This window comes from Leptidea sinapis, chromosome 24, assembly GCF_905404315.1.
Source record: "Leptidea sinapis chromosome 24, ilLepSina1.1, whole genome shotgun sequence".
In the NCBI taxonomy this organism is placed as follows: domain Eukaryota; kingdom Metazoa; phylum Arthropoda; class Insecta; order Lepidoptera; family Pieridae; genus Leptidea; species Leptidea sinapis.
Genome location: NC_066288.1, coordinates 7,822,590 through 8,049,482, shown reverse-complemented (window position 1 = coordinate 8,049,482; position 226,893 = coordinate 7,822,590). Strand labels below are relative to the sequence as shown.

General features: G+C 37.4%; 8 protein-coding genes, 1 long non-coding RNA gene and 1 other non-coding gene across 23 annotated transcripts; 4 read left to right on the top strand and 6 right to left on the bottom strand.

Moving 5' to 3' along the window:
* Positions 1 to 26,740: 26,740 nt before the first annotated feature.
* Positions 26,741 to 33,875, bottom strand: LOC126971824 (uncharacterized). Its single transcript, XR_007730997.1, has 2 exons — positions 33,806 to 33,875; positions 26,741 to 29,158 (listed from the first exon to the last, which is right to left on the bottom strand). It is a non-coding gene; the product is annotated as an uncharacterized LOC126971824 (long non-coding RNA).
* A 7,374-nt stretch (positions 33,876 to 41,249) lies between these two features.
* LOC126971797 (beta-1-syntrophin) lies at positions 41,250 to 46,143 on the bottom strand. The gene is made up of 4 exons (XM_050818218.1): positions 45,342 to 46,143; positions 43,488 to 43,682; positions 42,385 to 42,602; positions 41,250 to 41,377 (listed from the first exon to the last, which is right to left on the bottom strand). The coding sequence occupies exons 1-4, from the start codon at positions 45,835 to 45,837 to the stop codon at positions 41,279 to 41,281; spliced, it is 1,008 nt and encodes a 335-aa protein (XP_050674175.1). The 5' UTR covers positions 45,838 to 46,143; the 3' UTR covers positions 41,250 to 41,278.
* A 1,600-nt stretch (positions 46,144 to 47,743) lies between these two features.
* On the top strand, positions 47,744 to 188,053 carry LOC126971782 (zinc finger protein 28-like). Of its 8 annotated transcripts, none has more exons than XM_050818187.1 (11): positions 47,744 to 47,825; positions 47,969 to 48,105; positions 48,385 to 48,516; positions 49,452 to 49,593; positions 50,172 to 50,273; positions 51,406 to 51,647; positions 53,371 to 53,489; positions 57,756 to 57,867; positions 62,638 to 62,799; positions 64,571 to 64,766; positions 65,787 to 65,968. In XM_050818187.1, the coding sequence occupies exons 2-11, from the start codon at positions 47,995 to 47,997 to the stop codon at positions 65,948 to 65,950; spliced, it is 1,482 nt and encodes a 493-aa protein (XP_050674144.1). In that variant the 5' UTR covers positions 47,744 to 47,825; positions 47,969 to 47,994; the 3' UTR covers positions 65,951 to 65,968. The 8 variants fall into 8 exon arrangements, 5 of the variants coding, with proteins under 5 accessions (XP_050674144.1, XP_050674148.1, XP_050674145.1 ...); XM_050818188.1 differs by having other exon boundaries at positions 47,808 to 47,825; positions 47,978 to 48,105; XR_007730990.1 differs by lacking the exon at positions 47,744 to 47,825 and adding an exon at positions 49,671 to 49,755 and having other exon boundaries at positions 47,873 to 48,105.
* Positions 65,970 to 73,026, bottom strand: LOC126971764 (tyrosine-protein kinase transmembrane receptor Ror). Its single transcript, XM_050818159.1, has 4 exons — positions 70,601 to 73,026; positions 70,036 to 70,178; positions 69,274 to 69,423; positions 65,970 to 68,432 (listed from the first exon to the last, which is right to left on the bottom strand). The coding sequence occupies exons 1-4, from the start codon at positions 72,872 to 72,874 to the stop codon at positions 68,081 to 68,083; spliced, it is 2,919 nt and encodes a 972-aa protein (XP_050674116.1). The 5' UTR covers positions 72,875 to 73,026; the 3' UTR covers positions 65,970 to 68,080.
* On the top strand, positions 94,889 to 96,280 carry LOC126971819 (RNA polymerase II transcriptional coactivator). Its single transcript, XM_050818252.1, has 2 exons — positions 94,889 to 95,084; positions 95,961 to 96,280. Exons 1-2 carry the CDS (start codon positions 95,022 to 95,024, stop codon positions 96,216 to 96,218), a joined length of 321 nt encoding a protein of 106 aa, XP_050674209.1. The 5' UTR covers positions 94,889 to 95,021; the 3' UTR covers positions 96,219 to 96,280.
* Positions 107,135 to 139,034, bottom strand: LOC126971793 (ethanolaminephosphotransferase 1). The gene is made up of 9 exons (XM_050818213.1): positions 138,742 to 139,034; positions 138,594 to 138,662; positions 137,672 to 137,864; positions 116,443 to 116,569; positions 115,376 to 115,505; positions 111,842 to 111,999; positions 111,580 to 111,760; positions 110,989 to 111,174; positions 107,135 to 108,351 (listed from the first exon to the last, which is right to left on the bottom strand). Exons 1-9 carry the CDS (start codon positions 138,793 to 138,795, stop codon positions 108,289 to 108,291), a joined length of 1,161 nt encoding a protein of 386 aa, XP_050674170.1. The 5' UTR covers positions 138,796 to 139,034; the 3' UTR covers positions 107,135 to 108,288.
* LOC126971766 (alpha-aminoadipic semialdehyde synthase, mitochondrial) lies at positions 142,840 to 175,506 on the top strand. 2 transcript variants are annotated; one of them, XM_050818161.1, is made up of 20 exons: positions 142,840 to 142,989; positions 147,932 to 148,078; positions 148,501 to 148,677; positions 149,316 to 149,468; positions 150,996 to 151,142; positions 152,682 to 152,760; positions 152,906 to 153,033; positions 154,418 to 154,569; positions 155,765 to 155,887; positions 156,761 to 156,932; positions 162,608 to 162,678; positions 163,513 to 163,637; positions 164,630 to 164,864; positions 167,324 to 167,460; positions 168,997 to 169,109; positions 169,875 to 170,043; positions 171,117 to 171,211; positions 171,971 to 172,172; positions 173,377 to 173,553; positions 174,663 to 175,506. In XM_050818161.1, the coding sequence occupies exons 1-20, from the start codon at positions 142,918 to 142,920 to the stop codon at positions 174,779 to 174,781; spliced, it is 2,793 nt and encodes a 930-aa protein (XP_050674118.1). In that variant the 5' UTR covers positions 142,840 to 142,917; the 3' UTR covers positions 174,782 to 175,506. The 2 variants fall into 2 exon arrangements, with proteins under 2 accessions (XP_050674118.1, XP_050674119.1); XM_050818162.1 differs by lacking the exons at positions 142,840 to 142,989; positions 147,932 to 148,078; positions 148,501 to 148,677; ... (1 more) ...; positions 150,996 to 151,142; positions 152,682 to 152,760 and having other exon boundaries at positions 152,991 to 153,033; positions 154,422 to 154,569.
* LOC126971769 (kelch-like protein 10) lies at positions 179,997 to 213,738 on the top strand. The gene is made up of 13 exons (XM_050818167.1): positions 179,997 to 180,283; positions 182,598 to 182,764; positions 185,139 to 185,390; positions 186,033 to 186,297; positions 190,082 to 190,246; positions 191,155 to 191,241; positions 201,761 to 201,907; positions 203,748 to 203,940; positions 204,579 to 204,724; positions 208,997 to 209,214; positions 210,775 to 210,955; positions 212,615 to 212,763; positions 213,451 to 213,738. The coding sequence occupies exons 1-12, from the start codon at positions 180,260 to 180,262 to the stop codon at positions 212,756 to 212,758; spliced, it is 1,989 nt and encodes a 662-aa protein (XP_050674124.1). The 5' UTR covers positions 179,997 to 180,259; the 3' UTR covers positions 212,759 to 212,763; positions 213,451 to 213,738.
* Trnas-uga (transfer RNA serine (anticodon UGA)) lies at positions 181,991 to 182,063 on the bottom strand. The gene has a single exon. It is a non-coding gene; the product is annotated as a tRNA-Ser (tRNA).
* Positions 213,739 to 213,950: 212 nt separating the features above from the next.
* Positions 213,951 to 216,922, bottom strand: LOC126971807 (mitochondrial basic amino acids transporter-like). Of its 6 annotated transcripts, none has more exons than XM_050818238.1 (4): positions 216,773 to 216,922; positions 216,218 to 216,354; positions 215,413 to 215,480; positions 213,951 to 214,906 (listed from the first exon to the last, which is right to left on the bottom strand). In XM_050818238.1, the coding sequence occupies exons 3-4, from the start codon at positions 215,444 to 215,446 to the stop codon at positions 214,065 to 214,067; spliced, it is 876 nt and encodes a 291-aa protein (XP_050674195.1). In that variant the 5' UTR covers positions 215,447 to 215,480; positions 216,218 to 216,354; positions 216,773 to 216,922; the 3' UTR covers positions 213,951 to 214,064. The 6 variants fall into 6 exon arrangements, with proteins under 6 accessions (XP_050674195.1, XP_050674192.1, XP_050674191.1 ...); XM_050818235.1 differs by having other exon boundaries at positions 216,768 to 216,916; XM_050818234.1 differs by lacking the exon at positions 216,218 to 216,354.
* Positions 216,923 to 226,893: the final 9,971 nt, after the last annotated feature.

Genomic DNA, 226,893 nt, shown 5'->3' with positions numbered 1-226,893 from the left:
CTCAAGTTATAGAGAGTGCTACCAAAACAAACTCGATTACTTTAGGATGAAACCACTGGCAGTTCGTAGATCTCTTCAAGTTATGAAACTTCTCTATAAAGTTTTCAATGGAAAAATAGATGACAATGAACTGTTGAGTAGATTCAATATAAATGTACCTCGGAGACCTCCTTGCAACGCATGTTCTTTCTTTAAAACTAATAACGCTTAAACGAAACTTGGACAGGACGCTCCTACAGCCAATACACACGCGTATACATCGAATGTGTAAAATACATAGCAACACTGGACATTGGTTGTGATAGGATCCCACTTTTTCTGAAAAACTGTAGCGACGCTCTGGCCAATTAATTAGTGTTTAACTTTCTATTATATTCAACATTTGTTATTGTTCAGAAAACCATATTCTTCTAACTAATACTTATTATACAACCTATTTTTAAGATACTTAAGTAGTTTTTAGTCACCTTAAATGCAAATTAGAGTCACCGTTGTTTTTATTGAATGATGTGTTCTCCTATAATTGGTAGTACATACAAATGTTTTGATATAAAGCATATGTTAGATGTAAGTTAATATGTACAACTGTTGGAGATCCATACAAAAAAATAAATAATGTATTCATATTACTGCTTCACGGCAGAAATCGGCACCGTTGTGGTACCCATTATCTAGCCGGCAACCTGTGCAAAGGAGCCTCCCACTGGTTTCTCCACTACCACTTTTTATGAACACTGTTCTATCAAAATATGGTAAGACAATTGAATATACAAGTATAAATTGGAACAACTGAGCCAACCGACTGATTGACGTACTTGGTATGTCCAGAGCGCTCGGAATCCGAGAAGCGCGGTTCGATTCCCGCATCATCCATAAATTTTGGTACAAATTGAATTTGTACAATTAATCCCAGAAGTGAGGGGTATCACTTAAAAATAACAAACTATTAAGACACTAGAATTTTGAAGTAGAGAGAAGAGAAGCATTTAATCGTATATTATAGGATTTAACTATTAGATTGTGTTTTTTTATGAAATAGGAGGACAAACGAGCGTATGGGTCACCTGGTGTTAAGTGATCACCGCCGCCCACATTCTCTTGCAAAACCAGAGGAATAACAAGAGCGTTGCCGGCCTTTAAGGAAGATGTACGCGCTTTTTTTGAAGGTACCCATGTCGTATCGTCACGGAAACACCGCGCAAGGAAACTCATTCCACAGCTTTGTAGTACGAGGAAGAAAGGGATAATATCCTAACTTGTGCCATCGTGCGAAGGTGGACTTCGGCGGCAGGAATCAGGTTAAATAGCTCTTCGGAACACTCCCCGTGATAAATGTGGTAGAAGACACACAATGAAGCGACGTCTCCACGCAACGCCAAATGATCCAGCCGTTCACAGAGCACTGGGTCCCCGACAATTCGAGCTGCTCTGCGATGCACGCGGTCAAGTGGATCGAGCTGATACTGGGGTGAACCAGACCAGATATGACAGCAATACTCCATGTGAGGCCGGACCTGCCCTTTGTAGAGCGCTATAAAGTGGGCCGGCTTGAAGTATTGCCGTGCTCTATTAATGACCACCAGCTTCTTCGAGGCCAATTTGGCTTTGCCCTCCAGATGGCCACGGAATTGGCAATCACTCGAGATTTCGAGACCCAGTATTCCGATACTTGGCGAGGCTTTAAGGAAAGTGTTGTCGAAGAGCGGTGATACGGCAAATGGGGTTTTTTTTGTTGTAAACGCGTATACTTGTGTCTTCTGAGGGTTAAATTGGACAAGGTACAATTTACCCCATTTTGCGACCTTCTCGATAGAAGACACAAGTTTCTCCCGGGACTGGTCTACGATTTCCCGAGAGAGACCTGCATGGCCCGTGTATACGGCATCACCAGTGCTGTCGTCTGCATAGCGATGTATGTTGGAGGTATCCAACATATCATTAATATGCAGAAACAGCGTGGAAGATAGCATACAGTCTTGAAGCACTCCAGCGTTCACGGGCATGGGATTCGAGCAATAACCGTCGACAACGACCTGTATGTTGCGCCCAGTGAAGAAGCTGGAAGACTCGGGAAGCCCAAATGATGGAAGTTTTGAGAGGAGCGCCTTGTGCCATACACGATCAAAAGCCTTCGCTATATCCAGGGTAACTGCCAGGCCTTCCACTTTGCTTTCAATAGCCGCCGCCCATCTATGTGTTAGGTATACCAGAAGATCACCAGTTGACCGACCATGTCGAAAGCCGAACTGCCGGTCGTTGATCAACTGGTGACCCTCAAGGTATACAAGAGCTGGCGATTAATTATGCTCTCCATGATCTTCGGGAGCAGGGAGGTAATAGCAATAGGCCTGCAGTTTACCGGATCCGAACTGTCTCCTTTTTTTGGATCAGATGGACAAGGGCTGACTTCCATGTGTCAGGGACTACGCCTTTTGAATAAGAGTGCCGGAATAAACGCGTTAGCACCGGCGTCAACTCAGAGGCACACGTTCTAAAAACGATTGCAGAAATGCCATCCGGCCCGCTCGACTTCCTGACGTCCTACGAAAATAGAGAACAGAACTCACCGAACAGTTTTCTGTCTGAACTGTACTTCAGGCATGGGGCTCGCGGGATGGTCGGCGGTGTTTTCCGTTGTCGTCAAGAGTCGAGTTGGAGGCAAAAAGAGTGTACAGGAGATCGGCTTTCTCTTTTGCCGTATGGGCCAGGCTGTCATTTCTCATGTGCAACGGCGGCATGGACTGTTCTACCTAATTAATCCAATATTATAACATGAATTCAAGTATATTGGATATTTGATCCAACAACCATACTCGAATTCATGCCAGCGGAAATTTCTTAGATTAATCATCTTGTATGGATGTAAGAAGGATTCAAAGGTTGACTTACGTAAAGTTAAAGTTCCGGTATTTTTCTCAAGTCGACTTCTATTTTGAGTGAAAAGCCAATGGCAGTTAGTAAATTTTTCACACAATCTTTGAATACCTTCGGAGGTGTGCGTTAGGGACAAATAACGTACATATGAAAAAGCAAATCCGAAAATACATTAGTACGTGGCGGGCGGGGATCGAACCGGCGCCTCTTGGATGTCAGACAAATGCAGCTGCTAGAAGAAGCTTTAACGGATCACCAACGCGGTCAAATGCAGAGAAATCTTAGGTCAGTATTCCTACAGGCGCCTTAATACGTAATCCGTTACCATATTTTTAACCGACTTCAGAAAAGGAGGAGGTTCTCAATTCGTCGGTATGTTTTTTATAGTCGGTGTTAGCCAAGGTAGGTTTGTAACTACATACACAGATAAAGTTGAGATGTGCTTGAGTCGCACGCGCGACGTGAGCACGCGATAGGCAAGAACGGGGCTTCGACAGGAGGACACCGATTGTAAAAATAACAATACTCGTAAACAGAATTAGATTAATTAATTCGATTGTCTGAGAATACGCAATCATTTTAATACTTTTTGATACGTATCAATTGTTTTGAAATAGTGTTTTTTAAATTGGCTGTTGTTTTTTTTTTGTAGATATTCTCTTTTATACACATTAATGAAGACAGGTACAAGACATACTTGATCATTTCGTAATGAGACACTCTCCGGAACGTTATCGCAAATTCTCATCGAACAGCCGATGCCTAGGTAGTTATCACCAACACAGCACACAGAAAAACAGCAAAGCAGCACAGAGAAAAGCGAGATATGTTGCCGGTCTTTGAGATGGGTACATGCTCTAAGTTTATCCCTAAACCCTAAGTTTGGAAATACAGCAGCCGGTAGATGGCTGTGCGGAAAAAAGTAACACCCGTGGGAGACTCCTTTGCACAGGATGCCGGCTAGATTATGGGTACCACAACGGCGCCTATTTCTGCCGTGAAGCAATGTGTAAACATTACTGTGTTTCTTTCTGAAGGGCGCCGTAGCTAGTTAAATTACAAGGCAAATGAGACTTAACATCTTATGTCTCAAGGTGACGAGCGCAATTGTAGTGCCGCTCAGATTTTTTGGGATTTTCAAGAAAAAAAAAAAGATGTTCAAAAAAGACATCAGCGTGATATGATATTATGAGTGCACGTGATACTTCGCATGTTGATGTAAGGTTTGTGCTGAAATTCGTCCTCTGGTATAACACGAACAACTTCTCTGAATATTGCCCATGATAATTTTAATCAGTACTATAGTTTACTATAAATTTTTTTTTTAATTCAGAGACCTACCGAGTTTCTTGCTCCCGTTTTTCTCAGGTGTAAAGTACGTTAAGAGTTAAGACGATCGGAAATTACTTGATCATCGTTGTTTTACCATAATCCAGTTTAAGTTAATTATAAATAATAGTTATTTATGCAACTGTTGTGCAATAAGGGGTATAAAAACACGAATGTGATAATAGTATCACATGAATGTTTTAATACCTATTTATCAAAAGTTACATACAAGACTTTATCTACACCCATAATATGAATTGTCTAAAAGATTTTGAAACAGTTAGCTTACTGCTAACATTAAAACAGCCAGTCCTAGTAGTAACCTAGTATCATCCATTACTGATTATATACATATAAACTAAGTATTAAAGAAAGAATTATCTATTTTAGTAGTAATTTACATTGTAGCATTAAAAATATCTGGCGGTGTGCTGTCAAAACTTGAATCGCTCATTTTTTGTTAACAAACAATAAAAATATCGAAGAAAAATGGCGGGGATTCGAATAACCTACTTTTTTATGGTGCGCGACGTTCTGGTAGTCTGGAACGCGCGTAAACGAAAATGTTCTTTTTTTGAAATTCATACAGATACCACACATCTAACAATAAGAATGTGGCTGTCTGTTGCAACTCTTAGCGCATGAAGGGATCGAAAAAAAACAAAGGAGTGTTATTATGAAATTCAGTACAACATTACAACACTCGTTTGGATGATGTAATGGTTATTAGGACATTGGGTGTTTTAATGTTGGCAATAAACTAACTGTTTCAGAATCTTTAATAGAGGATTTAAAGCATGGGAGTAGATAAAGGTTATTACAAAGCACAGTTCATTTGCTATGACACCACGCACCACGACAAAGATCAAAGATAGCAAGATCTTATTTTAGGTACACAAATATTTAATAATAAAACATAATTTATATAAAATACGCCCAATGTATAATTTTTTATGATAAAAATTTTTTTCTAAGCTCATACAAATTTAAGATTTCAAATTCATTCAATGAATTATTCAAATAATTCTCAATGCTGTGAAATAATACCGTAACGGGTTTTAAGGATTACGCCCCGTCTAAAAAACACTCAATGTTGTTGAAATTAATTGATTGGTAAATTGAATCAATTTCAGTAAAGCCTCGAACTAATTAGAGAGAATGGGTGATTTGTGTGGAACTGGCTTCAAACACAATTATATCAGTTGCAATTACAAACAGCTCTCAGAGGTTATGAGATATTAATTTCGGTTATTAGTGTTGTGCTGGTTATTTTGTGTTTCTTGTAGTTAATATAAAATGGTAACTATTATAATGGTTGTATCTATAAATATGATTTAAATAAAACACTTTTAAAGGATTAAAACGATTTAAAACGTTTTCAGAGGGACTGAAAGTTCTTGAAACGTCGGGTTAGCTAAAATAAAAATATAACTTTCACGTAAAAATCTAATGTTAAAACACAATTACAATTACACGTGTTTTAATCCTTTAAAAGTGTTTGATTTAAATCAGTAACACTAGCGTTAATCAAAGAAAATACTATATTTATTTATTTAATACATCACAAAATCCACAGAACTTAAATTAGGTTATAATAATACTATTGTAGAACTTACTTTGAATAATGGATTTACAATACATATTTATAATGAGACGTCGTATTTGTGCGTGTGTGGTTTGGTGTGTGTGTGTGTGTGTATGTGGTAGGTGAATTATTTTTAATTTATACCTTCCTTTAGATTATTATTAACGCTCATTATAAAGCAGTCTTTACTGTTATTAAAAAGTTCAGTACTGTTCAATTGTTTATTATAGTTGCATAGAGTCGATGATATAAATATTATACTCGAAATATTTATTTTACAATGTAATTATATTATGTTATACAAATCTATAATAAAATACACAAATAATACCTTAAAAGGGGAGAGATTCAAAAGAGAAACTCAGGTCCTACGAAGATCTACAAGTAAAAACAAGCGGACAGGGGAAAATGAGACAGAAAGTTGCATGAAAACTGTCTCATTATCATACAAATGCTTTAAGTTTTCTCTAGTGTTAATTCCACCAATATTTGTTTTTAATACAATTCGACACGTGCTTCGCCTCTACACGAGGCATCCTCAGGACGTGCTGTCTCGCCAAAATCTGCGGCGGAATCAACACTAAAGAAAACTTAAATCATTTGTATAATTATGGATTTCCGCAAAGTAACACCTAATTCAATATATTGTCTCATTATCAATTAAAATATGATAACTGACTTTATTTCCTTCGATAATTAAAATTCTAATGGGAAAACTGCACAGGTAGTTAATATTAAACGCGGTAAGAAACAAAACAAAATGCTTGCAAAACAACTCTTACATACACAGTATATGATGGTTAGTCACATTACAAATCCATTATGATAACAGGAGTGGATAGTTTAATTTTAATTCCAAACATAAATATTAATTTATTATGAAATTTTGTTCACCTAACAATCGTTTTAGCAAATAATACTTTTATAATAACTATTTAAATGCTCCAATTTTGAACTCATTTTATTTAACAAAACAAATCTTGTAACTATATTTACAATATCTATGGTAACATTAAATTAAAACTGTAATTCCGGAGAATACACTTCTCCAAGAAAACAGGCAGCATTCCCACGTTGACCGAAATAGCTGACAGCGGTTGGGTTTCCAGTAGCCCTATTGAAGCGAGAAGATAGTACTTTATACTGTTATGCTTAAATAAATTGACTTAATAACTTTTATTACTTAAAAACTATAAGATCAAAAAAAATATAGATAAACTTTAATGTGAAGTTGAGCCATATTGAGAAAGAATAAATTAGGTTAATATATGACATCAAAATATATGAAAAACATTTTGCAGACAGACGACATCCATTGATTTGCATTTTCAATTAGACGTAACCAATTGCAGATACGGAAAAGCTTGACTCCGCACTTTTCAAAATGTTAACGAAGGATTCTTTTAATTAATGTTCCGTGTAAAGTAAAGGCCGATCCCGCTCGTGACCCAATTAAAAATGGCGACTCTATGTTACGCCAATAGAGACACATTCACAATATTTCCAGGAATCACATATTGCGTTAGCAAGATTTCATTTTATGTATCACGAAGAGTATCCTTATGAAAACATCATAATATCTATCTCATATCAGATATATTCCTACGCAGCCAATCTGTTGCAGTGATACACTCGAGAGCATAAAAATCGCACAATAGTTTCTATTAGATCACCAAAAAATACTAAATTTACACAAGTCAATTAAATTTGTACAAAAAATTATGAACTCGACCCCGCGACCTCTCGCGATCTTTTACTGAGCCAACCGTTCGCGTGACATATCGTTCCTTAATCTTTAACTAGCCCGGCCGTGGTAGCAGATTCGAGTCCCACATTGTTCATAAATTTTGGTTACAAATTAAAATTTAATCGTTCATAAATTTGTATTACAAATTTAATTTTAATCATTCATAAATTTTTATTACAAATTTAATTTCATTGATCCCAGAAGTAAGACGTGATATCACTTTAAAATTTAGAAATTGTTTACACAAGTAAGTTATTACTTTATATTCACATTTAATATTTATTTGTGACAACGACAGATCCCAGCTGCAACAGTAGGTCAATATTTGGAAAAGGTGAAAGTGCCGTTGTCACGTTGCTTGCTCGTAGCCCAAGCTTCAATGTCATTGAGCACCTATTGGATACTACCATTATGGTAACTTATGAACCGAATAAGTGGCACAAATGGGCTTCAATTCCGCAAGATTTTATGAAAATATTTGGAAGATCATATGCAAGTCCTAGTAAGGGCCAGGGGCCATTATTTGCAAATTTTATAGTTTTTGCTGCTTTTTCCTGTGTTTGCCTGCTCAAAATCTAAATACTCAACTATCTCGTACGTACTAGTTTTAAGGGACGCAATCGATCTTTTAATTCTGTGGCTATAATCAAGCAGCTAAAAGGCAATAATGATGTGTTTAAAATATTTATACAGTTGGTATATATTTATTATTCAAACAAAACAGATCTTATAACTATATTTACAATACTTAGACTACATAAAATTAAAACTCTCATTACGTGGAAGCGTACCAAGAATACTGGCGTACATATATTTCCACGTTGGATAGCTAGGCTGATCCGTTGACCGAAATAGCTGCCAGCGCTTGGGTTTCTAGTAGCCTTATTGAAGCGCGAAAATGGTATTATGAACATTCTTCGCGCCTCTGGGCCCCACGAGCCAAGTGTCTCGACAAATAAAAAATAGTAATAAAAATGTGCTTAAAAAGCTAACAGTATGTAGTTCATACATTCAAATTAAGGTCGTATTTACAATTCAAAAGTATTTAAAAAATATTTTCGTTCTAAGTGAAAATACAGGGGGTGGGCGAATTTTATGCACTCGAGTGTAAATCTTCTTATTTATCATAGAGCAGTTGGTTCGATCCTAGCTGAGCGCATTGTGTAAGTACATATGTACTGTGTTATTCAAGAAAATTTTAAACCAAAGGAGATTGTCCTGGTTCTATCTACAGTCTTTGTCTTATCCTTACACTTAATAAACATTCATGAAAATTTACAATATGAAATAAATAACTCAAAAAAACTTGAACCTGGCGGATGCATAGAATGTGCGAGCCAAAAACTCTGAAAAAGGGTGGAAATTAAAACAAAAAAAAAGAGTGTGTGTAGTTATGTACAAAGAAGCTATACTTCTTTGGCGTAACAAAGCCAAAATCCTTCAAATTATTTATTCCTCCTGCTATTCTACGTTTGTAGAAAGAGCAATATTGTAAAAATCTTGCAAAGATACCTTTGACAATTAATATGTATGTAACGAATACGGCTGTATGGGCTTGAACCCTTTGCCTGTCCTAATAATGGATGAAGAAACCAAAAAAAAATAACGAATGTCGCAAACGTCAGAAAATATTAGGAACCAACTTCACCAGTAAGAGGGTGTTACAGTGATGCGCGCGCATCTTAAAAATTAACTCTCATCATTTTATATTCTTTATGAACAATAATAGTAATGACACTGACACTGACACTTATATAACCATCTGCGTGCAACTATATTTCAGACGAAACCCACAAGCGCCGAGATAGCCACAGGCTTTACGTGATCATATCAGTTACCGAACAATGACGGGGGCTTTGTCGTACAAATCTCCGCAGTCTTAGCTGAACCAAATTAAGCCTTAAGCCTCGAGTAAACCTCACATTTATGACAGTCAAAATGCATGTAAAAACATATGAGGATATCTGTAATTAAAGTATTTATTTCAAAGAGTTTTCTATTAATTTCTAGGCTTGTTTAATTACAGATGCCCTTTAAATATTTGTCACAGTCTGCCAACGGTTGTGGAATGTAATTGTGTATTGTTTGACTTTATCAACACTACAAAGTTAAATCATTAATCATTTTGAATTCAAAAGCTGTTTATCCATACACTTGATTATAAATATTTATTTATCACTCACCGATATTGTCAACGCAATTGTGAAATATTTGTTTTGGATTGTTTAATCAGTTTAAATCGAAATTTCTTTATTGCATGTCACATTTATGCAAAAGATGATACAGTTTAATACTTTATTATTTTATATTGAAGTGAAAATGTTTTTAGCATCGTTGTGATGTAAATCAATGAAACGAAAAAGCGAGACAGTAAAAAGAGACAGACACATAAATTCATTAGATTTAACGTGGCAGAAAATGAGATAGAAAGCATTATACAGTGATTTGGTACCAGGCGATCATAGTCAATCTCTTGATTGTCTTATGTATGACGTGAGTATACCTTAATGTATTCTGACGTCATGCGCATGACGTATTACTACATAAACACCAGGAGAACATAAATATGGTAGCGGTGATAGTAATGTCTTTCATAGTAGTTGAAATCATGTGTCATCCTAGCAACATGTACCAGGACTTCATAGACAGTTTAGAGGTTCATGCACAATGGTTACACCGCACCGTTTTTTGTCTAGTGCCTTTAAATCACTCAATACCTCAGTAGTCTGTATTAGAATCACTCGCTACGCTCGTGACTCAATTCCAGACTACTTCGCCAATTCGTAATTTAAAGTTAGAACTCGCAGCAAAAAATAACGTTGCTCACTTGTTGAAGAAATAACTATAGTATTGCAATTAATATTAGAAAAAAAAATAAATAGACGTATTTGTGGTATTTTTTTATATTCATTTTTTAATTATAGGTTTGTTTACCTTTTCGTTTTCAATACTACAGTGTGTATTGTTACTTTATAAATTTATGTTTTGAATCCCATTATTATTTACATCTATCCTCCTTTCTCATTTCACATATAGAGCTCCTTATGTTAATAAATCTAAAGGTCTGTTTGCTGAACTAACAATATCTATGTACATATAAAGGTACTTACATACAATCTAGACTTCGAAAGTATCACGCAAGTCTTCTAGAGTAGTTATTATTCCACAGATAACGTATCTCTATTTGAAACATTTTCCAGGCTTCTTTGCAACAAACCTCTTACACCGCTATTTTCCCCTTCGTTATTTTTCTGCCATATTAACCATTTTTAGTACAGAGTCTTTTAAAACACACAAATAGCAAATATGTAAAATAATGATATCATTACTAAATTTAATACTCAATAATTTAACCACATAATTACAGCACTGAGCCTGTTATGGCCATTACCTATTCAAACTGAGTTAATTAAAATATTTACATAATATTTATTATCTTGGCTACAGTTTAAATTTCCTGTTTTATAGCATAAGTGCATTTAAATTTATATGGCCTAGATATAAAATAAAAACAATCAACATATATAAAAATGAATTGCTGTTCGTTAGTTAGTTAACGGCTGGACCGATTTGGCTAATATTGGTCTTGAATTATTTGTGGAAGTCCAGGGAAGGTTTAAAAGGTTAATAAATATGAAAGTGTTCGGAATTAAATAAAAACAACAATTTTGTTTTTCCTTTGATGTGTCCCCCGTCGTTCAGAAATCAAATTGAAAGTATAGTTTAAAATGAATAACTAATAAGAATTTTTATATCTTTCTAACTTGCTCAGGAGGTTAAAAATAAACTTAATTTTAGTTAGCTATAGTTGGTAGACAGTTGTTAACTAACCATCAGATAATTTTTATGTAGACTGATAAATCTTGAGTTTTGTCAAAAAATAAAATATCTGAACCTAACCGCACCACAAAACAAAACAAAAAAATATAGTTTATCAGAAAGCTTTAAATTGAATAACAGACTGTATCATAACTGTGTGTGTCTGTCAATATTAAATTTTAACCTTATAAATAGTCAGTATTTCAGGAAAACTATGTTTTGTAAGTAAACAACATCATGTCTAATTAATCGAAGAAAATAATAAAATTTAAATAAAACCGAGCATTTCTTTTTATTGATTGTAATAAAAAAGGATACCTTTTGTCTGTATTAAGTTTATTTCATACAAAAGTTTAGGTCTTTTATTTATCGTTTGAGGCAGTATGAAGTCTGCCGGGTCAGCTAGTCTTTAATTAAAAAAATATTTTACTTCTAAACGTCAAAGACATGACACTTACGAAGCGTTATCATTCTAAGCTAAGAATGTCAAAATTGCATTTTGCCATTTACCACCATTTCTCAACGAAGAGCCTTTAATAAGAAGAAGTGGCAAGAAACTCATTGTAACTTTTTTAAATGAATTCAGTCAATTTCATATATTTCTCTTCATAATAGGATCTTCAATTAGTTAATGAACGTCAAAAATTATCGCCCGTTCGAAAATGTTATTCATATTAAACAAAAACTTTTTTTTAAATTTCGTAACACATTTCTTTTGTACCGGGACTGTATGAGACGGTGATTAAAAACATCGCCCAACAAAAGGCGTACTAATTATATTATCATCTATTATTTTGACGTTTATAAGTTTTTTCTCTACATTAATCTACTACTTTGGATCTACATTAATAAATAACATTAGAATTTTTCGAATTGCTAGTTTAATAGTATAAGCTTAAATAATTTATACGTCTGGATAGAGCCTCTTGCTGTTAGACAACCGATAAAACGGGCCAGGTTTAATACTTTAGTGTGCGTGACAAGCTACGTCTTATACTCGCGATCTGTATGTCACTTTGTGTTAGTGTGCGGGCATTGCTCAAACTAAGACTTAACTGTCAACGTCAATTTTTGACGTTTTCAAGGCAGCAGTTTAACTAGACGCATAACTGGTCGAAGAGTATAAGTATACATATAGTTGACAATTTTTTTATGACATATAAACCGGAGATGAAATTGAAGAAGACAAGGAACGAATGAATGAATTATATTCTTGATAATGTAATGTATGTTCATAGGCACATAAGTGAATTTGCCAGAAACTGTCATAACCATAATGTTAACACCAGGAACAGACATAAGCTAATGATGCCTACTACTCGGCTAAGTCGTGTTAGTAAGTCTTTTGTGGGGCGATGTATATGCTTTTACAACAAGATCCCAGAAAATGTTCAAAACAAAAGTTTTACGTTATTCAAAAGAATTGTTAAAAAACGTTTGTGTGGTAAAGGTTACTATAACATAAATGACTTTCGTAATGATACCACACATTGGGAATGGAGCGACCGCCCTGAGGCTATTAAATAATAAGTTTAATTGTACAATGTTGCTTTGTTAATGTTTCTTTAATTGTAAAACATATTTTTGATGAAAAAAAAAAGCCCGCTGAGTTTGTTGCGCACATTCTTCTCAGGCCTGAGGCATTCATTTTGGAATGGGTGGTAGTTTTTTGACTTACAATAAGTGATTTCACATCCTATTTTGAATAAAAATATTTGAATTTGAATTTGAATGAAAGAAGGTAATGTTGACAATGTCAAGAATGTTTGAGTTAAGCTAAAATCGTAACTGCAGCTTATTTTAATTATTGTCAATGTTGCTGGTTCACAGCGCTGTATTTACAGCTCGGTTGGTCATATAACTATAAAAAATCTTAACGGATAATTATTGAAGCAAAGTAATATAAGTAAGAGCGTATTATTTGAATCCTCTCTCACAAATAATTCTCTGACATAATTCCATTTATATTCCGTTACTCATTACGTGCTCATAAAACATTTAATTCAGGCATATTAGATACAATAAATCTTCCTTTACGTCATGGATACGAAGCTAGCTCTAAAGTTGAACGAAGCGAAGCGGAAAATTGCAGAACGCCGTCCAACAATAACATGCAGGTAGCCATACTTTATTATACTTTACACTAATATTAATTGCAACACCACACTGTATTTCTGTCGCAGGGACATAATAATAACAGAGATTTGGTCAATTTGGCCTAAGTGATTTTATCAAATCACGCAGAATGTTTAAAGAACAACACGATTTTATCATTAAGGCCGGCAACGCTCTTGTGATTCCTCTGGTGTTGCAAGAGAATGTGGGCGGCGGTGATCACTTAACACCAGGTGACCCGTACACTCGTTTGTCCTCCTATTCCATAAAAAAAAAAACAAATCTAGTGATTTGATCAAATGCCAGGGTTGGTTTCGTGAAATGCGTACTACATGGGCGTACTACGTAATACTACTTGGGCGTAGTATTAGTTGCCGCACTTTGCGACTAGGCCCTGCGATGTCTAGTTGGAGCGCAGTGGATACCAATCCTTAATCTAAGCCAGGAGGGTTATTCAACAAAAAAAGTGCAACTGCCCAACTGCCATGTGACGTATGTTATATTATATATTGGTACTTTACTAAGTGCTTTAGGTGATAGTTATTTTGCAGGAACGCGGAGGTAAATGAATAGCTATTCCACTTATAAACATGCACTGCAACTGCACATTAATGCAAAAAAATCGTATTAAAAATGCTAAATTATTTTGAGATTTGGATAATAATGAAAGCAGTTTTTGTGATGTTATTTGCTGCAGTACATTGTATGCAACGTTTGCATTGCAATTTTGGGGACTTTCAAATAGATAATATAAAAAATTTTTGACTTCATATGACAGTTCTTTGCTGATAGACATTGGACAAATTTTAGGGTATGTTCCGATATGCACTGTGAGCACTGCACAGTGCTATCACTGTAAAAAAATTCGTTCCGTTATGGACTGCCAGCATACTGCCGCAGTACCCTAAACTAACTAGTAGGGAAATATATAACGTCATAAATCGCCGCCATATTCTACTGTGAGCACTGGCGTTTTCGAGGTAAGGTACTCGCAGTACTTTGATCACGTGATCAGTCAAAACCACTCGAGTGCCTAACGCTTTATAAACAATACCTACAGTTTAATCTCAAATATTTTTAATTTGACAGTACTCCAACAACAGTTTTTTTTTAATGAACTAGAAAACTTTAATACACTCATTTGAATGCTGCGTCAAAAAATGCGGCTGACAGTATACGGGATTGCGTTCCGTTTTAAATAGTAAACAGTATAACTAACTATAAAGGAACGGCTTCACAGTATACTAAATTGACGTCACACTGTACAGTGGTCGCAGTGCATATCGGAACATACCCTTAATCAGTTACAATTTTATGCATTTTTTACACTAAAAAATCATCAACTTTATCACAATGAAATAACTATATATAATTTAGATATTTTAAATACGTCTTCTAATTAGATAAAGATGTTTTAATTATGTAGAGTTTGAAACAAGTAAAAGCTAATATTATAATTAAAAACGAAGAATTAGCTGTCGTGGACACCACTGTATTTCTAGGTATAACCCTCGATAATAAGCTTCAGTGGGGCCCTCATATTGATACATTGTCGAATAAGCTCAGTTCTGCAGCATATGCAGTCAAAAGATCCGTCTCTATACAGATGTAGCCACAGCTAGACTAGTCTATTTCAGCTACTTTCACAGCATTATGTCTTATGGTATACTGCTGTGGGGAAGCGCTGCAGATATTAACATCATCTTTGTGCTGCAGAATAGGGCTGTACGTGCAATTTACAATATGGGTCCCAAAGAATCACTCCGTGAAAAATTTAAAGAGATAAGTATAATGACCGTCACTTGTCAATATATTTATGAAAATCTGATGTATGTGCACAGGAATATTAACTTGTTTAAGAAAAATAGCGATAGTCATAAGTTTAATACTAGGAATAAAGATAAGCTTGCTGTTACCACTACCAGGCTCCATAAAGTTGATAAATCATTTAAAGGGCAAAGCGTATGCTTTTAAAACAAACTCCCAAGTGATTTGCTTAATCTGACAATAAACAAATTTAAAAATTCAATTAAAGGGAAACTATAAAAAAGCTTAATATAAAATAACGGATTACTTAGATGATAAAAATGCTTGGGAATGAACATGCTCTAACTCTGTCTTAATAAAACAAAATATGTATTATAATTTTCTAGACTATAAGTATATGTATTATTTTTACAAACTACATTATGTAGCTCTTATTATTATAAGAAACCTTAAATTGACGATTCAAAATGATCAAATATGATTTCAATGAATAAAGATATTTTGACTTTGACTTTGAACGAACAGAAATTAATTTATATACGAGTATAATATATAGATTTGTCACACACACTTTCCCAAGCTTTTTTATTTAAGGAAATTTAATATTGAATATCGGGACTTAGTTATGATGTTAATATTCTTATTGTTTTGTACTAATCTTAATAGAGTACTATAATATATAATATAAGTGAGCTAATCTAGTCGTGACAGTCATTTACTTTTAAGCCGACTTGTCAGCTAATAGACTTGCTATTTCGCCACCATGTTAAAATTATAATTGTTAATTTACGAATCGTGGATACAATGTTTGGAACAAATTAGACAAAAGCACACAAACCTTCTAGTAATATCTAATGTTGCTATATTCCTACTCCCTTATTCATAATAGTCTGCTAACATAAAGCATTGCTAATTCTCACTCTGTCTTCTATTGACCTAAGTCAGAATGAGAAAAAACACTCCTTAGCGGCAGTTTAAAGTTAGCGGACCATTATGAATAAGGGGGTTAGTCTATAACTCCCACATAAGTACAAGAAAGAAAAAACTGCAATTCAGTTACAAGAGAAGGCTTCTAAATGTCTAGACGAGCTGCTAAATGTTAATCATGAAACGGTGAAAATAGAGGGTAAAATTCATTAATTTTCTGAAGCATTTACAGGGCATACAACTGAACCGTATTAAGTGGTACTTGCGGCTACTGGCAGGCCAATGCCGGCCTCTCAACCTAGTAGCGAAGCTTTTAATTGATACTATTTTAAATACTAATGGCACCGTACTAATATGCAACCAATCTTCTAAGTAGTAAATGCTTCTTGATAGCTTTTTAAAGAGTCAAACCATTTAGACATTATTTCCTGTTCCTTAAGTTTGTCACTATTGTAATTATCAATAATGTATTTGTTGAATTAATGAATTGGTTGTAACACCGATTAGATTTAAATTGCAGTGGGGCCCCCATATTGAAGGATTGGCGAATAGGCTTAGTTCTTCAGCATATGCGGTTAAGAAAATCAGACGGTTAACTGACATAGATACGGCGAGATTAGTATACTTTAGTTATTTTCATAGTATTATGTCCTATGGCATATTGTTATGGGGCAGTGCGGCCGATATTAATACTATCTTTGTGCTGCAGAAGAGGGCTATTCGCGCGATTTATAACCTAGGTCCTAAAGAATCATTAAGAGAAAAATTTAAAGAAATAAACATTTTGACTGTTGCTTCTCAATACATTTTTGATAATGTTTTGTATGTTCATAAGCACATTGAGGAATTTTCTAGAAACTGTGACATTCATAATGTTAACACGAGGAACAAACATAAACTTGTTATGCCTACTACTCGGTTGGGTCGAGTTAGTAAGTCTTTTGTTGGGCGATGTATATGCTTCTACAATTTGATCCCAGAAAATGTACAAAACAAATATGTTACGAAATTTAAAAGAATTGTTAAAAAACGTTTGTGTGGGAAAGGTTATTATAGCATAAACGATTTTCTTAATGACACCACGGACTGGGATTAAAGCGAACAGCCTCAGGCTCTTTAATTATTAATGTTTATTGTACGATATTACATTGTAATCCATATTTTATATAAAAAAAAAGCCCGCTGAGTTTCTTGCGCCCATTCTTCTCAGGTCTGAGGCAGTCTCTTTTGAATGGGTGGTAGATTTTGACGTTCAATAAGTGATTATAAATCCTATTTTGAATAAAAATATTTGAATTTGAATTAATCCTTGAATAAAACGCAATATTCGACGTTGATGAGTGAGACGTTACAAACATCCACTTTCACTTGTCGATCTCATCGCTCTATCTGGTGTGGTGGTGTACAGGGCCGAATCTGTCGTCAATTATACGGGCCCCGAAGTACGTTAATTAAATTGTTTATAAAAAAAATTGCAAAAAGCGACAAATAGATAATTATGATGAATAAATATTTCTTTTAATTTTAAGCAAACATTTTTTTTCTTTTGTGAGATATCTTTAGCATTCATAAGGCCCCCAAGTAAATTTTTATACGGGGCCCCGCAAAGGCACGCTACGCCGCTGGTTGTATGACCTATTTTGACTAATAAAATCAATCTATACTCACTAGATACTACGTCTATCCTGAATACATCACCCAACCAAGCTTAGTATTAATACTAGTATAGTAGATTGTTAACCGAGGGTCGAAAGAATCAATTTCCGAGGTATTTAGACCATAGTCCGAGTACGAATTGATTTTTTTACCCGTGTTAAACACTACTTTTCATTTCGAATATGAGGAAAATAAAACTATTTGTTTATCTAAACTATTCATAGATAAAATGTAATAATATTAGTAGTACCTATTTAAAATTAATTGTCAAGTTAGGACAATTTATGTCGACCTTTTGAATTTTAAATATGGAACTCACCGCGTAATTGTTGCGGCTTATTCCGCTCAAAGAATTTGCGCTAAGTTCACACTGGCTGTTTGGAAAGTCACATGGCTGCAGCATTTTTTTTTATTCGTTTTTCTTTTACATAAAACTCTTCACAGCTAACAGCAGTTCTATTTTTAAAGTTCATTCCGGCCCTTAGGTGGGAAGTAGGTAATTTGTATGAGTTATTTCCTCTCTGTGGAGGGAAGCAGCATTTTCTACCCAATAATCAGATCAAAACAAAAATACTTTCCGAGTATGAGAAATGAAAAGATCTTATCTTAATTAAAGAACGAGTCCAAACTGGGTACATTTATTTCAATTCAATTCAATTCAATTTTCTTTATTTGCGAATTTGGGTGATATACAGGTGTTGAATATAAACAAAAATACATGAGCAGCCAAACTCTGCTTAATTACAGCATGCAACTTTTAAAAAGACATATTACTATGCTATTATATAATGTTCTTCATATTATCATCTAAATGTCGAAAATCTAAATGTCAAAAAACTAAATAGATGTCAAAAACAATATTTATAATAGTTAAAAATTGTCCGTAAGGTAATCACTGATTGTATAATATGTCTTATCTATTAGGAACATTTTTAACTTTTTTTTAAAATTCGGGATCTCCTCCGTTTCTATAATAACCCTGGGTAAGTGATTATATAAACGAGGCCCAGCGCAGAAGAGGCTTTTTGTAAAATGGGCACAATTACTGGGTGGCTGTTGGAGCTCAATGGCATGACTTTTGCTCTTGCGGTTATGAAATAAATTTAAATTACTTTTTTCAAATACAATAATTTCATAAATATACAGACATGGCATTGTGAGAATTTTATATTCTTTAAAATACGGCTTGCAGCTATCTGTCATTTTTAATTTAATTTAGGTCTATCTGTCTTTTAGTTCCAATATTTTTCATTGATATACATCATTAGGTGTCAATTAATGTATTAGTTCAATTACGAAGCTTTTAAGAAGACTCATATCTTACCACTCATCAAATAGTAAGATCTCATCTTAACAAATTGAATAAATACATCTAGCTTAACCTGTTTCTTGGTTGGAACTAAGTAATGGATTACAATTGAAAAGACTTTCAGAAGCCGTTATCACGCCCCTAAACTTAAGGCGACACTAAATGCCAGCGACCTTGAACGATATGAGTTCCCAGCTGCCGGCCCGCCATCTATGTAACAAAGCCAATATTTTCAAAATTCTTGGGTGGAAAACAGTTTATATGCTTACAATCCTCGTTATTGACTACTAATCTGAATAAATGAACCTACACAAAAAAGTACACGCTATTAGAATAACTTTTCTGAGAGAAGTACCAAAAAAATGCGTCACGCTATACCAAAAAACTTGTTTAACTTCAAAGAAAAGTGGTAGTTCTAAAAGGCTCGCCAGTGCTAACTATAACCAACAGCAAGCATTAGCAACCTACAAATAAGACTTAAGGATATGTGTAACAGGATTAAGTAGTGTTCATAGCTCCAAATGCTATACTTTCGTCACAAAACTTGTCTAAAAACACCATGTTTGCGTGTTTTCTGCTTACTCTTCGCCTTAAACTCGAAATATCTAGCTCAATTCATCTATTAGTCCAATGGAACCAATTGGTTATTGTAGCCAATTATTGAAGATGACTCATATCTAACCACTCTTATTCGAGTGGTAATCTCATCCTAACTGAAAAATAGAATAAGTAGGTACATCTGGCTCTTCCTGTTTTTTTGGTTCCACTACTATTGGTAAAGTATTTCTGTAGATGTCATCTGGCGCGGTTGTAAGATATTTATAACAAACACAAAACGAAGCCTAAAATCATAATTTTAAGCACAATCAATCGTCATTTAGTTCAATAAACAATTTTTAAAGAAGACTTTCAGGTCACCATACCAAGTCCAGTGATAAGTACGAAATGAGCCCGGTAGGTACATCTAAGACTCTAAAATCCGTACTTGTCTTGGTCAAATACAATTAATGAATGTAGACTTTTACGTCATTATATCAGGTTGCGTGTAAAGATCTGTTCATCTATACTAATATTATAAAGCTGCAGTGTTCGTTTGTTTGAACGCGCTAATCTCTGGTACTACTGGTCCGATTTGAATGATTCTTTCAGTGTTGGGTAGTCCATTTATCGAGGAAGGCTATAGGCTATGTTTTTTTTTTTCAAAATTAGGGATCCGTAATAAAATTGCTATTTTGTAACACAAGGTCTAAAATCGAAAACCTATTTTTGCGTGCGCTGCAAAAACGATTGACAATAGAACAAAATGATGTACAGGCTATAATATAGGCAATATTTTATTACTTATAAAACTATCGCGTGAATTATACTTTATATGGCAAAACAACGTTTGCCGGGTCAGCTAGTAACCACTAAAATTAGTACCAATCAATGTAGTGAATGCCTTAGATAGACAATAGAAATATATATATTACTAGCTGACCCAGCAAACGTTGTGTTGCCACACAAAGAAAAAAATTTAATAATTAAATATTTTTGGGGTATAAAAATAGATGACGACCGATTCTCAGACCTACCCAATAAATCGTACAAAATTTATCGTACTACAATAATCATGATATTCGATTGCCATCTTGCAACTCTTTTTTTTTAATGAAAAGAAGGGACGGGACTAACAGGACGTTCAGCTAATTGATACGCCCTATCCATTACAATAGAGTGCCGCTCAATAATAATATGTATTAAAATCGCATTATAAAAATAGGTGTTGATCGTTGACGGGTGAAAATTTGAAGTTGTATAATAAAATAAAAATTTTCAAACAAATTGGTTCAGTCGTTTCGGAGGAATTCGGTAACAAACACGGGGACACGAGAATTTTATATGTATCTAACACGCGTTCACTGGGTCTATGTTGGTTTGTGTTTTGGAATAATATCAACGAAGATTGTAGCAACCTTCTTACTTTGTAAACGCGTCCTTTAGAATGTTCTCTAACTGTCCAGTGCTTACGTCAATTATCTGTAGGTACTCATTAATTACACATGTAATTGATATAACAATGCTAACGGAAACTTAACATGTCGTACTCTCATGATGATAGAAATCGAAATAACCTTGCCGCTATCGAATCGAATTACCGCCTAGAACAATCGATGATGAGAAAATATTCGGATTCATATTTATATAACAAATAAAAACAAAGTTTTTCGGAATCGTAACACTACCCCTTCATAAGCATGGACGTTACGAATATCGTTAAGGTTATTGTACAAATACAGATCTTCTATTTCCATCGCTTCTCGAGTATGCATCTTCATCCGTCCTTACTTTTAAGTGACCTCAAAAGCTTCCTCTGTAAAATGACGATGATTTTGTATTGCGACCATATCTCATATTCATTCTGCATTCGTTCACTCATTCATTTCTTCTCATCAATAAATAACTACATGTCTCATAGTCGTTTATGGAAATTGGAATCCCTCAAAGTTGTCTACCAAAGGAACTGTGGACATTTTCATCATTTCATGGAGGTCCTACTGGCAAAATTGTATCTTATCTTGTATATATTTGTATGTAAATGTCTTTTATAAACTCTCTCTTATACAGGCGGGAGGACGGATCCACAGCAAATTTATCCTTTATTTTTTATAATACTAGTAGTAGTAGGTACCAAGAGCTAATAAATTTTAATAATCTGTATAAGTTAAATGATAGATTTGCACATGTGTGTGCATCACGGATAAACAACTGAATAGATTTCAATTGTGTTCTAAGTTTCGTTCTTTAGATACTTGGCTCTTAAGTATTTTTTTTTTTTATGGAAAAGGAGGACAAACGAGCGTACAGGTCACCCGGTGTTAAGTGATCACCGCCGCCCACATTCTCTTGTAACACCAGAGCAATGACAGGAGCGTTGCCGGCCATTAAGGAAGGTGTACGCGCTTTTTTTTGAAGGTACCCATGTCGTATCGTTCCGAAAACTTGCACAAGGAAGCTCATTCCTTTGTAGTACGTGGAAGAAAGCTTCTTGAAAACCGCACTGTGGAAAAACTCTTCTTTTTCTTCATTTAATATGAAGTTAAAAATATTTTCAATTTGATATATACATATATACTCTTACGGTGCCTACACCGTGCCAGCCATGTGGGGAAACCTACACTGACTTGCGAAGAAACTTAAAGGTGGTAAGGGAAGTTGACCACACATACTGCGAATAAAAGGACATTGAGTAACGTCGACAGTCTGAAAAGTTATTAATAAATAAAAAAAAACATTGTTCTTGCGTTTCCTCCTAAAGTTGCAAGAAAGCACCTGGACATATATTCTGCAAGCATATGTCCCCCCATTCTATAAAATTCAAGCAGTCCATTGAAACACAATACCGAATTAATAATGTTATACAGAATTGTAAGGAAATAAAACAAAATATTTTGCATTCGTTGCTTTATTAAATAAGTAATGTTTGACAGGAATCAAATACAGATAAATTATGATATTTTGATCACAATATTTGATCATATAATCAATAAAAAAAAATAACTTAATATCATTTTAGGAGGCGGAATTGATAACAAAATAATACTATTTCATTTGGTGTTTTATCCTCAAGTAATCCTTATATTGTCACAGAGGTTTAACAAATAAAATACCGAAAAAATCAATCAATCCAAAAGCAATCAACGGAATTATTACAGTTATTCATAAAACAATTTTCGTTGCGGCTTTACATTACTGTATCAATAAACAACTAATTAAATCTATAAATAACATATGCAATCAACAATACTTAAAAACGAAATACATTAATTACAATTGTGATGAAAACAATAATTCAAAAATAACAAACTGATAATAATTATTATCTGCGACATGTTACAGATTCTTTCAAGGTACTTCGCAGTGATGTTTTTTAATTACAAATAATTATTGGCTCTCAGTTTTTGGCTGATATTCAAAGGCATTTCGAATGCCAACTCCGGCTTAACCGCAACTACTATAACAACGTAATTTACGTTAGGCGTATCCGTATGCATTGTACATAATATAGATGGTAATAATATTAAAATAATATATAATATATGCGATACAATGGCGACATTATAATATGAACACAAGGGTACAGCTACATACCTCTAATCATAAAAAAAATCTTAAATTAAGTAAATAATTGAAATATTGAAATTTTCAAACAATGAAAATATACATTTATGAAACAAAATTTTAATCGGCATTACGTGGGCGCTATTCACCTACGAGTTCTGACAGCTACGGCGCGGCGTAGAAGAAGTAGGCCTACGGCCCTCGCGGCTACTAGATTTGTAACAGGATGTTCACATGTTATTATGGAAAAAAAAATATGAAAATACGGCACGAGACGAGCAGGACGTTCAGCTGATGGTAATTGATACGCCCTGCGCATTACAATGCAGTGCTGCTTAGGATTCTTGAGAAACCCAAAAATTATGAGCGGCACTACAATTGCGCTCGTCACCGTGAGACACAAGATGTTAAGTCTATTTGCCCAGTTATTTCACTAGCTACGGCACCCTTCTGACCGAAACACAATAATGTTTACACGTTACTGGTTCACGGCAGAAAAAGGCGCCGTTGTGGTACCCATAATCTAGCCGGCATCCTGTGCATAGGAGCCTCTTACTTTGAATTTTTTTTATGATTACGGTTAAGTAGCTCTACCCATGGTTCATTTAATATTGCTATTGTTGTGCCACGCTGTATAAAAGTAAGCCAACCATTCCCTTGTAACACGTGTACAAACACTACCAATATATTATAAAAAGTCAAAATTATCAGTAAACGCATGTAAAAGGGTAGAAATATTAAGATACACGAAAAGTCTTATATGTATAGGTTGTACCTGAACATTGATATGAAACGGACAATAGATATATAGTATATATTAGACAAGTTGGTAATGATAAAGCTATACTTTAGATTTGTTATAAATGGTATATGGTATAGTATATGTCATCATTCTATGGTAAGTCCATATTTATAAATGGAGATATAATATTACTGATGTCATTAAAGTTGAAAAACTAAACATTTCTATGTTAAATAACCAACGATTTCAACATTATTAGTTATAATGTTCTGTCAGCCGTTTTTTTCACTAATTAATATAAACACACTACAATTTATATGCCATAAAACAATATTATAGTTTAGCTTTAGCTCAAATTGTATTATAAGTGTCTGTTTTTTTTTCTTCAGTCTGGACTATTAAATACTTAAGTACTGCATGATACAAATTTTGTAACTACCAAATTACCCGACAGGGAGAAGTCATTTTAAAACTTAGACTAACTTTACACTGCGTTTATTAATAAGATGGTTAAAGTCTAAAAAGGGCGTCTAAACACATAATGGATTATGCGTTTATGATGTCTGTTTAATGAACAGTTCAGGAGAATTAACTGTACTGCACTGTGAGCCTAATAGCCTAAGTATTACTGTGGATATAAGGCTTTTTTGCTTAAAGCAATATGGCGCTGTCAGTATGATGGGAGATCTCGAAGCGAAACATTATTGTATTTCGACCTGAAGGGCACCTGATAGCTATTGAAAGAGTGGTGACGAGCGCAATTGTAGTGTCGCTCAGAATTTTTGGGTTTTTCAAGAATCCTGAGCGGCACTGTATTGTTATGGGCAAAGCGTATCAATTTCCATCAGCTGAATGTCCTGCTCTTCTCGCCCCTTATTGTCATAAAAAAAATAAAAAGGGTTCGAATCGCAAGCGTATAAGGTATCTCAATTGTACTGTGCACCGTACGGACTTTTATGATTATTGCCGTTTAAATTTATTTTGGACATTTTTTTTACGGATCTGTCGCATCTACTCAAGCTCAGAGGGGACGAAACACCGTAAGCGCAATTAAAGTACAGACAAGAAAGGTAATTTTATTTCTCATTCTAATTTCGGTCGAAATCACCACATATGCAGCAGGTTTAGCTAAATTTAAAATCAAAGTTTGTCTTAATCACACTATAGAGTAAAAAATACACTAGAATATTATGGTAACTCGATAAAGAGGTTAAGGTACTATAAAACTATCCCAACCGTCAAAAATGTAAGTGTACTATTGAGAAATTTTGAGACATCGAAAAAATGTTTTTCGAACAGATCTTTGTAATTGTAACTTAATTATATCTAGATAAAAAAGTGAAATGTCATCATTCTAATAAAAAAAACCACTGCTATGTTGATATTGCAAATTGCGGGTACTTATAAAATGTAGTAAGGCGTATAATAAGGTAATAGAAATGTTATACCCAAGTCAATAACGTTCTATATACATCAAAAGACATATCATTCGTAGTAGGATGTAAGCACACTTTTTCCTTAGTCGTGTATCAACTGTCACTGTCTGAATCAAATCTGAACCGAATAAATGTTTTACATTGCTGCTTATTGACCAAGAATATTTTAAACGATTTGGGCTAAAAGCGTCAATGTATAGATAATATTACGGCAACGAAAGGTTATTATGGTGTAATTCGTGGCATGTTCCATATTTCGGCTTTGTTTTTATACAACGTGATTTGTCTATATATTGTATAGGACGTCACTAACATCCTCCCGTCCTTGCGGGACAATTGTCACTAATATATATATATATATATATATTAGTGTATATATATATATATATATATATATATATATATACACGTTTCATTGCTGCACAGCAATGGTGTTGTTTCAAATTCTTCACTTATTGAACGTAAAAAACTACCACCCATTCAAAATAGGCTGCCTCAGATCTGAGAAGAACGGGCGCAAAAGACTCAGCGGGCTGGTTTTATTCATAAAAAATGGCGGCAAGACGAATAAATTTACAATTTCATAGTAAAAAGCTGGTTTTCGCTATATATTTTTATATAAAAACCAGCAACTTAATTAAAAAAAACAGGTTCTATGCAGTGTCCACACTTAGGTATTATACTAAAATACACCATATTCACGCTCGCTTGTCAGGTTAATACTAAATCACTACTTAGTCGCTGGTGATCTGTACGTCATATGTAAGCCGACATGTTTAATGTGGGTATAACACTTCTAGTACCTTCTTATTTAGATTTCTATGGGTAACACTTCCCATTACCCATCACGGCAAGTTTTTATCGATAACTGCTTAGTTATACTTAGGAGTAACTTACATCAAACATTAAAAACATTCACATTACATATAACTATTGCCTTCGTTCACTCCTAACCTCACATTAAACTAATTTTCAAAAATATGCGATCGACAGAAATTTATAAAAAAAATGAGATTACATTTGAGATTACTAGATTCAACTAAGTTCTCAATAAGTGATATGTATTTCATGAAAATAGTCAAATAATTTAGAACCTTAAGAAATGTTGAAATATATTATGTTCCAACAAAATTTCAGTAAGGTAATCTATATCAACATAATTATTCGTCTCATGAATGAAAATTGATAACATATATTATGTATTAAAATGCGTGTACAGGCGATATCAAACAAAATAGTAAAAACTCTTTAACCGCCAATATTCGTAGCGTGAAAGTTGGCGGTTAAGGAGTTGTTCCTCGGAATATCGAAAACTAGTAAGAATTTGTGGATGGGAGATTCGTCAAATATTCCGAATGAGCGTTCCAATTAGCGAAAAATCGCGTGTAATATACAACCGAGATATAATAAAAATACTTGGAAATAATACATAATTAGCGTCTAGCTCGCCCCATCCGTACAAGACACACGAAAGTGCGAACGAGAGCGACAAATCGGTTATACTGCTCTCGCATTTTGTGACTGCAAGTTTCAACAACCTTGAAAACTACAAAAGATTGCCATCTACAAATAACACAAACAGATACATACAATCACCCTCTACAGAATCGTACATAAGATTACACAATATTATTACATAATTAAAGCGACATCTACACTACACTCTAGGAATGTAAAAACACTACAGCTACTTACGATTCTATATAACAAATAAATTATAAAAAATATATTATAATCAACACGTCAACACCTTAATATATTGAACAATAATTAAAGAGATTCGTTCTTTGGATAAAAAATATAATACACCCGTGCAAAACAATAATTATTACTAATAATATAATCTACTGCTTACTTGGTAAAATAATTATTATATTTGTAAAAAAAATAAAAAAGAATTATATGAATACACGTTCCTTCGAACAAATAAGTCATTATCATAATTTCGTGTAACTACGAAAGTTAGTTTCTTGATTATTGTGTCAACATCAACATTCATATCGGCAATTATAGATAAGTTTCTTAATAATAGTAAACCATAAATCCCATCGTTGAATTTGTTCAAATAACTAACTAACTATAACTCAAAACTCAAACGGGATGTACTTCTCAAATTTCCCGATAGCCCTTCGACAACTTATCTGACAGACATAACAAAATTCGACTAGAATTATTATTATTAAGAGTGAGGATTACTTCACATATTTCGTATTATATTTTATTTATTCTTATACAATTTAAATTTAATCTGATGAAGAGACAATACAATTAAAAAGAAACAGTAAGTTGAAACAAAAAAGGCAAATGTAAACTAGACAGTAAGTAAACAAATAAACTGCTTCATATACCCCCTTATTCATAATGGTCCGCTAACTTTAAACAGCCGCTTAGGAGTGTTTTTTCTCATTCTGACTTAGGTCAATAGAAGAAGACAGAGTGAGAATTAGCAATGCTTTAAGTTAGCAGACTATTATGAATCAGAGGGTTAATGTTTTCACATATTTTAAACCAGCATTTCAGAAGAGGCGTTATATTATATTTATTCTGGAAGATCAAATTAGAAAAAGTCGTAACACTACAGAAATATATAGAGATCAATAAACACACTATATTATATTTTATAGAAATATTATGAATTGACGATACACACGAAGCTACAAGTTACGAAAGAGATATGATTACTTCTAAAAGTTTCTAGCAGCTTAACCTATGGAATATTACTCTACCACGCTTAGGACCTCAACATATATTGTCATGTATCAAATTGGAATATTATACCGTGGCCAAAATACATAATACAATCCAATCCGCGGTTCTTTATATATTTCACCAGATATAAAAACTTATGTAATAAGACCAAGGCTTGTTTTAATTTAACGCTTAAAATCGGTTTGCATCTATTATTTCGTCGTTCGTTGAGTTCTTTTTTAACACTTATTAACCGGTTAACTCCGCAAAAGACGAACGTTCCTACCAATTGATAGTCGAACGCTCATACTCTGTCAAATAACTCTAAAGGATAAAACCGATTAATTAACAAAAAACTTAATATTGAACGTAAATAACTAAAACCGTAAAATGATGGTTAAAATTCGATTAAAACCAAATAAATACTTCTCTATGCACTTAAACGTTAACTAGTTGGAATTTTTTGTCGGTTTCCAAGACTTGTATACTGACAAGTTGTTTACATTTTTGTTGTTGTTATTGATACTGTTTAAGTATTCATTATAACAGAGTATACCGGCGATATATTGGTAAAATAATGAACATTACATTTGGTCCTTCGAGCCTGGTGTTCACGGCCACTCTTCAGTGCATACGATTTTTGGTCGTTTAGCTTCACTATTGCATCACGTTTATTGATAGAAGCTTTGACCTAACCTCGACGTAATCATTTACGGTCTTACCACATTATGAATAATATAATTGTAAAAGTGGAATGTTGTTTTTTTTTAAATTCAGTGAGTAGACTCAAAAAAGCTATTATTTGTATATAGGTACTCTACAGATCTGTCAAAGATGTGAAAAAATTGTAATAACTGATACGTATTACATAACCGCGTCGATCAGAGAATGCTTACCCCATTCTACTTCAGTATATAAAATCGAACGCTTCGGGTGAAGCGTCAGAGTCCTCGTGTTATAGCGGCTGAGTGGATGTCTCGTTCGGTAGTGAATGTACACGAGCAGACAGAAGGTTGTGCAGTATGAACACGGCTGGTTTAGGACTACCCTCCATATCTAATTCCTGCAGAGTAAAAATTATTATTAGATAAATTTAAAAAACCATGCTGTATTATAACACATTGCTATATTTTTACATATTAATATTGAATATTGCTGTAGATTTCGTTACCCTATTAGTATGTACGAGAAACAACCTAATATGTAATTATTTATTTCGGCCAGCAAGAAAATTTGCAGATGAAATATTCATTTAAATATAGGATGTTAACCTAGCGGCCCCCCACAAGATGGACTGGCGATCTGGTCAAGCGATCCGTCGATCATGGCGATCTGAGGAGGCGCCGATTCCAAAAATTACAATAATCGTATCTAGAATTACATTAATTAATTAGATTGTATAAAAATACGCAATTATTTTTATACTTTTTAGTGCACATTATATCTATTATTTTGGAATAGTGTTTTTGAAGTCGGTTGTTTTTTGTTAAAAAAAATTATTTTACGATTTTTAGTGAATTTGAAGTACACTAACTAACAATTTGTCTAAACATGTGTAGATATACTAAATTTTTCAATGCAGCAATGAACGTCATATATATATTTGGAGTCGGTGTCATCCAAGATACGTTTGTTACTACATACATAGGTGAGATGTGCTTGAGTCGTGAGGAGGCGCCGATTCCAAAAATTACAATAATCGTATCTAGAATTACATTAATTAATTAGATTGTATAAAAAATACGCAATTATTTTTATACTTTTTAGTGCACATTATATCTATTGTTTTGGAATAGTGTTTTTGAAGTTGGTTGTTTTTTTGTTAAAATTTTTTTAAATTTTATTATGAAAGGAAAACCTACAGCTAATGACACATTATAAAACAAACATTAACTGTTTTCACAAATAGAAACAGAGATAATAAGAAAAATTCATTAAATCGCAGCACACACAGTAAGATACAATTAACAATGAATTAAACACATTAAGAATACAATGTTATTGTACACCATATGTACACCATATTCTTATATGAAATATTAAATAACATTGTCGACTCACCATCTCTTATTAATAAAATATGCTTTAGAATTCCAAACAAATCATCTCGTTCCCGCAATTTATTTTCCATAGATATAATGAACTATGCAAAGAATACTTATTGTAGAAGAACTATTAACTTGTACAACGGCACTCTTTTAGAAGTAAATTTAAGATACACATAAGAAAAATATTGTACTCTTTTTACATAATTGACAAAACTGTGAAAACTACGTATAACTTGTGTCTATACTTTAAAATTTTATTATGTTTAACCTGTATGCTGTATTAAAGACTGTCTGCTTTATTCATAATAAAACGCATTTTGTTTTAAGCTTATCGAACGTTCCACATAATTCCTTATTCATATTCGTTAGGTGAATCTCCCATAATTAATACGTCTCTATAGTACGCAATGTTGCCATTTCGTACAAAAAAAAACATGATTTTAACTAATTTAACGAGGAACAGTCAATGAAAACAGACATTTTTTCAATGTTAATGGTTTGTCTGTTGTCAAAAGTCGATGTCAAAATAATATCAAACTTCAAAAATCATAATTTTGAAGTCTGAAGTTATCAATCCATGCCGGATAACCAAAAACAAAGTTGAGCTTTTAACAGCTTTGAAGCTATTTAACACATTATTTAACGTCATATTCGAGACAGCTGTTCGATTTCATCCATGTTTTTTGCTATCGACTGCTTAAATTTTTTTTATTTATTAAGTTCGCCAATAGATTATACACTATTACTAGCTTATAAAAATAGCAAAATAAGTATTAATTATGGTGTAATTCCAATTACAGGAAAACCAGCGTGCATTTTTGAGTTGCACAAGTGCGGGGTTGCAAGTTTACAATAAAAAAAATAATGTATTGTACTAATATGTAGAAGTGAACAAGTGAAAAAATTTAAAAATTAAATTTTGGATATAAATCAAAACAAAGCATAAGTTACGTGGTTTCTGGACTGATAAATTGATGCAATATTTTTTTGTAATCCTGAGGGGAGGAGGAGTGGATGTCAACACGAGTAGTTTTGAAAATATTATTGTGCTCCCGGCAGGTCCTTTCTAAAACACTATTAGCACCGAGTTCACTTCTATATAAATGTGCAATAAATGGTTTCAAATTTGTGAAACGTGCACTTTCGCGTGGCACTGAAAATTGAATTTTGGCTAGGATATTGGGACAGTCTATTTTGTGATTTAAAATTTTGAATAGAAACATTTGATCATTAACCCAGCGACGATTTTCCAGTGACGTTATATTAAAGAAATTTAATCTATCGTTATAAGAGGTTAATTCGAACTGTTTCTTTTTCATGTACTGACAACAAAAACAGAAAGCGTTTCTGGATTCTTTCGATGCTTTTGATAGGATCCTTATAGAATGGATTTCAAACGGTGAAGGCGTATTCTAATAAGCTACGAATTAGAGCAACATAAACCATTTTAAGAGATTTTGATTTAAACGTTTTGCAATTACGCCAAACAAAGCCTAATAATTTGTAACATTTATTGATTGTTACATCTATGTGTGTATTGAAGGATAATGTTTTGTTTAAAATAATACCAAGCTCTCTGATGTCATCCACTTCACCTAACGAAAGATTATTTAAAGAATATGAAGTATTATGTGGTATTCGTTTCTTTGTGAATTTTATATGCTGACATTTTCTAACATTAAGGGGCAATTTATTTTTGATGGACCATTGAGAAGTACTGTTTAAGTCATTTTGAAGGAAAATCGAGTCTAACGGAGTTTGGATAGCTTTAAAAATCCTTAAGTCGTCGGCAAATAACGCAAAATTCGAAGATTTTATATGGTCACACTAGTCGTTAACAACTAAATACTAAAAATAATATAAGACCTAGATGGGATCCCTGAGGGACTCCAGATGGAGCCATGAATGGATCTGATTGATACCCGCTAACCACAACTTGTAGTTGTCTGTACGACAAAAACAACGATAGCCAGGACAGCAAAGTTCCTTGAGTGCCAGCGTTATATAGTTTACTTATTCAAATTGAGTGATTGACTCGATCGAAAGCTTTACTAACATCCATATCTATAGCGTCCACTTGGTGTTCCTTGTCTAAAAATAGGTTTAAAGAAGGTTTCTGAGCATTTGAGCTCTAATATGCGATTATTAATACCATTTTTTAACAAGCGTCTATAAACGATGTTTCAAACCCCTGATAAGTTTTTATGAATAAGAGCGTGCATGTTCCCTGAAAATAAATAAAAAAAGACGTGTTAAAGCTATTGCATAGCATTTTTTATCAACTTATGCAATTATAATTATTTATTTATTCTTCTTTGATATAATTATTCACGTTTTTTCTTTGATACTAATTCAAGTTCAATTTTTTCATTTTTTGAGCGTGGTGACCGATAAGAAAACATTTTTTTCTCTTTTATTGAATAAATGAGAAGTTACTTAATATCGTTTAAAATATTTTTACATACATGTTGGTTATTCAGGAATTTTTATCATTGAAACTATAGGTTTATGGTAACTGAAATAAGAAACATAAGTTTGAGACTTGATATCCTCTAAATATCTAGAAAATACCGCGTCAATGGTGGTCCCATATTTTGTTGTGGATTCATGTAGCAGTTAGTTATTATTAATTACATTAATAAACAATTTACCTACATAGGTTTTTCGTATTTATGAATCAGTTACTGGGTGATCTGGTCACTAGACTTGGCTACAGATCCTAGGTCTATGTGTTGAATTTAAATAGACATCTATCAGTGAATTTTACTTCACACTTAAACAGGCTCAAAATAGTCCCATTTAGCAGCAAAACGTCGTCGTTACACCATAATTATAAATAAAAGCTTTTTCTACAGTTATTTGCATATTTTGAAGTTTTTGTACACTGTGATCACTAATTACTAACACAAATCAAATAGAAATAAGAATTAAATTTAATAACCAAAATCTACCTAACAACCAAAAATCAAAAATATTTCCGAACCAATAATGTTCGCTCGACTTGTCACGGCACCGCTATGCAAAAATTTTGAAAATTAAGACTAATTGAGATTTGAGGAATACTGAACACAGAAAAAAACATTCGATTGAATTTCAGAATGTATCTACTAGAGCAAGAGCCCGTGGACCCCAGACCAAGGTCATTTTATAAAAGTTGAAAGTTTTTCAGCGCCTGCTCCCAAAACAGGTAAGAACGATGGTCCATTATGGAGTTTGGGTTGCAGTGGCATTGTCAGGTAAACGGTATTAAAGGTGTGTAAAATACCGATCTAAATACATCAATGAATAAAGTGCGATTTTTCGGTAATACCTTCAGAATATTGTTAAAAATCACGTTATTCATTGTCAGACACTTACCATCGTGGCAACCCCTTGCCAGACACCCTTGGTCACAAAATTATAATTTTACTCCATCTAAGTTGAATTTAAAAATAAATAGTGTTAGCTTATGCGACATCTAGTGTCACTTTCATAAACTATTTCGTATGTCCAAATCGAACGTTGAATAATACAACATAACAGTTTCCGACAGATGGCGCTGATCACGGAACACTGGGTGTGTTAGGTTTTATTTTCGTTACGGAATTTCTGGATTCGGAATCCACGCACAAGGTCCGCGATAGAAGCTATGCAATAGCTTAATAAATAATGAAATCAAGTACCAAGGTGTCGTCGCCGGCGAAGTGCAGCCACAGCGCGGCGCGGTCGTCGTCGGCGGAGGCCCGCAGCGCGTGCAGCGGCCGTCGGAACAGGGCGCGGGCGCCGCCGCGGCCCAGGGACCCCGCCGCCTCCCACACGACCACGCCGCCCGCGCCCAGCGACACGCGCCCGCCCGCGCCGCGGTAGCGGCACCCTGCCCGCGACACAACATGGCGCCGCGTTAGGTTTAAATAACTTTGTTCTCATTAAGACCTATTGTCACTTACATGAGAAATTAATATTTTACAAAGTAAAGTAAAACATTGATTATGGTGGGTACAGAATGCAATTCAATGTTAGGCAAGCAGATAAGACATAAAACAACCTACATATGTTATTGAAACATTTCATAATTATTGAGTATATGCCTTTGAAGGCTCGCTTTAAAAGAAGTCAATGTTTTGGCATTTCTTATTTCTGTGGGCAGGTTGTTATATATCTGAACTCCCTCAAAGGTTATTGTCTGTTTTCCATAATTACTTCTCACCATTGGCAGCTCAATATGACTAGCCCTTCGTGTAACAGTTCTGGTTAAATTCCTTTTTTTAAAGAAGGATGTGATAGTGTGAATTTTTTTTATTTAAAACCTTGTAAATGAGTACGCATGGAGTGTGTGTGTATAATTGTCTGATTGTCATAATTTTTGTTTCTGTATAGATTTTTTCAGTTGAAGTTAAGTAGTAGATAATGAAACAGTAGCTTTACTAGTTTATTTTGTGTTGTCTGTAGTTTAACTAATGTCGACTTTGCAGTACAGCCCCATATTTCTATGAGATACAATAGGTGTGGTTTAACTAGTGAGTTGTAAATTGTAAATCGGACACGGCGTGGAATAGATCTGACAATGTTTCGCAACATACCAATTAGAGATGATAATTTTGTTCTTACTTTATCGAAATGTGGAATCCATGCCATGTCACTGTCCAAAATGAGGCCTAGATATTTCTCTTCTCTTTTTTCTTCGATTTGTTGCGAGTTACGAGCACTTAGGGACTCCGCGCACTTATTCAGCTCCATTCGCCTTTCGCTCAATGATTTTGGTCACGCTTATACAGCTCTGCTTATATCAGCCGCGTACGGAACTTTAAATCACGTCTGCACTCTTTAATCTTTGCGTACATAATGATTACGTCAAATCAATGCAGGAACAATACAGGTCGCAACTTGTCGACAAGGAGTCGCGAACCATTCCTGTAAAGAGCTGTTCCGCCGCATTCGACGGCGAACAGCGCTGTACGCGACGGAACAGCGCCGAACGCGCTCTATAGCATTCGCATAATAAAAACACATTTATCATCATCTTATGCTGGTTTGCCGCGAAAGCGGAATGGACGCGGAAAGCTGAATCGACGCGTACACGTCTCCATACAAAATTGTTATTTTCTATGGACAAAAGCTGAAAAGAGCTGAATAAGTGCGCGTAGTCCCTTACGCCGAGGGTTTGAAGTGAATTCTTCTGTAGCCGGGTTGAGAAGGAAAAATCTTATGGGTTCGCCTCTTCAACACGCTCGTGAGCGATAAGTAAATAATTAAAAAATATATATATCTTAATATATATAAATTACGTGACACGTTGTTTGTCCGCGATGGACTCTTAAACTAATGAACGGATTTTAATGGGGATTACTTCATGGAGTGCAATTTAGACTTTAGTCCAACTTGAGAAAGGATAGTTTTTATTTCGGTTTGGGACCCATAATTATTTTTATCTTCAATATTTATTTTGTATGGACATATTTTCTATGAGAGAATTTAGTGGCGCACGGTATGATAGTTCCACTGTAAAACAGTTTCATTATAACAACAGGGAGCATATTTTACGAAATAATTATTGATGTTTTGAAATATTATTGGTAATTCCTATAAAACAGTATTTTTTTTATTAATTACAGAACAACGTCTGTCGAGTCAGGTAGTAAATATGTATAGTTAGACACTTTTTGGATGGTTGAAATCTCGTGAGTTCGCGTCACCAAAATTGATTGGATTTAGTGAAAAGTTCAATGTATATACTGTGCATTGATGAAATAGTTTTGTTTGGTTATTATATTTTTGACATAGAAACGAGGAGGTACCTATTGTTTACATCTTGGTCTATTAAAAAAGAAGAAAGCACTTATGCTCCTGTATTTATGTTTTAGTCTTGAAAAACTCAAATGTTGAGACTTCTGATCCATAACCAAATTTAATAACTATTTTTGTAATTTACCAATCGAACCTTAATCCATAAGTTCCCCACCTGATGCTTCTAGGGCTGTAGACGCAGTGCCTAACTCTTTCTTTGTTATGCCATTCAATGAACTAGAAATTGCAGAATTAGTAAAGTCACTAAATAATGTCAATGCCTGTGGGCTAGATGAAATTTGTACAAAGATCTTAAAGAAGTCCGGAATTGCGATTATAAGTGTTTTGACTTATCTGGTCAATTTGTCGTTTAAACAGGTACTAAGTTGTTGTAAGTGTAAGTGTTGAAAAAGTCACGCACAATGCCACTTTTTAAAAAGGGAGATAAACTTGCCTTGCCAATTTTAATCTATTGAAGTCTGTAACTGAGAATCATGATTGCAAAAAAATAGGCAACTGTTCGATATCTTGATATGTCCAAAGCTTTCGATTCGTAAGTCACGATATTTTATTAGGAAAAATGGAAAGGTATGGCATTAGATACCCTGGTTTAAATCATATTTAATTGGACGCAGGGAATGTACGCAAATGAACGTGGTAAACGTAAAGCAAGAAGTAATAATAACTCATCAGTCATGCTATTCCAACTATAAAAGTGGAGTTCCTCAGGGAACTGTTTTGGGCCCTTTGTTGTTTATTATTTATATTAATGACCTCGAAAAACTTACTCAACACCGTCGTTTTATGTTTGCTGATGATATATCGATTCTCATGTCCTCTAATACTGATTGATCATTTAAATGAATATGACGGGACATAAACTGTACTTTGAAAAATATTATTAATTGGCTTGATAATAATGAATTAGTTGTGAATTTATTGAAAACTAAGTATATGCAATTTACACCAAGCATTTGTTGCTCAAAAAAATGTATTCGTTGTATATGTGGAGTTAGTCCGATCTATTCATGTAAAGACTTATTTAAAAAGTTAAATATTTACATTGCCCAATATGTATATATTTGATGCGTTTAAATTTGTAAAACAAAATAATCATTTATTTTAAAGGGCCATTGGATTGAATCCTCGTTCCACCAGATTACCGGATAAACTGGTTTATGGCCACTGTCCCAGAACAACATTATACCTTACTAGTAATTACGCAATGAGTATAAAATTATTTAATCATCTACCTCTAGAAATAAAAAACTTACCACAGAAACGATTTACTGGACTCCTGTTTAAATGGTTAATCGCCAAAAAAAAATATATAGTCAAAGATTTTTTAAATTTTGAGTAAACTTTTTGCATGCTAATTTTAATTATAGACCAGGGTCGATAATTTTTGAAACCAAAAAAAATTACAGTAGGAAGAAACCCATTGGTAAAGGACGAGAATATAACAAAAATTAAGGGAAAAATAAATTACGGGCGATCTGAGGTCGGGAAGTGGAAAAGGGGGGTGTTTTAGGGTAAAAAACGGTTTATCTCGATTTCCGGCAAAACTACAAGTCCTATGGCAAAAAGTTAAATGGCAAAGTTGTAGGTAATAAAGAGATCTCTTTTGTAATTACACTTTTTTCACATAACCTCAAAATTAAGGTGAAAAATTCAAAAAACCAAGTATTTGGTTTTTTATTAATATCTTTTTCAAAAAAAAAATTTTTTTCTACGAAATTTGGTGAAAACTTACCTTATTATGTCCCAAATACACTGTAATTTATTTGATTTAAAATATTTATTTTTCGCTTTATTTTAACTTAATATCAAAAAAGCACCCTAATTTTCAATCGAAAATTCTGACGTCAAGATATCAGCTTTTTTCAAACATTTGGGGGCTTTTTGTTCGTTGAAATATCTACTTTCTGATGGTGTAAATGTCTAAATGGTGTAAATGTATTATGTCCCAAATACACTGTAATTTATTTGATTTAAAATATTTATTTTTTCGCCTTATTTTAACTTAATATCAAAAAAGCACCCTAATTTTCAATCGAAAATTCTGACGTCAAAATATCAGCTTTTATCAAAAAAATTGATGATTCAGTGTTAAATTAACCTTTTTTTTCAATTTTATTGATTTTCTAATTTAAAAAAAATTAAAAAAAAAAAAAAAATTAAAAGGGGGGGTGCCCCTTTTCAACTTCCCGACCTCAGATCGCTCGTTCTTTATTTTTCCCTTCATTTTTGTTATATTCTCGTCCTTTTCCAATGGGTTTCATCCTACTATTATTTTGTTTCACTTTTTATCATTTTCAAAGGCTTCGGCACTGGTCTATTAGCCGAAGACACTACAATAAATTTAAGATCTATAATGTATACTGTATTCGACGCAATAAATAAATTTCATTTCATTAAAATTTTACATCTAAATTTTAAGTTATTATATTTAGTAATATAAAAATAAAATAATAATATGTTTAAATAAATGTTATTCTTACATAAAAGTTGTACATGTCACACGAGAGCAATATATTTTTGACTTTGAATCCCTCATTAGGCTCAGGAATCAATAAAATTTCAACCTTGCACACGCATGTAAAACGAACTCTGTTATTTTGTTGAAGAAATAACTTAGAAAAAGAAATGCTTGAATTGTTCAATACAAAACTTCACTGTTAAGGTGGCACACATGGCAAATAATTGCCATGTGTGGACAGTTTATTTGACAAAGTGTTGGCTTTATTTGCCTATTTGACAAATAAGGCCAAATACGCATTACCGTGCGCTTGTCGGTTTTTCGAGGCACATGAAAGGTGTTAAATAGGCAAATAAGCAAATAAACCGTCCACACAATGGCCATATTTAGAAGCGCACGCGCCGTGAATTTGTACGGACGTGCTTTTGTCTCTGTGTTGTGAGTGAAAGAACTGGAACAACAATTGAATATGAATTAGGACAATGAAACACTGCTAATATTCCTGGAATTGTACCATCCATAGTGTCTGTAAACACCTTGCATTCTGCTTCCAAATGTTTGTGTGTTTGTTATTTGACTGCCACGTGTGGATGGTTGTATTTGCCTATATTTGCATGTTTGCCTGAACGTCATATATTTTGCCAAATACAACAAACACCCAATAGCGAACACAAATAGCCACGTGAAGTGCTACCATAATACTCACGGAAGGTGAACTCGGGCTGCGCGCGCACGGCGTGGTGCGCTCCGTCGACGAGTGCGCCCGCGACCGCGGCCAGGTCGTGCGGCGTGTCGGCCCGCAGCGAGCGGACTAGAAGCCCGGCCGCGGTCCCCGCACGCACGCCCAAGGCGCCCGCACCTGCGCCGCCACGCCTCCACCACGCCAGGCGCGTGGCCGCCAGGCTGAAGCACTCGCTGGGCGCGCACCACGCCTCGCCCGACCACGGCGCCGCCTCGTACAGCCTGTCCCACACACTACAGCTAGCGCGCCAGTTGAAGCATTCGAGGCACAGTATACAACATAATCAGCTAAAGCAGTATGGAAACTAGGTATAAACAAACGCAAACAGACCAATGGGAGGCTCCATGGACAGGAAACCGGCTAGATTATGGGTACCACACCGGCGCCTATTTCTGTCGTGAAGCAGCATGTGTAAACATTACTGTGTTTCGGTCTGAAGGGCGCAAAGTAGACTTAACATCTTATGTCTCAAGGTGACGAGCGCAATCGTAGTGACACTCAGAATTTTTGGGTTTTTCAAGAATCCTGATCGGCATTGCATGGTAATGGATAGGGCGTATCAATTACCATCTGAGCTGAATGTCTTGCTCTTCTCGTCCCTTATACTCATTAACAAACGCAGATCTCAACAAGGCCGATATGCGGGCATCGCAGTGGTATTATCTGCGCGAGCACTGCTCGTTCCGTGCTGAGAGACAGGCATGACATCTGCTTATGTATGCGTGCGTTATATCTAACGTTTGTACGTAATTTCCATACTATTTCAGTTGATATATATACTGTGGCCGAGGCTCGGGATAAAAAGCGACAGCATGTCCCACCCTGTACGCAGCCCTCGTCTCGCGCGCATACAGTTTAGTTCTGTGCCGTAGTCTTCGCGTACCGTGTTATAGCGTTTATACTAAATTTGCGATTCCGTATTAAATTTTTGATTTTACAAATGACTGATCTGAGTCCATCAGGTTCCGTTAAAAAACAAACGAGTTTTTATTCTTATAACCAAGCACGAGAAATAGTGAAAATTGTTTATGTTTTAGACATATTGTGTGTTGCAAAATGAGATTTAATTATTAAGTTAAAATGGTAATCTTGGAGCATTGTTTAAATTTATCGACATACTTATGATGACACATCAGAAGTTATAATTAGATCACAGCACTATCGCTATTTATTGAACTCTGCTTCAACTCGTGAAATTTTCAAGAAGTTCCATTGTCTAGCTTCCGGCTTCATCAATAGATCACTATGATGGTACTTGGTATCATTATAACCATTAATTTCGTTCGCACGACTAGTAAGTTCCGTTAGCCATTTAACTTTTGTAATCATTGAAACAATTTTTTAAGTGAAACTTCTTTAGGCGCCGGAGGGTAATTTTTTTAAAATGAAACGGAAACGGAAAATTTGAGACGTTTTTGTTCAAGAAGAGGAGGAGGTTTTCGTTCAAGGGAGATAGCGATTGGCATCGACTGCGAAAGAGTATTTCTTACTCTCGGGCCTCCCTACTACGCTTGTATCGTGCAGTTTTTTTTTTATTCCAAGTTGGCCGCCGTGCAAAATTATGATTTCAACAATATGGATATCGTATCCGAGGTTCTCGAGGGTGCAGAGAATGGATTTAGGAACATTCTTTAAGTCCAAAAGGCCGTTTCAACAATATGGATATCGAATCCGAGGTTCTCGAGGGTGCAGAGAACGAGTTTGTGATCATTTTTGAAATCCAAGATGGTCGTCGTGCAAGTTTATTTTTTAACAATATGGATATCCAATCGGAGGTTCTAGATGGTGCAGAGAACGAATTTGAGATCATTATTGAAATCTAAGTTGGCCGCCGCGCAAATTTATTATTTCAACAATATGGATATCGAATCCGAGCTTCTCGAGGGTGTAGAGAACTAATTTGAGATCATTTTTGAAATCCAAGATGGCCGCCGCGCAAAATTATGATTTCAACATTATGGATATCGTATCCGAGGTTCTCACGGGTGCAACGAACGAATTTAAATATATGAATATAATTCATAATATATATAAATAAATAGAATATAATTCATTATTTCAGCATTTTTATACAATATTTAACATATTATAAAGCGTATGTTTGAGACTTGAACTTTATGTTCGGCCGGTATGGGATAGGAATCTTAAAGCTTACCTTAATTCTCGATCAGTGATAGCAACAAATGTAGGCTGCCAGCCTTCGGCCTCGTCAGACTCATCGGAACCCGCCGACGCACCCACCTGTTGTTGCTATATACAAAATTTATTTTATTAAAATAAATGAACTTGCCATATTTAAAAATGGAGCCACTTTGATTCATGAAATATCTAACCCTTGGGTTTTACTTAGATTGCGAAAAACCAAAAATAAAGTATTTTTTGCTCTTTAAAAGGCTGTTTTTTATTCGGAGCATCATTATATTTGTTTTGCATGGACTTAAAAATTTGAGAGACCACTGATCTGGGTGTGTGACATAAATTTTAACTTGATATTTCTATAGGTTCTTGAGTAAATTGATTGACAGAAAGAGTATCGGTAGAGCATTCTGCTAAATGTACCATATAAGCAACAGCACATAGTTGCTTTTTGCATGGGACGCAACGGCATTGCTCGGTGAATAAAAGTTTAGTGAACAATACAAATATTTCAATGCCTGAAAAGTTTTTAAGCACTGTCAAGGTGTATGGCGGACTCCTTAAGCCCCACGCACACATAGCTACGCAAATTTTTGATAGCCGTTGATTTTCGAATCTAACTAATAATTATATTAAACAGGTATTAGACATTTTTTTCGTCGATTCGTTCGTTGCCTAGACTAGCTGCATGTCGAGATCGTCGCTATTAACAATTCTGTGATTTTCAAGTTGGCGATGCAAATATGAATAATATTAAGTTTTTTTGCGAGGTGGTTAAATATTCTTCTCATAGAACATTCTAAAAAATACTATTACAGTACAGAAAATATTTTTGTATCAGTACACATATTATCGTGACGGAAAAACAACTCTAGTCTTGATCTTAAAATTAATATTCGTGATGTGAGCACACGTTATTTTTTTTATGCAAACGAGCGTACGGGTCACCTGTTGTTAAGTGATCACCGCCGCCCACAATCTCTTGCAACACCAGAGGAATCATAGGAGCGTTGCCGGCCTTTAAGGGAGGTGTATGCGCTTTTTTTGTTATTATCGAAGTTTTGTGTAGCCTCATGTGTGAAGGGCCTTATACAGTAAGCAGTGGGTCACGTGGTACGTACATGTTCTTGAGGCGGCCGCCTGGCCAGCCAGCCGGCGTACTTCACTTCTCCGACGAGCGAGCGCAGGTGCGGCCTGGCCCGTGCCAGCGCGGCTCGGCAGGCGCGGCGCACGGCCGCGTGTACCGCCCGATGCCAGCTGGCCGCCGTACTGCTGCACGGAGCTCGCAGAGCCAGCGCGTGCACGCCGTCGGGAGAGTATATCTCTATCGTGCGCTCCTCTGGAAAAGACAAAAACTCAATTCATTACAAGGTCACCGACCTTCATATCTACAGGAACAGGTGGTAGATTTAAGATCGGCTTTTAACCTCCAAAAACAACGTGTAGTAAAGCTATATATATAAAAATGAATTGCTGTTCGCTAGTCTCGCTAAAAACGGCTGGACCGATTTGGCTAATTTTGGCCTTGAATTATTTGTGGAAGTCCAGGGAAGGTTTAAAAGGTGAAAAAATATACAAATGTTCGGAATTAAATAAAAACAACAATTTTGTTTTTTCTTTGATGTGTCCCCCGTCGTCTGATATTTGTTTTGTATGAACATATTTTCTATGAGAGAATTTATTGACGCACGGTTTGACAGTTCTGCTGTGGAACAATTTCATTACAACAACAGGGAGCATATTTTACGAAATAATTCTTGATGTTATGATATATTATTGACAAATTAATAAAAAAAAACAGTATTTTTTTTTATTATATACAGAACATGTCTGTCAGGTCAACTAATATCATAAAAATCTTTAAGAGACAATTCAGAGAAACACAAAATAAACAAACAAAACGAAAATATCATATATGCACAAGATTGTCTCGTTTTAAATATACAAGAAATAAATTATATTGAGAGGACTGTTTGTAATACCTAAAATTTTAGTAAAATGTAAGTAAATTTTACAAAAATTAAAACTCATAAAAAGGTACTTTAAACATATAAAACTCCACATTAAATACCTCAAATCATTATCTATTGATGGCTATTAATATTTCTTAATTTTCATTTACCTTATTTTAGATGATATGTTTAGGGTTCGTATTTAAGATATGTTTCTACAACAGAATCAAACAAAAGATCTTTCACTGAGCAAACCTGCAGCACCCACTTACCAGGGTCATTGTGCCGGAGGTTCTTAGCAACGCAAGCCATCAGGAGAGGAACATAGCGCGTATCTGCGCGTCTTCTCTGCGGTGATGGCGGCGACGGAGGTGCTTCTACCATGTAACCCCGTTGCAGCTCCCAACCCACCTCACTGATTATGGAAGCTTTACGAAAGTATGGTGTCACTTCTCGCAGATATTTTACTGGAAAATGCAGTTCATTTGTTATTTATGCTGTTGGACAAATAACTTATTTTAGCACATTGTATAATACACATGACTAAGGTTTACCTATCTTAGTGGTAAAAGGCTAAAAGCTGTCAATTGTAAATGAAAAAAACAGTGAAATTAAATGTAAAAAAAAGGTAAATATAACAATTGGTAAAGTTAGGTTATGTAAGAACTGTTACCACAACACCCAGATAGGGGTGTATCCCCTCTTTCTTTCTTCCCCATTTAGAAGTTAGATGGGGGAGGGGGGGGGCACCTTCCCAACTCAAAAAAATGTAAAAGTAAAAATGATGTGAGTAGTGTCAGGGGTGGACATATACATATATGAGATATAAGGGGGATGATACATATTTATATTAAAGTTTTTATATTTGAATAATCATTAAAAATTTTAGTTTTAGTAATACTTCTCATTCTTTAAATCTTTAATGGTTTCAAAACAAACACCCCAACCTCTATTCAACAATTACTTCACAAAGGTCAATTGGTTAACTCTATTAATGTATCTAATTAACTTTAATGAACGTCAATTATAGGCAGTTGAATGTTTGAGTGCCAAACTGAATCAACACTTAAATAAATATCTCCGAGTAAAATGTGTGAGAGATAATATTTTACTTATCTACGCATTTTACATACTTTTTATAAGCTTCACCTGTATTTATATTTGTTTGTAACCAACTCATTGGGGTGTGATTTTGACCCACTTTAAATGGCCAGATTTTTTTCAAACTTTGTAGATATATCGAGGACCCATGTCAATACATTAATTTGATAAAATTTATATAATTTTCATCTATAGGCAGGAATTGAAGTTAATTTTAAATTTGAACCATTATCTTTCACCGATTTATCTAATGTTAGCAAATTTTTGAATACGAAAAGAGAATTTTAATTCACCAATGCAAATAAGAGTTTATAAACACTAACAAAACACTCTTTTAAAAATAAAACAAACTAAAAAGTAGGAAATACTTTATAGAAATTAAAAAAAAGGCTTTTTTATCAGTTTTCTATAAAATGTGTGTTTTTTAGTTTTTTTACCTACTATTTGTTTATTCGCTTTTTGTATGCTAACAGGACAACTGTGAGCAGAGAAACTACACCACACATTTTTTACAGAAGAGGAGTACAAATGAGCATACAAGATGCTTGATGGTTTAAGATCACCACAGTGTATACTCTCTTGTAATACCAGAAGAATCATTTTCATCAAGATTTTAACTGCATATTTAATCTTTCTCTCGTGTATGCTACATGCACTTGCCGCAAGAAATATTTCACTCACACTCTCTTTGCAATACTGTAAAAATCAAACAGATCTTTAGGACACTTTCCCGATGAGAGCAATACTTGTAATATCATGTGCCCAGACCTACAACTTACAGAGCACAAGAATATTTCAGCAAAGAAGAAAAGTATTTAATCCATTCCAAAGGGAAATCATATCCTCCCAGACACAAAATTTTTAGTTTTTAGCTCTTTTTATTGTACACAAACATATAAGTATGTACTTAGTATACTGATAATAACAACTGCTAAAAAGTAATCCCAATTAGGTACTTAAAATTTGAAGCAAATAAACAAAGTATATAAACTATATGGAACATACAATAGAATGATAAATTATACCTTCTAACTGGACCATTTTTCCTGCTCTCTTAAGTGCTTTGACAGCCTCTTCATGAGTTGCATCCTTCAGATCCTCACCATTTACAGAGAGTATAGCATCACCAACATACAACTGCTCAGTCAAATCTGCAGCCATACCCTTGAAGATCTTTGAGATAAGGATGGGCATATTGTTCTCAATACCCCCTTTAATAGATATTCCAAGCCCATTGTTGTCAGATTTCACGACCTGAACAACGCGTTTCTGATTTGCAATTGCTTCTGGTACTTCAGTAAAGTCGCTGTTCGGTGTTTCAACATTGTTATTGTTTAATGTTCCATTCAATGTCGTTGTGGCATCGTATCCATCATCTAAACAAACGCTCAAGTAATCATCTTTCAATGAACAGTGGACTCTGTACCAAACCCCACGAACAAGTGTTTCCAGCAAACCTGAACGTACGCAAGTTGCACTCGGGCTCTCACTGCCACCACTAGAACCACCGTTTTCAACCATTATGAATTGGTTCTTAAATATACTACAATCCTACGTTTCAATGAAAAAATATCTCAAAAAGCAACACGGGTTTAACACACCGATAAAACTTGTAACTCATAATCTGTTGTACGAGTTTGTTACACTTATATTCGAAGAACGAAAGCCATTATTATAGCTGGTGTCGCTCTTAGTTACAATTATTACATTCAATACAAGGAAAGTATGTATTTACTGTAATGATTAATGAATACTAGAAAACCGTACCCGTACAAACCCGAGAAGAAGAAAATCTAAACTCTAAAGGGATGGAGTTTCACTTTCAAGTCTCAAATCTCAACTTCAAGTTTTTAATGGGGCAATGGGCAAATGTCAATTGTCAAGTTCTACGATAAATGTCAAATGAGTGTTGACCACAGAATACCGTTGCATGGAGTACTTACAGCTTAGAACCCCTAAATTCTAAAGTAATATAAATTTATCTTTGTTTACAATACACTGTCTGAGCAACGTAGATAGAGTATAAAGGTATAGTCTAAGCTGAGCAATTATTTATTGCTACGCGACATAAGATAAGACTTATAAGTAGGTCTACGGTGGAAGAAATGAGTTGTCAGACTTCTGTTAATTGTTAGTTATGTTTTTGGTGGCATTATATATTTATATTGTATTAGTTCCTGTTCCAGCACTTCCTTCATATTTTATTTTTAAATACTTTCATCAACATCAGAAGGCACAAGTGAGTCTTCAATGATGTGTATCACCAAACGACATTTAAAATGACTTGGCTAACGAGATAACCGACACATGAGATGTTGACTCAACGATCATAGTCCGGATAGTCTTTACGGCGAACGGTCTCAAAGGATGGCAAATAGCCTTGGTCAATATATGAAGCGGTTCTCGCTAGGTGGTTGGCTCAAAAACACACAGTGATTGATAGCTTTATCTGCAGCTCTGCCACGGCTGCTGGAGGCACTCTTAGTTTAACTTTTTATAATATTTTGACATTGACGTACAATAAACAACATTCACGCTATTAATTGTCTGAAACAAAACACAGTCTACGCGTACATTAGGCAAATCTTTCGTTCAGTTGTTTTGACAGCCCTTGGAATACAACGGCACTCTATAAACATTACTGTCACCCAGTAAGGTCCTAATTTAAAGGACCATATTATAATAAAAGATAAGTAATATTATGAATGAATGAAATTTCTTTATTTATGTAGGTACAATTTGTGCGCTTATGAATGTTCAAGTTTGATGCTATATTGGTTCAAAAGACTACTAAGAGATTACAAAAGTTATTTCAATAATATTATATGAAAACTACGGTCAGAACTCTAATAATGATCAGGAAATATATTGTCTTATTTTTTATTTCTATTTACATGTATTTATTTTCTTTCTTAAATCTAAGTTTTGCGTATTAAAACTATGTAGTATTTTATTTTTCTAATACATAATATTATTTTTATAATAAAAACAAAATGCATCGACGTACTTTAAAAACTACATACACAAGGACATCAAAATAGTCCAAGCGGCGTTGTGTATATATTAACTTATACCAATAACATTAAAACATTCATTTAATAAATATATAAATATCAGCACATGCTTTTCGTAATTGGAATTTCTTCATTTACAATCCCAATCAATTATCTGTTGAGTATGTGACTTTGTGTCGTAAGATGTAATTCCGTTGGGGGTAATTTTAATCATAATATACAGACAAGACAATACCTAATACTACTGCTGTTAAAACTATTGCTATCCAAAAGGGGCACGCGGAGGTTACTTCTTTTGTGTCATTATTCTAAGATATGAATTATTGAATAAATATTTCAAGTTTGAAACTTTGAAGCAAACTGCAAAGAGTATAATAATATATTTGAAGTTTTTAATTGCCTTATTAACTAAACTTATGAACCTTATTAACTAGAATTTAATTTTGATTTTTAATACAGAGTAACGACTTTAAGTAATATGTTATTAAATTAAAGGTTGTGATTTGTACATATTAAAAAGAAATGTTTTGTTGAAAATAATAATTAAATATCTTTTATTTATTGTCGATTGAAAATATATTCAGCTTATAATTCTTCTCAGTTACTGTTTAAAATTAAAAAAAATCCTTATTTTGTAGATTTTTTAGTTGTGAAAATAGTGAAAATGAATGAAGGACTCAATCATAAATGTAGAGCTTGTTTGGCCTTAGATGAAGAAATGATTTCATTCGACGAAAAGGTCATTCTAATTTTTAATGACCTCACTAATCTTGAGGTAATCTCGCTCAAACGATTGCTTATTTACTATGTTATAAATCTTATATTTAAATTAGCAATTTTTGTTAAATATGTGTACATTATTTTGCATATAATATTATCACTGAATCCGCTCTAACCATCTTTAAGAAATTTTAAATTTAATTTTGTTAGGAAAAACCAGTCAAGATTGGTCTATATCCTTCTCTTTACCTAAGAACCTACTTATCTGTTTTGAGTTAATCTTATTTGCAAACCAAATCAGCTAGGTGTTTTTTATAGTATTATCATTTTACAGGTTAAATCTAATGATGGATTACCACAACATGTTTGTAAGTCATGCTGGGATATAATTGAATTATTTGTTCAATTTAGAGAGAGATGTATGTCTGTTAATTGGTCTCTGCGGAATAATTTAAAAAATTTGGAGGTACAATATTTGACTATTTTATGCTAGATAAAAGAGTATAATATACAGTATGCTGTTATTAAAATAAACACACGGGTAGAACTACTTAACAGTAAACATAAAAAAGATATTCAAAAATAAAATACATAATTCACAAAAATAAATCAATTTTCAACCTGTAAGAAATGTAGTAAAAAAATGAAGTGTAGGAGTGGAGCGCTAGCATAGACACTGACACCTACTTCATGCTGTCTTATGCGACCATGTACGGGTGAAATTTTCAATTATTTTCTCGCAATTTTAGAATTATTGGATTACAATTAATGTTAGATAGCTCTACCCAGTGTTCATTTAGTGTCCATTGTATTGTATTCAAAAATGGAAATGAGTATTTCTACTGTAAATATCACCTAAGTGTGGACAATCACAATATCCTTAGGCTTTAGTGATTCAGCATCAGGTGACTCGCAGACAAATTTGTCTTCCTGTTTCAAAATAAATAGAATTGTTGTCTATGATATATAAATGGGTATAATAAACTGAAAAATTTTTTTCATAATTTTTGGTATAATATGTATTTTAGTTACTTATTTTAACCCAAATTTGAACTACTACTTGTACTAATGGAACTATAGGAATTCTCATCTCTCTTTAATCATATATTATTCAGTGCTTTAAGTGGTATCCTTCAATGGGCCAATGTATTTGTCTCCAAGATACATGGACAACAGTAAGTTTTTCAACAAGTTTTCATCACTCAACATCTCATAATGTACAAAATTTTCTACTATCTTGCCTTGCACACTAAAAACGAACTAGAAATGAAGGAACAGCCACCATTATGCATAGCATTTTAGCCTTAATTTTAATGTATTGTAAGTATTCTAAATTTATTAAAAGTTAAGATATAAGAGAGGAGCACAACATTCTATATCTTTTAAAGAATATTTTTTTAGCCTCTGGCGTCAACAGTAAAAACTGAAATTGAATGTATAATAGAACCTAAAGATGAATTAGATGACACAACTTATGAGGATTTTGTCGATAGCCCATTAGAAGTTGTAAATGAAAATTTTCTGGATCAAGTTATTGAAGCAGGTATGATAAACTAAATCCCTAATAAAATGTTTAATGAACACATAATTTATCACATTAAAGAATTGAGCTGTTCACAGAGGATTGGATCACCAAATGGTACACCTTAGTTGAGAGAAATACTCCATAATGGGGCCTGATTTGCACCTTATAGAGCGCTAAAATGTGAGCAAGCATGAAGTGTTATTATAAAGCCTTTTGAAGTTTTTTTTTTTATGATAATAAGGGATGAGACGAGCAGGACGTTCAGCTGATGGTAATTGATACGCCTGCCCATTACAATGCAGTGCCGCTCAGGATTCTTGAAAAACTCAAAAATTCTGAGCGGCACCACAATTGCGCTCGTCACCTTGAGACTAAGATGTTAAGTCTCATTTGCCCAGTAATTTCACTAGCTACGGCGCCATTCAAACCGAAACACAGTAATGCTCACACATTACTGCTTCATGGCAGAAATAGGAAGTCACTTCCAGATGAGCAATGAAATATCTACCATTAAGTTAACCTTATAATTACAAGAATATTATGTAGAGCATATCATATATACAATTTAATTGTGACTATTTTATGGACTTTTACAGGAATACAACATGAGAAAGTAATCAAAAATGCTAAGAAAAAAAAACGAAAAGTGACGAAGTTGAATCCAAAAATCAAATCACTTCCTAAACAATTGACATGTGGTATGTTAATAACAATTCAATAATTCTTAATTTTGAGTTATTTTCCCCACTTCTGGGAATGCATCCAATGACTAAAGAGTTAAACAATCCAAGATTTCTGCACGATGAGGCATAGGATGGTTAACCATTGGGGTAAGGTTCCAGGTGTGGTTATTCTATGTGGAGACATTGTTTCGTTGACATGTTGTTCATAGAGTTCCTACATAATATATATTTATTTTTGTGTAGGTACTAATATAAAATTCAAATGTGTGTCTGTCTGTCTATTAGTCTTTCATGGCTTAACTACCTACATCCATTCTATTCTAACAAACCTTTTTTTTTTGGGTTTTCTTTGTTTTTCTTTGTTTTTTGCGGGAAAACCAAAAGCGAGTTGGTCAATTTCACACACACGGAAATCAACAAATGAATGTGAACAACACAATGAATAAACGCCATATTATATCCAAGTCGTAATTATTTGTCTACATTTTGCAGTGCCGAATTATCTAAGTTGCAAAAGTTACAGCAATGGCTTCGCAGCTCGCGAATGAGTGTCTAAATATTTACTCAAATCTGTTTGGGTGTAATTTTTTGAGTAAAACTTATTAAAATGTTGTTATATTGAATTTACTTGATGTCATAAAAACGTGAAACGTACATTTTTTCCTAAAACAAACCCCTTCAGACACTCGGTAACCGACTGTTACCGATCAAGAGCTCTTTGAAAGAATTTGATACGTACGCCCCGCCCTTTCAAAATCGGGAAGTGCCCTTTGGCACTAGATCTTTCATACTCACCAAAATTGGAACTGTCGTTCGGAACACTACGCCGGGACCAAGTTCTGACTCTCATTTTATTTAAAAGATAGTTTATTTTGCATGGTCTTATAGCTTCTTTCAATAGTTTTCTTATATATTCTCTCGTATCATTCGAATTATAAGCATACATATTATTATATACACGTAAAGTAAATGCGCTAAAATAAACGCTGCGCGCGCGCCAAAATGGCACCGATCTAAAGCATATCGCGGCGCGGGGGTACTTACCGATCTTGGAAGGTTAATCCGGCACTGACATTAGGTACCTACATGTATAAATCTCAACTTCGTAAAGTGACTTAAGATTGAAAAAAAAAATGTTTTATTTAAGGTCTGTGTCCAGAATATTTTTGTCAGAAAAAGGAAAAAGAATTCACGGAGCATTTAGAATTGCATAAAAAGGATAATAAGTGTAAAATATGTTCGGCAGTGTTTGGTGATTGGTACAAACTGTTTGCACACCGTTTAGTTCACTTGCCGAGTAACGAAAGGAAGTGTTACATTTGTCAGAGAAAGTTCCGAGCGGAGTATTGTTTAGAATTTCATTACAAAAAGGACCATTCTAATGAAAAGGTAAATATTTCCTTTTTTTATAACGCCACCTAATTCAAGCTATGATGGTCTGGGTCTGCCGCCGCAAACGCTCAGCACTAACGTCCATCTTTTTACATACCTGTGAAAAAAGGATTTCGTTTGAATGTGTTAGAGCAATTAGAAATAATAAAATACAAAAATAACATGTTTACATTGTTGAATGAACAAATTTGGTCCCTTCACTATTGTTACGTATCTCTTTCGGGGCTAATACGTCACATCAGCCGACCAATCACAGCGCGTCATTTCTTGGAACGTGGGTATAAAAAAGCGGGTGCCGGCTCATTTAATTCAAGTCTCGTGCCAGAGTTTGGCGAGTCAACATCTCCTGGGGATGCCTCGTGTAGAGGCGAAACACCTGTCGAATTGTTTAAATATTGGTGGAATTAACACTAAAGAAAACTCAAATATTTGGATATTGAATGCAGTTGAGCAACTGAGTTTTTGTGGTGCATGCAATGACATTCTTAATACATATAAGGATATATCATCCACAGTCTGATGGCAACGGCAAAAGAGTGCTTGAAGAAAATGTACCTAAGCACACTTTTCTCCTTAGTCGTGTGTCTGTCACTGTCCGCATCGGGTTTTAAATTAAACGTAGGTAAATAACCTAAACAGAATAAACGTTTTACATTGCTGCTTATTGACCAAGAATGTTTTAAACAACTTGAGTAAATGCGGCAATGTATAGATACCTATAGCAGTTGTGTTAGTATGGTGTTGTGTTAATTTGTGGCGTGTTCCATATTTCGTGATTGGTTTTATACGAAGTGATTTGTCTATGTGTGTTGAACGTCATTGGGAACTTCAACTGTCAATAATTGTTCTAAATCTTATCCATACTTAGCGTAAATGTCAAAATAAATTTATTCCAAGCTCTCTCACAAGGCAAAAGCTTCTTGGAAATATCCAATATGTAAATTGTTTCCAAAAAGCGATAGGCCACCTACAAAGAATACATAGCTTTGTAGTTTCGACCATAAAGTCGGATTTTTAATGCAGCATTTATGGGAGAGTCTGAAAATAGCGCTTCAGCCAAGCTTGATACTATGTTGACCACCCAGAAAAACAATGGAATTAAAATTTTAGATTTGGGACTCATTTTGTCAGTAGAATTTATGTCTTCTAAGTGCAATAGATGTGTTAATTTTTCAATAGTTAACTGTTTTGTTCCATCAAGGTGATGCCCCGGCTTACAGCATTATAATTGCACATCCTCCATATTCACCCAACCTATCCATCGACGATTAAAGAAGTTATTAAACTTAGAATAGATTTAATTTAATTAAAATTAATTTAATTAGGTTACTAGATACCACACACTACCTAAGATGCATCTTGACACTCAATGGCATCTTTCAAATTTTGTTACACACGCTTCGTGTTATTTTACATTGAAATTAATTAAATACAAAATACTTACTTACTGTTTATATGTCATCCCAGTGTCTTTCTTATTTCTTGTAGTATTATTTTTACAAAGTATTACAACGCAACCGGCATTTTAGTTTCAATTATTAGCTAAGTTTAACAGAACATCGACCATCAACGTGCCACGTCGACTGGCTCGAGTACGCCCACTTGGGCGTAGTATTAGTTGCCGCACTTTGCGACTACGCTTGCGGTATCTAGTTGGATCGCAGTGAAGACCAATCCTTAATCTAAGTTATAAAAGTATTAAGTTCGATTTTTATTTCAGAATGTGTCCATACAGTGTACAGCTTGTTTGAAAACATTCACCAATGTGGTAAGACTAAGGAAGCACACGAATGAGCTGCACAGTGGGAAGTTGTTTGTCTGTGACTATTGCCGTCGAGTGTAAGTAAAAATTACAGTTAGCAATAGTTAGTTAATCTCTACATGTAAATAAGTCTAATAACGTAGAATTTATACACTTTAAGACCTCATCTGAGGCGACCATCACTTGGGGGAGAGAGGCGCAAGCGACTCTCCATTGGGAGTATCCGCTGGGATAGCTTAGCATAGAAAGTGCTAAGGCGCATTTTAATATTTTAGAGTCTAAATTTATGTCAATCGATCCTGAATCGATTGACATAAATTTAGACTCTAAAGGTCTAAGGTAAGTCTAGAGGATCGAGGAATCGATTGACATAAATTTAGACTCTAAAGGTCTAAGGTAAGTCTAGAGGCGCAAGCGACTCTCCATTGGGAGTATCCGCTGGGATAGCTTAGCATAGAAAGTGCTAAGGCGCATTTTAATATTTTAGAGTCTAAATTTATGTCAATCGATCCTGAATCTGTATTTCAATATGGAAATCTTAATTTCAAAATCCATAAAAGTAGTATTGAATACACCTGTCTGTCACATTAATATAAAAACCAATCCAAAAATATGTGCTCCCATGGATGGATTGAAAATTTTAAAATTACACTTCCATTTTTTTTAATGGTATAGGAGGACAAACGATCGTACGGGTCACGGGTGTTGTGATCACTTAGATCACCGCCGCCCACATTCTCTTGCAACACCAGAGGAATCACAAGAACGTTGCCGGGCTTTAAGGAAGGTGAACGCGCTTTTTTTGAAGGTACCCATGTCGTGTCGTCCCGGAAACACCGCACAAGGAAGCTCATTCCACAGTGTTGTAGTACGCAGAAGAAAGCTTCTTGAAAACCGCCACACATTCAAATGGTGGGGATGATATCCTAACTTGTGGCGTGTCGTGCGAAGGTGGAATTCGGCGGCAGGAATCAAGTTAAACAGCTCTTCGGAACACTCCCCGTGATAAATGCGGTAGAAGACACACAATGGAGCAACGTCTCTACATAAGTCTGTTATTGAAAAGGTTTTTTGGCAGCCGTCGTCATCATCATCGAGTCAAGTAAACCAAGAAATATCCGCATATCAACGTCTCCCTGTTCAGTTCGCTCTTGTTTCTCTATTAATATAGCAGCGCATTTGTTTACATGCCGTTAGGACCGTAACATTACTAATGTTCGTTGGTTGAATAAAACTGATTATTCGAGGTATACTTAAAAGAAACCAGCTTCACGTAAAGTAGTAGTTGTTTCACCTGACTCTTGCCTCCGAATTCCACCTTCGCACGACACGCCACAAGTTATCATATCATCCCCACCATCTGGATGTGTGGCGGTCCTTCACAGTGCGGTTTTCAAGGAGGTTTCTTCCACGTACTACTACTCTGGGAAGATACGACATGGGCACCTTCAAAAAAGCGCGTACACCTCCCTCCTCACTCACGCGCCTGTGATTCCTCTGGTGTTGCAAGAGAATGTGGGTGGCGGTGATCACTTAACACCAGGTAGGAACGCTCGTTTGTCCCCCTTTTCCATGAAATATATTTTTTTTTATATGAGAGGGGGCAAACGGGCAAGAGGATGGGGAGAGGTGAGGCAACCGCCCATGGACATCCGCAACAACAGGTGTGTCAAGAAATGCGTTGCCGGCCTTTTAGGTGGGGGTATGCTTTTTTCTTGAAGGTCCCTAAGTCGTATCGGTTTGGGAAGACCGCTGCCGGTAGTTGATTCCACAAAGTGGCTGTGCGAGGCAAGAAATTTCGAACAAAACGCGCGGTTGTGGAATGCCAGACGTCTACGTGATGCGGATGGTACTTTGCACGTAATGTCCGATGGTGGAATTCGGCCGCTGGAATCAACCCGAACAGCTCCTCTGAGCACTCCGTGATAAATGCGGTAGAAGATGCAGAGAGAACCCACATATCTACGCAATGCTAGAGAATCAAGCCGATCGGAGATGACTTGATCGTCGATGATTCGAGCCGCTCTTCGTTGTATGCGGTCAAATGGAAGAAGCTGGTACTGGGGAGCACCCGCCCAGAGGTGAGAACAGTACTCCATGTGAGGCCGAATTTGCGCCTTATAAAGTTGCAGGCGGTGGCTTTTAGTGAAGTACTGTCTCGCCTTACTGAGTACACCAAGCTTTTTAGAGGCCAGTTTGGCCTTCTCTTCCAAGTGACCACGGAACTGAACGTCGCTCGATATATCGACGCCAAGTATGCCAATGCAGGCTGTGGCAGTTAGAGGAGTGATTTCGAATCGAGGGGATACGACAAAGGGAGACTTTTTAGTGGTGAACTTGTGTCTTCTTGGGGTTGAATTGGACTAAATTATGTCGGCCCCATTCCGAGACTTTGCAAAGCATAGTCTCGATTCCAGACACAAGTTTGTTCCGGTTCTCGTCGACGCTATCCCGGGACATGTTGGCACGGCCGGTGTAGGAAGCATACCCTGTGCTGTCGTCTGCATAGCAATGAATATTGCTGATTTGTAGCATATCATTGATATGCAGAAGAAACAGCGTAGGGGATAGCACGCAGCCTTGCGGGACACCAGCGTTTATGGGTTTTAAGTCAGAGCATGCACCGTTGATAACAACCTTGATGCTCCGATCAGCCAAAAAGCTAGTGACCCATTTGCACAACTTCTCGGGAAGCCCATAGTATTGCAGTTTCGCTATAAGCGCTTTATGCCACACCCGATCGAAGGCCTTCGCTATGTCCAAACTCACCGCCAACGCCCTTCGACTCAACCGCTTGCGCCCATTTATGGGTGAGGTATGCAAGAAGATCACCAGCTGAGCGACCCAGACGGAAACCGTACTGGCAGTCGCTGATCAGCTGGTGCCCCTCTAGGTATCCCAAGAGCTGGCGGTTGATGATCGGCTCCATTAATTTGGAGAAAATGGAGGTAATGGCAATGGGGCGGTAGTAGGACGGATCTGAGCGTACACCTTTCTTAGGGATCGGGTGCACTAAAGCCGCCTTCCATAATTTCGGGACTACGCCTGATGAGTAGGAGAGCCGGAAAAGACGGGTAAGGACTGGCGCCAGTTCCGGAGCACATATTTTGTATACAATACCGGCTCCGGCATCAACTGTAAGTGGTGAAAAATTTAATTAATGTACATATGAAATGTAGGCACAATAATGAGCAAATCTAATGCGCAGATCACCAGTCGGGTAAAAATTGATATTGCGCGAACGCGCGATGATTAAACCGGGCTTCAACCCTCGCGGCTTCCGCTAGTGAGATTATATTTTTCACATGTGCAAATTAACGACACCTATCAAGATCTGTGCCAAAAGGGCTCCTTCATAGGTCTTGGTATTCAATTTTACAATAAAATACCAGATTGTATACCAGGTAGGACTCACTGAGTACAAATTCAAAAAAAATTTAAAGCTTCTTTGACAAAGACGGCTTACTATTGTATAGTAAGTAGTAGGTTCTTGTCTTGTTCTGTGAAAGGGCACCTAAAATTGTATAATATTATATTAAATAGGTAAGATTGTAACATGATTCAGAAGATGAGCTGGGAGTTTATCGGTTCCTCTCCCCATGTCCCAGTCCCCTTACGAACTGAAGTAGCGTCATGAGGTTTACCAAGTGTTGTTGCAATATGTTATGTTATTGTCACTCCCTATGCTAAATTAATGTTTCTATTTCTAATCCTATAATTGGAAGTTATCATTACACCATCAAGCAACACCCCACATCCAATAGAACCGAATTAGTTGAGAATTGTATTAAAACACAAATAAAATTTGAGAAACCAAATTTTATGAACGACGCCGGACTCGAACCCGCGACCTCTGGTGTTCCGTGCCAGTGCTCTAACCAACTGAGCTAATCGTTCGAGTGACGTATCGTCATAAAATCTTGTATGCTTTGTTCAACGCTCAGGTTGTGGCTTCATCTATAGGATCTACTTTACAGTAATTGATAACCTGCTCAACCCCAATATTTGCATATTAGGAAATTGACTTGAGACGTCGCTCTTGTAAATCTAAACAATTTATTATGTTTTTAAAGTGATAACCCTCACTTCTAGGATTAATACACAAACAAAATTTTATGAACGATGCGGGACTAGAACCCGCGACCTCTGGCGTTCCGTGCCAGTGCTCTTACCAACTGAGCTAACCGTGCGAGTGACGTATCGTCATAAAATCTTGTATGCTTTGTTCAACGCTCAGGTTGTGGCTTCATTCTACAGGATCTACTTTACATGTGTATTAATCCTAGAAGTGAGCACTTTAAAGACATAATTAATTGTATTAAATTTGATTGTGGGGGTTACAGTTTTCAGTACAAGGATCTATTGAGGATACATATTTTGGGGAAACACTTGAATAATAAACAATATAAATGCAGCCTATGTGATTTTACCGCAAATTTCAAGAACAATCTTACCGTAAGTGTCATCTATACTATATAAATTTTTTTTTTATGGAATAGGAGGACAAACGAGCGTACGGGTCACCTGGTGTTAAGTGATCACCGCCGCCCACACTCTCCTGCAACACCAGAGGAATCACAAGAGCGTTGCCGGCCTTTAAGGAAGGTGTACGCGCTTTTCTTGAAGGTACCCATGTCGTATCGTCCCGGAAACACCGCACAAGGAAGCTCATTCCACAGCTTCGTGGTACGAGGAAGAAAGCTCCTTGAAAACCGCACTGTGGAGGACCGCCACACATCCAGATGGTGGGGATGATATCGTAACTTGTGGCGTGTCGTGCGAAGGTGAAATTCGGCGGCAGGAATCAGGTTGAACAGCTCTTCGGAACACTCCCCGTGATAAATGCGGTAGAAGACACACAATGAAGCGACGTCTCTACGCAACGCCAAGTGATCCAGCTGTTCACAGAGTACTGGGTCCCCGACAATTCGAGCTGCTCTGCGTTGCACGCGGTCAAATGGATCGAGCTGATACTGGGGTGCGACATACAGACCAGAGATGACAGCAATACTCCATGTGAGGCCGGACCTGCGCTTTGTAGAGCGCTAGAATGTGGGCCGGCTTGAAGTATTGCCGTGCTCTATTTATGACGCCCAGTTTCTTTGAAGCCAGTTTGGCTTTGCCCTCCAGATGGCCACGGAATTGGCAATTGCTCGAGATTTCGAGACCCAGTATTCCGATACTAGGCGAGGCTTTAAGGGAAGTGTTCTCGAAGAGCGGTGATACGGCAAATGGGGTTATTTTTGTGGTAAACGCGCAAACTTGAGTCTTCTGGGGGTTAAATTGGACAAGGTTCAACTTACCCCATTCCGCGACCTTCTCGAGAGAGGACTCGATAGAAGACACAAGTTTCACCCGGCACTGGTCGACGTTTTCCCGAGAGAGACCTGCATGGCCCGTGTATACGGCATCACCAGTGCTGTCGTCTGCATAGCAATGCATGTTGGCGGTGTCTAACATATCATTGATATGCAGAAGAAACAGCGTGGGAGATAGCACACAGCCTTGGGGCACTCCAGCGTTCACAGGCTTGGGATTCGAGCAATAACCGTCGATAACGACCTGTATGCTGCGCCCAGTGAGGAAGATGGAGGTCCACTTGTATAAGCTCTCGGGAAGCCCAAATGATGGAAGTTTTGCGAGGAGCGCCTTGTGCCATATACGATCAAAGGCCTTCGCTATATCCAGACCAACTGCCAGGCCTTCCCTCTTGCTTTCAATAGCCGCCGCCCATCTGTGTGTTAGGTATACCAGAAGATCGCCAGTCGACCGACCATGGCGAAAGCCGTACTGCCGGTCGTTGATCAACTGGTGACCCTCAAGGTATACCAAGAGCTGGCGGTTAATTATGCTCTCCATAATTTTGGAGAGTAGGGAGGTAATAGCAATAGGCCTGTAGTTTGCCGGATCCGAACTGTCTCCTTTTTTTGGGATCGGATGGACAAGGGCTGACTTCCATGAATCAGGGACTACGCCTTTTGAATACGAGTGCCGGAATAAACGCGTTAGCACCGGCGTCAACTCAGGGGCACACGTTCTAAGCACGATTGGAGAAATGCCATCCGGCCCGCTCGACTTCCTGACGTCCAACGAAAACAGAGCTCGCCTAACAGTTTTCTGTCGGAACTGTACTTCAGGCATGGAGCTCTGACACCGCGGGATGGTCGGCGGTGTTTTTCCGTTGTCGTCAAGAGTCGAGTTGGAGGAAAAAAGAGTGCACAGGAGATCGGCTTTCTCTTTTGCCGTATGGGCCAGGGTGTCATTCCTCATGTGCAACGGCGGCTTGGACGGCTGGTTGAAGTTACCAAGAGCAGCTTTCGACAACGACCAGAACTTGCGTGTTCTGGTCGGGTAACTGGAAAGCTGCTCGCCAATTTTGACGACGTGCTTCGATTTCGCACGGGCGATTTGCCGCTTAAAAAATCTGGAGGCACGGTTATATTTCCTCTTCAGAACTTTGCAGTTCGGATCCTTTGAGCCCAGCGCCGCAACCCAAGTTCGATACGCCTGTTTTTTGCAGTCAGATGCTGCTTTAACTGACGCATCGAACCAGGGTTGTGATCTGCCACCGATCGGTACTACAGAGCTTGGTATAAAAATATCCATGCCCTGCAGTATCACATCGGCTACTGCAACGGCGCAGGCACTAGGATCATCTGAAAGGAAACAAACCCTGCCCCAAGGGTAGAATGCAAAAAAGGAACGCATCCTATCCCAATCTGCTGACTTTTAGTGCCCAACGCGGCGGGTCGCTGGTGGTCTGCGACGTTGGCGTCGGATAGGCACTACACTCCTGACCAGGCAATGGTCGGACGTTCCGAGAGGGGCGTCGACAGAGACCTGGTAACCATCGGGATGTGTAGTCAGCAGAAGATCTAATAAGGACGGCATGTGGCTATCCACATCCGGGAGCCGCGTCGGCGACTCAACCAATTGGGACAGACCATACGCCAATGCAAAATTATGCACAGATCGCCCTGCGTAGTCTGTGGTACGTGATCCAAGCCATTCGGCATTGTGCCCGTTGAAATCACCCAAGACTACGATTTCAGCGGAGGGGATCTGAGCAAGCACGTCATCAAATGCCGCTTGAACGCAGCCCATGAGGTGATCCGTTTCTGCGTTACCACTATGGGACCTGTAGACACACGCATAGATGCGGACGCGGTCCTCTAAATCTACGCGGAGCCAGAGAGTAGACAGGCCCCTACCCTCAAAATTGCCGAGACGGCGACAGCAGATATCCTCCCTAACGTACACACATACCCCGGCATGAGGCATGAAATTATGCTCAATTTTGTACCCGGGGTACGTTAAATATGACGTATCGCTAGGTCGAGATATCTGCGTCTCCGTAAGGAAACACAAGGCCAGCTGCGCCGTCTCAAGGTGGTGGTGGACGGCGTTTAAGTTGGAGTGAATTCCCCGGATGTTACAAAAGTCCACATTAAGCGTGGATCGGGGTGCCGTGGTGTTGCTGCCCTGTTTGTCCTGTGACATACGCATACATATATAAATAATATTATAAAGAGGAAAAATTTGATTGTTTGTTCGTTTACTTTGCAAAGAGCCTATTCAATCAGTCTCCAAAACTACTGAACCGATTTGAAAAATTATTTCACTGTTGGGAATCTACACTATTCCCGGGTGAAATATGCTATATTATTCTTTAAAAAAAAATAGGATTTGTTGAATAGAATGCGAAAGTTTACAGAGTTACGCAAATGTGTACAATGGAGAGAGCTCAAATAATGCGAAATTCAAAATATGATCTGCTACAGCTCATAATCAAGGAAAGATAAAAGGCATACGAAGACCTGGCCTCAGAGTCAATTTTTTTTATGGCAATAAGGGGCGAGAAGAGCAGGACGTTCAGCTGATGGTAATTTATACGCCCTGCCCATTACTATGCAGACGAACACCCTAAGAACCTTCGCTAGTGGTTCATTATGAGTACAAAATCACTGTTTAAGCAGCGGTGATTTAAATCCAGTTAGCCTTAATGATTGCCAACCTCCTTAAGGAGATGGCACTAGAAGAAGAAGATCGTTCTATTTTTTTTAGGGAATAGGAGGACAAACGAGCGTACGGCTCACCTGTTGTTAAGTGATCACCGCCGCCCACAATCTCTTGCAACACCAGAGGAATCACAGGAGCGTTGCCGGCCTTTAAGGAAGGTGTACGCGCTTTTTTTGAAGGTACCCATGTCGTATCGTCCCGGAAACACCGCACAAGGAAGTTCATTCCACAGCTTTGTAGTACGTGGAAGAAAGCTCCTTGAATACCGCACTGTGGAGGACCGCCACACATCCAGATGGTGAGAATGATAACCTAACTTGGGGCGTGTCGTGCGAAGGTGGAATTCGGCGGCAGGAATCAGGTTAAACAGCTCTTCGGAACACTCCCCGTGATAAATACGGTAGAAGACACACAATGAGCGACGTCTCTACGCAACGCCAAGTGATCCAGCCGTTCACAGAGCACTGGGTCCCCGACAATTCGAGCTGCTCTGCGTTGCACGCTGTCAAATGGATCGAGCTGATACTGGGGTGCGCCAGACCAGAGATGACAGCAATACTCCATGTGTGGCCGGACCTGCGCTTTGTAGAGCGCTAGTATGTATGCGCGGGCCGGCTTGAAGTATTGCCGTGCTCTATTAATGACGCCCAGTTTCTTTGAAGCCAATTTGGCTTATCTAGAGGGCAAACCTCTAGATGACCACGAAATTGGCAATCGCTCGAGATTTCGAGACCCAGTATTCCGATACTAGGCGAGGCTTTAAGGGAAGTGTTGTCGAAGAGCGGTGATACGATTAATGGGTTTTTTTATTGGTAAACGCGCAAACTTGAGTCTTCTGGGAGTTAAATTGGACAAGGTTCAATTTACCCCCAAATTTATTTATTCGTGGGTGACTTATTGTTAATTAAGCCTTCTAAAACAGCTTAGCCAGCGAATCTTTTGAATTCTATTTGCGATGACTCAAGAGTAAACATTACACACAATTAATGGAATAGTTATATATAATACAAAAATGTATGTTTTAACTGGCGATACATAATATGTTAGCACAGTAAAAATTCCAGTTTCATTGCTTATTTAGCCATAATTATTTTCAATAAATAGTTTTATGTGTCCAATAGAATATTCAACAAAACACAAACCCTGTATAACAAAACTCTGCAATATAAATCTCTTCTAATTAAATAACTATGTGTCCGTATGTAGGCACACATCATAAGAAGACATAACACCGAACAGGTCCGATGCAAGTTCTGTTCGAGAGTGTGTCGTGACCAGAAACATTACGACAAGCACAAGTGCCCCATGGTGAAGCCCACACGGATGTGTCCCGTGTGCGGCAAGCTGATACAGGGAAATCGGAAAAATGTGAGTTTGACCCGTGAAATATTTAAATTTATCTTAGATAATTTGTACGTCTAGATAGACTTTGACAGCTGTCAAAACGCCGAAAGTCCACTTTGAGCAATTCAAGCACACTAGCGCAAAGTGACATACAATTCGCGAGTGTAAGAGACCCCGCAAACTGCAGACTTTTGATCGGCCGATAGTTTGGTTGGTTTCTTAATCAGTATGAAGATGTATGAGAGTTATTATAACGATTCGGTATTGGCCGACAAAAAAGTTTGATGGGCTACACGATTGCCTTCAAACTGAACCGTCAGCAAACTATCAGCCGACTGTTAAATCAGTACAGCGCTCTTCTAGGCGCGCACACCACCGATTGTTTAGTCGGCCAGACTCATCAATAGCCGATTTAAAACTAATAGCGAATCGTCCCTAAAACTGTGGGCTGATAGTTGTCTAGTGTGCGCACTCATCACAGACCCAACTGTTTAGTCGGGCCAGTGTGCGCACTTAACAACCGAACTCAACCAAACTATCGGCCGATCAAAAGTTTGCGGGGTCTCTATGACCTAGCTTTTCACGCACACTAAAGAAATAATAATAATAAAATTTTATTTCAGGCATTTGCCCATATAAATCACGATACAAAATTAAAATCAACATCACAATTTAAATTACGTTAAAACCAAAATTAAAATCAAAAGCAGGCCTGTCTCACTCCCCATGTAGGTATAGTTAGGTAAATTCGTGCGGCGGCCTCTACAGAGTAGGCCACCCAGTAAGGACTCGAGAGCGAGCAGTGATGCATGCGGGAGTTTTGTTCACCTACATCACCGGTCCGACCGATCTTTTAAAAATGGAGAAACATACAAAAGCAAAGCATATTAAGGGTTTTGCGATCCAAATTTAAATTATGTAAGCTTCCTAGAGACTCTGAAATAATCCAATTTATAGTAATTTTATTATAATGAAATTACCATTCATGATAGCTGGGTAGCTATTAGTCGTGGTCTTCCACCTACATTACTATCTGCAACTAATGTAGGTTTGACAACGAAAGAATAAACAAGCGCAAATAATAAAATAATAGCGCTATGCGATCTGAATTACACCTTATTGTATGGCCGCAAGAGTCCCTATTTCTATAATTCATTTTGCATAGTGAGACTTGTGTACTTGTACTATTATATATTCCTTATCAAAACTAAAATTGGTTACAAATAATAAATTAGTATGTACTGTGACTAAACCTTACACTACGGCCTACAAAAGGAATGCCTTGATGTGGCTTCTCTTTAGCCAATGTGTACACCATTCTAGTACCCCCAGAGAGGGCTATCTAGCTTGTTGGCCCATGTGCTGAGGTGGGTGTTGGTACTGCTCACTAACTTGCACATTGCTGAGGCACTGCAGTATCGAGGCTTTCCCAGCACCGCTCTCAGCATATGGTTATACTGTACACGTAGAGCTTCATAGGCCCGCAGTGTACCTACAGTCAGTCCACAAACTACACGTGTAGGTTACAAGGCAACAAAGTTAAATTTACTTGCATCATACCTCGTATAAACCTTGCCTGTTTTCATCGATTGTCGATCGAAATTTATTATGACTGTGCGACAAATTCTTGTTTAACGCCTTAAAACTTACTCTGTAAATCTAGCTTATCGTAATATACAATAATATTTTTCCAATACATTAAAAAAATAACTCCACTTCAACTTTATAATTGTATATTTCAACGCCATCTATATATCGTCTCATGAACTAAGTATTAGATATGTTCTCGGTGTAGCTCGTGACACACATGCGGAGTCACTCGGACACACTGGAGTTCAAGTGTTCCCGCTGTCCCGCCGCGTACAAGACGCCGGGCGCGCTGCGGGTGCACACGGACAAACATGACAATAACCCACGACATCGCTGCGAGTTCTGCCAGCGACGGTTCTATCACGCATCCGTGCTGCTGAAGCATAGGAGGGTGCATACAGGTCATTATTATTTAAATGACACTCTCTTATCTTCTCTATCTTGACATCTTCTCGTCCCAAATACACCAGTGTCTGAAGGTTTTCAACAAGTGTGTGTTGACTGTTGCCAGTGATGACTTACGGTGGGCAGACGTGGTCGCTAACTATGGGCCTGATGTGAAAGCTTACAATATTATAGCGAGGGCAATAGAGTGGGCTATGTTCGGAGTTTCCCTGAGAGATCGAATCAGAAATGAAGAGATCCGTAGAAGAACCAATGTCACCGGCATAGACCAATGATTGTGAAACTAAAGTGGCAGTGGGCAGGGCACGTAGTTCTACGGACAATTGGCCGTTGGGGCACTAAAGTACTCTAATGGCAACTGGAAGACGCAGTGTTGGTAGGGGTAGTATGACATTCCTCCCAAGGCTTTAATTTTTCGTTCCATAGCTTTATATATAGCCTTAAACAAATAATGAATGACAAATTGAATTAAGTTTTGACCAACACGGTTCTGCAAAATAAAACTAATAAGTAAATGTCAGTTCTATGCTAAACATATTATACGAAATTTATGCCTGTATTATTAGTAAACGAGAGATTGCAGCAATATAAACAACTTATAAAAACAGAATCATGGAAAACTATGCAAATGCAATAAAACACAAATATCCTATTTTATTTACTGCTGGCAATACTCCGTTCCGTTGCAACACTAAAGAATCTCAGCACTTTTACGTATACACTCTGTTTTAATCAACTATAATTTTGTAAATCAATCGCTCCAGAACGACATGATAAGACAAATTTTCACTAATTTCGGGGTCTACACCTTTGTCACTGTAAAACTTTTAGATTTAATGGATACTATGTACTTGTTGCAGGTTATGAATAAATGATTATTAACAGTATATCGAGGAGAAAACCAACTAGGAAATCAATTCCAGTTTGTTTGTATGTGGTAGAAAGTTCCAATAATTCATCAAGAGACAATGAAAAAGATTTTATGGCGTTTTTAATGAGATTTTTTTTTTTTTCAGGAATAAAACCGTACGTTTGCAAGATTTGTTCAAAGGCATTTACCGGCCAACACAACCTGAAAGTACATATGAGGGTGCATGGCGAGGATTTAATTAATAAGAAAAGAATAATCGCGGACCCTAGAGAACTCATCGTGAACAACGGAATTCGGTTTTATAAATAAATAAATAAAAATGTTCAAGTTGTTTTAATAATTTATTAATAGAAACACTGTTTACATCTAGGTAAAAAAGTAAATGTATCACATACAAAAAAGTCTTTGGCAAGTACCGAAACTGTACTTATATTTGAAACATTTGTTTATATAAATGGTGGTAAATAAATAGCAATAAATATCTACAGTATAACTTAACTAAAACCTTAATAACTAAGGGCAGGCAGGTTAAACAGAATACATTGTATACTTATATAATTCTAATACACTATTAATTAGCTATGGGCGATGTTGCTAGTAAAAAAAAAATAGATAATTACACACTAATAAAATCAGTGCTTTATAATATATTAGGTGTTCATTTTACAAAATATGCATGCACATTGGTCAATAAAATGACATTGATAACTGTGTCACCCTGATTGTAAGTACATTAATTTATTTAGAGGATCGAAGTTTAGACCATCAGCTGAGACTAAAATGATTCAAACCGAATAATCGTAAGAAGAGTCAGACACAGCAAATGTAAAATATTAACTAAGGCTGGCAAATCAAGACTCCCATTCCAAAACATAAAAATTTGTTCGGCAAGAATTGATTTCATTGGCGTTCTATGCAATGTAATATTAATACTCCACCTGGCCTTAATGTGTGGATTTTCTGTATGAATAAAAAACTCATGTCTTTTAACAATAGATTTTTAAAGCTTCAAAATTTCAATTACTTATTTATATGAATATCCCATTAATAATTTTGCACAGTATAGTGGTAACTCGTAACGAAACTTAAGCATGAACATTAGCATATGGACTTGCATCCTGTGCCAAAGAAATAGAAAAACACATGCATGATGTGTATAGGTACTTACTAAACAACGAGTACCTACAAAAGAGTGGACTGATAATAAGATTGGGCCAGTTCGACATGATTTTAATTAAATTAATTGAAATCTAAATTTATTCACTTCAATATCGACCACCAAAACTAAACAGATAAACGAATCATCGAGTATTATTGATTAATTCGTTTACATAATTCCGAACAATCAGTCCCTGGCATTTATATAACAAACAATCAGTTGACAAAATAAATAATTCAATAACGTAAAGCTCTAATAACTAAATAATAAATAGAGGCGGCAGTGGACAATAACCTAGATAACTAACTAACGATAATTATTTACTTAAAGATAATTCAATTGTTCTTAATAACAAAACTGTAATGAGTCCTCGCCTGCTCGGTGCGGGGTATGACGACAGGGGGGAAGCGGGGGGAAAGGCCTCTTTTTTAGATGCAAACAGGCAAGTGTCTTCCTGTATAGAAAGTAAAAACAAGCCGCTCATGCATACCGAATTACCAAAGGTCAAAAGATGCGGTGCCTTTGCTTAAAAGACTGAAAGTCGTATGGGTATAGAAATATAGAGCAGTGGGCAAGATGATTCCGCAAATTTCTTGCGAAACGCGCAGTTGTAGATTTTCAGAAAAAAAATCATGATTCGAATCGTCGAATCTCCTCCCCCGCGCAACACAAGCGGGACTTATTTAAAACATTTACCTATAGCAAAGACGAAGTATGACATGCTTGGGGATAGTATCATCAATATTGCAATCACAATATGTTACAGCTAAATACAAGTTTGCTGCACATTACTAAATCTGTTAGTACCAGCCAATCACCGAATTAATGGCTGGAACTGTTTTGACAAGACTTTCACTGTCAGAAAGCTGATAATAAATACTCAGCCTAATTTTATTATAGCAAATTCCACAAAAAAATTGTAAAATCTCTATGGAAGTGTGATCAAAACTCTCTTCCATAGATTGAAAAAAAATCTACAAAGGCAATGCTGTTGGCAGTCGCTCGTTATCAAAATATAACTATTGCTTATTGATAATATGTAAAAAAACTTTTAAGATACTCAAAATGAGACAGAAGTATAAACTTCTGTATATGACCTATGAGGCATTAGCCTTGGACCATTTTTTACTTTTATGGTCGGATTTATTTAGGAAAAATAAATCATTCAACAGAACTTAATCAATATGGATGTGCCATAACCAGGTTAAGAGCTTACCACATGGAAGGGATTCCATTATTGCATTTTAATAGAAGTGCACATAATCATACTAATGGATACACTATATCTCATTACCAAAATCAGCATTCGGTATCCTAACCAGAGTGTCTCGTACACCAACCTTGTCCGTATCGACGAGGGATCCAGAATTATGTTTCTTGGTCTTTGGAGCAAGCCGCGGTAGATCACTGCACGTAGAGAAGTTATCGTCATTTACCCTAGAAGTGGAGGCCACGTTGAACTTCTTAAGGCTGCCTGTTGCGAGAGAACCGTTGGATGAAGAGCAATGTGGTGGCAGGAGCGGTGCTCGCTCTTGAAGGTCTCGGCACGAAGGTGGCTTGTAGCTGCAGGAACTGCTGCTATCCAGAGGGACTGAGTCCGGACATCCACCCATCTGGATCCATTCATGAATCCTGTGAAATATGTTATGGTCGCGCTTAGTAGGTCATATAAGTTGCATATCATATTGTTAAATAAAAAAAAAAATTTTTTTGGTCAAACTAAATAATCTTATAAAATTCTCTACAGATCTACCACTCTACAGAATTGTCAGGGACCCATTGCTCTGTGAACGGCTTGTCGTAGCGTATAGACGTCGCATCATTGTGCGTCTTCTACCGCATTTATCACGGGGCGTGTTCCAAATAGCTTTTTCACCTGATTCCTGCCGCCGAATTCCACCTTGGCTCGAAAACGCCACAAGTTAGGATATCATCCCCACCATCTGTTCCACAGTGCGGTTTTCAAGGAGCTTCCACATACTACACTGTGTACTGTACGACTGTGATTCCTCTGGTGTAACAAGAGAATGTGGCGGCAATGATCATTAAACATACAGAGCAATGGAGGCACACAGTGCAGTTTCTGGTCAGCCTATATGTATAAAATATTTGTATTAATAAGTTAATTTGAATATCTTATGTATATCAAGAGCATTTTTTACTAAATGGTTTTGTTTAAATATTTCATTTATGTGAATTATAAAATTAAATCTGGCGGAGGTCTCATAAACATTTCGATACTACTGTGAAGATTATCATTGTTATACTGTGGCATATCTAAGATATTGAACTATTCAGAGAGTAGTTCTCTGACAATCCAAGCAGCCTAGCTCATGGTTCAATGCCTTTGATCTAGAAGAGATCATAGATGAGGGCAGCATTCCACATGTTGCCGCTGGGCTTTAGAGGTAAAGCAATATCTGGATATATTATTAACCCCTTTCTTTATTCTAGGAACTGTTTGTATACCGACCTTTGCACTATTTCGTCAAAGTTAGGTCGTCGCTGCGGTGTGTGTCTCCAGCACTCCCGCATGAGAGCGTACATCGGCTGAGGACACAAGCTTGGGGCAGACAGCAGCTCGCCCCCACGCACCATGGATATCACTTCCTGGTTACTGAACCTGCAATTTTTATATGGGATAAATAATTTGAAGGTTTTCTGTATAGTATTAAATTTTTGTGATGAGGTTGTTGAAAAGGAATGGTGAATAGTGAAAAACTGTTGAAAAGCTTTGTATCTATTTCCTTATTGATGTCGAAGTGAATGCAACTGCTGAAAGACATCGGATCAGAGAATTTGGAGTCGTGTTGGCATATTTTATTCAGGATGATGTATTATGCCATTTCAATAATCAAAAACAACTTTAGAAAGATATCAGCAGTACCAAATTATTTACAGATGTGTTGGCAGACTGTTTTCATATATTTGGTTGAGTACAAAGTTAGTTAAGGAGTTAAAAAGTAACTGTTACAGTAGTAGACTCATAGAAAATACATGGATAAAACTAACGTAATTGTAAAAAATAAATTCAAAAAAATAAAAAAAATACTTCAGTCAGAATAATATAAATATAATGGGAAAAAAATGCTTTTGCTATGAAAACATGATTGAGATGTGGCAATCTCTCACAGTACTTTAATGTTATTTCCTTTAGCACAACAGACATTTGCAATTTAGCAAGAGACGGGAGCAGGTTTTTTGATCATATCAGCTATCATAACTTGATACTTACCCATAATATGGTTGTAAGCCATAGCTATATATTTCCCAGAGAACTACACCATATGACCAGATATCACTTTCTGTAGTGAACTTTCCATACAGAATTGACTCTGGCGGCATCCATCTCACAGGAAGCAAACTCTTTGATTGCACCTGAAATAAAAACAAAAGAGGTAAGCCGGTGAGCTATCTAACCCATTAAGGTCTATGATTATATAGAAAAATATTTCTAAAATTTAAAGTAAATAATTTAAATTTTTAAGTAGGTGTCAATATTATATTTTATAAGTGATTTTTTTTTGTAAATTCTAGTTATAGAATAAAATTTACAGGGGACAAACATACGCATGAAGTTTTCAATTAATATGCTGTTTGTTTCTTACTCTACTAAATATTTTACCTTTTTATAAGTGCTTATTCCTAAAACAAGTGTGTATGAGTTAAGCTGTTTCAACTATTTTGTAATGTAATAAAATGATTTAATTTTTTTTTCTGCTTTTACAATATATATAAATTTATAATATATATAAACACTAATTGAATATGTGTACTGATAAGCAAACATTTAAACTTACTCTGTAATAATCTGAGCTGTAGATATCTCGAGACAAACCAAAATCTGATATTTTTACAACAAAATCATCAGATACTAGACAATTTCTAGCTGCCAAGTCCCTGTGTACATAGTGATGTGAGGCAAGGTACTGCATACCTGCTGCAATGTTGTGAGCAATATTAAGTAACCGCATTTGAGGGAGCCCTTTGCCAGACGGAGGAGCCCTGCCCATTAAGAACTCATGAAGATCTCCCCGCGCCATAAACTCAAACAACATACATAAAGGTTCCTCTCTCAAAGCCACACCAACTATGCATACAATGTTATCATGAGTCAGTTCGGAAATCAGATCAATCTCTCTCCTAAAATCTGCTTTAGTTTTTGCAGATGCATTCTCTTTTAGTGCCTTTACAGCAACATATTGTGTTTCACCATTCCTTTTTAGTGCACCTTTGTATACTTTACCAAAAGCACCTTCACCAAGCTCCTCCAGAAACTTAATTTCTGATAATGAATACTGTGGTATTCTTAACACTCCATTGCCTCTTACATTTCGAGTTAAGTGAGGTTGGTTCACATTATTTTGATTTGTGAGCAAGTCGTTCATTTCTACTGGAGAGCTAAGTCTTGAATCACCGTAAATATTTTTATCAGCATTTGGCAAGTTTATGTCTCTAATAGTAGATGCATTTGCCTTGTTTTTACCTCTTAAGAGGCATAGAATAAATCCTGTTATAACTAGGATGAGGGCTATGAAAGTAGCTAGGATGTAAATCCATATTTTATGAGCACATTTCGGTATATCACATAGTTGTTCAACTTTCCCATTATTATCAACAACACACCAGGGCTGGGATTTTATACTACCAGGATTTCTGCAGTAATTAAGTTGGCCAGCTAGTTCGGGATAATCAGATATCAGGACATGCAATTGATTTGACCAGGCCAAGCATTGCATGCCATTACTAGCCACATTCATTCTGCCTAGATATCCAGTTCCATTTTCCCAATAGCATTCATCATCCATTACTCTTAAAGTCTCAATGCCAATTTTTAAGCATTCACCATCTTTTTCAGGCAAATCTTGGCATTCTTCTAAATTTAATTGCTGACCAATATGAGGATGTCTCTTTGCTATTGCATACTCTCTCTGGCATAGCTCGTTCTCCAATATTTCACAGTCCTGTTTGCAAACTCGCCTCAACACTGTTGAATTATATCTGAAGTTAAACAATTCTAGTGATATGTTTACATTATGACGTAATTGTGGCTGTAATCCATATGGAGATTTGTTAAAGACAACTTTTAATGGCGCATTGTCTTTTCCTGAATCTAAGAGTACTTTAAATAACTTCTTTGCTTTGGTGAAAAAGTATTTATTTGTAAAGGAAGCATTTCTACATATTGGGAATGTGGAATAACATAGACTGGGTTTTGCAAACTGTTCACAATTAGGGCTTATCTCATTTGAATACCTCGTAACTTGAAATGCTTTAAAAAGTTTATCTTCTAAGGCAGCTTGGGTTGTATTATATGGTATGTACACAAACTGTCCCTTAAGATGTGAAGAGCACACATTACCCACATATTCTTGGCATATAGGTTCTAAATTCTGTATGAGGATTGCATTTTCAATAGGTTCTTCAACTTTAATTCCTTCAGACACCAAGTTTGGAGTTGTTTTAATGTCTAAAATGAATTCAGCCCCTTCATCTGTGTGTGGATTTGATGAAGACTGGGTTTGAAATTCATTGTCTTCAGAATTATGTCGACTTTGCTCAACAAAGAGTTTAGTGGAAAGTCTCTTTTCAAAATTTTGTTTTATAACACAAACATAGGTTCCTTCATCAGAAACATCCAAGTTTTTTATTCTGAGGGTAGTTCCTATAGTAGCATTAGTTGTATCAATTTTAGTCATCATTTTGACTCGCGAACTCTCAGACATTGTCTTGTTATCCTTTAACCAATATACTTTCACATTTGTCATCAGTGTCTCTATATGATCTGGTGGCAACTCTTTTAGTGATGTTTCTATTCCTTCTTTATCCCTCGTTAGCATCACAACTTTCGTAAAGTTCATGATAGCCTCGCACTTTAATCTGACATCGACTCCGGGCGCTTTTTTAATTATTGGTGGAAGTATTTTAGTAAAATAAATATTAAGTTTTATTTTCCATTGTTTTTGTTCAGATGCCGCATTCGATTTTATCATAGATATTGAGTTAGCTTTACTTGTAGAAAGCTGGTTTTCATTGATTATGAGTATTAAACTAACAACACATAGGAATCTCATGATTAAACATGAGTATTATGTTAAAAGCATAGTATTAAGTCGAAAACACAATACACAATGTTAGTGAAATTGAATATGATTATATGTTAAAATGAAAACATTGTTATTCATTCAAAGGAACAATACAATACTTTTTATTAGGTACCTACTCTAAAGTTTATATTAATTGGTATTTACTACATTTAGGTATAGGTAGGTACTCCAACAATAATTAACTATTTCCAACCAAAGATTAAACCATTTCTCTACTTTCTACCCTAATCTGACTACAGATGTCAAATTTTTATGACCTGGTAACCAAGACGTATAAGTTAAAAGTTTAGAGTGTTCAGATTAGTGACTATACTAATTATCACAAAGTGCACTAAAAACTTGTTTCAAATTATGTTTCAAGTTCCGAGCCTTCGGGGCCAAAAACACACTTGGCTACTTAGAATATTAGTGTTAATATTTTAAGCTTGGTTTCTATGATGATAAGGCAGACGGCGCATCCACAATTCCTAAAGGATGCCTTCATCACCAACAGAATTGCCAGCCAAGGATCTTAGGTGGCGGAGAAATGCACTAGGCTTTCGGTCTCCAAGGTGTTCCTCACTCAGCAGTTGTCGTGTACGCTGTACCTTTGGGTCTTAAGGAACTCATATTCTCCGTCCACTGGTTTTGGTAATATCCTCCACCTCTTCAGCAACTGGAGCATCTAGTAATGACAATATGTGTCAACATTTGGTGGCATCCTTCGTTACGCCAGCAAAATTTCGTATTTTTTTAATAAACTAAGTGAAATAATTAAGTAGATTAGGAATTTTGTAGTTGATTTGATTTTAAAATGTTATTCAAGCAGAGCGACCCTATAGGATGACAATAAGATTTAAATGTAATTCAACTCAGACTTTAGGTTAGAAAATATTGTAATCTGTTTGGATTGCCTAAATAAATAAATAAAAATAAATGAAAAGTAAAATTTGAAATTGTGCCTTTGTCTGCGCAAACCAAGTGACAGGCTTTTCTACAAAAATAAATTGTACTATAATGGCCACACCGGCTATGCTATGATTTGTGATTGGTGTTTGTGATTGAACCAGGACAAGCAGTTGTTCAAGCTCCATTAGCTTCTATTTTTAAAATGCTTTGTTCCTGTAGCATAGTTAAAAATAAAGTGTATCATTAGGTGTGATATGTATTTAATAAATTATTAATATAAGTGGCCAACAACCATAGAACACAGACAGAAATATGTTAATAATATATTATAACTCAATTTTCACATAAGTTCAGTTACGGTATAAAGTAAAATTAAACATTTGTATGGATTAATGGTCGTCATAGAAGCTAAATATAGTATTATAACGCTCAGGTTACCTAGTATCTACTATCTACCCATGCAGCTAAAGTAGTATCTCCTACGTACCATATTGAGTATTTTATTCTGTACTATATTTTATATAGTCTGTGTGGTAAGAATAAAATATTTATTCTTTGTACAAGTAGCAAAGAATATAATACATTATATTCTTTGCTACAGTTTGTACTACAGTACAAACTGTAGCAACTAGAACGTAGTGTTTAAATTATCTTTGCTTGTAAAGCTTGCAAAGTTGCAACAAATAAGCAGCGTTGCCAATCTATGGGGAATTGAATTCTCAGTCCGATTGGGTAATTTGTGGGGAGAACGTTTATATGGGGAAAATGCGGGGAATTTAGACATATACACTAGAGTTCAACATAGAAGTAAGAAACGTAATCATAATAATAATAATTTATAAATTATTTTATAATTGATTCAAGTTTGAATCAAGCTATCCGTCATCGTAAACAGTACTGCCAACACAAACAAATAAGCAGCTCTGCTAGGGTTCTTTCTAACTTCTTTCTTTAAAATTCAATAGATCTGAAATAAAATTGTTTTTTTTTATAATTATAAGACTTCATTCAGTAACTAAAGACAAAAGCTCCGTATCACTTAAGGCACAAATACAAATATCAATTTTCAAATCAAAATTTATATTAAAAAAAAATTACAATTAAATTAAAATAATACAACTAAACGTTTCTATTGAAAACTCTTTTAATTACCTATATTGTAAAACATCTGGAGTATAATGTTTGAACTTGTAGCTATACCTACAACCAATAATATCAATTAATACAAACGTCTAATACCTAACTTGTAACGTAGCATTATAGATCGTAGAAATCGTGCATAATAACTGTAATAAGCGTATGCCGAAAGATTCGTTCTGACAAGAACATTTTATTTTATATAACGTAATATTAGCTCTGACAAGAACATTTTATTTTGTATAACGTAATATTAGCTCTGATAAGAACCATTTCATAATGCTGTACATCAACTCATAGAATCATACAGATCAACAGTTTAGTCATCTCAGTGAAGTTTCAAGCATCGTACTTTCTCTCGACGACCGCAGATATACTCACGTGATCAGTCATATGCTCCGCGTTACACAACCGCACAGGAAGGCCGAGCGTCCTCGAATGAAGCGTCGGGACTCGGGGTTTCTTTTTTTTTTGAGAGGAGGAAATACTGTTACGTATTTACGCCCGGAACGGGGCGTAATATGTCGGACTCGAGTGTCCGCGTAAGCGGACACCCCATACCGACTAAAACCTCCTCTGTGCTGTTAGCAGCTCTGGCTTTCACAGCGAATTAGGACGTGGGCCGTGGAGGCCGCAAAGACTACGCAACAACAGTCGCGGGGCGTCTCCTAAGGAGACTCGAACCTCAGACCGGCTGTGTGCTTGTGGGAAGGAGAGAGAATGAAAATGAAGATGAAAGATGAAAAGGTGATAAGAACACACTCGCCGGCGAGTGTGGTGATGTTTTGTGTAATGTATGTAAGTGTGTATGCATGTGTTTATGATTGTATGTATGTGTGTTTGTATGTATGTACGTAGTGTTAATGTTTGTGTGCATGTATGTTTGTGTTTGTGTCTGTTTGTGGAGTGTGTTTGTGATTGTGTAAGTGTTGTATGTCAGTCCGTCAGTCAGTCCGTGTGTGAGTGAGTGTAGTGAAGCGATTACAGGACGAGGACTAACGTCTCGTCGGGTATCAAAACAATGTGTGGTGTATCTAGAGTGCGGGCCGCTGGCCATCGTCAGAGTGACGAGTGCCAGTGGTTTGCGGTGGTTGACCGCGCCTACGCCTGCGAAGGCGGTGTGTGCGTGTCTGTGTCGGTGTTTGTGTGGGTGTCGCGTTCGCGATGGTGATGTCGTCATCCGGGTCTACCGTTACGTGTCTGGGACGTCTTATTGGGTTGAGACTATGATGTACGGGGGGTGTACCCGCATGCCTTCCTAACCAAGATGTTGGGATGGTTAGGCGCCTTGTCAAAGAAGCGTCGCGAGATCTCTTTAAAGTGTTGAGCTATCGTCGGAAGCTCTAGGTCGCGGTGAAGGTCAACGTTTCGGATGAACCACGGGGCGCCGGTTGCCATGCGCGTGAATTTATTTTGAACTACTTGCAAACGACGTAAGTAGCTCGGTCGGGTGTGCGCGAAAACGACGCTTGCGTATGACAGTATGGGCCGTACGATGGTTTTGTACAGCGTCACTTTGTGTTTGAGCGGAAGTTTGCTTCGCCCACACACAAGTGGATAAAGGCGACTGAGGACAAATCGGGCTCTATTGCATACCGTATCAATATGTTTCTTGAAGTTCATATTGCTGTTGAACGTGACTGTAATTGTAGTCCTTTAGTATTTGTAATCCTTCACCCACGGTATGGGTGTGTCATACAGTTTAATAACGTCGGTCGGTTGTTTTTTAGCGCGGATGCTATTCGCGTTACCGAAGAGTACCACTGCACTCTTGGCGGGGTTCACTTCAATCCGCCATTTTCTGAACCAGTTGCCTAGTTCATCGACGGCGGCTTGAAGCACTTTAATGTTCTTGCTCAAGGTTGAGCGGTTGGAGCCAAAGTAGAGTGCCGTGTCGTCAGCGTACTGAGCGAGCTGGACACTCGGAAACTTGGGAATGTCGCTCGTGAAGAGCGAGAAAAGAGTGGGAGAGAGGACCGAACCCTGTGGCACGCCAGACCCGATGGGTCTGGGTGAGGATAGGGTGCCCTCTACTCGATATCGGAAGGAGCGATCAGTAAGGTAGGCTCGAATGATGCGCACGAGCCTGTCTGGCACTCCCAGTTGATACAGCTTGAATACTAAGCCGTTGTGCCATACCTTGTCGAAGGCCTTCGCGACATCGAAAAACACGGCTGCCGTGGTAGCGTGAAATTGACGCCGTATGAGAATGTACTCGGTGAGTCGGTGAGCCTGCTGGGGACACGAGTGAGCGGTTCTGAATCCGAACTGTATGTCGGGTATCAGGTTAAGCTCCGCGATGTAATGATTAAGACGCGCGAGAATTAATCTTTCGTAAAGTTTCCCGATCGAGTTAATTAAGCTAATAGGCCTATAGCTACTCGGATTAGCTTTAGGTTTATTGGGTTTTGGGATACCGATAACAATGGAATCCTTCCATTGTTCGGGGAACGCGCTATTAGACAATAGAATATTAAAAATGGTAACCAATAAAGTAATAAGAGTCGAGGGTAGGATTTTAAGAACCCTATTATTTATAGTGTCGGGCCCCGGGGCCTTCTTGGAGTGAAGCTCCTTAATGATTAGCTTCACCTCTTCGTAAGAAGTGGGTTTTATTACATCGCCTGAAGGGCTCAGAGCGGAGCGACGTTCAACTTCATCAACGTGTGTCGGGTCGGCTGCTGCATTTGGAGAGCACTGACTCTCGAGACTATCGGCGAGGCATTCAGCCTTCTCATCGTCATCGAGCGCCGGCTGCAGTCCCGGTCTGTCCAAAGGAGGCATGACAGTGGGCGGCTCCTGTTTGAACGCGCGAGGCAGCTTCCAGAAAGCCACATGAAATGGCTTAAGGTTGCCGAGCAAGCGGTCCCAACGTTCGCCGCGGAGTTCCGCGATACGTTCCCTTACCACCCGCTGTAGGTAGCGGAGGTGGTGCCTATTCTCGACCGACGGATACCTGTCGTAAAATCTAGTGGCTCTGTGCTTCTGTGTGAGTAAGTTCCTGACCTCTGGAGGCAGGTTTAGGCGATGCGGTTGCATCGTCGGAACCTGCCTGGAGCAGGCCTTGATCCTATTCTGTATATGTGACGTCACATGAGAGATAGCACTGTGAGCCTTGTCGACCGAGTCGATGACGTCCGGTATACGGTCAAGGTCGTCGGACTTGATAGACTCGAGATCCTTTTCCAGCCGTTGCCAGTCGATCACTGTTTTCGTCGGTGGTTGAAAGTTAACCGGTGGGCCTAGATTTAGGACGACGGGCCGGTGGTCTGACTCTAATTCGTGAAAAACCTCGATTGAATTTGCATTGAGCGTTACGTTTTTAAGTAACGCAACGTCTAGAATGTCGGGTCGGTGCGCGACGTTTTCCGGATAACGTGTTGGTTCGTCGGATGCTATTACTGAAAAGTTCAGCGTGTCTGTGAGAGAATCTAATAAAATTCCGTTTCTATTTGTGGCTCTACTGTTCCAGCTGGAGTTTTGGCGTTAAGATCGCCGCCCACTATGACTGTGGCCCCGTGGCCGAGTAATGCTTCTATATCTGTGTCTAATATTTGTTTGTTCGGCGGAAGATAAGCTGAAATAACAGTGATCGGCTGGTGATTCGCCATACTGACCCGGATGGCAGAGGCCTCGATGTTAGTGAGGACCGGAGGATCTATAGGTATACAGTGCAGAGACCTTTTAAAATAAATGAGGGTGCCGCCCATACGGGTGGTGCGATCATTCCTGACTAAGTTATAATTAGCGATACGCGGATCGCGTATACGTAGTTTTAGAAATGTCTCTTGCACTAAGAATAGGTCTAATTGATGTTCGTGAGAGAACTCCTTCACCAAGTCTAGTTGAGGCTTAAGGCCTTGGGCGTTAAAATACACTATACGGAGCGTATGTGGTTTAACCCGTCCGCTTACGTAATTAGGCATCGCGAATGTTTTTATACTTTCGCCCTATATCGGTGAGGGCACGGAATATTTTGCCGTTGTCTGCCATAACTTGCAGGAGCGACGGCGGGTCGTCCCGGACAGCCCTGAGCCTGCTGGCCAGGGCTGTGATTTCATCTATGTCGAACAGCTCTGACAGTTCGAACATGAAGGCAAAGGTGCTGCCGCCTTGGTTACCTGTTGCCACGGACGCGGGCGCCGGTGGCCTCGGTCGCGGGACCGACGCCGCCGGGCGGGACGCTAGCGGTGGCCGGAGGGGCGCGGGGGCCGCGAGAGTGGCCTCTGTGGCAGCGTTGGCAGCCGGAGGAGACCTCGCCCAGGCGCTTACCTTCGGAGGCGGCGCAGGTTTGAAGGTCGGAGTGAACTCCACCTTCTCTGCTCTGCCTTGCGGCTGGCGGCGCCCTGGGTGACGCTTGTGTTTGGGTGCCTTGGGACACCCGCGATAGCTCGCGGGGTGCCCCTTCTCCCCGCACAAGACGCAGGCCGGGGGCTCCGCGCATTGCGCTGGTCGAGGGCACTCCGGCGTGCCGTGTTTTCCGAGAAACTTCACACACCTCGGGGTGTGTTCGCAGTTGCGTGCCGAGTGCCCGTATAACTGGCATCTGTGACACTGACCAGGCCCCCCGCGGTTGCGAGGAGCTTCAGCCCAGATGCCCTGAAGGGAGCAAACCGATTTAATATTAAAAATTTCCTTTCCCTCTTGCGTGAGGTCGAGGACGACGAGAACCATGTTAAATGGTTGTTTGTTGGTGGTTCCGCGCATACGGTGCACCTCTTGTGCAGGGTAACCCTGCTCTTTGAGGTCCGACAGAATGTCGGCCTCGTCTAACTCTCTGGGGACGTTCCTAATAACGATCCTCAGACGCTTCTCCTCAGGCAGGGCGTACGTGTGGAAACCCACACTCAGCTCTCTAAGAAGAGATGTCAAGGCGCGGTGGTCCGCTACCTCTTTGGTCTCTAATTTGATGAGAGATTGGTACGCCCTCGCCTGGAAGGAGAGCGTCTTCGGGATCCTATTTTTGATAACCAACCAGCGGCCTCGGTCTCCTATAAAAATAGGAGGCGGGCGCTTGGTCGGAAGCGGTACGTGGGCTTTAGCGGGCGCGGGCGCGGACGCGGCTTTCTTGGTGGGTGTCCCATCAAGAGAAGGCGATTCGCGACCGCGCTTCTTCTTGCGACTGACGGTGATGAAGCCGTCAACATCCGACGCGACACTCTCCGCTCTCGACGGTAGAGCGGTTTCCGGCTGGGCCGGTGAAGCACTGGAAGCCTGAGGGGCTTCCGTGCGGTCAGGACTGACCGCGGGGACCTTAGGGGTCGCCTGGGCGTCAAAGTACGCCTGAAGGACAGGCGGACGGGCTGATCAGGTGATCACTTTCCTTGGTTTTACCGAAGCTACGGAGCTTGCGTCGGAGTCATTACCTAATTCCATTTCGGTTTCCCCGTCGGAACCCGAAACGTCAGATGATGAGTTATATTTTTTGGATTTCGCTCTAAAAGCCGGATACACTGTATCATCTATAGTTTCCTTAATTAGCGGAGCGATCTTCTTCGTGAATAACCTATCTAGTAGGGCGCTTAGAAGGCCCTCGTCGGCAACCATTGGTGAAGCCATGGTTGTCATATTTAATAACTAGGTTGAGCGGGCAACAACCCCCGCTGCCCGAGTCAGGCAGAGGGGGAATATAATAATTAAGTGGACAACTATAGTTAAGTTGTACACTTGCACATTAATAAATAATATTAATAATAATAAAGTATGCAAAATTAAAAGAAATTAATAATAATAATTAAGCCTAAAACTTAGCAATGCTGGATGTAGACTGGCTGGGCCGGAACCCCGATGCACGCTGTGCAGGCCCCCGCGGAGAAGACACACACGGCACGAACTGCAACTCACAAACACACACGATTAGCGTGCAGAATCGCGAAACACAGCAATGGTGCTAACTAACACGATCGTAAAACCGGCTAATTAACACAGATAATAACTAAGCTACGTTCCGCGAAGGAACGAAACGGGTGCGAGACTCAAAGAGTCCCGAACAATAGCGCGCGATAACAATAGCTAGCCCAGGTGGCCTGAGCAGATAGTGCGATAACGCAGGTAATAAAAATATTCGAAGGAGGACAGATAACGCGACACGTGTGCTCGCGTTGCCTGCCTGAATCGAACTTTTGGGACTCGGGGGTCGATCGCTATTCATGCAATTTTAATCAATGAGCAACAGCCGTAGGTGCGGAATGCTCATTGACATCGTATGATCGAGCTTCGACGCGAGTTTACACAAACTGCGATAGCATTAGTTTTAGGGGTGATAGAACACAATATTATTCTCAAATCTTTCATTCAATAGAATGAAACGTTTTACTATTGGTTAAAATGTAAGCTCTAGTATTGGTGTGTATTTTCTGAACTTGTAAATATTTTTTAAGTAACGATTGTAATTGGGTAACTAGTTTTAAGGATTTTGTATATATATCGTGTAACTTTTTCATAAATCATATCTTCCACATATTCCTCACAGTCAAGCAGTTGTTTTATTTAATCGCCAAACGCTCAGTCTCTAAAGTGGTGACCCCGAACAAGAACACCGACGGAAGGAACCCGAACAAGAACACCGACGGAAGGAAACCCGAACAAGAACACTGATGGAAGGAACCCGAACAAGAATACCGACAGTAGGAACCCGAACAAGAACACCGACGGAAGGAAGCCTGAACAAGAACGCCGACGGAAGGAAGCCAGGAAGCCCGAACAAGAACGCCGACGGAAGGAAGCCAGAACAGAATACACCGAACCTCTGCCCGGCTACACATCGAAGAACAGCTCCACCAGCTCGCCGAAACGACGAATTCCTGTTCGACGAATCTCTGCTCGAGGAATATCAACCCGACGAAGAAATGGAAGACACAAACCAGGCTCAGCCACTCCCAGCGCCCACCGCGACAGAAATCTCCACCATTTCACTGTCGATGCGCATACCATCATTTTGGCGGGAAAATCCGCGATTGTGGTATCACAGCTTTGAAGCCGCCACCGATGATCTCAAGAGGAGTCAAGCCCAGCTGACACAGATGGTGCTCGTCCAATTAGAAAAGGCTGACATCGAACAAATCTCCGACATCCTATTTAACATACCGAGAGACAAACAATATTCAGCAATCAAGGAACGTCTCATATCGGTGTATGAAGAATCCGACAGCCGCAAGTTCCAGAAGCTACTCGCCGAGATGGAGCTTGGAGACCAGAAGCCTTCACAGCTACTGCGACGCATGCGTAACCTTGCAAGGGACAAGGTTATCGACTCCACCCTCCGCATGATGTGGAGTAAGCTGCTGCCAGCCCACGTCCGCTCCGTGCTCGCCGTCAGCGAGTCATTCAGCGCGAAGTCCACGCTGGAGGAACTAGCGTTGCTTGCTGACACGATGATGGAACAAAACCAAGAGGTAGCAGCCGTCTCCAGCCAGCCACCAGCCGTCTCCAGCCAGCCACCAGCATCAGGTCCAGAATCATCGACGTCAAATCAGGTAGATCACACACAATTCCTTATTAACGAGATACGAAAACTATTACTAGAAGTCGCCGAACTCAAGTCAAGGCCATCTCAACACTATCATCGCCACCGATTTCGCTCGTCATCTCGCAATAGAACTTCGTCACAACACCGTTCCCGCACACTCAATAGCTCACCAACACTTTACTGTTATTACCATCGCCGATTTGGTAGTGAAGCACGACGTTGTACTACGCCCTGCAACTTCAAGAAAGAGCCATCGGGAAACTAGAACGGACGCTAGCTGCGGTGGAACCCGGCGTCCTTCACACTTCATACCGCCTTTTTGTCACAGATAAGAAAACAAATATGTCATTCTTAGTAGATACCGGTGCTAATATATCCGTCCTACCAAGAAAAATAGGCTTGAAAGCAACGCCTCTACCATTTAAATTGTACGCTGCAAACAACACAACAATTTCAACTTATGGTGAGAAAACATTAGAACTCGATCTCAACCTCCGTCGACCATACAAGTGGAAGTTTATTGTAGCTGACGTCACGAAACCAATATTAGGTGCCGATTTTCTCAACCACCATCAAGTTATCGTAGACTTAAAAAATCGAAGATTAATTGATGCCGTCACAAATTTAAAAATCAACGCGCCAATAATGTCAACGACCTCACCCACAATACGAAGTATCGATATACAGGCCCCGTACCACGCGATACTCGCCGAATTCCCCGGTACCACGAGATTAACATCAATGCAATTATCGCCAAAAATTAACGTGGGACATTATATTGATACACAAGGACCTCCATTACATTGCCGTGCTCGTCCCATTCCACCTCATCGTTATGAAATAGTGAAGAAGGAATTCGAAAACATGATGCAACAAGGACTCTGCAGACCGAGTAAAAGTCCATGGTCTTCACCACTCCATATAGTACCTAAGAAGAATGGAGATATACGGGTATGTGGTGATTATAGACGATTGAACAGCATAACCAAACCCGATCGTTATCCAGTGCCGAGAGTCAAGGACTTCACCCATCATCTGTCTGGAAAAACAATATTCTCCACAATCGACCTCAACCGCGCTTACCAAGAATTGAAGACCAGGGAACAGGACATAGAAAAGACAGCTATCATCACACCAATGGGTTTATTCGAATTTCCTCGCATGTGTCCTGGTCTGAAGAATGCGGGACAAACATTTCAGCGATTTATTCACGAAGTGCTCCGTGGATTAGACTACGTTTTCCCATTCATCGACGATTTGCTAATAGCCTCAGCAAACGAGACAGAGCATCGCGATCACCTAAGAACAGTTCTTAGAAGATTGGAAGAAAACGGTATCAATATCAACCCCGCTAAGTGTAACTTAGGCAAAACGGGAGTCAAATTTCTTGGATACATCGTATCGAAAAACGGTATACAGCCACCAGAAGAGAAGATTAAAGCCATTACCGAATATTCAAAACCGAAAACTATAGAAGGTTTAAGACGATTTTTAGGCATGTTAAATTTCTATCGTGACCACATATCGAATCAATACAAGCTCCGCTAAACGCTTACCTACACCATGTCAAGAAACGTGATAAAACAATAATTGAATGGACCGACGAAGCATCACAATCATTCGAAGAGTGCAAGAATAGTATATCCAAAGCTACCTTACTCGCTCACCCATCAAATGATGCCCCTATCGCAATATTCTGCGATGCCTCTGACAATGCAGTAGGTGCAGTCCTACAACAATACATCGAAAATAATTGGCAACCACTCGGTTACTTCTCAAAGAAATTCTCAGAGGCGGAGAAGAAATACTCAGCGTATGACAGAGAACTCTCAGCCGCCTATAAGTCAGTGAAGCATTTCCGTAAGATGTTTGAAGGACGTGAATTAATTATATTCACAGACCACAAACCCCTCACATTCGCTATGAATAAAACACATACTGCAAACGAAACGCCACGCCGAACGCGCCAATTATTATTCATCAGTGAATTCACAACCGATATTCGACACATCAGTGGAAAAAACAATATTATTGCCGACGCATTAAGTCGCATAGAAACAATAACCTCATCACCTACGATCGACTACAGCGAGATAGCAAATGCACAAGAGAGAGACAGCAGCATAACACAACTCATTCAACAACCAAACTTAACCTTCAAGAAAATAAATGTACCTAACACGAACCTAGAATTATATTGCGAAACATCAACAAGTCATATACGTCCTTACATACCAACAGAATTCCGCAAACAAATTTTTAATAGTGTACATAATATTACTCACCCAGGAATACGAACATCACGTAAATTAATATCTCAAAAATTCTTTTGGCCATCAATGAATATCGACATCGGGAAGTGGAGCAAAACTTGTATAAATTGTCAGAAAAGTAAAATACAACGCCACACAGTCAGCAAAATTCAATGTTTTGACGCAAGCGATCGTTTTCAGCATATACACATAGATATTGTTGGACTTCTACCTACCTCTGCTCAAGGATATAATTATCTGATAACAATGATCGACAGACACACTGGTTGGCCTGATGCAATCCCTAGCGACAATATTACAGCCGAGACAATTGCAGATATCATATACAATCACTGGATCTCAAGATTTGGATGCCCAGCGACACTAACAAGCGATCAAGGTCGACAATTCGAAAGCTCTCTGTTTACCAACCTCATGAAAACTATGGGAGTTAAACGGATACGAAGTACTAGCTATAACCCAAAGAGTAACGGAAAGGTAGAACGCTTTCATCGTTGCTTGAAGACAGCCCTTCGTTCAAGGTTAACGAACACCTGTGCATGGGTCAATGAACTACCAACCGTATTATTAGGCCTGCGCGCAGTTTTACGATCGGACACAGGCGTTAGCGCCGCCGAACTAACATACGGCTATAACCTTCGTCTACCAAGTGATTTCTTCGACATAAACACACAAACATCATCTACCTCATTGGATCATACCTACGTTGATAAATTACGTACCCATATCGCAGCTAATAAACCACACTCACCTACTTCACATCGTAATAACAAACACATATTCGTTCATCAAGACTTACATACATGCAGTCATGTGTTTATTAGAATAGATTCAGTAAAACCACTATTACAAACACCATATGAAGGACCGTACCGTGTTATCAAACGAAGCGGTAAAGTTTATACCATTCAGTTACCAGGTCGACAAACAAACATATCGAGCGACCGTTTAAAACCTGCATATTTATTAAATGAAACTGAAGAAAACAATACATTATATTCATTACCTTTACAAGTTACCCAAAACCTTACCGATACCATACCTAACAAACATACCACCAATACCCAAACTACCACGTTACCGGACCCTACGAACAACTTGACGACCCAGCCTATCAAAATGTCAAGGACAGGCCGACTCATCAAGTTGCCGCTGCGTTTCACTTGAAGGGGACTCCTGTAGCTGTACCTACAACCAATAATATCAATTAATACAAATGTCTAATACCTAACTTGTAACGTAGCATTATAGATCGTAGAAATAGTAATCGTACATAATAACTGTAATAAGCGTATGCCGAAAGATTCGTTCTGACAAGAACATTTTATTTTATATAACGTAATATTAGCTCTAACAGGAACATTTTATTTTGTATAACGTAATATTAGATCTGATAAGAACCATTTCATAATGCTGTACATCAACTCATAGAATCATACAGATCACCAGTTTAGTCATCTCAGTGAAGTTTCAAGCATCGTTCTTTCTCTCGACGATCGCAGATATACTCACGTGATCAGTCATATGCTCCGCGTTACACAACCGCACAGCAAGGCCGAGCGTCCTCGAATGAAGCGTCGGGACTCGGGGGTCGATCGCTATTCATGCAATTTTAATCAATGAGCAACAGCCGTAGGTGTGGAATGCTCATTGACATCGTATGATCGAGATTCGACGCGAGTTTACACAAACTGCGATAGCATTAGTTTTAGAGCGTGATAGAACACATAATATTATTCTCAAATCTTATTGAATGAAACGTTTTACTATTGCTTAAAATGTAAGCTCCAGTATTGGTGTGTATTTTCTGAACTTGTAAATATTTTTTAAGTAACGATTGTAATTGGGTAACTAGTTTTAAGGATTTTGTATATATATCGTGTAACTTTTTAATAAATCATCATTATTCATTATTCTTGTCTCGGCCCCCGCGCCGAGCAGACTACTACACGCGCCTGTGCTCACGCCCCGCTTCGCCGCCACGCTACGCCCAGTGCTACGTTACGCAGCTCCGCTACGTGTGGTACGAGGTATACTACGCCAAGTTCGACTGGTTACGTCGAATTCGTTCCGGCCCGCAGCTTGTTTACAGCAATTTTTATTGTAGTAAGTGAGTTACGTGTCATCGCGGTTGAGCTGAAGGATACCTAACGGTGACAACTAACTCGGCTAACGTTGACCCGGTGCGTTTCTCAGGCCTCCTGACCTGAGAGAAACCGGACGACCCGATCCCATTGCACTTGGGCTTTCCCAAGGGTGACGGTTCGCGGCTATAACCATTAGGGATAGCCGCGCCTCTTCCAACCCTCGTTTCTCCCTGCCCTCGGCGGGGAGGCTTCATCAGTATGGCTCCACCAGCGGACCTTCTCAACACCATTATAGCCCAGTTTGTGGCTTCGCTTAATGCCGCAAATATCCACGTCGACCACTCAGTATTCGAGAGCCTCATCTCCTCCGCGGCCAACACTCAAAGTCGGCCCCTTACTGACTCCCCCGCGTCCCCCGATGAGCCCTCCGCTCACAAATCTGCTTCCGAGGACATGGAGTTCTCCGACTCCGCCTCCTGCGGCCGCAAGCGGCCAGTCCATTCCTCCTCGGAGGAATCAGATAACGGAACACTCACTGGTTCCGTACTCGACACCTCTCTCCGTCCCTATCGTCCCTCAGACGATTCATTCCAACTGGTTCAGTCCAGAAAGAAGCGTCAGGCTAAGCGCATCGCGTCTGATAAGGTTTTAACCTCCTCTTCCTACCCAGTACCACTAATGTCCCTCGACATTAGTTTAACCCCGGACTCGGTCCCCTCCTCTTGCCAACCGGCGACACGCTCGCCCGTCCACCCTAGCAACAAGCCTCCACCGCCAATCTTTCTCCATGATAAGGCAAAGTGGACATATGTAGCCCAACTTTGCACCGATCACAAGGTGCGATACACCCGTGCCTCAAACACAGGTGAGGCAATACGCATAGTCGTACCGACCACGGACGACTTTCGCAACCTCACCCTCCTCCTCTCGCGTAACTACGTGCCTTACCACACCTATGCGCTCCCGGAAGAGCGCAAGGTCAAGGCTGTCCTCCGAGGCCTCCCGTACGAGCTCTCTAATGAGCTCATACAGGAGGACCTTGTCAAGAAAGGCTTTCCGGTCGAGGCTGTACATAAAATGTACAGCCGTACCGGGAAGAAATACCCGTTAGCGTTAGTCATTCAAACTAACGTCCCTGAAGCCAGGGAACTTTTCAAAGGAGAGTTCACCGTATGTGGGCTCTCCAACATACGTGTGGAAGCCCCACACAAGCGGGGGTTCCCCGGTCAATGTCACCGCTGCCAGATGTATGGTCACGCAGCGGAAAACTGCTCTGCTCCTCCTAGGTGCGTAAAGTGCCTCGAACCCCACAGCACCAAAGAGTGCAAACGCACTCGCGACGAGGTAACACCTCCCGCATGCGTGCTCTGCGGGCAGGAGGGCCATACCGCGAATTATCGCGGATGCCCTTGTACCCCTCGTTCCGCCCCGAAGGCTGTTAATAAGCAGACTTCCAGGCCGCCAAAACAAAGGCCACCTCTGGCCTCTAACACCCAATCCCATTTTCCTCATATGAGGAATAAAACTGTCGGGCCCCAACTCTCCACCACATGGAGACAATCAGCCCCTCCCTCTCAGGCATTCAATGTCTACTCCCGCCCCGCCCCGGCCACCTTCAGTGGCCCCAGGCGGGCAGTACCTCCCCAGGCTCAATCACAGGTGCAAAGCACCCTGAAAGACCTGGAAGAGATCTACGCCTCACTAGGCGAAGTCGACATCAACGAAATATCCGTCCTGGCACGGAAACTCAGGACGGCTAAGTCCTCCAAGGAGCGCCTCTTTGCGCTGGCGGAGCACCACCATTTGGTGGCCTCCTTGTAATACCTAAAGCGCTTAACGCTTACCACATAGTGCGGTACGAGTGAAGCCTAGGGGCGTATCACTCGATCTAACCAAATCACTATTTTTAAATTCTCCTCTTTCAATCTTTCGTCTGACCTGGATTGACAGGTACCAGATACATGTAGCCTCACCTCCCGTTTGTGATCATCCTTCTGATGTCGCCAAGTCTCTATTAGACAGCACCTTCTGTGCATTCCCAGCGAACACTCCCTAGGGAGTGCCGCTTGCGCCTCTCTTCCCCGAGAGATGAAGCCTACGATGAAGGCTTAGAGGGCACACTGCCTAAAGCCAACCTCAGGTGGTGTTTAGTGGGTAGGCACTTAGGTTCTTACGTGAGTCCCACATAACCAACGCAGCCTAAGGCTGCGTTGGTTATGATGCATGAGCATTCACCACCTCCCTCCCTTCGTAATCCCGGAGGGTAGCCCTTTCCCTTTGTCTGGGCGCAAAAAAAAAAAAAAAATAATAAATCATATCGATCGGCTGTCGGTTTTTCCGCTACCTGCGCTTGAACGGACGAGACGTGTTTGCGCGCTGGTTTTCGGGGAACTTAGTATCACAATTCCTTGTATTATTAATTATACGCGCCCCTTTGGCGCGCTTTTTAACGGTTCGAAGCAGTTGAAAGTTAATTAGTGTGTTGTACTTCTGTGTCGCAGGACATGAAGAGGGGCTGCCCTAGCCCCGGTGAGCAACCCTCGGCGAAGGTGATCGCCGAGATAGATGTGGACAGCCCGGCCTCGCCGCCGGTGCAGGAGTCCGGCCAGCGGCGGCACGGCGGCCTGCCGGACTGGATCGCCGTGACGCGGCGGCGTGCGGCCAAGCCGCGCCCGGACAACGGACGCCCCAAGCCGTTGGCGCCGGCCAACGTGTTTAAGCCGCTCCCGGTACAGGAGACACCGGGAGCCAAGGTAACGGCCAAGCCCTAACAGGCGAGGCCGACTCCAATTATTATCTCCAAGGAGAATTTTGATTTTGGAAGGTGCCGAGCGGCGCTTCTCGCCGCGGGCATTAAAAATTTTAATTTTAATATTCAGCCTCATATGGCACAGCTGTCCTGCAAGACTAAGGCCGATAAAGAATCGGCCCTTGCAGCGCTCAAAGGTGTGGAACGTTTGCAGTTCCACACATACACTGACAAGGACGACAGAGCCCACATCTCTGTCGACCAAGGCCTGTACTATAGCTCCGCAGAGGAGCTAGGTAGTGCACTTCTGGAACTGGGGTTCAAACCCACCAAAGTTGTCACCTTCAAGGGCGACGCACTGCTGCCAAGGTACCAAGTGACGCTCCCGAAGAGCACTGATATCAGTGCCTTCAGGAAAATCAAATATATCTGTCACCAATCGGTGCGAATTTATAAATATAAAGCAAACAATAAATACGGCACCATGTGTTCCAGGTGCCAGACTTTCGGACATGCAGAACGGAACTGTAATCGGGCCGCCCGCTGCGTCAAGTGCACGGGAGCCCACCTCACAGTGGAGTGCGATCGGAAGGAGGAGGCTCCAGTCCGGTGCTGCAACTGCGGTGGAGAGCACGCGGCCTCGTACCGCCAGTGCCCCCAACGCCGCATCTACCTTGCGGCCGTCAAGGAGCGCCAGGAGCGCTTCCAGACCCGCCAAAGCGCACCACTCCAGCCCCGCCTGTTCAAATCGAACATGGCGAACGGCCGCGGGTGGAACTCAGTAATGACAGGGAACGCCCCGTCACCGTCAGGCCTTCAGCCACCCACAACGCGGTCCACTGCCGGACCGCCGCCCCTCACGGGCACCCAGTCCGAAAGACAAATCTTCCCAGGCCTTAGGCCCACTGGCCCTATGCCAGGTGGCTTTAAAAGAGTCGAGACAGACTCAGCCCCCTTTAAAACAACCGAAGAGCCAGACTCTGAGGAAATGTCAACCCACGAAATTATAAAACTAATTAAAATCAGCATGAGCTACGAGGAGCAAATCATCACAGTGTTTGAGTTCCTGAGCATCCATGGATGAAGAGACGGCGACCCCTCCCCCGACTGGCACTACTCGTCCTCTACGAGTATCGTCGCTTAACATAAACGGTATTGTGAGTAGGAAAAGAGAACTCATACATTTCCTAGGTACACACAACATCGACATTACACTCATACAAGAAACACACCTCGTTCCCACACGACGTTATTCAATTCCCGGTTACACCTGTTACAGACGTGACGGACAGACAGACAACCGCGCCCGAGGTGGCGTCGCAATTTTTGTCAAGCCAAATATATCGCATCATTCACTTCCACCGGTGGAGCATGATATATGCGATATAGATTAGAGTCTCACCGCGGACAGACACCCATCACAATAGTTAACTTTTATTACCCTAAGCAAGACAGTAGAATCACGACAGCCATCGCAAAAGCTCTCTCTCTCGGCAACACCGTCATCTGTTCCGGAGATTTTAACGCCCGCCATAGATACTGGGATTGCAATCGAGCAAATTCCAATGGATCGCGTCTTTTTAATCACTTTGCAGGTCACGAATATAATATTTTAATTCCGGACAAAGCGACCCACCTCCTCTCCAACCCTAGGCACTCTGCCGCTAAATTACAACTCACCCTTGCCAAAAATATCACAAACGTTACAGACCCACTGACTTATGACGTTATACGGACCATTGTCCCATTATTTTCGAAATTAATAGCCTCATCCCGCGCATTTCGCGACCTATCTTTAAATACGGTAATGCTAAATGGGACACTTATAAAAAACATATTAAAGAAGCCCTCCCCTCCCCCGGCTCCTTAAAATTACACCGACCCGAATTAGTGGACAACGCCATACAAGCACTGATTGACGCTATAATCAAAGCCCGTAACGCGAAAATCCCGACGTTCACACCGAAACAAACAAACAAACTTCCACACGACATAACAAGACTTATCAAACTAAAAAACCAATACCGACATCACGCACAGAGACTTCATACGCGTCGGTTTAACACGATTATTAATTCACTTCAAAACCAAATATCTTTTAAAATAAATCTCTCACTTCCAACGAATGGAACAAAAAGCTCGAATCGCTTGACACCCGCGACAATTCCCTCTGGCAGTTCGCGAGACGCCTTAAAAACGTACACACCCCTCTAACCTGCTTCAGCACCCCCTCGGGCCCCGCCCGGTTGGACACTGAAAAGGCCGAGGCCCTAGGTACAGACTTTGAGCGACAGCATAGACTCACCGTGGATCTGAACGACCCCGACACCGAACGCGAGGTGTCGCGGTCTCTAGACCACCTTTACAAAATAAACAGACCGACCGCACCTACGCCAGTTGTACCTCGCGAAGTTAAATTAATTTTAAAAACCTGTAAACCGCGAAAAGCCCCCGGGCACGACGACATACAGAACATACTTCTAAAACACCTCCCTTCAAAAGCAATAGACACCTTAGTTAATATATTTAATGCGTGCCTCCGTCTTACCTATTTTCCCTCGTCCTGGAAAATAGCAGTTATCACCGCGATACACAAACCGGGAAAAGACCCCACCTCCCCCGCGAACTACAGACCAATTAGTTTACTTTGCACACAAAGTAAAATATTAGAAATTTTAATTAATAATAGAATAAACTCACTTATAGAATCAAACCTACCTGAGGAACAATTCGGTTTCCGAAGGTCACACGCGACTACTCACCAACTGGCGCGTGTAGTCGAACATATAACACACCAATTTAACTTGAGACACCAGACTGGTATGGTTCTATTCGACCTTGAGAAAGCCTTCAATACCGTCTGGCATGATGCCTTAGTTCACAAATTATTCGAAGCACAAGTCCCCTTTGAATATTGTAGAATAATAAAATCATTCCTTACGAATAGATTTCTTAGAGTTAGAGTCAAAAATAGTTTATCCCCCCCACATCCAGTAGTAGCAGGTGTTCCACAGGGCTCCATCACCTCACCGAGGGCATTTTTACTTTATATGAGAGACATCCCAAAACCTCCGAACACGGTCCTCGCCCTGTACGCTGATGACACAGCTTATCTGTGCAGCAGTAAGAACATCAAATCTATAGTCCCACCTTAATACAGCCCTACATTGTGTAAGCAACTACTTCTCTAAGTGGAAGCTTAAAATCAATGACACAAAGACCGAGGCGGTTCTTTTCTCATACAAAACTTCCCGTAAACTCAATATCTCTTTAAAACCACATATTAATAACCACCCGGTCGAATGGCAGTCACAGGCTAAATACCTAGGACTTATCCTCGACCGGAAACTTTCCTTCACGCCTCATATTAATTACGCCCGCTCTAAGGCACTTACTGCCTTGAGCCTGTTGAGACACATTTTCTATAGGAATTCCACTCTCTCAACTAGTAACAAGCGTCTACTATACCAGTCCTACATACGCCCGGTCATGACATACGCAAGTCCGGTATGGATTAACACAAATCAAAACAAAACTAACGTAAACTACAAACTGTGCAAAATAGATCCCTTAAAACCATCTACTGGACCCACCCGCGTACAAATCTTAAACGGTTTCATGTAAAGAAAAACATCCCAACACTAGAACAACACATACAAGAGATATCTCATAGCTTCTACAGAGGGCTACGCCGACTGAAGGACGGAATAAACCCCGCCCTCCGGTCGACTTGTAGTCGTAAGTCACTCACAGAGTACTGCCTCAGCATAAAACGTTATAAACATGCATTACCACATCACAACTGGTTAGAGCTCACAGAACACTAGCGTATACACACACACACACTCACGCACAAAGAGTTCTAGCTAGGTCTGAATAAATGTAAAACCAATATATTGTAAATTGGTTTAATTATAAGAATTAAATAACGGCGAAAACTGGCCTCCTATTCCCTCTCCCTCCTTCACTTTCCCAAGATCCCCCCCCCCCTCTTATATTTATATATTATATATGTATGTATACATAATTGTGTATTTATTTACCTTAGTTTTAAAGTTAGTTTTAAGTTCTAGTCATTAGTCTTAAGTTAGGTTAAGTGATAGGTTACGATTAATATTACGTTATATCAATAGCAAATAGCTAGGTTTTCCCAGTTTCCTGGATTCCCCCCCCCACAAACCTCATGTATTAGTTTTTTAAGCATAATAAAGTTTTATCCCTCAATACGTAGATAGGGTTGTAGAAATAAGTTTTCTGTTACCTACATATATAAGGCTTAATTGTAAATTGCTTTAATAAGTAGATTTAAGTAATTTTGTATAAATACTTTAAGATCAATTATAGAAATTTGGAATTTGGAATTTGATTTTTTTTTTTTAATAAATCATATCTTCCATATATTTTCCACATATTCCTCACAGTCAAGCAGTTGTTTTATTTATGGGGGAATAATAGTTTCGCTGGAAGGTTTGCTATCTAGGGTTAAAATCATTAAATACTTAAGTTAAAGTAATAAATAATTTGATTTATATTAATAGTACTTTTATTTCTTTATTGAGAACTTGTGGGGGAAATGTGGAGAATATCGATTTTATTTTCCCTAAAATTGGGGAATTTTTATTTAGGTTTTTGGGTAATTCAGTCTGTACATGTTGGCAACGCTGCACACACATTGCTGTCAGCGTTAGCAACTTGAAGTGGACTGACTATCGTATCGTATTTTTAGGATAATGTCTATTATAGATAAATAAATCATATAAATTGTAATATTGATATGCATGCAAGTACTTCTCTCTTCACTCAATTTGAATAATTCCGTTTGTCAGAGCGAATACAGACATATAATCATAAAAATATAACGAAATAACTGCCAACTTTTCTACTCAAAATATACCATACATATGAAGTGTGAACATAATCGAAATATCGAACTTATATTCTCTTGTTCGCATTGGTAGATGCTATACTAACCAATAAGAAAGCATGTACAGCAGGCGCTGGATAAAGTTACAGTATCGGCAGTGGTGAAACTTAGTAGAGCGGATCGTAAGGACCAATAGGAATAGAGAACTTGTATTTCCCGGTATTTTCCCAAGATTTTATTAGACAAAATAAAATCATGCTACTGCGATTTAGACTATCAACGCATGAGTGAAATAATATAAATTCTCAAATTTTGCATCATGATAGAAATTATCGTACAATCTGCGTACGATAATAATATGCTATCGTACATCGTACGTAGGCACAAAATTATCGTATGTGTACGATAATTATCGTACGGTTCCGAACGCTGATTGCTGTCTTGGTTTGCCACTAAATAAATAAAAAAAAAAATGCTGACTTGGCCTATGGACTTGAATCCCGTGCCACTAAATCAATTTTAAAAAAAGGTGGCGGACTTGTGAAAAAACAGAGAGCTTCAACTTGAACTTGTGTCCTGTTCTGCCTATAGTATTATACCTAACAGGACCTTACTGAGGATTTGAAATTAATCTTTCTTTAAACGAATATGCCAAAGAATAAGAAAAAAGCAGAAAGTTCAAGTAGCGACAGCGATGATGGTCCCGTGGATGTAAGTCATTTTGTTTGAATAAATTTTAACACGTCTACTAATTTTTTTAACTAAAGTTGAGTTTATCTACCCCTCATTACATACAAATGCTACCTACATATTAACTAAGTATATAATAATACAGAAGCGTACCTATTTTTGTATGATTACGGAAAATAATTTAAATTTTTAAATTGAGGTTACCGGACTATCACTTGATATAATTATTGAGTAGTACATATTATACTCAATATTTATACGATAGGATGTGCAGGGAGAATCCTTAGTTGAGTAATAATTAAATATGTGAAGGTTGAGTTAGTAATTTTGTAACACTTTGTATTTATTTAATTTAATTAAATAAATCGCGAAGGAGACAATCGTTAAGTGATTAATATCCCAATACTTCATATAATATCATTTATTTGTTGTCTGGGTGTTTTTAAATGTTGTACTAGTATTAGGCACATAGCAGTAATGTTTATTATACTTTTACTACCTAGTTGTCAAGTCTAGTAAGTAGACCTAGGCATAGATAGTACATTAGTGCTTAAATTTAATATTTCCCCACTTCCTCAGTGTGTTGTTTTTTTATTTGAAAGAGGAAGACTATCAAGCACACCATGATTTCCATTGATCATAATTCATAACCATCCACACTCTTATAACACCAGGTTTGTTAAAATATTTCAATTGATCAGCTTCCATCAAATGATCTCATTCAATCATGACTGAAAATATATTTCTTGAATACTTTAAACATAGTTACAGTTCAAGATTAAAAAAATATAATGTTATAACAATAAAAACATGACTATTACATATTATATCAAAGATTTTAAAGTAAATGCAATATTTTGGGAATATTTCCATATTTATATAAATTATTTCTTTTAGAGAAACCCACCACCAGAAAAAAAGGCAAAAATGGGGTCCAGAACAGAGGACAAAGAACCAACATGGGTTTTACAGGGAAAAAAGTTGGTTAAAGTTAGAGAATTTAAGGGTAAAGTATATGTTGATATAAGAGAATTCTATGAAAAGGATGGAAATTTAATGCCTGGAAAAAAGGGAATTAGTTTGACTCCGGAAATGTGGAGGAAGCTATTGTCTATAGGTGATGAAATAAATGATACAATAAGTTCCATGTGTTAAAAAACCTTGTTAGATTTTTTTACTATAAGTAAGTAAGTATTAATACAGACTGTTTGAATAAATTTGTTGTTTTATTGAATCAAATTACATAAAACTGAGAATAATTTGGTTATAATAATTCAAATAGATTTTATATTGGTAAGTCAAATCAAAATCACTGCCTTACATGAGTAAGTCAAAAGAATAAATGTAAATTTATTACAATTGAGTTTTTTAAGAATTATTGAGTACAGTATATGTCAATCTACACACACGCTGTAAATACAAAAAGGTACATATCAAGCGTTTCACTCGTGATTATAATAAAATATATTAAATGAAATGAATTTACAAAACATGTGGCATAGATTTTAGTAACAGGATCATCCAGCCAGGAGCCATAAGTAGATCCGTTCAGGATCATGACACATGGACCAACTGTTGGGAGGTGATGACTGGTCCATGTTTTATACCATATTATAGAAAAGGGAATATCCCGTCATGTTGCCACAAGCAGTCAGATTTATGGGAGCATGAAGCCTGTCACAAGAACTAAACCAAATAAAAAGAATTTTCATCTACATAGTATATACAGGATGTCCCAGAAAGAATGGATAATAATACTAATATATACTCGGAAAAAAATAATTCCAAGTGATACCCAAAATATCATTTTTTTTTAGAAAAACATACTTTTTTTACTTCACATTCATGTGCACAACATCCACAAAGTAATGAAATTTGTGGCGTTTTTGGTGTCATCTTATTCCTGATAGACTATACTACTAGAAATACATTAAATAATAAAGTATCTATTATACATTTTCTCAAAAACAAAATAAGAACTTGAGTTTTTGACATGAAATTTGATACCAAAATAATTTTGGCATAATTTGAGTGTTTCATGTAAAAAAAAGTATCAAATTGTAAGTGGCCAGCTATTTAAAAAAAATGTGCAGTTACTACAGTTTATGAAATGGTATAATAAATCATTTTTTTTAATACCGCTACAAAGTTATTGGTATTGAGATGCATTTAATTTTTTTTTGACATGAAACACTCAAACTATACCAAAATTATTTTGGTATCAAATTTCATGTCAAAAACTCAAGTTCTTTTTGTTTTTGAAAAAAGTATCATAAATGCTTATATTATTTAATGTATTTCTAGTAGTATAGTCTATCAGGAATAAGATGACACTAAAAACGCTACAAATTTCATTATTATTATTATTATTATTATTATTTGAAGAGGGTGGCTATTTCCTGGTCCTAAAAGGTTCCTAGTAACACCGCGTCCAGAATTGGACTATTGTGTTCGCCACTCATACTAAAGCTCATCGTCAAGCCCTACCGCCTTTACGAACCGCAGTAGTTCCTTGACGCGAGTGTTGCAAACACTATCTGGTGGTACGAAGTAGTTGCCAAAGATTGTGTTACGCTTATGCATTAGTGGGCCGCAGTCGCAGAGTAGATGAATAGGTGTTTCATCATCCTCAAGGCAGAACCTGCAAGCCTTGTCGCTTCTGATGCCGACCACACTGAGGTGCTTGTTTAGGCGACAGTGCCCGGTTAGCATCCTAGTGAGTATGCATAGATTTTTCCTGTTCAATGATAGGGCTTCATTCGCGTAGCTACTGTTGAATGCCCTTATCAGTGCTTTAGAGTGGTTTAAACCTGAAGAGTTGTTCCAGCGTTTAAGTGCTTCTTGTTTACATTGGTTACTCAGGGTGTGTCGGATGGCGCTCTTTGGCAGTCCACAAATGGGTTCCGGACCATATCGGACTGCTTTAGCCCCAGCTCTTGCGAGCTCATCGGCCATTTCATTGCCTATGATTCCGGCGTGCCCTGGGACCCATCTGAGAATCACTCTGTTTTTCATGCCTAATGAATTCAGGCATTCGACGCAATTATTGACTAACTTAGACGACGTCAAGTCAGCGTCTAAAGCCAACAATGCTGCCTGACTATCAGAGTGAATGTATATGTTATGATTGAAGTAGCCTTTTTGGATATTGGTTTCCGCACATTCCAGGATGGCGTACACCTCTGCTTGAAATATGGAGGTAAAGCTTCCCAGGTTTGTGCTGGATTTAAACCTGGGGCGTTCTCCATAGACCCCACAGCCGACTTCATTTTCCATTTTGGACCCATCGGTGAACCACATGAGGCTCCCGTCCTTCCACGTGACTTTGTTGTTCATCCAGTCGTCCCTGGAAGGTAGTTCCACGATATAGTGTTTAACAGAGATTAATTGTGGAATCATCTGATCAGGTAACATGCCTAATATGTGGTCTCGCAGAACTGAGTCCTCTAAGGTCCTAAGCGTTTGCGACATCCAGTTACATGAACCCCCCTGGGCGATTGCCCTCAGCATGCTTGCCTTCGCCTCTTGCTGTATGAACAGTGGAAGAGGCGGTAGGTTTAGCATTGCTTCAATGGCCGCACCAGGAGAAGACGTCATGGCTCCGGTTACCAACATACAGGCAAGTCACTGCAGGCTATTTAGTCTGTCTGCAGTTGTTTTCTGGTTGGCTTTGTTCCACCACACAATGGAGGCGTATGTGATTGTTGGTCTCACAATTGCTTTGAATAGCCATAGGAGGATCTTGGGGCGCATTCCCCAATGTCTCCCTACCAGACGTCGACATACACCCAAGGTGGTTTTAGCCTTTTTCACGGCTTTGTCGATGTGAGAATTCCATGTGAGTTTCTGGTCGAATGTGACTCCCAGATACTTAACCTCAGCTGAGAATTCCAAAGTAGAGCCGTTCAAGGTGGGAGACTTCAGTTTGTTAAGTGTCCGTTTCCTCGTGAATGGCACAATAACAGTCTTTCCTGCGTTGACTGACAGCTTGTTGGCTGTACACCACTGTGAGATGGTGTTTAGCACCTTTTGCAGTATAGAGCTTAGTAAGCTTTGGCAGAAACCTTTGACGATAATAACTAGGTCGTCTGCGTACCCTAGTGCATCAATTCTGAGTTCTGCCAGCTTACTAAGTAGTTCGTCTACTGCTAGTGTCCATAGAAGTGGCGAAAGAACGCCACCTTGTGGGCAACCTCGCGTAGTGTATAGCTCCAGTGATGTCCCATGGAGGGAGAGCATTGACCTTACCCATTTGACAGTGGTGGAGTCTACATTTTTGTTAATTAGTCCCTTCACTAGCGTGTCTGTCGGGGTATTGTCAAAGGCGCCCTCAATGTCTAGAAACGCACAAAGTGCAATCTGTTTGTCTTGTAACGCCTTCTCGACTCTATCCACAAGTTGTAGAAGGGCCGTTTCTGTAGACCTGCCTCTACAGTAGGCGTGTTGAGAACTATGAATGGGCTTTAGGCTTAGAGCATGCTCTCTTATGTGTCTGTCCAAGACTTTCTCAATAACCTTTAGGAGAAAGGAGGTTAGGCTAATGGGTCTGAAGGAGCTTGGCAGGGAGTAGTCCTTTCTGCCTGCCTTAGGTATAAATAGTACTTTAGCCCTAGTCCATTGCTCTGGAAGATAGCCCCAGGCAAAGCTTACCCGGTATATCTTGACTAGTAGCGGTACTAGGATATCCAGGCCTTTTTGAAGAAGCGCTGGAAAAATGTTGTCTAGACCGCTTGACTTGTAGGGTTTCAGAGTCTTGATGGCGCACCTTATATCCCGGGGTCTGATTATCTTTGCCGCTCTACGCCAGTCCTCGTCAAGAGGCCGTTGTGTAGGCGTTGCTACAGTTGGTTGATAGGTAGCCCCCGGAAAGTGGTGGGCCATCAGTACTCTTACGTTTTCTACGTCGTCGGCTGTAAAAGATCCATCTGGTCTCTTAAGCAGGCCGATTTGGCTAGGTTTGTCCTTGGCGAGCAGTTTGTGTACTCGGGATCCTTGGGGAATTTTAGATAAATCCTCGCAGAACCTCTTCCAAGATGCTCGTTTGGCCTTCCTAACTTCTCTGTTGTAATCTGTTAGGGCTTCTTTGTAGGGTTCCCATTCTTGGGTTTTTTTAGCCCTGTTAAACAGCCTTCTGGATTTCTGCCTTAGTTTGTTCAAGTTTGAATTCCACCAAGGCACTTTCCTGTTTGAGTGTTGTAAGGAGAGAGGGCAGCTAGCCTCGTAGGCGTCAGTGATGCCATCCGTGGTTACTTTCACTGCCAACTCTAGCTCATCCAGGGTTCTGATGCGCTTAGGGATATTCTCCAAATTACTCCTGAGTTTCTCTTTATAGACAGTCCAGTTTGTTTTCTTTGGATCCCTAAACGTATATAGTTGTTTTTCGAGGCAAGTCAAGATGTCGTATGCTATGTGTCGGTGATCCGATAGCGAAATTTCATCACTGACTCGCCAGTTTGATATTCGCCTGGCAATGTTGTCGGTAGCGAAAGTAATATCTAGAACTTCCTGCCTGTTTGAGGTAACGAAGGTTGGCTTATTACCTCTGTTTAGTACCTGTAGGCCGTTAGTGTCTAAGAAATTAAGAAGTTGCTCACCTCTGTGGTTGACGTCGCTGCTTCCTCAAGTTGTGTGGTGCGCATTGACGTCGGCCCCGACAATCAGTTCGGCGTTGTTGCGTCGTGCATACTCGACCACTCTCGCCAATTCTGTTGTCGGGTCTCTTTCTTCGTATGGAAGGTACGCCGAGCAAACGATCACTTTGGTGCCTTCCCAACCTTCGAAACAGAAATACGCCGCAACAAGGTCGTCGGTGCAGACCTCTGTAACAGGTAAGAAATTAGTGTTCTTGTTGAAGACTATGCAAGCTCTGGGTTTTGATCCGCTGGTATTGTAGATTAACTTACCAGCGGTGTTCAGTCCCAGTATTTTGCCGGTATTGACCCACGGCTCTTGTAGTAGGGCAAAGAGGATTTCACCACTCACAAGGCATTTCTCCATTACTGCAGTAGCAGCTTTGGCGTGGTGGAGGTTTGCCTGGAGTATCCTCGCCCTATTTCTGCGGAGCGTCATTGGATCCCACCGGAGGTGGAAGGCTTAGGTCGGTCTGTCTTCTGGTATGGGTGTTTCCGCCCGCGGCCAGAATTAGCCCGACTCTGATCCTTCCCTCCCCTGAGGGGACCTGAGACGTTCCTCGACATCGGCCCTTTGCCCCGGAACGTAGTTGTGGGGGCAGCCGGCCGTAGCGGGGTCTTTGAGATCCCGGATGTTCCCGGTCGCACAGGCCCGCTGGTCTGGGTGGGTTGGTGTCCACTCGCTGCTGCGGAACCCTCAGAGACGCCCTTGATCTTAAAATTGATCTTTCTAAAACCAAGGGCAGCTCTGCACTCGGACTCTTTCAGAGTCTCCGCGGAGGGATCGTCCAAGGAAAAAGTGACCACTTGGCCTCCCTTGTCCTCCCTCACGTGGAGCACCTTCCAGTGTTCGGTGTTCAGTCCCGCATTTTGCGCTCGGATCAGCTTCAGTGCCTCTTCGACTGTGTCAGCCTCAGTATTCGGCAGAAAAGTCGTGGCTATGGAGGGTTTGGGCAGTTGTTCCTCCGACATGCATGAGAGCTCTGCCTCCGGCCACGGCTTCAGATCGTTGACTTTGTCCACAAGCCACTCTCGGCTGAAATCATTTTCGCAAGTCACCAGAATCCAGCCAGGCTTGTGGGCAAAGCCCAGAAATGTCGGCCCGGTACCTTGTTCAGCCCCGGTGATCAAAGCAAGAAGTGCGCGGCGCACTTTCCGCATTTCGTCCTCGCTCATAGTATGGGTATGTCGAATGCCCACACGTGAGGACCCGGTTACCTCCTTGAAGCTAGGTCTTCCCGAGGTTGACTGAGTGTCATCTAGCCTGGGTACCTTCTTCGGCTGGGTTTTCGGAGAAATCTCCTCTGACCTGCCACGTTTTTCAGCTTTCGCTTCAGGTGGTGGAGGGTTGTGACCTGCTTTCTGTAGGTCATTCCAAGGCATTTTGGCTAACGCCTTGGCTTCCTCTACAGGCATATCCGTTTGGAGAAGCTTTCTGAATCTTTTCCGGGCTGCACCGGACAGCTTCTTTGGCTTCGTCTTTATATTTCTCAGTTTCGAGTCTGTTTCCGTAGGCGTTGTGGTTTCCTTGACGGTTGCCAGCTCGCCTGGGATTAATCTCTCGGCCTGAGGTAAGTTTTCGGTTCCCTTGGGGGCGTCTAGCCGCTCACCCTCGGGTTCCGAGATAGATAGGTTTGCACCTATGGTAGACAAAATAGAACTTAAAATGTTATTTTCCTCCACTTTGTTCCCACGAGAAGCTAGGGAAATAAAGGTCACGAACCAGCAGAGCCCCGCTTACTGGCCGAAGGGCATAAAATAACACTCCGAGGTGCCCAGGTATCGGAGGTACACCGTTAAAGTCTGAGCTCTCCCCCAGACACGCAGCCCTCGTCACGGTACGTCTCACAACTTGGCTTGGATTCCCTCCTCCTTTATCCGGGCTTGGGACCGGCACCATACCAACCCTTTGATATAGGGAAGGATATGAAGGCGGAGTTTACAAATTTCATTACTTTGTGAACATTAATGTGAAGTAAAGTAAAAAAACCTATGTTTTTCTAAAAAAAAATCATATTTTGGGTATCACTTGGATTTTTTTAGATATTTTTTTCTGAGCGCTGGAGAGCTGTCCTGTGCGTGGTTCAAGGATTATCCATTCTTTCTGGGACACCTGTATACCTCTACTTACATGGACATTGCACACTAATCTGAGCAGTATGGTTGCCAGTCATAAATACAGGTGCTAGGTCACAGGTACAGGGTTGTACGAGGGCGGCACTGAAAATTTCGGGAATCAAGGAAGTGACACAACATTACTATTTAAAAATGTATTTATTGCTTTTCGAAGTATTCTCCGCGATATTTGACACATTTTTCAATACGATGGAACCAATCATTGAAGCAACCATTCCATTCGGAAGTTGGGGTCTCCAAAATGGCCGTTTTGTAGGCGTCCACTGTTTCTTCAGGTGATGAAAATCTCTGACCACGCAATTTATTCTTTATTTTAGGGAAAGTATAGAAATCATTAGGTCGGGGCTGTACGGCGGATGGTCTAATAATTCTGTTTTCTTGCTCTAAAAACTCTTTTGTTCTGTGCGCGGTGTGAGAACTGAATTTCGCGGTATGTCACATGTCGATCTTCCTCAATCAGCTTACGCACAGCATCAACGTTTTCTTTGGTGACTGCAGTTTTTGGACGACCTTGACGGGGATCATCACTGAGCTTGACACGTCCACGTCGAAATTCAGCAAACAAGCGATAAATTATGGTTTTGGATGGGGCTTCATCACCAAATGCTGAAATCATCCGGTCAACACACTGTTTTTGTGTTAAACCACTTCGAAAGTCATAATAAATCATCGCTCTAGAATTTTCTCGAGTCAATTCCATTTTCTCAACGACTAAACAAGTTTGACAAGACCGAGAATCTTTTTTTAAATAAATAAATGGTATTCGATTTTTAAAACCATGGAGTTTTAAATTAAAAAGGTTTAAATATAACAGGAACAGTGGAAATATTCCATTCCCGATTCTTTTAGTGCAGCCTATGTATCACATACACCACTTTAGATTGTTTTGTATTTTGTAATACCTATGTTATGACACATCATCTATTATGGGCTGGTAATCTCAAAATCAGTTGGTTTCTTTATTCTTACAAAATTAAGAAAAACATAGGGGCCTACACAATAAAATACGAAATTTTTGCAATAGATTTATTAAAACGTAAAAGAAGTAATGAGTAATGACAGTTAAAATTTTTTCCCCTTCACATTAAAAAAGTAACTTAAAAATAAACAGGTACACAAGATTGAGCACATAACAAAAATTAGAATATTTATAAATTAGAATATAAACATAAAGCTGACCAACAAGAAAAAAATCGAACAAACTCCTATCCAAAACCATTATAATAATTATTACTACAAAGTAAAAATATAACCAGTCACATATACCATAACAATATCAGTTATTTCTAATGAAAAATTAATTTAATTGGCATTAGGAAAAAGAATCTAGGTTAATTTGAACTGATACCAATAATTATCATCATTTGTGATGTTCACTATTATGTGGGTAAAGGATGGCATCAATATTATAGTAAACGGACATTAATTGTGCCTGTACAGTCAGCACACTGTTATAGTTTTATGTTTACAATTATTTATAATATTTAAAAACCTCTTTAGGCGCGATGGATATGTAATTGATTTTTACCTATTGAATGAGTCAAACGCTGAGATCTATAGAGCATAGACTTTGCTCAGACTCTCCTTACGTAAAACTTATCATCGCCTTTGATTTCGTTTTAGTAATTTGACAGCTGAAATTATGCCGAGCTTAAGCTAAGACAGCCCAATGCAAAAGTCGAGTTTCCGTTTTATCACACTCAGCTGAGTTTTACGTAAGTAAGGTCTGAGCAGTCTCTGTACGTTTTATAGATGTCAACTGTCATATGACGTATGATATGCCGCCGATAATTGATTTTTCGATTTTTTGACGTCCCAAAAGTACATTAGGCTCTTTAATGCTATGAGCACCCTTTGGCAATCAATGAAAGGCTGTATATACTTAATTTAGTTTACAAATAACTATGATATTTTATATGTTTAAGTATTCACTTCATCAACAGTCCTTATGACTGCTGTTTTTTACATTTATTACATTAGCTATGCCTATAACCTTCCTGCTTGTACTTAAGCAATAATTTGGAATTTCATTGCGATCGGATTAAATACGAACAAACACATTTTTAAATATATCAAGCAACACGAACTTATATTATCGTTATCTTAGCTTATGAACAATCCAACAGTGTTGTGTCATTCAATCTTAGATGAAGGGTTGTTCTCCGCTGCGCTCCAACTAGATACCGCAGGCTTAGTCGCAAAGTGCGGTAACTAATACTACGCACAAGTGGGCGTACTCGAGCCAGTCTCGAACAATGTGTGTCGTTGACGTGCCACATGTTCTGTTTAACTTTGCTAATAATTGGAATAAAAATGCCGGATTGCGTAGTAAAACTTTGTAAAAATAATACTATAAGAAAGGCACTGGGTTCAGATATTTTGTCACAAAATTTGAAAGATGCCATTGCCGATGCAGCCTAATAAGTAAGTAGTGCGGTTTCTATTTGGAGCGCAGCGGAGACCAATCCTTAATCTAAGTGTTCGATGTTCTATTGAGCAGTTATGTATGATTGTAAAGTGAAATCCTGGCCGAAGATAAAAAGAAATCTCAGTTGGCGGCGACGTTCAGCAGTACAATTATTAAAAAAGTTAGTTATCGCCACCAATTCCGATCGCATTTTATTGTTATTAATTTAGTACCTACTGATTTTTCGCCCGCAATACCTACACTGCAGCATGTGTGAGACGTGAGTATAGATTGCATGTGTGCGTGAGAATGAATAATAACCGACAAAATTCTAGATTCATTTCTCTATCGACTCGGCTTTATAATGGAATATTTTTGGATTATCATATCTTAATAAGTATACCGCACACTGACCTCTCTACTATATACCACTGGACTGGTGGCAGTCAAAGTGCTTTTGTGCCTGTTTGATATTCGCCATTTTGGTGCTGTTGGCCATGTACCGAGAGTCTGCGGTATAAAACTAGTGATGACAACCTCAGCAAACATCGATAGATGGTAGGAAATAAATAACAAAAAAAAATACTTTATTACGTTGATTCTTGAAGTATAAATAACACGGAAAACGAACGAAATTATTTCAAAATGCAAAAAATACTCCAGAGTATTGTACCTTCGTTCCTTCGCAGCCATTTGTATCATACGTCAAAATTAGTTCTCTGGGCACTCGCGAGCGGCGCTTCAAATAGGCACAAAAAATTGCTGTCAAATATATGGAACAGCCTATCCAGTGGTACTTTACAGGTCAGTGATACCGCATTTTCTAGACTAGTTCTCTACCTGCCATCTTGGCACCAATAAAGTACCCATAACTCATAAAGTATTAATAAGATTTTGTTTGAAGTAATGGAAAATATTGACAGCCAGATCAGACGCTTATGTTTATATTACCTAAGTTTAACTAAAATTTGGCTAAATGCATATACAAATATGCCACTAAATACTATAATTTTGACTATTATAAAAATGTTCAGGGACCAGGAATATACATATAGTAGGCATCGACCTCATCACAGTAAAATCAGAATATCTAATTTATTTCATTCTAACCAACTGAAGTGGGCAGGCGGGGTGAAGGTCCCCTTATGCTTATAGCCTAAACACATGATCGAATTTATTCCATAGACGAAGTTTAGTCGCATTATATATCGTACAAAATTATAATTATTACCGTCTGGACTGTACCAAGTGTGACGCCGGACTAATTGGTGTGAGGAGCTTACCGGACTGTCTGATTGTCCGGTTACAAGTCCGACCATGTGTTTAGACTATTGGATAACAACACGAACATATCATTATTGGTAGGTAATAGGCACAACACATTGTAAACAATCGCTTTAAGGTATCCCACGGAGTAATATAATATGTATTTTCCATATCTGTAAGTGACCGCTGTTTTTAAATGTCTTATAAGGTCGATGATAGTTGGTTTTGTATCAGAAGTAGAAAATGTGCCTTAGACAGACCACCTATTAATTATTTTTTCGATTTCTTCTCTTATAAGTCGCTGTAAGCATAGAATTAGAATATACTATCGTAAAGACAAACGATAGAAAAGGAAAGCGAATCTATTGTTACTGTAACTTATTTTGATTGGCAAGTCGTAAACAGTCAGCCACTCTTGATATTAGGTACTTAGTATCTTGAGTATTAAACCACTGGTTAATGCGCATATTTGCAAATCAAAATTTGTCACGTATTATCGGGCTGTTAGTTCGTCTTTAGTCGGAATTCACTAATATATATTAAAATACATTATGATACTTTAAGTGTAAGTATAATCTTAAAATGAGTATATAAGGAAGATTATTTTTGAGATTATTGTACAAAACTACAAAACTACCATTAGTTACTAAATTTGGGTGTACATAAGGGCGGCTGTACACGCACGCTTCAGTAAAGTTCAAGTGCTTAATTTGACTTTCTAAACTAACTTTATGCAATATTAAATATATTAAACTTTACTGAAGCGTGTAGGGCCGCCCTTATCTACATATCATATCATATGTTATTGAAAGGAGTTTTAAGCACCCCAATACGTAATTTTAAACATTTAATCAACCGAATTAGGTACATCGAAATATCACCAATAATTTTTGATAATATACGAGTAGTCATTCAGTTTTTTGCAAAGTAGATTTTTGTGGAAACCATACAGGTGGCAGATGTTGACATTACCGTTATACAAGTTGTATATTAAGTGATTGCGAATTGAGTAAAAGCTGGGGCCTGGGGATGAGCTTTCGCTAGCAACAATTTGAGAATTTGGGCAGAAACAGGCTAAGTTTGTGAATCTGGAGGCGGCCTTAAACCTTTGCAACGATAATGATATCGCATAAATGATCACAGTTACTTGTTTTTGAGTATTTAATACCTGATACAAAACTTGAAACGTTTGAAGGGCGATATCTGCCAAGCCAGGAGAATGCATCACAATATAGACTGTTGATCCTTTTATAGTCGGAGCTTCAGTACGGCCGTGTACGGCCGCCTCAATAAGCCGCACTACAGAACATTTTGTCGTTTACAACAAATTTTGTGGAAAATCAGAGTTTTCTTTTTATAGACCCACATAAAATTGAAATTCTTAAATAATTCGACTGTAGCCCTTAGGATACACATAATTTGGTATGGCAATTTAAAAAGATATTATTTTTTAAATGTGGCAAGAATTAAATCTAAATAGACAATGTCTAGACATTAAATCTATTTCTATAATTACAAATATAGGAATCCTTGAAAATACCGACCGATCTCAATTAAATTGAAAATCATAATTAACTACTTATAATTCGTACACAAAACTTTCAAAACGTCCGTACATAAACCTGTAAATTTGTATATGGCAATCTAAAAATTAATACTACACATATAAAATTATAGAACTACATCAAAAATATAAGATTCTCAGATCAGATCTAAATTTCTCTAGCACAATAATAGTGCAGACCATAGAGGACCTAAACGCGATACATTCTTAATTAAGAGACACTTAATTAATCTTTGGCTTGATGCGGAAACAGGAGATTTGGAAATGCTCACACATTTCTTTTACCTGAAAAAAAAAATGTAAGAACATCATTATTACATTTCATTTAAACCAACAGCACACTTTGAAAGCCAAACAAAACAAAAGAAGAAGAATATAACAACAGCTGTGGTTGACACACGGACGAGTAAAAAAAGAAGGACTCCGTGTCACCTTACATAACAGTGTAGCACCAAAACAAGCCGATTAACGTGTAAATACATAGCCCCACGCACACACTTGCACTACTACAGGCTTATAGGCGGCCATTATGAGTAAAAATGCCCGTCGCGCGTTTTGTGAAAGTTTAAAAACGATACTATATAAGTATTTGTGGCCATATATGATTATTTTAGGGAGAAAAATTTGTGTTACTAGTATCCCCCATAACCGCACACACACTAGCATAACGGTGCTTCACTTGTTAATATAAAATTCAAATTCAAATATTTTTATTCAAAATAGGATTTATAATCACTTATTGAACGTCAAAATCTACCACCCATTCAAAAGAGACTGAGAAGAATGGGCGCAAGAAACTCAGCGGGCTTTTTTTTTATATAAAATATGGATTACAATGTAATATCGTACAATAAACATTAATAATTAAAGAGCCTGAGGGTGTTCGCTTTAATCCCAGTCCGTGGTGTCATTGGTTGACACATAAACTTAGTATACTAGTGTAATAGAAAATACTCTACTCTATATAGTTATTTATGCAACTGTTGTGTAAAACTCATGTGATACTATTATCCTACAATACCTAATTATCAATAGTTGCATTCAAGACTTTATCTACACCCATAATATGAATCCTCTATAAAAGATTCTGAAACAGTTAGCTTACTGCTAACATTATAAAAGCCAGTCCTAGGACCTAACCATAATATTATCCAAAGGAGTGTTATTATGAAAACGGATGATATAATGTTGTACTGAATTTCATTACAACACTCGTTTAGATGATGTAATGGTTATTAGGACATTGGGTGTTTTAATGTTGGCAATAAGCTAATTGTTTCAGAATCTTTAATAGAGAATTTAAAGCATGGGTGTAGATAAACTTAGTTTACACTCTACTCATTACGGCGAGACTTAATTTAAAATGTTCATGTGTGCTAGTTTTACATATGTGTTAGTCAGTTAGTGCAATGTGTAAAATTTGCTTTTAGACAATGCCTATGACAAAATAATATTGATAAACGGCGTCATATTCACGTACACAATATTTTATTTACTAACACATATTTTTATTAATTAATATAATCTTTAGAAAATAGAGTGTTTACTGTGTGTTTAAATTAATAGAGTTTTTAAATGTAATAGAAAATATTTAAGTGAATATGTTCTACAAAAATAAGCACCATGAAAGCAGTATAGAAGAATCAGTATTCGGATTGTTTTTGTAGATAACAACACAATCTAACACAGAAAACGACACCATTATATTCCCTAATTAATATCCGAACACAGAACAAATACGATAAAAACACTAAAATTGAAATGCGGACCAATTTGACAGGAGACTAATGGACACTAAATTGTTTCAAAATGGTTTCATGATTTTCATCTATTTCATCTCTTTCTCACACCTAGGTTTTTATGTATTATTAAGGATAATCATCTCACTTTCAGACAGGGTTCGTCTATTACGATACTATACTAAGATTATGGGTTGACAACTACTTTTGATGGAAGTTTTTATGAATATGTCAAAAGCGGCCTTCAGAACGTACCTACCTGTTCTATAGTTGTCTAATATTAAGGGTCGATTTAGTGAGGGACGTTGAACCGAAGATCCGGCTGTTGAACTAATCAAGAATATCTTCAAGCCATTCAATCTAGGGTTTGTGATTGTGTTTTCTACTGAAGGATAGATATACGACAACTATTATTTCTCACAAAATATCTAATTTAATATGTTAGATAGAAGATTAAAAAGCAAGAGAAAATTTTGTGTATATTTAGAACTCTTAAAGCTATCACTTGTACGTGTTACGGCAAATATTCGGATAATTATTAATAACGATCAAACAGTAATACTAACTAATTAAGTTTTGACAGATTTTTTCGCTCATAATTCTTTAGGACGATAAGTGTTTCTTGGCAACTCAATTTGGGTTTGCATTCAAATAGGAATCAACGGACGGAATACGTCATGAGCTGGGGTCTCTAGCCTTCTTGCGTAAGTGACACATTTTGAATCTGTGCAAATACTTATTCATGAAAAAATAAACATCGTCGCTGCTATAGATACAAACGACGCTACGCATAAGTTTTTTAGATTTTTTTTTTATGGAATAGGAGGACAAACGAACGTACGAGTCACCTGTTGTTAAATGATCACCGCCGTCCACAATCTCTGGCAACACCAGAGGAATCACAGGAGCGTTGCCGGCCTTTAAGGAAGGTGTACGCGCTTTTTTTGAAGGTACCCATATGGTATCGTCCCGGAAACACCGCACAAGGAAGTTCACTCCACAGCTTTGTAGTACGTGGAAGAAAGCTCCTTGAATACTTACCGGGATTCGCACCCGGGACCTTTAGCTTAGTAGTCAGGATCACTATTCGGCTATAAGTGTCGTCTACATAATAAAATATGAACAATCACCGGTTTTTAAATTTTTACCTTAATAACAACTTCCCTTAATTTATATGTCTTACCACGCTAGCGCCGTAGTATATATGCGCGATGGAACTGGCCACACACAGCGCTCCGAGCAGCATCAGCTCCGTCATGGGGGACACGCGCAGGTAGAATACGGCCACCAGAACCAACATGTACGGCGTCAGTAGACCGTTGTACACCTCGCAGCGGGTGTCACTCATCTGTGACACTATCAGACGACACTGGAACGGACAACGTTATATAGGCATAACTAGCTGATCCAGCAAACGTTGTATTGCCATATAAAGTAATAAAAAAAAAAAACAAGAATTAAAATTTTTGGGGTATAAAAAAAAACCTGCACGATACAAGGCTAGTAGCGAAGAGGGATCACAGGAGCGATGCCGGAATTTATGGAAGGTATACGTGTTTTTTAAAAGGTTACATGTGAGCTGGAAACACCGCTCGAGAAACTTTCTTCTATTTAGTTTGAATGTACAAGAAAACACACAATGTTGCATCGTATCTACGCAGCTCAAGGGTTCTAGCCGTTCACAGGGGGGATAGGCGTTGCACGCGGTCAAATTGTTCGAGCTGATACTGGGATACACCAAACTAGAGATGGAGATGGCTTTCAAAATACTTACATTAATGTTTGAGAAGATAGTCCCGGTGAGTATATAGAAGAGCCTGGGTCCCCTGCTGAGGACGTCAGTCGGGGAATAGACAGCCCAAAGAGTGCTGAGAGCGAAGAACAGCGCTAGAGGTACCAGTGGTCTTATCGCCTCGTTGAACGGACGCATCTTGCCTGTGCGATCGCGATACGACCTGACAACGTAACATTGACATTATAATTTTTAAATACTGATGTTAAAGTAGATTGCTAAAAATGGTATGTATGGTACTTACTTATAAATATTCCACAGGATAACAGTCTGACTTGTGAGCATAGCGGAGAGGTAAAGGGTCACTTCGAAGATGGTTCCAGGGGTGATAGCGCCCGGCAGACTCACGTGCCACGCGTGGGGTCCTATTATGGACGTCACTAGCATCAGTACACACGAACCCTGGTAAAAACATATCTCTTAGCTCGTTTTTTAACAAAAAAAGTTTGAAGAACTACCTTCTGAGGTCCGATTATCGACGTCACTAGCTGCAGTACACACGAACCCTGGTAAAAACATATTTCTTGGCCCATTTTTTAACAATAATAGCTTGAAGATTCAGCCTCTGACGGGCTCTGAAGTGAGCTAAGAAAGATCACTCTTTAACAACAAACGGTCACTAATGCAACGTAATTTTGGAACGTTTGGAAGTGGCCAATCAAAAACCAACTGCCAAAGATACTAGGGCCACTACTAATACAACCTAGGAAGGTTCTGAAGTTGAGGAAAGATCTGGGTTCGTTAGCGTGATCAACTAAGCCAACACGAAAATGGAGCCAATTAAATAGTTTAATTGAAGAAACAGGACCGTGAATACCATATTGAAAAGATTTAGTTGCATAGTAGTTTTATCCCTTTCAGACCAATATTGTGCGGTTATCACTTTGGACTATAGACTAATCCCCGGTTCTTATATAAGAGAAAAAGATAGTTTAAGGTACGCCCAGTAATATTTACTATGCGACATATTTGAAAACTGTTATAAACATATAGGCTATAAATACCAGCCGTAATGGCATTTTACTGATATATCATAAGCAACGGATGAGAGGGCTACCGATAACTGTCAGTAAGGCATTTCTATGGAAATAATGATTTTAGTGTTTCTATAACATTTTTTACCGCCAGTACACTGTAAAAGTTACCAGCCGTACTGCCATCCAAATAATCATATTCGAGTTGAAACTTTAGTTATTTTTCTTTTAGAGCCCGCGCAGACAGAGAGCGGTCAGGAGTTCCGAGTTCCGCGTTCGGCGTTCATTAGAATATACTGAGTGTATAACAACAACACACACAGCGGGCAGTCTGACCGCGGCGGTCAAAGCGGAACGTCGCGTTGCAAGAGTTCTTTTTCCGCCAAGACAGAGAACGCCGGAACGCCGCGATGTTTGAGTAATTTCCTCCAGTTAGTATTTTGTTTTTCGTTAGTAGGTTTTATGATGTTATACAATTCATTAAAACTATTAATCGCCATTCGAAAAAAATATATAGAATCGTTGTTCATCTTTAAGTAAATCCTGAAAAATATTACTGAATTCGCCTTGTTCTTCTCGCGTTGTGTTAATTGGGTGCACCCAATTCTTCCTTTTCTTCTTAGAAGCTGCTGAGCTCCACAAGACCAATAATTCTTCATTGGATGACGAACTTTTTAGTGACATGTTGCATGTGCAAAGACTCACACGAAACTAGAACTCGAGAAATTGCACGCCGCTTGTGTGCGTTGGAACTCTTGGGCGGTCAACGGTCACTAGAACACGCAGAACTCTGACCGCTCTCTGTCTGCGCGGGCTCTTAATATTGAGATGTGGAATGGGGTGAAAATGACAACAGGCGTAGGAGAGTATATAAACAGCGGATAAATTACTTGAAGAAGTTGAAATCATACGAATTTCAATTAAGATTTCGACTAGTCAAGCAATAAGTTGAGCAATTTATCGTCGAAATTCATACATATGTAAAAGAGTCTAGGTTAGTATTCAATATTTATCTTTCACAATGCTTATTTATAGTATCGTAGAGTATTGGTACCCAATTTAATATTTCTTACATATTATGTAGGCAGGGGCGTGCATTGGTTTTCCAGCAAGGAAGGCACGAAGATCAAACTAGTCATAGTTGCGCTTTAGTCCAACAGCGCTAGGTTATGACGTCAAAATATTGAAGTTGTTTGTGCTGCTAATATGGGTCTAGCGTAAGGTAAAACTTACTGGGTGGGTGTTTAATTGAAGTTTGGTTATAGAATAATGGAACTAAATTAACTTTAACACTAGTGCTCTATAATTTTATCTTAGGTTTTTAATGAGGTGAATTAGATGATTTCATTGAAAATTCGTCTCAAAGGCATCTGCTTGACATTTGGAAGTAAAGTTATATTAAGTACTAGACCCGACAGACGTTGTTCTGTATATAATAAACAGAATAATGTTTTTATGAATTTGTCAATAATAGAAAATATGCCCATACAAAAAACATATTGGAAATAAGAATTATTGCTTTAGTTTGTAAATTTTCTCCCACAATAACAACAGCCACTTCGTCAATGGTGGGTGAATTAAACCTCCTTGTGTGTTCACCGGCAGGTGTTTTGTCAGCTCGAATGACAATATTATGGCTGTTTGATTTGCACGAACTCTTTACATTCTAAGCCTATGTACTTAATTCACTCTCAAACTTATGACTCCTGATAGATAGTTAACAACTGTTGTTAATCTACCAACTATTGTTAGCTAAACCTAAGTTTATTTTTTACCTGAGAAAGTTAGAAAGATATAAAAATTCTTATTAGTTATTCATTTTAAACTATTATTTCAATTTGATTTCTGAACGACGGAGGATACATCAAAGGAAAAACAAAATTGTTGTTTTTATTTAATTCTGAGCATTTTCATATTTATTCACCTTTTAAACCATCCCTGGACTTCCACAAATAATTCAAGACCAAAGTTTGCCAAATCAGTTCAGCGGTTCTCGAGTTTTAGCGAGTCTAACGAACAGCAATTCATTTTTATATGTATAGATAACATGATTAAATGTAGTAAAAACTATTTATACGTGAAGGCCTTCATAGTCAAAATAAACTTCATTCAATTAGGCTTCTGAATCGTCACTTAAAATATTTCTTTTAAATTACTGAAATTATTATATGTTCGTAAAGAACTGAGCTCGTGAGAAGTACATAAAATAATTCAACGGCCACTCTTTTCAATCAAATGTGTTTTACAAAATTCTAGTAGGCTTCATAGGATACATAATAGCTTTAAGAGTAAATGTATACACTTCTATAATAAAGTCCCAGCCACTGCTCAGGCATTATCTATAAATAAATTTAAATGTTTTATAAAAAAAATGGCTCTGTCGTAAATCCTATTACTCCACTGCTGAATATCTAAATAATCGGACAGCCTGGGACTAGATTGTGATTATTTTATAGCGATAGAAATTATTGTACAATATTGTTTATTTTTATGGAAAAGAGCGCAAAAAAAGAATGCTGGGAGAGTTTCTTGCGCCGCTTCTACTCTCTCAGAGAGCCATTTGTTTCCGAAGCGGTAGTAGTATCTAGTAGTTATAGTTATGGTAGAAATTACATCAAAAAGAATTCTAAAGGAATCAATTTTGAGAAAATAAATGCCTTTTATGCCTTTAATTAATATGTAAGGTGCTGCATCCAATATGAGTCGTATTTAAATAATATAAATTATCGTATATTGGATGCATCAACCTTTCCGCGTTACGGCTTGGGTTTTCAGTAGCAAATAAATAAGTATAAACAACTCACGATCATTGTGAAGTCGTAACCCCAAGGTAGAAACATGACGCCTGTATTGTACTTCTCCCAGTGTGTCAGGAAGAAGTTTATGAAGATATTCCATATTACGAAGAAAAACCTCAGTGGGCTCAGCTCGTATCTGGAAGTTGTGCAAACTATTAATTCTGCTTCGTTGATCTTCTGGATGTCTTCTTCATTGATGAAGGATTCTTGCGTCGAACTGCTCAGTACTTCTATCTATCTGCCTAGGTTTTCTTGATCTCTCAGGGTATTTATTTCTTTATGATAAAGTTTATTACCACATAAATGACTTTCTAAATGCACAGATTGGGAATGAAGGGATCGCCCTCAGAATGGAATCTTTTTTACGTTCAATAAGTTATTTCATATATTTTATTCGTCAATTTTTGAATTAAAATAAGGTCAGCGACTACCGTAACTTGTTACAGCAACGGTTAGATAACCCCTCGGGGTCTATATAACTAACTTTGCCCATTACGACTAATTTCTCAGATTATCTGGTTTTCGGCGAGCAATGTGACCAAAGTAGAAATTGATATGGAATGATGCAATTATTTTTTTATATTTTAATAGTTTACATCGCGATAAAATAGTATAAGTTTAACCGCCAAAAAATTAACTTGCGGTTAATCATTTTTTCATTAAAATAACCACGTGACGCGGATACTTTATGAACTATGACTTCATAGTTTATAACAACTTATGCAACTGACATGAAATTAATCCTTCAGACTTTTGCCCTCAGGCCTTCAGACTTATGAACAATGCGGGACTCCAGCCTTCGACCTCTCTAGTTCCGTTCGAGCGCTCTTTCCAACTGAACCGACCGATCGAGTACCCATGGGTCGTAAATTTTGGTATTCAACTCTCAGATTGTGGCTCCATCTACAGGATTTACTTAACAGTTGATAACCTGCTCAACCCCAATAAGTGCATATAGGCCGAAATTTACTTGAGATGTCGCTCTTTTAAAACCGAAATAATTTATTATTTTTAAACTGAATCTTTATAATTAATTCTATTTCATGTCACTAACGTAATAAAGATCGTTTTACCTTCCAAATATGCTGTAGAGACACGTGGGTATCAGAACAGCGGAGTACGAGTCTAATCCGTGGTCAAACAGCTCACCCAGAGGCCCACTGGTCCCCGTACGCCGAGCTTGCTTCCCGTCGATACCATCTAAACAAGCAAATGTCACTTTATGCCGGGTCTACATATAACAAACGACGACGCCAGGAACCTAATGAACAGACTAAAAGAGAAGGCTGACCGTTCGCCGTTTCTCTATGTGTGTTCCAGGAATTAAGAGCTATTCTGGAAAAATATGGAGTATGCCAAGACCGTGGCAAATGAAAGTCCGTACTCTCTGCCTCCGGCTTTGCGAGATTGATGGGAGACGTGTTTAAACCTAGCCTGGCCATAAGTTCTGTAATATATAAACATCAGTGCTGGATTAACCGCATAGTAAGAGTGCCTCGTATATCTAAACACACTCTCTGCTTGAGAGACTCTCACTCTCACTGGGAGAGATCCCCCATCTCTGCTTGAAAGTTATATTTTCAATGAAACTTATTAAGATGTGGTTATAGTGAATAATACTCGATATCACATGGCTCCGTCGTAAATCCTACTACTCCACAGCTGAATATCTAAGTGAAAGGACACGCTGGGACTAGATTACGGTTAGTTTATAGCAATAGCTATCTTTAAACGAGCAATTCTTGTATGTACGAGTATATATCTGAATCTCGGAAACGGCTCCAACGATTTTAATGAAATTTAGTATACAGTTAGTTTTGGAGGCGAGAAATCAATCTAGCTAGGTTTCAATTAAAAAAAAATAGTTTTATCCTTTTTTGAAGTAAAACTTCTTTAGGCGCGACTTGGGGGTAATTCAGAATTTTTTTCTGACTGAAGTAACGCTCAGTTCAAAAGTCGATGGAAATCATTTTTTAAGCTATTACAATTTAATGATTTTAAAAAATATTTCAAATTGTTCTGTAATATTTTTTGAAAATCTCCAGTTGTATAATTTGTTTATTTATTACTGTACCATTGCAATAAATAATATATAAGTTTTCAGAAATTTTCGTGCATTCGACATTCGCTAATTTGTTTTTGGTTTCTTCGCCCATTATTAGGACAGACAAAGGGTTCGAGCCCATACAGCCATTTTTGTTAATATTAAATAACAACGTCATATTGAAATGTGCTATTAATAATTTAACCTTCAATTTCTTATAATCAATTATTTTATTTAATGAGTGAAAATTTTAAAATGTGCGAATAGTAGTATTAAATTATAAATAGAATATAAAATGAAAATAATAAAAATAATCTGTCAAATAAATCCCAGGAACATTTTACTCTTTCATCAATAAGAATAAAAGAGAAAAAACATAACATTATATCATTCTCTGTAAAATATATAAAATCTCACTTGATAAAATAATATTAATAAAGGCATTTTTTTTAATTTTAGACAGAGAAAATACCAACTTTGCTCAAAGATGTACAGTAGAACTCCAATTATCCGAACTCCGACTATCCGAATCGCCGATTATCCGAATCACTTTCAGAAAAAAATTTGTCCAAAAAAAGTCTAAGTGCGCTATTATTCTTCCCCCCGCGAAGCCAGTGTTTGCGCGTTCGCTCACTATTGTCCTTCCCTCCGCGAAGTCAGTGTAGGCACAACACGTGGTAGAGGTGGGCAAGAGAATTTTGCTAAACTCAATGTTTTTTTACCTGGTTTTAAATAACATCTGGAAGAATTAGAAAAGGTTTATTGGAAAAAGAATCGAAGAATCAATCAAAAGAATCGATTCTATTTGGTGGCCTCCCAATGTTACAAGTTTGCTGCAACCCATGGACCAGTCTGTTATTGAAACAATGAAGCGCCATTACAGAAGGCAACTGCTGAGAAAACTGCTGATCGATGGTGCTGAAGATGAAGAATTGGTTTTGGCAAATCATAGCAAAATAAATTTAAAGGACTGCTGTTACATGGTAGCGGAAGCTTGGAGTTTGGTTACGGCAGTGACGCTAAGACGTGCGTGTAATAAACTGAAAGGCCTACCGTCTGAGAAGAACAATAAAAAAAGAATCTGAAGAAAATGAGAAACAAGAAAATGGAGAGGATGAAGATGCGTTGCCACTAGAGGAAATAAGAAAAATTATTGTAAAAATTCCTGGTTGTACAGAAGTAAGTGCTGAAGATGTAGGAGAGTGGATGGCTTGTGACACGTCTGACCCTGGTTTTCAAATTCTCAATGACGATGAAATTGTTGAAAGTGTGAGAGAAGATGTTGAAGTAGACGCTGGACCATCAGCTAGTGAAGCATTTGCCGGCCTCGAGACTGCTTTGAAGTGGATGGAGCGTCAGCCCGAGTGTGACCACTTGCAACTGCTCACCGTCAAGCGAATGCGTGACCTGGCTGCCCGAAAACGGATGAAGACCGCAAAACAGCTTACATTGACGGAGATGTTTGAAAAACAATGATTTTTATTTCTAAACTTGTACATAAGTACATTTTATTGATATTTAAAACATGTGAAAATATCATGTTTCTTTCATTTAATTCAATAAAAAAATAGTGCAATATCAAAACGTAGCTTTTTTTCTCTCCAATGGCAATTTTTTTTAAAAAACTCCGATTATCCGAATATTTGATTATCCGAATGGGTCCCGGTCCCCATTAATTCAGATAATTGGAGTTCTACTGTACATAGTTTCCGAGAAAAAAATGTAACAATGCTCCTAGCTCTTCAGTAATACGTGAGAGCTTAGTTGGTAACACGGCTTCATTTAATGTATATATATAATTTAATATATTTATGTATCTGTCAATACTTCCGAAAGCAGAAGACCCCGGTTCGAATCCAGATGTCCTATTAGTTTCTTTTTGTTCAAGTTTTGTACATTTGGTCGTCCAGATATTTTTATTAAAAAGAGCGCAAAAAAAAATAATGCCGGGTTGTTGAGGTGGAGTTTCTGGCGCCGCTTCTTCTCTCTCAAAGCGCCATTTGTTTCCGAAGCAGTAGTAGTATCTAGTATATTAGAAATGGCATCAAAAAGAATTGTAAAGGAATCAATTTTGAGAAAATAAATGACTTTTATGCGTTTTTTCATAAAAATGTGAAACTTTACACCTTTTCAAAGACAATCCACGTCATACACTCAGTAACAGACTATTACCACTAAAGGTCAAGGGCTCTGCTCTCTCAAGCCCCACGCTTGCTTAATCCGTCACTGATAAACACATAAATACATTTCATGACAACATTCATAAAACTTATAAGTATTTATCACTCAGCAATAATTTTAAATTAATACCTTGGCTGCATTTATTTTTTTATGAAAATAAGGGACGAGACAAGCAGGACGTTCAGCTGATGGTAATTGATACGCCCTGCCCATTACAATGCAGTGCCGATCAGGATTCTTGAAAAACCCCAAAAATTTTGAGCGGCACTTCAACTGCGCTCGTTACGTCGAGACATAAGATGTTAAGTCTCATTTGCCCAGTAATTTCACTAGCTACGGCGCCCTTCAGACCGAAACACAGTAATGCTTACACATTACTGCTTCACAGCAATAGGCGCCGTTGTGCTACCCATAATCTAGCCGGCATCCTGTGCACAGGAACCTCCTGGTAAAATGCAGGCCTTAATTTTTCTGGCCACCTATCTATGTGTGCAGTTTTTTTTATGGGAAATATAAATACCATATAAAGATACCATAACAATTCTGTGATCAATAAACTCTGAAAATATTTTTTGATAACTAAACGCCCTTAAATATTCTACATAATTGGACATATTGTGCATGTCGTACAAACCATCTATTTTAAGTTATATCAAACGTCTGGCACGTAACATTAGATAACAAAGGGCACAAATACTACTTTGTTTACGCAATAATATTCAATAGCTGCACCGCCACAGCATAAGTACCAAGACTTAAATGATATAATTAAGAGAATATTATACTTGTTGACCCGACAGACGTTGTTCTGTTCATAAAAAAAAAACTTGCAAGTCTACGCCTTATGGTTCCAGACATATCGTGATGAGTCAATATATAGGTGGAAATCTCTTATATTTATAATAATAATAATATTGATACACTCTTACACAAATTATCTTGCCCCAAACTAGGCATAGCCTGTACTATAAGTACAAGATAACGATATGTTTAATACAATATACTTACTACTACATCCATGAGTTGAAAACAAACATCCATAATTATCATATAAATGATTGCACCTACCGGGATTCGAACCTCTAGCACTCATCGTACAGGCTATGCCTAGTTTGGGGGCAAGATAATCTGTGTAAGAGTGTGTCAATATTATTATTTTTGTTTGATTTTTTATAGAATCGCGGAAAAGCGGATGATTTTTCTATGGCGGCAACAACATAGACAAATCACGGTAAATATTTTATATAACGCTCTAAATTAAGCCGTGTTTGTTGTATCTTTGCACACTTATCAAGGACCGATACAATATTTTCATAACTTAACTATACCAGCTAATATTATAAGGAAGAAAGATTTGATTGTTTGTTTGTTTTCATTGCTCCGAAGCTACTGAACCGATTTCAAAAATGATTTCACTGTTGGGAAGCCACACTATGGCTTAGCACGCACTGCGATTAAAGGCGAGCGGTTTGGAAATAGCTTAAAACGCCAAACCGCATACAACCTCGCACTGCGGTTGATTTTTGCTTAATTTTATTCCAGTATCACCATGGATTTCTGGCGAGCAGCATGTGTTGCGGCTTTGATTTTCAAAATAAAAAAAAAAAACGAAAACAGCGCCGCCATAGACCCATTAACAGATCAAAGACATTTGAAAGGATATTTTTGCAAATTATACAACGACGTGCGGCAGCATCCCGATAAGTTTATTAATTACTACAGAAGGTCCATTAGTACTTTGGACAAATTATTACAATCTACAGACTATCTATAGAATGACACTGCATTTCGTAAGGCAATTTCAGCTAAAGATCTATCCCCTGCGCTCGCCCAGTCAAGCCTGAACAGAAAACCGAATGCGGTTAAACGCCTTGCGTGCGCCTCCATACTAATACTATGGGGCACAAAATAAACGCGCTTTTACAAACCGCGATGAAAATGTAGCAAGTTGCGTTTTTAAAATCAGTCACTGAAAAAAGTCGCTAATGCGTGCGCTTGTATAGAAAGCTATGTGTTATTTTTTTTGCGTTTTCAGACTTACGTTTAAAAGCATGCGTTTAATCGCAGTGCGTGCTAAGCCTTAGTCCGGGTGACATAGGCTATATTTTTTTTTTAAATTAGGGATCTATATATAACCCCAATAATATAACCCAAGGTTAACTTAACACTGATAAATAGTGACTAATGCCGTATTAGTAAAGAAGTTAACAATCTCTCACGAAAGTTTTAATAATTTAATAACGCAAGGTGTAAAAAAAAATCCTAAAATATTCATTATATCGCGTGCGCTGTGAAAAGTATTGATGATAGAATAAATGAATAATGAAACGACTTTACAGACAACATCATTATTTACAAAAACTGTCGACATCATTTATTATAGGTGTCGATTTTATTGAAATATTGCTACTACGAGCTAAGTGAGTCGCGGGATATCAGTTAGTCTTCAATAATTTGGCAACATCCTTAGCCAGGATGTCCGGGAAAATAACCAAATGGGAGTGACCACATGGTGTGTGTTATTAATACCACTATGCTCACCAAGGGAGCCCTCTTAAGGCGAAGAGTAAGCAGAAAACACGCAAACATGGTGTTTTTAGACAAGTTTTGTGGTGAAAGTATAGCATTTAGAGCTATGAACACTACTTAATCCTGTTACACATATCCTTAAGTCTTATTTGTAGGTTGCTAATGCTTGCTGTTGGTTATAGTTAACACTGCCGAGCCTTTTTGAACTACCAATTTTCTTTGAAGTTAAACAAGTTTTTTGGCATGGCGTGACGCATTTTTTTGGTACTTCTCTCAGAAAAGTTATTCTTTTAGCTTGTACTTTTTTGTGTAGGTTCATTTATTCAGATTAGTAGTGAATAACGAGGATTGTAAGCATATAAACTGATTTCCACGGAAGAATTTTAAAAATATTGGCTTTGTTACATAGATGGCGGGCCGGCAGCCGTGAACTCATATCGCTGAAGGTCGCTGGCATTTAGTGTCACCTTAATAGAGTCGAGAAAAAAAATTACCTTACCGGCTCGTCTTCATTCAATACTTACGAAATAAAGTATTGAACGCGTTTAAAGTTGTCAATTTAAAAAATATCGACACATGTGCGATATAAGTATGAATCGTTTGTTTTAATTATAAATAACTGCTAACAATGTTGCAAAAAACAAAGCAAATAAATTATAGTAGAAAATTATTACAGGTGGACTTTATACCGCTTAAGAACAGACTCAATTTATTCAAAATCATTTCCTACTTTTTTAAAACGTGTTTTATCTATACATATAAATAAAATTGGAGTGTTTGTTTTTAATATTGAAATAACCGTTTTTTACTACATGTATATGAATATATATACGGTACATATACCATAATAACTTCGCACGACACGCCACAAATTAGGATATCATCCCCACCATCTGGATGTGTGGCGGTCCTGCACGGTGCGGTTTTCAAGGAGCTTTCTTCCACGTACTACAAAGCTGTGGAAAGAGCTTCCTTGTGCGGTGTTTCCGGGACGATACGACATGGGTACCTTCAAAAAAAGCGCGTACACCTTCCTTAAAGGCCGGCAACGCTCTTGTGATTCCTCTGGTGTTGCAAGAGAATGTGGGCGGCGGTGATCACTTAACACCAGGTGACCCGTACGCTCGTTTGTCGTCCTATTCCATAAAAAAAAAACATTTTTTTGAATTTTTATCTGTCTGTCTGTTTATTCCGGCTAATCTCCGAAATGGCTGGACCGATTTTGACGTGTCTTTTATTGGCAGGTAGCTGATGTAACAAGGAGTAACTTAGGCTACGTTTGTTTTAGAAAAATAAAGTAATGTTGTAATGTCCAAGAAACTGTGTAAATCTAAAAATAATTTATATGGCAAAACAACGATTGCAGGGTCAGCTAGTTACTTATAAAGATCTTTGTTCGTATCTATCTCATAACCGTAATATAATAGGGGTAATTCTAAATCATGTTAAATTGCAGATAGTTACTGAGTCAAAATATTGTGTTGTTCTCAACAATAACGACACTTATTTATATAATGATAGTATGTACTTTACATACATACAATACCTTTAATGGTTTCTGAACATTATGGAACCATCTGAGCTTCAACCTGCTCTATACTGCCACGTATGAGAGTACGTAAACAGTAACAGAGCATTTTCCGGATAGTTTTTTTTTATCTGGATTTTAAGTCGGAACTGCAACTCCGAAAAAACCAAATTAAAAGCTCAAAACTCAGTGTTTCATTTTCGAATATATTTCCCCTTCTAAAACATAACCAATCGTCACGAAAGCGTAGCCCCGGACTCATGGAGATCAGCCCTTATCCATTCAATCGTATTTTACCACTGGGTAGCTCACAGGATGCCGGCTAGATTATGGGTACCACGGCGTCTATTTCTGCCGTGAAGCAAGTAATGTGTAAACATTACTGTGTTTCGGTCTGAAGGCAAATGAGACTTAACATCTTATGTCTCAATGTGACGAGTGCAGTTTTAGTGCAGCTCAGAATTTGTGGGTTTTTCAAGAATTCTGAGCGGCACTGCATTGTAATGGGTAGGGCGTATCAATTACCATCATAAAAAAAATCGTAAAATGGTGATGAGCTCAGATGGGCTAACTACAAGTCTGTTGCTATTACATCCATGCTCTACAAAAGCATGAGAGAGCATTATTTAGCGACCAGCTTTTGGTTTTACTTAGAGGGTCACTAAGAGAAGGCCTGTCAGTAAGAATATAGCGAAGGCCTTCGATTGTGTATGACTCAAGACGCTTTTCTTTAAAAATCCATCATTTGGGCTTCCCGAACGATTATGCAAGTCGTTCAATGAAAATACGGGACGAGACAAGAGGATGTTCAGCTGATGATAATGGATACGCTCTGCCCCTTACAATGCAGTGCCGCTCAGGATTCTTGAGAAGCCTAAAAATTCTAAGCGGCACTACAATTGCTTTCGTCACCTTGAGACATAAGATGTTAAGTGTCATTTGCCCAGTAAATTAACTAGCTACGGCGCCCTTCAGATGGGAACACAGTAATGTTTACACATTACTGCTTCACGGCAGAAATAGGCACCGTTGTGTAGACCTTCAGATTTTCAATAGGTCGTTGTCAACGGATATTGCTCGAACACGAAACCCGTTACAGATGGAGTTCCCCAAGAAAATATGCTGGATGCCTCCAACAGTCACAACTATACAGTTATAGACAGCATTGTACATACAGATACCGTCCATGCCGGTCTCTCTAAGGAAATCGTCAACCAGTGCCAGAAGAAACTTGTATCTTCTATTGAGTCCTCTCTTGAGAAGTTCACGGAATGAGGTAAATTGGTTAAGACTCAAGTTTGCTCCGAAAAGGCCGGCAACACTCTTGAAATTTCGCTGGTGTTGCGGCGGTGATCATTTAACATCAGGTGACCTACTTGTACGTTCGTTTGCCCTCCTCTTCCATAAAAAAAATTAGGCACACAAAATATTATTCATCACAATGCATTGTAATTAATTTAAACTATTAGCATGTATTCTATGTATGGGGAAAAGAGGTAGACCCCAGAAAAGATGGGAGGACGATATCAGGGAAGTGGCAGGATTAACTTGGAACAGAGTGGCTCAAGAAAGACACGAATGGAAACGGTTGGAGGAGGCATTTGCCGATTGGCAAACAGATCCACAAAAAATAAAAATAATACAAATACTAGAATAAGTTATTTGGTTTCTAATGTTTTATGTTTGTTTTAGAGTATTGTTAGTTATCTTTGTTAGTTATGTGAATAAAGGCTATATTTTGTTAGCATGTAATTCAAACTATTGAGAATTATAAATATTTCAGTGGCTTATTCCACTACACTTAGTTCGTACGGGATATTTATTATCCATCAGGGCCACAGACATAGATCCAGTTAACGCAAATCCCTCCGTCTGTATGAAAACCAAGCGTTCCCTATTTTTTGTACCTACTGTGACGTCGTTAAAACTGCCAGTGCATCGAGCCTTACGTTTAGCAGCTCAGTTCATCATTAGTTGACGTTTTCAGTACATCAATAGTCGGTATTGCTTATCACTAAAATCGGCAATGTATTATAAATCATAATCTTCTAATATATAAAATTCTCATGTAGTTAAACTCCTTCGAAACGGCTTGACCTTGACTTGATTCTCATGAAATTTTGAGTGCATATTGGGTAGGTCTGAGAATCGGATAACATCTATTTTTCATCCCCCTAAATGTTAAGGGTGGTCCACGTCAAATTTTTTTTTTTAATTTGTTTGATTATGAGTCAGCATTAAAAATACATACAACTTAAAATTTTCACCCATCTACGATGAACAGTTACTTTTGTATCGCGATTTTAATATCGGCAATACAACGTTTGCTGGGTCAGCTAGTAAAAAGTAAAATAAAAGCGTCAAAGGTCCTCTTTTTGACACGCGAAGTACATACACTCGCGGCATCTATTTGGATCCATCTCCGTGATCAGGACTCAAGGTTGACCTTGCATTACACTTAACATGGCCGAAGTCGAGCGATCTCACCGTTCTACTATTAAAAAAATAAATCATTGAGACAGGCGATTTTAAGACACCAAAATAAAGGTTTATTCAAGGCTTTCAAGCACTGGCTCTTTCCGCTTCGTCAGTGAACTTAAGGCGACACTAAATGTCAGCGACCTTGAGCGATATGAGTTCACGGTTGCCGGCCCGCCATCTATGTAACAAAGCCAATATTTTCAAAATTCTTGGGTGGAAAACAGTTTATATGCTTACAATCCTCGTTATTCACTACTAATCTGAATAAATGAACCAACACAAAAAAGTACAAGCTATAAGAATAACTTTTCTGAGAGAAGTACCAAAAAAATGCGTCACGCCAAGCCAAAACACTTGTTTAACTTAAAAGAAAAGTGGTAGTTCAAAAAGGCTCGGCAGTGTTAACTATAACCAACAGCAAGCATTAGCAACCTACAAATAAGACTTAAGGATATGTGTAACATGATTAAGTAGTGTTCATAGCTGGAAATGCTATACTTTCACCACACCACTTGTCTAAAAACACCATGTTTGCGTGTTTTCTGCTTAATCTTCGCCTTAAGATTCTAAGCATAATAACAAAAACACAACATGGATATGTCTGTCCATATTAGTATAACAATTTACATCAATATTTTGGTGTTTGTTAATTGGGCTCGTTGCAGACTGGATCGATAGTGACCTGCGTACGTTGATCCGCAACCAATGATACTTGTACTATCTTTATATATATAAATTACGTGACACGTTGTTTGTCCGTTATGGACTCCTAAACTAATAAACGGATTTAAATGGGAATTACTTCATGGAGTGCACCTTAGTCCAACTTGAGAGATAGGATAGTTTTTATTTCTATTTGGGACCCAAAATTATTTTTATTTTCAATATTTGTTTTGTATGGACATATTTTCCATGAGAGAATTTATTGACGCGCGGTTTGACATTTCTGCTGAGAAACAATTTCATTATAACAGCAGGGAGCATACTTAACAAAATAATTCTTGAAGTTATTAATATTAATGACAAATTCATGAAAAACAGTATGTATTTATTATGTACAGAACAACGTCTGTCGCGTCTGCTAGTTATGATATATTCTTTGCCAATTGCTTACGTACTCTATAATCTCCAGTTTTTGTTGTTTATCAAAATCGATTTTTTTTATGAAAATAAGGGATGAGACGAGCAGGACGTTCAGCTGATGGTTATTGATACGCCCTGACCATTACAATTTAGTGCCGCTCAGGATTCTTGAAAAACCCAATAATTGCGAGCGCCACTACAACTGCGCTGGTCACCTTGATACATAAGATGTCAAATATCATTTGCCCAGTAATTTCACTAGCTACGATGCCCTTCAGTCTGAAACACAATAATGTTTACACATTACTGCTTCACGGCATAAAAAGGCGCCGTTTTGGTACCCAAAATCTAGCCGGCATCCGGTGCAAAGGAGCCTCCCACTGGTAATTTTGCAGGTTATGCGCATAGAAATTATTTATTATTATTAAATTGCACAACGTAGAGCACAAAATCAACTCACACTCAAAGCCTCAATGGAAATACTTATGTTGTGTTATTTTATGGTTTCTTCGTAACTAATATAAGCTCAAGGAAAGTGTACACATTTGAAATAATATAAATTTGAGGTATAAAAACTCTATCTACTGTGTTGCAACCAGTCAAAATTTCTGTTTTGCTTTGAATTTCAATCTAATACCGTTATTTAATGTTGGCACCCAAAAAAAACTACGTTTAAAAAAACCGACTTCAAAAACTGAAAAGTATCAAATAACTAAAAATTTAATTTAATACAACTCTTATGCAAACCTTTACCTTTAATATTAATTAAATGCTATTATTTATATGTAAAGTGTACACATTTGAAATAATATAAATTTGAGGTATAAAAACTCTATCTACTGTGTTGCAACCAGTCAAAATTTCTGTTTTGCTTTGAATTTTAATCTAATACCGTTATTTAATGTTGGTACCCAAAAAAAACTACGTTTAAAAATCCGACTTCAAAAACTGAAAAATATCAAATAACTAAAAATTTAATTTAATACAACTCTTATGCAAACCTTTACCTTTAATATTAATTAAATGCTATTATTTATATGTAACTACTGGGAGAAACTATCTAAATTTTTTATGGGACCAAATGGCATCTATTTCGCATCAAAAAAAAGAAGAATTACGTAAATCGGATCATAAATCTCTGAGTAATCGGTGTACAAACATAAAATTAAAAAAAGAGTACCGATCGAATTGATAACCTCCGCCTTAATGAAGTCGATTAAAAATAGCGAAAGGAGACTAATTATACCTAGTTTGGCCATAAATTCTGTTAGGTTACAAATAAAGAAAAATTGGCAGGTGTAGAGACTCCCGATAGAAGTGAAAACTTTGAGCTTTTAGCATTAAAATTTGTAATTTTATATTGTTTAAAAACAAATAAATTATTAATACCAATCTATTTTATAAACTTATTTTCAATAATAAGTATATTAATCAAACAAACATTACTTCAAAAATGCACAGTATTTAAATTTAACTTTTGACTAAATCGATTCAATTTCACTTATAAGATATACACAGCACTAATGTTGCACAATACGTCAGCTGTATAGCTACAGATATACTGCTAAGCATTTCGTTGATGCGAACTCACGCGATTTCACCCATCCAAAATGTGTGTAAACTATATATATTTATCTTTTTAATTATTTATTTATCTCGTTTAACCGTCGTGCGCATGTCGGTGACGGGAACCCATGAGATTTTCCCCTACCAAAATGTGCCCAGCGCGGCTAAAGAATTTTTAACTTTAAAAATACGTCATAACATAACATAACTTATATGTGCTTATTTATTGGAGTGTCAGTAATAAATAAAAAGAATTCTATTCGAAACTAGCTGACCCGACAGACGTTGATCTGTATATAATAATGTTTTTATATGAATTTGTCAATAATATATCATAACATCAAAAATTACTTCGTAAAATATGCACCCTGCTGTCGTAATGAAATTGTTTCACAGCAGAACTGTCAAACCGTGCGTCAATAAATTCTCTCATAGAAATTATGTATGGACACATCACAGGAAAAACAAATTTGTTGTTTTTATTTATATTGAGCAGCATTTTCCTATTTATTCACCTTTTAAACCTTCTCTGGACCTCCACAAATAATTAAAGACCAAAATTAGCCAAATCGGTCCAGCCGTTCTCGAGTTTTAGCGAGACTAACGAACAGCAATTCATTTTTATATATCTTTAAACGAGCAATTCTTGTATATATATATATAATCTGAATCTCGGAAACGGCTCCAACGATTTTCATAAAATTAAGTATGCAGGGGATTTCGGGGGTGATAAATCGATCTAGCTAGGTTTCAATTTAAAAAAAATGGTTTTATCCATGTTTGAATGAGAAACAGCTACAATAACATTAGAATACAAAGGTAAATTTCGCCACCATATACAAGACTATTATAGCTCAGATGGGACATTGGGTGATCCGGAAAGCAGAAGACCCCGGTTCGAATCCAGATGTCCTATTAGTTTTTTTTTGTTCAAGTTTTGTACATTCTTAAAAATCCGAGCAAGGCTCGGTCGTCCGGATATTACAGATTATTAGGTGATGATGAAGTTTGGTAAATGCTTGTTCTTCAGATTTCTTAAGCGAATCGATGTCTTTTAGAGCAGACCATGTCTTCTATAGTCTTCATGCCGGTCTCTCTAAGGAAATCGTCAACCAGTGCCAGAAGAAACTTGTATCTTCTATTGAGTCCTCTCTTGAGAAGTTCACGGAATGAGGTAAATTGGTTAAGACTCAAGTTTGCTCCGAAAAGGCCGGCAACACTCTTGAAATTTCGCTGGTGTTGCGGCGGTGATCATTTAACATCAGGTGACCTACTTGTACGTTCGTTTGCCCTCCTCTTCCATAAAAAAAATTAGGCACACAAAATATTATTCATCACAATGCATTGTAATTAATTTAAACTATTAGCATGTATTCTATGTATGGGGAAAAGAGGTAGACCCCAGAAAAGATGGGAGGACGATATCAGGGAAGTGGCAGGATTAACTTGGAACAGAGTGGCTCAAGAAAGACACGAATGGAAACGGTTGGAGGAGGCATTTGCCGATTGGCAAACAGATCCACAAAAAATAAAAATAATACAAATACTAGAATAAGTTATTTGGTTTCTAATGTTTTATGTTTGTTTTAGAGTATTGTTAGTTATCTTTGTTAGTTATGTGAATAAAGGCTATATTTTGTTAGCATGTAATTCAAACTATTGAGAATTATAAATATTTCAGTGGCTTATTCCACTACACTTAGTTCGTACGGGATATTTATTATCCATCAGGGCCACAGACATAGATCCAGTTAACGCAAATCCCTCCGTCTGTATGAAAACCAAGCGTTCCCTATTTTTTGTACCTACTGTGACGTCGTTAAAACTGCCAGTGCATCGAGCCTTACGTTTAGCAGCTCAGTTCATCATTAGTTGACGTTTTCAGTACATCAATAGTCGGTATTGCTTATCACTAAAATCGGCAATGTATTATAAATCATAATCTTCTAATATATAAAATTCTCATGTAGTTAAACTCCTTCGAAACGGCTTGACCTTGACTTGATTCTCATGAAATTTTGAGTGCATATTGGGTAGGTCTGAGAATCGGATAACATCTATTTTTCATCCCCCTAAATGTTAAGGGTGGTCCACGTCAAATTTTTTTTTTTAATTTGTTTGATTATGAGTCAGCATTAAAAATACATACAACTTAAAATTTTCACCCATCTACGATGAACAGTTACTTTTGTATCGCGATTTTAATATCGGCAATACAACGTTTGCTGGGTCAGCTAGTAAAAAGTAAAATAAAAGCGTCAAAGGTCCTCTTTTTGACACGCGAAGTACATACACTCGCGGCATCTATTTGGATCCATCTCCGTGATCAGGACTCAAGGTTGACCTTGCATTACACTTAACATGGCCGAAGTCGAGCGATCTCACCGTTCTACTATTAAAAAAATAAATCATTGAGACAGGCGATTTTAAGACACCAAAATAAAGGTTTATTCAAGGCTTTCAAGCACTGGCTCTTTCCGCTTCGTCAGTGAACTTAAGGCGACACTAAATGTCAGCGACCTTGAGCGATATGAGTTCACGGTTGCCGGCCCGCCATCTATGTAACAAAGCCAATATTTTCAAAATTCTTGGGTGGAAAACAGTTTATATGCTTACAATCCTCGTTATTCACTACTAATCTGAATAAATGAACCAACACAAAAAAGTACAAGCTATAAGAATAACTTTTCTGAGAGAAGTACCAAAAAAATGCGTCACGCCAAGCCAAAACACTTGTTTAACTTAAAAGAAAAGTGGTAGTTCAAAAAGGCTCGGCAGTGTTAACTATAACCAACAGCAAGCATTAGCAACCTACAAATAAGACTTAAGGATATGTGTAACATGATTAAGTAGTGTTCATAGCTGGAAATGCTATACTTTCACCACACCACTTGTCTAAAAACACCATGTTTGCGTGTTTTCTGCTTAATCTTCGCCTTAAGATTCTAAGCATAATAACAAAAACACAACATGGATATGTCTGTCCATATTAGTATAACAATTTACATCAATATTTTGGTGTTTGTTAATTGGGCTCGTTGCAGACTGGATCGATAGTGACCTGCGTACGTTGATCCGCAACCAATGATACTTGTACTATCTTTATATATATAAATTACGTGACACGTTGTTTGTCCGTTATGGACTCCTAAACTAATAAACGGATTTAAATGGGAATTACTTCATGGAGTGCACCTTAGTCCAACTTGAGAGATAGGATAGTTTTTATTTCTATTTGGGACCCAAAATTATTTTTATTTTCAATATTTGTTTTGTATGGACATATTTTCCATGAGAGAATTTATTGACGCGCGGTTTGACATTTCTGCTGAGAAACAATTTCATTATAACAGCAGGGAGCATACTTAACAAAATAATTCTTGAAGTTATTAATATTAATGACAAATTCATGAAAAACAGTATGTATTTATTATGTACAGAACAACGTCTGTCGCGTCTGCTAGTTATGATATATTCTTTGCCAATTGCTTACGTACTCTATAATCTCCAGTTTTTGTTGTTTATCAAAATCGATTTTTTTTATGAAAATAAGGGATGAGACGAGCAGGACGTTCAGCTGATGGTTATTGATACGCCCTGACCATTACAATTTAGTGCCGCTCAGGATTCTTGAAAAACCCAATAATTGCGAGCGCCACTACAACTGCGCTGGTCACCTTGATACATAAGATGTCAAATATCATTTGCCCAGTAATTTCACTAGCTACGATGCCCTTCAGTCTGAAACACAATAATGTTTACACATTACTGCTTCACGGCATAAAAAGGCGCCGTTTTGGTACCCAAAATCTAGCCGGCATCCGGTGCAAAGGAGCCTCCCACTGGTAATTTTGCAGGTTATGCGCATAGAAATTATTTATTATTATTAAATTGCACAACGTAGAGCACAAAATCAACTCACACTCAAAGCCTCAATGGAAATACTTATGTTGTGTTATTTTATGGTTTCTTCGTAACTAATATAAGCTCAAGGAAAGTGTACACATTTGAAATAATATAAATTTGAGGTATAAAAACTCTATCTACTGTGTTGCAACCAGTCAAAATTTCTGTTTTGCTTTGAATTTCAATCTAATACCGTTATTTAATGTTGGCACCCAAAAAAAACTACGTTTAAAAAAACCGACTTCAAAAACTGAAAAGTATCAAATAACTAAAAATTTAATTTAATACAACTCTTATGCAAACCTTTACCTTTAATATTAATTAAATGCTATTATTTATATGTAAAGTGTACACATTTGAAATAATATAAATTTGAGGTATAAAAACTCTATCTACTGTGTTGCAACCAGTCAAAATTTCTGTTTTGCTTTGAATTTTAATCTAATACCGTTATTTAATGTTGGTACCCAAAAAAAACTACGTTTAAAAATCCGACTTCAAAAACTGAAAAATATCAAATAACTAAAAATTTAATTTAATACAACTCTTATGCAAACCTTTACCTTTAATATTAATTAAATGCTATTATTTATATGTAACTACTGGGAGAAACTATCTAAATTTTTTATGGGACCAAATGGCATCTATTTCGCATCAAAAAAAAAGAAGAATTACGTAAATCGGATCATAAATCTCTGAGTAATCGGTGTACAAACATAAAATTAAAAAAAGAGTACCGATCGAATTGATAACCTCCGCCTTAATGAAGTCGATAAAAAATAGCGAAAGGAGACTAATTATACCTAGTTTGGCCATAAATTCTGTTAGGTTACAAATAAAGAAAAATTGGCAGGTGTAGAGACTCCCGATAGAAGTGAAAACTTTGAGCTTTTAGCATTAAAATTTGTAATTTTATATTGTTTAAAAACAAATAAATTATTAATACCAATCTATTTTATAAACTTATTTTCAATAATAAGTATATTAATCAAACAAACATTACTTCAAAAATGCACAGTATATAAATTTAACTTTTGACTAAATCGATTCAATTTCACTTATAAGATATACACAGCACTAATGTTGCACAATACGTCAGCTGTATAGCTACAGATATACTGCTAAGCATTTCGTTGATGCGAACTCACGCGATTTCACCCATCCAAAATGTGTGTAAACTATATATATTTATCTTTTTAATTATTTATTTATCTCGTTTAACCGTCGTGCGCATGTCGGTGACGGGAACCCATGAGATTTTCCCCTACCAAAATGTGCCCAGCGCGGCTAAAGAATTTTTAACTTTAAAAATACGTCATAACATAACATAACTTATATGTGCTTATTTATTGGAGTGTCAGTAATAAATAAAAAGAATTCTATTCGAAACTAGCTGACCCGACAGACGTTGATCTGTATATAATAATGTTTTTATATGAATTTGTGAATAATATATCATAACATCAAAAATTACTTCGTAAAATATGCACCCTGCTGTCGTAATGAAATTGTTTCACAGCAGAACTGTCAAACCGTGCGTCAATAAATTCTCTCATAGAAATTATGTATGGACACATCACAGGAAAAACAAATTTGTTGTTTTTATTTATATTGAGCAGCATTTTCCTATTTATTCACCTTTTAAACCTTCTCTGGACCTCCACAAATAATTAAAGACCAAAATTAGCCAAATCGGTCCAGCCGTTCTCGAGTTTTAGCGAGACTAACGAACAGCAATTCATTTTTATATATACAGATTATTAGGTGATGATGAAGTTTGGTAAATGCTTGTTCTTCAGATTTCTTAAGCGAATCGATGTCGTTTAGAGCAGACCATGTCTTCTATAGTCCGGTGACTTTGTGCGCGACCGTCCCAGGGGTCGGTAAGTCAGCGGGTGGTGTTGCGGGGAAGGGTAACGTGTGAAATGAAATTTATTTTTTGCGTCGAATACAGTATACATTATAGATCTTAAATTATTATTATTATTGTGAGAGCTGACTTCTTTAGTAACCCTTTTTAGTTTTCTTAGCTAAACTAAGAATTAGAGAATTTGTGAATGTGGCCTAGACGAGGGTAACGTGGATCATCTGTTCTTCGATTGTCCCTTAATGCAACCTTCTTTGTACAATTTTATTCCCCGCCCTTCCCTAGTTTTCACTCCTTTTGTAAATACTTTGTTAAATATATTAAAAAGAATAAGATTAAGTTGTTAATATCACTATGTACTTATATTTAATAATTTAAGTAATTATATTTGTGTATGTCCTATAGTCTAACAGCATGAATATTTGTTTCAGGTTTTGAAAAAGAAAATAAAACTTGAATCAATCTTTAGCACTGATAACTTCCATTAAAATAAGTACTACCGTGTGTTTTTTTTTTTTTTTTTTTATGAAAATAAGGGACAAGACGAGCAGGACGTTCAGCTGATGGTAATTGATACGCCCTGCCCATTACAATGCAGTGCCGCTCAGGATTCTTGAAACCCCCAAAAATTCTGAGCGGCACTACAACTGCGCTCGTCACCTTGAGACAAGATGTTAAGTCTCATTTGCCCAGTAATTTCACTAGCTACGGCGCCCTTCAGACTGAAACACAGTAATGCTTACACATTACTGCTTCACGGCAGAAATAGGCGCCGTTGTGGTACCCATAATCTAGCCGGCAGCCTGTGCAAAGGAGCCTCCCACTGGTAAACTGTGTTACGGGACGGTCGCGCACGCAGTTGTCGTAATATAAAACTGACCAATTTAATTAATAATAATAATAATTTAACTAATTTGTAGTCCACAAAACATCCAGTTTGTAAAGTTTCGATTTGTGCTAAACGCGGGCCAGTCATCCATAAAACAGGCCCTCACAATTATTAAAATTTAAATATAAAATATATTTTCTTACACAACTGAATTAATGTTTTGAGCTATGTAAGTAGTTATTTTTTTTGTTTCCCCTTCGTTATTCATGTAGGTAATATGAATAATGCAAACAAACAAACAAAACCTCATTCTGTACAAAAATGCAATAAAATTCCATTAAAACTATCAACAAGGATGCATAGATGCATAACGGCGATTGTAGAAAGAGATGGATGTATTGTAAGAAGTATTATTATACTTTAACCTTTAACGCTGTCCAAGCTGTGTTTTTCTGTTTTTTTCTCACACAATGTCGTTGAGTTTTAGAAACTACTTAAATATTTATACTTTTGTAAAGCTTTTTATAAATTAATAATTCGTATTTAACGAACGAGAACTGTGTATATCTTTTCAATTTCAATCAATACTCAATTTGCTCTAAATACCTAATAGTATTTGCTCAATTATTTGTTGGCATTTTATCATCAGTATCAAGTCAGCAAAAATTTTAATCGAGCCTCTAATTTTAATCGAGCCTCTTATTTAAATCGAGCCTCTAATTTTAATCGAGTCTCTAATTTTAATCGAGTCTCTAATTTTAATTGAGCCTCTTATTTTAATCGAGCCTCTAATTTTAATCGAGCCTCTAATTTTAATCGAGCCACTAATTTTAATCGAGCCTCTAATTTTAATCGAGCCTCGAATTTTAAGTGACTCTCTAACTGTAGGGATTATAATTTAGGGTATGCCCTTTAAATCGACAATAAGCACCAATATTTGGATCTTCTATGATGGTACACAAAAGAGACCAAATGGAAATCTTTTCTTGTGATATTTTTATAGTTTTCTTTATGATTTTGGTATTAGGAAAGTTGGGAGATCGTGTAAGAGCTGGGCTGATGATGTAATGGAATATGCTGGAAAAGACTGGCTAATATTGAGGAAAAATCATATAGTGTGGAAGAAAATGGGGGAGGCCTTTACTCAAAGAGGGGCACATACTACTGATTAAAACATTTATTATTAAGAAATAAACAAAAACTTACATAAAACTTTTACTCTTTTTTAATTCTTATAATATTAGGGTTTTTTAATTATTAAATTTAGTTTAATTTAGTACGGGAATGAAAGGCTTTTTTTATTATTTATTATGTATATGATTTCGGTGACTTATGATTTTAACAGAATTAACAGCAGTTTTAGTTCTAACAGCACACAGCCACCCTTTACTTTTGTGGTCTTCAACATGGAGGATGTGTTGTATATCTATTGGCTATAGCTTTTGAAGTGTCTACAAAATGATGAAGAGGTTCATACCCACTTTGTGCAAGGTGATCACTTTAATTCTGTTTTCTTTAACAACCCATTCCAATATTGTGATTTACTATTTGCCTCGAAAAATATGTGAAATGGAGGAAAATGATTGCACTTTAAATTTATTTTTTTTACTACGGCTTTAAGTTGTAAGAATATTTATGGCCAGACTAGTTACTGAAGGCGAACTTTTGCAAATGTTTAATTTACAATATGCCAAAAACTGTTTAGTTTGTTGCTGTGACTAAGGTTACAATATACAAGTGGCAACAGATTGAATACATAAATCGCTTGTTGAACATCAAAATCTACCACCCGTTCAAAATGACAGACTGTTTGTTAAACTGGGCATGCATGCTATTGTCTAGAAAGTTTCCAATTCATGCATCTATAAAACAAATTCTTTCTATAGTGATTGAATGTCATTTGATGTGGCTTCCATAAAGATTGGCAAGCTTAAAATAACAAGTATTGGCAGTGGCCTTGGGCACTAGATTTTTCAGATACACTAAAATGGAGTGTACTATATGGCACCCTATTCTCTCACTAATTTCTAACCCTTATTTTGTTTAAGAGAGTGCTGATTGACTTAGGTTAACAGCCTACAACTCTGGTTTTATAAGGGAGAATAAGTAGTGGTGTATATACAATTATGGGGATCAGTTAAATATTATGCACTAAAAAGAACACTGAGATCCGTTCTGCTTTGTATCCAGACATATGAAACACCCTAAAATTTATTATAATTATTATCATCATCATTATTACATTTGTTGGCCATGCTATTAAATGGATGCTAGAAATAAAAACTCACCTAAAGTGTATGCAACAAACAGATTTACAGCGGCAACAGCCCAAACCCAGTTTGGAATGTGATCATTTGTAGCGTTTTCTTCTGTTAAAGCATGGAATCCATAATCATAATAGGAGAAGAGAAGGAAGTTTAGTACAGTCAATAGGAATCCAGTAAATGTTAAAATATTTGGTGCTACCCATACCGGACAAAACTGCAACCGTTTTAAAGAATTAATTATTCATGCAATGCTACATAATATACTTAATTATAATTAATTATTATACTTAGTATTAAATAAAACTGGTTAAGTGTGGGTTGGCAATTAATAAGATCATTGAATTATGTGATGGATATATTACTATTTACATGATAAAATAAATTTTACTTTAATGAATCATAAATATGGAAGGCCCATGACACATTTCATGAGCTTTCAGGACAATATAGTCCATTGATATCACAAGTTTTGAAGAGGATATTATTGTCACATATGAGAAACTTCTTGTACAACAGCCACTGCAGTGACTGTCCCTTCCCACTATTCTTGAATATATTTTTTACACTCTCTTAATTTTATAGCATAAACTATATTAACTAAAAAAACAATTAATAACAGAATCATATTAATATAATCTGTTTAAGGACTATATGCAATTATAAAGTATTGAATATTATATTCAATTACTTTATAATTTTCATATGATAAAAGCTATGAATGTAAGCAATATGTGTGATAATTTACATATTTTTTCTTAATTTAATTTATTAACTAAAGTACAGTTAATTACTATTCAAAGTCTTATGAGAGAATTTAAATTTTTTAGTCTTATTATACTTACATACAAAAAAAAAATATAACATGCCTTAGTGCGAAGTAAGTCCTAATTGGATTTTTGTTATTATTTTATATAAGAATAATATAATAATAAAAATTTCTTACCTGTACGCACCAGTCCCAGAACGGATGCATAACATATTTACTTAGAATGCTTGTGTCTATTGAATTATACTGAAATTATAAATTTATATAAATATTGATGATTAGGTTAGGATATTACCTATGACTTATTTTTGTGAATAAGATATACCTTATACTTTTCAAATCCCTTAAGTTGTTCCTTGGATAGGTAGGAAGAAGTCATTTTAATAAGCTTTTCAGTTTAGTTTTCCAGTGGAATTCCTCTAATAACTATTTACTACATGCCGATTTCTGTAGTAGTATTGGTAACATCTTTCATAATTATATTTAGATTTTAGACGGAAAACTTTCATTCAATAACACAATATTATAATCTGTTGTCTATTCAAACTGTCTCAAGCAATATTATTATGTCGTTTATAAAATTTATTTTAAATCAATAAACACTACCACCACATTCAAAAATCGACATCAAATGACAAAATGAAAATACAAATCAAAGAATATATTCGAGTAAATGATTCAACCAAAGAGGATATAAAATTGATAATATAAATACTCGCACGATATTCAACACAATACAATACAGAGAGATGTGATGTGACGGTGAATAGAGGTGGATTGTTAAATCAATTATAAAACCAATTCATTCTGAAAAAAACATAAACAACATTTGTAATGAATGCTGCGAATGGTTAGAGTAATTAATTACTGTTGCTGTGCTATGGATCAGCGCCATCTATTGAAAAACTTTAATCTTGTAGTAATATATCAATGATTGAAGCTGCAAAAATCAAATAATTTTAGTAAGTAACACTAGATAGCAAGAAAGAAGAAACAAAAAGCAAAATAATGTTTTGTCGTTAAGTGTGTGAACGCATTGTTTTATCTAAATAATACTACTATACGTTACTATATATATACATAGTTACATCACTTTATATAATATTTTTTAAAAGGATGAAGCTGTAAAATATATTGTTTTATAAACGTGGCACTGAGTTTTTTGCCACTTCTACTCAATAAAGCTTAACCTTTTCTGAAGTCGTGGTAAATGGTATAATTTAATACGTAAGTATCCATTAAGTACTACTCTGTGGTATAATGTATAATATTATGTTTAACTTTTGATATTCATATGTAGACGGTATAAACTTATACAGGATGTCCCAATATTATGGGACATGAAGGGAAAGTACCTTAAATATCGAAAATAGGCTATTTTACTGAAAGAAGACTTTATGTTATTTTTAAAAGTTAGTAATTTTGCATTCAAAGATTTTCTAGAAATTACTTGCCTCGTCTGGGAATCGAACCGACTTAAATGTAAAAAAAAACACCCCTACTCTTATGATGCCAATCGAAAGAATGGTCAAAAACTAATAACTCTTCTTAAGTAACATAGTATTTAAAAAGAAAGTAGTCAATTAAGTGGGTATTTTTTGTAAATTAATTAATTAAATGCTCAAAATGTGATCTCTCTTGTCTTACGCAAATCGCCAATATTTTAATGAGTCCGCTGCCTGTTGATTTTCATATCATTTTATGGTGAATACTCGATATGATATGGCATAATTCTGTTTGTAACTCGCCCACGTTCTCGTATCACTTTTTGTATAGCATATCTTTCACATATCCCCAAAAGAAGAAAACTAATGGTGTAAGGTCCGGGGATCTGGCCGGCCATCTAATCGGTCCATTCGTACCAATCCAAGTAAACAAAACATTCTTTTTAGATGTTCCTTTCTTTTAAAATACTATGATACTTAAGAAGAGTTATTAGTTTTTGGCCATTCTTTTGATAGGCATCATAAAAGTAGGGGTGTTTTTTTTTATATTTAAGTCGGTTCGATTCCCAGACGAGGCAAGTAATTTTTAGAAAATCTTTGAATGCAGAATTACTAACTTTTAAAAATAACATAAAGTCTTTTTTCAGTAAAATAGCCCATCTTCGATATTTAAGGTACTTGCCCTTCATGTCCCATAACTTTGGGACATCCTGTATAATGAAGAACACGATCCAGAAGGGATCTAAGTTTACAGACAGCGACAAGATACTTCAGTGACTATAAACTAAGCAAGTTGGGTTCTAATGTTCTTGTTGTTGTTAATGTTGGGTTCTATTGTCTTAAATTAAATTGACTTTAAAATATATATTAATTCTAGTCTTTAAATAATGACATTTAAAAATAATAATTATAATTTAAACTGACCTAAGTGCTCAAAATATAGACATTGATACATTAAAACTATTTACACACATTGTTACATGTTTTCTAGCAAAATAAAGGATTTATTAATTTTTATTTATTATTTAATGAAAATAGTACCAGCTTTCTGTCTAAGCCTTGGATCTCCTTTATAGGACAAAACGTATCCTAGCTTTCTTTGCTATTATTGGAATTGTGATGAGACGCACTCTTCCTATAAAACTTTAGATTGTAATGGTATTGTTACGCGTTATAATGAGCCTTTTTATCTACCTACTACAGATAGTATACCAGGAACAGACAAAAGGTAATAATGCCTACTACTCGGCTAAGTCGAGTTAGTAAGTCTTTTGTGGGGCGATGTATATGGTTTTACAACAAGATCCCAGAAAATGTTAAAAACAAAAGTATTACGTTATTCAAAAGAATTGTTAAGATACGTTTGTGTCGTAAAGGTTACTATAACATAAATGACTTTCTTAATGATACCACAGATTGGGAATGGAGCGACCGCCCTCAGGCTATTAAATAAAAGTTTAATTGTACAATATTACTTTGTAAACATATTTTTTATGAAAAAAAAAGCTCGCTGAGTTTGTTGCGCCCATTCTTCTCAGGCCTGAGGCATTCATTTTGGGACGGGTGGTAGTTTTTTTTGACGTTCAATAAGTGATGTCACATCCTATTTTGAATAAAAATATTTGAATCTGTATTTATATATTTTGCATGTATATTGTCAAAGACGTACAGTTTCACAAGTGATATTATAATAAAACGGACTTCATTTCGTATAATTTAACAGACTTCGAATTTTATGGTCGTGAAAACGTAAAGTTTTATGTACCTACTATATCAAAGATTTATTTATATTTAAGTTGAATAATGGAACAGTGTAGATTTTTAAAAATGAAAATTAATTTTAATATATTTAAATAATACGTGAGAAAGCCCATAGGGCGCTCAGAGGGCAATGGAAAGGGCTATGGTCGGAGTTTCCCTGCGAGATCAAATTATAAATGAGGAGAGCCGTAGGAGAACCAAAGTCACCGCCATAGCCCAAACGATTGCGAAACTGAAGTGGCAGTGGGCAGGGCACATAGTGCGACGGACAGATGGCCGTTGGGGCAGTAAAGTCCTCGAATGGCGACCACGTACCGAAAGACGTAGTGTTGGTAGGCCCCCACAAGATGGACCGACGATCTGGTCAAGATTGCCGGAATACGTTGGAAGAGGGCCGTGGTTGGACCGATCGTCGTGGAAATTTTCGGGGGAAGCTTTGTCTAGCAGTGGACGTCTTCCGGCTGATGATGATGATGATGAAACATTAAGTTAAGAGTAAATTGAGTTACGGCCTATTACAGTTTAAAATACTTCAGTAATGATAGGGTTGCTTGGCGGTGAAATAGATTGCTTCTTTATCATTTATATTAAGTCTCTATGTGATTATTATGTAATCAGAAAAGTATTTTTGCTCACTAAGTTGCTTCTCAGCTAAGAATACCAGTGAGAGGCTCCACTGCATAGGATCCCGACTAGATTATGGGTACCACAACGGCACCTGTTTCTGAAGTGAAGCAGTCATGTGTAAATGTTACTTTGTTTCTATCTGAAGGGCGCCGTAGCTAGTGAAATTACTGGGCAAATGAGACTTAACATCTAATGTCTCAAGGTGACGAGTGCAATTGTAGTGCCGCTCAGAATTTTTTGCATTGGAACGGGCAGGGCGTATCAATTACCATCAGCTGAACGTCCTGCTCGTCTCGTCCCTTATTCTCATAAAAAAGTGCCTAAAGTGAAGCCATAGTAACTTGCGATTCAAAGCTGAAGACATTGGTCTTTTTGAATAAAGAAAATTTGAATCTACACATAGATTTTTATTAATTACGTTGATAACATTATAATCGAAAAAGTTCCTAACTACATAAATGATAAAAATCGCGGAAACATTCGGCTATAATTTTATAATCTATTGATAAGTTATTCGTTATATTTCCCCAAGTGACTGCGGGATGGTATTCACAAATAAGTATTTAGATTATTTATACCAGCCGTATCGAACAAACGTCTCATCAGTTTATCGACATTAAGGTTTATCGACACCACTTCATTAAATATATGTGTGCTTGAGTAATAATATGTATCACAAATTATGTGTCCGAGGAAAGAGGAATTTGTTAAAGCAAATCGTTTATTATTCGACATCAAAGGTATGCTCGTGAATTTTGCTTAATGTTATTTTACCAAATGCAAATTTGCAATCATTTTTGCTCAAAGTAAGTTGTACAATGAAGTATCTTATATAATTGATATATAATACGATTAAAATGTAATGTAAATCATTTTATTATGGATTATAATTATTTGTTTTACTAAAATTAAGATAATTAATGTGAGAAAATATACATTTAAATTTAGATACTTTTGTTAAATAAATGAAGTAGGGTTTTCTATATAAAACATTAATACTAGTTACAATACTTAAGGAATATGCCTAAAACGGCGCCTATTTCTGCCGTGAAGCGATAATGTGTAAACATTATTGTGTTTCGGTCTGAAGGGCGCCGTGAATTTACTAGGCAAATGAGACTTAAAATCTTATGTCTTAAGGTGACGAGCGCAATTGTAGAGCCTCTCAGAATTTTGGGGCTTTTAAAGAATCCTGAGTGCACTGCACTGTATTGGGCAGGGCGTATCAATAACCATCAGCTGAACGTCCTGCTAGTCTCGTAACTTATAATCATTAAAAAAAAATTAAAAATGCCATCCTGGTTAAATAAGAAACAAGAGTGGGCGTTTTTCGATAGGTAAAATTTGTAAATTTCCTTCCATCTTTTTTTAACTATAATATAATATGTTGCAGTGGCAACAGTATTATTGTACAGCCTGTTAAATTTTATCTGCGTAACTATTTCGGTTAATGAGATGTTGCACTCTGACATACAGACAGATGAAAAGAAGGACAGAGGAGTCATTGGGTTATATATATACTGTGCTATTTATAAGCGAGAAGTAAATTTATTTCAAATTTAAAGTTTTTGTCTTTATCTTACGTTTGTCATTACAGATTTACATGACAGGGAGAAGTAATTTTAATCTTGGTAACTTTACATCGCGTTTGTTAATAAGACAGGGTTCCCGAAGGTTATCCTTAGGGCACAGAACCCTAAGGAAATGAATTATTTGAATGAAAATTTCCCCCAAATTAATAAGTCAATCAACAGAGTTATCCACCGAGAGTTATGACCCAAAGCCTGGCACGTACCTCTATCACAGGCTAAGTTTGGCCATACAGAGAGGTAACATTGACTGTTGACAGTTTCAGTGACACCTTACTTGCCGAAATGGTTTAAAAGATTATTTCAATTTAATTTAAATGATATCAATCAATTAGTTTGCCAAGATCTTTGTTTTCTTTCAATCCAATTTGAATTTGTTGCACATTACTGCGGTTCCTACTTATATACTTAATATGAAATGTAGCTTAGTTTTAATAACAGGCAAATATAACTGATATAGGTACTTAGTGGGAACCTAAGTTAGTACTTACAAATTAAGTGAAATGTGACTGCTTGGATTATCAATCACATAGCATACCGAAGTACAATAATTAGTTTGAGTAAATCAAGTTGATACTTTTTAAAAATGTATTTATTTATACCCAATTGGAATTCTTACGAAATTCCACATCAGCTGAACGGAATTTTGTTTATTAACTACTTACATATTATGAGTTATCTTTATAAGAGATTAAACATTTTTTAATCAAGATTTCACGTAGTACGAAGTTACGTTGGAAACAGCAAATTATCAGAATTTATCAATATTTGTTTTAAGCGCCACATTATCTTGAAGGCGTGTACTTATTTATCTCTGCACTGTAAATAAAAATCAATATTACTGACCATATTTACATAAATCATTGTAACCTAACCGAAGCGGGGTACATATACAACATATGAATATATAAGTAACATACCTACATATTTATGTATACTACACAGTATATAGAAAATTAATGTGACATCTTTGAAACCTTAGATTTGTCTCCGCACCACCTAAGAACAATAGCTTTTTTATTACGGCAAGTATTAGATGCCTGTGTGCGTGGCATCTTGACACTCAATGGCATCTTTCAAATTGTGTAACATGTGATTGAAATTAATAAAATACAATATACTTACTGAGATATGTGATCTAAATGTCTTACTTATTTCTTGTAGTATTATTTTTACAAAGCAGTACTACGAAACCCGGCATTCTAGTTTCAATTATTAGTAAAGTTTAACAGAACATCTGGCACGTCAACGTCACACATTGTTCGAGACTGGCTCTAGTACAACCACTTGAGCGTAGTATTAGTTGCCGCACTTTGCGACTACGCCTTCGGTATTTATTTGGAGCGCAGCGGAGACCAATCCTAAATGTAACTTTCAAACGCTTTTTTTAATGATTGTCAAAAAATGTCAAAACACCTGCTATGTTTCAAATTCAATTTTTTTTTATAAAAAATAGGAAATGAAATGAATTATTGAAGGTCAAATTTTACCGGATTTCTTTCTTTTTTTCGATACAATCAAATTATTAATTTTAATCGCCTGAAGGCGGTCGCTGTATTCAGAATCTGTGGTATCATTAAGAAATACATTTATTTTATAGTAACATAAACGCCTTTAACAATTCTTTTGATTTTCGTAATACCTTTGAACATTTTCTGGGATCATGTTGTCATAGTATATCAACAAGTGAGCTAAGCTGTTCATTATACATGGACAACACACGGACTAGTAAAAAAAGAAGGACTCCGCGCCGTGATATAAGCACGTGAAGCACCTTTAAGCTAGTGTGTGTGAGGCTACGGGGTATACCAGTTACACAATTTTTTCTCCATAAGATAATCATATATCCACAAATACTTTTATATTATTGTTTTTACACTTATTCATAACGCACAACGGCATTTTTAAAATATTTTATTGCGACGCAAACTGATCTGTCACAGACGATGGCAAATCTCATTATGGCGGCCGATCGGCTTGTATTAGTGTAAGTGTATGCGTGGGCCTATGTATTTACACGTTTACCGGCTTATTTTGGTGCCTCACTGTTATGTAAGGTGACACGAAGTCCTTATTTTTTTACTCGTCCGTGGGACAACACTAGAAGTCGAAAGATGCGTAGCCGGCTTTTAAGTTGGTAGTATGCCCTAGCCCCTAAGCTCTATGGGCTTTAAGAACGTTTCAAATTCACATTCACATTTATAATACTGGCAGGGATTCGATATACGGATCAAGTTAAAACCAGCAGCCATATTCCACCACCGGACATGACGTCAAAATACTAAATTCCATACGCATCATGTTGCCGTCTGGCATGCTACAAGCGCGCGTTTTGTCCAAAATTGTGGAATCAAACACCGGCTGTAGTTTTCACGAACTGATACGTCTGAAGGACGGAAGAACATTTTTAGCTTAAGGCATCATCATCATCAGCCATAAGACGTCCGCTGTTGGACAAAGGCCTCCCCAAAGATCTCCAAGATGGATTGGTCTTGCGCTGCACTCATCCAACGTATTCCGGCGATCTTGACCAGATCGTCGGTCCATGTTGTGGGGGGCCTCCCAACACTGCGTCTTCCGGTACGTGGTCGCCATTTGAGGACTTTATTGTCCGTCGAGCTATGTGCCCACCCCATTGGCACTTCAGTTTCGAAATCATTTGGACCACGTCAGTGACTTTGGTTCGCCTACGTATCTCCTCGTTTCTGATTCGATCTCGCAGGCAAACTATGTATGTTGACGAGCTATGTATGTATACAATATGTTTAGCATTCGAATTCGATGAATTTTATATATATAATTCTTGTGTGCGTGTGTATGTCACTGAAATTTTTTGTGTGAGTTCAAGGGGATTCGAGGATGGTTTAGATTCACAATTGAACTACCTCCTAAACGGCTGGACCAATTTTGATGATTTTTTGTGTGTTCCAGTGAATTTGAGATTGGTGTGTGTCTTCAGGTGGATTCGAGAATGGTTTAGATTCACAATTAAACTACCTCCTAAACGGCTGGACCGATTTTGATGATTTTTTTGTTTGTTTCAGTGAATTTGAGATTGGTTTAGATTCTCAATTCCGTCCATATAATATAATTCTCTCCGTCCATATAAATAAGAACTCCTCTTAACGGCTGGACAGATTTTGCAAATTTAAGACGTGGGTACAGGACAACGTCTGTTGGGTCCACTAGTCTATATATATAAAAATGAATTGCTGTACGTTAGTCTCGCTAAAACTTGGGAACGGCTGGACTGATTTGGAAAATTTAGGTCTTGAATTATTTGTGGAAGTCCAGAGAAGGTTTAAAAGGTGAATAAATAGGAAAATGCTCGGAATTAAATAAAAACAAAAAAATTGTTTTTCCTTTGATGTGTCCATACATAATTTCTATGAGAGAATTTATTGACGCACGGTTTGACAGTTCTGCTGTGAAACAATTTCATTACGACAGCGGGGTGCATATTTTACGGAGTAATTCTTGATGTTATGATATATTATTGACAAATTCATAAAAAACATTACTTTATCTTATATCTTTAAACGAGCAATTCTTGTATATATATATAATCTGAATCTCGGAAACGGCTCCAACGATTTTCATAAAATTAAGTATGCAGGGGATTTCGGGGGTGATAAATCGATCTAGCTAGGTTTCAATTTAAAAAAAATGGTTTTATCCATGTTTGAATGAGAAACAGCTACAATAACATTAGAATACAAAGGTAAATTTCGCCACTATATACAAGACTATTATAGCTCAGATGGGACATTGGGTGATCCGGAAAGCAGAAGACCCCGGTTCGAATCCAGATGTCCTATTAGTTTTTTTTTTGTTCAAGTTTTGTACATTCTTAAAAATCCAAGCAAGGCTCGGTCGTCCGGATATTTTATTATTTACAGAACAACGTCTGTCGGGTCAGCTAGTTATTTATAAGTTTTTAATTTTATCCATTACCAACAAACATAGAAAAATTAAATAATTTCTGTTTGTAATATTATTATTTTAGATGATAAGATTTAATATAGCAACACTCCGAACTTTTGTTCTTGATTATACCTACAAATCTTACATATTAATACTGTTAATACCGCAGCCTGGAAAAGTGTTGGCAATCCGTAGGGAAGACCAGTCAGTATGGGAGAGAAGAGCGCCATTTTGTCCCACCAACGTCAACCGACTGGTGAGACAGGGGGTCAAGGTGATCGTGCAACCCTCCAATCGAAGAGCTTATCCTATGCAGGTGAGATACATACTTATGTTATCCAAACACCAATATAATATTCACCAGTGGGAGGCTCCTTTGCACAAGATTATGGGTACCATATTTAAGCATTTTTAAAGCATTATTGTGTTTCGGTCTGAAGGGTGCCGTAGCTAATGAAAATACTGGGTAAATTGCCAAATAACATCTTATGTCTCAAGGTGACGAGCGCAATTGTAAAGCCGCTCGGAATTTTAGCTTTTTCAAGGATCCTGAGCTGCATTCAATTGTAATGGACAGGGCGTATCAATTACCACCAGCTGAACGCCCTGCTCGTCTCGTACCTTTTAGTAATAAAAAAGTGATTAAAATTTAATTTGATGTCTAGTAGTGATAGAATAGAAAGAGAAGAGAAGTTACTAGAATGACTGCAATTATTTAATCCGTTCCGAACTTTTCAGTCATACATAAATGCTGGCGCAAGCGTGCAAGAAGATATAAGTGAAGCGAACGTCATATTCGGAGTTAAACAGGTCCCGATAGATCTGCTCATACCGAACAAAACTTACTGTTTCTTCTCACACACGATCAAAGCGCAGGAGGCTAATATGCCAATGTTAGATGCAATCTTGGCAAAGGTAATAAATACTAAATGTTAAAAAATAATATTGATTGAAAATTATTGTAAATATATCTGTAGTTTTAGACTACAACATCCACTTGAGCTAAGAACCATCCAGGTGAGAAAACATCGTCAAATATTCAAATTCTTACAAGCCGTCTAAGGAGAGCAAATAAAAACCTCACTGTATGATATGCTTATTCATTAGGAAACTTTATCACGAGAACAGATAAAATCAGTCAAATTATGTACGAAAGTTTCGACCTCATTCTGCTAATGTCCTCTGTAATCATACTAAACTAACTTGATCGGATCCCTACCATCAAAATATCATAAAGCCCTATTCATAGAAGGTTTATTTAAAAGTCTCCTATCGCAAGATGTACTACTAAAATCGTCAATTTGTTTGGTTAATAACAATAAATTTGTAGATCACCTTTGAATGCATTTTATCCAAACTTTTACATTTTGTGAATCCTATTACCTATATTTATGCAAACGACATAGCTTTTCGCATTTTTACGACATTCGAGCTATGAAGATTTGTGAGCTTTGGTGCAAGTGCTCTCCTAAACAACAGAAGAATTACAAGAATATTTTCTTTACGGGGCTGTACAAACTATAACAATTTCATTAATAAATGTCTTCTTTTAGAACATACGTCTGATTGACTACGAGAAGCTAATGGACCGTAGCGGTAATCGAGTGGTGGCGTTCGGGAAATACGCGGGAGTCGCAGGAATGATAAACATTCTACACGGTCTGGGATTACGCTTGCTGGCTTTAGGACATCACACACCTTTTATGGTAAATATTTCATGATACGCTTTGCTGATAAATCACTTGCAAATTGTCTATGTGTAAATATTACTCAAATATACAGATAACAGTTTCTAGACTTCTTTTTGGTTACATTGTTCCTGAATTTGGATCCCAATTTTGATAAAAATGTACACTTAGATGAAGTTACATTAAAATCTGTTATTAATTATACTAAGGTCGGAAAATTTACACACATTTTTTCGAGTGACGAAACGAGCAGATATTTAGCGGATTCATCTGCCCATATCAGAGTCAAAGTCAAATAAACTTTATTCAATAAGTTTAATCTAAGCGCTTTTGAATCGTCATTAAAATATTTAGGTAATTTGAAGTACTGAATCCACTAAATGTTCGAAAAAAGTAGAGCTCGTGAGAAGCACATACGAGAAACTCAACAGCTACTCTTGTCAACCAAATAGAGCATTTTAAAGTAGCTGTAATATACATAGCAAATTAGTTCGTAGGCTGCTGCATCAAATATATTATGAATTGTGTTCAATGATAAAAATCAATCAAATATTTCATAAAAAGTAATAAAGAACAAAATGTATAAATATAAATTATAGTATATTGGATGCATCAACCCTTAGAGCTTGAATTCATGGCTTGTGTAAGGATGCTTCCTGAACACGATGCATGACATAGAAGTTACATCACATAGAGGCTAGAGCATCTTATTTGACGACTCCGTGTAGTCGCACTTTGTCTGATGTGACTATAATTTCACCGGCTCTTACACTGTTTCTTTTCATCTCGCTCTCGTGGAAGTTATTATTTTAAGGCCAGTGAGTGCCCTAAATTGGTCCCACCAGTGGGTAGATGATCGGCCTCGCCGCCTCTTAACTTCTTCAACCTTGGCCACCACGATAAGTTTTTGAGATTGTCTGGTCGTCCCACTGCACATACAATCAGTTGCGTTATGGGATTGAAAGGAAAAAAAGTTTATGTGTTTATGGCTGGCTTACACAGTGCAAGGTAGCGTACGATTCAGCCTGCCAAGTCACTACATACACAATAGCTTGCATGCGAGTAACTTCAACATATTTTGTTTTTACTCGCCTGCTAGGCTTGAAGCTACTCGCACATGGGAGTAGTCGCATTATTTGCATTTCATATATTGACACTTCAGTGTCAGCCGGACAATTGAGTATGGAGCCATTGTTCTTGTTGAGCTAGTACTTCTTGCAACTCAATCTCTAATCAAAATATTTTATTTCCCTCTTTTTTATATTTGACTTGACATCGAGAACTCGTAAGACCGGGCAGGTAATATCGCGTCGACAGCTCAGGTGAGCCGAGCTGCTGGCGTACGAGTAGACAAGTCGAGTAGATATCTACTGGCTCTAGCCGGCACTGACTACAGTAGCTTGTATTGTGTAAATAAACCAGAAGTAAAAATCAACGGCTATGCTGTATTACAGCACGATAGATAATCACAGCACCGTTGCCAGCCTTTTTACTACTACCATTTAAAAAAATAATAATATATATTTAATGGGTATGTTCGAATAGCATATTGGACCAGCACATAACTATCGCAACTCCAGTATGGCTCGGCAAGCAATCCGCGACGCTGGATATGAAGTGTCCCTGGGAATGATGCCCAAATCATTGGGACCGCTCACTTTCGTTTTCACTGGCTCTGGAAATGTATCTCAAGTAAGTACTATAAATAATTCCAATTTTATTCTTAAAAAATCTCTATATTATATTAGAAGTCTAGACAAGGTTTTATTTAAGTTGCAATGTTTGTATTGTAGCTGAATTAGAACCATTTTGTTATATCGTGCAAGTAATTTTTTGCTGTAAGGAAAGTTCAGCTCATTTCAAGCTTTTCTAAGAAAGGTTTGTTTTTCTTCGTTTATGTCATAAGACAGGGTCAAAAGAGCTTATAATTAAAAGAATCGATTTTTTTATGTCGTTTCTCGATATTTTTATACGCTTTATATTAGCTTCACCTGTATGTTTGTATGTTTGTAACCGACTTCTTTGAGCGCGATTTTGACCCACTTTAAACGGCTAGATTTCGTTCAAACTTTGTAGATTTATCGAGGACCGATGACATTACACTAATTTGATAAAATTATTCAATTTTTCAATTTGCAAAATATGATTTTTGTTAATTTATATAATTTTCATCTATATTCGATAAGGTAGGAATTGATGTTAAAGTACTCAATAGTTTTAAAAATACGCTTTTATAGAAAATTTAACTAAAAAATTAAAAATAAATAATAGTTAAAAAAAACTAAGAAGCACGCTTTATATAAAATTCAACTAAAAAATAGAAAATAAATTTAAATTGAAAATAGTGTAAAAAAATATATTTTATTGTAAAAAAAAGCGTGGGGTGTAGAAATATTATTATTTTAATAATATCTTAAAAAGAATTTTATATAAAGCGTGCTTTTTAGTTTTTTTTTAACTATTATTTTTTATTCTCTGTCTGTTGAACCCTACTAGGAGGTGTTTAATATGGACAAAATTTTGGAAATATTATATATTTTCATTTGTCCTTTATGCGCATGCATTGTATCAAATAAATTATACGTCTTGAACGATTCTGTTACATATATACGAGTCAAGCAGAGTTATTTCTAAAACCGCTTCAAGCTTTCGTCTTCCATATATGATGCATTGGCTTCATGTCTATATGTAGCCATTACATAAAAATACACTTCATTTCATCTTCTTCGATAACGCCAAAGCGAATTTTAGGTAATATTTTACTTCTAGTGTACAATTTAACATAAACATATAGAGAACCTAGCACTAAACTGCAAATTCTAATAAAAAAAGACATAAAGGGCATTGCAAAATATGTCCGAATATCTTCGAAGATTAACATTACATTGACCATTAATGTTACCAAAATATAATTCATAATTTTCTAAGCTACTAATAATTATTTCATAATATTAAATCGAAGATCTTATTTCTGTATCAATAAATTAAACAAGTATTATATATTTGTCACAGCGATGCTACGATCTATGGACCGCGTAAAGTACACAGTAAAACGTACATTGATAAAAGCAAAATATAGGCAATATGTTAATTTTCTTTTCTATTGACAGATAGTGGCAATATTTTCGCGTTGGATAATTATATTATAAGTACTAACTAATCTTTAACCTGTGTGTTGATTGAGCAAAATATACCTTCGACTTGGAGATTACGGATTTCAATTTGTTTCAGGGTAGTCAAGAAATATTTCAAGAGTTGCCCCATGAATATGTACCCCCGGAAATGCTGCGAAAAGTCGCGGAACATGGAAGTGAGTATTGTGCCTGTTTTCATTAGGTACAATTACTAACTTATTATTTTTCATTTATTATTTATCCGACAAAGTGGCTGTCACTTCGGTAGTACGATACCACCGCTTTCCTGGTGCACTCGTGAGTTAGTCCGTTTTGATTCAGGTCCAAACAAAATATATGGGTGTGAGGTCAGACGCCGCCATCACCTCGTGAGGAAGAATGGAGGTGGTTACGATCACCAAGAATACGAGGAGCACCCAGAACGATACATCTCTACGTTTGCACAAAAGGTACTCAACCCTTTTTGTTAATAGCTTAATCAGTTTGTTTTTCTGTTTCTTTTTGGTCCTCTCAAATCCAAACACTTGGGGCGATTTTGATGTTTCTTAATCTTGCGAGCGTATTCACAACATGAGGGTAAGAAGTTTTTTTGTTTATGGTGTTATTAGAATAAAGTAATTAATTATTTATAAATTACAATATGTATTTATTACTTTGAAATTAATCTTTATTAAAAAATGGAGAGCTGGTTATTATGGACGGTTATACTGCGAAAACTATTGAACCGATCGGAATAATACTTATACCATAAGATGCAGCGAGATTCGTAGAAGATGTTTGTATATGACATATTTTTTAATTACTTATCCGGAATTTATATTTTTTTGAATAAAAAAATACCCTTTATATTCGCAATACAAATAATCCAGCCAAAGACATTTCATTACATAATGACAATTAGAATACAATAGGTACTTAATTTATATGGTAACAAAACGTTTAACAGGTCAGCTAGTAATTTATAAATAACAAAGGATTCTTGGGGCGGTCTTCAAAATATGATGACCTGAGAGAAAGAAGTCCCGGAGGACCTCTCAATCAAATGATTATCTTATTTTATAATAATGTGGCCATATTTAAGATATTTTCCTCTTGCTGCTAGAATTACTACAATTGATGAAAACAGGCCAGGTTTATTAGTTTAGTGTGCGTGTCAAGCTACGTCTTACACTCGCGTCTTTCTGTGTTAGTATGCGTGTTTTGCTCAAAAGAGAGTTTAACTGTCGACCACAATTTTTCTCCACGTTTTCACAGCTGACAAACTATTAAACAGTGGTTCCCAACCTTTTTTTGGCCATGGACCACTTGACGTCATGGTGTGCATGACGTCGATACCTTTTGAAGTTGTTTCCAGTTCTCATGAAATCAATAATTGTTCACAATGTGTGGTGTGCAATTGAAATTCATTCCTTCGGACTCCTCCTGCGGACCAGTGGTGGTTCGTGGACCACTAGTTAGGAACCATTGATTCTAGACCAATGAACGTCATTGATCTAGACCATAGGTTCTCAACGTGGACGATAACGCCCCCTTGTGGGCATTTGAGACTTTTGGGGGGGCAGTAGAGGACCCAGAGAAAATTAGGGGGCATTGAGATGGCGCAGATGGGACGTAGGTGGATTAAAAAGTATAGCCTAAAAAGGCAAAAAAATACTCTAGAAAAAAACATATTCTCAAAGTGGGCGGTGAGCAAAATAAGGTTGAGAAACTATGATCTAGACGTATAAATGATCTAAGATAATTTTGTTTTTTTTACACTGCATTTAAAGTTCATTTCATGATCGTAGTTGTAGTTTGGATGGATCGAGGATTATAGCTTGTATTTACTTTTAGATAGCGCCTTACACATCCGTTCTTGTTAACTGCATATACTGGGCAGTGGATAGCCCAAAGCTGCTCACCATACCTGATGCCAAGCACCTGCTGCTTCCAACTCATACACCCTGGCTGCCCACTAGTGTTGGAGCGCCGGCTTTGCCCCACAGGTATACAGATTGATCGTTTACGTATTTTTAAACTTTATTTCACTTGAAAGAGTTCCCATTATAAAATCGTGTTAATAAACCTATTGATTTCGTATAAACAATTATTTTAGAATCTGTAGGGCAAATCTGTTGTGTACCTAAAACTGCACGTAACTGACTGTAATTTAAGTTATTCCGTAGCAGTGCAGTGTCCATTGACGTCTTCTATTCACTAATTCTGTAATCGCACTGTAAATAACTGCTATAAAAGTAAGTAACTGTTGAATTAGCATGTATACTTATTCATTCGCACTACTCAACAAATACTCAATTTGTTAAAATATGTAGTTGCAGTGCTATAAAGTTTAACAGAACATGTAAATTATTTACGTTACACTGCCATGAGCTGCCTGCTGCCACCACTTAAATCAAATCAAATCAAAATCAGTTTATTCACGTAGGTCACGGAAATGACACTTATGAATTTCACAAAAAAAAAATATTCTTATTGAATCTACCGCTACTTCGTAAAGATTTGAGCTAATGCGAAGAAGTAGCAAGAAACTCATTGCCACTCTTTTATATCAAGATTTACATTTAAGTACATCGATTTATAAATCATTTCAAATTACAATATAATATGTAAAATGTAAAATGATGCAACAGACACACTCAAACGTCAAATAGTCAATGTCTATATGATAAGCGTAAACGTGCCAGAAAAATAATTTTTACCTTGTGAATTATTAATTTTTACGTTACCTTGGCTTATAGTAAGTGTAACAGTTTTCTGTCTGCTGGTCCGCAGTTTTCCAAAACCGACACGACTTAAAGGCGTTCAAGATTATAACTCCCAACTGGTCGGTAACGCATCTGTTGTAATAAAACACAATAGCTGTAGCGACAAGACTGAGAGTTTTATTTTGTAGCAGCACGTGGTTACTAAGCATAGACAAGTCCATAGAGAATCAATCTACTACTGTTATATTACTATTACTTTATGATACTATCCATATTATATATTTTGATAATATTCTAACATCTTGACCCCTGGTGTTGCGGATGTCCATGGATTTGCCTCACCACTCCCCATTAAACGAGCCTCTTGTATTCTTTATAATAATCTACATTGCTAAAACTTTGCAGGAATTTATATAAAGGTAAAATAAATGTCGTGCCTTTTACCATAATGTTAAATTTGGTAAACTTGATTCAGAATGCTGGCTATCTGCGACATATCGGCGGACCCCGGGGGTTCCATCGAGTTTATGAACGAATGTACGACCATCGACACACCATTCTGCCTTTACGATGCTGACAGAAATAAGGACACAAAGAGGTTAGATAGATACACATGTACATTTGAAGTATACGTATTTGTACCTTTTACCCGCTTTAACATACTATCCACAAAATTGAATCATGACGTTAATATAATTTAGTAGGTAATAAGTAGATCTAAATTCGTAAGGATTGTTATCATTTTATTAGACACTGACAGTCCTCTTTTTTAATACAGTCAATACATACGAACAACAATTCAATTTTAATATAATCTTTTTCATATAAAGTATAAACCTTTTATGATTTTAAAAGAATCATCAGCAATGTGGGCATGAATCAATTTTGTCGATGGTATATTAAAGTAATAGGTTTCCTTTTTATATCTGTTAACAAAGAGACTGTTTAAATAAAAATGTTTTTATTATATTACTAGCCTTTACCTGCAACTTCGTCCGCGTTTTTCTTAATACACATACAAACTGCTCTTTCCGCTGCTGACAGCGCTCTTCTATGACAGTCTCTATAATAGTATTTCCCTGTTGAACTTTAATCTCCTATTTCATCCCCATGTAGGTCAAAGTTTCAAAAATGCTCGAACAAATGTTTATAAGTTATTTCTTATCAAGTGGCTAAATACAAATTTTCATGGTTTTATCTTCGATAATGACGATTTCAAACTGCCATCTCCTATTTCAACCCTTCCATTTATTTTAATAAACTTAGTAGATTTATTATATATTTAGTATATTTTTCAATTTGCGAATTAAGATTTTTATTAATTTATATAACTTTTCATCTTTGGTCATGAGGCAGGAATTGATGTTCACTTTAAATCATTATCTTTTTAACAAGCATGTTTTTTAAACTATTTTTTTTAAATGGTTGAATTTTATCTAGTAGTGTCTTGATACATTATTATATTGCGCAGTTTCAAAGGGCCCGGTGTATTAGTGTGTTCGATCGACAACATGCCAACGCAACTACCACGGGAATCTACCGACTTCTTCGGAGATCTTCTGTTCCCCTACGCTGATGATATCCTGGCGTCCGATGCTAGTCGACCGCTTGAAGACCATAAATTTTCACCTGTTGTTCAGGGTGTAAGTATATAAGGCATTGTACATCTACATTCTACACTATAACGGATCCTTCTATATGCAGTTTTTTTTGACAGTAAGGTACGAGATGAGCAGGACGTTCAGCTGATGGTTATTGATACGCCCTACCCATTACAATATAGTACAACTCAGGATTCTTGAAAAACCCAAAAATTCTTGGAAAACCTTGAGATATACGATGTTAAGTCCTGTTTGCCCAGTAATTTCACAAGCTACGGCGCCATTCAGACCGAAACACAATAATGCTTACACATTACTACTTCACGGTAGAAACAGGCGCCTTTTTGCTACCCATAATATAGGCGGCATCAAGTGCAAAGGAGCCTCCCACTACTAGTTTAACTAAGTAAAAAAGACACAACATTTTATGTTATTTATACAACGACGAACCACATTTATCATACAACCTTATGACTTACAAATAAGTCTGCGAATTCAAATAGGATTTCAAATCACTTATTGAACGTAAAACTATCACCCATTGGAAATAGTATGCCTCAGGCCTGATAAGAATGGGCGCAAGAAACTCGGCGCTCTTTTTTTCTTAATTTAGTTAGAATATATTAAGTAGTATCGTACAATAAAATTTATAATTAATAAATAGCCTGAAGGCGTTCGCTCCATTCCCAGTCTGTGATATCATTAAGAAACTCAAAAAATCGTAATGTTAAAGTACTTTATCTCCACCCATGCTTTAAATCCTTTTTTAAAGATTATGAAACAGTTAGCTTATTGCCAACATTACCACCCAGTAACAACAACACCCAATGTTCTAATAACCATTACATCTTCCAAACGAGTGTTGTAAAGTTGTACTGTATTTCATAACATCACTCCTATGTTTTTTTTCGATCCATTCATGCGCGAAGAGTTTCAACAGATAGCCACATTCTTATTGCTCGATGCGTGGTATCGCATGATCGCTCATTTTTTGTAAACAAAACAATAAAAATATCGAAGAAAAATGGAGGGGATTCGAATAACCTACTTTTTTTTACGGCGCGCGAGGTTCTAGTAGTGTGAAACGCGCGTGTACGGAAATATTCTTTTTTTTGAAAGTCATACGGATACCACGCATTGAGCAATAAGAATGTAGCTGTTTGTTGAAACTCTTTGCACATGAAGGGATCGAAAAAAAACAAAGGAGTGTTGTTATGAAATTCAGTACAACATTACAACACTCGTTTGGATGATGTAATGGATATTAGGACATCGGGTGTTTTAATGTTGGCAATAAGCTAACTGTTTTAGAATCTTTAATAGAGGATTTAAAGCATAGGTGTAGATAAATAACTATTACTACACCAACGTCCTTTAACAATTCTTTTGAAGCTGTGACACATTTCACATCACAAGACCATTACGAAATGTGTGATCGGGCGAGTAGGTACGAACGGTGATTCTTGATTATTGAAGTATAACTCCTTATATAAGCTCTTGTTCTACTGTCTTGTGGAATAAATATTATAGATCCCCGAGTTTGTTATCGTCCCATATTTAGACTGCCTCCCAGTTTTAAGCAAATATAAAGAAGTTATTTACGTCAAAAACTATTCACATAGACTTAAATGTATGTGATGTAATGGCTTCACCAAGTTTTGCGAAAATGCAAGCCATACTTTTTTAATATATGTTATTTTAGTTTTATTTGTATGGAATAGGATGGATAAACTAGCGAAACACAGGACTGTTGACAGCCTTTCAGGATGGTGTGTGCTTTTGTTAAAAGAACCCATGTCGTATCGAACTTTAAACACCGCTTAAGGGAAGCTTATTTCACAGTTTTGTTGTATGTGGTAGCTTGAAAACTGCACTTTTTAGAATCTCCACATACTCAGATAGCGAGCTTAATATTTAAGTTTGTCTGATGGTGAAATTCAGTGGCATGTTTATCATATTATCATATCATTCATGTAACAGTCAGGAACATACATATAAGTTCAAAGTAAGTATATAGCTGTAAATGTTGTGGGTTTGCTCTTTTATTTCATGGTGGTACGAGTCGAAAAATGATTTTAGTTGAAACGCCTTAAAAACGATTTGAGGCGTAGTGTAATAAGTGGTAGATATAGTTGCAGCGCTTATTTGTAAATATTGTCACCTCAACGTGAAATTTATTGACGGGATTAACTTTTCTTAAATAAAAAAGCATTAAGATCCAAAGGAGATCGCCAATATTGGGCTTAAGCTGTACAAAATGCCACACACATCATAAAATATTAGATTTATTTGCGATTAAATATGTAGAAGGGGTTGGGAATTTAAACGCAGTTAATAAAATTTAAATATCTGACTTTAACAGTTTACACTAATAATTGTAATAATAACTGACTCAATACAATTTTGGCAGCGTTACCCCTTAGAATTCACGATAAGTAATGCTAATTGCCAACTTAAACTTAGCGCTCTGACTTATATAGGGCATGATCGTCTACCGTTATTATGCTACCAACTGCTAGTTGATGTCTTTTACCTGTTCTGTGACTAACGCAGTAAGTGGTTAAATAAATGTGATTATTAATTGGGATATCTTATGACAGTCCATGACGTTGGTAACACTTGTTAACACGTCAACTAATCAATATAATATTGCTGAAAAATATCACATTAAATAACATAAATTTTCTATGGTATTATGGTGAAAACCTAATTAATATCAATGGAACTATTAACTTTATCTAACTCCATAAACAAACCTTAACTGTCACAGTTGGCTTCACGGCTCTGGGTTCTGGTGTTTTGAGCTAGATTACAAAAAAAAGCACTAAAACGTCTCTTTATTCAGAGTTTTTGCGAAATAGTATGAATATAGTTGTGTAGAATAGCCGTAAATAAATAAAAATTAGTTTTGCGATTGTGTTTACGTTTATACCGACATTTTAAAATATGAACTTTTTTTCTGATGAAACTCTATGGTTGTTGATTGTTGCTTTTCCGTGATTAGTAAAAAAAATGTCATTCGTTTTTGTACAATGTCCGCTGGCGACTCCTCGCCGTGATATTAGCAAGTGAAGCACCGTTATGCTAGTGTGTGTGCGGTTACGGGTGATAGTAGTTAGACAATTTTTTTCTCCCTTAAATAATCATATATGGCCACAAATACTTATAAAGTATCGTTTTTACACTTTCACAACGCACGACGGCATTTTTAAAATATTTTATTGAGACGCAAACTGATCTGTCACAGACGATGACAATTCTCATAATGGCCGCCTATCGGCCTGTAGTAGTGTAAGTGTGTGCGTGGGGCTATGTATTCACACGTTAATCGGCTTGTTTTGGTGCTACACTGTTATGTAAGGTGACACGGAGTCCTTATTTTTTTACTCGTCCGTGGCTGACGTATGTGTTTTATTGATTGTTTCTATTTTTCTGACGACTTTGACTTTGTTTTACCATTTGGATACTCCAATTTTGCTCAACGCTCGGCCGTGAAACCCTTTGGCACGTGAAGTAAACCTAACATAACCCTATCAATTTTTTTTTTGTAAGCCCCATATAACTTTTAAATAATTTGTTGAGAATCTAAGTCATGAAATATTTGCCAATTTATTACACATGAATTATCGCTGTACAGCTTTGGCCCAAAGATGAATGCGACTTTGGCAATCTCCTTTCAACAAATAAAGATTTTGACTGCTGCCTATCAATATATTCTTAATAATGTTATGCATGTACATAGGCAGATAAGTTAAGTTGTATACAAACTACTTACTACTCGCCTAAGTCGAGTTAGTAAGTAGTTTGTGGGGCGATGTATATACTTTTACAAGACGATCCCAGAAAAAGTACAAAAAAAATGTATTGGGAAATTCAAAAGAATTGATTAAAAACGTTGATGCGGTAAATAATTATACATAAATGACCTTCTTAATACCACAGATTGAGAATGGAATAACTGCCGTCAGGCTATTAACATTATAAATTGAATTGTATCGAAATTTTTATTTAAAAAAAAAAGAAGGAGTCTGCTAAGTTTTTTCCGCCCGTTCTTCTTAGGTCTGATGACTTATAATAAGTGATTTCATATCCTAATTTGAAGAAAAAAAAATACTTTTATTTGAATTTCATGTACTTCACTCCTTTTAATCGAACTCTCTTCTTGCCGCTGTCCGCAACAGAACAATAGAGCTAATGATAGTATGTAATATTGTTATTTCTGTAAATAACAAGTTTATCACATAACACTAATAAAGATAGCATGCTCTAAATACTTCCTTCCGCGATATCAGTGTCGTATTTCTAAATGACCGCGTGATATTCACTATTATATTCATTAACTTTATAACTAATATAACAACGTATCTATCGCATGAGAGTGTATCTAGTAATATTATTATAAATACTATGCTTTACAGCCTGTATGGCAGGGTAAATAAATAATATTAATACCCAATAATTAAAATCTATACTAATATTATAAAGCTGCAGTGTTTGTTTGTTTGTTTGAACGCGCTAATCTCTGGTACTACTGGTCCGATTTGAATGATTCTTTCAGTGTTGGGTAGTCCATTTATCGAGGAAGGCTATAGGCCATGTTTCTTTTTTCTTTCAAAATTAGGGATCCGTAATAAAATTGCTATTTTGTAACACAAGGTGTAAAATCGAAAACCTATTTTTGCGTGCGCTGCAAAAACTATTGACAATAGAACAAAATGATGTACAGGCTATAATATAGGCAATATTTTATTACTTATAAAACTATCGCGTGAATTATACTTTATATGGCAAAACAACGTTTGCCGGGTCAGCTAGTACTTAAATAAATACACGTGTTTTAACTTCTTAGGAATCCATAGCAATAGCATCAATATTGACTCGAAAAACCGTACAAATTGTACCTAAAAATGAATAAAGAAATTTAATTTCATTTCGATAACGTAATGTTTATTTTGCTGTCGCTTTCTTTATTTTATTAATGTTAAGTACATTTTGTGTGTTATCTCTTCTTTGTTAGTGTGACTGACAAACAACAAAGCAACACAATAAGTTTACCGACCCAAGACAAAAGAGGCGATATTCGCTTGTTTACCAATTTTTTTTTTATGAAAATAAGACACGAGACGAGCAGGGCGTTTAGCTGGTGGTTATTGATACGCGCTGCTCATTACAGTGCAGTGCCGCTCAGGATTCTTGAAAAGCCCCAAAAATTCTCAGCGAAACTACAATTGCGCTCGTCACCTTGAGAAATAGGATGTTAAGTCTCATTTGCCCATAATTTCCATAATTTCACTAGCTACGGCGCCCTTCAGACTGAAACACAATAATGTTTACACATTATTGCTTCACGGTAGAAATAGGCGCCGTTAAGGTACTCTTAATCTATCCGGCATCCTGTGCAAAGGAGCCTCCCAATGGTTATTTGTTATTGGTCATAATTAGTTACTTTAAATAAAAACAACGATGTAACTTTATTAAAATATTAATTAACTATTAAAAAAACTCAGTTATAAAGAAGCTAAAGTAGATTAGTTCAGTAGGTCATAATTATTTTAACACAATAACGCATAAAAACTTATCTTCATATAGTAGGTATTATTAATTCATTCAAAGGCAATAAATTATCGACCACTGATTAAATAACATAAGAAATATTGATAACGTTATCAGTCATCGTTTGTTATCGTTAATAGCGTTGTTTTTATAACAATTAACAGGCCATTATAACCAGCAATGGAAAGTTGACGCCTTCCTTCGAGTACATCAATGAACTACGCATGGCGAATAAGTAAGTTATCTCTCAGCTTCAACAAAAGATTAATAACTATTGCATTCATTGACGACCCATGTAGCCGAATGGTTAGTGACCCTGACTACTAAGCTAGAGGTCCCGGGTTCGAATCCCGGTAGGTGCAATCATTAATATGATGAATATAGATGTTTGTTTCCGAGTCATGGATGTTTTTGTGTATTTATGTATGTTTAAGCAAGTATATTGTATTGAATATATCATTGTCTTGTACCCATAGTACAGGCTATATGCCTAGTTTGGGGCAAGATAATTTGTGTAAAGGTGTGTCAATATTTTTATTATTATTCTTTTTCTTAGCTTTAAGATTTTCACTTAATTAACTTCCCTAATTATCCTATGCTATATAATATCTTTGGTATATATTTGAGTTACTTTTTTTCTCACAATATCAACATGATATCTACTTGTGTACAACATGGAATTGAAATAACTCAAACATCCCCAACTTGTTTTTATTGAAATTGTAAAAGTAATTCTTTATTTTTATATAAAGTATTGAATAAGATTTTTTCAATCTTTGATTTTAGACTTTTCTTATAAATTATAGAAGAACTATACGTAAGAGCGGTCACGACTATAGCTATTGCACGTGGGCACAGAGCGTCGAAGCTTTTAGACACGGCATGACACAATAGTATTTCTTGGAAAAGACATCTATATTAAAAAGTAGTGCAATCGATTCGGTTACATACCGATTATGTAAAAACTTGTCTCAGGTTTTGAGTTAATTCAATTTACGTTATGTTAAATATTAATATTATCTACATTACATTCGCCTTTATATTAATCTTGATAATATTGTATGCTTAGCCGATCTCGGCACAAGGTGGAAGGTAATGACCAACAATCTCCGGTGGTTATCCTGGGCAGTGGACTCGTATCTGCGCCCGTTGTGGAGTATCTTTCCAGAGATAAGAATGTCGCTGTCACCATTGGTAAGATTCGCAATTAATTATCATACAAAAATTAAAAACCAGAACTAATTCTATGTACAATATTCGGCTGCAGTATTGCCACCACACCAATTATTGCCGGAAAGTAGTAGTAAACTTGTACTAGCGGTGCTATTTTCGTAATTTCATTTTGACGTTAAGTTCTGATTCCAACTAGTTTTTTTGCTCTAGATTGGTATTCTCCTATCAGATTCCTAGAACTTTAACTATAATATGACTGGACTTCTTTGTGAGTGCCTTCGTATTGTTGTGATAGGCCGTGCAAGTGCGATATTCATTACGTAGCGGGTGGAAAAGTTATATGGAACACCATTTCTATCTCGTTCCTCATATTTTTATTTTGTTTATGTATTAAATATTAATACATGCTACGATTGCCTGGTTTGTTGCTATTCTAGATCGATAAACAGAAAAAAAAAGATAAATTAATGGTTCAGGATTGTATGTAGCTCTCATAACTAGTGTGACACTGTATTATCGTTGACACAATTGTTAACGCACAATTTATAATATTAGCAATCAAATGATATTATGTAACGTTTTATACTCATAGAAGTACATTGAATCATTAAAGTAATGTAATAATATGGCAAGCTTACTAAAAAAATGAATAAGACAGCACTACTTAGTGCTTGTCAAAATGCGTCCCAAATCGGACGCCTTCGAGACTCGCGATCTTCGTGCGTATATATTTTTTTATGAAAATAAGGGATGAGACGAGCAGGACGTTCAGCTGATGGTAATTGATACGCCCTACCCATTACAATACAGTGCCGATCAGGAATCTTGAAAAACCCAAAAATTCTGAGTGGCACTATAATTGCGCTCGTCACCTTGAGACATAAGGTTTAACCAGTAATATATATCTTTTTAATTCTATTATTTTTGTTTATCCATAGCGGAGCACATGATTCAACTGATTTCACAATAAGTTTTGTTTGCAAACAATTTTTAACTCGACCAAACATTTTCAGCGTCTGCAGTAAAGGAAGAAGCTGACGCTCTTGCGGAGAAATACGGAGTAAGGGCTGAGTATTTGCAAGCTAATGACGAGCACGCTCTACAGTCGCTCGCTTCCAAGGCGCGTGTCGTGGTCTCCTTGTTGCCGTACGACCTGCATGGAGCAGTGGCCAGAGTGTGTGTTAATGCGGGGGCCCACATGGTCACTGCATCCTACGTGCAACCGGCAGTGCGCGAACTGCACGATGCGTAAGTCTATTATCAGCTTCGTTATAGACAGTCTCTCAATGAAAAATTTAAAGAAATAAATATTGTGGCATTGTCAGTACATTTATGAGTATACGTTGACAAAAATCGTCACCTTTTTGCTCTTAATAATGATTTTCATTATTAAAACACTACAAATAAGGGATTGCTTGTAGCTAATTCTAGAAGGCTTCATAAGATAAATAATAGCTTTAAGGGTAAATGTATACACTTTTATAATAAAGTCCCAGCCACGGTTCAGGCATAATCGATAAATAAATGTAATGTTTTATTAAAAATGGCTGTCTCTGTAATATCTAAGTGATCGGACAGCCTAGGACTAGATTATGATTATTTTATTGCAATAGCAATGACAGTACAATATGCTATATTTTTATTCAAAAGAACGCAAAAAAAAATGCTGGGAGTGTTTCTTGCGCCGCTTCTTCTATCTCAGAGCGTAGCGTAGCGTTTGTTTCCGAAACGGTAGTAGTATCTAGTAAATTAGAAATGACATTAAAAAGAATTCTAAAGGAATCAGTTTTGAGAAAATCATTGCCTTTTATTACAAACATAGTCTTACAATGTAATGTGTCACCAATTTTGATTTGTAGTTTAATATTCAAAATACCAAAGAGCAGAGGCGTGCATACCATATAGGCAATCAAGCAGTGCCTACCTCGTTAGTCGTTATGACCCTAAATAAATATAGAATTAGTGTAAAACTTAACTAAGGTTAATTTGGTTCCGTTATTTTATTGCCAAACTTCTTTTTAACACCCACTCATAAAATCTTTCCTTACACTAGATAGGTACTAAATACCTACGGTAAGTAATCTTTGCTTATTCCAAAGCTCAACTACAACTAGTTAGATCGGTTGTGAACGGCTAGATCACTTGGCGTTGCGTCACTTCATTGTGTGTCTTCTACCGCATTTATTACGGTGAGTGTTCCGAAGAGCTGTTTAACCTGATTCCTGCCGCCGAATTCCACCTTCGCACGACACGCCACAAGTTAGGATATCATCCCCACCATCCGGATGTGTGGCGGTCCTCCACAGTGCGGTTTTCAAGGAGCTTTCTTCCATGTACTACAAAGCTATGGAATGAGCTTCCAAGAGAATGTGGGCGGCGCTGATCACTTAACACCACACCCGTACGCACGTTTGTCCTTCTATTCCATAAAAAAAAAAAAAAAACTAGTTAGATCCACAGTGCCTACGTTGCTAGTAAACCAATGCACGCCCCTGCCAAGGAGCTAATGCCAACTTCCCCAATTCCCCTTCTATCTTGCTGTATCTGTAGAGATAGTATTGCATCGCATGCTGTGTTTGTCTTTACGCTAGTACCCAGTGTTCGAAGTAAATCCATCGAACAGCATTATATTACAAATATTGCTTAGTAGATAATATTAATTACTTATAACCATGTGTTGCCTTTAGTAAGGCAGTACGCGAGTAACCATTGATCGGTCCGGTCCTAGTTACCATTAACCATTTGTCTATAACCATTACAGGACTGGTCCGAGTAACCATTTTAACCAATTAATAGTAGAGATCCACGTACTCACAAGTAGAACCAATAATTATAGTTATTTAGCAAGTGTCATAGATTAATTTAGTATCTTAAGTAAATAAATACTTTTACCATAAAACCAATATAGATATCCACCCCCCCTTCACCCTTTTCACCCAGTTTTACCAGTGGGAGGCTCCTTTGCACAGGATGCCAGATAGATTATGGGTACCATAACGGCGCCTATTTCTGCCGTGAAGCAGTAATGTGTAAGCATTACTGTGTTACGGTCTGAAGGGTGCCGTAGCTAGTGAAATTACTGGGCAAATGAGACTTAACATCTTATGTCTCAAGGCGACGAGCGTAATTGGACGTAGTTCTTGAAAAATTTTCCAAGCCACATTCAACATATTTTAAGAAATTCGTGTTTAAAGTTTTGTCAATATTAGTGTATACCATACATGTGGGTTGGGCTACTAAGTCATGATTTCATTTAAAGAGTGATAGGGCTGGCATTTTTTGTCAGTCCGTTAATATGAATCACGTAACCAGTTTTGTGTTCTTAACTCAATTTCGAAATGATTGTGGTTTGGAACGTTTTTTGTGGAATTACGTCCAATTATGGTGACGCTCAGAATTTTCGGGTTTATTAAGAATCCTGAGCGGCACTACATTGTAATGGGCAGGGCGTATGAGTTACCCTCAGCTGAGCGTCCTGCTCGTCTCGTTCCTTATTGTCATAAAAAAAATGGTACCCTAATAAGGTTACAAATGTTTCATGCTACTACCTAATACATACGAAGTCACTTTGACCAAGTTTTCATTGAAGATAGATAGCACTTCGACAACGTCTCAACACTATCACGTTCATCAACATAGGCTTACTACAGTATTGTAGATTATATATCGATAATGATGCATGATTAAATAGATCTTATATTTTTCAGAGCAAAGGAGGCTGGTGTGACACTTCTAAATGAAATCGGTTTGGATCCAGGTATTGATCACCTTCTGGCCCTGGAGTGCATTCACAATGTACAGAACCACGGAGGAAGGATCGACTCTTTCGTCTCATACTGCGGAGGCAAGTAAATGTTAACTATAATAGTATATTGAATTGCGTATCTTCACATATGCCAAAACTAGTACAAAATTATAAGGTATTTAGCCAAAAGCAAAAAGTATTTAATGTTAAATGATATACCAGCAATGAATGGACAGAAATAAGTTTTTGAGGTGAAAACTTCTTCAGCGGCGTTGAACACTATTCTTAGGATGGGTATAAAATGTTAAACTCGCGTCAGCACATGTTACCTGATCGAAAATTCGTAAGACAGTCGTGGAAATTATGGATGTTGGTTGATTTTTCTGAGATAAGCTTTTAAATGTAAAATAAGTGTTATATCTCTGAAGTGTTAAGTTTTTTATGTAATATAAATTGTCATTTTTGCGTACGATAGCGTAATAAATGAATATTGTATTTAACCTCAGAAATGCTAGTACTTTTATACTCATAAATAAAGCAATTCCTGCGATATGATTCCCAAACCATTCCAAAATATTCAAGTTTTCTCTTCTGCCGGCACTCCCGGAGGGCAAACCGTTTTTTTTAATGATAAAAAGTGACGAGAAGAGAAAGATGTACAACTTTGATGCTGCTCAGGATTCTTGAAAAACACAAAATTCTGAGCGACACCGCAATTATGCTTATTGCCTTGAGAGATCTTAAGTCTCACAAGCATTTAGCCGGTATAGTGTATACTGTGAAATAAGAAAGTAATGGCATGCAAAAAGCAACTGAAAAACTCAAAATAATTAACTGGCCGTATCAAAAAGTCATCCAATGAAAAGTGGACCAAAGATGGAATGGTACTAAAGGAACAAAAAATTCGCACAACTACACGTCGTGGAAAATAGTTATTCAATTTATTACACAGGCAGGTTACAGAGGCACACTTTGAATAAATAAAGCAAAAAACACAATTCTTCTGCCATTTGAAACTCAAATTAAGTAGTGAACCAAATCCATTATCTCATCTCTATTGTGAAAGAAGGCTATACATAGCTGCGCGGTATCATAACATTTTTTTTTCTTTATTTATTTAGGGACTTTTATATGTATGTACATGTCAGCTCCATTATAATCTAAGTACATTAAAAAAACAAAAGAAAAATAAAATTCTTAACTTAACAAACTATAAAAAAAGTTTATAAAAGGAAAAGCAAGTTATGCAGTCTTCTTCAAATAAGACTTATGGATTCAAACAGAATTATGGCATCCTTAGATGCAGGACGGGCAAGTATATTTACAAACATGCCCTTATCAAATCTGTTCAAACCCATAATCCTACAATTTTATCTATACTAGACCGAAATCGGACACATTTATTTAATAAGTGCTCAACATCCTCAATCATTCCCCATGAATCACATAGAGGTGACTCCGCAATTTTCAACAAAAACTTATTCAAAGGCATGTGTCCGGATATTATAACATTACATCTGCTTCCTTAATACTCCGCCAGGTTTGAACGGGAAATTTTAGAAAAATTTAAAAATGACTGCTGGAGATTTCGCGTCCTATACAAGATTGTTATTAAATATTGAATATTCATAACAGGCTTGCCAGCTCCTGAATTCAGTGACAACGCCTTGAGATATAAGTTTTCGTGGAATCCGCGCGGAGTGTTGCTGAACACAATATCAGCCGCTAAATATCTTAGCAGAGGACAAGTAAGTGTTTTATATACTTATACTTATAGCTCGAAAGCTTATAAGCGAACTGTGAAAGGGTAGTTTTTAAAATGTTTGCTATATCCTGGGCAAAATTATGTATAAAAAGTTAGGGTATAATCTGTTATGAAATGTACCTCACGCCTAAGGGACTACGCGCACTTATTCGGCTCTTTTCAGCTTTTGTCCATAGAAAACAACAATTTTGTATGGAGACGTGTACGCGTCGATTCAGCTTTCCGCGTCCATTCTGCTTTCGCGGCAAACCAGCATAAAATGAGGATAAATGTGTTTTTATTATGCGAATGCGTTCGGCGCTGTACTGCCGCGTACAGCGCTGTTCGCCGTCGAATGCGGCGGAACAGCTCTTTACGGGGATGGTTCGCGACTCCTTGTCGACAAGTTATCAAGTAATCATTATGCACGCAAAGATTAAAGAGTGCAGACGTGATTTAAAGTTATTATTCTCATTCGTACGACGCCGTACGCGGCTGATAGAAGCTGACAGCTGTATTTAAATGTGACCAAAATCGTTCAGCGAAACGCGAATGGAGCTGAATAAGTGCGCGTAGTCCCTTAGTATGCAATTCTTTTACTTAAATTACTTTTTATTGGTATTACGACAGAGTAGGGATGGATACTTGTATTACTTAATACGTAAGTAGCCATCCCAACTCTGTAGTATTACAGATACTCTAAAAAAATTCCCCATGAGCATGGAAGGATTACTGGTTGGTAATTATTTGGTGTACTTTATCTTCACAGATAGTAGAAGTATTGAGCGGTGGAGAGCTGATGTCTGTAGCTCGAGATCTAGATTTTCTACCAGGGTTTGCGTTCGAAGGCTTCCCCAACAGGGACAGCACCACCTACTCCTCGCTGTATGGCATTGAAGACGCGCACACCATGTTTAGAGGAACCTTGAGATACAAAGGTTAAAATTGCTTAGTATAGATAATAAAACTACGTTTAAAAAACCGACTTCAAAAACTGAAAAGTATCAAATTATAACTAAAAATTTAATTTAATACAGCTCTTGTGCAAACCTTTACTTTTAATATTAATAAAATACTATTTGTATGTGCCACATATTGATAGGTTTTAAGTCAGTACCAAGCCCTAAACAAAATAAAACTTAATATTATACACAGTTTACTTACTGTAATTATTTAGGTTGTCTGGCCACGGGTGTCTGTCCACTTGGGTTGTTTTGTTCTAGACGAAGCTATCCCGCTCAAAGTCACGCGTGGCGAGTGTACCTTTATTACATTTCGCTTGGCACCGACTTCAGAGCTATCAATATGTAGCACATACAAATAATAGTTTTTTATTAATATTAAGGGTAAAGGTTTGCATAAGAGGTGTATTGAATTAAATTATTTGTTACAATTTGATACTTTTCAGTTTTTGAAGTCGGTTTTTTTAAACTTAGTTTTTTTTTTACTTTTTACGTTTCAGTATCAGTTTATAATAATATATAATGAATAAAAACTCCAAAAAAAGCCATACACAGAAAACATTTATGTTATCCAGGTAGGCGAAAATGTTCATAAAATGAAAACTACTGTGCCAAACTATCTAAAATTTGTATGGGACCAAATGGCATCTATTACGCATCAAACAAAAGAAGAATTACGTAAATATCAGAGTAATCGGTGTAAATACATAAAAAAAAAATACCGATCGAATTGATAACCTCCTCCTTTTTGAAGTCGGTTAAAAATACCTTTATTGTTTGCAATAGGTATCTGCCTACTATTGCATGAGTCTGTTTTTGTTTCACATTTATAAAGAATTTAACCGTGTTGAACTAAGAACTATCGCTTTCTAATACATATAATACCAACCTTTTGTAACAAATTTGAAACCTTAACATTACCAAATCTTGGATCAAATTTCGTTACTACTTAAGCATGTGTAAACTGAAACCTTCATAAAGGCTAAAGGTTTTGTAATACTATCATATACAGTTAGGTGTCTTTATTCCTAACGAGGTTCATATTTCAGGTTTTGCGGAGACAATAAAGGCTCTGCAGCTGTTCGGCCTTGTGGATCCAAATCCACACCCCTCCTTACATCCCGAAGGACCTCAGATTACGTGGGTTTGTACAAAAAATACAACTCTCTAATATATACTTACAACTTTACTTTTAAGCCTTTTATACAAACGCATTCAGACCTTCACCGTGCCAAAGCCACTAGGGCCATCTTATCAAGACGCTTGCCATCGCGGCGGGTAGTACCATTTAGTTCTAAAACAGCTGGTATATTTAGAGCAGCAAATGCCCTATGTATGTCTTCATTCATGCTAGCATGACGACCGATTTTTAGCATGATAGCCCGTGGCGAATTATTAGTTTTGAATATATATTTTAGCTCAACAATCAGCAGAACTAATATAGGTAAAAACGCCCCCTTAAACAGAATTATGAGCTCTTATAATGATATCACTGCAAAAATGGTAATATAGATATTTTCAATATAGTTAACATCAATCAGTTTAAAACCGACTGCATTAAAATATTAAGATCTTAGTTATGTAAGTTAAATATTAGAAGTAAATTATTGTATTTTTGTATAGTTAACTTATAAATCTCTTTTATTATAATATAAATGTATTTAAGGCATTTTTTATCATCATTTTTGTTTAAATCTTTATTTCTTTAATTTTATTATGTTTAATTGTTCAACATTGTTATTCTTTTCGCACTATTGTAAATGTTGTTTACACCTGTAAAGACATGTCGTATTGTACTATCCCTAGTGTACTTGCTATAATTTTAATTGTATAATGGTGTGTCTATCTAAATAAATAAATAAAATATTACGTGGTGTTCACATAGCTCATTTCATTGTTGTAGCGACAATTTGCATGTGAGCTGCTGGGTTTGATGGACTCTTCGATCTTCTACGAGAACCTCAGGACGCGTCTGTCGGAGCGTATTGGAGAGCGGGGTGCCTTAGCGGTGGAGTCACTAGGGCTCCTTGGAGACGAGCTCGTTGTCAAGTGTGGCTCGCCACTCGACACCATCAGCCATTACCTGGGGAAACGACTCACGTTGGGTGAGTGCACCTTTTTATCTACGGTGATTCTGCCGCGTAATACGATTGTGATCACAGTATTTTTTATAATACCAGTGGGAGGATCTTTTGGAGGATCCGAGCACAGGATAACGGCTAGATTATGGGTACTACTAATTATTGGGCAATAAGACTTAACATCTTATGTCTCAAGGTGATGAGCACAATTGTAGTGTCGCTCAGAATTATTGGGTTTTTCAAGAATCCTGAGCACTGGCACTGCATTGTAATGGGCAGGGCGTATTAATTAACATGAGCATTACGTCCTGCTCGTCTCATCCCTTACTGTCATAAAAAAAAAAATCTCACGCCTATTTGTCCCAGAAGGAAAAGCCGAGGTGTATTATGATCACATTTAGCCAACTATATCTTTACGGCCACCAATTCCAGACTTTGTGCTTTTACTGTCAATTCTCTCACAGAAAAACCCCTGTACCACTTTTTTGAGGACAAACGAGCGTCTTTGTCACCTGATATTAAGTCATCCCTCCTTCTCTTTCAACACCAGTGAAATCACAGGAGCGTTGCAGGCCTTTTAGAAAAGTATACGCGCTTTTTTTGAAGGTACCCATGCCGTATCGTCCTGGATGTTTCCGCCATTTCATTCCATAGTTTGGTTGTACGTGGATGAGTGTTCCTTGAAAACCGCACTGTAGAAGAAAGCCAAAACATCCTAATGGTGGGGATTATATCCTAATTTTTTAAATAACTAAGGGGTCAAACACGAGACCTCAAGCATAGTAAGTTGCAGTACGAATCCAGGGCCACTTTCACGTAAAATAGGCACACTGTAGACGTCGAGTTGCGGAAATTATCCCTTGAATACCTTTAACCATATTACGATATACGGAGCAATGCCACTTTTGAAACGGATAACTGACAGCTTTGACACAATTTTAAAACCCATGTGGACATTGACATAATTTGGGCAGCACAAGGCCGTTTAATAAGGTTTAACACTTAGCTCAACCCGATAGCTTAGTGGTTGCCTGACCTCTTAGCAAACTGTACTCCTATTGAATTTTGGTAGGTGCAAAGATTAGTTGTTTCCAGTCATAGATGTTTATATGTATATGCAGGAATTATGTATATCGTTGTCTGGTATCCATAGGTTTGCCTAACATGGGGTTTGATGACTAATGTGAAAGTGGGTCGGTTAATAATATTGTTGTTGTTTAACTTGTAGAGAAAGATGAAACAGACTTTGTGGTGCTACGTCACGAGATCGGAGTGACGTGGAGTGACGGCAAGAAGGAGCGGCGCGAGGTGACCATGACGGTGCGAGGGGATCCCCTCGGCCACACAGCCATGGCGCGCACTGTGGGGCTCCCCACCGCTATCGCAGCCAAGATGGTGCTCGATGGTAACAAGCTTGCATCTACTGTTGAATAGATAGATTGTAGCAAGGTTATTTTTCAGTGGGAGGCTCCTTTACACAGAATGCCGGCCAGATTATGGGTACTACAACGGCGCCTATTTTTGCCGTGAAGCAGTAATGTGTAGGCATTACTGTGTCGGTCTGAAGGGCGTCGTAGCTAGTGAAATTACTGGGCAAATGAGACTTAACAACTTAAGTCTCAAGGTGACGAGCGCAGTTGTAGTGCCGCTCAGAATTTTTGGGTTTTTTAAGAATCCTGAGCGGCACTGTATTGTAATGGGCAGGGCGTATCAATTACCATCAGCTGAACGGCCGGCTCGTCTCGTCCCCGTTTTATTTTCATTAAAATAAGGCGTTTTTTGCGGAAATCGATAATTATCTAAATTTTTTGAGTTATCTTCAGTGTAAATTCCGCTTGCAGTCTTGTGCCAGAATTTGGCGAGTCATCATCTCCTGAGGAGGCCTCGTGTATAGGCGAAACACGTGTCAAATCGATTGAAGATAAATTTTATCGGAATGTACACTCGAGATAGCTCAAAAAAATTGGGTAGTTGGATTGTTTCAATATAATTATTTTTAAAAGATTCAAACGCATGCAATTTTAAATCTTTATAATTGAAATAATAATGTTTGTTCCCTATGCCTTCCGAAACTATTGATCAGGTGGTGATTATTTTTAAATATTATCAGAGTGATTTTTCCTTATACGCGCGCTATAACCTACCTTCCCTCCTCCGGCATAAACTTAATAATAAAACCTAGTCTTTTTAGGTTCTTAGCGAGTTTTATGGCCGCAATTTTAGGCAGAGTTTATGAAAATTTAAATTGTTTTAATTCAAATATTTTCCACTACAAAAACTAACTTTTTGAAATTTCACCCCAGACACTTTAAAAGTCAACAGTACATACGAAACTTCAAACTTAAAGCCTGTTTGTAGTTAGAAATAAATGTAGGAAGAATTTAGTATTTTTGGTTGTTATATTTTGTTGCAGTAAGCCTCAGTGACGCGTGGTTATTCTTTGTTTGTAAATGATAAAAGCACTCTATTCTTCTTTCTTCTAGATATACCAATTGAAATATGGTAACGTTTCAGGTGAGATCCAAGAGCGCGGGGTGGTGCTGCCTTTTGCACCTGTTGTATACAAATCTCTACTGTCCCGGTTGAGGTCAGACGGAATAATCGCTAGAGAAGTATCGCGACCTCTCAACTAAGTCCAACTCCTTTAGTTGGCTGTTCTAGGAGGATGATTTAGAGTTGCGATTTCTCGAATTATAACGCCTCCTCTTGGTGTACATTGGTCGGTATTGATGCCATCGGCGAGGTAATCGTCACAAGTACAGAAATCCACATAATTTCTGATCATTTATTGTACGGTGAACTTGCAAAATGGACGTGGAGTGGAGCTTATAGCTGCTGCTACCATTAATTTAGTTTCAGTGCATACAATAGTTGTGAAATAAATTTGAAGACGAGATAATGGTAATCCTATGATTTTGGATCGATACACGAGCAAACACAATCGAATTACTTATACCCTAAACACATGGTCGGATTTGGTACGGTACTGCCGGACTGTCCGGTGGGTGCCACATACCAATTTTGGGCGATGAAAAATACCATCTAATAGTCCGCTACTGGACCGCGTCCAATGGTTCGGCCGTATCAAATCCGATCATAAGTATCAGGCTGTTACAATTTTCGATGCGCGCCCAAAAAACCAACTAATTTCCCGTTCGCCACGATCACTACAACGATGATCGGGGACTACAAGCGAGTTACCCTCACATGGTCGTGCAGGACATTAAAATATAGGGAGAGGGCATCATAATACTCATCACTTCAGCTGGAAGACGTCCACTGACAAAGGACTGGACAAAGGCTTTCCCTAAAGATCGCCATGACAATCGGTCCTGCGCTGCCCTCATCCAACGTGTTCCGGCGAAAGATCGCCGGTCCATCTTGTGGGAGGCCTACCAACAATACGTCTTCCGGGACGTGGTCGCCGTTCGAGGACAATACTGCCCCAGCGGCCATCTGTTCGTCGAGCCTTGCGCCCTGCCCACAGTGTAAGCGTCTACAATCGCCGATAGTGAAGAGGAGGCATAACTATATACATATATAAGATAATAACAATAATTTGTCACGATTTTTTTTTCACGAATACCATGGTAAATACTTACACCTATTATACTTTAGTAGATACTAAATAATATTATTTTTTGGTGTTGTGAGATAATTTATTCTTGGCAATTATTCTCGACCACTCGTTTTAAGCCGGATCCAGATGTAACACACAGGTGTGTGATGTGCGGCGAGTGTAAGAGATGGTAGAGCCTTCGCTGGCCTGCGTTCTATGTATGTGTACAAAGCATTAGAATTAGAGCCTCTTTGACGTTGAATGCAGCTGTTTTTTTGGGCATGTAGGCATAAAGCTTACCAATAGCGTAATCCTTAAAGATTTTTTTGTGAATTATAAAAAAATTACTTGATGTATGTTCATATCATAGACTTAAGGCCGTTCCCAATATTCAGTCTATCTCCGGTTGTGACTTACTTGTGATAAAAATCGTAACTATCGTTGACTTTTCTGTACCAATAAACTTATCGACAGAAACTCACCTTATCCGTACACGCTGTCTGTCAATGGCAGGACGTATAGCTTATCAGCGATAGAAGTTTGTATGGAAATCGCAATTCACGCGTCTCAATATAAAGCGTTAAGACTTATCGGGTATATTGGGACAGCTTCAGACAATTGGCAGCTATTTACTGACAGGAGAAGGTAATAATTTATCTCTATCTGTAGATAGTATATTGGGAACAGCCGCTAAAGTATGTACCTGACAGCCTAAAAATGCGTGCTCCATTTTGATTTATCAATGTGTGTGTTAGCTAGCGGTTTAATATTCAAAATAGAGCCAAGCGTGGCTGACCCTTTATGACTTGTCAATCAAAATCACACAATAAAATCAGTCATAATAGATTCGCTTTCATCTTTGATCTTTTATCTCCGCGGGTATTGTTAAAGTTCACATAAATATATCGCGATTAATTCGTGATTATAAATAAACACACTCAAGTAAATATATATTATTATAGTTTGATATGATAATAAGTAGATTCATGAATTTTGATAATATTTATTAAATTATTGGACTAAAAAGTTTCGCTATATTCCTCCAGATGGCTTATATCGACTAGAATCATATTTATTGCTTAGGTTTAAGGAAAACTTTATGTACCTATGTTAATAATTTTAGTTTTAAGCCGTTTTATACTGATATAACTTTTTTTTGATTAGGCCCTTGTTCCACCACGGACTAGGGGCTAACTAACACTAATTATCACGTGCAAGAACATACAGCAGATTTTGATTCCGTGTGAGTAATAAAGACATACATAGGTATTAAAAGTGCGCACTTCCCAGCAAGGATATTCTTTGTAACTTCGTCGCAGCGAGAAGAACTATCAAAGATATTACTCGTTGGATATTACGCTCGCGTGGTCATTTTATAGTCGCTCTCGTACTTAGTTGCAAATATATCGGAACTAATCTCGCCTTTAGCTGCTCAATATCTCGTACCTTCTAGTTTTTTTTACTCATTCTTTTTTTCTACATGCCACAAATTAGGATATCATCCCCACCATCTGCATGTGTGGCGGTCCTCCACAGTGCGGGTTTCAAAGAGCTTTCTTCCACGTACTACAAAGCTGTAGAATGAGCTTCCATGTGCGGTCTTTCCAGGACGATACGACATAGATACCTTCAAAAGAAGCGCGTACATTTCCTTAAAGGCCGCAACGCTCCTGTGATTCCTCCGTGTTGCAAGAGAATGTGGGTGGCGGTGCGGTAGCTCTACTAGTTTCTCGGCGCTGGAACAAGGACTTAATTTTAGATCTACATTATAGATATAATTATTCATAGATATTTTGTAAAATGCCGTTTTTACGTTAATTGTGCACTCATGAAGATTTCTAAAAATTAACGAAATTTGGTGGAAAATATGACATTTCTCTGCTAGGGTACTTGTACATTTATATATTCTTTGGCTAGGGAGAAGTATTAACTGGATTTGGATATTATTTAAAATATATTATGAATTATTTTCTTATTATGGTGATAATAATTAACATTACTTATACACATAATTTCCAATGGTGTATGGTATTTTTATCACGTAATAATAAGCTACTTTTCTAAGTTAATAATAATAATTTATATTCGAATTTTTTTTCGTTCTTTATATTCTTATAATATGTGTTGATCTCGTTAATGCGCGGTACTTTTATTTGTTTGTCACATCCAGCTATTTACTTCAGCCTCGTTTCTCTATAATTTAATAAATTTTTGACATATTTTGTAATGTTATTGTTAACTCTGTTAAACTGGCTACCATATATCTCCCGTATAGATTATTCTTTATTTATTAAAAAGCTTGTATGCAATTGTATGAAACGTGCAGTCATTGCAGTGATTGACAGATGACGGCTATAATCTTGCAAAAAACGGAGATAACCGAAATCCACTACGTACTCGTATTAAGCTACTGTTCGCTTTCAAACTTAGCCGGATTATACATTGTCACCTTAATAATGTAGTTACTTTTTCAAACTTATGTCAAATGACTGCTCGGTTACATACTAAACTAAATATGATTTTTTATATATATTTTTTTTTTGTATAAATAAATTTATATATTATATAAATTTAAGGATATTATTTTTAGTTTTCAATTTTTTTATGGAACTAACTAAAACTATATATTCAGTTGAGAATGCCACTTCCAGGTGCTATTTAATAAAACTTTTATTTTAAATAGAAATTTTATTAAATAGCTACTGTTCCTATATATGTATATGTACGTTGAAGCGGTATTTCGCAACGCTCACAAAAGTAAGTCTCCTATAATATAAGAAATTCTGACTTAAGTATTAAATATCCGGACGACCGAGCCTTGCTCGGATTTTTAAGAATGTACAAAACTTGAACAAAAAAAAAAAGTAATAGGACATCTGGATTCGAACCGGGGTCTTCTGCTTTCCGGATCACCCAATGTCCCATCTGAGCTATAATAGTCTTGTATATAGTGGCGAAATTTACCTTTGTATTCTAATGTTATTGTAGCTGTTTCTCATTCAAACATGGATAAAACCATTTTTTTTAAATTGAAACCTAGCTAGATCGATTTATCACCCCCGAAATCCCCTGCATACTTAATTTTATGAAAAGAGTTGGAGCCGTTTCCGAGATTCAGATTATATATATATACAAGAATTGCTCGTTTAAAGATATAAGATTAACTCTGCGATGTGTGTATGAAATGTAAAATAAAAATATTATATTTTATCTATGTTATGGGTTTTATTTCCGTCGAGTGCTACACATAAATCTTCTATTGTATTTGTAACACTTGAACTTATATTGTAATGGCGTTAATCAACTTCGAACACGTGTCACATTGTATCACGAAAGGACCTTTCCATGTGACATCCTACGTTTTCATGGTTCTGTACCTGAAAATTAACAACTATGAGAAACTCTTCTACGAAGCCTTCGCTTCAGGTGACTAGGCTATTTATGTATAGAATATTCACGGGCAATTTAACCACAATTCCATTGTGATATCGCCTATTTTACATGAGTATGCCCTGGATTCAATCCCATGTGTGAGCCCAGCGCATGTTGGGTTTCCTTCACCTGTACGAGAATAAACGTACATATTATACGTACGTGTGTCATCTGCATATTATTATATAGCTCTAGTCACTTGTGGTAACTTCGTCAAAGGGTGGTAAGTCTACTGTGACAATGATATACAGTACTGGTCCCAGGGGAGCACCCTGAGGTACTCCTAACTTTATCTCGTGCATTAGTGATAGTTAGTTGCGATATTTCCAAGAATAGGAATTTTAAGAGAATAGTAAATAAATTATTATAACGGAATATTTTCTGCTTTGAACTACGAACCCCAACAGCTCTGCTCGTAACTTTTAACAATGGGGTTTTGTGTAATAATTTTTTATTAGTTAAATATTTCAAATGATTGGTGAATATTTACCATGAAGTTAATCGACATCTCCCTCTAGTACAGTTTGACATTTATTTGGCAAAAAATAAATGTCAAACCGTACTGTGTATAAATTTTAAATCACTGAACTTTTATGAGGCTATATTGATAGATTTTGTGGTACTCGAATAACTCACGGTACGTGGTACTCTTTATGTCTATTTTTTTTTAATTTTAACCGTTCTTCACTTCAGATATCTATAATTTTAACAGTTTAAAATCTTAGCTTCACTTAGGAAAATTAAATGTTAGGACTCCTTAGAAAGCTAGACTCATATGCCTTACATAGATAATAAACAATATAGAATTTTTCAATATCAGCGGGGCAACCACTGAAATGAGAATCTTGCTGTGCGCAAAAGTCATATGGACGAAAAAGGTCTGACGTAATTGTCATTCATATATTTTTTTGCTAACCTAAAATGTTTTATCAAATGACATGATTTTAACTATTTTTACAATATTTACGATATTTTTTACATAATCGCGAAGCTAAATCCCGATTGATACGAGTCCTAGCCGATATTTTCGAGTGATTTCGCGACGCGTTTTCGAAGTTTTTTTTTTACAAACGTTGAACATACGCCCCAAAGTTAAATATGCGTTGAGTCTGGGGTTAACATGGACAACGACCCGAACCATACTGTAAGTTGGCAAAAAATATTTACCAGTTCATAGAATGATGCTTAAGAAAGGAATAACATTATTCCAGTAGCCTGTTGAGTGATTATACAACAGAACGACTTGTAGGAAATACATCCCTAGGGAAAAGGTGGACTTGATTGGAAATAAATCATTTGGAATTTAAATAATACAATATTGTGCTTATTTTAATATTAATAAGAGCTTTTCTAGTGGCCAATTTAAATAATAAGTTAATTAATGTTGTTGATGTATTCCATAACATAAACATAACTGTTGTCATGGAAATTTCTCTACCTAAGAAAAAATTTTAAAAGCGCGGGACAATTTGGTTGATTTTCGTCAGTTGGCTTCAAATTTAATTTAATAAAAAGACGGTCTGTAATAAAGGATCGAGATATTAAACTCAGCGATCTTTGGAATATATGAGATTTTTCATAGGAACTAACAATGAAATGGTTTAGGTTGAGTTTAGAAGTATTACCTGAGTACTTGTTTATTTATTTTTATGTATATGTTTATATTTTTATGGAAAAAGAGGACAAACGAGCGTACGGGTCACCTGGTGTTAAGTGATCACCGCCGCTCACATTCTCTTGCAACCCCAGAGGATGTACAGGAGCGTTGTCGGCCTTTAAGGAAGGTGTACGCGCTTTTTTTAAAGGTTCCCATGTCGTATCGTCCCGTAAACACCGCACCAGGAAGTTCATTCCACAGCTTTGTAGTACGTGAATCCTTGAAAATCGCATTGTGGAGGACCGCCACACACCCAGATGGTGGGGATGATATCCTAACTTGTGGTGTATTAACTTTGGTCTTTTAAAATTCCGCATGTATAAAAGGGGTGGGGGTGTGGCCTTCATCAACAGTGCAGTTTTCAAGGAGCTTTCTTCCGCGTAAAACCAAATTATGGAATGGTCTATAATAGGCGGGGATTTCATATAGATGGGTGACTTAAGCACGTATCAGTACCTACTTAAAACGCCCTCAACGCTACAATGATTCAACATTATCGTAAGCGTGGGCCTGTACTAAAGACTTAGAATATACTAACGTAAAGACGACCTGACGAGCTTGATAATGCGAGATCAATTTTGATTTGTCAATGTGTGCATTAGTGTGGTTTAATATTCAAAATACTAATGAGCTAAGGCTCTTCACACACGGTAGCTATAATATAAAGACGTACATTACAGCACTATACCTACATCTTATTAAATCTTTACATAGAAATCAATAGAATAACACACCCAATAGTATAATGTACATTTTCATATCTTCATATCTTAAGATACAGATTGATGCGAAAAATATATACATTTATATTTCGATTTTTAAAAATCTCAACGCAAAGTCGGGCTGTATACCAATGGAATGAAAGGAAAGGTTTACTATATTACCTGATGTGTGTGTGATACATTAAGATAATTTGAAACTATACATTCCGGAATGTAATGTACATTAATATACATTATAGTTGCCGTGTGTGAAGCCCTTAATGCCAAGCGTGACTGAATGTTTACGACCTATGAACTAAAATCGGTTACAGTAACAATAGATTCGCTTACCTTTTCTATCTTGCTGTATATCCGTTGAGTTAGTTCTTCTATCTCTCTCGTTTTTATAGTATAGGTGTTACGCTAGTATATTGTAAGACTATTGTCTGTACATTCTTTATTTAAAATTTAGTCATCTTACAAAAAAAAATTGTGAACGATGCGGGACTCGAACCCGCGACCAATCGCGTTCAGCGCGAGCGCTCTTCCAACTGAGCCAACCGTTTGAGTGACGTATCGTTGATGAATAGTGTACGTTGGCCCCACCTTCGAGTCCCGCATCGTTTATAAATTTTATTTGTGTAATCAATCCCAGAAGTGAGGGTTATCAATTATAACAAATTGTTTAGTCATCTTAGTCAAATTAGGTAAAAATCTAATGAGAAAAAAATCTACTGTAAATAATCAGATGAATATTCGTATAAACTTGTATTTTGACATTTTAAAAGTCGTCTCAAAACCTACTTATAAGGTAGGCTTAAGGAATTTTATTAGACGCGTATGTCTAATAAAATTTGAGATCAGAAAAATGGATTTATTGCATATTATTTGCAAATATCTCAATTCCTTTGGATGTTATTTTAAATATTGTACAGAATTTTAAAATTCCCTACAACTATTAGTTTTAACTTTTTTTGTACCATGAATGGTTGTAATGGTATAGTCCCGATCAAAACACGGGTTAATTATTAATAAGAAGTCCACTTTCGATAATAAAAGTGGTTCTATTATATTTGTAAGCAGTTGTGTGTGTTGTTTAGCAAACGGCGGGTCGAGAGACAGGACGATGCATGTCTGTGGCCGCCATGCAGGCGCTGCACCGGCTAAGAGAGTGTCGGCTGCTGTGTGACGCCATCGTGCGCGCGGACGACGGAGCCGCCTTCCCTGTGCATCGCGCCATACTCTCGGCCTGCAGTCCCTACTTCCTGTTAGCATACTTTTACTATGTAAAGTGTAGAAGGGGGTGGTAATTTACATACACACAATTCTTATAAGCATTGTATTTGGGCAGAGTTTCCACTTAGAATGCACAATAAGTAATGATAACTCGAACTATTTTTTTTGCGCCCAGACAAAGGGAATGGGCTACCCTCCGGGATAACGACGGGAGGAAGGTGGTGAATGCTCATGCACACCACCTGAGGTTGGCTTTGGGCAAGTGCCCACTAAGCCTTCATCGAAGGCGACCTTCTCTTGAAGGGAGAGAGGCGTAAATGGAGAGAGAAATACTCGAACCTGGTACTCTAGCTTATATATGGCACGAAAGCCAACCGTCTTAATGCAAATGTTAGCACTGCTTTAGTGCTAACTTACACGTGTCAAATTAAAGTTAATATAACTAAAGAGCTGAATATATATGCTATTTTAGTTATTTATAACCATCTAGGGGCTGAAGTGATAATTATATGAAATAACATTACCAACACAGTAATAAATAACAGCAGTTATGTACATATAATTATTCATTGGGATATTAATGGCTCCATGACGTTGGTAGCCCTTGTTAACACATTAACTAATCAATAGAATAATATTGCTGACAGCGATTTATTCTTTGGGTGCGCTGTTCATTTTACATTTATATTTAATGAGATTGGAGTAGTTACCTCTATTCGACTAAGAAAAAGCGTTCAAAATGCACAATTATTGACTTAATTGGCTTAAAGCGTACAACGTTATTCATAGGATTAATATGTGTGAGCCTCGCGGAACACTAGGTTAGAACGAAGTTCCTTTCCTAGTAAATTATTATTGATAAATACGTATTAAACAAGGTGTTAAAAAAGTCCTGTACTATATCTAAAGGTGTGTGCATTAAGTAGTGAGTACATATAAATATCGATTTTCCGGAAATAAAAAAAGATTGGAAAAAAAGAGTACCCCCATAGTATCCTACGTTCATGCTGTGTAAAGCAAAATCTAAGACGGGGTTTATGCTATTGATTTTTTTAATTGCAATGCTTGTAAATGTTTGTAATTTTGTCGTAAAATGATAACTAATTAACTATATTATGCAACGTGTGTTGCTTGCTGTTCTCAGAGAGGTTATCAAGCCGGAATTTATTATCATAACAACGTTTAATGCGATCCAGTTAGCAAAACAGTTTTGCAAATATATTTATGTAAATATTTTAAGTTGCGAAGATAAGCGGTTATTACTGAATCCTTGGCAATGACAAGTGACAATTCAACGACTCTTTCGAACTCATTTATATTTATTTCATGTGATACACTATCGGACATTATTTACCTATACAACATTGGTAAATACTGTTTGATATCTGCAATTATTTTTGTTCTTGCTTCACTTATATATTTTGGTTCTGCATTGAAGTAATATAACGGTTGGTGCCGGTTGGTGCCAATATACCTGGTGAATGATTTCATTTCTTCCCAATCTTTGTAATGTTGGTCAAGTATTTTGAAAATTTCATAATATAATAATCATAATAAATATAGGCCGATGGGCGACAAAATGTGAGTGTGCACATACCCAAATGCCATGAACGTACTGTTTGGCCTCAGTTAATGAGATAGGCTAGATTCTAAAATTACTCGATTGTATCTTATTTATTGTATTAAAAAGCTGATTTATTATCATAGGAATGGAATCAAGTTCCACTTTACATAAAAATCAATAAATTTAAACTTCTCCGGCATCGGTATCATTATAACTCTTGAAATGAATAAGCGACGTTTTATGATTTACGCTTTGCGAGAATTAGCTTTATTCGTTTACTATTTCTGCAGTAGTTCATCTACAATACAATTAAAGTATTATTTTTGTACTACACATGCGGGAAAAGTAGTATCTTGGCCCTCGCTGTTGCGGTTGAAAAAGAGCCGTTTGCCCATTTTAAAATTGTTTACTTGTGAAAGTGTAAGTGCAAAAAGCTTTTACTTGTCGCACGCAATTTATACTTGGCGCACACAAATTTAGATAAAATTGCTAAAATAAATAAAACAATAACACAAGAAACCAATCGAAAAATATCAAAACTGTATTGAGGTTGACGAGTCTGATAGTTTAATTTAATAAATAAAATTATAATTTACGTCAAAAAAGTTTAAAAAATGAATATGGAATTGGAAATAATATATAAATCTTCGCATATGTAATACAAAATAGTATGAGTAATTCTTGCGACATGTTGTCGACTGCCTACGAAACCGAAGTTAAACGGTCTTGCGCTTGAGTTCCACAATATACTATTATACAGCACAAATATTAACTTGGATAAGGAGTAAAAAATCCGGTTTCTAGTAATGTGTCAGTACATTAAAACCTCTTGTCCATTCAGGGCTCTGTTTACGACGACCCTGCATTCACGGGAGCAGAGCGATGTTCTTATATCCGGTGTGCGCTCTGAGATCTTGCTGCTGCTGATAGAGTATGCGTACCTGAGGCGTATCGACGTGACCGATACCAACGTGCATGAGCTGCTGATGACTGCCGACTACCTCGCCTTCCTCGGAGTGCTGCAGCTATGCTGTGACCACCTCACCAGCTCGCTCAATCCGAAGAACTGTCTCGGTATCATGATGTTCGCCAGGTTAGATCTTTACAACAACTAGAGGATAAAATAACAGCCATATAATATTTAATGGAGCTATACTACGATAATACTGTCACTGTCACATGGACCATTTTCATCACGTGCAATGCATAGATAAATATCGGTATCCAAATGTGTCATTCCTCAACAGTGCGGTTTTTAACCAACTTTTTTCCACGTACAACTAAACTGCGGATGCCTTGCACTCTGATTCCAGGATGATACAATATGGGCCCCTTCAAAAAATAAGTTCAATAACCTAAAAGTTCGACAAGTCTTCTCTAGCACAGGCGGTGATAATCACTAATTACCACCACTACTCAGTTAGATGACCCGCATGCTTCTTCATCCTTCTTATCCCATAAAATTCCTTAAAATAACATGTATAATTACACAAATAAAACTGAAAACAAAATTTTATGAACCATGCGGCACTCGAACCCGTCGTAATTTTATAAAAGATACGTCACTCGAACGGTTGGCTCAGTTGGAAAGAGCGCTCGCACGGAACGCGAGAGGTCGCGGGTTCGATTCCCGCATTGTTCATAAAATTTTGTTTTGAGTTTTATTTGTGTAATTAATCTCAGAAGTGAGGGTTATCACTTTCAAAACTTGACAAATTGTTAATGTGTAATGTAGAAGAGTGTTTTGCTACAAATTGGAAGCCGAAGCTAGAAGATACTTGTTGCGATACTTCGTCACCGTCACGACGCAGAGCGACGAGTTCCTCCACCTTCCAATCGAGGAGCTGAACAGCATCATCCTCGAGGACGAGCTAAACGTGAAGAGCGAGGAGGCCGTGTGGGAAGCAGTACTGCGATGGGTTAATTACGAAGCGGACGCCCGCTGGCAGCACACAGTCAAACTTATGGGCAGTATACGACTTGGATTACTTGATACGCAGGCTAGTTCTACATTTTTTTATTATTCCAAATCAAATAGACACCTTATGATAACACAGCTCAGTAATTCCCTTGTTGTTAGATTTTGTCCGAAACAAAAGGTGCCAATGTCTGTCTAGAAAGACATGAATTTTCTGTTAAAGCGCCATTCATTTTCGAAAGCCAATATACCAGTGGGAGGCTCGTTTGCACCGGATGCCAGCTAGATTATGGGTACCACAACGTCGCTTATTTCTGCCGTGAAGCAGTTATGTGTAAGCATTACTGTGTTTCGGTTTAAGGGCGCCGTAGCTAGTGAAATTATTGGGCAAATGAGTATTGACAACTTATGTCTCAAGGTGACGAGCGCAGTTGTAGTGCCGATTTTTGGGTTAATTAGGATTTTTGGGTTTTTAAATAATCCTGAGCGGCACTGCATTGTAATGGGCGGGTCGTATCAATTACCATCAGCTGAACGTCCTGCTCGTCTCGTCCCTTATTTTCATAAAAAAATCCAAACAACAGCTTTAAGGAGAATCCTGAAGGATCAAAAATATTAAGGGACAGCCAATTGAGCCAGTTGAAAATTAGATTTTTCATAATCGCAATTTACGGTGACATCTTAACTGCTGTATAAAAACTAAATCCATTAAACGTCAATACCCTTAGAACCTTATCAGGGCATTTCCATTTCTTTCGTGTCCGTTTTCTTTTAAATATCATCGGGACTGACACCTCTGAGAGGAGGATGGCGAGAATGGACCCACATAATTTAAAAATTAAGGAAGCATCGTACAAGTACAAGTTTATATTAATTATAAACATAAGTTTATAACATGTTTATACAAAAATTATTGATGCGCTAAGATATGGGAGTCAAAAGAAATAAATTATTAAAATTTTATAAAAAATAGATCATCTTGTACTAACGGAACGTTTTGCGCAATAATTGATTATTGACATCTACATTTTTTTGACATGACAGTCATTTTTTATATGGATGTTCCGACACCATTTAAGTTTAATAACTACACATCTAAATATAAAATAACCATATAACTAACTACTATATATAACCTACTCAAATAAGTAATTCAGTAGTAATTCACAATAATTGTGAATTACAATAAGATTCAATAAGATTTTTATCGTTTTTGATACTAAAAATCAGTAGGTAAGTATCTTTAAAAGATACGATACCTGCTTGAAAAAAGAATGAATTGTGAATCCTCAATTTTTTTTTTATTATGGAATAGGAGGACAAACGAGCGTACGGGTCACCTGGTGTTAAGTGATCACCGCCGCCCACATTCTCTTGCAACACCAGAGGAATCACAAGAGCGTTGCCAGCCTTTAAGGAAGGTGTACGCGCTTTTTTTGAAGGTACCCATGTCGTATTGTCCCGGAAACACCGCACAAGGAAGCTCATTCCATAGCTTTGTAGTACGAGGGAGAAAGCTCCTTGAAAACCGCACTGTGGAGGACCGCCACACATCCAGATGGTGGGGATGAAATCCTAAGTTGTGGCGTGTCGTACGAAGGTGGAATTCGGCGGCAGGAATCAGGTTAAACAGCTCTTCGGAACACTCCCCGTGATAAATGCGGTAGAAGACACACAATGAAGCGACGTCTCTACGCAACGCCAAGAGATCCAGCCGTTCACAGAGCACTGAGTCCCCGACAATTCGAGCTGCTCTACGTTGCACGCGGTCAAATGGATCGAGCAGATACTGGGGTGCGCCAGACCAGAGATGACAGCAATACTCCATGTGTGTCCGGACCTGCGCTTTGTAGAGCGCTAGAATGTGGGCCGGCTTGAAGTATTGCCGTGTTCTATTGATGACGCCCAGCTTCTTCGAAGCCAATTTGGCTTTGCCCTCCAGATGGCCACGGAATTGGCAATCGCTCGAGATTTCGAGACCCAGTATTCCGATACTAAGCCGGGTTTAAGAGAAGTATTCTCGAAGAGCGGTGATACGACAAATGGGGTTTTTTTAGTGGTAAACGCGCAAACTTGAGTCTTCTGGGGGTTAAATTGCACAAGGTTCAATTTACCCCATTCCGCGACCTTCTCGAGAGAGGACTCGATAGAAGACACAAGTTTCTCCCGGCACTGGTCGACGATTTCCCGAGAGAGACCTGCATGGCCCGTGTATACGGCATCACCAGTGCTATCGTCCGCATTGCAATGTATGTTGGAGGTGTCCAACATATCATTGATATGCAGAAGAAACAGCGTAGGAGATAGCACACAGCCTTGGGGCACTCCAGCATTCACGGGCTTCGGGTTCGAGCAATATCCGTCGACAACGACCTGTATGCTACGCCTAGTGAGGAAGCTGGAGGTCCACTTGCACAAACTCTCGGGAAGCCCAAATGATGGAAGTTTTGCGAGGAGCGCCTTGTGCCATACACGATCAAAGGCCTTCGCTATATTCAGGCTAACTGCCAGGCCTTCCCCTTTGCTTTCAATAGCCGCCGCCCATCTATGTGTTAGGTATACCAGAAGATCGCCTGCCGACCGTCCATGGCGAAAGCCGTACTGTCGGTCGTTGATCAACTGGTGACCCTCTAGGTATACTAAAAGCTGGCGGCTAATTATGCTCTCCATGATTTTAGAGAGCAGGGAGGTGATAGCAATAGGCCTGTAGTTCGCCGGATCCGAACTGTCTCCTTTTTTTTGGATCGGATGGACAAGGGCTGACTTCATGAGTCAGGGACTACGCCTTTGGAATAAGAGTGCCGGAATAAACGCGTTAGCACCGGCGTCAACTCAGGGGCACACGTTCTAAGCACGATTGGAGAAATGCCATCCGGCCCGCTCGACTTCTGTACTTCAGGCATAGAGCTCTGACACCGCGGGATGGTCGGCAGTGTTTTTCCGTTGTCGTCAAGAGTCGAGTTGGAGGCGAAAAGAGCGCACAGGAGCTCGGCTTTCTCTTTTGCCGTATGGGCCAGGGTGTCATTCCTCATGTGCAACGGCGGTATGGATGGCTGGTTGAAGTTACCAAGAGCAGCTTTCGACAACGACCAGAACTTGCGTGTTCCGGTCGGGTAACTGGAAAGCTGCTCGCCGATTTTGACGACGAGCTTAGACTTCGCACGGGCGATTTGCCGCTTAAAAAATCTGGAGGCACGATTATATTTCCTCTTAAGAACTTTGCAGTTCGGATCCTTTGTGCCCAGCGCCGCAACTCAAGTTCGATACGCCTGTTTTTTGCAGTCAGATGCTGCTTTAACTGACGCATCGAACCAGGGCTGTGATCTGTCACCGATCGGTACTACAGAGCTTGGTATAAAAATATCCATACCCTGCAGTATCACATCGGCTACTGCAACGGCGCAGGCTGCTGGCCAACCTTCCACTTAAATATTATATTACCTTTAAGCAGACAGTAGTTAGACACACACATAAGATATAAATTGTTGATTGAACAATAGATATTGATTAATAATTTTAGGTTATATTTTACTTTTAGGCAAGTATATCTTTTTTCTCCCACTTTTTTTTAGACTTACTAACGATTTGCTTTTTTCTTAGTTTTTTTACCTTCTACAATTCTTTCCAAGTTTCCATGATGTACGCCACTTATTTCAGTGAGTCCCAAAATACATGCATTCTCGCCATCCTCCTTTAGACAAATCTGCAACTTTCGTGTTGAACACATTTTGTGTTTTCCAATTATAGAATGAGCAACATTTTCTTTTAGCCTTCGACAAAGACGTTTACTGCTTTCAAACAAATTTTTATAGGACCAAATTTTTTCGGCATGCTACTTTCATAATCAATTTTATAATTCTTTACAGTTCTTCTTGGAGAACGTCAAAGATCATCCGTACGTGACCGGTAATGAGAACTCTCGGCCCATCATCATAGAGACCTTGAAGTTTCTATATGACCTGGAGATGATCGCCCAGAGAGATGGTGAGGTCGCCACACCGGAGATTGCTCGACCCAGAGTTCCACATGAGGTTTGTTTACTAATTATGTCGTTAAGTTGTAGAAGTTTCCCAAATAAATATGTAATAATGTCTGCAAAGAGCACAAAACGTTATCTTGTGGACAATTGCAACCTGGTTTGCTCGCAGTGACGCGATATATCATTATTATTTTGGACATGCCTATCATAAAGGAGGAATTAAAAAATACAAGACGCTGTGCCGAAAAAGTAGCCATTCAGCCAAATCCCTTCGCTATTAAAGAGAGAAGGGAGTCGCTGAAAAGACTAAATAGAATGAAAGTTTCATCAGAATAAAGGCTGGTCGAAGCGACGGGCTTCACTACCCGAACCCCTGCACTAAACATTAGGTACTAATTATAATCGCTACCGACTGATGGCAGTTATTAATAAAAAAATATCTAGTTGGTAAGCCTTTTGCAAATAAATAAATCAAGCTTAACGATTTATTCACTTAAACAGGTCCTTGTACCAAAAGTATCACTTGTTCTGTTTAGATTCCATATGAGTCATCTATTGCCCCCGTCGAATCATGGCACCCTAACGGATTACACATCATTAAACAATCAACTTTTCACCATCGGCGTAACGGACAATCTTAAGTGCAGAGACTGTCTGGTCGAGGAATGGTCACTCACGTAATCCTGGAATGTGCAGGGGTGGCTAAGCAACGGGCAAACCTTAATGAATACGAAGTCGTTCCCAGAAGTCTGCGAACACCCCAGGAGTGTTCTGAACTTCTGGAAGGAGTTGGGCTAGTTGGAATGACTGGCCAACACTGCACGCAAAATGGACTCAACTAACTGATCTAATTGCGTAAACAGGAACCCCTTTACCATACCATACCATGCCCCAGTCTCACATATTTGAGGGATAGGGACGACGAGGTCGTCCACTAATTTTTTTTAAATATTTTAACAGGTACTTTTTGCTATCGGCGGTTGGAGCGGTGGTTCGCCTACAGCTTTCATTGAGACTTACGACACAAGAGCTGATCGGTGGATAAAGGTAACTAAATTATACCTTGGTAGATATAATCTATCACGTTCACCAGGAAATAAGCAATTCCTATCGAGAGTGGAATATAAATAAATGGAAAAGGAGGACAAATGAGTGTACGGGATCACCACCGGCCAAATTCTCTTGCAACACCAGAGGAATCACAGGAGCGTTGCCGGTGTTTAATCGGTGTCATTCCGCCGCGACTCGCTCTCGCCTCCTCACGACTCAAGCACATCTCACCTATAACTATGTATAAAGTTACAAACCCATCTTAGATGACACCGACTCCAAAAATTACAATAATTGTAACTTGAATTAGATTAATTAATTAGATTGTATAAAAATACGCAATTATTTTTATACTTTTTAGTGCATATTATATCTATTGTTTTGGATAGTATTTTTGAAGTCGGTTCTTTTTATTGTTATTTTTTTTTATTTTTAGTGAATTTGAAGTACACTAACAAATAATTTGTCTAAATATACTGATTTTTTTTTGCAATTTGCAATTTGATTACAGACAGAAATTCTGCCACAGGTCGCACCCTTACTGTAGTCGTTAAGGAGTTCCATTGATCATCATATTCGAATACGACAATTATTTGACCATAACTAAGTTATGGTAAATGAATTACATATCCTAATAGCATAAAAAGATTTGGCCGAGTATCGTTAATTTGCTCCTAAGAATTGAAGAGTTCCGTTACTTTTTCATGGATTCCGTACGCAGAACCCAACCAAACTATCATGAAAGTATATCCTTTTCAATAAAAAAAGAATCATCGAAATCGGTTGGCGCAATATTGACTTATTCGTATTGATGCCCATGAACGTATAGCAAATTTAAGTAATTATTTTTATGGTTTTCTCGTGGATCCCAATGTCAGATTTGGACCATTACATTGAGACCACACGGGAAGCACCAGCTTTGAAATAAAAAAATAATTATCAAAATCGGTTCACCCAGTCGAAAGTTTTGAGGTAACAAACTTACAAACAAAAAAACATACCGACGAATTGAGAACCTCTCCCTTTTTTGAAGTCGGTTAAAAAACGAGCGTAAGAAATTCATTACAAAATATGTAATATCGCACAATAACACTATTATTTTTATAATAAATAGCCTAAGCCATGTCAGAGAGAAAGTAGGTGGCGGTGATCACTTAACACCAGGTGATCCACTTATAATGAGTTCTGCTTTAAAGAGTTCGGGTACCGGTGAAATCACAAGCGCATGGGACATTTCATCCATGGTAATGGTCCATACTCTTGAAGTCTTTATTTGTAAAAGAAACAAAACATACATGATAAGAGACTGCATTTGAGACCTAAGTCTGAGGGCCTTAGTCCTCAGGGTGAACAGCGGAGTACAATTCTTTCGATGTCGTATGGTTTCTGCTACGCCGTAGTCGAATTACTTAAGACTATTCCGTAGGTTGCTCTGGCTAAGATCTATACAGCATAGATATAGACTTTGCTATGAGTTATCTAGCATCAAAGTTGAGCGCGTGCGCGTGTTTAATCCTAAGTCCACTATAGCGACGACTGAGGAAATATAGCCCGAACAAAAAGGAGATCAACTCCTCCCTGCGTCACCACAAGTGTCCTTCGACTTTTGAAATTATCCGTTTAATACAAGAATCTGTGATGCCACTACTACTTGAATTATTTTGTTATCGCTGTCTTCGTGACAGTGCACAAATTATTCACATGCACGGGATTACGGAACCAGTGGGAGGCTCCTTTGCACAGGATGCCGGCTAGATTATGAGTATCACAACGACGCCTATATCTGTCGTGAAGTAGTAATGTGTAAACATTACTGTATTTCGGTCTGAGGGGCGCCGTAGCTAGTGAAATTACGGGGCAAATGAGACTTAACATCTTATGTCTCAAGGTAACGAGCGCAGTTGTAGTGCCACTCAGAATTTTTCCCACTCTTTGGGTTTTACAAAAATCCTGAGCGGCGCTGCATTGTAGTGGGCAGGGCATTACAACTACCATCAGCTGAACGTCCTGCTCGTCTTGTCCCTTATTGTGATAAAAAAAATGTATTGAGACGTCTTTTAAAATACCGATCATAGCTGGGGTACGTTGATTTAGTGTTTGATAAAATACTTTATATTCAATGTCAACAAACTCGCGTAATCTATGTTTAATGGGCGTGACTTTATTATACAAAATGTTATAAGCTAATAAATAAAATACGTAAACACTTTTATTGCTATTTCAGCATAAATTATAACATTTTTATAACCATATACTTTCACTCTTTGATTTCTTCCATAATCTAATATATAAAATTCTCGTGCAACGGTGTACGTAATTGAACTCCTCCAAAACGGCTCGACCGATTTTCGTGAATCTTAGCGTGCATATCGGCTAGGGTGGAGAATCGGACAACATCTATTTTTCATCCCCCTAAATGTTAAGGTTAGTCCACCCCAAATTTTTTTTTTAATTTTTCTACAATTTTTTTATTTTTATTATATTATGATTCAGCATTGAAAAATACATACAAATTCAAATTTTTACCCTTCTACGATCTACAAGTATATGGTTTTTCTCCGCTTCTGTTTCCGCAATCAAACCACTAGCATGGGTCCATTTTGCGTGCAGTAATGGCCTATTACTCCAACCAGCCCAGCTCCTTCCAGAAGTTCGTAACATTGCTGGGGTGTTCGCAGACTTCCTGGAGCGACCTCGTATTGGTTAAGGTTTTTGCCCGTTGGTTGGCCACCCCCGCACAGGATTACGTGAGCGACCGTTTCGTCCTCGGCCAGACAGCCTCTGCACTTAGGACTGTCCGTTACGCCGATTGTGAAAAGGTGTTTGTTGAGTGATGTGTGACCAGTTAGGGTGCCCACTATTATACGGATGTCATGTCTGTTGAGGCTGATAAGTCTACGTGTCAGTATGGGTGACAGTGCAGGTATCGCCTCTATCGACTGTCTACAGCTTGAGACATTCATCCATCGGGTGTTGTGTAGGTCATTGGTGAGAGAGCGTATCCATGAGCGCATTTGGCTGAAGGGCAGTGGCAGAAGTGGCAATGGACCAGTCACTAGATTTGCCGATGCCCGCCTTGCAAGCTCATCCGCTGCATCCCAAAGAACCACTATGTCCCTTGATCCATTGCAGAGTTACCCGGTTATAAGAGGCAACTTGTTCCAGGGTTTGGTGACACTCGTGTATTAGCGCTGAGTTGTAGGCGGTGCCCATCAGCGCTGTTAGTACCGCCATACTGTCAGAAAGAATTCTGATTCTGTGGCCACGTATTTTCCTTCTTAATATTGCGCTGGCGGCTTCCTTGATGGCTACGCACTCACATTGGAAGATGGAGCTGTGTGTGCCCAAGGGTATGGAAGTGTGTATGTTCAGTTCCTGTGAGAAGATGCTGGCACCAGTTCCAGTAGCCATTTTCGAGCCGTCTGTGTAAATTCTTAATTCATTTACACCTGACTTGTCAGCATCTTTCTCACATAGCTGCATGTGATAGTTTTATGAAAAGCATGTGTTTTAGATATCTTATCGCATGGTGCCTCACAGAGTGGATAGTCCTTTGTTACCCTATTCCAGAGATTATCTGTAAGGCAGTCTTCATTATTCCATACACCTAACAGCTTTAGACGTAGAGACGCCATTGTCACTTCTTGTTGAAAGTGTATGTCAAGTGGTGTTAGCCCTAGAATAGTTTTAAGGGCTGAAGTAGGCGTGGTGCGCATGCATCCTGTTATGGCTGTGCAAGCCAGCCGCTGGAAACGCTGCAGCTTGGTTTGTACTGTCACAAGCTCTGTCCTGGGCCACCAAGCTATTGCTCCGTAGGAGATAATTGGTCTGATGACTGCTGTATAGAGCCATCTGCTTATCTTTAGAGCAAGACCCCAGGTTTTGCCTATGAGTCTTCTGCACTACCAAAAGATGATGCACGCTTTTTCCAGCTTGTGTTCAAGGTGTTTGTTCCAAAGCAACCTACTATCCAGTATGACCCCTAGGTATTTAACTTCTTTAGTAAGGCTTAGTTCGGTGTTGAACAGCTTTGGTAATGTAAGATTACCAAGGCTGCGTTTGTTTGTGAATAGTATTAGCTCCGTCTTTGACGGATTAGCTGTAAGTTTGTGTAGCGCACACCATTCTTCAAGAATCTTAAAAGCAGATCTCATGAGGCTACATAAGACGCTCTCAAATGGTCCTGTTATAAGAATGGCGAGGTCGCCCGCAGAGCCCACCACACAGTGTATAAAGATACCGATCTACAAGTATTTTTGTATCGCGATTTTTATATTCTGTTCCATCCACAAAACCGATATAGGGTTGCAAGATGGCAATCGAATACAATAATTGTAGTACGATATATTTGGTAGGTCTGAGAATCGGAATCGGAGAATTTTAAATATGATATATGGCAATGCGACGTTTGCTGGGTCAGCTAGTAATATATATATATATTTCTTTTGTAACTGAACTCCTCCTAAACGGCTTGAACGATTTAAATGCAACTTTCTGTGTGTCTTCAGGTTGATTCGAGAATAGTTTATATTCACAATTGAACTACCTTTTAAACGGCCGGACCGATTTTGATGTTTTTTATGTGTTACAGTAAATTTGAGATTGGTTTAGTTTCTCAATTCCGTCCATGTAATATAATTCTCCTGCTCGTGTTAGTGAACTCCTCCTAACGACTGGATCGATTATGATGGTTTTTTTGTGTGTTCCAGTGAATTTGAGATTGGTTTAGATTCTCAATTCCGTCCATATAATATAATTCTCCTGCTCATGTTAGTGAACTCCTCCTAATGACTTAACCTATTTTTCAAATTTAAGACGTGTGCACCTACAGGTAGACGTCGGTCGGGACCACTAGTATTATGTAAATGTAAAATAAAGGAAATAAATATTATGTTAGGGCTGATTTATGATTAATCTCGAAAAAAATATGTGAAATGGCGGGAAATTATTTAAATTTATACCATAATTAACGTTAAACTCGTTTTAATCATTCAAAAAATATTTTCTTTAACTATTGTCATAATATTTATGGCTAGCCTAGTTTCAAAAGTCTAAAAGAAATATATATGGCGGAGGCCTTTGCCAAGAGCAGTGAGATGAAAATATCAGTATCCACTGAAGTAATATTGTCAGAGTTATTGAAGGCTTAAAAGTATGTGTGTGTGTACAAGTCACACAAGGTTATTGTGAAACTTCTGAAATGTTCCTGATTAAAATTAAATAATTTTGCGCAGCAGCCATATTGGATTTCAAAAATGATCCCACATTCAGTCTCTGCACGAGAACCTCTTCCCTCGAGAACCGGCCGGCAACGCTCTTGTGATTCCTCTGGTGTTGCAAGAGAATGTGGGCGGCAGTGATCACTTAACACCAGGTGACCCGTACGCTCGTTTGTGGAGGACAAACGAGCGTATTCCATAAAAAAAAAAACTCTGTCTGATCCGATATCCATATTGTTGAAATCATTATTTTGCGCGGCGACCATTTTACATTTAAAAAATGATTTCAAATTTGTTCTCTGCACTCTCGAGAACCTCGGATACGATATCCATAATGTTGAAATCATAATATTGCGCAGCGACCATCTTGGATATCAAAAATGATCCCAAATTCGTTCTCTTCTCCCTTGAGAACGTCGGATACGATATCCATATTGTTGAAATCATAATTTTGCGTGGCGGCCATCTTGCATTTAAAAAAAATCTGCGTCTACTGCACAAGACGTTATGCGACTGAATTTCCATCTAAAGCTCTATTTAACTTCTAAACGCATACATTCACCAATAGCGTGTATTTTTTCGATCTCCCTTACTCGCGCCCTATCTTTCTCACTAGCTCTCTCCCACCACTCGGTCCACGACACTGTGCGTGATGCGACGTTCGCTCTGTCTCACTCACTCTCTCGAATTTTCTCACTTGGTTTCTCCCTACTTTCGCTCCGTGGCTATGTGCTTCATGCTACGTTCGCCCAATCTCACTCTCGCTCCATCGGTCTCAACCGCTGTCTCCCTCTTCTTCGACAAAAACGCTGCATGTCTTCGTGGCGCTCATATTATTATTATTGCGTTTCACAGGTAAAAATTTTATCCTCAGAAAGAAGTTTCACTTCAATAAAAATAGATTAAAGTAATTCATATTATTTAGTACTCGTGACAGCGGAACCAAGACAAACTTACGGCGATTGGGGAATCTTATTATAGAACTTATGACGCCGTCACTTCGAAGTTCGAACCATGCGTCACGTGATAAGAGAGGCAAATAATATATTACACTTTCGAGTGGCGCATTTATCTGTTTAAACTATACAGATATGACCAAAATTAAAGTTCATCACATTGTTATGTATTAACACGCAATCATCACACCACACCCACGTTATACAGTCGCAATAAACATATAATTAATTGGATACTTATTTTGTAATCACGGTATGTGATAATATCTCCATATGTAATTTCTTATTAAATTACATACTTTTATCAAGTTGCGTAGATTAAGAACTGGCCAAGTGCAATTCGCAACAATCAAAATATAGTATTCTGTAGTTGTCTTCAGATGGGATTTTTCTGAAATGCGTTCGTTACAAAAAATATAAGCAGGACGTTCAGCTAATCGTAATTGATACGCTCTGCCCATTACAATGCAGTGCCGCTCAGGATTCTTAAAAAAACCCAAAAATTCTGAGCCGCGCTACAATTGCGCTTGTCACGTTGAGACATAAGATGTCAAGTCTCATTTGCCCGGTAATTTCACTAGCTACGGCGCCCTTCAGACCGAAAGACAGTAATACTTAAACATTACGGCTTCACGGCAGAAATAGGCGCCGTTGTGGTACCCATAATCTAGCCGGCATCCTGTGCAAAGGAGTCTCCCACTGGTGAGTATCTCACAATAGTAGGTACAAAATGAATAACTTATGTAATTTAATGCCTGTGCAACCAGTGCACCTTAAGGACGCGTTCTCAAAACAGAGAGGTATCGAATCGCACTACTACACTGACACCCCTCAAACACATACACGTACTTAAAGTTAATTGCGGGAATCAAATGAATTTGATACTTTAGCAAGTTTGAATTTCATTTTTTTAATACCTATGTATTTTTGATAATTGGTTGATGTATTCGTTTAGTAGTTAAATATTAGAATTATAGATGGCAATTCTGTCGCATAACGTCGTGTGCAGTAAACGCAGTTTTTTTTAATCCAAGATGGCCGCCGCGAAAAATTATGATTTCAACAATATGGGTATCGTATCCGAGGTTATCGAGGGTGCAGAGAACAATTAAATAGGTCTTTCAAAATCAAATTTTGAGATTTTTTAATTAGATTGGTAACGGAATGTGTTTTGTACATATTGTGAGTGAAAAGTCGAAACGTAAATATTTCTATATTTAGGGAATGAAGAATTAATTTAGCATGTGGGATATTGTTAGACAGGCCTTTTATAAGATAATTTAAGTTTATGAATGAATTCTAATTTTGACGATGTAAATGACACCCATGAAGAAAATTTTGTAAATTTCATAGGCGCCATCATGGATTTCGATTTAGGCCCGCTATACGTTATTGTTGACCCCAAAATCCATGAAAATGACACCCATGATAAGAAGTTGGTAAATTTCATAGTCGCAATCTTGAATTTCGATTTTGACCCGATATTCGATATTGTTGACCCCAAAAACCATGAAAATGACACCCATGTAAAGAAGTTGGTAAGTAAGGTTTTTATGTAAAAGGCATTAATTATTTTCTCTTAAATGATTCCTTTAGAATTCTTTTTGATGTCATTTCTAATAACTACTAGATACTACAACCGCTTCGGAAACAAATGGCGCTCTGAAAGAGAAGAAGCGGCGCAAGAAACTCTCCCAGCATTCTTTTTTTGCGATCTTTTCAATAAAAATACAGAATATGGTACAGTCATTTCTATCGCTATAAAATAATCACAATCTAGTCCCAGGCTGTCCGATCATTTAGATATTCGGCAGTGGAGTAATAGGATTTACGACAGAGCCATTTTTTTATAAAACATTTAAATTTATTTATTTATATGTGTATAGAACATCATTGGGTTTTATAGCTGATTTATTGATGTCTTATGGATATATTTTATTTTGATTAAAAGGTCAAAGTTATGACTTATCTAGTATTTATTCAAACCTATTGTTTACTTATAAGAAAAAATTTTCCGATTACTTACCAATGTTATGATATTATGATTTAATATTATGCTATTAATATTTTCCTTAAATTGAGAAGTGTATTAGTTACTAACAGATTTAATTTTATTTTTTGTATATATATATATATCTTCGTCGTACAGCGATCTTTCCGAGTACGAGCTGCTGCTTACAACCGACACAGAGTCTACCCACGACGGCGGCCGAGTGCGGACTGAGGTTATTTCGATAGATCTTTCTGTGCAATGCGTACGGAGTGACAAAATAAAATAACCCTTAATACCACACTTTAAAGCTCATATCAGAAATATATATGAATTTTAGATGATTCATTTTTATTTTTTCTGAGATTATTTATTAGATATTCATTAATTCATTTTCCGTGTTTTTGAAAATATTATATCTGCTTTCCTTACATAATTTTTAAGAGCCAAAATTGTGTAAGTGGCAGCAGAAAACTGATCCTGAATGAAGCCCCATTTCGTCAATTTTGTGTGAAGAGGTAACGGATAATCGCTTTTACGACATAAAATATCAAAATTTCAAAGCAAACATTTCCCGCTAATTGGAGATAAAGAAGTAATCTATTTGTGGCAATTTTTAGTTTTGTTAGACTTAGTTTAATTTCATCACAAACTCTACCGAAAAATATCATTTTTTTGTCGGATTCGTAAACGCGTCCTTAAGTAGGTTACAAATCATAATCATAGATTATACACGTGTGCGATACGAAAATATCAAAAAAAAAATGGAATTCTTAAGAATTCCATTTTTTTTTTGCATAATAAGAAGATACCTTCCACGGACTGTATAGGGTAATTTGGTCCAAAAATATTATGATTATAACGCAAATCATCATCAAATTTTCATTATTATAACACTAGAAATAAGGGATTGCTTGTAACTAGTTCTAGTAGGCTTCATAAGATACATAATAGCTTTAAGGGTAAATGTATACACTTCTATAATAAAGTCCCAGCCACTGTTCAGGCATTATCTATAAATAAATTTAAATGTTTTATAAAAAAACGGCAAAGTCAAAGTCAAAGTTTTTATTTGGATAAACATGTTAGATTGATGTTACATAAATATTATAAAGTACATGTTTGCCACATTTATGACGTGCAAATTTTATAAAATACATTTCTAAATCATTAGTAACAATAATATCAATTTAACAAAAGATTATTAGCAGTATTATATAATATATAGTCAAGTTTTTAGTTGAAAATATTCGTCTAATGAATATAAGCAGTTTTTACTAAGGTATATTTTCAATTTAGATGAGAAATTCCTATTTGACGATACCTCTCTTATTATTTTTGGGATGTGATTATAGATTTTTATGCACATACAAAAACAGTTTCTCTGAAATAATGTAGTTCTACAACAAGGTACTTGTAGTTTGGTGGGGTCCCTGGATGGGAAAAGAGAAGTGTTTTCCTGTTTACTGAATTCGCTAAAATTTTTTACGAACAAACATACAGCACTCAAATATGTATAATTCAACAATTGTTAATAAGTTATATTTTTTAAATACGGGTCTGCAGCTTTCAAGGGGTTCTTTTCCCGCTGCAGCCCTCAAACATTTTTTTTGCGCTATTAAGACTCTATTTTTTACTGTTGAGATACCCCATATTATGATACCATACCTAATTATAGACTCCACGTAAGCATGGTAAGCCGTTAAAGCCGCTTTTTCCGATATAGTTTTTTTTATTCTCCTTATTGCAAAAACAAACTTATTAAGACGTTTGCATAATGATTCAACGTGAGCTTTCCAATTACAATTATTATCCATTATTATGCTAAAGAATTTGGTATTTTCAACCCCATCAATTTTAATTTCATTGTATGTTATGTTTCTAAGAGGTGGATAAATGGTATTATAATTTTTAAATTGTATAAGTTTTGTTTTTATTATATTAATATTTAAATTGTTATTTTCTAACCATTTGCCGATTTTCATGATTTCATCATTTATGACCGAGTCGTATGGTATTTTTGAGTTTGGCTCTGTCGTAAATCCTATTACTCCACTGCTGAATATCTAAATGATCGGACAGCCTGCGACTAGATTGTGATTATTTTATAGCGATAGAAATGACTGTACAATATTGTATATTTTTATTGAAAAAAGCGCAAAAAAAGAATGCTGGGAGAGTTTCTTGCGCCGCTTCTTCTCTCTCAGAGCGCCATTTGTTTCCCAAGCGGTAGTAGTATCTATTAGTTATTAGAAATGACATCAAAAAGAATTCTAAAGGAATCAATTTTGAGAAAAAAAATGCCTTTTATGCCTTTTTATCCTAATTTTTATTGCGTTCTCACTACCAAGGTTGAGGAGGTGGACCCGGCAGGCCCTCGCGCTTACCACGGCACGGCTGTCCTCGGCAACTGCATCTACGTGATCGGTGGCTTCGATGGAATGGACTACTTCAACTCCTGTCGATGCTTCGATGCTGTTACCAAGATGTGGCGTGAGGTTTAATATAAAAATTCTTTAAATTCAATAATTGTTATTAACGTTACATACGTTGTTAGGCATAAGCCATTTTTATGTCAACTGTATCCATATTATTATCTCTCTCTAGAATTGTTTTTACAAGTGGGTTTATCTATCTTATTAATATTTCTAATTTTTAATATTTCTTGCGGCGCCTATTTCTGCCGTGAAGCAATAATGTGTAAGCATTATTGTGTTTCAGTCTGAAGGGCACCGTAGCTAGTGAAATTACTGGGCAAATAAGACTTAACATCTTATGTCTCGAGGCGACGAGCGCTATTGTATTGCTGCTCATAATTTTTGTGTTTTTGAATCCTAAGCGGCACTGCATTATAATGGGCAGGGCGTATCAAATACCATCAACTGAACGTCCTGCTCGTCTCGTACCTTAATTTCATAAAAAAATTATTGGACATTTTATTTAAACAGATTTTCTTTATTGATCTCGTTTTTTCTTAAAATTTCTAGTAGTAAAACTTTGCTTACTAAACAACCTGGTCGGTTTGGTCAGAGGTTCAACGGGGGTTATCCTTCAGTGGAGGACTCGTATAACGTCCAAGTCTAAGGCCTAAGGCCATGCGAACGAGTACGAGGTGCATTCTGCATGGAGACGAACAAATCTTTGTGGCATTAAAACTTAACAGAACTCATAATTTTTAAAGAATTATGAATTTATGCAAAATAACGCCTAATTAAATAAATTTCAGTATTGTTATAAGCCACAAAATGGGATATTATTCTCAACTGAATGAGTGGTGTTCATCTAGAATATGGTATGTAAGGAACTTAGCTCCTTCCACATACAACCAAACTATTGAATGAGCTTCCTTGTGCGGTGTTTCCAGAACGATACATCATGGGTTTCTTCCTAGAAGGCCGGAAGCATTGAAGTGATTCTTCTGGTGTTATATGAGAATGTGGGTCGCGTTAATCACTAAACATCAGGTACAGGAACACTCGTGTTCTCCTATTCTATTACAAAAGTGGCATATGTTAAAACAAAGGATTATAGTTATTTATGCAACTGTTGTGTAATAATAGGGGTTTAAAACACGAATGTGATAATAGTAGGTATGACATGAGTATTAAAACATACCTAATTATCAATAGTTGCATACAAGACTTTATCTACACCCATAATATGAATTCTCTATAAAAGATTCTGAAACAGGTTATGTTGGCATTAAGCTAACTGTTTTACAATCTCTAAAAGAAGATTTAATGAATGGGTGTAGATAAATGAATATACACGGTAAGGCAGTAGTGCATTACATGTCAAATGTGTTTATAATTACAGCCAATAATTCGAACAAAAACGCAAACAGCTGTAATACTGTTTGCGGCAGAAACATTAATAATTGTGGTTGAGGGAGATACTACCTCGGATGAATATTGCATAATATCTTTATGGAACGGAAGGTCAAACGAACATACGGGCAATCTGGAAACCTGATGGTAATACTCTCCCAGGGGAATCACAGGAGTATTGCGAAATATTTAGGGAGAAACAGTGTGCACGAAAGATCGTTCCACAAATTAGTAGTATGTGAAGGAAATTTACTGCGCGCTGTAGAGGTACGCCACGCATTGGAATAGTGAGGATGGTATTATATTTAGTTCGCGGCTTGTGGTGTAAATGTAGAATTTTATCTCAGCGATCAGGTCAAATTGTCTCTGGTACAATTCTCGCGATAAATGCGAACAAAAGACACATAGTGAAGCAAAGATTCCATGTCTCTATGCAAAGGCTTATGCTACTGCAACCCAACTGATAACACCACATAAAACTTCGATGGTTGTATTTTGGTTACGTATTCAGGTTGCACCAATGAATGCTCGCCGCTGTTACGTGTCTGTGGCGGTGCTGGGGGAGACAATCTACGCTATGGGAGGTTACGACGGTCATCACCGACAGAACACCGCCGAGAAATTCAACCACAGGACCAATCAGTGGTCCCTGGTTGCCCCCATGAATGCACAACGTTCAGATGCGAGCGCGGCCGCCTTGGACAGTTTGTATTTCCATATCTCTACAGCGAGTTTAACTCTGGTAGTACCACTTGTTTCTCGATTTACAGCTCAATACTATAAATAGGCTTCGCATTATTTTGGTATGCCATTTTGCAGTTGTAGCATAGCCTGTTAGCAGGGGAAAAAAGGCTTTGTATGTATTTTATATGGGAAAGAAAACTTATGTGCTAACGTTAAATTTATAGACATTGTTTATGTTACCATCTCACCAAAGTATATAATTTATAGGTAGATATATATAATAATATAATATAACAGTAAACATACCACGTGACACAACATTGATAAAAATCGCCCAATTTTCAATCATTTTCCTCTCTAAAAACTAGTTACCTTATAGTTAACAATTTAAAAAATGTTTATAAAAGGCATAACAGGCATTTATTTTCTCAATTGATTCCTTTAGAATTCTTTTTGATATCATTTCTAATATACTAGATACTACTACCGCTTCGGAAACAAATGCCGCTCTGAGAGAGGAGAAGCGGCGCAAGAAATTCTATATTTTATTAATTGTATATATTTCTTATTACTTATAGCTCAAAATGAAATGTTTATGTGTACATACCTTCATTATTGCGCCGTCATTCAATCTTACAGTTCTTTATATTGTCCTCAGATAAGATATACATCACGGGTGGCTTCAACGGCCAGGAGTGTATGAACAGCGTGGAGATGTACGATCCCGACACCAACCAGTGGACAAATCTCGCGCCGATGCGCTCTCGTAGATCCGGCGTCTCTTGTATAGCTTATCACTCCAAGGTACGCGGATGAGCAATAGGATTCGAAATGGCGAAGAAATAAATGGAAAAAATTTCTTGGCGGTTAAAGTTTATGTAGATTCGGTTTTGTTTCACCCTTGATTTTATAAAGTTTGTTGATAAGAGTTTCGCTGCTTAAGAACTTTTTTCCAGCAACCTTTATCGCCGAGTAATTTGACAGTTAAAAATTTGAATTTTAGTTATTTAAACACACTACTTGAGCTCACCTACGTAGGAACTATCTCGTTTCGGCTTTCGCAGAATTAATTTTATTTTTTTATTTTATTTTCTTACGAAAACCAACAGTATATTACAGATTAGATAAATAACTAATGATATTTTACAGTAATAATGCCAATAACAGGTTTCCCTTATATTATATTATACTAGCTGACCCGACAGACGTTGTTCTGTATATAAAATTAAGTTTATTTTTTACCTCCTGAGAAAGTTAGACAGATATAAATTCTAATTAGTTATTCATTTTAAACTGTTCTTTCAATTTGATTTCTGAACGAATCGGGACACATCAAAGGAAGAACAAAATTGTTGTTTTTATTTAATTCCGAGCATTTTCATATTTATTCACCTTTTAAACCTTTTAAGACTTCCACAAATAATTTAAGACCAAAATTAGCCAAATCGGTCCAGTCGTTCTCGAGTTTTAGCGAGACTAACGAACAGCAATTCATTTTTATATATATAGATTATATTATTATTTAAAATTACGGTTCGATGCCTACTAAACAAAAATGAGATATATTTTGAGATTATATAGGTCGTTTCGTTACATAAATAATATTGTAACGTAATATATACATAATAGGTACTTCATAAATATCTATACTAGTTATATATTGTATGGGATGTGATGAAATAAATAAACATATTAATATATGTTAGAACATCAGTTACTTAGATGTATCATTGAAAGTAGCTATGAGTTCTGATTTGAATTTAGATTTATTTATGGTAATATAATATCTATATAATAATATGGTTAATAAAAGATAAAAATCGATTTTAACCATTAATAATCGTTAAATTTAAAACCAGTAACAAACCTCATTAGAACCACCCAAACCAAAGAGGATGTAAATACTACGTCATAAGAGGCAGGACTGCCTAAGTAAAAATTGAAATTTAGTTTAGTATGAAACTGTAATTACAGTATGGCGATTGACGGCGAAGTATAATCCGGCTAGGTTTTTAAAACGAACAATTGCTTAATACGAAGTGGATTTCGGCTATCTCCGTTTTTTACAAGATTATAGCCGTTATCTGTCAATCTATCAATCACTGCACGTTTCATAGAATCGAAAGCGAATCGCTTTTTTACTTAGAAAGTTTCGCTAGGCTGACCCAAACAGCACCGTTTCGTCTTTCGTCGTCCACTTCACGTGAAAACGTGGTTGGCGGGTATTTGCCGCGTTGGCAACGCGCATTTCAAGCAAAGTAACTTGTTATCGTGTATGGTCCACTCGCGAACTCCCAGCGAGAGAGGCGTGCCAATGACGTTACGAAGTTGATGTAGTGATGCATATCCATAAAACTTCCTACAAAGAGTAGCATCCGTGCGAGGCGAGGCGGTGTGGATCGGGTGCTGGGGTGACCTTTAATGGACTGTTATCACAGAAGACGTAGATGTGTCTATCTTATGTAGGTTAAGTATATATTTGTTCTATTTTTACGCTAGCCATCAATGAGGGAACATTGTGCTCACTTTTTAGTGGGTGATCGCCACGCCTTTATTCATTAGAATGTGCAGCCTTAGATAATTTATAAACCTAGATAGACCCATGCTGTTAGACAACCGATAAAACAGGCCAGGAATATCAGTGAAGTGTGCGTGACAAGCTACGTCTTACACTCGCGATTTGTATGACACTTTGTGTTAGTTTCCGTGAATTGCTCAATATAGAGCTAATTCAAAACCTTTTTTTTTTTCGACGTTTTCACAGCTGTCACAATCTATCTACGCGTATAAATGATCTAAGCGCGCAGCCTATGTTGTTTCAGCTTCGAGTAAGGCAAAAGCAATTCACATTTTTTTTTCATTTCATCGGAACTATTTGATAACTATAAACTAAACCTGCGTGACGGTCTTTTCTCTTTTTTTATGAAAATAAGGAACGAGAAGAGCAAGACGTTCACCTGATGGTTACTGATACGCCCTGCCCATTACAATGCAGTGCCGCTCAGGATTCTTGAAAAACTCAAAAACTCTGAGCGGCACCACAATTCCGCTCGACACCTTGAGACATAACAATATGTTTTGCCCAGTACCGTACCGTAGCCGTTGTGGTACCCATAATCTAGCCGGCATCTTGTGCAAAGGAGCCTGCCACTGGTAACTAGGTGTGTACTGGTACTGCTCGGTGTGTAAAGGGCACAGAGTACATTTTATTATGCGGAAAGTAAAGCGCGTTTGCTGCTTTATTGCTTTATTGTTACAAGGTTGACGAAAAATTAGAACGAGCGAGAAAGAACATGAGAGATACATAAAAGACGGACCTGAGATCTCTGTTAAAAGCGTTATCTCGAAGGAGAAGATTTACTATTTCAATAGCACCAGATTCCTATCAGATGCTATATACTCAGACAATGACAGAACAACATACTCAAAAGTGAAAAAACCATTATTCCCAGAGGGTGTTGAACGCAGACCAGCTGCTTTAGAGTTACATTGAAGATGAAAAACTCTAACCTCAGCCTTATAAAGATTCCGAGATAAAATTAATATTATTTAAAATAGATAAAACCTAACTGTAGCACACAGGCTAAAAAGTATCGTTTTTCTTAAAGGTCGGAAAAGTTCTTGAGATTTCTATAGCGATTGCAAGCTTTTCCATCGCCTAAATAAATTAATTTTGAACTGAAAATTAAAGTAGCATTAATTGTAAATATAATAAGCATCTTAAAGGTCTATCTTCAGTTTTTCAAAACTGATTGCGACAGAAGCGGCAGCCATTAAGATATATCAGATGAACTCGAGATAGACGATGTTTATAGTTCAAATTATATATAATAATTATAATTATTAATCAGATTATACATCTTAATAAAATAGAGGCAGAATAATGCGAGAAAATGATGTAATGTAACCTTGTTACGTTCCAGTTTCAACTTAACAGTTTCAGCCTTCGGGTCTGGCTGTGATAATAATGTTAAAAAATGTAACATTTCGGTGAATTTAAGATTTACATGAATAGAAGCAGGTACAATTATTAATTAAGAATCATAATATATCGTAACAATACAAACAGGCTCCGTGGCAGATAGAGATATATATACATATTCTTATAAATCGTGGGCATGACTCCTTTCACGAGTTTTCTCTAAGTCTCATAGTTTCCGACTTGGCCATCACCGCCCTTCTCAAAAAACCAACCTGTATACTGTAGTAGTATTAAGACCCGATTTCACAAATAAACTGTAACATATGTAGCTTATGAGTAACAACAATTCTCTGTTAGGATAAACCTACAAATATTTTAAACAGATATACAATCATCATATCAACTTTGATATTACTAGTAACGGCAGCAACTTTTAGCATGGCTGAAATGTTTTCAAAATTTTAATGTGGATGGACCAACAAACATCTAAAATTTTAAAGCATTTATTTTTATTGTTTGAATTTAGATAAAGGATTGGTGTCCGCTGGGCTCCAAATAGATACCACATTACCTAAGAACAATAGCTTTTTATTACTGCAACTATTAGACGCTTGTGTGCGTGGCATTTTGACACTCAATGGCTTCTTTCAATTTTTGTAACATACTCTTCGTGTTCTCTAAATCTCACAAAAAAAAAACAATCAAGGACCGAAGGTTTCCATACCATCGTCCAGAATATAACACATTGTACTATGTATCTAATTGCTTCGGTATTTGGAGACTATTTTGGAATTACGCCATCTTGTTGTTTTTGTTATAGTGGCAATAGATATACCTACACTCTGTTAAACTTCAGCTTATTATTAAATGCGAAGTTAAGTTATTCCAAATTTACAACTTTTGATCTTTATCTTACCTTTGTCAGTAGAGAATTAGATGACAGGGAGAAGTAATTTTAAACTTGGAGTAACTTTACACTGCGTTTATTAAAAAGACAGCAGCTGTCTAACTTTTAGGGTTTATAAGATAAAGCCGCTGATACAAGTATATACGCTGTCAGGCAAACGGCTAGCATGTCGGGAGGACTATAAAAGCTTCGCGGGTTCCAAGTGGGTTCGGTACAACCGTAAAATTGTATTTATTTGTTAAAACAGATCTATGTGATTGGTGGTTTCAACGGCATATCGCGGATGTGCAGCGGCGAGGTGTACGACCCAGCCACCAACAGCTGGTCGCCAGTTCCGGACATGTACAACCCCAGGAGTAACTTCGCGATCGAGGTCATTGACGATATGATCTTCGCGATCGGCGGCTTCAATGGCGTGACCACTATATACCACGTGGAGTGCTACGATGAGAAGACGAATGAGTGGTAATTATAATATGTATAATATCTTGGCGCGATTTATACTGAAGAAGCGTGTGGCGTATGGTGATGGCGAGTGGCGGTGGCACGGACATTTGTCACCTCGCTAAATTATATTGAAGTGGCGGAGGCGCGCAAAGAAAATCGATGCAGCGGCATTCTACAGTTGGGATTCTTCGCGGCAGAATGTCTTTATCAGAAGACGAAGATGTTTTTTTATGTTCCTCCTGTACCTACATGCATAGACGTGCTCCTGGTGCGACAACTAGCTTGCGACTGGCGCTCGCCTAGAGGTGGTCGTTAAATAAATAAACTGTTTTTATTAACAGTTTTATATTCGTTAACGAATTAACTGTTTTTCTTCAACGAAAAAACCTGCTGAACACAATAAGCTAATAAATTCAATCAACGTCTTCGCCCGTAACTCACAATAAATGAAGAAATTGAATGCCTCACTAAAACAGCTTAATTCAAAACAGTTGACGAATTTGCGAACGAAAACGTTGACTTGATATTATATTGACGTAATGAAAACCTAAATTATTGATAAATGCATTAACCGATTTTTCAAAACCCGTTGACGATTTAACAGTTTTTTCAACCTGTTGACCATTGACCAAAAACAGTTAAATTAAATTAATTTAAAAACCTTCAATGACACACCTCTCGGCGCGCCACTTGGTGGCGGTGGCGACTGGCGAGGGGCTTTTGTCGCCTGGTGGCACGCGCGGAATTCTCGATACGGCAAATACGACGCTATTTTACGTGATGTTGGTGTACATTGTGTTTCTTTGACTACTATTAATTTCATTTTCAGTATTTCTGAAATTTTAACACATTTAAGTCACAGTTAATTTACATTTTACGATAAACCGTGGTTGCAAGTTACAAAATGGCCATTTAAAATTAGTTTTATCATAAAAACACATACCTGCAGAATCGAGCAGTGGGATCTCAGGCTATAGTTAATATCGAATATTTATTTGAAGCTTTTGACAGGCCGCTATTTAACATTAACAATAGTTTTAACCGGTGAAGATTGGATGATTATGTCTAACAGTTAAAGTTATGACTTTATGGTACTTTAAGATTTTTTTATTGCTTAAGTTAGTTGATGCAACCCAGCCGAAGTATAGTTTAGAAAAACTAAGGATGTTGAACTTAAGCTTAACTCGTCAGATAATCATACATACATATAAATAAAATTGGGAGTGTCTGTTTGTAATATTGAAATAACCGTTTCTTACTACATGTATATGAATATATATAGGGTACCTATACACACCATAATAACATTTTTTACAATTTTCGTCTGCCTGTCTGTCTGTTTGTTCCGGCTAATCTCTGAAATGGCTGACGGGACTTTTATTGGCAGGTAGCTGATGTAATAAGAAGTAACTTGGGTTACGTTTATTTTAGATAAATTCTTTTATTTTAGAAAAATAAAATAATGTTGCCTTATCCAAGAAACGGTCTAACTCTAAAAATAATTTATACGGCCAAACAACGTCTCAATAATCTATTTTGATAGATTTGACAGTTGTTAACACAGGTGTTTGTTGCCAGGTACGAAGCAACTGACATGAACATCTACCGCTCTGCACTGTCCGCCTGCGTCATAATGGGTCTGCCTAATGTGTACGATTACATACACAAGCACAGGGAGCGGCTGATGGAGGAGAAGAGACAAAAGATTCTGTTGTCAGAGACTGCGCGACATCCGCATCATCGCACTGCGTTGCCAGACGTAGGTAGATTTAGTTAACGTTTTTTTTGTATGAAAATAAGGGACGATACAAGCAGGACGTTGAGCTGGAAGTAATAAATGCGCCTATAAAAATATAAAGCTTTAGAACGATGGTTATAACTTCTGTATCATACTAGATACAGAAAATAATTTCACGAATTGAGAGCGAAGTTAACCCGAGAAGAAAGATAGAACAACCTATACAATACACTTGTGTGTATTAGATACCGATGACGTAATATGTATTATTGTAACAGAAGGTATCTCTTCGTATTTACAACAAATTTCTTATGAAAATAAGGGTTGAGATGAGCAGGACGTTGATGATAATTGATACATCCTGCTCATTACAATGCAGTGCCGCTCAGGATTCTTGATAGACCCCAAAAATTCTGAACGGCACTACAACTGCGCTCGTTACATTGAGACATAAGTTTGAGTAAAATATGAGAAACACAGATGATCCTGGTGTTGGAGACTGCATGTTACTCGTACCATCGCTTTGCGAAAGACCTGGGTAAAATTAGTTATCATTCAAATTAGATGAAGTAAAAAAAATGGAGAAGGGACTCAAGATCCTAGTGTCGGAGACTGCGTGATAATCGTAGCCTCGCTTCGCGGAGCCAGACCTGGATAGAACTAGCTATAATAATTAATTAAGCAATGATGCTTATCGCATATTGATGGGATTGCCTAGATACTGCAGTGCCTCGGGTATGTTTGCTGAATCGAGGGTGCCTGATTTCTATGCTGTGATGAGAAAAAGAGTTGCTTCCTTCTGGGATAGACTCCGCAAATCTCAGAACCGCATTCTCCAAACGGTTTGTGACGGGATGCCTAGCAATATTTTTTCATATTGGCTATCTGCGCATAAAAACAAAAATAGTAAATATATGACGGTGCCATGACCAAAGCCGGTGCCAAGAGCTTTATTAACCTTTCCAGATAGATTATAAGTTTTTGTGTATATTTTACTTTTTATCTTTATATAATGTATTACAACTTATTTATTTCATAATATGTATACTGAGTAATTTTGCCTTTAATAAAAATTTATTATTATTATTATATATATAATAACAATTAAACTAGACTAATGATACTTTGTGACACCTGAAGCCTCACATCTCATAGACAGACCCAAGTAAAATAAGATGAATTAAAAAAAGTGCAGAAGCGACACAAGATCCTAGTGTCGGAGACTGCGCGACAATCCTAGCCTCCTAGACCTAGATAAAATATGATAACGTTAGATTTAAAGAGGAGAAGCGACACAATAAACCGCGGTTGCAGACTGAGTGACACTCGAAGCCTCACCTTGCGTAGACAGACACCTAATAAAAATAGATAAAGCACGTTAACGACAGAATACAGGAGGAGATTCCAGGCAAGTTTCTGCTGTCGGATACTGTATGATCCTCGTATTATCATCGTAGTATCATTATTAATGATCAGTGATACGCAAGGCCTACTACAATGCAGTGCTGCTCAGGATTCTCGAATTAATCCAAGATTCTACTTAAAGACTCATGTTAAGTCTCATTAGCCGAGTAATCTCTTCAAACCTTTGTTTTATTGTAACTTAGGCTTAGCTTAAAAGTTCTTAGCTCCTCGTTCATTAATTGGCTCGTGATTTTGTAAAAACCGATGGTGGCACAGGCGCACTTGATGGAAGACAACGATGATATGTTGGAGCAGCTCGGATTGATGGAGAACCACAACAACGATGTAATGATACCACCTCCGCCGCCGCCACCGCAGCATCCCTTGCAGCCGCAGCCAATGGAACAGGACAGAAACTAACTGAGGTATGAAATTTACCAACACACCTCGGAGAATGCCTTCGTGTTTATGTGACAACTGGGGCGTAAGATATCATTGATTTTAGGACAAATAAGCGGACGGAAACGTCATATATAATCCTTTTACTAACGTGGTTTAGCAGGTAGAAATAGTGCATGAAAATACCTATTGCCTATTTTATAGGAAACCGGCCAATTACTTACTAGTTTATCAAACAAACTAAGTATGTGACCGGTGACTGATGAGCAATGTACATTATTTTAAGTGAACCTCGCTGCCTACGCTCTCTTTCCATACAGAAATCGACCTTCGACAAGGAGACACAACAAGAGAAAGAGGTTTTGTTGTTCGTTAATATCACGGCAATCACGGCAAGTATCGAAATACTGGATAGTCCTTACGTAACATTATTCTAATAAGGGCCGTAAAACGCACGATTTCAGCCATTACTTTTGCGGCAGTAGCATTTGAAAGTTAATATAACTTGATTGCCGTCGACCCTCATGTTAGTCCCATGCCGATTTTCCGATAGCTGACCTAAACGACAGAGCGGTTGGTCGTGATGATGTGACAGTTCAATTAGAAAATTTGCAATGGCAGTGAGAGTTTAACGTTATCAAAAGAGAATAGTAATTAATTGGTTTAATTATTAAATTAGCTTATTAAAATCATTATGTCGTTGTTAATTCCAGATAGACTTCTGCGCCATAGAAAAGGAGAAAATCATTTCCAAGAATATCTAGTGAAGTTGATAATTAATAGAAAAAGAAACTCGTAGTACACCAGTAAAGTATTCTGATAAAATTGTTTAGTAGCCGTCGCCGTCGTCCAATATTTTTAAAATATTTACAATAGTTTGAGTACGCAGGCAATTTTTGTGATGGGTGAATTTCATACAATTAATTATTTCTGTATTTTTAATAGTATTTTTTGCAACGTGTATCAAATTTTTAGGAAGAAATATATTCAATAAAAAAAGATATTTTGTGTTTAAATGCTACCATTACTTTTGATAAAATTTTCTGTATATTCGAAAAATTGTATTTGGCAAGCGGATCCTATGCAAACGTCTGTTAAACGAATGATACCGTTGTAGACGAATACTTCTATGATTTGAGTATTTTCAAACTATTATTTCTCTTATAAGACAAAAACTAGTAAGTTTATTATAAGGGTCACGAATACAACAACATTAAATTATTCACTTCATATTTATTTTTTATCTCCTGTGACTTACTCCGTGATATTTTACATAGAAGTCCTTATAACACTTGTCTTGTATAACTTTCCTATTTGGAAAATTACGTCATGTGTCATAAATATAGTCAACATTATCACTGACTGCTGAAGTTGATGCACTTGCTAGTGGAGTGATAGGTGTTGTTGGATCCAGTAACTGCTGCCAGGCACGCTCTGTCCAAGCGACAGCCGTAAAACATGCCCCATTACTTATAAATGCGCGGATTATCACCGGACCCAGACCTCTAAACATACCTTTCCATCCATCTAGTCGTAATGACTGCTTAAAACAGTCCAATGCACTGGAGTATTTCCGTATAGCATCACCTTGGAGACGGGATTTTATTACGTCTACTGGGTAGAACAGTACCCAAGATAATGCCCCTGCGATTCCCCCAGCAGTGAATACTCGCATTACAGATTGGTTTCCCCGAGTCATCGCTTCATAAGACACGAAATATATCGTGAACGCTGGACTGTCCCGTGCCATTGTTATTCCTAATCCACGAAACAACGCTCTGTATCCGCCTGATCTGAGTATGTATCTTGCTCCTGAAAATGCTCCGTTTGGAATACCCTCACCCGGTTTGGCGAGTTGTTGTCTAGTTTTAACCAGTTCAATGGGAGCGCATACTAAACTTTGAAGTAATCCTGAAGTGCTTCCAGCAATTGCGTGTGACATTAATGAATCTGGGTTTGGCAGCGCTTTCACAGTATTCCCGTAAGTACCGAACACAATAGCGTTAACGAATGCTACTCCGCCTAAAGGCGCTCCAATGCCGCGATATGCTGTGGTTAGTGTCCCTCCTTTTAGTAACGCTTTCGTACATTCCAGAGCAGTTCCTCTGCCAGACTGTATATGGACTTTTAATGTATCAAGTGGATGACCAACAATTATTCCTGCGCAACCTGAAAAAGTAGAAAGGATAAGTCTCCGTTTGCGTTTCATAGACATGGATGTACGGCGTTATTCCACAGTGCGGTTTTCAATTAACTGTATTTCACAAACAACCAAGCTGTGGAATGGGCTTCCTTGTGCGGTGTTTCTAGGACGACAAGGCATAGGAACCTTTAAAAAAAGTGTGTACACCTTTCTTAAAGACCAGCAACACTACTGTGATTTCTCTGATGTTGCAAGAGAATATGGGCGGTTGTGATCACTTAAGATCAGTTCACTCGTGCGAGCCTTTGTGCTTTTCTTGCATTAAAAAGAAAGAAAGAAAATCGATACAATATTAACCGAAGTGTAAGTAAGACATAGATTAATTAGCAAATGTAAGTAGGTTTAATTTTTGTTATATAATATTTGAAAATCTTTATTGTTGTAAAACCTTTTTGCTCGAAACCATAAATAGGATTAATGTTTTAACATCATCATTGAGTTATTTTTTTTTTTAATTACGATGTTAACTCACCTCCTATGCATCCTGCTACGAAGTCTAATGCCATGACTCAAAGCAATGGAAATAAAGTCAGCGATCTTCTGAAAAAATGATTGAAATCCTATAAAATATGTTAAGAGCTCCAATAGTGGAGAGATTAATAGTAATATTACTTTATTACATTTGAAACATTAGACAAGATCTCGTAATTTACTGTAGGTAAAGTATTCCTGATTAAATCAAGGTATTTAAGTTCAAGTAAATAGTGTCTAGCCTATTTCCAGCTGCGCTTAATCGGGAACTAACTGGAACTGGAATAAATTTTGTTGATTTTTGTCACTGGTTTCTTCATCATAATAGATAAGTTGTTACTTTTTTATTTGGATCGAATTCAATCCCGCGGTTTTAATCCTCTTCCTATATCCGAGCAGGACTGCAATTTTATAAAATTTTCCTAACCTAATAAATATCATTGTTATTGGTAGATACTAGATTTATTATTTATTTGATAATATAATGTACGAGTGAATGAAGAAAAGACAAAAGAATATTTTTTTGGGGTAGTTAACATAAAAAAGTTATTTTAAAGAATATAAGTACTTTTTTTGAAAAAATATTTTATTTTAAGACACTGAAGTTAACGATTTATTATAATAGAGGTAGGTACATACAAAAGAGAACCTTTCTCTTCATTAGCCTCGTTATACGCGGAGATTAAAAAACAAGCGTGCCATGTGTCATTACAACTTTGCAAAATACAGAGAACCAAAGATGAATGGGACGCGGTGGCGGGGTTTGTCGGCCTTGTTTATCTTATTCATAATAATTCATTAAGTACTCGTCAACAATGGTGGCTGAATAGCGATAGCAAATTGCCTTCCCCTTCTCTTCTGCTCCCGCCCTTATAACTTCATTCTGCGTAGTGTTTTGTACTTTCTTCCAATCGACTTCTATTCCTATTTGGTCAATATGTACCTACGGATGTATTCGGTGGAGTTATTTAGGATTCAGCAAATGATTAATTATATTAATTTTTAAATAATACTTATTGTATAAATTATGAAGTGTTTTATTTACCAAAAACTTTTAAGATTCCATTTATTATGCAGTTATTTATACATTATATTAGCTTCTGCTAGATGCAGTGATGCGAATGAATAGCCCTGTACGTATTTTTATAAGTATTCTAAATGTTTTTTGGATTTTATAAGCTTAATACCTAGTTTACTATTACTTGTTGATTCTTCTTGATACATGCGTATAACGTATTGTCCGGTAATGACTAACGATGCTTAGACGATCTAAACTGTTTTAATCAAGCCTGTTTGAATAAATATTAACTAACTCTGATTATGACAAATATCTAATGTAATAATAAGTATGTTTACCTTACCAATCTCCTGCTCAAATCAAGTAGTCGTAATGTGAATTAACGTTGCCTCCAATGGAGGTCACTCCAATGAACATATTGGCCGCAGACTTGAATGAATTCACCAGCGTGTGTTATGCTACTGAACGGCAGCGTCGACTAGGACATATGAACGGTCACTGTCTATCCACCCAATCCAGACCTTTCCACTCATTATCAACAGGTCACTGTTATCGTGCGGGGGCATTTACGATTAAACAAACTCAATTCGTAAACAATACAATACCTACCAAGTAAAAGAATGAGATATAGCCCTTACTATTGCCTACGATGGCACCATTTCAAATTGTAACTTTATTAAATAAATTGCCAAACAATTTGATAGAAACCTGAAAAAGAATGGTGTGGATTATGGATATTTAAGTCTGTGTATGTGGTGAGATGACAAAATGTGGCGCTAAATCCGGCGTCAAACAGCCCTTCAGAGGAGTCCTCGTAATAAATACGGTAAAAATGTTATGACATATTTATGGAAGACCAATTTATCAAGCCGCTCACAGGCGTTTGATCTCTGAGCAGCTCTACGTTGGATGCGGTCAAATTATTCGAGCTGATACTGGGGATGTGAAACTGAAGTGGCAGTGAGCAGGCACATAGCTCGACGGATAGATGGCCGTCAGTGGCAGTAAAGTCCTCGAAACCACGTAACAAACGTAGTGTTGGTAAGCCTCTCACAAGATGGACCGACAATCTGGCCATGATCGCCGGAATAGGTTGGATGAGGGCAGTGCAAGACCGATTTTCATTGCGATCTTTGGGCGAAGCCGTTTCATCTTCCGGCTGAAATGATGATAGTCTTAGGGGTGTCTTCTGGTCTCATCCCTATGAGAGTAATACTAGAACTGAGTACAAATAAAAAAAAATTAAAGCTCGAATTAAAAATAAAACTAACTATTATTAGTATAGCAGATTATATAGAAGACTAGCTGACCCGGCAAACGTTGTTTAGCCATATAAAGTATAATTCACGCTATAGTTTTATAAGTAATAAAATATTGCTTATATTATAGCCTGTACATCATTTTGTTCTATTGTCAATAGTTTTTGCAGCGCACGCAAAAATAGGTTTTCGATTTTACACCTTGTGTTACAAAATAGCAATTTCATTACGGATCCCTAATTTTGAAAAAAAAAACATAGCCTATAGCCTTCCTCGATAAATGGACTACCCAGCACTGAAAGAATCATTCAAATCGGACCGGTAGTACCAGAGATTAGCGCGTTCAAACAAACAAACAAACACTGCAGCTTTATAATATTAGTATAGATAATTAGGAATGGTTCGTAATTAGTTCTGTATAGTCCACCTAAAATTGTATATTATACTAAGTAGTCTAAGCAATTTTTGTTATTGCAATATTTAGATGTTGGGTTGGGAGTTTCTTATCAGTTCATCTACCCATGTCAAAGCCCCTTTACGAATTTATATAGCTTCATTCACATTCTCCATTGATGTTTATCATCAACCATTGTTACGACATTTTATGTTATTACCACACCGAGTTGGACCTGACTCATTGAATACTAGAATATGGGCGCCTAGTAGGTAATGTCTCACTTCTGGGCTTGGTTTTAACTTATTAGTTTGTAGGTTTATCAAAGCCAATTTGTACTTGTAATCCAGATGGTTCATTTTATATAAATTTAATTTGTACTACATGACGGCATACGTTTTTTTTTTTATTTTATGGAATAGGAGGACAAACGAGCGTACGGGTCACCTGTTGTTAAGTGATCACCGTCGCCCACAATCTCTTGCAACACCAGAGGAATCACAGGAGCGTTGCCGGCCTTTAAGGAAGGTGTACGCGCTTTTTTTGAAGGTACCCATGTCGTATCGTCCTGGAAACACCGCACAAGGAAGTTCATTCCACAGCTTAGTAGTACGTGGAAGAAAGTTCCTCGTAAACCGCACAGTGGAGGACCGCCACACATCCAGATGGTGGGGATGATATCCTAACTTGTGGCATGTCGTGCGAAGCTGGAATTCGGCGGCAGGAATCAGGTTAAACAGCTCTTCGGAACACTCCCCGTGATAAATGCGGTAAAAGACACACAATAAAGCGACGTCTCTACGCAACGCCAAGTTATCCAGCCGTTCACAGAGTACTGGGTCCCCGACAATTCGAGCTGCTCTGCGTTGCACGCGGTCAAATGGATCGAGCTGATAAGGTGCTGATGAGGTGCGCCAGACCAGAGATGACAGCAATACTCCATGTGTGGCCGGACCTGCGCTTTGTAGAGCGCTAGAATGTGGGCCGGCTTGAAGTATTGCCGTGCTCTATTAATGACGCCCAGTTTCTTTGAAGCCAATTTGGCTTTGCCCTCCAGATGACCACGAAATTGGCAATCGCTCGAGATTTCGAGACCCAGTATTCCGATACTAGGCGAGGCTTTAAGGGAAGTGTTGTCGAAGGGCGGTGATACGACAAATGGTTTTTTTTTGTCGTAAACGCGCAAACTTGAGTCTTCTGGGGGTTAAATTGGACAAGATTAAATTTACCCCATTCCGCGACCTTCTCAAGAGAGGACTCGATAGAAGACACAAGTTTCTCCCGGCACTGGTCGACGATTTCCCGAGAGAGACATGAATGTTGGAGGTGTCCAACATATCATTGATATGCAGAAGAAACAGCGTGGGAGACAGCCTTGGGGCACTCCTGCATTCACGGGCTTCGGGTTCGAGCAATATCAGTCGACAACGACCTGTATGCTGCGACTGAAACTGGAGGTCCACTTGCATAAGCTCTCGGGAAGCCCTAATGATGGAAGTTTTGAGAGGAGCGCCTTGTGCCATACACGATCAAAGGTCTTCGCTATATCCAGGCTACCTGCCAGGCTTTCCCCCTTGCTTTCAATAGCCGCAGCCCATCTATGTGTTAGGTATACCAGAAGATCACCTGCCGACCGACCATGGCGAAACCCGTATTGTCGGTCGTTGATCAACTGGTGACCCTCTAGGTATACCAAGAGCTGACGGCTTATTATGCTCTCCATGATTTTGGAGAGCAGGGAGGTAATAGCAATAGGCCTGTAGTTTGCCGGATCCAAACTGTCTCCTTTTTTTTGGATCGGATGGAAAAGGGCTGAGTTTCATGAGTCAGGGACTACGCCTTTAGAATAAGAGTGCCGGAATAAACGCGTTAGCACCGGCGTCAACTCAGGGGCACACGTTCTAAGCACGATTGGAGAAATGCCATACGGCCCGCTCGACTTCCTGACGTCCGACGAAAACAGAGCTCGCCTAACAGTTTTCTGTCTGAACTGTACTTCAGGTTATAACTAAGTGACGCATGATCCGTAAATCTTGGAGGCGCGGATTCCAATCCCGCATCGTCCATACAGTACAAATTAAATTTATATATTTTACACCATTCTGCGACCCTAACCATTTTGCGCCTCTCTCTCCCCATGAGAAGTTCGCCTTCGATGAAGGCTCAGAGGGCAAATGCACAAAGCTAACCTCAGGTGGTGTTTAGTGGGTAGGCACCTAGGTTTTTACGCGACTGTTTTACCTCCCTCGCGTCGTTACAGTTACAGGTAGGTATATACAAAAGAGACCTATGGTTTTTGCTATGTATAATTAGTTTTGGAGAAAATATTATATTTCCTTAAGTGTGGCACATTATATTGTCTACATTAGACGCGTTTTAGACAGAGATTAAAAAACAAGTGCGCCATGTGACTTATGTATCGGGCGTCGGGAATTAAGGTTTTAAAAAGCACTTTATTTAACAATATTTAATGTTACTCACAGGTAAATTGGAACAAGACTGATTAAATAATAATTGTTTTGATTAAATACAGACTGATTAAACAATATTATAATTAAACTAAAGAAATGTAAAAGACAATGGGTGCTCGATCAGCACTAAGTCGGGGTAAGGGGTGGCAACGTATGCAGGTTTAGCCGTGTTGGGCCTGCTTTACTCCTCCCTCCTTAAGCTGGAAGCTGACCCGGCAGCTTCCCACAGTGTCCTCACTGTGTTGTACAGCGGTGTCCTTGGCTGCATGCGACTTCCTCCAGCTAATGGTCCTTGTGACTCCAACAGCAATCAGCAAGCCATATAGGATAAGGGTAGTCCAACTTGGTGTTGCCATCATGGTGGTCCAGTGTGGTTCCTCCGTGACAGATATGTCTTGGGCTGTCTCCAGAAGGTGCTGCAGGTTGTCCAGTTCTATATTTTCCAATTTTATATGATACTGTACTGGTACACTCTTTTCAATATTTCTAGGCAGTGGAACAACTTCATTAAATGTAATCTCTTTGCGGTTTGAGTTTAATGTTTTATTCAGTATCTCAACTTTGCATTCCTCTGTAAGGGTAAGTAGGAATGTACCTGAAGCCTTTTTGTATGTAGATTTTGCTAAACACTTGATGTGGATGACTGTTTCTTCTCTCAGGACAATTATCCAAGTATTGTCCTTGATCCTCTGCACTATACTTTTATTAATTTGCATTTTCGCGTATGTACAGTTTGACGTGCGGTGTTGAATTCGCGATATAATACAATCTTCTGATGCCCTCGTGGATGCTGTGTTGGACATCTCGCAGAGCTGCGTGTTTCCGTTGATTGTTCTGCATTTGCCTTCCAGGTATTCGTACTCATCGCTACCAAGTGCTAGGCATTTGGATTTTGGAATAATAGTTAGGTTTGACGAGTTAGGGATGGAGTACATGTGGATGAGGTTCATATATATTAGAATCAATGGAAGGGATTTCTAAGATAAAAGTCAAAGAATGTTCCGTACTATATGATTTTACTTTTATAGATTTTTCCAACTCATGAATCTTATTTAAATTTATATCTGCTACTGGCAAAAACTTATGTTTTTTATGAATTAATGAAATTTCATTTAAAAGGTTGTATGGACTTATAATACTAGGGTGCATTACTCCTAATTGCGCAAAATTCATTGCGTCTTCTAAAATTTCTAATCTATCTAATAAAATTAGTAAGCTTAAATCTATTTCTACGTAAGGGAGGTCATCCCTGACCAACAAGTTTATTTTCACTAGGTCTGGTCTGGCATCTCCTGGGTTTGAGGAAAATCCTGCTGGTACTCCTCTTCAGGTTCCTGTACTACATGATATGGGTACTCACCTTCATTGTAGTTGGTATGGCATTCATTGCCATATAATACTGGTTGACCTTGAGTATAGAAAACGTTCTGAGCAGCATACTGGGGCGTATCCGGTTTATTCACGGACCGCATAGTAACATCGGAACTTATTTTAGGTGTTACCTGTTTTTTGCGGTACATTAAATTGCCTAAAATTCGCGCTGTTACTGTTCCTAAAATTACCTGAGTTTCTCATAAAATTAGGTGTAGGGAGTATAGACATATTTTGACGATTTACGATATTTGAAGGCTGGTGGTGATGAGGTTGCGTCCCTATAAAATTCCTTGATGGAATATTCCGTTGTTGCGAAACTCTAGGGGCATCCTTTTGCTTAAAATGGGAAGTAGGTGACCCGTTATAAAAAGGTTTACTGTGAGCGAGCCTAGCCTCTTCTTACCTTGCTGCCATAATTGCTGACTCTAATGTTAACGGTTTACTTATTCTAACTCCTAACGAAACATTGATATCTAATTGATTAGTATATTGCTCTATAACCATTTCCTCGTAGTACGAACGGTCTCCGTGTTTACCGACCGAGTACAGAGTATCTAACAACTCACGGAGTCGTTTGCCAAATGTCTCCGCATCTTCGTATTTATTCCTACGGGTCCGCGTGAGCTCCTGCATCACCTTCTCCTAAACGTCTAATTAGAGCGTTTTTAATGGATTCCCACGTTATTAACGACTCTTCGTAGGCTATCGCATCAATAGCGACACCTCCTAACTTACTTTTTATTAAACATATAAATGCCGGGTGAACCCGGGAGGGTTCACTTAAAAGTTGTATAATATTCTCTACTTCTCTAATATAAAAGTTTAATAACTTTGGGTTCCCATCATACCGTGGTAATAAATCGGCAAGGAATTTAAAATCCTTATCACATTCACTGAAAGACATTGCGTTTCGGATTACACTATTGTTCTAATACTCGGTAATTATCACCTAGATACACCTTTCTTGTCACTAAGTAAGTGTAACCCGTTATTTAGCGATATTAGTTGTACGCAACGTTCTTTAACTTTTATAATAAAATATATATAATACTAGGACAGTAGATATAGCAGGATACTTGAATAGTGAGAGTACTCACCAAATCAGCATCTGCATCTGCTGTCGAGTCTTGCCCAGCGCTTGAATTCCCAATGTTCCGGGTTTTCGTGCGCGTTGATGATGATGTCCCAACGACCGACGAGGTTCTTTGATTCTTGCGGTTTAGCGGCTCGAAAACCACAGCTACTTTACTCTCGGAAGATTTTATACCGACGAAAAGAAGCTACCGCGAGACTACTCGACTGCGCCAGTTATGTATCGGGCGTCGGGAATTAAGTTTTTAAAAAGCACTTTATTTAACAATATTTAATGTTACTCACAGGTAAATTGGAACAAGACTGATTAAACAATATTATAATTAAACTAAAGAAATGTAAAAGACAATGGGTGCTCGATCAGCACTACGTCGGGGTACGGGGTGGCAACGTATGCAGGTTTAGCCGTGTTGGGCCTGCGTAACTTGTGTCAATACTATTTTGCAAAATACAGGGAACCAAAGATGAATGGGATGCGGTGGCGGGGTTTGTCGGCCTTGTTGTCGTGCTTGTTAAATACGGACGAAGGGTAGCCCTTTCCCTTTGTCTGGGTACAAAAGAAAAGATCCTAACCATAAAGGTCTTGGCAGCAGCTATTTTTTTTTTTAACCATTGGTCGTCGATTTTTCGGGAATGTCCGGAGTGGCCAGTATAGCAACATGGCTACAGTACTATCGTCAGCCTAATAATGACAGAGACATGCAAAATTCCATTGATTTGGAAAAGGAACACTGTAGGTAATTGTTGACAACGTGTTAGCTACGCACAGCAAGCAAACCGGTGATCGACTTGCAAATACTCTTGCGAAGTCCATACGATGGAAGTGTCAAGAAATCACATCATACACCAAGCATTTGTTTCCGAGTCATGGATTTTTATATGTATTTATGTATGTTTAAGTAAGTATATTGTATTAAATATATCGTTGTCTTGCACCCATAGTACAGGGGGAGGCTCCTTTGCACAGGAAGCCGGCTAGATTATGGGTACCACAACGGCGCCTATATCTGCCGTGAAGCAGTAATGTGTAAACATTACTATGTTACGGTCTGAAGAGAGGCGTAGAATCAGTGCCGCTCAGAATTTTTGGGTTTTTCAAGAATCATGAGCGGCACTGCATTGTAATGGGTAGGGCGTATCAATTACCATCAGCTGAACGGCCCGCTCGTCTCGTCCCTTATTTTCATAAAAAAAGGCCATGCCTAGTTTGGGGCAAGATAATTTGTGTTAGAGTGTGATAGTATTATTATTATTCTTGCGTTCCATGGCTGCCCCCCATATGTTTTGGTAGGAAACTAAAAGATTTTTGATACACCGATTTTCAAGGTATACCAAGAGCAGATGGTTCATTATGCTCTCCATGATTTTGAAGAACAGGTTACAGCAATAAGTCCGTGGTTATCAAATAAAACATAGCGGTCACGCGTCACGTTCGTTGAGCGTGATCATTTGAAGAAAAATTCACCAGAGTAAATTATTATCTTTAATATATATACTGGAAATGGTCCTTGTTTAAAGCTCAATCACGCCTAAACCACTGATCGTATCGCCATGAAACTACCACCATTCGATGCGAAATTTATCCTAGTTGGTAAAATTCGAAGCAGGTAAAGTTTTTTTTTATTTTATAAAAAAAATACAAGTTAATAAATAAAGTGTTGTCTCATACCTTCTATAATAATATAACTAATCGTGATCCGCGTCGTGGACACTCACGTTACGAAACAAATTTAAAGTTGTTTTTTTTTTATGGAATAGGAGGACAAACAAGCGTACGGTTCACCTGGTGTAAAATGATAATCGCCGCCCACAATCTCTTCCAACACCAGAGGAATCATAGAAGCGTTGCCGGCCTTTAAGGAAGGTGTACGCGCTTTTTTTGAAGGTACCCATGTCGTATCGTCCCGGAAACAACGCACAAGGAAGCTCACTCCACAGCTTTGTAGCACGTAGAAGAAAGCTCCTTGAAAATCGCACTGTGTAGGACCGCCACACATCCAGATGGTGGGGATGATTTCCTAACTTATGGCGCGTCGTGCGAAGGAGGAATTCGGCGGCAGAAATCAGGTTAAACAGCTCTTCTGAACACTCCCCTTGATAAATGCGGTAGAAGACACACAATGAAGCGACACCAAGTGATCCAGCCGTTCACAGAGCACTGGGTCCCCGACAATTCGAGCTGCTCTGCGTTGCACGCGGTCAAATGGATCGAGCTGATACTGGGGTGCGCCAGGCCAGAGATGACAGCAATACTTTATGTGTGGCCGGACCGATGATAATACACTAATTTGGTAAGATTATTCCATTATTCAATTTGCAAAATAAGATTTTTGCCAATTTATATAATTTTTATCTATAGTCGATAAGGCAGGAATTGATGTTAAAATATGCTTTAATAGAAAATTTAACTAAATTATTATATATTATATGCTTCTCCCGGCACTGGTCGACGATTTCCCGAGAGAGACCTGCATGGCCCATGTATACGGCATCACCCATGTTCACGGGCTTCGGGTTTGAGCAATATCCGTCGACAACGACCTGTATGCTGCGCCCAGTGAGGAAGCTGGAGGTCCACTATATAAGCTCTCGGGAAGCCCAAATGATGGAAGTTTTGAGAGGAGCGCCTCGTGCCATACACGATGAAAATCCTTCGCTATATCCAGGCTAACTGCCAGGCCTTCCCCCTTGCTTCCAATAGCCGCCGCCCATCTATGTGTTAGGTATACCAGAAGATCACCTGCCGACCGACCATGGCGAAAGCCGTACTGTCGGTCGTTGATCAACTGGTGATTCTGGTTTGCGTGCTATGGATAGGCTTATGTTTGGAATTTCTCTGAATGAGATGAACCGACAGAGAACTAAGGTCACCGACATAGCCCATGGAATAGTCAAGCTCAAGTGTCAGGGGATGGTCACATAAGCTGCGGAACAGACAACCGCTGGGTTCGACGTGTTCATGATTGGAGACCGCAACTCGGAAAACGTTGTGTGGGGCAACCTCGGACTAGGAGCGACGATATACAGTATGGTTTGCAAATATATGAAATAAATGAAAATACAAGTCATACTGGTCCACAGAAGTATAGTGAAATTAATAATTAAATTAAAATACCTAAATTATAAAAGTGAATGGAAGTGAATCTGTATAAAAAACAGTCTGTTTAGACTACGTACTTTGACCCCGAGGGGCGACAACGTAGCTCACGAAGCTCTTAATATTGTTAAGACATAATTATAAGCGAAGAAATGAAAATTGATTTAAACATTTCACTTGAACTTTAAGAAAGTTCTGTTAATATATACAGTCAATCACTTGAAACAATTGCGGGCTGCGTAAGGCACTCGCTTGGACACTCCAGACATCAGACACACATTCCGAAAGCTCGCGTTAAACTGAATCAAAAAATTACAAATACTTAAATAAAATGGCGAAAATAAATAAAGGCGTAAATAGGGCATACCCCAGAATTCTAGTTTATCGATACTTTATTTACAATTACTAACCAACAACATAAACAAGGCATTAAAAACTAGTAGTTTTGTGTTATTCGAATGTTTTAATATTTTTAACAATTACTAAATTAATGAATGGATAATCTTTGTAAAAAAAATAGTTTATTTTTGTAACTTCAATACTTACGAAACCACTGTTTTCTGAGTGATTTCCTAAGCAGCGTACATGTTGGTACGGTTTTTGATAGGTTGCTTTAAAATTACAAACAAGTAATAAATTGTTTTGTTTAGTTCTTCCTTATTCACAATCATCAAGGTGTAGTATTTTTACAATAATCATTACTGAACAATTTCAAACTAGACTTAAACAGCTTACTGTTTATCGATTACAACTCCCGTTAAAGAAAGCTAACTATCG

Bases quoted from the DNA above. Each gene is read 5' to 3' on its own strand.
- LOC126971797 (XM_050818218.1), bottom strand. From the start codon at position 45,837: ATGGTTGAAAACGGTGGTTCTAGTGGTGGCAGTGAGAGCCCGAGTGCA. The intron at 42,603-43,487 runs GTAAGTGGGTGC...TGTCTTTTCCAG, and splicing joins CCTCCGGCACAATGACCCTG to AGGAGCGCACGATAGAGATA. The intron at 41,378-42,384 runs GTACGTACCACG...TTTTGTATATAG, and splicing joins GGCGGCCGCCTCAAGAACAT to CAACAACAGGTGGGTGCGTC.
- LOC126971782 (XM_050818187.1), top strand. From the start codon at position 47,995: ATGAATGAAGGACTCAATCATAAATGTAGAGCTTGTTTGGCCTTAGAT. The intron at 53,490-57,755 runs GTAAGTAAAAAT...TGGGGGTTACAG, and splicing joins TGTGACTATTGCCGTCGAGT to TTTTCAGTACAAGGATCTAT. The intron at 62,800-64,570 runs GTGAGTTTGACC...TTCTCGGTGTAG, and splicing joins TACAGGGAAATCGGAAAAAT to CTCGTGACACACATGCGGAG.
- LOC126971764 (XM_050818159.1), bottom strand. From the start codon at position 72,874: ATGAGATTCCTATGTGTTGTTAGTTTAATACTCATAATCAATGAAAAC. The intron at 70,179-70,600 runs GTAAGTTTAAAT...TTTTTATTTCAG, and splicing joins ACAGCTCAGATTATTACAGA to GTGCAATCAAAGAGTTTGCT. The intron at 68,433-69,273 runs GTCGGTATACAA...CATATTTCACAG, and splicing joins TTTGACGAAATAGTGCAAAG to GATTCATGAATGGATCCAGA.
- LOC126971819 (XM_050818252.1), top strand. From the start codon at position 95,022: ATGCCAAAGAATAAGAAAAAAGCAGAAAGTTCAAGTAGCGACAGCGAT. The intron at 95,085-95,960 runs GTAAGTCATTTT...TATTTCTTTTAG, and splicing joins GCGATGATGGTCCCGTGGAT to AGAAACCCACCACCAGAAAA.
- LOC126971793 (XM_050818213.1), bottom strand. From the start codon at position 138,795: ATGACTTCTTCCTACCTATCCAAGGAACAACTTAAGGGATTTGAAAAG. The intron at 138,663-138,741 runs GTATATCTTATT...TTATAATTTCAG, and splicing joins AGGGATTTGAAAAGTATAAG to TATAATTCAATAGACACAAG. The intron at 111,175-111,579 runs GTAAGTATTTTG...TGTCCGTTCCAG, and splicing joins CTATCTTCTCAAACATTAAT to TGTCGTCTGATAGTGTCACA.
- LOC126971766 (XM_050818161.1), top strand. From the start codon at position 142,918: ATGTATCACAAATTATGTGTCCGAGGAAAGAGGAATTTGTTAAAGCAA. The intron at 153,034-154,417 runs GTACTCAACCCT...ATTTACTTTTAG, and splicing joins TCTCTACGTTTGCACAAAAG to ATAGCGCCTTACACATCCGT. The intron at 162,679-163,512 runs GTAAGTTATCTC...TTGTATGCTTAG, and splicing joins GAACTACGCATGGCGAATAA to CCGATCTCGGCACAAGGTGG.
- LOC126971769 (XM_050818167.1), top strand. From the start codon at position 180,260: ATGGACAACGACCCGAACCATACT. The intron at 201,908-203,747 runs GTTTAATATAAA...TTACGTATTCAG, and splicing joins TTACCAAGATGTGGCGTGAG to GTTGCACCAATGAATGCTCG. The intron at 209,215-210,774 runs GTAATTATAATA...GTTTGTTGCCAG, and splicing joins GATGAGAAGACGAATGAGTG to GTACGAAGCAACTGACATGA.
- LOC126971807 (XM_050818238.1), bottom strand. From the start codon at position 215,446: ATGGCATTAGACTTCGTAGCAGGATGCATAGGAG. The intron at 214,907-215,412 runs GTGAGTTAACAT...CTACTTTTTCAG, and splicing joins CGTAGCAGGATGCATAGGAG to GTTGCGCAGGAATAATTGTT.